Source organism: Podarcis gaigeae, assembly GCF_964106915.1.
Source record: "Podarcis gaigeae genome assembly, chromosome: 16".
Taxonomy (NCBI): Eukaryota; Metazoa; Chordata; class Lepidosauria; order Squamata; family Lacertidae; genus Podarcis; species Podarcis gaigeae.
Genome location: NC_139693.1, coordinates 33,044,208 through 33,332,565, shown reverse-complemented (window position 1 = coordinate 33,332,565; position 288,358 = coordinate 33,044,208). Strand labels below are relative to the sequence as shown.

Here is a 288,358-nt window from a genome sequence, read left to right as displayed (position 1 = left end):
AGATGAGGATCTCTAGGCGACACCTATTTATGCTCTAATTTGATCATTCATTGTTCTTGCAATAGTCTCAATAGGTCCACCATAATGTCTTCTTCTCAAGGAGAGCTGGGTTCCCACTCAAAGTGGAGGTAATGGATTGGCTTGCTTTGTTTGCAGCAGGTGGGTGATAGATCAGTGGTAGAGCATCTGCTTTGCATGTACAAGGTCCTAGGTTCAGTCCCTGTCATCTCTGGGTAGGGTTGGGAATGTTCCTTGCCTGAAACCCTGCTGCCAGTCAGTGTAGACAGTGTTGAACTGGATGGATCAATGGCCTGACTTGGTATAATGCAGTTGCCTTTGTTCTTCCTGATCATTGTGAGTGCTTTCTGCTTATAAGTCAGTAGACATACTCGGTAGGCTTCATCCAATGGGGAAGAGCCATAACTCAATGGTACAATGAATGACTTGTATGTAAAAAGTACCATCTTCAATGCTTGGTATCTCTTAGTAGGGCAGGGAAAGATGTCTGCCTGGAACCCCAGAGAGCTTCTCCTGGTCAGTGAAGACAGAGGTAACCTCAGGATGATGTTGAACTTCAGCTCCCATCATTCTTGAGCACTGGCCACAAGGTCCAGGGCTCCAACAACTCTGGAGAATACTGTGGGAATGTTCAGGGATGCAGGAGAGGATATATTGTTTGATTATATCCTTTTCCAACTTAACACACTTGTTAACACAAGTTCACAATTTAGCAGAGTAACATTCCCCCTTTTAAACTTGAAGCAGATGCATTTGCTCCGGCTCACTAAAGCCTCTTGTGCTGGTCCCGGGGGTAAGGTACCGGGGGCGTAAGCAGAGTCCACACGAAGAGGGGCGAGGTCCGAGGCGGAGAGCCGGGCGGGGAACAGGAACACTGGAACAGGAGACCGAGCAGGGAACAGGAACACCGGATGATCAGGAACAGGAGGCCGAGCAGGGAACAGGAGCACCGGATGGTCAGGAACAGGAGGCCGGGCAGGGATCAGGAACACAGGAAGGTCCGAAGCCAACAACAACGTTGCTCCCGCAACCTGGGACCGGGCTGACTAGGCTTTTATCCTCTTCTAAGGCCGGGGGCGGTCCCGGCCCCCAGGAGCCCCGCCTCCTCTGGCCTTAAGGCGAGCACTCCTCCTGGGAGCAACCAGTTCCCTTCGCCTCTCTGCCCTAAGCCTCTGCAGATCAGGAGAGGCCGAAGGGTTACTGGGCCCTGGAGGAGGCTCACCTGACGCCACTGAGTCCTCAAGCACCTCAACCGAGGGTCCGGACCCGGCTTGCCGGGGTACGTCGCATGGAACTCTCGGAGGCAGGCAGGTGCGTGGATGTTGGCCGCTGGTTCCCAGGAACGGTCCTCCGGTCCGTACCCCTTCCAGTCAATGAGATACTGCAGCTTTCCCCTGTGGTATTGGGAGTCCAGGATGCGTTCCACCTCGTACTCAGGCTCTCCCTGAACCAACACTGGCTGCGGTCGGGGACGGTTCGGGTGGAACTCGTCGGGTGGGGCCACCGGACTCAGAAGGGACCTGTGGAAGACCGGGTGAACCTTCAGGGTTGCGGGTAACTGGAGACGGAATGCCACAGGAGAGACTTGGTCCACGATAGGGAACGGGCCGGTGAAGCGGGCGTCCAACTTCCGCGAAGGTCGAGAGGGGTGGAGGTGGCGAGTGGAGAGCCAAACCAGGTCACCGACGCGAAGTTCCGGCCCCACCTGGCGGTGGCGGTCGGCCTGGGCTTTGTACGCTTCCTTGGCCTGGTGCAGTTGCTCCACCGAAAGCTGTTGCTGGGACTGGAGCTCTTGTAGCCACTCCGTCACCGCTGGGACCGCGGAAGCCGGCAGCACATCTGGAAACAGCCGTGGATGATAACCGTAACTGGCCTGGAACGGGGTCTGCTGGGTGGACGCATTCACCGCGTTGTTGTAGGCGAACTCCGCCAATGCCAGGTGGTCGACCCAGTCATCCTGCTGGTAGCTGCAGTAACACCGGAGGTACTGCTCCAGCACCGCGTTCGCCCGTTCCGTCTGGCCATCGGTCTGTGGGTGGTAGGCTGACGAGAGGCAGACCTCTGTCCCGAGAGTCTGGTGTAATGCTCGCCAGAACCGGGATGTGAACTGAACGCCCCGGTCGGACACCACACGCTCAGGTAGGCCATGCAGGCGGAAGACATGCTGAAGGTACAGCTGAGCGGTTTCCTTGGCTGTGGGTACAGATGGGCAGGGGGCGCAGTGCACCATCTTGGTGAAATGGTCGGAGAAAACTAGAAGGCAGGTACAGCCACGAGACGGGGGTAAGTCCACTACAAAGTCCAACGAAACCGTGTGCCAAGGGCGTGGTGGAACTGGCAATGGCTGAAGTAGGCCGGGGGGTCGCCCGGTAGGGCCCTTGGCGCGCCAGCAGACCTCACAACCAGCAACGTAGCGAGCCACGTCAGCCTTCAGGCGGGGCCACCAAAACTCACGACTTACCAGATGGGTGGTCCGATACCGTCCAAAATGCCCCACTGCTGGGGTATCATGAGTCATCCGGAGAACCTCCAGCCACAGTGGCCCTGGCGGGATATACAGACGACCGTGGTGCAGCAGAAGGCCCTGACGCAGGACCAGCCCCGGATACTGAGGGCTGGACGCCTCAGCCAGCTCCCGGAGTCGTTCCTGGGCCCAAGCGTCGACCCGCTGCTGTTCCCGCACCCGAGCCTGCAGTGGCTCCGCCTCCTGGGTGGCCAGGAATGCAGCTGGAGGTAGGATCGTGGTGGGTACTGCTTGCTGTACCGTGTCTGCATTGTCTTCAGGTTTCCGGGACAGGGCATCCGCTTTCTGGTTCTGAGAGCTAGGGATATAGCGGATCCAGAACTGGAACCGGGAAAAGAACAACGCCCACCGGATCTGTCTTTGGTTCAGCTTGCGGGTGGTCTGGAGGTACTCCAGGTTCCGGTGGTCGGTTCTCACCTCCACCGGATGTCGTGCCCCCTCAAGATGATGGCACCAGACCTCAAAGGCCACCTTGATGGCCAGTAGTTCCCGCTCCCACACAGTATAGTTACGCTCCGCTGGTAGGAGCTGGCGGGAATAGAAGGCACAGGGTAAGAGTGGCGCTTCAGGTCCATTCTGTTGAGACAGGACGGCACCGAGAGCCGTACTGGAGGCGTCGGTCTCCACCACAAAGGGTCGAGAGGGGTCAGGGTGTTGTAAGATTGGCGCCCTCTGGAAACAGGCCTTCAACCCCTGAAACGCCTCCTCTGCCTCCTTGTCCCAGGAAAACGGCGTCTTTGGGCACAGTAGCCGGGTCAACGGGGTGGTGCGATGAGCATAATCTGCAATGAAGGTCCGGTAGTAGTTGGCGAACCCCAGGAAACGCTGTAGGTCCTTGCGGTTCCGGGGTGCCGCCCATTCTCGAACCGCTGCCACCTTCCCAGGGTCCATCCGCACCCTATCTGGAGAGAGCGGGTGACCAAGGAAGTCCACAGTCCGCTGATGGAACTTGCACTTGCTGAGCTTTGCGTACAAACGGTGCTCAAGCAAGCACTGCAGCACGGTCCGGACATGTCCCTCATGGCGAGCCGGGTCACGGGAGTAAACCAGTATGTCATCCAAGTACACCACCACGTACTTGTCTAACAAGTCCTGGAACACGTGGTTGATGTAGCGTTGGAACACAGCAGGCGCGTTGCACAAACCGAAAGGCATAACCAAGTATTCGAACTGCCCGTACCGGGTCCCAAACGCTGTCTTCCACTCATCCCCGGCTCGGATCCGAATCAAGTTGTAGGCCCCCCGGAGGTCCAGCTTGGTGAACACCTGTGCCCCTTGCACCCGCTCCAGCAACTCCGAGATAAGGGGCAAGGGGTACCGGTCTGGGATGGTAATTTTGTTCAGGGCTCGGTAATCATGGCAAGGGCGGAGTTCCCCACATTTCTTCTTAACAAAGAGCACTGGTGCCGCGGTAGGCGAGGTGGAAGGCCTAATGAACCCACGCTCCAGGTTCTTGCGCAAGAAGTCCTGCAAAGCCTCACGCTCTGGCTCTGTTAGAGAATATAAGCGACTCACTGGTAAAGGCGCTCCGGGTTGGAGGTCTATGCCGCAGTCAAAAGGCCGATGCGGCGGCAGCTGGTCTGCCCCCCGTTCCTCGAACACGTCCTGGTAGTCCTGGTACACGGCTGGGAGCGTGGGTGCTGCCTCCTCCGTGGGCGCGGCCGCCAGCGTCTCGGATTGAGCATGGGAACATGGGTCTGGGAAGTGCACAGTCCGTTTGACCCAGTCAATCTGAACGTTGTGAGCTTCCAGCCAGTCCATCCCGAGCACTAGGGGGAACCGGGGCATAGAGGCAATGTCCAAAGTTCGCAACTGCTGGTGCTGCTGGAGACACAGGACCAGGGGCTGGGTCTCCTGAGTAACGGCACCCGAACGCAGGAGCCGTCCGTCAATTGCCTCCACCTGTACCGGTTCTGGCTTGTTCCGAAGTGCAACCTGATGATGAGCAGCAAAGGCAGCGTCCATATAGGAGCGGGTTGCCCCCGTATCTACCAGAGCGTGGGTAAGAATCCAGGGCCCACCTGGAGGGTAGAGACGCACTGGAACCATGAGATGTCGCAATTCCACTGGCGAGGGCCCCTCTTGCATGGTTTGGGACGCCAGGTTGCTAGGGCCTTCGGCTACCGAGGTTGGCGGTTTTCCTGCGACTGGCATCTTCTCGGGACAGGATCGGGCGTAATGTCCACTCCCACCGCAGTAAAGACACAGGTTCCCCTCCCGACGCCGCGTCTTCTCCGAGGGGGAGAGGCGAGGTCGCACAGCCCCGAGTTGGGTTGGCTCGTCCGGCAACTCAGCTGTGGGCGTGGACCTGCTGAGAAGGACTGGAGCCAGGAGCCGGGGGTGCTGGCGGTCCCGGGCCTGGCGACGGTCCTCCAACCGATCGTCTATCTGCAGGCTCCGCTGAATAAGGGCGTCCAGCGTGGTGGGACGATCCATCATGGCCAGCTGGTCCAGTATCTCATCCGAAAGCCCCTCAAGATACTGGTCCCGAAGTGCAGAGTCATTCCAAGACAAGTCTTGCGCCAACAACCGAAATTCCATGGTGTAGGCAGCCACAGTAGACTTGCCCTGTTTCAAACGCCTAATTGCCCGGTTGGCCTGACTCTCCTTCTGGGGGTTGCCGAACGCGGCCTCCAAATGGTTGCAAAACCCCATATAGTCTGCCAGCAAGGGGGAGTCTTGCCTGAGTAGCAGCAACGCCCACTTGGCCGCCTGGTCCTTTAACAAACTAATCAAAAAGTGCACCTTGGTGCGGTCGTCAGGAAAGTTCCGGGCTCGCCCCTGAATATACAGCTTGGCCTGGGCAAGGAACATGGGAAAGCTGGCCGGGGCCCCATCAAATTTCTCAGGCAAAGTCACTGGGGACTTGCCAGGAGCCGGGGCGTCGGCCCCAGAAGCCGGTAGGGCTTCCAAGCGCTGCTGAAGTGCCATAACCGCATCGCTGAGCTGCTGCACGGTGTGAGTCAAGGCCTGGTTCTCCTGGGCCAAAGCCACCAGCGCAGCAGCCTGGTCAGCCATGGCCTCTGGCTCTTCCCGAAAGCACCCCAACGAAGGGGGAGTGCGGGTGTGGCGGGAGCAAACTGTGCTGGTCCCGGGGGTAAGGTACCGTGGGCGTAAGCAGAGTCCACACGAAGAGGGGCGAGGTCCGAGGCGGAGAGCCGGGCGGGGAACAGGAACGCTGGAACAGGAGACCGAGCAGGGAACAGGAACACCGGATGATCAGGAACAGGAGGCCGAGCAGGGAACAGGAGCACCGGATGGTCAGGAACAGGAGGCCGGGCAGGGATCAGGAACACAGGAAGGTCTGAAGCCAACAACAACGTTGCTCCCGCAACCTGGGACCGGGCTGACTAGGCTTTTATCCTCTTCTAAGGCCGGGGGCGGTCCCGGCCCCCAGGAGCCCCGCCTCCTCTGGCCTTAAGGCGAGCACTCCTCCTGGGAGCAACCAGTTCCCTTCGCCTCTCTGCCCTAAGCCTCTGCAGATCAGGAGAGGCCGAAGGGTTACTGGGCCCTGGAGGAGGCTCACCTGACGCCACTGAGTCCTCAAGCACCTCTGGGGCCAGAAGGGTTTCACCTGGGGCCAGCTCCTGGTGCTCTGCCACAGGTGCAGGCTCTTCAGCATCTAGGCCTTGCCCCAGTTCAGCCGGCCCTGGAGGCGGGGACTCCTGTGCAGGCTAGGATTCCTCTGGTTCATCCTCTGAATCGGAATCCCAGGCCATCACACCTCTATAATAACTGTTCTGGTATTTCCCCCTTATTCTCTCATAAAACACTACACAGTCTTCTATGAAAGTATAAAAAGAGTTTACTCACATATCATTCTGTTCACAATCGGATCCCAGAAGGCAGACTTAGCTTAGAAAAGTAACATACACCTGGAAACTATCTCATAAGGAGACAGCCCCTCTGTCCTCCCTGGGCTGGAAGCCAAGAGAGCATCTTTGGCTAAGCAGATGTTGCTTCTTCGATGAAAGTAGCCACAGAGAGAGAGATGTTCTGCCCTGCCCTGTGCTTTTGTCGTTACCTGCACAGGTGAGGCCACGCCCACCTCTAGTCACATGCAGAGGAAGTCTGCCCCAGCCCAGAAGGAAACAGGAAGTTTACCTGCTGGCTGGACAAACATTCCTCCCCATGTGTAAACATGTTCACTCTAGGAATGTTGTACTTGACTGCTCTTGTGTTTCACATCCCACAGATACTACGTGGATTACTCCTAGTGTAAGCAATATAGAGCTAGATGGATCAGTGGTCTGTCTTGACGTTAAAAAAAATCTGATATCCCATAATTCAGTGACAGAGCATATACTTAGCATGGTGCTCATTCTCGGGTTCAATCCCTGGCACCTCTAGTTAGGGAAGTCAAAGACCTCTGCCTGGACTGATCAGGTATAAGGTCACTTCCTATTTTGTTATGGCTCAGTGCCGGTGGCTGTGTAATTGATCTGACTTTCAAGGTCCACTCTTGAAGGAATAGGTGGGTTGAGAAAAAAGTTATGTGCTCTATTGGAACTCCCCCCCCCCCCGACTGCTGAGAAAATAGAATTTCTTCAAGGATAAGCACTGGAGCAAGTGTCAAGGCCCCCATCTGGCTTGTCATCACCTTCAAGCAACTCGTCTCTTTGCAGATGGTCATCTCCCTCCTTAGAATGGTGAAAAGCAATTCACTCACTGGGGGATTTGGGGCAAAAGGTTTCCATCACTTCCTAATGAATGTTGATCTTGGGGGGAAACGCCAGCAGAAAGGATGCTCTCAGTCTTAACCTCATCAGTGGGAGCATGACAGCCCAAATGTTTCTCAGCCTGGCAAGGATAAGGTGTTCTGCATGGCCAGTGAAGGGAAAAACTGCAATTCTTGGTCTCTTTCTCAGCTTTTGCTGTCATCTGGATGTCAATTGTACTGGCACACCTTATCCGTTGTGTATGGTTGCATGGAAAATGGGGAAATTAAGTGAGGTCACTTGAGTGTCATATTAAATATAACTCTCGGGGACTGGCAGTGCTCACCTCAAATATGAGCTGAGCATAATGGTCCTAGAACAGGCATGGGAAAACCCGGCCCTCCAGAAGTTTTGGGACTACAATTCCTATCATCCCCGAGCACCTGTTAGCTAGGGGTGATGGGAGTTGTAGTCCCAAAACATCTGGAGGGCTGAGTTTGCCCATGCCTATCCTCGGCGGGGTGCGCTCCCGCTGCTCGGTCCCAGCGCCTGCCAACCTAGCAGTTCGAAAGCACCTCCGGGTGCAAGTAGATAAATAGGGACCGCTTTCTAGCGGGAAGGTAAACGGCGTTTCCGTGTGCGGCTCTGGCTCGCCAGAGCAGCGATGTCACGCTGGCCACGTGACCCGGAAGTGTCTCCGGACAGCGCTGGCCCCTGGCCTCTTAAGTGAGATGGGCGCACAACCCCAGAGTCTGTCAAGACTGGCCCGTACGGGCAGGGGTACCTTTACCTTTACCTTTTATCCTAGAATATCTTGGGTTTTAAGTCAAGTCCTCTTCCCCACCTTTGTCTTTCATTAGCACTGGGAGAACTACATTTCCCAGCAATCCTGAAACATGGCATCCTATGTGATGTCATGTGTGGGGAAGGTAAAGACAGGCACCATTGATCAGCTGATTGATAGTGCCTTCAGAATCCTGCACTTTGCAATATCAAGGATCAGTTGATTACTGGGGTTTGTATAGAGCTGTGTCCTGTTGCAAATACGCCTGAAATAATTCTAGGTGGAGTGACTACAGGTCTCCAATTTGATTCCTGACCTCTTCAGACAGTTTCCTTCTCCACTGCCTCCCAGGTGAATTCAACTATTGGTTCCCTGCCTCCTTCTAAAGAACTTGTACCCACAGATGAGCTTAAGAAGCCATGAAAACTTGCAAGTGTCCCAAGGCACTCAAATTTAATCTTAATTTTGAAAGTGTATCCTGGGCATAACGACTCCTGCCTTTAAACAAGGTGCTTTATACAAGGAATGTCAGCTCCCTGTCCCCTTCCCAGCTAAAGGTCAGACTGCATTAAATCAGAATATAGTGAAGTCATTCTGGGAGCAGGGATAAGGGATACCATTTCAGCTGTGGTGCTTACCATTTCATTTCCTCGGTATTTTGTGTTGCACACCAATGCAGGAAATGTGAGAAGCTGTATTGCAAGTGACTCTCTTCTTTTGGTTGTAGCCTTCCCCCAACCTGACTTCCCTGCAGACATTGGTGGACTACTATCCCCATCACCCCTGGGCATGGGCCACGAGAGCTGGGGCTGATGGGAGTTGTAGTCCAACAACATCCAGAGGGCACCAGCTAGCGGGAAGGACTGTAGCATACAATCTCAGTTCTCTGAATGCTGGTCCTCATGCAGCCAAATTGGCATCACCCAACCACAAGTTGCCCACTTGGTCCAGCAACTTCTGACCCACCTGGCCCTGTAGCTTTTGGCTTCAGACCTGAACTTGACTTCCTGTAGGTCCCACTTCTTACATAGGCCCTAGCCAGGGGTGTCCTGTTCCATTTTGCCTCAGTCCGCCCCATGGGATGGCCGGCCCTGGCCTTCAAATATCTAAAGCAGGGGTCAGCAAACTTTTTCAGCAGGGGGCAGGTCCACTGTCCCCCAGACCTTGTGGGGAGCCGGACTATATTTTGGAAAAAAATATGAATGAATTCCTATGCCCCACAAATAACCCAGAGATGCATTTTAAATAAAAGGGCATGCTGGTTCCCCGACTGTCCACAGGCCAGATTTGGAAGGCAATTGGGCCACACCTGTCCCCCAGCCTTAGTTTGCCTACCCCTGATCTAATGGGCTGTCACTCGGAAGATGGCGCAAGCTTGTTTTCTGCTGCTCCAGAGGGTAGGACCCTAATCAATGGATTCAAAGAGATTCCTGCTAAATGTTAGGAAGGACTATCTGACAGTAAGAACTGTTTGAGAGTAGAACTTGGAAGTGGAGCTTAGAAGGCATTAGACTCTTCTTCCTTGGAGGTATTTAAAGGGAGGTTACCTGGTCATACGTCAGGGATTCTTTAGGTGTGATTCCTGCATTGCCGGGTTCTTGGGACGAGGGAGATAGATACAATGCTGGGTGTTCTCACCCTGCCACTGCGCATAACTCCAGTGGTTTTTGCCCTTCCAGTTCTGGAGCCAGAAGCAGATCTAGGGCAGTGTGGTTGCATCAGGCACATAGTTGAGGAGTGTGCTTTCTCAAAGCCTGGTAAACACTTGCCTGAGAGGAAGAAGAAGAGTTTGGATTTGATATCCTGCCTTTCACTCCCTTTAAGGAGTCTCAAAGCAGCTAACATTCTCCTTTCCCTTCCTCCCCAACAACAAACACTCTGTGAGGTGAGTGGGGCTGAGAGACTTCAAAGAAGTGTGATGTGAGGTGAGAAGTGTGACTGGCCTAAGGTCACCCAGCAGCTGCATGTGGAAGAGCGGAGACGCGAACCCGGTTCCCCAGATTACGAGACTACCGCTCTTAACCACTACACCACACTGACCTGGCTTGGAGAATGAGGTGTGAGAGCTCTGACTGGGTCCTAGAGCCCTCTGTCCTCCTTCCAAAAGCCAAGCAAGTCTTTAGCAGGCTTTGGGAATATGGCAGGAGATCGGTAGGACTCTGCCAGAGCCTCATGCCACCTTCCCAAAGCCCAGCTTAAACCAGTGCTGTGAGGGCTGGGGGTGGGGTGGGGTGCCAAATGGCCTCCATAGCAAGGCATATTACCAAGGTCTGCCCCTGCCAGAACTCTTGCGTCAGTAAGACAGAAAATGGGGATGTCCTGGAAAGAATCATGGGCATGTTGGGGGAAGTAATGAGTCTGTTGGCTTCCCAATCTCATGGCATTTCCCAAAACCAGGATGAAAACTAAGCCAGTCCTGGAGCTGGTGAAGCTTATTCCCTTCTTCCATTGTTCCCACTGAGAGGTGGGTCATCAAGAAGAACGAAAGAACATATTCTCAGCTGAGTTGACTCCATAAGAACAGTGGCTGTTATCCTTATTTTAGCCTTTTATTTTTAAAAAATATAGGTCATTGTGTATTCATAAAACAGGATGGACCAAGAGGTCAGAAGTCCACACAAATATAATACATTCATCCATCTCACATATGGTTCAATAATTCATTTCTTTTCTCTTTTAGAATACCAAGATCTAACTTGCTAGCAAGCAGGCAGGCAAAGTGCTGAGTTTCAACTCCAAACAAAAAAGCATTTAATTTCGGAGTTATCGTCACCCTGCTTCTTCACATAGCTTTTCTTATCCGCAATTCTGGAGTGCTTGTTCCTTCAGGCCACAGTGGTGGAGAAGCAAGGCTCCAGCGTTATCACTGCAGCTTGCAAACCAAAACAGTGAGAAGGGTCTTTAGCCTGAGTCCCCTACACCTTGCAGGACCAATAAAGATGCATTTCTGCTTGCTTCAGTCTAGCTGGCTACAAGGTGGCCAGTCTCCTCTATAGTTTGTTGCAAACCCTTTGACCATCTTGGTTGCCCTTTCTGGCAGCTCCCAGGCTGTCAAGGGTGTTATGTGGTCCTTCAGTGCTATAGCTTCCTAAAGGTAGGGTTCTACCTGGAATGTCAGTCTGAGGCTGTTTCAGGTGAGCTTTTAATTCATCCCCATCCTGAGCTGAGGTCCATCACACGTTCTTGCTTCTCCTCATCCCAGAAGGTCTTACCAGACTTTGATGCCAGGCCCAGTGGATCTTGACTGGGGCTGAGCACACATTCCTAACACTTCTGGTTTGGGAAAGAGTGTACATTCATTAGCTACAACCCATAGCTATTCTGTATCTATCCTGTTGTTTCTCATGAAAATGCTGTGTTTTGATGCATTTCCCCCTAAACCAGCTTCAATCTGCATTGAGAAAAAGAACAACCTAGATGTGTTATGAGACAGTAGTGTGTACACAATCCCAGGAATATCTGAATATACATGTGTGTGCGTGTGTGTGTGTAACAGGTCTACTGAAGAAATGAGAACACTGATTCTCCTTTCAAAAAACAGGTTTTTTTAATTTAAAAAAGGTATTTGCTCACAGTAAGATTGTGGAGACCTATAATGTAGCACCATTTGTTCTGCCTTTAGCAAAATTTCATGCTAAATTTGTTCACCATTGCATTAGAAATTGTGCTGCAAGGACAGAAAATTTCCTGGCTTAAGCAATGGACGGCTGGTGTGTGTGTGTGTAGCCAACACTTTGCAAAGGGCTGCACATTGCTATGGCCAATAATATACTCCTAGTTCAGGGGCCTCATTCAAATGAAGACCCAGCAAATGGGAGCTTCATATAATCCTCCCCCAACTTTTGGCAGCAGTGGTAAAAATAAAAAAAATAGACACACTGTTACTTGACCCCAATGCCCTGATGGCAGTGCAAATTATTTTCTCCGTGTACGTCAAAGTGATCATGTGATGAGCCCTTAGACCACAACAACCCCCTTCTTTGCTGATCTACATGGATTAGCTCAGGGGTCAGCAAGCTTACTGGACGGTGGGCCAGTCCATGCTCCGTCTGTCGGAGGATGGGCTGGTGGCGTGTGCACATGCTATTTCTGGCTCTCCTCCGACCTGGATGTGCGCCAGAAATAGCATGTGTGCGTGCGCATGGGCACTTCTCCATCCCGCACGCATGTACACATTCTATTTCCAGCGCACATCCGGGTCAGAGGAGAGCCCATGCACATGCCATCAACCCAGACGCCATCAACCCAGAAGTCATTCCCTACACCGTGCCGTGCTGGTAAGAGCGGAGGCGGGGACGGGAGGGGTTGCCATGGGCCAGATAGATGAGCCCCGTGGGCTGCTACCGGCCCATGGGCCTTAGGTTGCCGACCCCTGGATTAGCTAAACAGGGGGGTATTTGTCTCTGTCTGTCTGTCTGTCTGTCTGTCTGTCTGTCTGTCTGTGTACATGTGAGTGTGTGGTGTAGCCAACTATTGCAGCCCATGAGTTGAGGAGGCGAAAAGGCAGGGGTGGAGCCACATCAGTTCAAAGCTTGGGAATTTGGGAGGGCTTGGAGAAGATTGTGCCAACACAGAATAGACCACAAATCAGTTTCAAAAGCTCACAATCAAAAATAGTGCATCATTAAGAGTAAAGCAAACAAGAAACAACAGCAAACTTGTTGTGAATTTATTAACCAAGAAACAAATTAAGCCTAAGGAAAAGTAGTAGCTGTCAAAGATACAGTTAATTCAGGATATATTTATCCTGGCCCTGAAAAGATAATGAATAAGTCCATGGGCAAATAGCTTCTGCCTGGAGACAGAAGTTGACAACTGGTAGATTGCTAGTGGCAGATGACATGTATTGGAGAATTTCATGTATGGAAACATACATTCCTGCAATTTGCATGTTCATCCAGGGTCAGGAACAGAAATCACACAAGTAAATATGAGCAGTATTGGCTGTTGTTTATTTTCAGTCCACAAATGTTATGTAAATAATTACGTTATTTTATTGCACTGAAATTAATTACCGTATTTTTTGCTCTATAAGACTCATTTTTTTAAATAAAATTTTTATTGGGTTTTTACATTTTATAAAGACACACACACACAAAAAGACAAAGACAACACATATACAATTTCATAACCTTACTTTCTTTACCCCTTTCCTTGGCTTCCCCCCACCCCCTCTTCATACATCCCAATTCCAATAATTATTTCAGCAAGTTCTTGTCTATCATCTTAAACATATTGTTATTATTTTTAAAACTTAACTCTTTTTACTTATAAACATTTAACTTTTCCATTTCCAATTCTCTTATAAACATTAAATCCTTTTTCTAAGGTCGACCTAACTTCCCTTCCACGAATTTCTCCCTTTATTATATTAATTATAGGTCACATTGGCCAAATACAAAAGTCAAAAAATTTTGAAATTCTATTCTCCCCTCCCTCCCTACCCCATTCCTTCCCAAGCAAATGTCCAAAAACAGTTCCTAGCCCGGATTCCTCACATCCGAGGCCTTCAATTCTCTGTCAGTCTCTCTCTGCCAATTTTGTTGGTAGTCCTTTTTGTTGGTCCTCAGGTCTCGAAGAAGTTCTGTCACAGTCACATCAAATTTTCTTCCATCCAAAATGTTTAAAAGCAATTGCTGCAAAAGATCAGCTGCTCTCCCATACTCAAAAAGGAAATCTCGATCATATTTCTTTATTCTTTTAAATTCCAGTGTTCCAAGTACTCCAGGGACTTCCTTCTTCATCTTTCTCATCTTTCGCAGATTTGTAATCCAAAGATCTTCTTCCTTATTTTCTAACGATATAGGCTTTTGGTTGGTATTTATTTGGTTGGTATTTTCCACCTGAACTATCTCCACTCCTTCTTTCCTCTCCATCTATTCCAAAAATATCTCTTCTGGTTCAGCTGCAGATTTTTGGCCAGTCGAATCCTTTGTGCACTCAGCAGAGTTGTTTGTTTTAGAGTTCAAGGTCATAAGTTCTTTGTTCATAGCCGTACTCTGCTCTTGCAGAATTCCCACGAGAAAGAACATTTTTTCTATTTCTGCCAGTAATTTTCCCTCTGCAGCCATTGTAATGTCTCTAGTTCCCCCTAGGGGGATTCCAATTGCTTAATAGTCCTTTTCCAATAATCCGTTACTTTATTATTTATTACTACTTTGTTTCCAACCACCTCAATTCAAATGTATCACCTTTAGTTCAGAGAGTTATTAAATAGCTAAATTCTTAACTTTAACCGCCCGTTTGACAGCTCCTTTGACAGCTGTCAAACTCCTTATTCTTTTTCCTCCGGCACCCACACAGGACGCTCCCGGGTTCGGGGGGGGGGGGGGTTTACACAAAAAGTTCCAAAATTCCTCCCTTTCTTTCCAGCACAAAGACTTCTCCTGTCAAATTCATGGAAAGATCTTTTATCTGACAAAACAACAATCTCTCCACCTTAGTTCTCCGATCCTTGCTTTAGATCGCTTGTAGATAGGGGGGGGTGCGGACTTCCCTTTAGCACATCCCCCGGTCGTACCGAATTCAAAGGTGAAATTTTTTCAGTCCAAATTCCATTCTACTCACGGGTTGTTTATTTTCCAGTCCAAATTTTGGGAAGAAAGTCAGCGCTCTCCGGCCATGGCTCGCGGCTTCACTCCACTGAAGTAGCGGTCTACTCACAGCACCACGCCACTCTCCGTACCCTCTCCGTAGCCTTTAAAAAGGCTCTTCGTGGGTCGGGGAGGGCGCTTAAGGTGCCCACCGAGTCACCAAGTCCGCAGGCTTCCGCGCCTGCGGTTTCTAAGGGTCCCCGCGTCGCCGGCGCGGCAGGACCCGTCCTCAGCAGAGCCGATTCCCTCCGGAGCTCGGGGGAATCCGCCATTCACCGATCGCGCTAACCCGGAAGTCTATAAGACTCATTTTTTCCCTCCTAAAAAGTAAGGGGAAATGTGTGTGCGTCTTATGGAGCGAATGCAGGCTGCGCAGCTATCCCAGAAGCCAGAACAGCAAGAGGGATTGCTGCTTTCACTGCGCAGCGATCCCTCTTGCTGTTCTGGCTTCTGAGATTCAGAATATTTTTTTTATTGTTTTCCTCCTCCTAAAACGAGGTGCGTCTTGTGGTCTGGTGCATCTTATAGAGCGAAAAATACAGTACATAACTAAATAATCACATAAGTGTTGGATGTAGTGGATAGCGAAATGAAAAACATAGGTTATAGCGCAAGGTGAACCGCAATGGAACAGAAACAGCGCTGATTGCTGTGAACCCAGGTTGGGCCAAATCACTGCCTCCTTCCTTTCCTGGACAGGTGTAACAATGTGAACGGAGTTCAGAAGCAAAACCAGCAATAGTGTGGGAGGAGTCTGAAGGAGGGACAGGAAGCAGGGACGAGGGGAGATGGATCCAAGGCAAGGAGAGAACAGTAAGCCCAGTAACTGCTTTGTCGGAAATGATCTTAATAGTGTATGGTGTTTACAATGCACATGACTAGCCTTGATGGCTATGATCTGCCTCCACAGCTGGATGCTGGATTTCTACTTCTGAATGCTAGTTGCTGGAAACCACAGGGAGAGGGCTCTTGTGCTTGAATCCTGCTTGACAGGCATCTGGCTGGCCACTGTGAGAATGGGATAATGGATTAGGTGGGCTGTTCATTTGGCCTGATCCTGCAGGGCTCTTCCTGTGTTCTTATATTTAGTTGTACAAACAGTGCCACATGAAACAGCGGGGAAGTACTGTCAGACAGGAGTGTTGCTAAGCCAACACAGTTGATGCAGAGAAGATGCAAACAAACGGATAATCTCCCAGCCTTTTATTTAGCAGCTATAACGCTCAAATTGCATGCCATGTTATACCCATAAATTGACAAAAACCTGCCGTTCATTTAAAAACAAAGGTACGCTCCTCTTGACGTGTGAGCAGAATCCGGTAAAATGTTATGTTTGTAGTCTAGGAATTTGTGCCTCTCTAATTGGTGGGGAAACAAGAGAGCCTTTTAATGCATTTTTAGTATATAAAGAGGAAGGCTATTTGAGTGTGACAAGGCCAGATTGCCCTTAATGATGTGCTTGGATACTTGGAAGCGACTCGTCATGTTGGAGAAATAGATAAAATAGCTGCCTTAATCTGGGAGAAACACAAAAGGCTTGAAAATGTACTGAACTAACCTACTGAGCTGGGGTGGGGGAAAAGAACACAGTGCATTGTGGGAGAGCCAGGCAGGAGCACAGCCCTTCCTGGACCTTGTCCTACAAAGCTGGGAAGCAGTGCATTGTGGGGTTAGTGCGCAGATGATGACAACCATGGTTGGAGTTCTGGAAACCACAGGAGGGGAGAGTGTTCATGTGCTCGAGTCCTGTTTGTGGGTATCTCACAGGTATCTGGGTGTCCACAGTAAGAACAGGATGCTGGGCCAGATGAGCCATTGTCCAGATTCAGCAGGCTCTTCTCATGATGTTCAGGGTCAATTGGCTAGTGCTGATGGCATCACTGATGAAGAGTGACAGAACTCTTAACTCTCTGGCCCCCCTCCTGCAGCCTATTGTCCATTATGACTTGGACAGCATCACTCAGCCTGCAACCAAGAATGGAAACTTATTAGTGTCGTGCTGCTGTGTAGGTATTGATCATTAATTACTTAAATTACAGACTTCACAAAATAAATGCTTTGGCACGATACAAAATCAATTAAAAACATAACATTAATGCAGCTTTAACAATCCACACTGAATCTTAAAAATCCAAGAGCTGCTGCCAGCCAGAGTAAATAAATAGTACAGGACTAGATGGACAGATCCTGCCAACCTAGCAGTTTGAAAGCACGTCAAAGTGCAAGTAGATAAATAGGTACCACTCTGGCGGTAAGGTAAACAGCGTTTCCATGCGCTGCTCTGGTTCGCCAGAGGCGGCTTGGTCATGCTGGCCACATGACCCGGAAGCGGTACGCCGGCTCCCTCGGCCAATAAAGTGAGATGAGCGCCACAACCCCAGAGTCGGTCATGACTGGACCTAATGGTCAGGGGTCCCTTTACCTTTATCTTACTAGATGGACAGATAGTCTGACCTGGTAGCTTCCTACATTCCATAAAGGTATCTAGCTCCTGAGCAGTGCCTCACAATTAACTACAGCACATTCCTCTGGTACTGCCGCTGAATGCATCACCACATATTCTGCAGCTAGTCTGTGCTGCAGCTTCCTAAAAACCTGTAGTCCAACTGCCATCAAGTCAGCTGTCTGAGGGAAGAACTGTGTGACAGGAGCTGCCCTATCCTCTTGGCCAGAGCATTATCACCTGCTCTGGTCCAGGATCTGATCTGGGAGAGGAGCAAGCTTCAAAGGGAGGAACTATTTTATTCTGGCAAGACAGCCAGAACTGCCACCAACATCAGCTGCAACTTTAAGAACTGTAATGTTAGGAGCTTGTGCTTGAGCTTGTTTTGCCCTCTTCCCTTCCCTTCTTTTTTCCTTGCGTGCCATGCCTTTTTTAAGATGGTGAGCTTGATTTTGGGTTAGCCTTTTTGGTCAAGGCATAGATGCTGAAAACAAACAAAGAACTAATACTTTTTGGACGTTTGGGACTACGAGTCCCATCAACATTGACAATTGGCTACATTCTCATGTTTCTCTGGGGATTAATAGAGGCAACTCAGTGTTTGTCCTTGGAGGACCTGCACTCCTTGTAAACTGACAGTACAAAACAAATCACTTCCTGGGGTGCAGGAGAAGATTTCCTCGATAAATATTCTGCTGTACTGCTGACATTCTGTTTGACAGGGAGATTATCTTTTTGTGATCGTCTGAGCTAATATTATAGCTCCAGCTTGTCTATCAAGCCCATGTCCCAAGGTGGCTCTGAGCTGTATATCAGTTCTCTCCCCCCCCACCCCCGCCTGCAATCTCTCTAGCATCATTGATTGATAATTTCAGAGGCTGCCCCCCCTACATTTAGCTGAAGGTGACCCTCACAAAAACAACGGGAGCAAATCTCAGAAAATTTCTCTGATTGCTTAGGAATTTCTTTTTTTAAAGGTCAGCACTCATCAGGACTAGACTTGAACTTTTATTACAATGGAAGCTGAACTATGGGATGCCTAGTTATAGCTCTGCAAATGTGGGGTGGATGCATTAAACCATGCTTAGAGGTCCTTTGGGTTTATGCACACTGCATGCATGATGGATTCTAGCTAATTTGAATGGCACACTTCTAGTCCTAGTGGGATAGTCAGAGCTAGCTGTGATCTTAAGCTTTTGGTCCCCAAATGTGCATCCCTTTACACTTGCTTGCACTGAAGCACATTTGCCATTGAACTACTGCTTGCCGGCTGCAAAATCTTGCCAGGGTAGCCTGTGTCTCAGCCCTTCTATGCCTCTCCCACCCAGTAAATTCCTGCCACACACAAACCCTCCCTTCTATATATGTACTTCCTACCCATCAGAACGATAGCTGTTTTTGCTAGCTCACAATATCAAGTTGTAAATCATACAACACTATTAATGCTCAAAGTGCTGTGAGGCTGTTAGCTTGCTGATGCAAACTGTGGGTTTAATTTTCTGCAACAGAGCATTTCTGTAAACTTTATCATAGCCCCCCCTCCCCATTTTAAAAAGCTTCTTCTTCTTCTTCTTCTTCTTTTTACTGCTACTGGATGGGCCATTAATTATCACCTGCTTTTATAGGAATAGTTAATTAGCCATGCATTTTATTTTATTTTTCACTTCAGGCACATTTATCGTAAGAGGGCCTTAAACTAAAAATAAAAATAAATTCCCCCAAAACAGCCCCAATCAATAAGTAAAATTATGAAGAGTGTAATCTATTTCCCTCTTCTAATGAGCTGATGACTAAATAACTGTGAACCCTATTGGATGGGGCTATTGATTGCGGCTTCCCACTGAGGTGCTGTGCATCTTTTAAGAAGGGGAGGTCAGCAGGTACTCTCCGTAGGAACTCTCAGTAGCAGAATAAAAACAGATTTCTCATCCTGTTTTGGTTCTCTTTGGGAAATTGAGCACCGGTGCCTGTCTTTATTTGTTATAAGGATGCAAGAAGAATCTTGAGGAAGTATGTAGTTCCATAGTCGGGCATCTATTTTGCATGCAGAAGATCCCAGGTTGCAAAGTGCCCCGGTCTGAGCCTCTGGATAGCCGCTGCCAATCAGTATAGAAAATACTTAGCCAGATAAATTTGTACATCACTTGCAAGTGCTCAAAATGTTTCACATGCATTATGTAGAAACCGTCCTGAAAACAACCTGGTAAGGTAAGTGAGGTTTTAATTAACTGCTTTGTTTTGTTTTTCCTTTTCTATTACATTTTATTGTAATTTATATTTGGTGTTAGCCACCCTGAACCTGGCCCTGGCTGGGGATGGTGGGGTATAAATTATTATTATTATTCCCCCATAAGGTAAAGGTAAATGGTAAAGGACCCCTGGACGGTTAAGTCTAGTCAAACACAACTGTGGGGTTGCAGCGCTCATCTCGCTTTCAGGCCGAGGGAGACGGCCTTTGTCCGTAGACAGCTTTCCTTATGACCAGCATGACTAAACCGCTTCTGGCACAACGGAACACTGTGACGGAAACCAGAGCACACGGAAACACTGTTTACCTTCCTGCTGTAGCACCCTGCTTGTGGTTAACGCTTAGCTGGAATGAAATATTCAACACAGCAATAGAGAAATTAAAATAATAATTTATTTGTCAGGCAAATAAATGAGAGACACAGTGGTATATGATTACCAAAGCTCTGCCCACTCCAGCCCTGATGGTCAGCACTTATATTTCCTCAGCTCAGCCCCCTTGCTCCTCCTTTGGCTGCCTCTGTCCAATCAGCCTGGTTGAAATTCCTATTGGCTGTTTGCTAGAACCAATCATAAAAGATACACCCATTTCCTATTACCTTTTATGGGAGACAAAGAGCTATATTTCCTTCTATCTATAAATGGCAAATAAGTAGTCATATATCTTACATTTGCCTCAACAAGGCATCTTAATTACCAGCTCACCTCTTGCCCTCCTTGCCCTCCAAAACAGATGGTTAATGGTTTTAAATTTTTATTTTAAACAGATGTCAGAGATCTTGGGTTTACATTCTCACACATCATCAATGAAAGATCTCCTTCTTTGGAGGTCTTTAAGCAGAGGCCTGACAACTATATGTCAGGAGTGCTCTGATGGTGTTTCCTGCTTGGCAGGGGGTTGGACTTGATGGCCCTTGTGGTCTCTTCCAACTATATGATTCTATGATTCTATGAAATAAGAATCTAACATAAGAATCTAACATTTCTTACTTTCTAAATCCTTTGCATAACTACATTTAAGCCAATATATTTCATACATTAACATATATAGATTTTTAGAAGCAACTTCTTCAGTTTACAACCCCTTTACTGGCCAGCTGCTTTTCCCATTAGCTCTTGCCCTTTAACCTGTGGCTCAAATTTCTAATGGAAGACACATGGTATTATATTTTGTTAAACAATGAGTGCTTTTGCAGCTTGATTGTATTCTGTAGGGTCAGTAACCTAGTAACCTTTGCTCTCAGCCTGTAATTCCCTTTTTACAACTTTGAGAATTTTGGCTCCTGCTATAAATCAAGGGGGCCCTTGTCCAGGAAGATAAACATATGCCAACCCAGCTGGTCTTCTGCCTGGCATAAAAACATCTTTAAGCTTATTTTTAAAATACAGGCCTTGATCAGATGCCTCACCGCCACAGCGGGATGTGCATGTTAAAGTGCTAGTAGATTAATAGGTACCGCTCTGGCAGGAAGGTAAACAGTGTTTCCGTGCACTGCTCTGGTTCACCAGAAGCGGCTTAGTCATGCTGGCCACATGACCCGGAAGCTGTACACCGGCTCCCTTGGCCAATAAAGCAACATGAGCGCCGCAACCCCAGAGGCAGTCACGACTGGACCTAATGGTCAGGGGTCCCTTTACCTTTACCTAGTTTCCCTTTATACAACAGTCTAGTTTCTTCACACTTACTCAGTCCTTTCTGTCCTCCATCTAGGCAGGCAAGAGGCACCAGCAGAGTTCAAGGACACAACTCAGCCGGGCAGAAACTCTCAAAATGGATGGGCAACAGGGCTGCTGAGGGGCTTGATTTGGAAGGAGACATGGCCTGGGAGAGTCCCGAGGGCCACATAACAATAACTGGGGGCCACATTTGGCCCACATACCTGAGGTTCCTGATCCCTGTCTCTTTCCCCTGCAATACCAAATACTTCAGAAGCAAAAGTGGAGCTGACAAACAGCTGTTATTAGAATACAGAACTTTTTTACTTTTTTAAAAAAATAAACGCTTCTTCTCTGTATCCTGTTTTTCTTTTACAACAATGTGCAGCAATTTTTCTAAAGATAGGGAGTTTATTATCATCGGGAGAATTACTAGAATCTTCTACAGAGAGAGACACTTGTCACTCCTTTGTGAAGCAAAGCCCTTTAAGCAGCTCAGAAGCAAATTCATAAGTGTCATTTTGAGCAGAGAGTGCCAAAAAGAGAGAAATAGTTCAGATTTCATCTTGGGTTTTGGCAGCTGATTAAATGTCTGAAATTGCAGTTGTATTCATTGCATAAGGAAGAAAGCACTGTCTCTCTATTCAAAGAACGATGCGTTTTTGTATTCTTGATTATAGGCTTGCACAATCTCTTCCCCCCCTGCTCATTTTCCCTCCCTCTGTGAGGAAATAACCAATTTCCTTTTTGTAAGAATTTTAGTGGCACGTTTAGAATACTTTCAAACAGTTACCCATTAGTTCTGTTCTATGGTGTTTTAGGAAGTATTCACGAGGGCTAGTGAGCCCCCCATTTAAAGGGACAATGCAGAAGATGATTTATTTGTTAGAAGGCTTGAAGCTCATACAAATACACCGGGAAACATCCATTTTACGCAGAATGTAAGAAGAGCCTTGTAGTTGGATTCGGCTAAAGACTCATTATAGTCCAGAATCTTTTTCTCACAGTGGCCAGCCATATGTCTAGGGCAGGGGTCAGCAAGGTTTATCTTGCCTGGGCTGGATCGGTCCCACGGAGATCCCCCCGTGGGCCAAAGCATGTGCACGTGTGATCGTGACCCCCAGGGTTTCCGGCATCTGCGCAGACACAATTTTTGGCACATGCGCAACACGATTTCCAGTGCCACAGAAGCGAGTCCCTGTGCCGCGCTGTGTCAGTTTAGCACAGTGCGCGAGCGGGCAACTTGGTTTGGGGGCAGCTCATGGGCTGGTCAAACAACCTGCGTGGGCCACTTCCGGCCCATGGGCCTTAGGTTGCTGACCCCTGGTCTAGGGGAAGCCTGAAAGCAGGACCCAAAAGCAGGACATGTTCTTCTTACATGTGATTTCTAGCTTTTACTCTCGCAAGATTGAATGTATTTCCTTCGGCTGTACTTGAGGGATGATTCCAACAGATTCCACATGAAAAACGCTTATGTCCCTGTGGAGATGGCAGTACCGAATTGGTGGTGCATGCCCTGCTGGCTTGCACTCTTTATAAGGAATGAGGTTATCACCCTTCTTTTTTTAAAAAAAAATTAAATAATTTTTATTGAGTACAAAATAGAAAAATATATATACAAATATCCAAATACAAAGAAATAAAGAAAAATACATGTAGGCAAAGGAAAATTAGGAAAAATAAAGAATACAAATATTTTACCTAGTCACATGCATATAATTATTTACACATCTGTAAAACAATATTCACAAAGAAGAAGAAGAAAAAGAAATATAAGAGAAAAAGAAAAGATGAAAAGTTCAAGAATGAAGATTTAAAAATAATAGGAAAAAATAGGAAAGAATTACAATAGACAACAATTTCGATGTCATTACCGAATCGGTGACACATGCCCGGCTGGCTTGCACTCTTTATAAAGACTTGAGGAATGAGGTTATCACCCTTCTTTTATTGTCCATTCCGGGTTGTCCAGCCACCTTCTCTTGGTGTTTCAAGATGAGCAGGTGACAGCAAAGGTTGCAAGGTTTTTAGCTGGGGCAATCAGAATAAGACCCACTATTTGACTATTGATTCAAAACCCTAAAATGAATTTTATATAATTGACTTTTCACTTCTAGTACTTGTATAACGTATTGTTGTTTTATTGCTATGGCCGATGGCTGACACAAAGATTCATTCATTGAACCAATCCTAGCAAACTGGTATTCAAAGGTAGAGCTGGTCCACCTAAGAGACAGACTGAGGCAGTCACCTCAGGTATGGAAACCCAAAAGGCGGCATCCTGATGGGCACCTCACCTGCTTTGCTCGCTTCACCACTGGTGGAGGAATGGCACTGGCAGCAGCGGCAATTTCTGGAAAGCTCTCACCTAAATCTTATGAGATCTCCTGAACTCTGTGGGACTTTGCCTATAGTTTACTAGGTAAAGGTAAAGGTAAAGTTAAAGAACCCCTGGACAGTTAAGTCCAGTCAAAGACGACTATGGGGTTGTGGCTCTCATCTTGTTTTCAGGCTGAGGGAGCCGGTGTTTGTCCACAGACAGATTTCCAGGTCATATGACCAGCAGGGCTAAACCGCTACTGGCGCACAAAGGACCGAGACGAGGGCCAGAGTGCATGGAAACACCGTTTACCCTCCCGCCGCAGGGGTACCTATTTATCTACTTGCACTGGAATGCTTTCGAACTGCTGGGTTGACAGGAGCTGGGGCAGAGCAACGGGAGCTCACCCCTATCGTCTGGATTTGAACCGCAAACCAGAGAGATCTTTGGGCTGACCTTTAAAGCCCTAAACGGCCTTGGTCCAGTATACCTGGAGGAGCGTCTCCACCTCCATCGTTTTGCTCGGACACTGAGGTCCAGAGCCGAGGGCCTTCTGGCGGTCCCTCGCTGTGAGAAGCCAAGTTACAGGGAACCAGGCAGAAGGCCTTCTTGGTGGTGGCACCCGCCCTGTGGAACGCCCTCCCACCACATGTCAAAGAGAAAAATAACTACCAAAATTTTGGAAGACATCTGAAGGCAGCCCTGTTTAGGGAAGCTTTTAACGTTTAATAGGTTATTGTATTTTAGTGTTTTGTTGGAAGCTGCCCAGAGTGGCTGGGGAAACCTGGCCAGATGGGCGGGGTATAAATAATATATTATTATTATTATTATTATTATTATTATTATTATTATTATTTGGTGGCATTCCAACAAGTCATTGTTTGGGGGTAAAATGTGGGCACTACTGCAAAGCAAACCAAAGCAAAATGGTAAAGAAGAGGGACGCCTCTGCTGCCACCACTCCCAGTGAGATCTTGCCCCTGAAAGTTACTGAGAATTTTCCTCATTCCAAAATTCACCACCAGAGATGAGTTGACAATGTGGAAGGCGCCCCAAAGGAGGGAGGCAAACCCCTCAAAGCCATAATCATTTCTCACTTTTGCAAAAAAAAAATATAAAAAAATGATAATAATAAAAATGGAGTGTTTTCTAAAAGTTAATTGCCAGCACATCTCAAAAATGAATTGTAATTGTTTTAGGAAATGTTTTGCTTAGTTACAGTAAGAGCATATTCCTAACGTGGCCACTGTTAGACAAAATTATGCCGTGCTATAAATATTCTTTATTAGAGAGTTATATTCCTCTTGGAAGGCAGAATTACTTTTTCCCAAAATAATTGACAGGCTTACCCCTAAAGCAACATTAGCGTGTCAATGCTTGGAGATGGATGCAGTCAAAATAATCACTTGCTATTTAAACATTCCATTCAGTTTAGAAAGTAAGATGTAATGCCTGTGCTTAATAGTCTTGAGTGCTCTTTTAAAGGGTAATTCTTTTAAAAAATATATGATTATTGGAGTGGAAGGCTTCTACTAACCTCTCTCTCTCTCTCCCTCCCTCCCTCCGCACTTCCGAAATGCACAAGAGAGACAGAGAGGCACAAGTTATCAGAAGAACACCCCTGATTCAAGATGAATTATAAATGGAGTACAGGATTTAGACTGTAAGGTTGGAAAGGACATCAAAGGACATCTAGTCTAACCCCACTGCAATGCAGGAATCAGAGCTAAAGAATCCCAGATGGCCATCCATCCTTTCTTTAAAAACTTCCTATGGAGGAGACCCCACAACCTTCTAAGGTAGTCTGTTCCACTGAATTAGCTCTTACCTAATTCAGACTTTCGGGGGTGCATGGGGGATATTTCAAATTGAAATACAGCTATCATGTAAAAATTGCACTTCTCTGAATTTTGTTTCAAAGCCTCTATGGAAGGAGAGCCCACCTCTCCTTGTGGAAGTCTCTTCCACTGTCAAACATCTCTTACAGTCAGAAACTTCTTCCTAATGTTTAGATGGAATCTCATTTCTTGTAATTTGAATCTCTTGGGTCAGGTCTTATCTTCTGGAGTGTCATCTTCCATGGGGCAGCCCTCCAGATCTTTGAAGATGGCTATTGTATCACACCTCAAACTTCTCCAGTCTGAACATACCTAGCTCCTTCAACCATTCCTCATGTTGCCCTTGTAGAACTTAGTAGGGAGGGGCTGAGGATAAATGAAGAATGAGTTGGTTGTGTGAATCAATGGCTCTGGCTTCCTGACTTCTTCACTACCAGATCTATTGGACACCAGCCACTCACTGAATTCAATGGGGCTTACTCCCAGGTAAGTGGAGTTAGGATTGCAAATTTACTTTCTTACACTTGTTACGTCAAATATCTCTGTTTTTACAGTTGGATAATAGGCCTTAATACTTTTTGTAGACTTCTTTCCCTTTCATGGTTAGATCACTAATTAAATTTTTATGAAGTCCTTCAATCTTTTTTGTCATTAATCAAGTCATTAATTAGTTAATTCCCCCCACGAGCGCTTATAATTTATGATGAACATTAATTCTTACTTCCATATAATCAATTTGTAAGAACCCCTGTGACTTAGAATATATATTTAAAAGTCTTGTTAATTCATATCTCATTTTCATCTGATCAATTCCAAAAACCTCTTTCATATCCAATACACATTTCATCCAACCTCTGAAAAGAATAATACTGAAAGCCCAGCAGCCATATCTCCCTTAATTCATTGCCATATTTCAACCCATTCATTAATGTGACGTTTTCAACACATTGCACTTTGTCCCCCGAATAGACCCCATGTTCCTTCACTCTTTTGCTTATCTTAAATGTCTTTCCCTTCCCATTGTTCAAACCTGTTCCAGTTCTGATAATTCACTTTTGATAATTAACATTGCTCCAGTCCCAAATACCCAAAGTCTTTAATGATAGCTTGTTATATATTCTTTCATGTATTGCCCTTTCTTTCCTCTCCAGTATCTGTCCTATTGTGCCTCAAACATACTTTTTAAATCATCTCTTTGCTACGTGCTCAGCAGTCAACCTTCTCCATGACCTCCATAATTCCAAGGCTTAAGAAGAAAGCAGAGCAAACGTTTGTAGCTTTGCTCTTGCCCCTATGTGCCTCACCCACAGGGTCTCCTCTAAGACCCTCCTCTTAAATGGGTCTCCTCTTAAATGCTCATCCTTCCTTTGTACTGTATCTCTTACTGTGAGTAGCCAGGGTAGGTAGGTTGAACCAGTGTTTGAATGTCTCATTCTTTCTGCCTTACGTTCTGGAGCAGAGTTGCTCTTAGCTGCAAGAGGATGGAAAATGGAGTTTGCTGGGCACACCTTTCAGAAGGAGATGAGCTGTGGCTTACCAGCTGACAGTTGTCTAGGACTCATCTCCAGACAGAAATCACGTAGTCAAAGCAAGGGGAACACATCTGTACCATCGATGCTAACCTTCATAGTGCTGGAGTGGCTAACTTGTGCCCATCCTCCAATGTTGTTGCACTACAAAGTCCATGAGCCCCAGCCAGCATGGAGTCAGCGATGATGGGAGTTGCTGTTCAGCAAAATCTGGAGGGGTGCAGTCCTTCCACTTCTTCTGTAGTGAGGGCCCATATGGCATGGCAAAGTGTGAGCTCCATGGGTCAAGTGTGTTCCTGCACAAAGCCAGCATGAAAGAACCATTTCAGACTTGCTCTCAAGACCTTGAAAGCGAGACCGATATTACACATCTCCCCCTTTCCTTTCCTTCTTCCATAATTAATCACCTCTCTACTTAAGACTAGATTATTAGCTTGATTTTGTTCCCAAGGTGTCCCACCTGTTTGATCTTAATTATAACCGGATCGAACACACTGCCTCCATTTAATTGCCATCATTTCTGTCAATACTTCAGGGTGCGTGATCAATAGACTTAACTTCTTAAAAGTGCTCTCACACTTGGTTGCGATACTTCAGACAATGTAATTAACTGGCCACTGGTCAATACAATGTAACCTCTAGCAAGCAGAGTTGTTCACTACTGCATTTCTGATTCCGCCCCCCAACTCCCAAATAGATGAAAGGTTGAGATCTTTATGTGGTGGAGTCTGCCCCATTGGGGCAAATGGGACCCTGACCCTCCAACTTCAGTGTCTGCCCCCACTTGCCTGCCTTCTTAATTATACAACCAGTCCACAGGTGTGGCCCTCGTTGGCATCTTCTTCCTCCGGAGTCTCAGGGTTGCCCCTTACAGAACTCAGCAAGGAGGAGGATGGGGACAAAGATAGAATTAATTGGCTCCTCTACCTCTCATTGGCTCTAGAGACACCTACTGTTTGGCTCCCTCCTTTTTGCCCTATCAGTCCCAATAGGCCCCAGCTACCACTGGCCATCAATTACCGTATTTTTCGTGCCATAAGGCGCACCAGACCATAGGGCGCACCTAGTTTTTAGAGGGGGAAATCAAGAAAAAAAATCTGCTGGGGCTGCCAGGGGAAGCTGGGTTTTCCCAACCCCAAAGAGCAAAGAAGCCTCGGCTTCCTCTTTAGCCGCGCGCAACCTCTCCAGCCAGGAGAGGCTGTGTGGGGCTAAAGAAGCCATAGCCACATGCAGCCTCTCCCTGCCAGAGGGGCTGTGCGTGGCTATCCCTGAGGCCTTTGGAGCGCAACGCGAGTTCCCGCTGCACTCCTCAGGCTTCGGGTTCCTTTTGCTGAAGCCGGGAGAGGAAGACTCTCCTGGCTTCAGCAAAAGGAACCTGAAGCCTCCAGAACACAGCGGGAACTTGCGCGGCGCTCCAAAGGCTTCAGGCAGCTATCCCTGAAGCCTGGAGAGCGAGAGGGGTCGGTGCGCACCGACGCCTCTCGCTCTCCAGGCTTCAGCGAAAGCAACGCAAAGCCTCCGGAGCGCGGAGGGAGTGCTCCCTCTGCGCTTCGGACGCTTCACGTGCTATCGCTGAAACTAAGGAGCCTGCATTCGCTCCATAGGACGCACACACATTTCCTCTTAATTTTTGGAGGGGGGAAAACGTGTCTTATAGAGTGAAAAATATGGTAATCTGGATGGCCCAGTAGGACCGAGTGTTGATAGTCACGAAGAGGCAGATACAGGATCGCTATCCAGTCAAGAAGGCTCAGAAAGAGCAGGGTTTCATGGTTCAACAGAACATTTTTATTTTATTTTTTAATTTTATTTATATCCCGCCGTCCCCAGCCAAGACGGGGTTCAGGGCGGCTAACACCAGGTATAAAAACAATTGATTAAAATACAACATTAAAATGCAGCCTCATTTCAGTAGAAACTCAAATCAAAAACTTTTTGCAGATGAAAACATCAAATCTTCACCAAGGCCAACTATCCAGACTGGTCCCATGTGGGCCAGAAAAAAGCCAGGGAAGTCCCCAAATAGGAGTTCCATCACAGAAGGAGAAAGGAAAAAGGAAAGAGGGGGAGGGGATCAAGTTGATTCCAAGCCGAAGGCCAGGCGGAACAACTTTGTCTTACAGGCCCTGCGGAAAGAAATCAGATCCTGCGGAAAGAAATCAGATCCGTATTACATGCGGTAGTGGCTTAGTGGTTGGAGAAGAACTGCTTTCTGGCATATGTTCACACCAGGGCTGCAGTGAGGTTTGCATCACAATGACATCGCTGCCATTTCACTCACTCCTTCCTCTCTCCGTCTTGGTAAGTAGCAGTGACCCATCTGCTAGGAAGCTGGCACTGCAGCTCTGCCTCACCCAGCAAGCCACTTCTGGTGATATCTGGTGTTGTTATGGATCTGTTGTGCTCTTCGAGAGAAGTCCTCTTCAGAGGAGGGCCTGGCATTGCCCAAATAGCAGCGCGTGGAGGAACAGGTGATGCGGGGGTCACTGAAGCAGAATCAGGCCCATCCCTCGACGTGCACCATCTCCTATGCCTGAACTTAGAAATGGAGATGAAGTCCAACCCACCTTCAATTCTAAGTGAAGGCTGGCTCCTAAAGGGTCAGGACCAGAGTATCCCCAGAAGGAACAAGCTCCTCCTGAGCAGAGGCAAAGCTGCATGGTCCAGCATCAGGGGCAGATAGCAGGCGTGGGCGTGGCTGGGGCACAGAGCCTAGGACTTGCCGATCAGAAATCAAAACTAGAAACTGAATTGCTAGAACCTAGTACTAAGAACTTGTCAAAAATGTATAACTTGTTGTTGAAATGGAATACACAAGATGAAATGGTTAAATCTGCAATGATTAAATGGGCGCAGGATATTGGTCATGACATAATGTTTGCTGACTGGGAAAAGTTATGGACCACCGGGATGAAATTTACGGCATGTAGTGCCTTGAGAGAAAATATTATGAAAATGATTTATAGGTGGTACATAACCCCAGTCAAGCTTGCAAAAATTTATCATTCGCCCGAGAACAAATGTTGGAAGTGTAAAGAAAGGGAGGGAACATTCTTCCACCTTTGGTGGACGTGCCCAAGGATTAAGGCTTTCTGGGAACTGATCTATAATGAACTGAAAAAAGTACTTAGGTACACTTTCCCTAAGAAACCAGAGGCCTTTCTCCTGGGCATAGTCGGCCAATTGGTTGTAAAGAAGGATAGAACCTTTTTTATGTATGCCACAACAGCAGCAAGAATTCTTATAGCAAAGTACTGGAAGACACCAGATTTACCCACCGTGGAAGAGTGGCAGATGAAAGTGATGGACTACATGGGCTTGGCAGAGATGACGAGCAGAATTCGAGACCAGGGAAGAGCAACGGCGGAAGAAGATTGGAAAAAATTTAAAGACTATTTAAAGAAATATTCTAAAATCAGTGAATGCTAGATTGATGTTGAATGAGAAAAATAGGGGTTAATAGCGATAATGGTTAAGTGGAAGAATCTGAACAATTTGTATAATCAATTTGAAAAAAAGGGAGGGATTTGCTAATTAACTATTTCGACATGAGAATGCAGAAAGGGGAGGTACGAGGAAGTCGGGAGAGTAAGGACCATGAAATTAAGAGCCTGAAACTATACGTGTTGTATGTTTTCTTTATTGTCTTGTCTTTTTTGTTATGGATGGAAAACTAAATAAAAATCATTTTGAAAAAAAAAAACAGAAGGTCGGCGGTTCAAATCCCCGCGACGCGGTGAACTCCCGTTGCTCAGTCCCTGCTTCTGCCAACCTAGCAGTTCGATAGCACATCAAAGTGCAAGTAGATAAATAGGTACTGCTCCAGCGGGAAGGTAAACGGCATTTCTGTGCGCTGCTCTGGTTCACCAGAAGCGGCTTAGTCATGCTGGCGACATGACCTGGAAGCTGTACGCCAGCTCCCTTGGCCAATAAAGCGAGATGAGCGCCACAACCCCAGAGTTGGCCACGACTGGACCTAATGGTCAGGGGTCCCTTTACCTTTACCTTACCTATTCATAAGTCTTTATAAACTGCTTAATATTTTGAAAACCTCTGTAAGCATGCACAATAAAAAAGCAAGCAATATTCTTACAACAAAAATTCCACATGAAACATGTGTAAAAGCATGTGTGTGCGCAGGGGGAAAGGACCCAAATTAAACAGGCATTCACAGTATTTCTTCTTCAGTGCAAACAAACAACCATTCCCTATTCAGGTGGAAAGATAACATTGTTCACTCTTAACATTTCCCCATTCTACTTGCCCTTTTCTTCAATATTTATAAAAGAATTGTGTGCACAGTGTTCTAGTCTTCTTTTAATTTCCTTCACTCTGGTTTTGAAAAAAATTCAGTTCATCGCATTCTGTGAAATATAATTTCTTCTTCTTTTAATTATCATTCTTTATTTTCCAGTTTCAAATAATCATTTTGAAGGGAGGGATGAAACACGACCCGGCAGAAAATGCATTAACTCCTGTTTTATAAATTCTCTTTCATAGCTCTGTGTGTTCAGCTATTCATCTCCTCACAGATAACTTCTGCCTCATAGGCTCAGTCCTTCTCCTGTATTAATGCTGGGTGCACATTCTTGATTTGTCATTAGCAAACTCTGGTGTCTTTATGTGCCAATATTCCTTTCCTTTTATTTCCTGATTAAATCCAGTTGCTGGAAAGAAGCTGGGGCATACTCGGAGGAAAGGTACCCACAGAATAAATGCCAAAAAGAAGGCGTCATATTTGTCTTCGGTGGCCTGTCAATTCACTGTTGAGCTCTCTTTTCAAGAACAATTGTGAAGACAAAGCGAAAGATATGTTTTGTCTGCTTTGGGATTGGCAAAATGCAGGGCCCAATCCATCATTACTCCAAGCAGGGCACTTAGGAATAGGCAATTTTTAAAGTTTCTCTTCCCTCCGCCTGCCCAGACTTCAGATTTTTTTTTTGTTTCTTTATTGCATTATATCCAGTAGCGTCGCAACAGGAGGGGGGGTGAGGACGGTTTGCCCCGGGTGCCATGTCTGGGGGCGTGACAAGAAGGCACCATGCGGGGGCTCACGGTGGCACGAGCAACCATCGCACCACCGCAGCCGCATGTGGAGGATCCTCTGTTCGCTGCTGCAGCCATGAGCAGAGGATTCCGGCGCTGGCGTCAAACCGCTATGTATAGTGCATGTGCGGCGGTGCACACATGTGCTGTACGTAACGATGCTGCACATACACTGTACATAGCGGTTTGCTGCCAGCACCGCTCGAGTGCCGTAAGGATGGCGGTGGGATCCCTCCGTTGCCGCTACAGCCTTGTGGTGTAGTGGTTTAGAGCAGTAGACTTGTAATCTAGTGAACTGGGTTCGCATCTCTGCTCCTCCACATGCAGCTGCTGGGTGACCTTGGGCCAGTCACACTTCTTTGAAGTCTCTCAGCCCCACTCACCTCACAGAGTGTTTATTGTGGGGGAGGAAGGGAAAGGAGAATGTTAGCTGCTTTGAAACTCCTTAGGGTAGTGATAAAGTGGGATATCAAATCCAAACTCTTCTTCTTCATGGCTGCAGCCGCAAGCAGAGGATCCCGGCACCATCTGTATGGCCCTGGAGTGGTGCCACTGGCAAACCGCTTTGTACAGCACACGTAGCAACACTGCACATGCGCCCTATGTAACGGCACCCCACTCTAGGTGTCATGACGCCTTCGTTCGCCCCTGATTATATCCCACCTTTTTCTCTAAGGAGCTCAAGGTGGCAGACATGACCCTCCCCCATTTAATCCCCACAAGAAAGCTGTGAGGCATGTTATGCTGAAAGGGAGTGACTGGTTCAAGGTCTCCCAGTGAACTTCATTGCTGAGCAGAGATTCAAACCCTGGTCTCCCAGGTTCTAGTCCAGCACTCTAACCACTATGCCATACTCCTTCTTGTTAGATTATTAAATTTACATTCTTTTTAAAAAAATAATATTTATTACTTTCCCAACAATTTAAACACTACATAAAAAAAAGTTAGACAATACAATACAGTACAAAAACAAGAACAACACTACATAACAAAACAAAACAAAGACAATTTAAAACACATCAAACAATTTCAATATCTTATCTTTCATTCACTTGTTTCAAGATTATTAAATTTACATCCTACCCTTCCCTCTGGAGTCCAGGTCAGCAAACACATCAATAACAAAAATACAAAAAACATTTAAAAACATTCTCTCTGCCACTGATCAGGGTTCCCAGAAACAGTACCTTTCAACTATTTAAAGCCTGGGTAAGCATTAATGCCTACAAATTCCTCCTGAAAGCTAATAATGAGGGAGGCAGGTGCACCTTGCCAGGGAGGGCATTCCACAAAAGGATAACCACCACTGAAAAGGCCCTGTCATAGGTCAATGCTAGCCAGGCAGAACCCAGTGCAGCAGCACCAACAAGGCCTCACCTGCCAATCATAGGTGTCTAAGACAGTTGGTATTGGAGAAAGGGATCTTTTTCATGCATGCATGCATACATAATGTTATGTGTACGCTCTCTTTCCACCATTCAAACCATGTGCAAGGCATTTTACAACACGGAAAGGCTACAGTTTGCTTTTGTTTTGAAAAAGCTACAAAAACATTTTCATGCATTTTTTCTCCCAGTGCATGCATTTTGATGTATTTATCTAATGCAATATTTTTTGAGGGAAGCATTTTCCAGTAACACATTTGTGTCTTTTTTTTTTTTACTAACGCACACTTTTTGTGTGTGAGCACCTTCCCCTAATATGGGGTTAAATAATAACAATAATAAATGGAGATCTGCCTTGCAACATTGGGAAGAATGTGATTTTTGGTTCGCATATCGCAGTGCTGGGGAACTTGTTCCAGCACTAGGGCTGCATAACCTTCTGAGGCCACATGCTGTCTGCTGAGTGGGACCAAATGGAAAGGTGGGCAGAGCAAAGAATGTACAGTAAGCTACTCACACCCCACTCTCTTTATAGGTCTGTAAAAAATCAGCACTTGGACTATAAACCATTTTCCATGCTTGCTTTAAATGCATGAGGTTCAAAGGTCAGTCCTAACACCCCTGAAACCCTGGAGATCCAGTCATTGTGGGCAGTTCGACGCTAGATGGATTGGTTGCCTGGCTTGGTAGGAAAAAAGCTTCCAATATTCCAATGACATTATTGATGGTGTTTCTGAATTCATCTCTGCAGAACCCTAAACTGGCTGCTGCTGCAGCGGTGATGTCAGTAGGGAGGTGAAGAGAGAGGGAAGGGATGCACCTACAGAGTCCATTTTTGAGTGCTATTGCAGCTAACAACTGACACCAACTTCCAAAGCATTGTCTCAAGCAAGACCTCCCCCCCTTTCCTAATCTAGACACAACTGGGAAATATTTAAATATTCAAATATTCACCAATGATTCCTGTTTGCTTCATTTGCATACCCGATCTTGGTTTTGCCTTGATTGCTCTCCCTCTCATTATTTATCTTAATTTCACACATTTGCACCTCTCCTAGTAGCATGTCATTTATGAGTCACTGGATAAGAGGTTTTGTGCCCCCTCTGCTTTTTGCCACCCCCCCAGCCCCAGCAATGAAGCCCAGAATATAAATTGACTTCACCCCACCCTAGTTAAAAATAACTCTTGCCTTGCTTTAATATTTTCCACAGGCAGTGACGTTGAATCACCTTGGCTGTATTATGTTAATGAAAATTATGGGTGCATTGGACTCCTGTTGTGCTGTGAGCAATGGCAACCCTTTGAAATCCGTGCTTCCCTGAATTTTGCGATGCAGTTCTTTGGCCAAGCATTGTGTACGAGATGCGTAGGCTGGGGTTAAAGAGTCCATCAAAATGCATTTACTGACATACAAAAAAAAAAAAAGGATTTTATATGGGAAAATGGCATTGTAACGATGTATGTATTAAGGAAAATCGCATAGAGTTTAGGAGAAGTAGGCACTAAAATGCTGGTAAAAGGAGGATTTTTTCTTTTAAAAAAATTATATGAACTGTTGTGAAGAACTGAACAAAAGACTGGAAAAATCATACCTGTGAGTCTTCCAGCTCTGGGGCCTTACTGTCAATGGACTTTGTTGAAGACCTAGAAGCAAGTAACTATGGACCAAGCAAAAGCAGATATGTGGGTTCTCTTAGATTTTACAGTAGCTCTGTCCAATCCAGAGGTTTCAGCAGCTCCTGAAGCCAAGCTGGTGTCAAACATATTGCTCTGCTTTCCTTTGGACTACATCAGGTGAGGACCTCCATACAGACTGCCCAGGCTTGCACCCCTAGGAGGTCACTGTGGTGCTGCTAGCACAGCGGTTTGACTTCACTCCTGGGAGGTGAAGTCTCTGTCTCTCGAGACCGATGGATGCCAACAGCAAATATCCAGTTGCACATCAAATGGTCCTATTCATGTTCAAAGTGCTCGGAGGTCTTTAGCATGCTGATGCAAATGCGAGATTTAATTTTCTGCAACAGAGCATTTCTGTAAACACGAACGGTTTACGTTCCTTAACTTCAGGCGCATTTATTGTAAGTCGTCTATCAAAATGCCAAACAACAACAACAACAACAAAACCACCAAGCCTGGGACTGATGACCCCATAACATCTCAAAAACGGTCCCTGTCAACATGTAAAATTATGAGGAGTGTATGTAATCTGTTCCTCTCCTCTAATGAGCTGATGAGTAAATAACTTGTCGGCCTTATTGGATGGAGCTATTGATTGCGGCTTCCCGCAGAGGTGCAGCACACTGTATAAGTATCTTCCTTTGAGAAGGGGAGGATCAGTAGAAAATCTCAGGAGGGACTCAAGCTAAGGGGTCTCTGTAATGGGAATTGGGGTTGCTTGTGTGTAAATTCCAAACTGCTCCGAGCTGGCTGTATAGCTGGACCTTTCCCCGGTTTGACAGCCCTAACAGCGCGACTGTCTCAGTCACTGGCAGAATCCGTCAGTGGGCGTTTCCTAAACTTCTTCCAACATAAGATTTCCTTAACAGCAAGTCTCCTCCTCGGTTCTCTGCGTGGAAGCCTTCTGCGCAGAGTGGGTGTGCCAAGTGGCGGTCCTGCACTCTCCTCACTGACCTCACTGGAAGAGTCTCGGAGCCTCCCCTCCGAAGTGCTCTCAGCCTCTCCTTTCTTCCTGGTGTCACCTTGGTTTCCTTCCCCAGTGGAAGCTCTCTCTCTCTCCTTGCTGGTTCCCTCTCCGGCATCATTAGGGAGCCTTACCTCTCCACTTCGCTCCGATGTCAGTTCCCTGACAGGTCTCATTCTATTTTAGCTCTTGCTCTGCAGTTGGGCACCCATGCCTTTTGCATCTAATAATGATAATACTTAAGAACATGCTGGATCAGACCAAAGGCCTGTCTAATCTAGCAGGTACTGGATTCAGGTCAGGGTTCAGATTCCTTCTGACAGTGTCAGGTAACTTTTGACTTACCTGCTAGGGTGGGACTAAAATTCTCATTCTCCCTAACTATTGACTATGACAGCTGGATTTAGGATTGCCCCCTTTGTTCTGGCAAAATGCAGGACAAGGTGGTGCAGTGTGGTTGGGGGGCAGTTATTTTTTTATCTGGTGACTTCAGAGAAATCCATTACAATCTATTGCAGCCTAACAGTATGGCCCATCTGGAATTGGACACACAAACACACACACCAGACCCTCCAAGTGTCCCTATTTTCCAAGGACAGTCCTGGATTTACAAAAGCCATCCCAGTTTCTGATTTCATCCTGGAATGTCCCGCTTTTCCTTAGGATGTCCCTACAGTGGTGCCCCGCAAGATGAATGCCTCGCAAGACAAAAAACTCGCTAGACGAAAGAGTTTTCCGTGTTTTGAGTCGTTCTGCAAGACGAATTTCCCTATGGGCTTGCTTCGCAAGACAAAATGTCTTGCGAGTTCTTGCGAGTTTTTTTCCTTTTTCTTAAAGCCGCTAAGCCGCTAATAGCCGCTAAGCCACTAATAGCCGAGCTTCGCAAGATGAAAAAAAACCGCAAGACGAAGAGACTCGCGGAACGGATTAATTTCGTCTTGCGAGGCACCACTGTATTTTCATTGGAGAAGTGTGGGAGGGGAGGGTATGGAGTTAAGAGAGCCAGTGTGGTGTAGTGATTAAGAGCGGTGGACTCATAATCTGGTGAACCGGGTTCGCATCCCTGCTCCTCCACATGCAGCTGCTGGGTGGCCTTGGGCTAGTCACACTTCTTTGAAGTCTCTCAGCCCCACTTACCTCACAGAGTGTTTGTTGTCGGGGAGGAAGGGAAAGGAGATTGTTAGCCGCTTTGAGACTCCTTCGGGTAGTGATAAAGCGGGATATCAAATCCAAACTCCTCCTCCTCCTCCTCTTCTCCTTCTCCTTCTTCTTCTTCTGTGACTCCTAAGCCAAGTAGATAAGTAACTATACAACCTTTAGAAGACATCTGACAGCAGTTCTGTATAGTTTTATCATGTTCTTATGTATGTTGGAAGCACCCCAGACAACGGCGGAGGAATCCTCTCAGGCACCTGGGGCGGAGCGCCCCGGGGGAGGGGGAGAACCCATAGGGAAGGATGGGGTGGGGTGCCTCCGTCCCATCCTCTCCCCTGCCTGCCTGCCTCCTCCAATCGGGAGCGCAGGGCAACAGCACACCACCCACCTGCGACTCTCCCCTGACCCTCGACTCGCAAATTGAGGGGGGAAGGCCGCTGGCAAAGTGGCGCAGCTCCTGCCTGCCTCCTCCAACTGGGAGTGCAGGGCAACGGTGCGCCGTCTGCCTGTGACTCTCCCCCAACTCCCGACTCTCAAAATGAAGGGGGAAAGCTGGCGGCAAAGTGGTACAGTTTCCCCCTTCCCCTGACGGCTCGGGACTCTACCCCGAGCCATCAGGGGAAAGGAGGAGCTGCGCCGCTTTGCCGCCAGCCTCCCCCCTTCGTTTTGTCAGGTGAGACGTGGGAGTCATGGGGGGGCCTGCTGAATGTCACCCTCCTCAGGATGACACCCAGGGCGGATTGCCCCCACCGCACCCCCCTTTCTCCGCTACTGCTCCCAGAGGGGCTGGAGCAACCCAGTCATTAGGGCAGAGATCCAGACCATGGGGAGCTCTGAAAAATTAATAATTATAATTTGGACTATGATTTGGTTTTTTTATTTTAGTTTTTTATTTTAATTGGAGTATTATGATTGGATATATTAATTGGATGTTTTTTATTGGAAAATCAATAAAAATGATTTTTAAAAAATATATATGTGATGTTGTTGTTGTTGTTGTTGAATAGGACATCCCTATTTTCATCGGTGAAATGTTGGAGGGTATGCATACACATGAATTGTAAATCTCTCTGTTTTTGGCTACCCAGAGCTTAAATCCATGACCCTTTCCATGACATACCCTTTCAAATTCATGCATTTGGAGAGAATCCTGGTGGCAACCCTAGCTGGGGTGGATAGGAGTTGGACTTGGACAAAAACATAAGATGAGTCCTGCAGGATTAGGCCATACTTTATCCAGAACTTTGTTTCCCATGATGGTCATCAAAGTGGGTGGCCATCACTCATTCTTTTCCATTTTCCTTCTTTTGTTATGCTTTAGTGCATTAGCCTGACATCCAGGCACAATCTCCTAAACTCCCCTCTGCATTCCTTTCTCTGTTGGTACTTTTAAAATGACAGCAGCTTTTGTTTTGTTAAGGCTCATGGTTTAGGATAATTTCTCTTCATGGCTGTGGGCAGACAGCATCCCCCTGCCCAAACCCTTTCTCCTGGCTAGGTTTAAAGTCTATGCCAATTAACATCTGTTCCCATATTTTGCAATAGGCATGCTAATTCCCTTTTGGTACAATACAATCTGACTCTGTATTTATCTTGTCCTTGTTAACCCTTGGGGTGCCAATTCCTGCAGTGCATTCAGTTCTCACTGTCAAAAGATCCCCAAAGAGAAAAAGAGGGGGAGGGGGAGGAGAGAGATAGTGTGAAATTTGCATGTGAGAACCACTGGCTAGCGTGCAAACAGCACACTTTGTAACAGAATTGCGGGATCCAATTTGGAACCGTAAATTCAAGGTGTTTTGCGGTGATGGCTCTCAGTCCCATTTGTTACACAAGTCACGATTCAGCCACCATTTGTTTCTCTCCAGGATCCTGCAAACCCCCCCCCCCAAAAAAAAAATCAAAAAAAAATAAATCTCTGCACTAGGCATAGAGTTGTTCAGCACTCTCAGGTAAAAGCTTTAATTGGATATACGTGGCAAGGGTAGCAATGTTCTGATTTGCACATCTGATGTTTCTTGAATAGGCGACGAGCTTCACAACCCAAATAGCTGTCCTTGGTGATCACCTTTAATGTGTAACCTTGACTAGAAAAAGCTGCTGCGGAAAGACCACTTCACACCCCAAAGCTCCACCAATGATCAGAATTTTATTTGCAGCTCTAAGAAATGCCAGAAACTGTGTCACGAAGCAGAGGGCAACCTTTCAAGCTTAGCATTCTTTGAAATCCTTGTAATTTTGCTCCGACTCTGGAGTGTTTTCCACCACCCCAAGTGGAGGCAGAGCTTTAATTAAAATCAGCACATGACTTTTTTTTGTTTTGCTTTTTATATGTGTGCCCAGTGGTTTGATGTTCTATTTTTAGTTTCCTTAAATAAACCTTTTCCTGTTGTTGCCTGCCATGCTCTGGTCTCAAACTGATCCATTCTGCATTAAGAATATCCGTTAGGAGAATGCTGCCTGAGAGACGGCAACCAGCGACACCTCTCTCTCTCTCTCTCTCTCTCTTTCTCTCTGTGTGTGTGAATCAGGACCAGATGGACGTATCTCACATCCCAGGGTAAGCATAAGATTGTCAGGGGTTGTTGTCTCTTTAATTTTGTATTTCGACCAGGGCTGGATTTAGATTTGATGAGGCCCTAGGCTACTGAAGGTAATGGGGCCCTTTATATGTCCATCTGTCCTTTGTCAACAACAAATTGTTGCAAAAAAATGCAATTTTTTGTGTTGAATATATGCTACAGTGGTACCTCGGGTTACATACGCTTCAGGTTACAGACGCTTAAGGTTACAGACTCCGCTATCCCAGAAATAGTACCTCAGGTTAAGAACTTTGCTTCAGGATGAGAACAGAAATTGTGCGGCGGCAGCGGGAGGCCCCATTAGCTAAAGTGGTACCTCAGGTTAAGAACAGTTTCAAGTTAAGAACACACCTCCAGAATGAATTAAGTTCTTAAGCTGAGGTACCACTGTATATGGTAATTTATGGACCTAATAGGTATCTAAAGCCATTTGCTACTGTTGCTATATGTAGGTTTTATTTTATTTGTTTTTATCTTATATTTTGGAAATGTACATCCAGGTTTTTTCCTTTACTTTTTTTGGGCAACAGTGTTTTGTTTTGTGTAGGCTCCTGTAATGTAAGTAATTGGCCCTGCCTGCTAGCCTGCTCCCTAGAATATCACTGGTTTGCTCATTTCTATATATAGGGTGCCTACATTCTGCATGGATTGGTTGCATGGAAACATGTGCAAATGACTTTAGATACCTATTAAGTCCATAAATTACCATACAGCATATATTCAAGACAAAAAACAGTGACAATTTGTTGTTGACAAAGGACAGCTGGACATATAAAGAGCTCTAATACCTTCAGTAGCTTAGGGCCTCATCAAACCTAAATCCGGCCCTAGCTGTAGGTCACATGTGGCCCACCGCTGACTTAGAAGAAGGGTGGGGTAAAAATGTAATAAAGAAGACCTCATAAATAAAAGCCTCGTTCTGTGCTATAGCACCATGGATAAAGTACGTTGCCATGGAAGTGACATTTATTGCATGCTTTCGTTACCCCACTCTATTTTCCAGGGAGCTCAGAGTGGCATTTGAGGTTCTCCCTGAGGTGGAGCACCAACAGGCAGTAATCCTTCCCAAATAAGCAAAATTCTCACTGAACTTAAATATGCAGTGGGTGAAAAACATTGAAGTCCAGAGTTTGCTTGCCAACATTTGGATCTGGGCGGATCCTGCTGGGCTCTTCTTATATAAAGGTCACGCTGTATACCAGGGGTGGGGGAACTCAAACCAGGGGTCAAATTTGGCCCTCTAGGCCTCCCAATCTGGGCCTTGAGACTCTCCACAGGCTGCTCCCCTTACCAGACTGATTTTGCACTTTCCTCAAGTATTTTAACCTGGCTTAAATGTGTCCCTGGAACTCTGATAATTCCACTTGCTTTCCTGGGTGGAAAATAGAGATGGGCAGTGCTTCTTTTCTGGGGGGATGCAGGGGTATGTATACCCCTAAACATTTTGTGAATCTAATGGGAGAATAAACTATTTTTTTATTTTTTAAAAAATATTTTCTTCTCTAGCATGGTGAATCGTCAGTTCCTTTGCTACCCCCGATGGCGGCCCTTCATTTCCTGTCATGGTGTTTCCTGAGTCTCAGACGGAAGCGAGTGTTTAACGCAGGGGTCAGCAACCTAAGGCCCATGGGCCACAAGCGACCCATGGAGGTTGTTTAACTGGCCCATGAGCTGCCCCCGAACCAAGCCGCCCAGTCCACAAGTTCCAACGCTAAACTGCGGAAATCGCATCTGTGCAGATGCAGAAGCCAGAAATCATGGGCGCGCATGCTCATGCATGCATTCGCAATACAGCCCACAGAGGGATCTCCGCTGGAGTGAACCAGCCCAGGCAAGGTAAACCTTGCCAACCCCTGGTTTAATGTTTGAAGCAGTGTGGAATGTGGATGTGTGGTGTTTTACTACTACTACTACTACTACTACTACTACTACTACTACTGGAGAGCCAGTGTGGGAGGGGAGGGTATGGAGTTAAGAGAGCCAGTGTGGTATAGTGGTTAAGAACAGTAGACTCATAATCTGGTGGACCGGATTCACTTCCATGCAACTCCACATGCAGCTGCTGGGTGACCTTGGGCCAGTCACACTTCTCTGAAGTCTCTCAGCCTCACTCACCTCACAGAGTGTTTGTTGTGGGGGAGGAAGGGAAAGGAGAATGTTAGCAGCTTTGAGACTCCTTCGGGTAGTGATAAAGCGGGATATCAAATCCAAACTCTTCTTTCTTCTGCTAATAAATTTTATTTATACCCCACCCTCCCCAGCCAAGACCGGGCTCAGGGCAGCTAACACCTGATATAAAAACAAATTGATGGAAATACAACTTAAAAACAAGATTAAAATACAACATTAAAACATTAAAATACAGCCTCATTTCAATGGAAACTCAATCAAATATTTTTTTGGGGGGATGAAAATGTCAAGTCTTCACCAAGGCTAACTTTCCAGACTGCTCCTACAGGGGCCAGAAAAAAGCCAGGGAAGTCCCCAAATAGGAGTTCCATCACAGAAGGAGAAAGGGGGAAAAAAAAGAAGAGGGAGAGGGAATCAAGTTGATTCCAAGCCGAAGGCCAGGTGGAACAACTCTGTCTTAGAGGCCCTGCAGAAAGAAGGTTTGGCCTCATTGAGGGGCAATGTTTTAATATGAGTAGGAAAATTACTATTTTTCATCATGATGAGGTAATGCATGTTCTTTGTACTTTTGTCCATTTACTGTATTTATTTTTTCTGATTTGAACTATAAAATGGTGATTTTTCTTGAGTCAAAATGAGAGTACCCCTAAACATTTTTTAAGGAAAAAAGCACTGGAGATGGGGGTTAGAGTTTATGTAGACACATTTGCTGTTTCACCCACTTCTGGCTCTAGCCGCACCTGCCACTGGCCTGTGACCCTCCGGATGTTGCCAGAAGGAAATGCGGCTCTGGGGCTGAAAGCTCCGCTTTCCCCGCATGCCATCTTAAAACAAAGACCTTATCCTGAGCGCACAGTAGTTTGCAAATATACTGCATGCTAAAACAAAGATTTATCTGCATGGTGCGCTGAATAGTTAACAGTTAATTATGTTCCTGATCAGAAACTCATTAGCCAAAATTTCCACCAGAAGACAGAAGGTGCAAGCTTGGAATGGAAATAATTCACAGTGAATAATTCTAGCATCTATTAAAAAAACTGAAGCAGAGCAATACTGTTAAGGGGAACGACATCTGGCAACTCTTAATCCAGAATATCACAATTTATAGAGCATGTGTCGGACCCTCTTAATTTCCACAGAATTGTATAAAGCAGCAGCATCCATATGGGTCAAAAAGGGGACTGAAATTAATTACCAGAAAATCCAAATCTTTCAGCTGTTACTTACTTGCATGCATAGAGGTGTATCTTTAGTGAGACAGTGTGGTGCTGTACAGTAACCATCAACCTTTTTAGATCCAGGAAGACCCAACATTTAACACCAGCCTGAAACATGGGACTTGGTTGGGATGCTTTATGTGAGGGGTAAGCAAACTTTTTCAGCAAGGGGCCGGTCCCACTGTCCCTCAGACCTTGTGGGGGGCCGGACTGTATTTTGGGGAAAAAATGAATGAATTCCTGTGCCCCACAAATAACCCAGAGATGCATTTTAAATAAAAGGACACATTCTACTCATGTAAAAACATGCTGATTCCTGGACCATCCGCAGTCCGGATTTAGAAGGCAATTGGGCCAGATCCAGCCTCCGGGCCTTAGTTTGCCTACCCATGCTTTATGCTGTCTGTCCATGGAGATGTTAAACAGCACTGGAGACAGACTGGACCCATGTGGGACCCTACAGCCACAAAGCCCAACAACGTAAGGAGGGACATTGCTTCCCTGTTGCTGCTCTACAGTGGATTGTCATAAATGGTCAGGCGGTCAGTGCCTTTAATAGGGCCAGAAGCCAGTCAAGTTAAAATACAAAGCGCAAATGTCAGTAGACAGAAGACACAGTCTCCGTTTCAACAAATATAGTCAGCATGACTATCTTAACTTGAACAGCTCAAGTGCTAAAAAGGGAAAATGGGAAATAGGAGATAAGAAGCCAGATACCAAAGAATCATAGAATCATGGAATCTTAGCACTGGAAGGGACCCCAAGGGTCATCTAGTCTAACTCCGTGCAATGCAGGAATCTGGGCTAAAGCATCCATGACAGATGGCCATCCAATATCTGCATAAAAACCTCCATTGAAGGAGAGTTCACCACCTCTTGTGGGAGACTGTTCCACTGCTGGTCAGCTCTTACTGTCAGAAAACATTTTTCCGAATGTTTAGTCGGAATCTCCTTTCTTGCAACTTGAAGCCATGCATTCGAGTCCTACCCTCCAGAGCAGGAGAAAACAAGCATGCTCCCACCTCTATGTGACAGCCTTTAAGATATTTGAAGATAGCTATCACATCTCCTCCCAGTCTCCTCTTTTCCAGGCTAAACATACCCAGCTCCTTCAAGCGCTCCTCATAAGGCTTGGTTTCCAGACCCTTGATCATCTTGGTTGCCCTCCTCTGCACATGTTCCAGTCTGTCAGCATCCTTCTTAAATTGTGGTGCTCAGAATTGGACACAGTATTCCTGACTAAGGCAGAATAAAGGTAAAGGGTAAAGGGACCCCTGACCATTAGGTCCAGTCGTGACCGACTCTGGGGTGGCGGTGCTCATCTCGCTCTATAGGCCGAGGGAGCCGGCGTTTGTCCACAGACAGCTTCCGGGTCATGTGGCCAGCATGACTAAGCCGCTTCTGGCAAACCAGCATGGAAACGCCGTTTACCTTCCCGCCAGAGTGGTACCTATTTATCTACTTGCACTTTGACGTGCTTTCGAACTGCTAGGTTGGCAGGAGCAGGGACCAAGCAATGGGAGCTCACCCCGTCGCGGGGATTCAAACCGCCGACCTTCTGATCAGCAAGTCCTAGGCTCTGTGGTTTAACCCACAGCGCCACCCGTGTCCCTAAGACAGACTAGAGTGCTACTATTACTTTCCTTGATCTGGGTGCTATGTGACTTGTTTTAGAAATTATGTTCCTTCCCCTGCTTACACACACACATGCTGAGTCTCCTGACAAGCAAAAGGCTCCCCAAAGATGAAAATGTATTTACAATGATGCTTGATAGAATATCATCTGACAATTTATTATCTTTATGGTGCTGCTGTATGTATATATTTTTCTTTTGATGGATAGATGCTTTGCAAAACTTAATGGCCTTTTCATGACTTCAGGCTGGAAGCTTATTCATTCATTAGTATCAGCTATTAATTCAAGTTTGATTTCCCCCCTTTTATTTATTGTTCCATTTGGATTACTGTGTTTTGTTTGATGTCGGTTCTCTTCCCGCCCTCAGATACAGTGGATATTATTCAATCATACGCTTGATATGCCAGACTTAAGAGGAATGTAGTGTGAAAAGTGGAAATCGGGTCCACATTAATCATCAGGCTAATAAAGATACAGCCTTAGTGATAGTTAGACCCTCAGTTCCCCAACTTAGACATCAAGCTCGCTGAGTGGCCTTGGGCCAGCTATTCTCACTTAGCCTTATCATTCCAGGGGGGTTGTTGTGGGCAGGAGTGCCACCTTGCCCCCGTGACAGTGGGTTCCCCGGGGCAGACCAACATCACCGTGGCATGTGTGCATCACGTTGGTACTCCCTGTGGCATTGTAATGGCTTGGTCTCTCCCACAGATGCGAGACAACTCCAGCAGTCAATTATTTCAGATTTATTGCTATACAAACAAATCATGATGGAGCTCAGCTACTCAGTGTCGTCCTTCAAGGCAGCAGTTGCCGGGACTGAGTTCCGCCCCTCCCCCCCCAACATGAAAACCCCCACCTCCATTTTATTTCCTTTCCTTTTTCCTTTCCTTTTTAGATTTTAAATTTTATTTTATTATTAATAATTTATTTACAACAGAGTCCACAACAACTCATACAAACAAACAAACAAACAAACAAACAAACAAACAAACAAACAAACAAACCCACCACCATTGAATGGCTTTGAAGTACTGAGAAAAATTGGGGTCAGATATTGACCAAGCATGGATTAAAGGTGTGAGTGGCTGTAGGAAGGACCTAACCAACATATACCGGATAATGCAAAAAAAAAAAAAAAAGGAGTTGTCCCATTTTGACAACTGAATTGTACTGTATGTGGAGCTGCTCTTGAAGATGGTCTGGAGGCTACAGCTAGCACAGATAAATAAATCCTCAAATTACCTAAAATGTGTTCAAATCTAGGAGAAAGTCTTCAAAAAATTTTTTAAAATAATTTTTATTAAGTTTTACATTTTTGTCATCATAACATCAAATAACAAAACATACAATTGCCAAACTAGTCTTCCCTAGTTTCTAAGTAGAAATCCAAGAGTGAGTTGGAGGCCTCTCCAGTGAAAGCATCCCAGTGCTGTGCAGACAGACACTTGAGACTGGGATATGACCTAGTTGCATGTTGCTGACCCACCAGTGCATTTGCTCCAATATTGCAGGAGGGAAAAGTGGGCTGCTCCCCCATTCTGTCTAATCCATATTGTGCGATGTGAAACACACAGCAGTCAAGTGCAACATCCCTAGAGTGGACATAAAAAGGGGATGTCTGGACCAGCCAGTTGGAACTTCCTGTTTCCTCCTAGACTGGGACAGACTTCCTCTACATGTGACCAGATGTGGGCATGGCCTCACCTGTGCAGGTAACAAAAGCATAGGACTGGCCGCCACCTCTCTCTGACTACATTCATCGAACAAGCAACATCTGCTTAGCCTTATGGGATAGTTTCCAGGTATATTACTTTTGTGACTTAAGTCTGCCTTCTAGGATCCATCTGTGAACAGAATGTGTGAGTAAACTCTTTTTATTCTTTTATAGAAGACTGTGTCGTGTCTACTTCTTTTATGAGGGACTAAAGGGGAAATTACCAGGTAACTTATTTTAGAGGCTTTAGCGAGCTTGAGCAAACGCATCTACTGTGCAAGTTTAAGAAGGGGAATGTTACTCTGCTAAATTGTAGAGCTTGTTAACACAAGTTGGAAAGGAGATAATCAAACAATATATCCTCTCCTGCATCCCTGAACATTTCCACACATCTCCACGCTCCTTTGTCCACCTTCCCACCCAATCTCAGCGCTCCCCACTCCTCCCACCTTTGGACTCCTTTGCTCATGTCGCTTGCCCTCCCTCCCCCTCCCAGCTTTGCCTGCCGGCAGCAGTGACACTACAAACGTATTTCCAGAAGCTGGCTTCTGGAAGTGCTGTGATGGAAAGAGGAAGAAGAGTTGTAACATTCAAGGACGAGATACATAGCTTTTGCTTGCATTCTGGGGTCCTGAGCTCTGGCGTGAGCCAACTGACTTCTGCCAAGGCACAGAACCAACAAACACCTGTTTTTTTGGTCCTGCACGGGAGCCAAAATGAGACACCCAGGATTGGGATCAATCTGAGATGCCCCTCTTAAAATGGGACAGTTCGGCAGCACGCCAATGGGAGAGCAATGGTCTAGACTGGGATTGTCAACATGGCAACCTTATGGTGAGTTGGTGATGAAAGGCTTGCAGCCATCAAACGATGGGTGCCAGACCTCAAGCCAGAGCTGTGTCACCCCTGTGAAATGATGAGGAGGAAGAAGAAGAGTTTGGATTTGATATCCCACTTTATCACTACCCTAAGGAGTCTCAAGTCCCCAAGGACGCGGGTGTCGCTGTGGGTTAAGTCACAGAGCCAAGGGCTTGCTGATCAGAAGGTCTGCGGTTTGAATCCCTGCGACGGGGTGAGCTCCCATTGCTCAGTCCCTGCTCCTGCCAACCTAGCAGTTCGAAAGCATGTCAAAGTGCATGTAGATAAATAGGTACTGTTCTGACAGGAAGGTAAACGGCGTTTCCGTGCGCTGCTCTGGTTCACCAGAAGTGGCTTAGTCTTGCTGGCCACATGACCCGGAAGCTGTATGCCGGCTCCCTCAGCCAATAAAGCGAGATGAGCACTGCAATGCCAGAGTCGGCCACAACTGGACCTAATGGTCAGGGGTCCCTTTACCTTTACCTTTAAGGAGTCTCAAAGCAGCTAACCATCTCCTTTCCCTTCCTCCCCCACAACAAACACTCTGTGAGGTTAGTGAGGCTGAGAGACTTCAGAGAAGTGTGACTAGCCCAAGGTCACCCAGCAGCTGCATGTGGAGGAGCGGAGACGTGAACCTGGTTCCCCAGATTACGAGTCCACCGCTCTTAACCACTACACCACACTGGCTCTTAGAGGAAGGGAGCTTGCTCCACATCTTACCTCAAATTAGATATGCCCACATGGTGCAGAGGCAGGTTACGGATGCAGTTGCTTGCAGATAGTTGGTGAGTTCCTTTAATAAAATTGTGACCATTTAACCACATTACCCATCTTGCGCTTTCATTCAGGTGTATGGAGACAACTCTATTATTTTCCTAAAAGCTGAACAGACTTAATGCTCCGTGAACTTCCATTCCCAACCACCCCAGAATCTAAACATCCCTCTGCTCCCATCCCTCATTTTATATGGCTCTGAACACCTGTTTACCAAATGTTAATTGCAGATAATGAATCATCAATTATCACTAGTTACATTTTCACCTGTTCCATTTGCAAATTCCCAGGATTCAGAGCTCCTTGGATGGGCCAGCCTCAGATCGCATTCCAGACCTGTTAAGGAATATAATATAATGGAGCCAGTCTAGTTAGCTGCTTAACCCTGAGTATACCATGCTCCTTAGAAAATCCAAATGCAGTGGTACCTCGGTTTACAAACTTAATCCGTCCCGGAGGTCCGTTCTTAAACCAAAACAGTTCTTATATCGAGGTGTGCTTTCCCTAACGAGGCCTCCCACCACCGGTGCCCTTCCACCATTTGGATTCCATTCTTACACCAAGGTAAAGTTTGCAAACCGGGACACTACTTCTGGTTTTGTGGAGTTCGTAAACCAAATCGTTCGTAAACAGGGCTGTTCTTAAACCAAGGTACCACAGTACAGTGGTGCCTCGGGTTACATATGCTTCAGGTTACATACGCTTCAGGTTACAGACTCCGCTAGCCCTTGGGGTACCTCGGGTTAAGAACTTTGCTTCAGGATGAGAACAGAAATTGTGCTCTGGCAGAGCGGCGGCAGCGGGAGGCCCCATTAGCTAAAGTGGTGCTTCAGGTTAAGAACAGTTTCAGGTTCAGAACGGACCTCTGGAACGAATTAAGTACTTAACCCGAGGTACCACTGTATTGATTCTCTAGGTCACCAAATATTGATACCTGCTCTTTAGCTGAGATGGCTGCATAATATATTTTTTTATTCCTATGCTTTCCTTATCTCCCCTCCCCTTCACTGAGTGAATGGGCAGTGTTCAGCTGAACAGGTCTGTTAGTGCAGGCACAGGCAAACTTGGCCCTCCAGATGTTTTGGGACTACAATTCCCATCATCCCTGACCACTGGTGCTGTTAGCTAGGGATGATGGGAGTTGTAGTCCCAAAACATCTGGAGGGCCGAGTTTGCCTATGCCTGTGTTAGTGCAATGACACTTAGCTGTGCAATGAAACTTCCTTGCCCTCTCCTCTCCTCACACACCCTCTGTGCAACTTCTGTTCTGGAGGTTCACCAACCCTCCTTCCCCTGGTGATTTACAATGATGTGCAGGAAGTGCCCTGGGAAAGGAGAAGGTGAGGAAGACCCATTGCACAGTGAAAAATCCTTGCACTAGTGAAACTGTTTAGCTGGATACTACCCAATAGATATTATGTGTCTCTTTACTATATTTTTCACTAGCTTGTTATCATGCTGCAATTTGCAAGGCTGTTAACAGATGGTTCTTTGGGGGGTATTTTTTTAAATTTTTTAAAAATAATTTTCAAGTTTATACATTTCACTAATTTTACAATCATTTTGACATTTCAAAACCTGACCTGCTCCCCTCTTTCTGCGGTTCCTTAAATTTATTTTTAATATCTTCTGCATATCCAAATTAACTTAATTTGCTCATTTATTCACCTTCTTTACATATGTACTCTTATGAAACTGCAGGTTATTACAATAATCCTGCCAATTTATCTGTAAATATTCAACAAGCCATTTGCATTCTTTTCTTTAAAAATTGTTATCTGGATTTCTTATCCTTCCGGTAAGTTTTGCCATTTCTGCATATTCCATAAGTTTTTGTATCCATTCTTCCTTTGCTGGGACTTGTAGTGCGCAAAAGAGATTAGTCATGGGGTGGTGAGAACCCACACAGTGGGTGAGGGAAAAACACTCTGCATATGTTCAGAGGAGCATCTTTTGTATACAGTGAGCCTTGTAAGGTTTCTTGGGTGAAGGAGAGAACAGGGGCTCTGCACCAGCACACACTAGGTTTCGACACCCAATAAGGAAAATGCAGTGTTTCTTTTGTGTACACTGCTCCATTCATTTTTTGCTTCTGGCCCTCCCCTCCGCTGGCATGTGCCCCCCCCCCCAGCAAATCCAAAGCAATTGTGGCCCTTTAGCTTAGAAACAAGGACACAGGTGGCGCTGTGGGTTAAAGCCTCAGCGCCTAGGACTTGCCGATCGAAAGGTCGGCGGTTCGAATCCCTGCGGCGGGGTGCGCTCCCGCTGCTCGGTCCCAGCGCCTGCCAACCTAGCAGTTCGAAAGCACCTCCGGGTGCAAGTAGATAAATAGGGACCGCTTACCAGCGGGAAGGTAAACGGCATTTCTGTGTGCGGCTCTGGCTCGCCAGAGCAGCGATGTCACGCTGGCCACGTGACCCGGACGTGTCTCCGGACAGCGCTGGCCCCTGGCCTCTTAAGTGAGATGGGCGCACAACCCCAAAGTCTGTCAAGACTGGCCCGTACGGGCAGGGGTACCTTTACCTTTACCTTTAGCTTAGAAACATTCCCCAACCCCTGGCTTAGAGGCTCCTTAAATGCTGCTGTTCTTAAAACCTAGCAAAAGGAAAGAGCAGCACTCAGCCATTGTCTTATTTCTGCGGCTGCAGTGGCCGGCAGTGTAATAATAAAATTTAAGGTCTTTTATATATATATATATATATATAATAAATGTTCATAAATGTATCAACCAAGCACGTACATAGATCAGCACAGGAAGACTGACCTGAAACAATTTTGACTCCCAAACTGACCAGATGTTTTGTCTGCAAGGAGGAAGGGGGGGGGTCAGGGAGCCTTCCCATTGTCTCAGGAATTGGGTAATCACCATCTCAAAGGAATGGGCAGGCTACCAGGAAAGGCAATCAGATAAGGCATTATTCAGATAACCTGGCAGACAGGAAAAACAACAACATTCAAATTTCTGCTGTAGACCACCTTTTCTGTGATGTAGGTATGATGTTTGTGGAGTGGTGGTCTTGGGTTACACCCCTTCTGTGATGGATGGATGATGTATGGAGGGGTGGTCTTGAGCTCCAGGGCAGGGAATTTAAAATGTCTATATAAGGGCCAGCACACCTTTGTTCTGGGTCCTCCTCTTTTCCTGCATGTGAGGGGAGCACCCTGTTGCAAACAGATCAATAAAGATCAGGCTTATGAGCTGCTTTGCTTCTCAGTATTCTCTGGTTGGCCTCTGTTATTTTCTCCTACCAATAGGGAACCCACGTAAGGACTCCATATAGGCTCTTGGGTACCCCATAAGGGGAAAGGGCAGATTTTGTTTACAACAGGCAGCATAGAGCTATCTCAGCCAACCTCAATGGGGGAGAGAGAAATAAAACACCTCTCTGGTCATTTTCTGTAGCTTGCCTGTTTTAATTTCCTACAAATTTTCCCGGAGAAGCAATGAACTATGGAGCACAGAGCTTCTGTCCAAGCGAACCCTCTCTCTGTGTGTGTGTGTTAAAAAATGATAGCACCGTCATGGGATCTAACAGCAATAAGGCTCTTATAAACGCTCCAAATTTAACAAGCTCCATTGTGCTTTTGCCAAGTGTGAGGCCTCATTCCGATGAAATGTTACAATGCCCTTTATCCCTTCCCTTTCATTCCCAGCAAAGCCCCCCCCCGCCCCCCCACCAGCTCTGAGGAGAATTGTGAGTTTTAAATCAGCAAAAAGCATGAAGGAATTGTGTCCCCCTTGAGTCTTTGTATTATGATAATGCTTAGATAAAGATGCCTTTTTATTAATTGGAGTTATATCCACAGGGACCGGTAACATGCGAGGGAGAAGGAGAGAGCAGAGACCAAATCGGAGCCTTATTTTGGGCAAGTCTCCTGACTGCGGAGGAGAAGGAGACTTCCAGCCAAGCAAAGCAGGCTGATGGAAGGCTGCTGTCAGAGCACCCAAGGTGTATGACAGGCGGAAATCCAGCTGGGGAAGACTTTCTGCCATGTGATGCAACAATGGGGACAGCTTCACCTGCTGGGATGGCTGGCAGGGCTACCGTACTGTTGTACCACTGGTGCAGCTAGGTAAATTTAGATCCTGGACTTAATAAAGATAATTAAAGCACCTCTCTAAAAATAATGAAAAGAAGGGTTCAAAGCAAGAGGAAGAACAAGGAGGTCGTAGGTCCTCTGCATGGAGAAGTTGGAGAAACGCTGTTAGGTGACAGAGATGGTGGAACTGCTTAGCATCTACTTTGACAGTCTTCTCCAAAAGGGACAACAGTGCTGGGGTTGCCATATCAAAATTGTTGGGCTTTTTTTAAGGAAACCACAAAAAATATTTTTTATTTTAGAAACCCACCGAAATTTTGGAGCTTTTGGGGGAAAATCTAACCCCAAAATAGTGATTTTAAGCTTTTTGGGTCATACATCCAGGTTTCCCCTGACATTTAGCCAATTTTCCCCGATGCCATTTTTATATCTGAAAACCAGGACATGTCAGGAATGTTTCTGGCGTATGGCAAGCCTAAACAGTGCCCAACCTTATTCACATTTTCTCCACAGTAAAAAGTCCCAAATGCTGCAACATTTCTTCATAAGGCAGTGGAGTGGGGGTGGGCTGTCACTCCATCTTCTTGAGCATTTTGGTTTCCCTATCTTCACAGCACACCTGTATGAAAGGTGGAAGTCTCCAACGGACCACATTTCCCATTTCTTCAAAATTACTAAACTATGGCTAATCATTTTGAAACAAGCCAGGATCTTAAACCACAGTTTGAACTTGTTTTACGATCCTGACTTTTTCAAAAGCTGGTAGCCTTCATTACCCAATTTGGACAAAATGAGAGACAGTGCTATCAGAAACTCTGTAAGAATTTGTGAACTGTTGTCCTAGTGGGGGGGGGAATGAAATTGCTTTTTTTGTTTATGAGCCTTCTCTGTAAACCTTGCAAAGGTGGCTACAGAAGATGAGATGTCACTATCTGAACAAGAACATAAGAAGTGCCTGCGCTCACAGTGGGCAAACTGATGCCTGTGGGAACTTAGGGAGCAGAACCTTAGCACAAGAGCACTCTCCCGACTTGTGGTTTCCAGCAACTAGAAATCAAAACAAAAAAATTCCTTCCAGTAGCACCTTAAAGACCAACTAAGTCAGTTCTTGGTATGAGCTTTCGTGTGCATGCACACTTATCTGAAGAAGTGTGCATGCACACGAAAGCTCATACCAAGAACTAACTTAGTTGGTCTTTAAGGTGCTACTGGAAGGAATTTTTTTGTTTTGACTATGGCAGACCAACACGGCTACCTATCTGTAACTAGAAATCAAAAGTGTTGCTGCCTCCAACATGCCAAAAGATCCTGGGTTGTTCAAAAGCTGGTAGGAGAAGAAGAAGAAGAGTTTGGACTTGATATCCCGCCTTTCACTCCCCTTAAGGAGTCTCAAAGCAGCTAACAATCTCCTTTCCCTTCCTCCCCCACAACAAACACTCTGTGAGGTGAGTGGGGCTGAGAGACTTCAGAGAAGTGTGACTAGCCCAAGGTCACCCAGCAGCTGCGTGTGGAGGAGCGGGGAAGCGAACCCAGTTCCCCAGATTACGAGACTACCGCTCTTAACCACTACACCACACTGGCTCTCACACTGGTAGCCATAATTTCCCAGTCCCACATGCGTCAGGTACCACCCAACTTGGGGTGGAGCCCACTGCACATGATATCACATGGTGGATGGAGATCTGACAGGGCTTGTCATGGCCATGGAAAGGCCTGACAGGGCCTATCAGCAGGGCCCACTGTAGCCACAGGAACTTCTGGTAGGGCCCACCATGGCTGCGGGTAGGCCCTGTTAGAATTCCTGCTCCATGATTGCAGTCATGGGATTTTTGTCTATCACATGTCGGTGTGTGTTTTGACTCCACAGAGAGGGAAGTGACGGAGACAGGATGTTTGTGTTACTGTGTTCCGTGAAGTGGGACTATTGCCCTTTGTTCTTTTTCTCTTTGCTGTCTGATGCTAAAGAGAGAGGCAGCCATGTTGCCGTGCTCTCTCTGTGTTAATATGTAAATAAAGTAGATTAGCCAAAATGCTGAGTTGCTGAGGTCTGCTACGCAAGCTGCAAAGACTCTGCCGATCCCTAAGTGTGCCGGTGTCGGTTGGCATCGGTTGCTCTGATGTTCGGGCTGAAGAAGGCTTTTGAAGCTCCTGAACGAATGACCAGGAGGGAGAGAACATGCCAGTCGGGCAGGTGTCTCTGCTAGGGTCCTACTTGAGTGTAGGACGAGCTCCTGACAGGCCCAACGGGGTCCGTCTAGCCCCCTCCTAGAATTTTTTTAGGAGGGGCTCAGCCCCCTGGCTCCCCCCTAGATGGCACCCCTGCCCAGTCCCAGTGAAGTAGGAAACTAAGCTTAACTGGAGACTTCAGGTGTGAGAGAAGGGAACGTGTTAAGTGGTGCAAAGCTCATTCATTTCTTGGCTTATTACACTGACAGATGATTATAAGGATCCGGCTGCTAAAGTCAAAACATTGGACCATTGAACTTTGTACTCTCTCCTTATTCCTTTTGTCAGACAGCCTCTATTGCTGAAGTGCTTAAATCTGTACATCACATGTGTGTGTGTGTGCGAGGGGGGGTCTTGCTCTTGAAAACTGCACACCGAAGCTATTTTCCTCACTGTCAATAAATGTGACAGCATTTAAACTCAGGTTTAAAATCATGTTGACACATTTTGTAACAAGCTGACATCTCAATCATCCTGCAATGTATTCTTTATGGCCCCGGATGGAAGAAACTGGTATAAGATCCATCTCTCCCCCTCCCCATCACTCCTCAAGGAAGATCTTAGGCTATAACCCACATCTCTTAATCCTAGCTTTAGGCACTTGAGATGTATATTTTAGGACCCTCTCTTTTTCTATAATTACAAGCTTTTCATAACTGTTTTTAACATTTGTTTTTTAATTAACGGCCTAGGACCCTCGTACCTACTGGTCCGCCTCTCCCAGTATGCCCCACGGAGGACCTTAAGGTCCATAAATAGACCCTAGAGGTCCCGGATCCTAAGGAAGTTAGATTAGCCTCAACCAGAGGCAGGGCCTTTTCATCTCTGGCTCCGGCCTGGTGGAACGCTCTGTCTCATGAGACCAGGGCCCTGCAGAATCTGATTTCTTTTCGCAGGGCCTGTAAGACAGAGTTGTTCCGCCTGGCCTTTGGCTTAGAATTAATTTGATTCCCTCCCCCTCTTTCTCTTTTCCTTTCTCCTCCTGTGAAGAGGCTGCATTTTAATGTTTTAATGTTGTATTTTAATCTTGTTTTTTAAGTTGTATTTTAATCAACTTGTTTTTATTATTGGTTGTTAGCCACCCTGAGCCCAGTCTTGGCTGGGGAGGGCGGGGTATAAATAAAATTTATTATTATTATTATTATTATTATTATTATTATTATTATTTGTAACCTGCCCTGGGACCATGGAGTGAAGAGAGGGTAATAAATTGTAATAATAATAATAATAATAATAATAATAATAATAATAATAATAATAATGCCACCAACTTATGTGGGGTATAGAATGCAATGGGACTTATTTGTGAGTAGACATGCATAGGACTGTACTATTAAGAGATAGCTCCAAATCTTTCCAGTGATCTTGAAGGGCTCTAGAGGTGAATAGCGTCACATTTTTGTCCACTCTCTGGATTATTCCAGAACCTTGAGATCGTGTGGGTGCCATTCAGTTGCGTACCAGCAACTTGAAGTTGAACAATTACAGTGGATCTGGGCTATTGCGCAAACAAACAAACAAACAAACAAACAAACAAATGCTCTCCCACCCTCCAAAAGCCCCCCAAACAGAAAGTGAAAGGAAATTGCACTGGAAAGTAGGAGCCCACAACTGCTTGATGTGGCATCATGTAAGCTCCCTGGATTCAAGTGCAGCTGAAGGTCTTCACACAGCAGCTGGACAGCTCCCTGCCCTACACTGAGTTATTGGGTAGAATTAGATCAGGGTGGAGAACTTTTTTTCAGCCTGAAGGCCACCTTCCACACAGCCACCTTCCAGTGGCATGTGTGGCCACAGGCAGAAGTGAGTGGAGCAATATATGTAAAGTTGACCTTTGCTCAGTAGGCTAGTTTCTACACACCCTTCTCTATCCTCCATCCAGGCAGCCAAGAGGAATGAACAGAGTTCAAGGGCATGTTCTAGCTAGGTGGGCATGTTCTAGCTAGGTGGTATCTGAAGAAGTGTGCATGCACACGAAAGCTCATGCCAAGAACTGACTTAGTTGGTCTTTAAGGTGCTACTGGAAGGAATTTTTTTGTTTTGACTATGGCAGACCAACACGGCTACCTATCTGTAACTAGCTAGGTGAAAACACTCACAGAGGGTATGAAGTGTGGATGTGGGGATGGGTGTGGCCTGGTGAGGGAGGCTGAGGAGCCTAGAACATGCTTAGCCTAGGACTATATAGAGAGACCTCAGGTTCCCAAAACCAGATGTCTCTCAAGGTCCCCTCTATGAGTCTAACTTATACTTTTAACCAGCCGTTTCAGAAAAGGTGCCAATTAGCACGTTTTTTTCACAGGGACATGGATCAGGAAACGGGCAGCATCCCTCTCAAATACTCCACATATTTGGAAAGCAGGTTAGATATTTTACGGACTTTTGTGGAAAGGAACTACAATATGTCTGTGAGTAGTGTAGCTTGAAACACAATCCATCAATGCTCTGTTTACTCTCTGCAGTGAAGAGTATTGAGGTGGTGGAACAAATTGGCAGAGTTTTATTGTATCATGTGAAGGCTCTCATAAAATCCAGATTGGCTTGTACAACCAGTGCGGAAAATAGCTAGATCCTAACAGCCAGGGGTTTTTTATTTAAGAATTAGGAGTAACTCTACATTCTGGTCCACTCCCGCTGCCCCAACAAAGAAATCTATAATGCTATTGATTTTGTTGGCAGGGATCATAAGGTTTCATCTTGCAGAGAAAATATAAAAGTTGGCTTGCTAGCAGGATTAGGGATTTGGATCCTGTCTTTGCTCTGTCAATATGCTCTCGGAAAGCTCTATAAGAAGCTTGTCTATAGGCGGGGATTTCTGAGTTTTGCTTGTAAATGAGTCGAACAGAAACATGTAAGTGCCTTGGAGCTGGGAGCCCTGGAGAGGCCAGCGCTGGGGCAGATTGCAAGGCATAATTCTCTCCGCTGGTGGGATATGGAAAACCCCCTGCCTGCGCAGCCAATATATCAAGTTGTCACAGCTATATAAACCATCCTGGAAAGATGATTTGCCGCTGGCATTTTGTTGGTCTTTTGTAATTGTGTTGGTATTTGATGCAGCTGCACATTTTGAAAGGATCTCACTGGGTTGACTATAAGGAGTGCCAGGAGAGATCTCAGGTTGCCATCAAATAGCACGAAAGTTGATGTGTGTGCAGGGCTAATGCCCCACCAACCTCAGGCAACCCAGTTAGATGGACCACATATATATTATTATTATTGTTGTTGTTGCCTTGAGCCAATCCCCACCTGTCTGCCTTTCAATATTCCACTCATTTAGAAAGTGGCACTGGGTGTTAGCTCCCAGAACTGGGGCTCAAGCCCGGGTAGTGTGTATGGAGGTATTGGGTTGCCCAGATGACAATACAGCATCTCTCTCACCCTCACTGATATGGTCCAGAGGAAAGCAGAGCAATACATCTGACCCCAGCTTGATTTCAGGAGTTGGTGGAAGGAGGTGTACAAGGCACCACCCAACCTTCTTAGGGACTCCACTCTGGATTTGTGTTGGGTTAACTCCTTGGCCCTTTCTTCTCCTGAAGATATCCCAAAAGGCAGTAGAGGTTTAGGATCAGAGCTTTCCTTGTCTTAGATGGGCTACCTTCCCAGGTTGATGAGTGCCATCTGACCCTCACTTCCCTCTACAGCATGCACAGGAATTGCCTTCTTGAATGTTGGGCACTATGGGTCTCTCGTTTGCTCAATCCACCAGAGCCTGTCATTGCATGCCGAGGAAACTCCTAACTCACTGAATGTTTGAGGCCCATTGGCTACCCTCACCTGGTTTAGCCACCCAATCAGATCTGTTTCCTGGTGTGTGGCTGCTGTCACATGCTGACAGCTTCTAGGAGCCACAGGTAAGGTAAAGGTAAAGGTACCCCTGCCCATACGGGCCAGTCTTGACAGACTCTGGGGTTGTGCGCCCATCTCACTCAAGAGGCCAGGGGCCAGCGCTGTCCGGAGACACTTCCGGGTCACGTGGCCAGCGTGACATCGCTGCTCTGGCGAGCCAGAGCCGCACACGGAAACGCCGTTTACCTTCCCGCTGGTAAGCGGTCCCTATTTATCTACTTGCACCCGGAGGTGCTTTCGAACTGCTAGGTTGGCAGGCGCTGGGACCGAGCAGCGGGAGCACACCCCGCCGCAGGGATTCGAACCGCCGACCTTTCGATCGGCAAGTCCTAGGCGCTGAGGCTTTAACCCACAGCGCCACCTGCGTCCCACAGGAGCCACAGGTAAGAACTAATAATAATAATAATAATAATAATAATAATAATAATAATAATTTATTTGTACCCCGCCCATCTGGCTGGGTTTCCCCAGCCACTCTGGGCGGCTTCCATAGAAACCAAAAATACACTAAAATATCACAGATTAAAAACTTCCCTGAACAGGGCTGCCTTAAGATGTCTTCTGAATGTCAGGTAGTTATTTATCACTTTGACATCTGGTGGGAGGGCGTTCCACAGGGCGGGCACCACTACCGAGAAGGCCCTCTGCCTGGTTCCCTGTAGCTTTGCTTCTCGCAATGAGGGAACCGCCAGAAGGCCCTCCGTGCTGGACCTCAGCGTCCGGGCAGAATGATGGGGGTGGAGACGCTCCTTCAGGTATACTGGGCTGAGGCCGTTTAGGGCTTTAAAGGTCAACACCAGCACTTTGAATTGTGCTGAGTGCTGGGTGGGGACCAAAGGTGGAAAAACTCCCCCAGAAGGAGCCTGATGTATCCCCCACCAGAGGTGCTACCCCTCCCCCAACACCCCATACACACAATACCCAGTCTACTACTACTACTACTACTACTACTACTCCATGTACAGCAGAGGTTAGCAGATCTTGGGTTTGTGGGATCTACTTTGCTTTGGATTCAAGCCAACCTAGTCCACCAACCAGTTCCAGGTGCAAAGTAGTGTCCCATTCAGTTAGCTGTACAGTAAGGAACAGTGTGCCTCTGAGCCAGGTGCACCAGGTATCTTCCGCCCTCTCAATATGTGTTGGAAAAGGGCTGTGCACCCTCAATGTTGAGTGGGCCCATCACGCATCATGCACACATGATGTCATGTGTGTTGCAGCTTCAACAGCTGGCTCCTTTAGAATGCTCTGCCTCCTCCAGACAATGTGATGTCGTGCATACATCATGCACATGTCCTCACGCACGAGTTATGTGTGCCAGGCCCACTCAGTCTTCAGGGCAACCTGGCACCTCTGCTCTGAGCACTTGTTCGGCTTGGGAATTTGTGATCAGCACCAGAACCAAGCCAATAAGTCCTTAAACACAAAAACCTGCTCCAGACTTTGCCCCCCCAAACATTCTTTTCCAGCAAACTTATCATTGTTGCTTATTGCTAGACAACAGAAGTCATTTGCTGATCTACTGCAAATTCCACACATTAAATTTCATTTTGTCCTTTGGATTTGGAACCTTGTCTTCAAGTTTCCAGATACTGTTTTATTGAGATTACACACACACAAAAAACATTGCAGAAAATATAAATCTAGTGTCAGCTGCTGGCGTTTTTGTAAGTTATCTCCTTTTGCTTTGGCTTCTGCAAGAATCTATGCAAAAGTGCTTCCAAAGATAAATTCATTGTCATGATGATGATAATTTTATTTTTCACTTTATTGCTTTTTAATTTTTTTGTTTTATTGCTTTTTATTGTGAATAACTTTATTCTGTGTTTTATTGCTTTTTTTTCAAAAAGACATCATTTCTTTTATTGCTCCTCCCCGCCAAAATCCCTCTTTCTGGTTTATAGCTATTGTGTTTTATAGACCTAGTATTTTTAGCAGTTGGGTTGCAAGTGTAATTTGTCATGTTACCTTTGAGCCTGTCTGAATTTTTACGAAGCCTTTGACCATAAGTGCTAAAAGTTTGACCTGACCTGAAGCAAATTGCCCAGAGATCTCTATTAGTAGATTGAGATTTATCTTCTGATAACCCGCCCCTCTTGTGAAGATAAGGCCTACCCTTCAAGGAATAACTTTTGGATTGGAGTTGCCCAGCTGTGATGTGTGTGTGTGTGTGTGTGTGTGTGTGTGAGAGAGAGAGAGAGAGAGAGAGAGAGAGAGAGAGAGAGAGAGGGATTGCTGTATGCTGACAGAGGCTTTGGAACGTGACCAGGAAGTGCATTGAAAAGTGTGGGAGGAACAAATGACTAACAGGAGGACTTGCAAACACAGCACAATCAAATCAGAATGCTCATTGTTGTAAAACCACCCTGTAAACAATTCAGAACAAATGCTCAATAATGACTGGATTTAATCTAACCCTCACATATGCTTGCTGCAAGCAACTCAGGATGAATGCTCAATAGATGGGTGATCTATTTATAAGCCCCTAACTGCACTGGGACGCGGGTGGCTCTGTGGGTTAAACCACAGAGCCTAGAACTTGCCGATCAGAAGGTTGGCAGTTCAAATCCCCGCGATGGAGTGAACTCCCGTTGCTTGGTCCCTGCTCCTGCCAATCTAGGAGTTCGAAAGCACGTCAAAGTGCAAGTAGATAAATAGGTACCGCTCTGGCAGGAAGATAAACGGCATTTCCGTGCACTGCACTGGTTTGTCAGAAGCAGCTTAGTCATGCTGTTCACATGACCTGGAAGCTATACGCCGGCTCCCTCAGCCAATAAAGCAAGATGAGCACCGCAACCCCAGAGTCAGTCACGACTGGACCTAATGGTCAGGGGTCCCTTTACCTTTAACTGCACCAGGAGGCAGTGGAAGACAGGAGTGCCTGGCGTGCTCTGGTCTATGGGGTCACGAAGAGTCGGACATGACTAAATGACAACAACAAAACTACACATCTTGTGGCTGCCTATTAACAACATATACTGTAAATGAGGCTCTTTCCCCAGCTAGCAGGGCCACTGTCCTTTTTCTTTCACAAGCTTGCCTGCCATTCAAAACTGTATTTTCCTCATAAGGTTTTCCGTTCAGACACTCTGGTCACCGGTGCTGAATGGATGCTGCTTTTAGGTGACCATGTGTGGGATCTGCAAAAAGAAAAAAATGGGGGAGGGAGGGTTGGGGGCATGGGGGAAGCAGAGTGTTCAAAGAATGACACATGAAACAAGGTCCATGCTGTTGCTGTGAAGCTTCTGAAACACACCATTGTTAACTTCTTACATTCTCAGGCTCCAATCTCCCTTTGATTTGACTGCAGTGAAGAAGAGTGACGATGTCTCTTTTATTCAGAAAGGAGACCTGAGATTGTACTTTGGCTTCTGAGCGAAGGAAGATTGTCAGCTCCTTCTTCAGGGTGGTAATCAGAAGAAAGTGCCATCATGGAATCATAAAGCCATTGTGTTTTGCATAGCCAAGTATGAGAAGCTACTCTAGCATTAAAAATAAAATATGGAGATGGGAAAGAATAGACGTTTCAGCTTTATAATTCTTCCCAAGGGTGGGGGAAGAGAATATATATGATCAGAAGATTTCTTCAACCCAGTTTTGCTATTGTTATGAATGAGGGACTGAAGCAAAGGAACTCCTAAATCTCAAAATGAAATTATTCCATTTCCCTTCCACTCCACAATGAATGTCTGCCTCTCCTTCTCTCTCTGTTGTTCATTAAGTGCTGTTTGGTTTCGCTGTTAAAAAGTGTGCTCTACCAGCAAACATCTGCCACAGTGTTTTTTGAATTGCTGATCCCTCAGGCAGCGGTGGATCTTGGCTTCTCAAATTTCAGTGGCCCCGTGTGCAACATCAAAATCTGACACACACACACCCTGCCTTTCGCCTTCTGTTGGACATTCTTGTTGCAGCACCTGCTGTGGTGCCCAGAAGCTCCGCACCCAGTGCGACCAAACTGGTTGCGCTCCCCTAGATCTGCCTTTGCTTCAGGCACATTTTCTCTTCTGAATTAAAAATGGAGGCAAACTTCAAACTCACGTACAGTGGTACCTCGGGGTTACATACACTTCAGGTTACAGACTCCACTAACACAGAAATAGTGCTTCAGGTTAAGAACTTTGCTTCAGGATAAGAACAGAAATTGTGCTCCGGCAGCGCGGTGGCAGCAGGAGGCCCCATTAGCTAAAGTGGTGCTTCAGGTTAAGAACGGACCTCCGGAACGAATGAAGTACTTAACCCGAGGTACCACTGTATATGCCAACTAGGAATGGAGGGGGGGGATCTGTGTTTTTGTTACGGAAATTACGGGGGGGAGGGCACATCTTTAAAGTTTAATGTTACAAATATTATGCCTGAATGTATCCTTTCAACTTGACAGCTCAGGGAAGTTACCTAGCTTTAAAAATAATATAAAATCAACTCCTTTGCCAGTTTCCTCCATTCCAAAGCTATTTTCCCCTTGAAAGGGACTCCAGGAAGTTCCCAGAGGTGACAATTGCTGAGCTGATTGTTGGCCAAGGAAAGCCTAATCCCATCACCAAACTTGCCAAGGGGCCAGACATGCAAAGGAAGTTCTATTGTACTTTGGTGATTTTCTGTAACAGTTTTAGAGCAAACGACTTAATTTGCAATTCCAGAAGTTGTAGAGGGTTGTACCCAAGCTACGTCCTGCTTGGAGCAGATCCATTGGAATTAATGGACCTAAGTTTGTCAGGTTCATTAATTTCAGTGGGTCTACTCTTAAAAGAGGAGCAACGTTGGATACTGTCAGGGAACTGCCATCGGAGTTAGAGGTGCTGGACAGGCTCCAGCAGAGTAGGAGAGACTCTGCAGCAGAAGCAGGAACCAGCAGGGGGAGTGCAGGAGTTACAGCGGAGGGGAGGCTCTCAGACGCTTCTAGTGAGAATAGTGAAGAGGTAACTAGACCCCCTTTAGGAATTCCCTCCCTTCGCCGGAAACTGTCACGCAGAGAGTCACGAAAGCGCATGTCCGTCAAACAGCTTTTATGTTGGCGTAAGTTCCGTAGACGCCCACTGTCAGATTCTACCAGCGACTGACGGAGTCATGCTTTTGGGGGCTCCGTTAGTGCCTGGGTTTGGATGACCGGCCAAACCCCAGCGGGATCAAGCTTTTACGCACAAGCAGCTCATTATCCCATCACAGCAATCTGACAGTCTCCGAAAGCTGTTTGTGCAAGCAGAGGGCATCATGAGTGAACCAGCAGGAACCGGGGCAGCTGGAGCTGGAGCAGATCCAAGCCTGGAAGAAAGGTACAGGGCGTTGGAGGTCCAGCTCGCACTGCAAACGGCGAGGCTGGAGGAGAGGAGGGCTCAAGATGCAGATAAGGGGAAAACCACCCCACTTGCCAGAAGGGTGCCTGGATTGGTGCAGAAATTTGGGGGGAATCCCAGGAACTATCAAGCCTTTAGAACAGAGATGCAATATGCTCTCAATCTACTGTTTGATGACTTCCCCGATGAGAACTCTAGAGTGGCGTACGTGATTGGCCATCTAGAGGGAGGGGCGAGGGACTGGGTTCGCCCCCTGATGGCAGCCAATAATGAAATCTTAAAGGACACAATGAAGTTTTTTCGCGCCATGGACTTGATGTTTTCCAGCGAGATTGAGCAGGGGATGGTGCGCAGGGAGTTGATGGCTTGTAAACAGGGGAGCCGATCTGTACGTGAGTACTGGACTGAGTTCACCATGCTGATTCATAGACTGGGGTGGAACCTTGCTAGTGAACCTATTCAAATGCTATTTGAAGAAGGTCTCTCTCCGGCAGTGAAAGATGAACTTTCCCGGGCGCCTAGGGCGGAGTCTATGGACCAGCTGACTAAATCAGCGCTGTCCATAGGAGCACGCCAGGAGGCTAGAGCTTTGGAAAAGCGGGAAGGAAAGGGGGAACGTTGGAAGGACTTCCGCATTCCAGAGATTCCGGAGCAGCCTTTCCCGCCAGCAGAGCCGATGGAACTTGGAGCAGCGCGCGCGCGCACAGTTTCAAACACCAGTGAAGGGCGGAAGAAGGAGGGAAAGAGCGGCAAGAGATGCTATCTCTGCCAACAGCCAGGTCACTTTGCCAGAGTCTGTCCGCAAAGGAAGGAATGGCAAGGGATGGCAGGAACTGTTGGGGGGAAGGAGGAGGATGAAATGAAGGAGCAAGTAAAAGCCAACGCCTGGTTGCCAACATCGGGGCACAGCAGCCAGGCCAGGGAGTAGTGAACGTGCCCACGCCGGAACCCCCAAGACCAGCACTTGTGATAGAGGTGTTGCTGGAACTGGCAAACGGACACCCACTAAAGATAAGAGCGCTATTGGACTCAGGTAGCTCATGTAATTTCATGAGTAAGGAGTTTGCAGCTGAGCACCAGATACAGACTATCCCATTAAGTAAGCCTTTGCAGGTTACCACGATTGATGGGAGGGAGCTGTTGGGAGGAGAAGTGAGCCAACAGACTGTACCAATGATAATGAGGGTGGCACGGCACACAGAACTGATAGCGTTTAACGTAGCCACCCTGGGAGGAGCCCCTATTATCTTGGGAATGAGCTGGCTGGCACTACATGATCCGCTAGTAGGCTGGCATCAGCGCGTGGTTTCCTTTGGATCAGCACATTGCCTAGAACACTGCAAGGAGGGAGAGGCCCAGGCAGGCAGCAGGGCCACTCTAGCAGGGGTGGAAGTGATGGACAAGGGGAAGGTGCCACCACAATACGCTGACTTGATTGACGTATTCAGCGAAAAGGAAGCGGATAAATTGCCCCCGCACAGACCCTTTGACTGTCAAATTACCTTACTCCCAGGAGCACAATTGCCAGTGGGGAAGCTGTATGCAATGTCAGACAGTGAGATGCAGGAGTTAAGGGAGTTCATTGACAAGAATCTCAAGAGAGGTTTCATCAGAGAGTCACGAGCGGTGGGGGGCAGTCCAGTGTTCTTTGTGGACAAAAAACACACGGGCAAGCCCAGACTTGTGTGTGATTTCAGGTCCCTGAATGCAGTGTCAGAACCAGTGACTTTCCCTATGCCTAGAATTGATGACATTCTGACACAGGTGAGAAAAGGGAAGATTTTTACCAAGCTGGACCTTAGGGGGGCATATAACTTGATACGTGTGAGGAAGGGGGATGAGTGGAAGACCACTATGTTCACCCCCTTGGGGGCGTTTGAGTACCTCGTTATGCCTTTCGGATTACAAGGAGGCTCCGCCTGTTTTCAATCATTCATGAATCACGTCCTGGGGCCATTGCTCTACAAGAACTGCGTAGCGTTCTTAGATGACGTCCTGGTGTACTCAGAGAATGAGGAGCAGCATGTGCGAGATGTAAGAGAGGTACTGAGCAAACTGCGAGAAAACCGGCTGTGGGTGAAACTGGAGAAGTGTCAGTTTCATACTAGGGAGGTGGAATTCCTGGGGTACCGGTTGTCTGACAAGGGATTGGCCATGGATCCCAGCAAGGTTCAAGCGGTACTGGAATGGAAAACACCAAAGACCAAGAAGGACGTGCAAAGGTTCCTGGGGTTCGGAAACTTCTATAGGAAGTTCATCAAAAACTTTGCCCATTTGACCGCGCCCATCACAGATTGTCTTAGTAGCAAAAAGAAATTTGTTTGGACGGAAGAAGCGCAGCGGGCGTTCGAACGCCTAAAGCAGGCGTTTGCGTCGGAAGAACAGCTTCTGCACGTGGATCTACAACAACCAATGAGAGTGGAGACTGACGCGTCAGACCGAGCAGTGGGGGCCGTGCTTCTCCAGCCGGGAAAGGATACGTCGGAATGGAGACCGTGTGCATTCTTTTCGCGGAAATTGAACAAATCCGAGAGGAACTACACAGTGTACGACAGAGAACTGCTCGCCATTCATGAAGCATTTCGGAAATGGCGGCACTTGCTGATTGGGGCGCAACACAAGGTTCAAGTCCGAACTGACCACAAAAATCTGGAATATTGGAGAACAGCCCGTGTCCTGAACCAGAGACAAGTGCGATGGGCCCAGGAGTTCTCCAAATTCCACTTTGAGATTCGTTACGTGCCAGGTTCAGAGAACGTGAGAGCGGATGCCCTTTCCAGGAAACCTGAGTACTTAGAGGGGGAGGGAGCGCCTGAGGCAAGGCATGTAATCTCCGAAGACCGCTGGGTGTGTGGGGCGGCATTGGTGGGGCAAAGGGAACTGATGGAAGGTACGGAGAACGATGAATACGCCCAAGAGAAACTCAGAGAACTCAGGAGGACAGAAGAGAACACAGGGGGATTTGAAGAAAAGAACGGGGCGTTGTATTACAAAGGGGCACTGTACATACCAGATGGGGAACTGAGGGGCAGAGTACTCAAGCAGTTGCATGACAGCCCCACAGCGGGACATTTTGGACAGCACAAAACCATGTGGTTGGTTACCAGGGAGTTTTGGTGGCCCAAGGTGAGGGAGGACGTGCGGGAATATGTTAGGGGTTGCGACAGGTGTCAGCGAGCAAAAGGAGAGAGGGTGGCGCCAGCGGGGCTATTACAACCCTTACCCACGCCAGAAAGGCCTTGGGAGGCAGTATCCATAGATTTTATGACGGACCTGCCAAAATCCAAAGGCAAAACAGCTGTTATGGTGGTGGTAGATCTATTAACCAAAATGTGTCATTTTATAGCCTGTTCACATGCGGTTACAGCGGAGGAGACCGCCAAGTTGTTTGTAGAGCATATTTTCAGGTTGCATGGCGCCCCCTTGAGGGTGGTCAGTGACAGAGGCAAACAATTTACTTCCAGGTTCTGGAGGAAACTTATGAGCTTACTGCAAGTAGAACTCAATTTCTCCACTGCCCGACACCCAGAAACTAATGGGCAAGCGGAAAGGGCAAACGGCATTTTGCAACAATACCTGAGGTGTTATGTAAAGGACAGAGAAAATGATTGGGTAGATAAGCTACCGCTGGCCGAATTTGCCTACAACAACGCGGAGAATGTGTCCACAGGGATGAGTCCTTTCCTGGCAAACTATGGGTGCCATCCCCGGGCATTCCCAGGAGAGGGGGGGGAGAGATGGAGCGTGCCGGCAGCGGAACATTTTTTTGAAGAGATGGAAGCGATCCACCGTCAGCTTCAACTTAACTTAGAGAGAGCCAAGGAAGAATATAAGAAGCAAGCAGACAGAAATAGGAGGGAAGGTGAAATCATAAGGGTGGGAGACCGAGTGTGGTTGTCCACCCAAGGACTACCGTTCAAGGGTGGGAGTAAGAAATTGAGACCCAAGAAATTGGGACCCTTTGAGGTCATACAGCAGGTCAACCCAGTAGCATTCAAACTCAGACTGCCCAGTCACATGAAATTACACCCAGTATTTCACAGGTCATTACTGTCGCCGTACCGAGAGGGACGTGAGTGGGGGGAGCGTGAGAGAGAGGCCACCCAAACGCTCGTGATAGAAGAGAGAGAGCGCGACATGAACGTGGCAGGAATCATTGATTCCAGGTGGAAGGGGAATCAGGTGGAATATCTGGTAGAATGGGAGGGGGAAGTAGAGTCGGAAAACACTTGGGTGCCAGCAGAGGTAGTGAATGACGAGATCTTAATAGAAACATTTCATCAGCGTTTCCCAAGAAAACCGCAACCCGTGGCACGATTTAGAAGGGAACACTTTGGGACCACCGATGAGGAGGGAGAGTTTGAAGGGTTCCCAGAGTCAGGGGTGGGTGAGGAAGCTGCCTCCGACGAAGAAGAAGAAGACGGGGAGAGAGATGGGACGCCGTGGCTAGAAGTGTTTGAATCCTCTGATGACGAGGATTGCTCTTTCAGGGGCTTTCCGCCCTCACCGCCAGTGGGAGAGGAGGCGGGAGGGGGTGAAGGGGGGCCTGGGGGGGAGGTGGATGTCAGGGAACTGCCATCGGAGTTAGAGGTGCTGGACAGGCTCCAGCAGAGTAGGAGAGACTCTGCAGCAGAAGCAGGAACCAGCAGGGGGAGTGCAGGAGTTACAGCGGAGGGGAGGCTCTCAGACGCTTCTAGTGAGAATAGTGAAGAGGTAACTAGACCCCCTTTAGGAATTCCCTCCCTTCGCCGGAAACTGTCACGCAGAGAGTCACGAAAGCGCATGTCCGTCAAACAGCTTTTATGTTGGCGTAAGTTCCGTAGACGCCCACTGTCAGATTCTACCAGCGACTGACGGAGTCATGCTTTTGGGGGCTCCGTTAGTGCCTGGGTTTGGATGACCGGCCAAACCCCAGCGGGATCAAGCTTTTACGCACAAGCAGCTCATTATCCCATCACAGATACAATGCAGAGATAATGGAATACAGCGAACCATTGGAAGGTACACTTCTCCCAAATTTTGCAATGCAGCTCCAGGGTTTAAAGAAAGGTGTACAAAAAGGCACATTTTTCAAGAAAATTGATACAAAATGCCTATTTCAGAAGACTGCTGAACCGTATGTATTTGGAGTTCAGTCAAACCTTGGTTCTCGAACAGAATGCGTTCTGGGATTCCCAGAACTGATTCCCAGAACCGTTCGAAAACCAAGGCGCAGCTTCCAATTGGCTGCAGGAGCATCCTGCAGCCAATCAGAAGCCACGTAAGCCACGTTGGACATTCAGCTTCAGAAAATCGTTCGAAAACTGGAACACTAACCTCCGGGTTTCAATTGTTCAGGAGCCAAGGCGTTTGAGATCCAAGGTAGGATTGTATTGTCTTAGCTTGATCACACTCTGGACAGAAGAATGCTTCTGCTCTCAAGACAGACATTCAAGAGCCAGTGTGGTGTAGTGGTTAAGAGCGGTAGTGTCGTAATGTGGTGAGCCAGATTCGTTTCCCTGCTCCTCCATATGCAGCTGCTGGGTGACCTTGGGCTAGTCACACTTCTCTGAAGTCTCTCAGCCCCACTCACCTCACAGAGTGTTTGTTGTGGGGGAGGAAGGGAAAGGAGAATGTTAGCTGCTTTGAGACTCCTTAGGGTGGTGATAAAGCAGGATATCAAATCCAAACTCTTCTTCTCTTCTTCTACTTTAGTCATGAGACAGACCACAGTTTCTTGACTAAAGTCCCCCCATTCCACTCCACAGATTCTGAGGTGAACACCTTTACCATGCACACGGATTTGCTCTCAAAATTGAGCTTGGTATTAAGCTTCAGTAACATGGTGGCAGTGTCCTCATGTGCCTTAAGACCATAATCCGGGGTCTTTAGTCCTGGCCACCTTTCCTGCAGTGACTTGAACATGATATGGACCACCTGCAGCTCACCACGGGCTCTTGCCCTGTTTTGATAGCATCCTCCTGTGGCTTTTCTCCTGGAGCAGGTGAAGTTTAACTCAAAGATGCCCTTCCTTCCATCCTCAGTTGCATGGTGAGATGGTGAATGGTACATTTTTGCTGCGCTTTTATTGGGTTTCAGAGGTTATTGCATTGTTATTTTTTGTATCACATTGTACTTTTTCTTCTGATTTTATGTCATGCTTCATATTTTTAAATTTTTTGTAAGTGATGCGTCCAACAACTAATAAATTGAATAAGTGATGGTGATGATTTCACAGGGAGTTATTTACCGCAAAGGGAAAGCCAGAGCCAAAATAGTTTGAAGCATGATAGAAAGAGGAGAAGAGAAGCCTCTTACATTGTTTGTCGCTGGTATTAAATACCAGTAAATAAAAAAAGTTAGGTCCGTCACCCTGGAAGTACCACCCAATGTCAGGTCTTCCTTGCCATTTTTCTTTCCTGCCACTCCTAAAAATGTGGTCAAAATGTTTATCTGAGAAGGTTTGAATCAGGCCAATTAAGAGCCCTACTAACCATGGGCTATATTTCAGGCCTCATAACTCCCTGTGGAGGAAGCAAGTTTCCCTGAAAAAGTAAATTCTAACACAGGGAAAAAGAATTAATTTAGCATCAGTTAATTTAATCAGAATCTGTCTTTGGCCATTCCAGTCATGGCTGAGTCTTTCTAACAATGTTCTCCAAGGAGGAGGAAAGCAATTTCTAAAGCAAACAAATCAATATTCAGAAGCTACATGGCATTTAGAATGTTATCTACAACAGGAAGGCATTATTAAAACATAAGCAGCATCCCAGCTCAGAGGTTGGATATGCATGTTGAGATTATATTATTCTGTTCAGTGAACTTCTTCCTCAGTCACTCACCTTTCTGGACTCAAAATTAACATTATAAAGACCAAAGAGGTGATCTTTGATGCTTCTGCTCACAAAACAACCCCCTCCCCCAAAAAAACCACTGACTTCCTGAAGGGCCAGAGACAAGCAGAGCTGGAATAAATTTTAACTGAATGCACACATATGTATGTCCAGTCGAATGCCAGCCTCTTGACATCCATAGACAGAAAGCATCTCTTAATGAGTTCCAGGCACAGTTGCTGAGGCAAAAAGGAGTATCTTGCTAATGCAGTGGAAATGAACAGAAACAAGGACCAGAAGGGAAGAACTTTTAGTTAGAGGGCCACATTCCCTTTTGGTTGGGGCCAGAGGCAAAAGTTGGAAGTGCAGTAAGCTAGTTTTTACACCCCACCCACCCCTCTCTGTCCTCCATGAGAGCCAATGTGGTGTAGTGGTTAAGAGCGGTAGACTCGTAATCTGGTGAACCGGGTTCGTGTCTCTGCTCCTCCATATGCAGCTGCTGAGTGACCTTGGGCCAGTCACATTTCTCTGAAGTCTCTCAGCCACAATCACCTCAGAGTGTTTATTGTAGGGGAGGAAGGGAAAGGCCTGGAAACGATGCCTTATGAGGAACGGCTGAGGGAGCTGGGCATGTTTAGCCTGGAGAAGAGGAGGTTAAGGGGTGATATGATAGCCATGTTCAAATATATAAAAGGATGTCACATAGAGGAGGGAGAAAGGTTGTTTTCTGCTGCTCCAGAGAAGTGGACATGGAGCAATGGTTCCAAACTACAAGAAAAAAGATTCCACCTAAACATTAGGAAGAACTTCCTGACAGTAAGAGCTGTTCGACAGTGGAATTTGCTGCCAAGGAGTGTGGTGGAGTCTCCTTCTTTGGAGGTCTTTAAGCAGAGGCTTGACAACCATATGTCAGGAGTGCTCTGATGGTGTTTCCTGCTTGGCAGGGGGTTGGACTCGATGGCCCTTGTGGTCTCTTCCAACTCTATGATTCTATGATTCTATGATTCTATGAAAGGAAGTTAGCCGCTTTGAGATTCCTTAGGGTAGTGATAAAGCAGGGCATCAAATCCAAACTCTTCTTCTTCTTCTTCTTCTTCTTCTTCTTCTTCTTCTTCTTCTTCCTCTTCCTCTTCCTCTTCCTCTTCCTCTTCCTCTTCCTCTTCTTCTTTCATCCAGGCAAGCAAGCAAGAGGAATGATAAGAGTTCAAGGACACATTCTACCTGGTCCAAAACAATCAAGGAAGGTGTAAAGCAGAACTGTTGAGAGGCATGGATTGGAAACTCTATGGAGAGTCGTGAGGACCAGGTATACATACATACATACATACATACATACATACATACATACATACACACATCAGATCTTCCAAGTCTCTCAGTGAAAAGAAAGAACATGGGCAACAGATAGGGAGCTGTTAACAGAGGTGGAAGGAGAAGTTAAAATAGAGATTTGAATCTCATCAATGAGATTGCAAAAGTATTCTGGGAAATGATTTACAGTGGTACCTCGGGTTACAGACGGTGCGGGTTACAGACACTTCAGTTTACAGACGCTTCAGGTTACAGACTCCGCTAACCCAGAAATAGTACCTTGGGTTAAGAACTTTGCTTCAGGATGAGAACAGAACTTGCGTGGTGGCGGCAGGAGGCCCCATTAGCTAAAGTGGTACCTCAGGTTAAGAACAGTTGCAAGTGCGTCTTATGGAGCGAAAAATACACTATTCCCCTCTTCTTTGTACTCATTTCCCATGCCAGACTGACACTTTTTTTTTTGGAGGGGGGTAAATTTGCAAACCAGTTCACTGTCTTCCAATCTACTTATAAATTGGGGAACTGCAAATTAGGTTGGTTTGCTTTGAAATGCAGCGCAAGCAAACTTGTTCTTTGTCTACTATACAAAAAAGCCTTCCACATGTTAAGGGAATTATGGAACTGAGGTACACATTCTTGAGTCTGTGCCCTTAGAGAAGGTCAAACCAATCCTCATCTCTGTGGGTTATTATTATTATTATTCTACTATCCCCAAATAGTCTAAAAAATGGATGCCTCAGATCTCTACTCTCAGCTGGAAATCTAATTTGAAACTATTTTGCCATCAACATTAGATGGAACTTTAATAAGGTGGAGTGAAACTGCTGGAGTTTTTCATCCCCAGAGGAAGAGCCCATGCTTCTCTTTAAAATCCACCATATGCAGAATAAGCGTGTGTGCTCAGGTAATTAAATCCTCACGACACTTTTGCTCGGCACCAGACTGAATATTGGCTCCAGTGCGTCTGATTGCTGAGCCTCAGCAAAATGAGTTCTCAGAAAAATCAGATGGTTTGGCAAGTGCAGCAGAAAGGGGGGAGGAGGCGGAATAGTTTGCTGGCTCACTGCAAAAATTGTTCAAGTGTTAGCAAATGAAGCTGTTCTCTGCGAACAAATGTTTGAAGCTCAGCAAGAGATCAACCCCGTTGGGTGGACATGGAATATGCATTTTGAGATAAATGGGAATATCCTTACTTGGGTTGCCATGGAGGTCAAGGAAAAGGTTTTCCACTCATTAGCAGAAACTGGGGAGAGTGCTGTTGCGTCAGGTTCTGCTTGTGAGCTTCTCACAGGTTGGCCACTATGATCCAGAAGGGTTTTCCTTACACTCTTAAGAAGCAGGTGCTGCTCAAGATTGCCACTTGGGAACCTGAGAAATCAAATTTCCTGAGGCTCCTGCCTCAATGAACTGCCTTGAGAGGCCTTGGAAGCGCCATTTACCAGGATGCTCAGCAGCAATACATTCTGGGTCCATCATCCTTTTCCACATTGTTTTTTGCCCTCGGCTATACTTGAGGGACGATTCCAATAGATTCCACACGAACTACGCTTATATTCCTGTGGCGATGGCAGTACCGAATCGGTGGCACATGCCCTGCTGGCTTGCACTCTTTATAAAAACTTGAGGGATGACGCTATCACCCCTCTTTTACAGTGGTACGTCTGGATGTGAATGGGATCCATTCTGGAGCCCCCTTCGCATCCTGAGTAGAAGATAACATGCGTCTGCGCGTCTGCTCGTGCCACGTTTCGCTGCTTCCGCACATGCGTGTGACGTCATTTTGAGTGTCTGCGCATGTGCGAGCGGAGAAACCCAGAAGTAACGCACTCTGCTACTTCCAGGTTGCCGTGGAGCGCAACCCGGAAATGCTTAACCTGAAGCTACTTCAACCCAAGGTATGACTGTATTGTCCATTCCGGGTCGCCCAGCCACTGCCACAGTGTCCTTTCTCTTGGCAGATCAAGATGAGCAGATGGCAGCAAAGGTTGCAAGGTTTTTAGCTGGGGCAATCAGAATAAGATCCACTATTTGACTATTGATTCAAAACCCTAAAATGTATTTTATATAATTGACTTTTTATTTCTAGTCTTTGTATAATGTACAGTATTGTTGTTTTATAGCTAAGGCCGATGGCTGACGCAAATAAAGATTCAGTCATTCATTCCACATTGTCTGTGTTGCCAACTCAGTTAACAATTGACAATGCAGATATGAGATTTGCCACCAAAATCTAGAAAATAACAGCAACTGCTATCTCTTTTGACTTTTTGTTCATACTGAAAAAGCCATTGCTAATCTCCCATTTCCCTCCCATGGTAGGTTTGCAAAAAAGCAAAAACAAAAACACCATGTATAATTTGGATTGGACAAATGAATATAAAGAGAGTGAGATGAATTATAGTAAGAGAGAGCAAATGAAATCTAAGAGCTGTGACAGGCAGCTGGAAAGCAGGACTGATTTGGAGACATGATGCCAGAAAGGGAATCATAAAACCCACCCAACCTTTGTTTTAGCATCAAGAAACATCTGCTGGCTTCTCACTCATTTCTCAAGAGAATCTACTCCTGGGGTGGGGATGAAACAGTTCTCCCTTGATGTCTTGCAGAGATCGGATCAGATAAGGGGAGGGGGAGAGGAAAGACTAGCCTCAGACTCAGTTTTGTTGAAGGGCAGTTTATGCAACTTCTGTTCGATACATAGGGTTGCCTCCAGTGCTCAGAGTCATCAAAATTAATGAGCATGACTAACTGGGGCTCAATCATTCCAGCAGGTGGGCTCAGAGTAAAATCTAGCTGGCTACAATCCATTTATGTAAGGATTGCTGGAGTTAACCACTTTGCCAAAATTGAGGGAGGTGATGGTATTTAGAGCAGCTGGGTGTTTCTGATGAAAGAAAACTGTGCCGAATCCCAAAAATAAAAGTTGCCAATTTATTTCTTATAAATTGGGCTGCCATTTTGCAAAGAAAGGTCACCGATTTTCTTTGTTTACAATCTGTCAAACCTATCAACACTTTTGCATATCAGATTTTATAGTCACCATCACAAGGATTTCTGTGAACTTACATTTTTGAAAATTGGTTCCCAAAGAGAATAAAGCCATGACATTCCCTCCGCCCAATGACACCTTTTTACATATTCTTACAAAGTCTCCGATGGCATAGTCTTTCATTTCATCCAGACAGAGAAGCTATGGCTACCACTTTAGGAACAAGTTCAAGATCCTGGTTTGTTCCAAACTTGTTAGCCACAATTCCTCACTTTGCAAGAAATTGGGAACACAAACTGCTTCTTGACTTGCTATTTTTAAGTGGAATTCAGTCGCATTATGGCAAGCTCGGTTGTGCAATTAAAGTTGACTTGGAGTCCTTGAACAACAAAGCTGCCCTCCTGCCCAAATCAGACATTTTGTGATAAGGAAAGTGATGGGTGTCAGTGGCTCCTGGCTGGTTGCCCAGGAAAGTATAAAGACAAAGAAAATTTTCTCACAGTCCTTTTTTATTTCAGTCTATACCGGCTATAGAGGCTATAGAACCCAGCCTCTTGGATAATGGCGTTGTCCTGAGTGAATCTCCACCCCCCATCTCTCCCACTCCCTCATTCGTCATTCTCATCCTCTCCTCTAGGGATGCTGCTACATGCCCTCTGTCTTCAAGCTATTTGGTCTCCTACTTTTAAGGCTCACCGGGTTCTGGGAGATGGAGGGTCTGGGATGCTTTCTAATGACAACACGTCAACCAGGTGTTGCTCTGGCTCTCCCATGACTTCCCAACTTTCCCCCTCATCTGCCTCTCAGCTGCAACCTTCCTCAAACCCCTGTTGTAAATCTATTCTGTCTTCCTCTTCCTCGTCCCTGGAAGGGTCAGGATGGGCACTGGCGTCGCAAGGGGGGGCAGGGGGCGGTGCGTCCTGGGTGTCATGTCTAGGGGGGAGTGACAAGAAGGCATCCTTTGGGGTGCTCGCCCCCCCCGGACGTGGCAGCGCAAGCAGCCATCGCACTGCCACAGCATGTGGTATGTCCTCCGTTCGCGGCTGCAGCCATGAGCAGAGGATCTTGCCACCGTCCGTACGGTGTTCGAGGGGTGCCGGCGGCAAACCACTATGTACAACTCATGTGCAGCGTCGCACACATGTATTGTACATAGTGACGCTGCACATGCGCTCTATGTAGCGACGCTACGCATGCATCATACGTAGCCTCACAGCATGTTTGCAGCCGGCAGTTTGCCCCATCCTGGATGTTGGTTAGCCGTTGTTCACCCCTGAGGATGGGGAGGCGGTCTCCACCATTCCTCCATAAACAGATTGTCTGAAAGCAATTGTCGACTAATGAGCTTGACCACATTGATTATGAATCTGCCACTGCTCTGACCATTCCAGCCCCTTCCTGGTTCTGGAAGATGGGGTTGTGGAGGAGATTTTGTTGCAGCAGGAGGGGGAAACACCCATGACTCTTCACCAACCTGACTCATCTCTGCCTCTTGGCCTCCTGCTCACCAGCTTCATCTTCTGCCTCTGATTCCGGACTTCTTTCTGCCAGATCTCACTAAGCTTTTGACACCTCCTCTTTCCGTTTTTCTTCTTCTGACCCACTACCACTCCCCAGGCTCTGAGCCTTCTTACCTTGAGGGTTCCTCCAACCATTTCTCTTCATCCAACCCAGGGCCGGATTTAGGTTTGATGAGGCCCTAAACTACTGAAGGTAATGGGACCCTTTATATGTCCAGCTGTCCTTTGTCAACAACAATTTGTCGCTGTTTTGTGTGTTGAATATATGCTATATGGTTATTTATGGACCTAATAGGTATCTAAAGCCATTTGCACATAACAAAATATGTATTTTATCAAAGTAATTTTGAACTGAAATACAATTAAGAAGTATATTAATAGTGAAATACAATTAAAAAGAAGTATATTAATATTGAAATAATTATTAAGCTCTAACTATATGTATATTTTATTTTATTTGTTTTTTATCTTATATTTTGGAAATGTACATCCAGTTTTTTTCCTCCTTTATTTTTTTGGGGGGTCCCCAAGAAATTGGGGCCCTAAGCTATAGCTTGTTTAGCTTATATGTAAATCCGGCACTGGTCCAACCAGTCCCTGACATTGAATGACTTGGAATGGTTCCCTTTATATGACGAAATCTCTCCTCAGCATTTGGAAAGAGTGGGAAAGGGAGAGCATAAGTTCTGAGGAAGTTTGAATTTGGATAGCATCTGATGGAGACATAAGAACAGGAGACTGAAGTGCGAAAGCATCCTAGAGAGTTGTGATGTTCCTACCCTGCTACTTTGGGGAAATAGGAGCCTGGGTGTTGATGTTGGATGGGGTGTGAAAAGAGGGCTTTGTTGGCAAAGCTCACTTGATGAGCCCCTATCTCTCAGTCTAGCCAATCTCACATGCAGATAACATTGAAGTGAGTGGAAAAACTCTGCATGCTGTCAAGTGGAATAAAGGTTGGCTATGCGCTCAATAAATAGACCTTTGCTTCTACTGTGCTCTGCTCTCACATTAAGAAATAAAAGAATATTATGCAGATAACTTAACTCTCCTGTGCCTGGAACCTCCCATCTCTTGTCAGGGGGGAAAGGACTGGTGCAAAGCACTATCAAATCAGTATCGAATTTAAAATCAGAAGCCCCACAGCAGGGGTGTGATTGTGTCATTATCCTGTCCCATCCCATGCTGTTTCAATCTGCAGCTGTCTTAAAGTACGTTACGCCCCATTCATAGAATTGTGGAATTGGAAGGGACTTCTAGGGTCATCTAATCCAACCCCCTGAAATGGAGGAATCACAGCTAAAGAACCCCCTACAGATGGCCATCCAAGTTCTGTCTAAAAAGCTCTGATGATGAAGAGTTCACCACCTTCTGAGGCTATCTTGTCAAACAGCTCTGGCCACCAGAAAGCTTTTCCTGAAGTTTAATCGGAACCTCTGTTATTGTCATGTGACTCCACTGGTTCATTTCCTACCCTGCGGAGCAGTAGGAAAGATGCTTCAGATCTTTGAAGATGGCTATCACATCACCTCTTCTCCAGGCTAAGCATAGCCGACTCCCTCAACCATGCCTCATAAGGCCGGGGTCGGTTTGTGTATGTGCCCACCTGCCCCTGGGGTGGGGTGAGGGTGAAGGACAAATGGAGCCCACCGTGCCCAATCACTGCTTACCCCCACCCCCCCAAAAATGCGCTCAGGGCAATGTGCCCATCAGCCGACTCCCACTATGCTATGCACCTGCAGGAAGGTCTCAGTTTTAGTCCCCAGCATCTTCAGGTAGGATGGTAAATATATCCAGTGTAAAACCCTGGGGTGCTACTGCCAGTCACTGTAGACAATATTGAGCTGTGTGGACCAATTTGGAGAACCTTGGTAGAAGGAAATATCTCAAGTTCCTTAATTTTTGCATGTTACTGATGCACTCCAACATTACCTTGGGGGACAGGGGCAGAATGGGCTTCTATGAACAACTACTAAATCATACAAAGGTGTGTATCTGGAAAGGAATCGATCAACAATCACTAAACCATGAATGCAGAGCTCATGGTCCTCCAGACCTCATTGGACACCAGCTCCAGTCATCTATGACCACTGGACAGGCTGGCTGGGGATTATGGGAACTGGAGTCCAACAACATTTGAAAAGGGTCACAGTCTCTCCATCCCTGGTTTAGATATTGGATTGTTAAGACAATAAGTGTGTGTGCTAAGTGTGGTGTTGTGGCTAGAGTTGGACTTGGGAGACTTGAGGTCAAATAACTCAGCTGTAAAGCTCATCGCATGGCTTGGGGCTCACTGCCCTTTTTCAGCCTGAATTACCTTATGGTGTAGTTGTGACGATAAAACAGAGTCTGTTGACTAACAGGTCACCTTTCTTTTCTCTGCTGCCCTGTTGGCACTACATAAAGACAAAGACATTCTATTTTTAAAAATGAAGGGGGGGGGGGGAGGAAAGATTCAGAGTAGGTTCCCCACCTGTGATGTGAACCTAAATTGCTTTCAGAGCTGTGGTTTGAACAAGAACAGTCTTTGTCTGCAAACTGAATGCTGGCTCAGCTATCAGCCTCACCTTCCCAACATGGTAAGATTGTCCCTTTTAAGCTTATTTTGATAAGGCTACACATCAGGGGTCAGCAAACTTTTTCAGCAGGGGGCCGGTCCACTGTCCCTCAGACCTTGTGGGGGGCCAGACTATATTTTGAAAAATAATAATGAATGAATTCCTATGTCCCACAAATAACCCAGAGATGCATTTTAAATAAAAGCACACATTCTACTCATGTAAAAACACGTTGATTCTCGGACCATCCGTAGGGTGGATTTAGAAGGCGACTGGGCCAGATCTCACCCCGGGGCCTTAGTTTGCCTACCCATGCTGCACATAGCCTTATAAAGTTTCCCACTTTGAACACCCATCTTTTCCTGGCTTTGGGGATAAGAGGACCTGTGGCAAAAATGATACCTATTGGTGGGTCCTCTCCCACTTCTGATGCCTGCCCTGCCCTTTGTTTTAAAGTGTCTTCTAACACCTCACAATACCTTTTTGGATCTCCACCCCGAAGCCCTGGAAGTAGACTTATTCTGAAGCATTGTGAGAGGAGGAAACGGAAAGATGATTTCTACTACCAAACATGGCACCAGTCTCTTGTACCATACTCTACAATGACTTAGGTTGCATCCACACTATAAATGCCATTTTAACTGTTACGGAGGATCCTGGTAGCTGTAGTTTGTTAAGAGCGCTGTTCTCACAGAGCTACAGTTCCCAGCACCCTTAAGAATCCGAGGATTGTCTGTGAGTGTTGTTTGTTCCTTATATAATATCAGTGTGGTTTCCAGAAATTATATATAAAAACCATACAGTTAAAAATATAAAGGAGTTTAAAATAGAAATCAGCCAACTATTTTGGAAAAAGGCATTCTTAATTATTAAACAAAGTGGTGTAATAGTGTTTTAAATATATGGTGTGCATGTGACCTTCATATTCAGGACTGTGGGAACGAAAGAGAAGCTGCTCACTGGGTGGGGTGGTGGTGGTGGCAGTAAATTAAAAATGGCGCCCAGGGCAGACATTTTGGGTGTGGCCTCACAGAGCACTGGCAGCTATTGCAGTATGTCTTGTGAAAGCATTGGGCCTGCCCTTTGTGCTATTCAATACAAAAAATGCAGGTGTTTAAGAAGCACAAATCTGAGACTAGTGGATTCCCCCCCCCCCAAGAATTTGCTTCCAGATGAATGTACCAGCCCCACTGTTCTAAAAATGCCCCATCTGTTCCCACTCTCTCCCCCCCCCCCAGAATAATTAAGAAGAATTAAACTTAGACTCCAAGGCAAACACTCTGGAAACATTAGATTTTCTTTTCTTTTCTTTCTTTTGCAGTGTAATTTATTTACAGAGTATTTTGCCGTCGTCGTCGATGTTATTGTTCAGAATAGTTACTCAGACATGCTGAAGAGGTGGGATTTCCCCAGTCCGCTTGGATAGGAAGTACAGTAGAAAAGGCACACGGTTCTGTTCACCATAAGAGTTGTGCATCAGTCAGCAACTTAAAGCTAACAGATCCTTCTGCCCCAGGGACCTTCTTCAGTGAGGCATGAGACTGATCTGTCCTGCAAACCTGACCCAAATATGGCTGCCCTCCTGTTTCCTCCCAGAAAGTGGACGCAAAGTCTGGCTTCTGTGGTTGCTCTCCGACTGAGTTCCAAAAAAGCAGAAAGCTTGCACAAGTCTTTCTGGGGCATCCATTGTTATGAGGATAGGCTCAGCTCCCACCAAGGTGGTAAACCTTTTCTCGGACTATGAAACTTCAGACTCACGTGATTGAAAGTTCCTCCTTAGGAACTTAGAAAAGAGCATATCAAAGAGACGAGTTTTCCCTCTGACATGCCAGTCTTCTATATGCAGGGATTTCTTTTCCTTAATGGAGAGGTGATTGTATCATGTGCGCCTATAAGCCCTAGTCTGAAATGATACGGTCTAGGTACAGGTGTATCACTTCTGTGGCCTTAGGCGGAATGCCAGTCTCCATCTTTCCTTTCTTTAAAAAAATAAAAGAACATGTGCCCAGCAGTAAACCTTCTCCTTCAATGAGCTGTCTTCTTCTCATCACAATAGTCCTCTTTAACCTGACTCTCTTGGAGGGGCGCCCACGTACTGGTCAAAGGACTCCAGAAGAGTAAGCATCTTCCCAGCTCTGAATCAATGCCGGCCATGCTTGATCCAGTTTCTGATCATCCATTTCTGCCCCGAGCATCTTTGTACGACTAATCGGAGCCCAAAGTTGGCATCCTTGGACATCTCTACTTCTAGACACCGACCAGTGTCTCGGCTGATGATTGGGCCGTTCTGTAGGGGTGAAAGAAACGAATACACAATAAGACATAAACCAGAAAATATAATCAAGAAGGAATGGGACTCTCTGAATGAATATATTGAAAGACAAGGTTCAAGGGTAAAAATCTGGCTGTGTTTAGAATGATCTCATGAACGGAAAGGAAAATGTAAATACATATATATACATATTAAGATAAGAATAATAATGAAATACAGATAGGCATATTAAGAACAAAAGGAAGTGCTGTGAGATTGGTGGAAGTCAATTATTTATCACCTATTATTTATGTAAAAAAGGTGTTAATGGTTTTTCTAAAGTATTTTTTCTTTAACCATTCTTCTATTTTCTATTTCTTTTCTACTTTCTCTCTTCACTTTCATTATTTTTCTTCTCCTTCCTTCCTTTGTTTACATGTTTACACAGTATGCAACTCAGATGCCAGAAGAGCGGGGTATAAATATATTATTATTATTATTATTATTATTATTATTATTATTATTATTATTATTAGATGCCTGTAAACAAGACCTGAGTGCAACAGCAATGCTCCCAGTTTGTAATTCCCAGCAGTTGTGCAACCATGAAAGCCTGAAGTCTTCACTCACAAGTGAATTTTTTTGACTTTGAATTCAAAAGAAAGGCTGCTTTTGGCAACAAAACAAAACAAAAACGTTTTCAGAACATGGGTGCAGTGCCGGATTTAGGGAGGTACGGGCAGTTCTGCTGCACAGGCCACTGAGCTGAGGAGGCGCAAAATTGAGAAGATCCATAACTGAGAAGGTCCATTTGGCAGCGCCAACTCTTGGCCTCATACAGGATGCCATATTACAAAAGATTGCTGAAGTCTGTCCCTGATGAGGGCAAGTCACAAACCTGGGGAAAGGGAGATGGAACAGACAACTGAGAATCCTGAACACAAACACAAAACACTAATATTTTGTGACAGGTCCTGCTTGCATGCACAGCTGGCTCCAATACCTGTGTAAAATCCCACAGCCTCTGTGCCGGCCTCAAGGTGTCTTCACATTTCTTCAGAGTGGGGGTCCTCCCTTTCCCATCGTCAATGAGACATTTGGAGTCAGGCAGAAATGCGGTAGATCCCAGAGGGCCCAGCTGCAGAAGTCCTTCAGAGCTGTAACGAACAAGCTGGAACCAAATTAAAACAGAGAAGGCTGCAGTCAAGTAAGCCATGAGGCATTTCTGAAAAAGCAAGACGTGCTAAAGGTCAAGCTTGCCTTGCAATTGAGACTCTTTGCATTAGTAGAAAGCTTTCCCTTAACCCCCAGACGTGTGAGTAGAGTTGTTTTTCTCCCTCCCTCTTAATGCTAGCTGTCTAGGGCATCCTACAAAACTGACAGTTGGAAGAGTCAGGAAAGGGAAAAGAAAGGACTTCTTCATAAAGCATGTGGCTAAACTATGGAATTGGTCCCCACAAAAGGTTTAGGTAAATTCATAGATGATAAGACTCTCGATGGCTAGGTACAAGCCGTGTTGGCTATGCTCTCCCTCTACTTTTGGAGGCAGGGAATGCACTGGGGAAACAGGATTTAACCTGCCACTCAATAGGAGCTAACCGCAAGGGGCCTTGGGTGCCTGGGCACCCACAATAATAGAATTGTGGGGGCTGGGACCCACAAAGTCCATGAAAAAAGCTGGCAGGTATCAGTGGCGCTGCCTGCGAGAGAGAAGCAGTTCAGCTCTGCCCTCTGCAGACAGCCAGCAAGGCACCCCTTTTCCAGGGTGGGTGGGTGGGTGGGTGTGCCTCAGATGCAGAGGCAGGTACCCACAATCCTGAAGGCGAGATAGCACCCCTGTCCCACTCACCGACTGGATAGCAGAGAGTTGAATCCTGTTGACTGCAGGATTTTCTTTTGTATCCACCAGCAGGTGATGGTCGGATCCAAGGTGGGTCACAACAGGAGCACCACCACCTTGCACATATATGGTAAAAGATTAAAAATTGGGTCCCCCAATCTTGTTACCGTTATTGTTATGGTTCAACTACGAAATTGACTGTGTGAAATTTGCACTATGATTCTGGCAAAGACCTTTAATGGGATGATAAAAAGAATTTACGATGGGAGCTATGGTGTTTTTTACGGAGACATCAGCTTGCTAGCAGCTGGAATAAGATTACAGGAGGGAACTTTGGTTATCTGCCCCGTGTTAATGGTGAAAGGCGACATCCCCCTCGATCTTGGCTGTGACGCACTAAGAGATGTCTTTGTGCAGAAAGTGAAAGTGGATGAGAACGTTGGATTACAACAAGACAATATTTCACACAGAACTACAAAGGATTAACCCGCTTGTTAAATGAACTCAGAGGCTGTTAAAAATAAATGAAGGATCAACACTGGAAATGTTTATTGGGACTACCTGAATTAATTAAGGAATGCAGTAACAATATTAGATCATCACTCCCTGAACTTCAGAGCATGGGAAGTCACCCAAAGATATATAATTTGGCATGATTATTCGGCTGTTTTGTTGCATTATAATTGTTGTTGTTGTTTATTAGTTTAGTTATGTCCAACTCTTCGTGACCCCATGGACCAGAGCACGCCAGGCACTCCTGTCTTCCACTGCCTCCTGCAGTTTGGTCAAACTCATGCTGGTAGCTTCGAGAACACTGTCCAACCATCTCGCCCTCTGCCGTCCCCTTCTCCTTGTGCCCTCCATCTTTCCCAACATCAGGGTCTTTTCCAGGGAGTCTTCTCTTCTCATGAGGTGGCCAAAGTATTGGAGCCTCAGCTTCAGGATCTGTCCTTCCAGTGAGCACTCAGGGCTGATTTCCTTAAGAATGGATAGGTTTGATCTTCTTGCAGTCCATGGGACTTTCAAGAAGAAGAAGAAGAAGAAGAAGAAGAAGAAGAAGAAGAAGAAGAAGAAGAAGAAGAAGAAGAGTTTGGATTTGATATCCCGCCTTTCACTCCCCTTCAGGAGTCTCAAAGCGGCTAACATTCTCCTTTCCCTTCCTCCCCCACAACAAACACTCTGTGAGGTGAGTGGGGCTGAGAGACTTCAAAGAAGTGTGACTGGCCCAAGGTCACCCAGCAGCTGCATGTAGAGGAGCGGAGACGCGAACCCGGTTCCTCAGATTACGAGACTACCGCTCTTAACCACTACACCACACTGGCTCCACAAGAGTCTCCTCCAGCACCATAATTCAAAATATATTATAATTAGGAATGATTAAATGTGGTTTTTATTGGATCGATAAAGTGGAAAATTTAATAAATATACTGAAAAGAAAAGAAAAGTAAAGTAAAGTAAAGAAAAGAGATGGGTCCCCTAAATACATGTTTGGGTTAAAAGTGAATCCTGGGTCTGAAAAGGTTGAAGGCTACCCTGACTGGTGGTGACTCTCATGTTTCAGACCTTTCTGACCCTTCTGCATGCAGAGCAGATGCTCGACTGCTTCCCCGCCCAGGGGTGTCTTACCCATAGAGGCTAGTGGTGCGGGGCACCAGGGCACCAAGTTCTGGAGGGCGCAAGGGAAGAGGCAGAGGCTGGACGCAACACCTAAGCCATGAGCTCACCACCCTCACCCACCTCTGCCATGCCGCGCTGAAGTAGCACCGCGCCTGGAGCCTCCATCTGCTGTGGCCACCACGGCATGAAGCGGCCAGCTGAGCCGGGAGGCGCTGCGTTCAGCCTCCGCCTCTTCCCCGCCGGAGGAGCCACCGTCCAGCCGCTGCCCATCTCCTCCAGCCCCGCCGTCAGCGCTGTCCTCCCTAAAATACTCTGGGAAATGGGGGGGGGGCACCGGAGGGAGCTTTGCACCACGGCACCGGATATGCTTAAGACGACCCTGTCCTCCCCATCTTTCCGCGATGGCTTTCTGAAATGCTACAGTGGGGGATTCTGCATTCATTTTAACATGGAGCGAAAACAGCCCTGCCTATAAATATGCAGAGGTCCCATAAATGGTATCTGTTACTTTAGGGCTCCTTGAAAAGAAAAGAACGGATGAAAAGAGAGGGGGAGGGGAGGGAAAGAAAGTTCATGCGTACCGCTGCTTGCAAGCAGTAATGGCTTAACACAACCAGCACATAATATGCTAATCTTTCCTGTAGGAGTAGAATGCCCTTTGGAATTCCTCTTTGTTCTCCTTTTTTAAATGACTAGATTGCATGTCGGAAGCTGTTCTTAATAAAGAAGCCATCTGCGGAGCAAATGCAAGGCACCAGGAGGGAAGGAAATTGAATGTGCTGGGGGGATGCAAGGATTTTTTCCCTTAATGTACTGATTGTAGTGGGGTCTTACTGGGGGGTGGGCAGGGTTGTGAAAGCAAGTCAGAGGGCAGCTGGTGGTATATCATGAAGGCAGCATTTCTCAAAACCACTGGAACTTACCCTAAGAGTGTTTATAAACCCCACCAAGCCTGGAGCTCTGGGTTTTCTAGTTCTGTTTCCAAAGGGGAACTTATGCAATACGCTACCCATGATATTCTTTCTTATTATTTTTAGGAAGATAGGTAGCTGCCTTCTACAGAGTCAAACCAGGGGTCCATTCCGCCAAGTATTGTTTACATGCCACCCCAACCTCTGGGCAGTGAAAGACTCCAGGGGTTCCAGGAACTTACTCAGGGCTTGGTTTCCTTGGAAACGGAGGTCAGCAGAGACTGTAGTGTCTTTAGCATATGTGGCTTTATTTACACATGTACAGGTGAAACTCGAAAAATTAGAATATCGTGGAAAAGTTCATTTATTTCAGTAATTCAACTTAAAAGGTGAAACTAATATATGAGATGGACTTATGACATGCAAAGCGAGATACATCAAGCCTTTATTTGTTATAATTGTGATGATCAATTACACAATCTGAGCATGGGATGGAGGAGCTCACAGCATTAGCATGCCTGCATAGCTGGATTCTCTGTTAGGTTAGCAGAGGAGCCCCAAAGTCCAGTGCCGTACAGTGAAACCTTGGATCTCGAACTTAATCCGTTCCAGGAGTCAGTTTGACTCCTGAAACTGTTCGAAAACCAAGGCACAGCTTCTGATTGGCTGCAGGAGCTTCCTGAACTCAAACGAAAGCCACATTGGGCATTCGGGTTCCAAAAAACTTTCACAAACTGGAACACTTACTTCTGGGTTTGCCGATTTGTTCGACAACTAAGCCATTCAAGAACCAAGGTACCACTGTACAAGCAACTCTCTGCATCTCCAGCTTCCAGCCTTCTTCCATCTCTCTCTCTCTCTCTCTCTCTCTCTCTCTCTCTCTCACACACACACACACACACACACGCAACTTTTCAGTCCAGCCACTATTTGGCCTATTGTTCTCCATCACTTAGCTGCAGCTATTGCAACCTAGCGCATTCTTTGAGATGAGGATGAGAGCACTTCAGTGGCCAGCTAAGCTCATTGTCTTAGAAAGAAACTTGTCTGACCAGTTCAGCAACCTCCTCTACTGGATTCTAACCCTCACTGGATACAGAATCACAGGCCTGGAATGGATCCAAGGACACCATCCAGACTGACTCCCCCTGCCTCCCCAAACCCTTCTTAACACTATTATCTACACAGGCTGACAACAGTTCTCCAGGTTTTGAGGACAGGATTATTTTCCAGCTCTTTTTGGAGATTCCAGTGATTGAGCCCGAGACCTGGTGCATACTCTATCACTGAGCTGTACCCTCCTCTGTTGTACAGAGCATTCACACTTGCCGCTAGTGCTGTGCTGAAAATTTATTTTGGTCCCCCCCTCTCTTCTAGTCATGAGAAAAGAAATTGGATTTGAAAATTACTGAAAGGGTAGAAAGTTCAGTGAAATCCTTGTGTCTGGGATGCAGGACTTTATGCTTTTGTTTTTCATTTAACATGAAAAACCCATTATTATTATTATATCCCTGGCTGGGCTGTCCTATAAGTATGAGAAGTCAGGAAGGCTGTCCAATGTGCTCCTAAGAACTGGTCATTATTATTGTTGTTGTTGTTATTTAGAGCAAAGACTTAATTTTCACAAAATCAGTGCAGAAAGGGTTTTTGTTTTTTATTTTTTTAAGGAAGGACTTCCCTTAAAAACAAAATTAGTCAGCCTGATCCTACCAATCTCAGGCACTTGGAAGCCCACCACCCCATTTTCTCACACTTCAGGTAAATCAAAGGGAAAGATATCTTGAGGTTAATAATGGAATTGGGCTTTTTCAAATCAGGAAACATGGCTGGCTGGGGATCTGCTGGCCCTCCAGATGATGAAGGGCTCTAACTCCCATCAGCCCCAACCAACACTGTGAATGGTCAGAGATGATGGGATCTGTAGCCCCACAGAACCTGTAGGGCCACAGGTCCCCCATCCTAGCAGACAAAGGTTTTCCCTCTGAGAACTATCTTGACCACGCAGCAGGGGTGTTCTTCACCATTAGGGTTTAATAATAATAATAATTTGCAAATCATATTTAGCAAAAAATGGTGAACCCCCACCATGAAGATGTGGTGCTTTTTATTATTATTTTATCTCGGCGGAACATTTTGCAGATAGCAAAGGGCTGGGATCATTCTTATGTAGCCGAGTTAATTAACGTTCACAAAGCCGAAAAAGCTTCTCTCATTTCACCACAATTTGCAAAATTAATTTGGTGTGAGGGCTGCAGCTGCACCAGCCTCTCTCAAGGATGCTCAGGCAGAGAGTGTGAAGAGGTCTGACAGCTAGCAGCCGACGATGTTAAGCAGACACGCAAATAATCATCACCGTCGTAATAATAATTTTATTATTTATACCCCGCCCATCTGGCTGGGTTTCCCCAGCCACTTACAGGATATATCAAACGTAATAAAGCATTGAACATTAAAAACCCATCCCTCATCCTTCAAGCACAGACGCGGTCCCACCTGGCACTGAAACATTTCTCACGCCAACCTGAAGCTGCTTTGAAAGCGCTAAGCAAACTTCTGCCTGCCTGCATTCAATCAATAAGTAGTTTGCCATGCTCTGTACATGTGCAGCAGCCTCATGAGCTCCAGGAGCTGGAAACCAGCAGCCAGGGGACAAAACCAAGAGCCAGGACCAGGATGACCCAGAAGCCAACCTGGGTGGGTGGAGGCAGTCCAAGGCCGGAAGGTACTTCACTGAGAAGCTGCCATGTGCAATTCAGTGGCTCACCAGAGGGGACAGTGCCTACAGATCTCAGCACCTCCTGAAGGCGTCGGCTGCTATCATGAAGCAAATTTAGAACCCTTGGATTCAGCTGACAATCCCATTTCCAGCCTATCCTAATTAACCAGGTGTGTCAGGAGTGCGTGCAGGAGCCAGGCCTTGTGACCATCAGGGTTTTGCAGGATTGGGGCCTTCCTAAGTTTGTTCTGAAGAGGCAAGGCGTGGCCACACAGGTGAGGCCAATTGGTAACCCACAGCACCTGGTGGCAAGAGCCGGGAAGGGATATAAGGTCCGCATTTCGCTTTGGCTCGTTGCCACAGCAACACACTTCCTGCCTTTCCTGATCCTTGGACCCTTGACTTCATGACTCCTTGCTTCATGATCCTTGGACCCTTGTTTTCGTGACTCCCTGCTTCCTGACCCTTGGACCCTTGGCTTCTTGACTCCCAGCTCTCTGACCCTCAGACTCTTGGCTTCTGGACTCTCATTCCTGCTCCCACCCAGCCATCTTGCCCCCGGTCCCAACATCCTCAGCCGGGACTTTGATTGCCCATGGACCGGACCATGACAATGTGTCTTGGCTCACATGCGTATGATATTTCATCCAGCTTTTCTGGTATGGAGGGCGGGGGGGGGGAGAGAGAGAAAATCAAAGCCCAGAGGGACATTCTCTGGAAGATAAAGTGCAAGGAAGAGTGTTGGACTAAGATAATCCTTGGAGTTTCCTTCCAATTCTATGATTCTAAGACAAGACGCTTTGAGGGTGACTGTTGCTGTTATAGTTATCGCCAATTTGCCTCCAGGCCAGGTTCAATGTCATTTTGTTAATTCACAAAGGGTTGTGGTTAACTAAGATGTGCTTGGAGTAGATCCATTACAACAAATAGACCTAAGTTTATCATGCCCACTAATTTAAAGGGTCTACTCTGAGCAGGGCTAATATTGGATGTGGCCCAAAGTACCACCTGATTCCTTATGCTCCACCTCAGTTGCTGAAAACTTCCAATGGGAAACTTGGTGGTTGCCCACATCCTTGGGGTTCAATCATCCTTTACCATGGACTGAGTTTTAAATGAGGAACTCTCTGCCCTGTGGAACTCCCTGCCAATAGAACTTGATACCCCCTTTTTTAAAAAAAACCCTGAACAGTTCAGACAGGACCTTGGAATGTGACACTCCCCCCTTTTAACCAACCTGACTTTATTGATGTTGCTATTGTGGTTGGATGATTCTGTGTGTGTGTGTGTGTGTGCATTGCAGATTATACCTAATTCAATAAAACTAACACATCAATAAATAGTGTTATGACTTGGTGGGTGCCAGAATTCTAATCCCTATAATCCTAACAAGTGTTAAAATATAAGACAGGCTAGTTTCCTCCTGAAGTGATCTTAGGGCAGAGCTGTGTGTGATGGGAGAGAAAGGGGGAGAAAGCAGGTTGGAAAGGCAAAGGAAAAAAAAGATGGCTGATTTCAGCTTGAATCCAAGGCTGTGGCTAAGGGAGAAGACCTTATTGGAGTGTTAATGCTGTGAACTCTTCCATCATAGACTCAGGCTGTACAGTGGTACCTCGGGTTACGAACTTAATTCGTTCTGGAGGTCCGTTCTTAACCTGAAACTGTTCTTAACCTGAGGTACCACTTTAGCTAATGGGGCCTCCAGCTGCTGCCGCACTACCATCATGCGATTTTTGTTCTCATCCTGAAGCAAAGTTCTTAACCCGAGGTACTATTTCTAGGTTAGCAGAGTCTGTAACCTGAAGGTACCACTGTATATATGTGTGAATAAACCACACATCACAAAGACACCACAGTCTCCTCTGCGCCTCATTCTCCAAAGGAAACACGAACCCTGGGTAAGTGCCTAGAACTCTAGGAATTCCACTTGGAGATTGGGGTGGCACACAACAATAGCATTAGGCCAAGAGATTGTCAGAAAAATATAGGGCAGCAGAACCATTTCCCCTCATCGTGTTCCTTTTGTACAAGGCAGGTTCTTGGAGGATGTGGACGGCCCCCTTTGTTTGGCCAACAGGAAAATGGGCAACATAATTAAAAGCCAGGTGAACTTGTGTCAGCATCTTGCTAAATAGGGCTCTGTACGAAAACCTTACTTGAATCTAATTAAGTGGCTCTTTTCTGTTTCTCTCCCCCCCTCCCCACCCCTTATTTACCAAAGGCCAAACTTGCTGCGGAAAGTGCCACAAGCCCATCCAAGATGGATGTTGTGACAGTGACAACAGAGCACCCAGTTGGTTCAGCTGCAACAATTAAAAAGGGAACACACAGACATAATTTTGCCTGTAATATTAATGTTCAAGCTGACATCCGCAGTCCAAACCAATAACATGTACGGCTAAACTTCAGGTAATTGTTTGGTGGGTGATAAGGTCAGAATTATTTATGCATGAATGCATGAGTGACAATTCATTAATGCCGTTCCAATTTGGAAGACACATCAGAAAGGGCTAAAATGGCATTGTAGGAGGAGGGTTATGTGAGGAGGGGGACCATCTGGGATTTAAATGATATCTGATTTTCATTAAAAAGTAAGGAATAGCAATAGAAGCATGATCAGAAGAGATTTTCTTTTAAAACCTCAAGGCGCACGGAATAAAATAATCATCATCGTCTTTGAATGGTTAGGGCAAAATGCAGAGGAATGGTTTAGAATGAAAAAATAATAATAATTAAAGAAATGATTCAAAATTCAAGCCTAGAAATATGAATATATGGGCTGAAATCCCTATGGGTCCTGAGAAGATTAAAACTGTGTATTTAATACTGAGTCAAAGTTTAAAGGATTGGATGTGGCCATGACTAAAGACCTGAATTGCACAGGGTGCAGAAGAGCAGTGGCGGTGTGTGTGTGTGTGTGTGTGTGTGTGTGCAGAAGAACCCCCCGGGCACCATGTCTGGGGAAGGGGTGACAAGAAGGCACCCCCTGGGGGCTCGTGGTTGCGCAAGCAGCCATTGCACAGCCGCAGCAGCATGTGGGGGATCCTCCATTTGCGGCTGTAGCCGCGAGCAGAGGATCCCAGCGCCATGTGCATGTGCGGCGTCGCATGCATGAGCTGTACATAATGATGCCGCACATGCGCTGTACATAGCAGTTTGTCGCCGGCGCCACTTGAGCGCCATACAGACGGCGGTGGGATCCCTCTGTCGCCACTACAGCAGCGAACGGAGGATCCTCTCTTTGCGGCTGCAGCAGCAAGCAGAGGATCCCAGCACTGTCCGTACGGTGCTGGAGCAGCGCCGCCAGCAAACCGCTATGTACAGCGCATGTGCGGCATCGCTACGTAGGGTGCATGCGTCATACGTAGCGATGCCACACATGCACCCTACGTAGGAACGCCCTGCCCCGGGTGTCACAACGCCTTTGAGATGGATTGACAGCCTTGCAGTGGCGTAGCGTGGAGGAGCAGGGGGGCCCGGCTGCACCGGGCGCAACATCTGGGGGTTAGGGTTAGGGTGCGCAAATACACGGGTTAGGGGGTCAAATTACTTGCCTTGCCCCGGGTGCTGACAACCCACGCTACGCCACTGCAGCCTTGGGGTTGGTGGGATATGGGAGGAGGTGAATATATAGTACCATAGAGTTGGGAAGGTCCTGGTAGGCCACCCAGTGCAACTTCCTGCTCAATGCAGGAAAACCAGAGTTAGCACCCCCAAGAGGTGGCTGTCCAACCTCTGCTATAAGACATAGATTCCACTACCCCTTTAGGCAGTGGAGGCTGGTCCATTCAGAGAGATGGAGTACTGCAACACCAAACTCAGTCTACCCCTCAGCCAGAGCCCCACATGCCTTAAAAAGAAAATGTGTATAAAATCCACGAAGGCATGTTAATTGTGAGCTGGAAGTACAAAGTGTATGTGTGTAAGTTGTTGGCAGAGGAATAGCTGAAATGTTTTGACTGCACATGGAAACAGCACAACTATGCATCCCATTAGCATTTTCTTTGCACAGAAAATGTGTCATACAGTTCCTGTAACATAAAAATCCATTTAAAATATCAAATGGTTGTTGCGGGTTTTTTTTGCTTGCTTTTTTTTTTTTTTTTTGCAAGAAACGAACTGAAAGCCAGTGTGGTGGAATTAATAACACAGGCACACACACAATTTTATTGCGGTCCATCGACCCAAAATACACAGTACAACAATAGTATATGGGATTATACCGTATTTTTCGCCCTATAAGAATCACTTTTCCCACTCCAAAAATGAAGGGGAAATCTGGGTGCGTCCTATGGGGTGAATGCAGGCTTTCGCTGAAGCGTGGAGAGCGAGAGGGGTCGGTGCGCACCGACCCCTCTCGCTCTCCAGGCTTCAGGAAGACATCTGCAGCCTAGGCAGCCCTGCGGGAGATCCCGCAGGGATGTCTAGGCTGTGGATAGCAGCCTGCTTCCTGAAGCGTCGAGCGCCCTGAAAGCAGAGCACTCGGCTTTCGCTGAAGCGTGGAGAGCGAGAGGGGTCGGTACGCACCGACCCCTCTCGCTCTCCAGGCTTCAGGAAGACATCCGCAGCCTAAGCAGGGCTCCCCACACTGCTCCCGCAGGGCTCCCCACACTGCGGATAGCAGCCTGCCGCCCGGCAGGCAGGGCACCCTGAAGCAGAGCACCCTGCGCGCCGGACAGACATCCGCAGCATGGGGAGCCCTGCAGGAGCTCCCCGCAGGGCTCCCCACGCTGCGGATAGCAGCCGGCCGCCCGGTGGGTGGGGCGCCCTGAAGCAGAGCACCCCGCGCGCCGGACAGACATCCGCAGCATGGGGAGCCCTGCAGGAGCTCCCCGCAGGGCTCCCCACGCTGCGGATAGCAGCCGCCCGCCCGGTGGGTGGGGCGCCCTGAAGCAGAGCACCCCGCGCGCCGGACAGACATCCGTAGCATGGGGAGCCCTGCAGGAGCTCCCCGCAGGGCTCCCCACTCTGCGGATAGCAGCCGCCCGCCCGATGGGCGGGGCTCTCTGAAGCAAAGCGCCCGTGTGCCGGACAGACATCCGCAGTGTGGGGAGCCCTGCAGGAGTTCCCTGCAGGGCTCCCCACGCTGCGGATAGCAGCCTGCTGCCCGGCGCATGGGGCACCCTGAAGCAGAGCGCCCCTTCCGCCGGGCAGACATCGGCCAGCCCCACAAGCTCGGGGGACAGCAGGGAGGCGCAGCGCTGCCATCTCGCTGTTCCTTGACCTGGTTCGGTTTCCCCGACCTGCTTTTGGGGGGGAAATAAAGGGAAAATTATTTATTTATTCCCCCCCCAAAAAAAACCTAGGTGCGTCCTATGGGACAGAACGTCCTATGGGACGAAAAATACGGTATACCCCAGACACCTGGGTTCAAATCTCTGCAGAAGTATGAGGCTCAAGCTCATACATAGCATCTCAATAGGCTTGAAGAATGTCCAATGCCCAGGGCTGGCATCAAAGGTTGGCATGCCTGTGTATCTGCTGAGGACCCGCTCCTCAATGTGGGGTCCACTGACAAGAGCTCTTTAGATCTGCTGCAATGAGGGGGAAGATTCAGGGGGTGGGCGTCACAGAGGTTCTCTTGTCAAAGGGCCCTCCAAAACTTGGAAGCAATACTGACCACAGCTCTCCATCCTGCCCCCGAACCCCTGGTGCCTAGAAAAACAGGAAGGGATGTAGGAAGTGGCCTCATACTGAATCAGAACAGTGGGTCCGTCTAGCTCAATACAGTGGTACCTCGGGTTAAGTAATTACTGGTAATTCATTCTAGAGGTCCGTTCTTAACCTGAAATCATTCTTAACCTGAAGCACCACTTTAGCTAATGGGACCTCCTGCTGCTGCCACACCACCGGAGCATGATTTCTGTTCTCATCCTGAAGCAAAGTTCTTAACCCAAGGTACTATTTATGGGTTAGCGGTGTCTGTAACTGAAGCGTATGTAACCCGAGGTACCACTGTATTGCCTACTCCGACTGGCATTGATTCTCCATCTGTGCAACTTGTGCAAAGGAGGGCAACCAAGATGATCAAGGATCTGGAAACTAAGCCTTATGAGGAATGCTTGAAGGAGCTGGGTAAGTTTAGCCTGGCAAAGAGGAGGCTGAGAGGAGACATGAAGGCCATCTTCAAATATCTTAAAGGTTGTCACATAGAAGAGGGAACAAGTTTGTTTTCTCCTGCTCTGGAGGGTAGGACTCGAACCAATGGCTTCAAGTTGCAAGAAAGGAAATTCAGACTAAACATACAAAAAAACTTTCTGACAGTAAGAGTTGTTTGACAGTGGAACGGTTTCCCTTGGGAGGTTGTGGACTCTCCTTCCTCGGAGGTTTTTAAGCAGAGATTGGATGGTCATCTGCCAGAAGTGTTTTAGCTGAGATTCCTGCATTGCATGGGTTTGGACTAGACAAGCCTTGGGGTCCCTTCTAACTATAATTCCATGATTCTAGAGCTTCAGACAACGAGTCTTTCTCAGCCCTACCTGGAGACACCAGGGAATGAATCTGGGATTTTCTGCATGCAAAACAGATGTTCTTCCACCGCCTCACCCCTTCCCTGAAATGTATCTCATCGTTTGTAATCTAGTTGTACTTACGGATGGGCAAATATGTCAGTTATGTTCACTCTCAGTTTAATGTTTTTCAAGTCTTCCATTCACTTCTCCACATTTCCACACAAGTTTGTAATGTCTTTTTAAAAAGCCCTCATCAAAACTCACCAGCGTTTTAGTGAGAACTTATCCTAGTATACTGTCAGGCTTTGGGGAATCAGCTCCCTCCCACGGGGCAGCCCAGAATCAGAGAAACGATAAGAGTTCTTACCAAGCAATTTATTCAATAATTCACAGAGGGGCTAATAGTCTCTGAGTTCTTTGCTCTTCCACTTTCAATGCATGTCGGGTTCTGGGAGATGGAGGGTCAGAAATGCTCTCCGGTGATAATGTGTCAGCTGGCTGCTCTGTCTCTGTCTCCCCCTTCTCTTCTCCCAACACCTCCCAGCTCTTCTGTTCACCCGTCTCTGAGCTGTGATCTTCCTCAAACCACTGCTGTAATTCAATACTGCCTTCCTCTTCTCTGGGAAGCTCAGGAGGAGGTTCCTCCTCAGTTTCATCCTCCTCAGTTCAGTCCCTGACATATACACATGTTCCCCTCTTTATTTTCAACTTTCTTGGGCACATGAAAAAAACACACAATTACCTTGAATTTCTGCTTAACCCTCAAGAAAGAAGGGCATTTTCGCTGGCCAAGTTTAATTGAAATCCATCCAACCACCTTTGGGGAAGGTTCTCAGCAGGGTGGAAGGAGAAAGAACTTGCCTGTGTGAAGACCACCTGATGGAAACCCTTACGCATATGCAGTGGCGTAGCGTGGGTTGTCAGCACCCGGGGCAAGGCAAATAATTTGCGCCCCCTAACCCGTGGATTTGCGCCCCCTAACCCTAACCCCCAGATGTTGCGCCCGCTCGCCACGTTTCTGGCACGGCCAAAGAGTAGACGGCAATCCACCTGTCTGCCTCTCGCCGCCTACCACTTCAGGAGGGCGTCAGGATGCGAAGCCATCGGAGGCGCCTCTGGTCACTCCCCCTGCAGGGAGAGTCAAGCAGGACCCCACGCCCCCCACCCCCTAAAGCCTTTCCACGCTCGGTAAGGTTGGCCAGAGCAGCACCCCCCCTCCACCCCCCCTCCCCAACGCCGGACACGTTTCCCTTCTCCAAAGAGGCAGCTCCCTGCCACCTTCTTGATCACACGTCTCTCCACCCCCGCCGCAGGCACGCAGAGTGCGTCGCCCCTGATCCCCAATTTTGGCCTAAGCTGAAAAGGGCACATTGGATCACCCCTCGTCCTGGGGCCCAGCTGAGCCCCTGGGTGCCCCCACTGCCGTCGGCGGGATGAAGCCTTTGCAGAAATTTCTGAAGAAGCAGGGGTCTCACTTGGCTGCCCGGGCTGGCCCCGGGAGTGGTGGGCAGCTGCCTCGCAGGCAAAGCGTCTCCAAGATCCTGCTGCCCGGATTCCTCAAGGAGCCCCCCGAGGAGCCCCTCGAAGGAGGCACGGACACTGCTGGCAATGGGCGATGGCTGGAGCTGTGCCCCCCCCCGATTCCTCTCTGCGCTCCCCAACGTCCTTCTCCTCTGAGGAGCTGTCCCCAGGCGGTGGCGGAGGAGGCGAAACCCAGCTCAGCTGGCGTAAATCCCCTTTGGAGAGAGAGAGGGGTGGAGATTCTTCCCTCCCCACCTCTGCGCCCAGCAAAGCGAGGCGCGTGCCCTTGGCCCCCGCAGGGCTTTCCCCAAGCCGACGAAGTGTCCCGGCTTGCTTGCAATCTGAATCTCTCCTGTTTCCTCCACCAGCCCGCAGCCTCTGCCTCGTCTCCTTCGCCTTTGCCACTCCGTGCGCCCTGCGCGCGCGCGTCCTATTCGCCAGGCTGCTGCTGCTGCTGCTGCTGCAAGCGGGAGTGAGCCAGGTAGGGGCAGAGAGCTGCGAGTGCGCCCCCCAAAATGTTGCGCCCAGTGCGGCTGGCACCCCCTGCACCCCCCACGCTACGCCACTGCGCATATGGTTCTTAATTGTAAACTATATGCTGATCTCCGTCAGCAATTTCTAGATCAACTCTGCATCCCCAAATGGAAACCAGAGTCGGAGGTCATACATTTTCTATTACTGGGGAATGATCAGGAGCTCACCAGGTTAGTGGCTAAATATCTCTATTTGGTTTTTTGTCATTGAAATACCTTGCAGACGTCTGATCTTCCTGGAGACCTAGAGATGTGACGATAGACTGTTCTGCCTCCTTTCTTTTAGCAAATGTTTTGGGCCACTGGGGAAGTAGTAATTTTGCCTTGATTTATTTTGGATGTTTGTATGTGATGCCAATAAAAGGTTTGATGATGATGATATAAACATATCCCCCTAATCACCCCTAATAACTTGCATTTTTATGTCTTGCTACCACTCAGCAGAGATTGGGGTTTGGCGGGCCACTTCTTTAACATAACAGTAAGGGTGTTCCCCCCTCATAACATGAGAACTCGTGGGCATTCAATGAAGCTGAATGTTGGAGGATTCAGGGCAGAGAAAAGAAAAATAATTAAACTGTAGAAAGAGGATTGGACAAACTCATGGAGGATAAAGCTATCAACAGCTACTAGCCACAATAGCTGAGCTCTGCCTCCATGCAAAGTTTGGAGGCATGCAAATTGCAAAGGACAGCTGTTCACGTATCAGTTCAAGAAGTATGAATCGGGCAGTTTCTCCTTAAAATGCAAACAAAATCAAATTTGCCACGGAAGAAATGTAATAACATATGATCTCATCTACCTGGGAGGACATGCCGTGACACGGGTAGAGAATGGCTTTGTCATCGTCTTCTGCACCCTGGTCCAAACAGAAGCCACTGGCTTTGCTGTTGCGAACCTGAAATCAACATCAGGGTAGGAGGGAGGGGAAAAGAGAAATTTAACCAATATTGTGATGTTCTGATGGATGTCTTATATGATCCTAGCTCTGGGATGGGGAACTTCCAGGTGATGATGGATTCCAACACTCACCAACCCTGGCCAGAATAGGGTGATGGGAGTTGAAGTGCAACAAAATCTGGAACAGTGAATGCTGCTTTGTTTGAGCAAATGGGGTACTGGTCCACCAACCAATGTGTGCCTTCAGCCAGCTCTCCCACCTGCCTTCTCACTTAAAACCAATCCAGGGGTGGGAATGCCTGTTAGCTGCTTCTTCTTTGGTCTCAACACTGTCCTTCTATTCTAGAACAGAACAAGGAGGAGCATGGGGCTAGAACTACCATTAGTTGGCTCCACATCTCATGGATTCTGGCTCCACCTACTGTTGAGCTCCCAGCCTTCTACCTTACCAGTCTCAGTGGTTACCAACCAACACGTATCTGGAGGGTACCATGTAGGCTGGCCTTGGTGTAGGGGAATTCTCTAACCTTAGTGGAGGGCAGGGGACAGGTCCTGGTTCGAGCACCTACATCTCCCAGCTGTCTTATATATTCTCACAAATCTCCACAAAAAGCTTGCAATACATTGAGAAGCAGAGTTTCAGGCAAGGGACATTCCTATCCCTGGCTGGGGATGTCAGGGGTTGAACCTAGAACCTTCTGAGGGCAAGACAGATGTTCTACCACTGAGCCACAGCCCTTCCCTGTTCTGGAGCAGCTTAAACTTGTTTTTAAGCAAAGTAAATAGGATGCTAACCACCAGGGAGTCTCTCTGAAGTAAGAAAAACACACTCATTCACTTATCTTGACACCCCATTAATCCTTCTTTTGCGTATCAGTTAGGGGCTGCATAGCCAACTTGTTCTTCTGCGAAAGCAGACATGAATCGTCCTTACAGGCAAACACACACATTCTGATGACTTGGACTAGACATTTATTTGTGGAGTACGACATGAAAGATGATGAATTAGGAATACTCATCGTAAACAGCCCAGTCCCAATCCCGCTCTGAATAACCCTGATGAGAAATCTGGATCCCATCTATTGGATGAAATCCATCACACTCCCTGATTGCCATCTAAAGATAAGCACACAGATCCTGCTACAGAGGAATGTCAGAAGAGACTTGTTGGGTCAGACCAATGATTCATCTGGTCCAGCATCTTGCTTGCCATCATGGACAACCACATGATTCTTGGAAGCCCACAAGCAGAGCTTAAAGGACACTTGCCTTCGATGTAGCGATGGGCACAAACTTGGAACTTGCTCCCACAAAGGGCAGGGGTGGCCACCAACTTGGATGGCTTTAAAAGAGAACTAGACACATTCATATTTAACTGTCTACTTATCACCATAACGCTGAGAGACCCCTGTTCCCCCTCACAGGGCTACAATTCCCAGAGTGGCTTTACAGTCAATCCCTCTTCTCAGGGAACTTTGAGAATTGTTGCTCTGGGAGTTGGCTAGAGGTTCTCTCAACAACCTTAATAAACTACGTTTCCCAGAAGGCTTTGTGAAGAAGCCACGGCTATTTAAAGTGGTACAATACTTCTTCAAATGTACAGTGCAGATGGGGTCTATGGAGAGGTACCCTGGCATCAAGCAATAAGTGGCACCCGCCCCGTGGAACGCCATCCCACCAGATGTCAAAGAGAAGAACAACTACCAGACTTATAGAAGACATCTGAAGGCAGCCCTGTTTAGGGAAGCTTTTAATGTTTAACAGACCACTGTATTTTAACACTTTGTTGGAAGCCTCCCAGAGTGGCTGGGGAGATAAATAAATAAATAAATACATAATAATTAATGCCTCTTCCAGGAAACTGTGGAAATCGGAGCTCTGGGGGGGGGGGACGGGGGGACGGACCAGGGTCTCCTAACCAGTTTCCTCACCTTTAAAAAACTTTTTCTGGGGAAAGTCATGGCTGTGAGCATCTTTGAAGCTTTCTATCCCCTTCTGCTCTGAGCCACAATATAAATATTGTCTGACAGCACAGCATGCCACAAGGCCACCCAACCTGCCTTCCCAAGCTGCTGCCAATTAAAGAATGCCAACTGTTAAGCGGTAGCAGAGTCAGTTTACGACAAGCGTGCTACCCAGGTATAAGGCGACGACAGGCATTTTACAACTCATCCTTAAAAAAAAAGTGACTTCAGTTGGGAGGAAATATATTTTTACAACCCTTTCAATATGTTTTATGTCCACCTCAACATATTTAGTTCCTTCAGCCTCTGGAGTCTCAGTCTGGAGACTGGAGGTTGTCAAATAAGCCACAAAGCTGTGGGCCAGCAATGAGAAATTCATTCGTAATTTATTCTGAAATCTTACTGCTTGTGATATAGTCCAAACCAGTACATAGATTACATAGAATTTCATAGAGTTGGAAGGGGGCCACAAGGGTCATCTAATCTAACCCCCTGTGATGCAGAAATCTTTTACCCAACATGGCACTTGAACCCACAATCCTGAGATGAAGAGTCTCATGCTCTACTGACTGAACATCTCTGATCCAAATCTGACACAAGCTCATGAGCCTGCCTTAAGGAAACAATTTCAATCTCTGCCTTGCCACCCTGTTCCACCTGCAATATGGGATTTGAAATATTGTCCTACTTGCATCCCTGCTCAGCTTTTTAAACACTCTTTCCTCCCCTCCTGGGAGAGATGATCCCTGGTTCTTTCTTATCAGATACTTCAAGGTTCTCAGGTAGGCCCCTTCGGGGGCGGAGGAAGGGGGGACGGTGGGGGCAGGCCGCTCTGGGTGTCACCACTGAGGAGGGTGACAAAATAGTGGGTGGCGCTCACCGCGGCAGCATGCCCGAGCAACACATCTCTCCTGGGAGTGACGTGGTAGCTTGGGTGCCCACAGCATAGCTGTCAACCGTCCCTTATTTGGCGGGAAAGTCCCTTATCCCAGCGCCATGTCCCACTGCTGTCCCTTATTGATGATGTCCCTTAAATTTCCCGGGTCTCAAAAGAAGCAGCTCCTCTCCCTCCCTCCCTGCCGGCCAGGGAGGAGGGAGGCTCCAACTGTGTTGCTTGGCTCTGTTGCTCACCCAATAAGGAGTCTAAGAACGACTGGAGGGGTGGAGCCTGCATGCCTTGTGCCGATCAAATCGGCTGCGTTGCCTGGGGACTCACCTTTGCTCAGCGCTTCCCAGCGGAGAGGTGACGGTGGTTTCCCTTGCTACATCCCCTTTGCCGGGTTGCTGTGCTGTGGGAACCACCACTTGAGGCTTCGTTTGGTTGCTGGCTGGGCTTTCTCCCTTCGGCTCGGAGGGGCTCAGAAGCTGAACATACCTGTGCTCTGAAAATCCCTTATTTTGGCTGCTGATCCCTTATTTTCGAGGCTGCTGGCCCCTTATTTTCAGATCTGTAAGTTGACAGCTATGGCCCACAGGCTCCACGCTGCCCCAAAAGGTCTGCCCTCCACTTCCCCCTCAGCTGTAGGGCAGCTGTGTGGGGAGAGGCAGGCAGGCTCTTCGAAGGCCCTGCAGAACGTCCTGCCCTGGCTTGCCCTGCCCTGTGGGTGGCTGGCCCCGCCCCTGGGCACAGGGCATGAACACCACCACAGGCGCCCGATCAGGTTGCTCCACCACTGGGCCCCTTAAGGACCTCTTTTGCCTATGAAGAGGGTTGGAGGAAGATACCTGAGAGCCTCACTCAGAGAAAGAGCGGGCAGCATTTTTCATACTCCGAAAAGAAGGATTGATTGCTAAACCACTCTGAAAATTATGAGAGGGACAGGATTCTTACGGGGAAACCCATGGCTATTTAAAGTGAGACAATGCAGATTTAAATGTTTAGTGCAGATGGGGGCTAACTTAGCAAACCATGTTATGCAACCCATTAACTTTAGTTGGCGACTTGGTGTAACACTCTGTCACAAGAGACCAGGGCCCTGCGGGACTTGACATCTTTCTGCAGGGCCTGCAAGACAGAGCTATTCCACCTGGCCTTTGGTTTGGACTCAGTCTGACCCTTATGTTTTCCTCCCCTTATGGTTTAGATCTATGGGCTGCATTTTAAATTATATTTTAACCTGTATTTTAAATTGGTTTTTTATTTATTTTATTTTTATTGTAATTTTTCTGGTGTTAGTCACCCTGAGCCTGGCTCTGGCCAGGGAGGGCGGGGTATAAATAAAAAATATGATGATGATGATGATGATGATGATGATGATGATGATGCATGGGACTAGTCAGGAGGACGGGGACACACATACAGGCACCTGCCCAAATCAAGGCCTGGCTGAGAGCCCTGAAAGGGTGAAACCTCCAGAACTTAGATGAGCTTCACTGCTGAAACAACATCTGTCTTTGGTCCACATTCCAGTACAAAAGCCCTCCGGAAATGGGGAAATGGAACAGTAATGCAGAGGTGTGACAGACATTTAGCACCATACATTACCTCCCCATAAGTGATAGTATTGTTGTAAATTCTCATCTCAGGGTAGACATTCTCCAAGTACCACTTAAAACTTCGGCACTGAAGACGTTGCCGCAGCGCAATCCTTTCGGAAACATCCCCGAAGTCAACTCCGGGGTTCTGCAAAACAAAAAAACCCACAGGCCAACAGGAGCGTATAAACACAGAAATCCTATTAGGCCATTTTCCAGTCAATTTCATTATTTGAAAAATGCTCATTGTTCATTTTGTTTACAAGCGGATTTCTCCCTCCTCTCTCTCTCTCTCTCTCTCTCTCTCTCTCTCTCTCTCCCCCCTCCCAACCCTCTCTTGCCGTGTAAGTAGCTACTCAGTCTACAACTGTCCTTGAGAACAGGGAATACATATTAATGAACCTTTGGTAACAGAAAAGAAGATGATCTGAAGTGGGAGTGGAGAAGGAGAATGTCAAAGTTTGGCTACCACAGCATTCAATTTACTGTCTGCAGTCAAGAAACAAGCAGGCAAAGCTGTACAGAATTAAGTGAAGGAAAGATGCCAGCTTGTTAAAAGAATGCCTTGTAAACAGATTTGTACTGAGTTCAAAATACGCATGCACCGTATATACCTGCATATGTATGCTCCAGTGAGCATATGATGTTCCCATCTGAGATCATGCTCCCTTGATTCATTTCAGGGGAGAGAGCCACTCTTTTTGACCTGTATGCATCATGATAACCCCTCCATTGCAATGAATGGGAAAAATCCTGGATGAGCGGCTCCAGGGCTGGATCTACATTGCTTTGTAAAAACGCTATTAAAGGCTATTTAAAAAGTTATACTGTATAGCTCTCAATGCAATTTCCCATTGTCGACGGGTTGCTCTGCAGCGCCCTCTGGTGTCACGTTTTTGTAATGCATTTTTAACTTCATAACCGACCAGTGTAGATTCGCCCCAGATGTGTCTTGGAGGTTCTGCACATTGAAAGAATCATGAAGCATCACAAAGGGGAAAGGAGATACTTGGGAGGGAGGGTTTCAGCCCTTCCTAGTCCAATATCTCCATTTGCCCCATTATTTATTTGTTGTTGTTGTTGTTGTTGTTGTTGTTGTTGTTGTTGTTCCAGCAATAATTAATTAATTAAATTTGTATACTGCCCTATACCGTATACCTGTAGATCTCAGGTTGCTTCACAACATAAAATCACAATATAAAAAACAGAAAATACATAATATTATGTCCTCTGTCCTAAGGTCTTTGGGCAGGTTACAGCAATTTAAAAAGTTCAATATTAAAAACAGCATAAAACAAATTACAGTCAAAGAAATAGAGTGGAGCCTGAATATATATATATATATATCTCAGGTGTGACATGCAGGGGAGTCCCACAACCTAGGAGCTGCCACAGAGAATGTCCTTTTCACAAACTTCTGAGGGAGGTGAAACTACCAAGAGGTAGTGTGGAAGGAAAGATCACCCTCTGATCTTTCACATATCTGAGGCCAAAGTATTGCTCACTCTTTTTCCATATCACTCATAACCTCCATGCCTCAATTCACCCCCTGCTTGAGGACCAATGGATAGTTGAACAATTTTAAAGTATTTGAGACTTGTTTTTCACTTGTGTAGGGGTTTCTTTAGGTTGTTATTGATGGTGTTTGTCATAATTTGTTTCAGTATCTCTATTGTGCCTTATGTCACTTTGAATAATTTCCACTAATAATAATGTGCTTTACTTTTGTAGTTTTATGCTGTGAACTGCCCTTCGGATGAAGGACTACTCAATCAATCAATCAATCAATCAATCAATCTGTCTCCCATTCCCTCATATTTTTCACTTTTCTTTCCCAGCTGATCCTCAACACATTTGGCTACTGAACATAGTAATAAAGTAACTATGCTAGTAGGACTACAAGAAGTTCTGTAAGAAGGACTTTGTGAAATATTGCAAGAAAGACTTTGGAAAGAATTATTAGTTAAGGACAATTAAAAGTAATAGAGAAATTAAGAAATGCAGAACAAGTGATAAAGAACAGGAAATCTTCAGAGGTTGTTGACAGAAGTCTAAAAATATTGTATAAGATAAGAAGTTATGTTAAATGATTGTTGGAATTTATATGCTAAAAAGTTAATATTTGTCTGTGTGTGTGTGTGTGAACATAGTATTAAAGACTTGGGGTATTTTTTTTGTACTTTAGGGTCCCCCAACTACGCTGATACAGAACCTGCCTCTTGTTTTTCACTGCCCCCATTTTGGCTATTTTTTGTCAGCACTCAGCACCTGAATTCAATATTAGAGGGAGTGATAGACGGATCAATAGACAATTTAAAAGCCACTGTGAATCCACCGTTGCAAAGCAGTTGTGTTCCAAAGGAAAGGAAATGGTGGTTATTTTTGTGATGTTTAAAAACCATTTTCTTTTCTGGAAGGCTGGTTTATGTCTGATAAAGCAATGTGCCTTTATTTTTCTTTCCCTAAAGGCCTGCTTTATAGCTCATTGGAGAAAATGATCATATGAAAGTAATGGAAGAGAAGCAAAGACCGAAGGTTTTCATCACACTTAAGTGCTTGCCGCAAGGGCCATTTGTAAACATCTCAAGCCTCGTTTTGGTGCAAACCTTGCCTTGGCCCCTGTATCCTGAATCAGGCAGGACAACGGAGGGAAAATGATTTTGCCTTCACAAGAGAAAGAAGACTCACGATAAAAAAAATGTTATGGGTAAACAGATTATATTTATTAAAAGATAACAGACTAGGGGATTGGCAAATTAACCAAGTAATACACACCTGGGCAGGTGAATAGCAATAAAGGGAATGGGGATTCAATCTGTCCCATCTACTGGGCATGTTTACAGACACACACTGTAAATAGCAAGATCTGTTTAGATTCCTGCCATTGGTATGACTCAGACATGCACAGCGTGGCTCCATTGGCCAACCTTCACCCCAATGTGCATGACCAACCCAACCCAAATTGCCTCATATATTAACACAGGCCTTACTTAAACCTGTTCACCTGCCCGGACAAAATGTCAATAGAGCCAGATTAAGGAAAGCCACTTCCGCCCTTTGGAGGAGGTGGAGTTGGGGGCTTCACGGCCCCACCATGTGCACGGCGGCTGGAGGCCAGCCTTACGCGATTGGGGGGATTCCCGGCCGTGCCGTCCCCTGGACAGCCAATTGGCTGGGTCTGGGGGCATGGCTTGCCCTATTTAAGGCAGGACGCAGCCTGGGATCTCCCTCTTTCCCCCCCTGCCAGCTGTTCCTACTTTTCCCACCTCCCGCCCTATAAGGTTTTTGTTTCCTTGACCTTGCTATGGACCTTGGTTGGTCGCTTTTGAGGGGCCTGGTAGGAATTTTTCCACTTGACAAATTGGCACCAGCCACTTGGTTTTTGCCTACCTCATAGCAAATCATCACAACTTTCTTGGTATTGGGGGTTAAAGGTAAAGGTAAAGGGACCCCTGACCATTAGGTCCAGTTGTTGCCGTCTCTGGGGTTGCGGCCCTCATCTCGCTTTACTGGCCAAGGGAGCCGGCGTACAGTTTCCGGGTCATGTGGCCAGCATGACTAAGCCACTTCTGGCAAACCAGAGCAGCGCACGGAAACGCCGTTTACCCTCCCGCCAGAGCGGTACCTATTTATCTACTTGCACTTTGATGTGCTTTCGAACTGCTAGGTCGGCAGGAACAGGGACCGACCAACAGGAGCTCACCCCGTTGTGGGGATTCGAACTGCCGACCTTCTGATCGGCAAGTCCTAGACTCTGTGGTTTAACCCACAGTACCACCCGTGTCCTTGGGGGTTAGGCATTGGTATTGTTCTGTAGATGGAAGAGGGGAGGTAGCGCCATCACCTGCCCTGCATATTAAAGGGTAGTCTGATAAAGGATTCCAGGGACACGTGGCCCTGTCTGAAGCCTAGGGAGGTGAGGGCCTAAGGCACGCCCCCTATCGGTGACCCCGGGGGAGTTCCTAGTTGTTGTGCATCAGCAGGACTCCCCCTACTGGTGGTTAACCCTTCCTGGACTTCAAGCAGATGGGCTGAAGTTGGATATAGTCTGTTAGAACCAATGCCTAAGCCAATACTGCTCATCATCTGTAACCAATAAAGTCGTGGCCTTATTTAGCCCATTAACCTGCATTGTGTCGTTTTTCATTATTTCCACTGGGGGGGGGGGGACTTGCCATGCAATGGCCCTCCGGTCACACAGGTGACGCCCAACAGTGTGGAGAAGACAAAAAAGAGGAGACCCAGAGCCAACCAATGACTCCCTCAAAGACTCCTACTCAGTCCCCAAAGAAAGGGCCACTAGCAATGCCCACACTGCAAAGAGAAGGGTGGTGGGTGCCAACAGAAGAAGAGGGAAGAGTGTGGGGCAGAGGTAGCTTCAGTCTCTGCCTATTGGGCAAAACTGCCCACATGCTCAACCACATTCTGGCTAAACCATCTCTCCTCTTCTCCCGGGGAAGGAGGGTATGGTAAATCATCACACCCTATATGGGGGGATGGCATTCTGAGCATGTGCAGAGTTCCTTTTCTTCACCACTGCATAAGAGCAGCTTCACATTTTACCTGACATGCCAGATACACCAAATGTTCCACACTGCTGCAGGTTTCCTTGGATTGTACACCAATCAGCCCCAGCCAGCAAGGCCAATGATCAGGGAGGCTGCAGTCCAGCAACATGGGAACCAGAGCTTGGAAAGTTCATGTTTAAAAGGACCTAGTTCTAGTTCAACATGGCCCAAGTGATCCTCAACAAGGGGGCAGCGGCTATGGCAATTAAAGGGCAACAGATGCAAGGATGTTGTGCAGAGAAGACTGAATATTCTCAGGTCCCTCATCAAACTGCAACTTCCAGGATATGTGTGTGTGTGTGTGTGTGTGTGTGTGTGTGTGTGTATACCAGCAACCGTCAACAACTCTGCAATGTCTCTCTGAGAGCCTTCTCAGCCTGCCCTTACCGTCATTGGTATGTTCCACGCCATGTAAACATGCGACTTGAAGTCGTCCATCCAGACTTCAGCAGCACGCAGTGCGTTGCGCTTTGCATAGTAGTCAATGTCGTTGTTGTAAGGTTTCTTGGTGCGCTCGATGTGGGCGACTCTGGAGCAAGGCAGCACCTCCATGCTTCCGCCACACTGCCAGACCTGTGACGATGCAAAGAACAAAGGGAGGGAGGAATGAACTAAGGCAGCAAGACGGGAGCTGGCAAAGCGGCATTGTGAAGGCAATGGAAGGCAATGGAATCTCAGCCAGGGTTTCAAATGTGGGGCTCCAGGCCCTTGGCAACCACCCCAGTTCATATCTGATTCCCAGCAATATCCCTTCTCACCAGAATACATGCCTTATTGGTTCTCCTTTGCACCTCGAGTGATTTTGCCTGGCTGGATTGTGCCCTTGAACTCTGATTCTACAGGCAAGCCTGATGATGATGATGATGATAGCAATAATAATAATAATAATAATAATAATAATAATAAATTTATACCCTGCCTATCTGGGGCTGAGTTTCCCCAGCCACTCTGGGCGGTTCCCAACAGAATATTAAAAACATAATAAAACATCAGACATTAAAAACTTCCCTAAACAGCACTGCCTTCAGGTGTCTTCTAAGAGTCAGATAGTTGTTTATTTCCTTGACATCTGGTGGGAGGGCAGTCCACTTGGTGGGTGCCACCACCGAGAAGCCCCTGCGTGGGGGAGGGTTTGTGTTCTGGGTCATAGTGCGCTTGCGTGAAATCGCATGCAATTGAAAGCTCTGTCCCCACCCCTTTGAGTGATGTCTTTTATGACATTTCCGGGTTACTTCCAGGTTCGGTCCTGTGTGCGCGATTGTACACATATCAGTTGTGCCTAAAACGGAGATTGCCTGTAAATCTTGCTTGTCTGGATGGAGGATAGAGAGGGGTTTCTGAATGTGTGTAGGAACTAACCTGGTCTACAAAGGAAAAACTCATTGCTTTGCCTATTTTCACCCTTGGCTAGTGGTGGCGAGTGGCTCCCAGGAGCTGAAAAGTGTTCCCTAGCCCTGTCTCACAGTATATGAAATGAGAGCCAGTGTGACGATAGTAGTTAAGAAGGATAGTCTTTTGCAAGCTGGGTTCCAATCCACACTCCACACAATGTTTCCTGGTTGTGTTCTGCGGAACAGGTTGTGGGCACATAACTGCAGCATCCTCGGGATGCATCCTTTCATGCTCTTGCCAACTGTGGGAAACCAAGTCAGGAGGACCAAATGCAGCCCCACAGACCTTTCAAACTGGCACTCAGAACAGCGGCAGAGTGTATGCTGAAATTGTATCCTTAAAATGTCTGCTCTAAAGGCAAAACAGGTCACCATTTCAGAAATGTAAATGTCTCCTAATAAGAAGTTAATCAAGTGTTCAATCGATCCGTCAGCTGAGTGATTTAAATCTTTGAACAAGACTGCTCTTAAGTCCTCATAAATTGGGCAAACAAGTTATTAGTGGAGTAAATCCTCTGGCACATTTCCCCCTTCATGGGCAGACTTGCTCTTCATACAGAACATGGACTGTCATACAGACAGGGCTGTCTTAAGCATATGTGGTGCCTGGGTGCAAAGATCCACCTGCCCCCCCCCCCAGGTTGCCCAGTCCTAGGCGCACAGGAGAGTGGAGCCGGCCGCCTGCCTCAGCGTCTCGCTGGCTTGGTTGCCCCTGAACTCACGACAGAGCTGCCCGCAGCAGAAGAGCCTGCTGCGGCTCTCTGACCGATGGACGGGCTTTTCCCCAGACTCAACTCTTGGGCTCCAGACTCTTGGCCTGGCACCCTTGAGAGCCTGACGCCTGGGTGCCCCACACTCCTACCACCTATGGATAAGACGGCTCTGAACCTGGCAATAGCATCCTTCAGCTACAGCAGAGCACAATGTGGAATCGCAGAGCTGCAAAAGCTTTCTTTTTCTGTTTAACTTTTTTTTAATTTAACATTTGTAATGCTGGTTACATAGTAAGGGTGAGGTGTCTGAATGGGTAATTTGGCGCATCAATGGGCACATTTTGACAGGCAAGCAGAAGTATGATCAGCAGAAAAAAAATCATTTAAAAAAATAATTTCATACAGAAAGATGACATTTCAAAGCGTCCAAAGAGAGTCTGTGCATAATAATAACTTGTAGTATTTCCTGACTAACTGTGGATACAACCCATTTCTGATCCACCAGGATCTGTCAGGCCCACCCGAGTTAGAAATAACAACAACAAGTTGTTTAATTTTTATACCTCTTAATATCTTTAAAATGTCCTTAAGCAGTGTACAAAAAACTGAAGCCGCAGCAGGCAACTTAAACAAAATATTATAATGACACACAGTTACATATAAACATGTTACACTAATACAAAGGTATTACTATTTATAAATCAATGTCAATTCATTTTCCTTCTGACACACACTCCCTCTCAGCCTCTGGTTTCTTACTCGGGGTCCATACAAACTCTTAGTTCACCTACCAAATCTCACAACAGTAATGAGTTCATGGAAGCAGCAGACATCAGCCTTAACCCACAGCTTTCCAAACTTTTCATGTTGGTGACACACTTTTTTGACATGCATCATTCAGTTTTAGCAGCAAACAAGAGGTTAAACTAGCCCTCTTCCAGCCTAGGAGTGCAGGGAGTGTTTGCACAACACACCTACACACTGCAGCCAACACAGCATTTCACCAGGTCCCAAACTCTCCCCCTGCCAGAAACACACATCTCATTTACCAGCAAGTTCTGCACTGTGACCAGCCACCCCCATCTCCCCCTGCATCCTTCACATCTTTGGTGACAAAGAAAAACTATTTCACAAATGGCCGAACAAAATGCTACACTGCTTTTTCAAATTTATTTTGCTAAACGATATTTATTTCCCCATTGCCATCCCCTAGCAGTTGCATGCTAAATCACCAGCTCCGCAAATTTGCATTTGATTAACGAAAGACATATTGGAGGTGGTGGTGGTGGTGGGGACATAAATCTGGACAGACGTACGTCCAGAATTTCTGCAACAAAAGGAATGAGCATCGGGGTGCAGAAAGAAATGGATTCATTTTAATAAGCTGAATAAAAAATGTAAAAAAACAAATAAATGTCAGTGCATTGGCCATGCTCCGGGTTCCATTGCAAACTTCAGAGAAGCTGAACCAAGTTTAAATGGAGAGCTTGCTAGTGTCAGGGACCAGGAGTCAGATTCCTGCCTGATGGGGGTGAGAATTTGGAATGTGAAGGGGCAGGGAACATAGGAACAGCCCCAGAAGCACTCTTATCAGATTCGCCTCCAGGACCAGTGCCCTACCCCATGGGTGTAGCAGGATTTGTGTTGTGGGGGGGGGGGGTGTCAGGACACCCAACTGTCACCACCCTCTGTTTGGCTCTGTCTAGCAGACTTGGAACAAAATGTCTCAACAACAGTTGTTTAAAATTACTTTCTTTTGACTCCAAGAGCTCAGAAAAATCTGTCAAAATCTTCCCACAATTTCTACTTTCAGTTAAGTAGTTTTATTTATGGGGGGGGGAGGGCAGCTGCCACCCAGCCCATGGCCCTACCCACTGTTGCAGAAGCAGATTACTGGAGAAGGCTGCCCCCCCTTTAAGTCATCTTGCAGCATAGGTGATGTTAATAATCAGGCTGTACCCGGTGCTGCTGCTAGAAAAGGGCTCAGCCATCTTATTATTTATTATTTCATAAAATTTATATACTGCCTGATTGTAAACAAAACAAAACAAAAAACAACAACAACTCCACATGGCTTACAAAAAGATAAAACAATCAAATCAAGAAAACACACACATATATACCTGAGCCTATGATGGAGGGGTTCACAGCATTAACACCACAAAAGGGCTTTGCTTTCCCCCATAGCTACAGCTTTGGATTCAAACAGAAATCAAACATTGCTCTGTCTCTCTCAGTTCCCAGCTTCCTGCTCTGTTTCTAGCTCACATCACTCCAACTCTCTGCTTTCAACTCTGGCTTTGTCTTTCCAACTACCTGTGAGTTGGGGGAGGTGGCTGTACCCATTTGTCATCTTGCACAGAGTCCATTCATTTGTTCCCTTAATGACCGATTACCTCACCAGGAAGCTGTCCTGGCTGTTCCAATACTGAGAAAGGAGCCAAGGTGTTAGGAGGGTCTTGGCCATACCTCCTACCCCACAACTCATAACAATACATAGCTAGGTGCAGTAATGTCTTTCTTTATTGTAGCAAGGAAAAGCTAGGAACTGCTACAAGGGGGGAGGTTTTTTCCTTTTTTTAAATGTGTGTGCATATATGCGTTCTTACTAGAAGCAGAAAGTGAGGTACTAACTACAAGGAGCCTCTTCAAGCACCGCTGCCTGTAGCAGCTGTTGAAATGGAGAAGTCAGTACAGGCACATTGAGCCTTCATTACTCTTTCTTTATTAAGACAATAGCATGTGGATTATTTCTTATTTACAAATTAAGGACCATAGCTGATCTTATAAATATCCTGCCTATTTTAATTCTGTTTGCTGCAGTTCATGTCCACGTACTTCTTCAAATGTTATATAAGGCAGATTTATTTCCCTCCCAAGATGGATGGTTATGCAATATGTTGAAACTAAAAAAGCACTAAAGCACTGTGTAAAAGGAAATGGTCCGACTCGTCTATAAATGCAAGAGACAAAATTGTTGTTTACTGAAGATAAATTCTCAGCAGACACCTGGCTTTGGTGGAGAGAGAAAGAAAATATGACTGCCATAGGGTGGAGAATGCTTTTCTTGTCGGACAAAGTAAGTGTTGCTTAGCAGTGGGCACAGATGTGCTCAATGATGCGATGTCTGTAGCCATTGATGTTTCTCCCCTGCTTTGCCCCATCTGCTGTCCTCCATTCAGGGCAAATATATAGATTGGTTGATGATGGGTTACAAGAATCCACCATGAGTTATGATCAATAAGGCCTGGAGAGGAACCTTTTACTATATAAAAAAGTGGGCAGAGAGATCTGAACCATTGATCTGGTCCCCAGTTGGTTTTTCTTTCCTGGGGCAAAATGTCTTCTGTCATGCAGGGTATTTGATTTGTTTTAAATATGGACAGTGCACTCCCCAGTTTAGAAGTCTCAGAGCAGAGAACAATAAAGGCCATGAAACAGTGACAGTACAGTATTTTTGCATTTTTAAAGCTAAGAAAAAAAATAAAATCAGCAGGAGAGATTCAAAGAAAATACTACAGCAGACATCCTGGAATATTCAAAAATTAAGAGCCTTTGTTTCTGCTTTTTGTTTGGGATCATAGGAAACTGCTTATACCTTATACTGAATTCAGACAATTGGTCCACCTAGTTCAGTATTGTGAATTCTGTCAAAATGTCTGAAAAAAGATGCCTATGCATGTACAGCTGTTCATTCACTGGCTTTCAACCAGATCATGTGGAGTTCAATAGCGTCCTGGAAGCCTTTATGCATACAGATGAACATTGCGGGTGGAGCTGATTCTTGTCTGAATAGACAAACATTCCTCTGAACTTTCTGATCTAATTGTTTCAGTTGCTCTTTTAATTGTTTTAATAGTCATACCTTGAATGGACCTGTTTTACTGCATATTTTCATTAAGGATGTTTTTGTTGTATTGTGCATTTTAATTATATGTGGATACCTTATAATCGATTTTATACTTGCAAATGGTTTAGAAGCCATTTTGCAATGCAAGTGGTATAGAAATGAAATAATAATAATAATAATAATAATAATAATAATAATAATAATAATAATAATGATGATGATGATGATGTCTGGTTGCTGTAATTGAAAACCGATATTTCTCTGCCTTGTCTTTACAGATCTGTTTTCTAGATCTGTGATGTATTGTTTTGCTTTAAATCACTCTGGTCCTCTCCGGAGTGAAAGGCAGTATAGAAACTGCATAATAAAACAAATAATAAATAAAACAAGTGCAGTTGCCTTAATGTTGTTCTTCACTCAGAAGAGGAGGAAGCTACACGTGGAGCAGCCATTGGGTGATGAGTGCCACCATTAACTTCCCGGAAAATATTGCATTTTGCCTTGGAAAGGGGTCTGAAAATTCACTCCAGATTCCGCTGAATCAATTGGCTGGCAACTCTGGGCACTGATTTATCAGGACTATTTGATAATGTATCAGATGTTGGGCTAGCTGAGGACCAAACACTGTGCCAGTGGGGAGAGCAATTTCTGCTGTTAACTCCCAATATAAATATTATCCTTTTGATGTCAATAAACAAACCTGATGATGGTGGTGGTAGAAACATGAGTGTTGTTGCATTACCTGAACTGTGCAGCTGCTAATTAGCCCAATCAACTTGGCAAAGCTTGACTCTTAACAGAGTTGCAGGCAGATCAAGCAACCCCCTGCTGCACACAGTCACCCCAGTGCAGGATTATAGCTTTGAGCAATACTGTTTGCAATTCATAGCATTGTGGCTCTGAAAGGTTAGCTTTGGACCATACCTGCGAGCTTGAGATAGGATGTCTTATATTTCCACTATATTTATATTTTCCCTGCTCTGGGTTTTCTTCAAACCAAATATGCAAATTGTAGACACAGAGCAAGAAGTGTATTGCATTCAGAAGGGATGGATAATTCCTCTTCAGGGTTTCAGTCCACTATTTATTGGCCCCTGAAACAGAACATCCCACTCTTCTTCCTTCCCTTTCCCCATTTATCTCCTTCAGGTGTCGCTCAACTGTTTGTCAAAACTAAGCATCCTATTTCTGGTTTGGCAGAAACCTACTTATTTGTTTTTGGAGAGCTGCTGGTGGTGAGGACTTCTTTTCCCCTGGTGTCTCAAGGTAGGGCTGGGAAAATGTACAGAACCACATGCCGTCAGAATCTACAGTCAGTCAGTGTCAACAATACTGAGCTAGATGAACCAATAGCCTAAATCAGCCTTTCTCAACCTTGGGTTCCCACATGTTGCTGGACTACAACTCCCATCATCCATAGTCAGCAGGGGCAGCAGTCAAGGATGTTGGGAGTGGTAGTCCAACAACACATGGGAATTCAATATCAATATCAATGCAAATCCTGAAATCAGTTAACAATGCCAATGCTTTATGTAAAACTCTGTCTGAAACTATGTAAATTCTCTAATACTCATGGAATGTGACATACCTTGACCTGTCTGACCCATTGTATCCCCACTTGGAATCTGATGTATTTCTGACATTTCTCCATCATGACACTGATGTTTGCAAAGTAGGGGATGTTCCACTTCTGCACACATAAATACACATCTTTAAAAGACTATGCATACCTTTTCCCAGCATTCCTTTTTCTTCAGTTGCAGGGAGACTGAACCTTAAAGGTAAAGGTAAAGGTACCCCTGCCTGTATGGGCCAGTCTTGACAGACTCTGGGGTTGTGCGCCCATCTCACTCAAGAGGCCAGGGGCCAGCGCTGTCCGGAGACACTTCCGGGTCACGTGGCCAGCGTGACATCGCTGCTCTGGCGAGCCAGAGCCGCACATGGAAACACCGTTTACCTTCCCGCTGGTAAGCGGTCCCTATTTATCTACTTGCACCCGGAGGTGCTTTCGAACTGCTAGGTTGGCAGGCGCTGGGACCGAGCAGTGGGAGCGCACCCCGCCGCAGGGATTCGAACCGCCGACCTTTCGATCGGCAAGTCCTAGGCGCTGAGGCTTTAACCCACAGCGCCGCCAATAAAGAGACAATCAAAGGCTTAACAACTCGCTTTGCTTTTTCTTTGCCTGTCTGCCTTATCCTTTTTTCCTTTGCTCTGACAGAGGAACCTAGTAACCATTTAGCTGGGTACCTCGGAGGGGGCATAGACTTAAGCTAGGCCTCCCTTGTTCTGGTAACATTGTCCAACAACATCTGGAAACCCAAGTTTGAGAAAGGCTGGTCTTGATGGACCAAGGCAGTTAGGGGGAGGGCCATCGTTCCATTGTAGATCACATGCCTTGCATATGGAAGGTCCCAGGTTTGATTTCTGGCATCTCCATGTAGGACTACGAGACACCCTAGTCTGAAATCCTGGAGAACTGCTGACAGTCAGGGTAGACAATATTGAGTGAGATGGGCCCAATGGTTTGACTTGGCATGTGGGTTGTTCTTATGAATGGGCAGAGTTCTTATGAATATATTTTCTTATGAATGGGCAGAGTTCAAAAGACCTTCATCCCAACCCCCATGTTCATGTTTAAATCTACCTGATTAGGGATCTCACGTCTTTCATCCACTCACAAATGGAACTCTCTGCACCCAAGAGGCTTTGATAATAAAATAGGTTGTGTGGATGGATATGCAAAATCATTTAGATTTATGCTGCTTACACAACTTATCTCTTACACCATCCTTCATGGAGGCTCCTCCTTCCCTTTTATTCTATTCTTGTTTGAAACAAAAGAACCCACCAAGCAATTATAATTGCTTCTTGTGAATTCCTGGAATATCCTCTGTTGAGAGAGGGCATCAAACAGGCTGGGTTGCAAAGCTGAATATAGCTCGCATGAATCAAAACGAGAAATGGAAGGAGGAAATAACCATTTTTTAAAAAACTCTCCAGGCTCCAGAAGTGCCTCCGTATGTTTGCTTTCGAGATAATGGGAAATGGTCCTGGCTGGTGTCTGACGAGATGCGATACTGACCCAAAGAATTGCATGCATTTAAGCTGGAATGGGGAAGCAGCCTGCAAAAAGCATTCGTACTCTTGTGAATTTTGTTCATCTTGGAAGGAGCAAAAGTGTGAACATTCAGCACACAGACATTTGCCATGTTTCCACAATTTCTTTTTTATATATAATGTTCTCATGAAAATTGTTCAAGCATCTTTCAGTTTATGTTCATAAAGATGTGACATTGGAGAAATTGCATAAAATTAAATGCAAACTTAGAAGCAAAGGGTCAACTAGTCCAGCACCCTGCGATGTAGGAATCTCAGCAAAAACATCCCTGACAGATGGCCATGCAACCTCTGCTTAAATGCCTCATGTCCAGCACCTTCTGAGGGAGTCCATTCCACTGCTGAACAGCTGCCACCTAATTCAGACTTCCTGAAAGAATACCCAAATTGAAATGCAGCTATATTTGGAAAATTGCGCTACTCTGAATTTTGTGGTGACAGGTCTACAACCCCAAAATGCAGAAAAGCAGACATTGGGGAAAAGCAATGTCCAAACCACAAAAAGCTGAAATCTCACGTCTGCAGTCTGTGGTCCTTATGATACCTGCATTTTTTAAGATGGATTTTGGAGGTGAAGAGACCTGATTCGTGCTGCCGTCATTAGCAACTCCTGTTTAGTGATTGCCAACGCTTTTTTCCAGCAGGAGCTCACTGGAACCCAGTTCTGGCACCTCTCAGGTGGGCACCCTTGGCATTATAAGAGAACAAGGGTGAGGTCTGGCACCTCTTTTTTCTAGAAAAATAGCACTCGTGATTGCTGCTTTGTGTCTTTAAAGGGTTGTGGTTTTATTGCATTTTTTGGTATTCTTCTCTGTTTGCTTTGGTGTGGTATATAAATCATCTAAAATAAATAAATATGACAATGTTGCTGCTCCAAACTTGCCATATTCATGTAATATTTTAACACATATGTCAGACCATCTGCAGTAGTTCCACTAATATTTGATAAATCTGCAGGCAGGGATGGAGGAGAAATTTGATGCCGCAAGCATATAAAGCTGAATCTATCACTTGCGTACATACAATTGAAGATGGTGGGGAAAATAATATACAAAGATGCATTGTAAAAGGTAAAATCCCTTGCAAAAATGTGTACATTGGGACTTCCGGGTTGGCGCCATCGCCAAATGGTGGACTCCCTCCGAGCTCCGGAGGGATCCTGCTCGGCAGGGGCTGGGTTCTACCGCGTCGGCGTCGCGGGGACCCTCAAAAACCATGGGCGCTGAAACCCATGGGCATGGTGACTCGGCGGGCACCGTTTGCGCCCCCCTGACCCGCGAAGGAGCCTTCTTAAAGGCTACGGAGCGGGTGCCGGGGGGGGTGTGGTGCTATGAGTCATCCGCTTCCTCTACCGAGCGAAGCCGCATGCCATTTGGCGGAGAGCGCTGACTTCTTCCATTGAAAATTCGGATTAAAAGAACAACCCGTGAGTAATTGGAAACTGGACTTAAAAAGGGAAAAAAAATTAAATTTTAAATTCGGAGCGAGCGGGGGAGGTGCAAAAAGGAAGTCAGCCTCCCCCCTGTCGTAGAGGATTTAAAGCAAAGGATTTAACAACTAAGATCGAGTGCTACCTAAGTTTGATAAAGTTACTAATTTCACGATGGAAAATTATAAGACTGGGCTGGAGGAGAAAAGTAGAACGTGAGCTAAAATGCAACCCCCCCCCCCGGGAACCGGGAGTGATCCGCGAGAGTGCCGGGAGAGGAGAAACAGAGGCTTTGACAGCTGTCAAAGGAGCTGTCAAAGCTGAAGAATAAAAAGAGAACTTTGTTATGAGGACTTTGCCGGTTACATTTGTTACAAATTAGATATAAATTGTTTAAAACAAGGAATAACAAGTTATTTTGACTGTTGGGTGCGATCTGGAAGGAAACTGAGTTACTATAATCCCTCTAGAGGGGCTGTGGGACACTACAAGTATTGCTGGCATGGAATTTGAATTGGACTTTTTATCTCCTGGGAAACTGCAGAAATGGAACACTATTTTGTCTACAGAGGTCTCTACACTAAAGGAGACAATAGACTTATCTATTGAAGAATGGAAGGGACTTGACGTAAAGTTTTGTTCCTGAATAACAAAGCCTCTGTAGGGGATTTAGAAGCTTTTGGAATTGGAACATTTTTGCAGGAGAGCAGGAAAAGAAACTAGAGGAAAGTGAGGAGAGAGAATAATAAGAACAACATGAACAACAAGAATTGGACAAAGTTGGAAGTGGGAACATTTGGGACATCCAGATTTGAAAGGTCTAAAGAAACAAAATTTGAGTTTTTACTCTTAAATACAGAGATCTGGATGGAAAAAATGGACCTTTTTGAGATAGAGTTTTTCTAAGATTGGACGCTCGAAACTAAAGATGATCAAAAAGACGGCAAAGACTTTTAAAAAGACGGCAAAGTGGACTTGTGAAGGATTTCGGCCTAGATGTGGGATCTCCAGGATGACAACAGGCATTGATGGACCTTGGGGAACGCAACCGGGAAAGGGGGGAGGGAAATTTGGAATCCAAAGGGTGTTAAATTATACTTTATTCATTTTTCTATTTTCTTTTATTTTAATCTGTTCTGCATATTAAAGAGGGGAACTCGTGGAAGGGAGCGGGGTCGATTTTAGGGGATGGAAAAACATTTTTAACATTGGGTTAATTATAATAAGTTTAAAATTTGGGGTAAGAACTTGCTGAATCTATTTGAAGAAATTGGAATACAAGAGGGGGTGGGGCAGGGAAGTCCTGGAAAGATGCTAATGAAAATAAGGTTATAAAATGGATGTTTTATTTCTTTTCTTTTTTCTGTTATATTTGAAAATGTTCAATAAATATTATTAAAAAACAAAACAAAAATGTGTACATTGGTCAAAACAGCATATAAAAATTCTATTCTGCATTTGTAAAGGATTTGATCGTTTGGAACTTTGTGTTTATTGATATCAGGCAAGCGCCATTACTGAACTCTTTTCAGCACCTCCCAAAAACATTCTTGTTAAGACCAGCCTACCTAGATGTTTGGAAAGTTGAGGTAATTTAAACCTGTTTTAGTGTTTTAGCTTTTGTTTGCTTTAAAGCATTGTTGTGATTTTTCTTGATTTTCTTGTTTTATCTTTCATAAACTGCTTTGAGGTTTTACAATCAAGCGGTGTGTGTGTGTGTGTGTGTGTAAAACAAAATCATGTTTGTTTAGGAGAAATTCACACTTAAGAGTTAAGAGTGCTGGTGAATTTTCACGAGGATTCTTGCCCCCAACATAGGTATAGGTTCAGGTATAGGTATATCTGCAAATGTGGAGGACAAAAGATTGGGAAAATGAGAAAGTGAGGGAACTGAAAAGACAGATCCTTCCATCCTTATCTGCAGGTGACTAAGAGACTGCTACAGAAGAACAACAAACAATAGCTCTAGAACTGCTGTAGATGCTGCTTAGAGAAGTGGTCTTCAGTTCCCAGACTCTATCATGGCACCCATTTTCACATATTCAATTCTGATTTATACTTAGGTAAAGGTAAAGGGACCCCTGACCATTAGGTCCAGTCGCAGATGACTCTGGGGTTGTGGCGCTCATCTCGCTTTATTGGCCGAGGGAGTCGGCGTACAGCTTCCGGGTCATGTGGCCAGCATGACTAAGCCACTTCTAGCGAACCAGAGCAGTGCACGGAAACGCCGTTTACCTTCCCGCCGGAGCGGTACCTATTTATCTACTTGTACTTTTGATGTACTTTCGAACTGCTATACTTAGTAGCACTAATAAAGCACATTATTAATCCCATAATAGCAATTCGCAGAGCAACAGACATTTAGCGTAAGTTTACCAGATTTTTTCCAATGAATCCAGGGACACTTTTCAACTTCAGTAGGCATTATAGGATTTTGTCAGGGGACTGATGTGTAAATCCGGGGACTGTCCCTGGGAAACAGGGACGTCTGGTAACTTTAATTTAGCATGACTACTGAAGGAAAAACCAATGGTATTTTATTTTAGGACTCAAGATGCAAAACCAAGCTACTCACTGCAGAAGCCACTTCCATCCTTGAAGGCAAATTCATGCATGTGACTAACAACACAATCCCAAACATGTCTACTCAGAAGTAAGCCCCAATGGATTCAATGGCACTTACTCCCAGGTAAATGGATGTAGGGGGAAACTAGGAATTGTTGGGACTGGCATAAATCAGGAGTTCCCAACGCTCATGGTATGGTGAACCACAAGCGCAAATTTACTCGGTGGGCAAATTTACCCATCAATTCATTGCCACGGGAGTTTTGGGCCTTGGGCCTTTGTCAGCAAGGCAAGGTGAGTAAACTGCTTTGGGCAGCTGGATCCACAGGGGTGGCAGATCTGGCCTCCAAGGAATGTGTCACCTTCTGCTGCTGCCACTGTGGCAGCGATGGCTGTGACACACTCCTTGAAGCCTGGCTCTGCCACTGCAGAAACAGCCACATCTACAGCGTGATTCAGAGCAAGCCCAGTTCCCTTCCACAATGGCCTATGACTCTCACTTCAGCTGTGGGGTAAGGCTGATTTGATTCATCTCCTTGTTGCCCATGTAGATTGTCACTCACCCCTTGCTCCTTGGTGGGCAGAGGGGTGCCATTTTGTGGTTTACTTCAGGTGCTAAAACACCTTGGGCCAGCCCTGTTTGGCAGTCATCTCTTTCATGCTTTTTAAATAGCCACTTCTTGAGATATCCAAGCAAAAATTTACTTAACGCCCAAACTAATGTGGAGTTTGTTGAATTATTTATAGTTCTTACAGAGTTACTCACAGTTTTGTTTATGGGAACCATCTGATTGCACAATATTGTTTCATGAGCTATAAAAATTATTCTAAAAACAGACGGCTACTGAAGCAATGCTCGATAGAACAAACTCCACATCCCTTTGGACTAAACTATTACCTAACTGCGGCAGCAGATCCAGAGATGGTTCACCATAGGGCACTCACACAGGGAATTGTTCTGAATGACTGCTGCAGGTGGCCTCTGATGGGCTGGTGCTGATAATGTGCCAATAAAACGAAGCAGTATTCATCACACCAGTTAAGTATAACAAGCAATAATTATTTGGGCTTCCTTATGGCGCTGTGGGTTAAATCACAGAACCTAGGACTTGCCGATCAGAAGGTCAGCAGTTCGAATCCCCGCGACAGGGTGAGCTCCCGTTGCTCGGTCCCTGCTCCTGCCAACCTAGCAATTTGAAAGCACGTCAAGGTACAAATAGATAAATAGGAACCGCTCCGGCGGGAAGGTAAACGGTGTTTCCGTGCAATGCTCTGGTTCACCAGAAGCAGCTTAGTCATGTTGGCCACATGACCCGGAAGCTGTACGCTGGCTCCCTCGGCCAATAAAGCGAGATGAGCGCCACAACCCCAGAGTCGGCCACGACTGGACCTAATGGTCTGGGGTCCCTTTACCTTTACCTTTATGTCAAGTCCTTATACTGGCAGTGGGGGTAGAAGATAGGCATTGTGGCTAGTCACCGTTGATGGCCTTTCTTTCATGAATCTGCCTAACCTTTTCTTAAGATAAAAGGTAAAGGTAAAGGACCCCTGGACAGTTACGTCTAGTCAAAGACTACTATGGGGTTGCAGCGCTCATCTCGCTTTCAGGCCGAGGGAGCTGGCGTTTGCCCACAGACAGCTTTCTGGGTCGTGTGGCCAGCATGACTAAACGCTTCTGGCACAATTGAACAACATTATGGAAACCAGGGTGCACGGAAACACCATTTACCTTTCCGCCACAGCGGTACCTATTTATCTACTCACACAGGTAGCTTTTGAACTGCTAGGTTGGCAGGAGCTGGGACAGAGCAATGGGAACTCACCGTGTTGTGGGAATTCAAACCACTGACCTTCTGATCAGCAAGCCCAAGAGGCTCAGTGGTTTAGACCACAGTGCCACCCACATCCCTAATCCTTTCTTAAGGACATCCAAAAGAGGATTAGAGAGATTCATTGAGGTTAAGGCTATGTTCCACCTCAACTTTCCAGAGACGGGCAGCAGCATGGAAGGAATCGTGGAATCCTAATTGTAGAGTTAGAAGCAACTCAGGGGTCATCCAGTCCAATCACAGCTAAAGACTCTCTGACAGATGGCCATCCAACCTCTCTTTAAAAACCACCAATGAAGGAGAGTTCCCAACCTACTGAGTTAGTCTGTTTGACCCATTAGACAGCTCTTACCACCAAAAAGTACATCCTAAAGTTAGGGATGTGGGTGGTGCTGTGGTCTAAACCACTGAGCCTCTTGGGCTTGCTGATCAGAAGTTCAGAGGTTTGAATCCCCACAACGGGGTGAGTTCCTGTTGTTCTGTCCCAGCTCCTGCCAACCTAGCAGTTCGAAAGCACACTAGTGCAAGTAGATAAATAGGTACCGCTCTGACGGGAAGGCATTTCTGTGCGCTGATTTGGTTTTGCAAGAAGTGGCTTAGTCATGCTGGCCACATGACCTGGAAAAACTGTCTGCCGACAAACACCAGCTCCCTCAGCCTGTAAAGCGAGATGAGCACTGCAACCCCAGAGTTGTCTGCGACTGTCCTTTATCTTTATCTTTTAATGTTAAGTTGGAATATCCTTTCTAATTGATCCTTTGAATCAATTAGTTTGACTCCTCCCCTCTGGAGCAGGAGAAGACAAGCTTGCTCCATCTTCCATGTGAGAGCCCTTCAGATATTTGAAGATGGTTATCATTTCACCTCTCAGCCTTATGTTCTCCAGGCTAGACATACTCAACTCATCTTGGTCACTTCTTCTGCACACGTTCCAGCTTGTCAATATCCTTCTTGTGCTCTGAATTGAACACAGCACTCCAGGTGGGGTCTGATCAAGGCAGAATAGAGAGGGGTACTATTATTTCCCTTAATCTGGACACTATTTCTCTGTTGCTGCAGTCTAGAATTGCATTAGCCTTTTTTGCTGCTGTATCAAATTATTGACTCATGTTAAGCTACTAAGACCCTAAGGATGCATAGGACAAGAGCTTAAACTGAGTGGTATAGTCACTTGGCAGAAGTTCCTGGTTCCTGCTTGGATCTTCATTATTATTCTTATTTACAGGGATTCTTTTGAAACTGGGAGGATTTTTTAAAGAAAAAAATCTGCCATGGGGAAAAAAAATTAGAAGTCATGTCATTGAGAAAGGGCAAGGACTTTTGTTAACCTTCTTACAAAAGAAGAACACTTAATCATGCCAAAATTGAAATATTTCCCGGAGAAACCTGTGCTCAGCAATCTTCATCTCTCTGCAGAACGAGGTTTTATGAGCGGAGAGATAAATCAGGTAAATTAATAGTCTGGCACAATGGGAGGGAGAAGGAGATAAGGTTTAAAGTGATATTAAAAAAAATGACCCATATACCTTAACTGTTAATCCGATCCCCATAAACTCCCATTTTGTAGAATTTTTACTAAGAACATGGCCTCTCTGACCAGAGGATGTCCAGAGATGAAATTAATGTGCTTTTTTATGAGCAGGATGAGATCCTCTTCTGAGAAGACAACTGAGGCCGCAGTTCTCTACAGCAGTGTTAAGTGAAGCTACCTCCTGCAGCCTGTGGATGGGATATGCTGCACAGGTGGGCTTCATCCTGCCCTCTAGATCCCTTCCTACCCATCAGCTGTTGCAGGGAGCAACTGGGAGGAGAAGGGGCTTTAATGTTGTGCAAAATGTAGCTTCTTTGTCAGCAAAGAGAACGGCTGCCAGCAGATTAAATCAGGGTGGAAATTTCTGAGCAGAGCAGAGCAGAGCCCCCACTCAATCTGCCCCATGACCCTGATCTGTGGCCCCCAGATTGGGCTGATGTGCCCTGTGTCTCACTTGTTGGAGCAAGGGCTGGAACTCAATGGAAGAGCAGATGATCTGCATGCAGATCCCTCTTTGTTTGTTTACCTGTTTATTTATTACATTTATATCCCACTTTTCACTCATGGACCTCAAGGTGACATACCGGTACATTGTTCTCCCGCTCCATTTTATCCTCACAATAACCATGTGAGGTAGGTTGGGATGAGAGTCCAAGGGCACTTGGTGAGCTTCATGGATGAATGGGGAATTGAACCCTGGTCTACTTGGTCCTAGTCCAGCACGCTAACCACTACACCACACTGGTGCTCATCCTCTCCTATATTTCTAATCCCCAGCATCTCCAGGGGAAACCCTGAGGAGCTGCTACCAGCCAGTTTAGACCAGGAGTGAGGAACCCTTTTTGGACAGAGGGCTGCACTCCAATCTGAGCAACATTCTGGGGGAAGAAGTGGGCAGGGCCAGAGGCCAGAAGTGGGCAGAGGAACAAATACCAAGTTGTTTCTGCAACCCCGTCTCTCTCTTCCAGCCACCCAAGCAAGGGGCATCACATCTAGTTCCACCCTAAGGTCCTGACAGCACTGTGATGGTCGAAAGTCAACAGCTGCCATAGAAAAGTCTCAAAGGCTTTGTGCATTAGATAAATGTCCAGCAGCTCCAGGGTTACAGCTTCCTGATGTGATGGTTTCTGTAGCTTCTTTTATTTTCTTGCCCACCTGCCGCCCCAACCAAAGGACAAGAACGAGGAAAAATAAATTCTGCCTGCCAGTTACATCTAGCCATCTCAGTAAGGGATAAAGAAACACGCATCTCACTTAAACCAGAAAATCTACTTCTGTACTGCTGGCGGATATAAAGGCTGCTTTTCCACTGCTTCATGTTGCTGCAATTCTGGCCAGCCATTCTGCAAGCTATAGATTTGATCCTAAAAAAAGCCAAAAGGGGGAGGGGAGAGCCCCAAACAAATAAAAAACAAACAAACCAAAGCAAGCTTTCAAGTGGCAATAGGGAACAACAGCCAAGTGAAATTCAGTGCTAGAGTTTATTTCTAAGTTTAAAGGGAGAGTATCTATAGAGTGGCTTAAAAAGAAAAAAAGTCTGTATTTCTCCTTCAGGACTAAGGCTGGAGTGGGGAACATTTTTTCAGGCCATGTTCCCTGCTGGGAATGCTTTGAGAACCACAGGCGCAGATTGCAGCTATAACAAAGGCGGCATTTTTTCATCTCTGCCAAGCTAAGCAGTTGGCTCCTTACCTCCCTCGCCCTGACCTAGCCACTGTGATCCACATGACGGTCACCTCCAGGCTTGATTATTGTAACTCATTCTACATGGGGCTGCCCTTGAGACTGATCCAGAAACTCCAGCGGGTGCAGAATGCCGCAGTGAGACTCCTTACGGGGTCTTCGCTGCGAGATCACATTCATCCGGTGCTATACCAGCTGCACTGGCTCCTGGTGGAGTACAGGATCAGGTTTAAGGTGCTGGTTTTAACCTTCAAAGCCCTATACAGCCTAGGGCCCTCGTACCTACGGGACCACCTCTCCTGGTATGCCCCACAGAGGAACTTACGGTCTTCAAATAAAAACATCTTGAAGGTCCCAGGCCACAGAGAGGTTAGGCTGGCCTCAACTAGAGCCAGGGCTTTTTCAGCTGCGGCTCCAACCTGGTGGAACGCTCTGTCACAAGAGACAAGGGCCCTGCAGGACTTGACATCTTTCCGTGTCAGTGTTTGTAAAAAGCAAAAAAAAAAAAAAAAAAAAGAAGAAGAAGAAGAAGAAGAAGAAGAAGAAGAAGAAGGAAAGGGTTCTGACCTCCCTTTGTCTCTTCAGCCTGGTCCTCGGACCCTTGTCGGCACAAAAGAGTCGACGAAAATATACCTGCAGAGTTTTATTCTCAAAAGTCTTTGTGCAAAACACGACTGAACAACTATACACACCAGCACTAACCAACCAACCCAACCTCAACCTCCAGCCTCAGCACAAACTAACATTTCTCACTTATATATACAACTTGGTGCAGACAGCTGAGTCATGCTGACCCAGCTTTATTCGCATTAAAGAAACAGCGGCCATTTTAGCCGTGACATGCAAGACAGAGCTGTTCCACCAGGCCTTTGGTCAGGGCGCAGCCTGACTCCCTCCTTTGGCAATATTTACAAAACTTTAGTTTATGGTTGCCATCAATTTTGATTTTAATGAATTTTTATAATGTTTTTATAATGTTGCACTGTTTTAGTGTTGTTAGCCGCCCTGAGCCCAGCTTCGGCTGGGGAGGGCGGGATATAAATAAAATTATTATTATTATTATTATTATTATTATTATTATTATTATTATTATTATTATGCCAGTTGCCCTCAGTTCCTTGAAGGCCAACATCTGGCAACCTTTAAAAGGTCACACAACTGGGTGGTGCCAGAGGCAAAAGTGGGAGGATCAATGAATGTATATTTGACCTTTGCACAGAAGACTAGTTTCTACACACATTCTCACCCACCCCTCTCTATCCTCCACCCAGGCAAGCAGAAAGTTCGAGGACACATTGAGGACTCTGGCCTGGAGAGATGGGGTGTCGCTAGGGAGAGTCTCATGGGCTAGATAAAAAAAGCCTGAAGAGTCACTACAGGCTGAAGATCTGAAGTTCTTCACTACTGCCATAGAGAATAGCAATCTAGATGGGGTGAGTAATGGTGTGACCCAATGCACAGCAACTTTTGTATGTTTACAGAGATTCCACTTGAAAGAAGATTAGCTTCCAGGATGGAAAAAGAAAGCTTAAGACTATGCAGAATTGCATAAGATGACAGGAAGGATTCGAAACCTGCGGGACCAGAGATTCACAGAAGATTGGAAGAAATATACAAACTATTTGAAGAGCAACTGAAATCAACAAATTACGCTAGTAGGACTACAAGAAGTTTTGTAAGGAGGACTATATGAAATATTGCAAAGAAGATAAAGAAGAGAGACATTAGTTATGATACTTAAATGTAATAGTGAAACTAAGAAATGTAAATTAAGTGGAAAAGATTGGAAAATTTTCAGATGTGATTGATGGAAGTCAAAAAAAATTTGTATAAGATATGAAAGTATGTTTTATAATTGTTGAAAATGATATGTTAAAACTAATAAAAATATATATATAAAGAAAAAGAAAGCTTAAAGTGTGTGTCAGAGAGAGAGAGAGGTATGGGGGCTAAATGAGGGGTCCTTAGGGCATGACAGGAGTTCAGTGGCAGAGCATCTGCATCGCATGCATAATGTACCAAGTTCAATCCCTGGCATTTCCTGGTAGGGTTTGGACTCCATGTCTGAAACCGTGGAGAACTTCTGCTGGTCAGCGTAGACAATACTGAGGCAGATGGACAGATGGGAAAGAAGGAATTGGCAACAGCAACCAGAACAGAACCTTACTTTTGACTATATGTGCAGCTCACAACCTTGTCATTGCCAACACGCTCTTTCGACAAAAAAATAAATTTAAAACATCATGGAGGCACCCTTGGTCGAACCACTGTCACCTCTTCGACTATGTAATTTTCTGAGCTCAAGATCGCCATGATATGCTCCTTACCAGAACTATGATGAGTGCCAACGACTGCTGGACAGATCACCGATTAATACACTCCATGATGGCTATCAAGATTATACCTCAACACAGGCTTCAAGGAAGGAAACCAAGGTGCAAAATGAACACTCAAGCCCTTGAAGATCCTATTAAATGGGATTGTTTCCAAACAACTCTTAAGGACCATCTGCTTTTGGGGAGCCCTGATAACATCAAGGAACACTGGACCAAACCAAAAACATTCATTTTTGCAGTTTGTGAACAAACTATTGGATACCAAACCAAGAAACACCAGGAGTGGTTTGATGAGACTGGTATAAACACCAACGACTGGGAAACACTGCCCTGCGAGTGCTCCAATCGGAGAACAGCCTTTACCAAAGGTGTCATGGGCTTTGAAGATGCTTGAACACAGGATGAAAGGGAGAAACATGCTAAGAGGAAGGCACGCTTGGCAAACCCTCACCATGATCAACTTCCACCCGGAAACTTATGTCCCCATTGTGGAAGGACGTGTGGATCCGGAATTGACCTCCATAGTCATTTACGGACTCACTGTTAAGACCATGTTCATGGAAGACAATCTTACTCGGCCACGAGTGATTGCCACCAGGGAACCATAGCTATAAAAAACTGGGTGGTATTCAACTAAGGTTTACTTAATGGACTTAACTTAGTCACCTTTGTTAATTTCACTCTGAGTAAAAGTGACTTAAATTCCCCCCTCAAGTGAAACATTGGTTAATAAGATGATCATGTGGGGTCCTTCTCAAATGACTGCAATGCCTCCATTATTCTTTCCATCCACCTTCTCTGGGCATCATGTACACAAATTCCTGGGTCGCTTTAAAAAAATTTGATCTTTAAGAGGGAGAGTCAGAAAAGCCTTTGTGCAGTAAGGGATTCGTTCAGAAGAAACAATGGTCTGTCTGTTTAACCAACCATCCATCTCTAGCTAGATACAGATATAGACATTTGGGGCTGAGGGATTTGCATGAGGTGTATGAGATCCTGCTTTGTTCCATGATGGCCTTTTGAAATGCAAATTCTACCATGCTGATCTACTTATGCTAATACCTCCTAAACAAAGGGCATTAAAGTAATAGCTTCCTATTAGCAAAGAAATGCTACACAACTGGCATTAATTGCTAATATTTGAGACTGCTGGGGATATCTAAGGTCCCAGCCTGAATTTGTTTCTAGCCCAAATATCGTATTAATGAAAGTATTTTTCAATTTAGCTGCTCCTAAATGTGTTAAAAAGGATAGAAGCTCAGTTCTAGCCTGGTTCACAAGTGCCCATATTTTTACAGCTTGATACATTGTCACCTCACAGCTGAATGAGTGAATGGAAGACCCTGAAAATCATGGACTACATTTTTAAATTCATGAAATGCCCAGGGCAGAGCATTCTCTGTGGTAGCCCCTAAGCTGTAGAATTCTCTCCACAAAGAGGAGCCTCTGGATTGTTCATTGCACAGCTGTGTGTGCACCCTATTCTTCTGATTATAAATTGTTTCTAAACCCTGGGGACTGTCAGGAGCTCAGCCTACACTCGAGTAGGACCCTGGTAGAGACACATGCCCATCTGGCATGTTCTCTCCCTCCTGGTCAATCGTTCGGGAGCTTCAAAAGCTTTCTTCAGCCCGAACATCACAGCGACCGATGCCAACCGACACCGGCACACTTAGGGATCCGCAGAGTTTGTGCATCATGCGTAACAGACCTCAGCAACTCAGCATTTTGGCTAATCTAAACACAGAGAGAGCACTGCAACATGGCTGCCTCTCTCTTTAGCATCAGACAGCAAAGAGAAAGAGAACAAAGGACAATATAGTCCCACTTCACGGAACACAGTAACACAAACATCCTGTCTTCGTCACTACCCACTCTGTGGAGTCAAAACATATACCGTCATGTGAAAGACAACAATCCCATGACTGCAATCACGGAGCAGGAATTCTAACAGGGACTAATGTTATCTATCTATCATATTTAGAGTATATCTCACCTTTTCCTCACAGAGCTTAAAACGGAGTGCATGGTTCTCCCCCTCTCCATATTATTCTCATAATGACTCTCAAGGTAGGCCAGGCTGAAAGACTGCAACTGGCCCATGATTACCCAGGCAAACTTCATGACTATGTGGGGATTTGAGCTCTGGCCTGGCCTAGATGCAGACTTCAGAATTAAACCCTGGGTTAATCTGAGGCATGAGAGCTAAACGGAGCCTCCGTGGGCAGCATCAGTGTATCTCTGTGTACAAGAATGGTAGTGATTCACAAGAAGGGATTACCTTTCACCTTCATTTCCATGGAAATGGATTGCGCTTTTGATCTGCAAAGGCAGTACTTTATTTTCTTATGTTCTTAAGCCTTCTGTGGCTCCCATTCCAGCTGGGTTTAGAAGCTTCCGTTGCTAACTCTGAAGTGGCTCAGCTATGACTAGCTTGGATAAACTGGAGAGAGTGTTCACTTAAGGCATGGTGGCATTGCATGTCCCTGGACTGCTGCTCTCATTTTAGTTCCACCAATACAGCTCAACCATAGCCCAATAGAAGGCTAGAAAAGAAGTTGGGAGGGAGAGAACAGAGTAGTATTATCTGTTTTATTTGTCAAAGAGTAACGGTTGCCATTAAATACTTCCTTCCCCTCTCCCAGTCTCAGTTTCCAGGGTCCTAAGACAGAGATGCGCTGAAGGGGATGAAGTTATGGCGTCTGTTGACAATTTTACTCCCTATGGACCTAAAACAATACAACCCTTTCCCCCCAACTCTTCACTTTTTAAAGTTTATGCCTGCTTTTTGCACCCTATTTCTCCCATCACAACAGGCCTCCAGGGTGAATTGGCCAATTAAAGGGAAGGCATCCCACGAAATGGTATGTGTGCGTCGTAAAATGCAGTTCGCAGCACCCTCATTGCCCATCGTTTCTCGTGGAGGAGAAATATAGCTTACTGCTATCTACACAAGCGTGTTTTTGTGAGGCTCTCCATTTCATATGTTGCCTCTCCAAGCCCTCCCGGCTGTAAAGAATGGGGAGGTCAACACTCTTGAAGCAAACCACGGGTTTCTAAGTGATTTCTTTTCCAGCACAGCTTGCTTGTCACAGGAAAGGCCATATCCTTCTGGTATGGGGGTAGACAATATTCCCAGCTGGATAAATTCATCTTTACCACAAGTATATGTTGTGTATGTTTCCAGTTTTGTTTAAAATGTATTTGCTGGTTTTTGTTTCTAACTGTTTTTGCTTTTTTTTTAATGTGCATCACCTTGATAGTAGTCTGTTGAATCTTGTTCATCTGTTGAGGACCATATTTCCTTAGGAGTGTCAGGGACCGTGTTGAGGAGGGCTGCACTGATGAAAAATGGTGGGAGCCGCCCCCTCCCCCTGGCCCTGAATCTTCCCGGGAGCAGGAGGACAGTATAGATTTGGAACAGTGGTTTGTAGAGGGGCCTAGTTCAGAAGGCAGAAGCTGGGAAATACTGGATGGGGAACAGCAAGCAGAAGAAACACTAGAGGAGAAAGAGTTAACAGACTCACAGTCTCTGGCTAGTATCCACCCACCTTCCCCAAAGTCCCGGAGAGCTCAGAAAGGGGCAGAACAGAAAACACAGCTGCTCCAAACTCATATTACAAGACGTAGAAGTGATGTAGATTAATAGGGTCGGGAGGGGGGGTTGAACTTAATTGGGAGCACCGCCATTCCTAGGTGATGTGTTCTTTGTTCTCTTGCTGTGATTATTAATGTTTCTAAGTGGTAAGAAGACTACTTTTCCTTTGCTCAGCTTATTTACTGCCATGGGGGCGGGGGGGGGGGAGCCAATTCCCTGAAGCCTGACAAGGAGTGATCTGTCATGGGCCACATAACAGTGGTGGTTGGAGCTACTCCTTTCCCCTTCCTCTTTCTGCCACCCCCTTCTCTCTCCCTTTTGCTGCACCCCCTTTCTCCCACCTGCCCCCTTTCTCACTGGCGAATGAAGTCATTGTTCTAGCTACTTTTGCCTCTGGCCCCACACATCCCTAGTGTGTGACCCCTGGGAGCTGCCCAGAAGGGAATACACCTCTGGTGATGAAAGTATTCCCTCTTCCCTGGTCCAGGAAAACCTCCTTTACATAGGAAAGGCAGAGAATTTAATGTCTCTAGACAATACGACTATATAAAGAACCCTGTTGGGTCAGGCCAAAGATCCATCTGGTCCAGCCCTTGATTTTCCACGGTGACCAATCATGTGCCACTGGGAATCCCACAAATGAGAAATGTGCACCACAGTCCTCTCCTGCTCATGATCTTCATCTCAACTGGTATTCAGAGGTGCACCACTTCTGATCCTGGAGGCAATAATAGCCATCATAACTGGTAACCAGTAAGACACTTAATAGTGTGTCTGTGTTAGAGATAGGCAACTCTGTCAGTTTGGGGGCTCTCAATTTCTTTCTCATATTTTAAATTTAATTCTCCACATTTCTTCAGCAAGCCTTTTTTTTAAAAAAAACAATTTTTATGACAGTTCATCAACATTTACTGCAAATTTCCCTCAACATACACGATTTCTTATGCAGTTCTGACTAATATACACATTTTTGCAAGTAAGTGTCCCCAATATTATCATTTTTGTATGTAATTCTCTCTCTCTCTCTCTCTCTCTCTCTCTCTCTCACACACACACACTTCCTCCAAGAGATGCATTTCTGAATGTATAGTTTCATTGGAGATCTGCATTGCAAAATTCAGAGAAGTACAGATTTCAAAGGATAGTTCTGTTTCAGTTTGTGTACTGTTTCACATAGTTTGAATTCAGTCATTTCTCAAATCAAATTCCTCTTCCATTCCCCATCTGTATGCACACTATAGTCATCCAGCGCACCCCCTGTTTTCCATTTACCTTAACTCTTCTTAACCCTAAAACCCAATTAGCTCAAATCAAGAAAAATTACTAGATAGGAAAGGAAGAATCTATTTCATGGCAGATGGCAGGTGAGCCACTATGATTCATAGAAAGGGAAGATTTCCACCACTGCAAGCTGCATCTATCTTCCCTTGGAGACTGATGGAGCCAGTCTCTATTCTTAGTCTTCAATTTATCTGCGTATACACACTGTAAAAAGAGAGCTGTTCCCAAAGGAAGTCTGAACTGTTCCATCATAACTTAGCTGCTCCAAGTTTGAGTTGTTGGTGCTTAAAGGAACAACAGAATTTAAGCAAGCATATTTACCCACAGCCTTTTCTTGCTGATGAAGCTTCTGAAGGATGTGGGAAGGAAATGAGAGCTTCATTCCCCTTCACTGTTACAGCCAATATGCTTCTGACTACCAGGTTGGTACTCATCTGTCTTAGGAGACATTGGAGGAGTGTGACATTGAGGGTGAAGTCAATCTGCTAGAAGGTTACAGTGCCTGCTGTGGCTGGAGAGACCAATGTGGGAGAGACATGTTTTGTTGCAGCTGGGGCAGAGGAAGGCGTCCAGTTCGATTGCTGCAGATGTACCATGGCGTTTCTTCTCTCTGCATCCCTCCCAGTGGCCATTCCTCCTTTGGTCACTGCTATGGATGCATGGCCAGACTGCCTGTCTCCAGGCACTGTGGTCATCTGCAGGGAATTCCCACATGGTGATGTTGGTGTTGCCAACCTTCATGTCACATGTCCAGAAACCTTTTAATGCAGAGTTGGTCTGCCAATCGGAGTGGTGCCTGAAGCCAGCTGCCTGTAGAGCATGTCCTTGGGGGTCATGCTTCTATTCTGTGGACCTAACCATGCCAGCTGCTGAAGCAGTTGTTGCTGAAACAGGAATGTGAACTTGTTGGGAATGTGGCTTGGGAGAGCACATCTTTGTTTGAGACTCTGTCCTGCTTCGTGATGCCCACGAAGGTGTTGAGGCACCACTCCAGGCTGTTGTAAATTGCCAGTGACTTACTTCCATAAAGCACACAAGCCTGGTAGACCTTCATCTTGTCATTGGATGTCAACATCACATTCTCCCATACCTTTTTGGAGAGGTGAACCATTGCTGTAGGCTACCTTGCCAATATGCTTGTTCAGCTCAGCATCTATGGAGAGGCTGCAGATTATGGTGGAACCCAGATAGACAACATTGTCTACTTCACTTCAAGCATGTGGAAATCACTAGTGAGATGGGTGCTTGTGGTCTTTTCATGGGTATCTGACTGGCCACTATGAGAACAGAAGGGACTTTGGCCTGATCCAGAAGAGTTCTTCTTATGTGCTTATGCATTGATGGTGACCTACAACCTTCTGAAGGTCAGCAGACTCTTCCACTCCCACACCTGAGATTTCAGTTCTAGGAACTTTCCTCTGGCAGATACAGGCATGTTCCATTATCTGTGTTGCTTGCCTTATCTCAGGACCAACAACATGGTGTGCTTCAGATGTGGCTGGACTACAACTTTCATCACCCCTGGCTGGGGCTAATGAGAATTAGAAGCCAGAAACATCTGCATCTCACTTTTGTGGGGTGGGAGCCCACAATAATGTTGGGTATAAGTTCCCTCTGAGTGAAAGCCAGGGTGGGAGTGTGTGCACTACTCCAAGTGAGAGATGGGGTTGGGTGCTTGTGGATGTTTGAAGATCAAGTCTCAGATCCACACTTTTGGAGACAAGAGCATCATCTGAAACATGGCAATGTTCTGCATACTATCGTTCTATTTTTGTAGTGGTATTGTTCTGTCTTCTGTCTCATTTAAAGTTATTGAATTAGGTTAGCTTACTTGTATTGTTATATACAGTGGTACCTCTGGTTGCGAACGGGATCCGTTCCGGAGGCCTGTTTGCAACCTGAACAGAACACAACCCGCATCTGTGTGTGCCACAATTCAACACTTCTGCACATGCGTGTGACGTCATTTTGCACATCTGCGCATGCGTGAGTGGTGAAACCTGGAAGTAACCCGTTCTGTTACTTCTGGGTCGCCACGGGATGCAACCTGAAAATGCACATCCTGAAGCAAACGTAACATGAGGTATGACTGTACAGTGCTGATTAGTTTAAGCTAAACCAGGATCTGCAAGTTTCTGCCCCTTATGGTAGAATGCAGGTGCACCTTTTGTTTGGGGCTACATTGAAAATCTGCCTTCTTACCTTGTGTCCAGTCCTAGTTTTGATCTAGCACAGAGGCAACTGGAATCCTGCTCTGGGATTGGATTGGATTGATCTTTATTACGGCCATTGGCCCGTTACACGACAGTTTCCCATACCAACATATTATACCTGCTCTGGGAGAAATGTTAGAGATAGTAGGCCTCTGAATGTCAGTTGCTGGGATGCACAAGTCAGGAGAGTGCTGTGGGGAGTGTGGCCTTGCTTTTGTTGACAGCATGCAAGCCATCTTTTGTGCTCTATCTGGAACTTTGGAGAGGGGCTCAAAGAGGACAGAGTACTTGTATTGTATTCGACGAGCATCTTTTTGAAACTGGGCTCATGGAAGGAGCTAAACCTCACTGTGAGGATTGCATGTCTCCTACCCACCCCAAATCACACCATGTTCAGCACTGACAGGTGGGTGTTCTGGAAACCTGGCAAGTAGAAGTGACAGCTTTGAGGTGGGCTGCACTGGCCAATGCATTGCATGTTTGTGATGGCCTGGGAATCTGATTCAGAGGCTGAACCGGAAAAATCCCAGCCTGCACAGGAGTCCCCGCCTCCAGGGCCGGCTGAGCTGGGGCAGGGCCTTGATCCTGAAGCGCCTGCACCTGTGCCGGATCCTCAGGAGCAGGCACCAGGTGAATCAACTCTAGCTCCAGAGGAGATTGAGGACGCATGCCTACAGGTGCGCCTCTCCCAGCCCTGTCAGGGGAAGGCGAGTCTCCCCCTGGGTCCAGTAACCCACCAGCCTCTCCTGAGCTGCAGAGGCTCAGGGCAGAGAGGCGGAGGGAACTGGTTTCTCCCAGTAGGAGTGCTTGCCTTAAGGCCAGGAGAGGCGGGTCTCCTGGGGGCCGGGACCGCCCCCGGCCTCAGAGATGATAAAGGCCAGTCAGCCCGGTCCCAGATTGTGGGAGCAATGTCGTTGAAGAGCTGTTTCGGCCAGCACCCAGTCCTGTTCCCCCAGAGTTCCTGTCCTTGCCTGGCTCCTTGCTGTGGACCCCGCTTCGCCCATGGAGGACTGTCTGCTGACCCTCGACTCAGGTCCTGGACCTCGCCCCACAGTAACCTCCCCCCTGGACCAGCACAATGTTCCTGTGCCAAACGCAACAAAACCTAAGGACAGGAAGAGAAGCCATCCCACCCACCACCCACCTTTGCCAAGATGACACACTCCCCTCCTTTCTCCCCCTTTGTTATAGCCAAGGCCAGCATGAAGATTCAGCATCCTTGGATAGCTGGAGAGACTCCAGAACTCAGGAAGGCCCACAACTGTCCTCCTTACAAAGAAGAGATTAACCCCTCCTTTCTCCATTATCATAGGGGTAGGAGAACCTTCTTAGCTCCAGCATTTGACTGTTTATACCACATACACTGAGGGCTCATCCACAGTTCTGCCTGTCTCGCGCCTAGAAAGCATGGGTCCAAGTAGTTTTCTGTTTGACTCCCGCTTTCCAGGCATGGGTCTATGCGGTTTCCCCTGGCCCTGTTCCTTTCCCAGGGAAAACACATACTTTCATGCTAAATCTGGACAAATGTCAATTCAGAGGAAACCCAAATTGCTATTTGTTTCAAATCAGCACTAAAGAGCGGGTTTTCCCCTGACAGTCATGGACTGCTCTGGGCCATCCAGTCTGAACCATAGTGATCCTAGGTTGTTTGTACCTACCTGATCTGATGCTGAAGTCCCTTTGAATATGCCCAATTTGGCTCAGGCTAAGTCCAGTGCACAGCCCTAACATATAGAATCTAAGAATATAGAGTTGGAAGGGACCATAAGGGTCATCTGATTTAACCCCCTGCAATACAGGGATCGGGACACGGATGGCACTGTGGGTTAAACCACAGAGCCTAGGGCTTGCCAATCAGAAGGTTGGCGGTTTGAATCCCCGCGACGGGGTGAGCTCCCGTTGCTTGGTCCCTGCTCCTGCCAACCTAGCAGTTCGAAAGCACATCAAAGTGCAAGTAGATAAATAGGTACCGCTCCGGCGGGAAGGTAAACAGTGTTTCTGTGCGCTGCTCTGGTTCACCAGAAGCGGCTTAGTCATGCTAGCCACATGACCTGGAAGCTGTACGCCGGCTCCCTCAGCCTATAGAGCGAGATGAGCACCGCAACCCCAGAGTCGGTCACGACTGGACCTAATGGTCAGGGGTCCCTTTACCTTTAATACAGGGATCACAGCTAAAGAACCCCTTGACAGATGTCCACCCAACCTTTCTTAAAAAAATATCCAATAGAGAGTCCACCACTGAGGTAGTCCATTCTACTGTTGAACAGCTCTCGTCACCCAAATGTTCTTCTAATGCTTAGCCAGAATCTCATTTCTTGTAATTTGAAACTGTAGGTTTGGGGCCTGCCCTCTGGAGCAGCAGAAAACAAGCTTGCTCCATCTTCCATGAGACAGCCCTTCAAATATTTGAATACGGCTAGCATATTACCTGTCAGTCTTCCCTATATGTATGTTTGTGTGTGCGCGCAAATCTAGCGACTGCTGCTCAGAAAGACAAAGCCAGAGAAATGACAGGGCTGATAGAAGAAGACGAAATGAAATGCAGCCCTTGTGGCCTGCCTTTTGTAAAAAGGCAATGCTGTGAGAGATGTCCAGCTGCTGCACAGGGAAATTCTTCAGAGAACGATTCCCATTAGGACTAATTGGTTTGTCAGTGTCCTCCTCATTACCATTCCCCCCTCCCTCTGCAGTTTCGATTTCCTAAGGTATGAGAACAAAAAGCTCTTGTTCTTGAAGCACATTTGTGGAAGCAAAGGGGGGGGGAGCCAGAAATCTGTAGGCCCCTGAGGAGAAGTCCCATCGACTCAGTGGAAGTTCCTTTGTAAGTTACACATAGGAACTGTCAACGTATATCTGAATCTATTTGTTTCTGTTTTCCCCTCAGAAGTGGCATAGCACCATTTACACATTGGCGGCGAGGAACTGTGTTTTCTTTGAAACACAGTTGAGCTGCTGCCAGCCTGTGTTGACAATGCTGAACTAGCTGGACCAAAGGCCTGACTCAGTACGAGGCAGGTTCTTACCAGAGGAAGCACTGTGGGCCAGTGGTACAGCATTTGTTCAGCATGCAGAAGGTCCAAGGTTCAACCCCCAGCATCTCCAGGTAGGACTCGGAGAGAACCCTCCCTAAAACCCTGGAGATGTGCTGCCTGTCAGTGTAGACACTACTAAGCTAGCTGGACCAAAGGTCTGACTTAACATGAGGCAGCTTCCCATGAAGGGCCAAAATTTAGCCACCCACAATGGGTACAGCTCCAAGTACTCCCATTTGGTTTTCAGGCAAATGGCAAGGGAGCCACCTTGAGGTCCCAGTCCTGGGTCCTTTGGATGGCATACCAAGGTTTCTTCCTGTCTTTGGATCATGAGCATCTTTCCCCCCTTCCCTGAACCCTCAATTTAGACCCTGAAAAAGAAGGGCAGGTGAGTCAGGAGAAGGAGTTAGTAGCACAGGTCAGAGAACATACCCTCCAACAATTTATCCGATGAAAATAGGAACATCCTATTCAATAATAATAATAATAATAATAATAATAATAATAATAATACCCCACCCATCTGACTGTGTTGCCCCAGCCACACTGGATGGCTTCCAACATCTATAAAAACATAATAAAGCATTGATCTTCCTCATACAGGGCTGCCTTCAGATGTCTTCTAAAGGTTGAATCATTGCTTATCTCCTTGGCTTGTGGGTCGCATAACTCCCTGCTCTCCAACATTTCTCCGGTGAAAATACAGACGTCCTAAGGAAAAGCGGGACATTCCAGGATCAAATGAGATACAGGGATGGCTTCTCTAAATCTGGGACTGTCCCAGGAAAGTAGAGACACTTGGAGGGTCTGAAAGCAGGGACAGAGCAAGGGGGTGCGGTGGGGTCGGACCACCCCGGGTGCCCTCATTGAGGGGGGTGACATTTGGCGTGCTGCCCACCTGCCCGCCTGCGACTCCCTAGCCTACCCCAAGCCATTGGGGAAAGGGGGGAGCTGCGCCGCTTTGCTGGCAGCATTCCCCCTTCCTCCATCGTTTTGACAGCTGGGGGAGACTTGGGAGTTGCGGGCAGGAGGCGCGTCGAATATCCGCCATTGGTGCCATGCTGCAGGGTGCCATGCCGCTCCATACACCCAGGGGGCTATCCCGTGCCTGGGAGGTCACCCTCTGCGCCCCACCCCCCTCAGGAGCATGCCCACCCTGGGCCGTGCGGGCATATGCTCCACCGCTGTCTGAGAGAAGTCCTAAAACTCATCCTGCATCCAGCAACCAGGGACCTCCACTGAGTCAAAGCCTTTCCATTCCTGAGTAAGGAATTGCAGGCTGCAGGAAAACCTCTCTCTCTCTCTCTCTCTCTCTCTCTCTCTCTCTCTCTCAGCTTCCTTCATATGAAAGGCAGTTTCAATGAGATGTTCTTTTTCCTTTTTTTAAACATTTGGAAAGCCAGCACTCCACTGATAATGGAGATCCTAAAATTACGTTTTAATGGTAATGTGAGAAAATCATTGCTTTTAACGATTCCAAACCCTTCCACTATTTTTACTTATTCAAGGCAGTACAGGGATTTTATAAAGAGTAATGTATAATTTAAGCTGGAGGTGAAGGGAAAAAAAAATAGAAGTGGAGCCAGAATTTGTACGATGGTAAAACAGGGAAAGTGGGGAGTGGAGGGGGAAGCCCTGAAGACTTAGTATAGAATTAGAATTTTACAGCATCATGTGGCTGCCAGGATTCACCTCGTCGGAGGCATATTAGCCGGAATTCAAAGGGATTCAAAGCATTCCAGTGGATCAAAGAGGTTCTGAGAATCCCATGGCTATATTTTTTAGTGCTTCCATTCAGCTAACAGCTGCTCTAGCCCTGTGATTATACCGCAGCCCTGGCCATGTAGCTGTCCAACAGAATCCACCTGCACATATTCATCACAGAATGGCTGCAGTATCAAGTATGCATATCTGAATGAGTCACCATCACAAATCAAAACCAGAGAATCTCTAGGCCTGGGAAATCTGTGGACTCTGGATCCAGGCGCACAACACAGCCAGCACTAAACGAAGAAAGTGATGTCTGTTTACTTCCCTGGTTCCAGAAGCCCTGAAGCTCCCAATGTGTTGTTGCTTCAGCAGCAAAAACATTCAGACTGAGAGCATCCTCTGGAGTTAAGAATGCAAGAAGAGCCAATGGCACATCTAGTCTAACCTGTCCCCACAGTGGCCAACCAGGTGCCTGCAGAAAACATGCAAACAGGATTCATGCACAAGAGCCCTCTCTCCCCCTGCAGTTTCCAGCAACTGGTAACAGAGCATAGTCATCATGGCCAATAGACACCAGCAACCCTCTCCTTCATTTATCTGTCTAACCCCCTTTTAAAGCCATCCAAGGTGGTGCCTGTTGTCTTTGTCCATGGAGTTTTCTTGGCAGGGATACTGGAGTGGCTTTCTGGTTCCTGCTCCAAGTGGATCACGTTTGGTCAAAACTCTCCACCATGACCTGTCCATCTTGGGTGCCCTGCTTGGCATAGTTCATAGCTTCTCTGAGTTATTCAAGCCCCTTCACCATGGCAAGGCAGTGCTCCATGAAGGGGTAGTGATGGTTTTCCCAGTAGTGATGTATGGAAGTGAGAGCTGGACCATAAAGAAGGCTGATCGTCGAAGAATTGATGCTTTTGAATTATGGTGCTGGAGGAGACTCTTGAGAGTCCCATAGACTGCAAGAAGATCAAATCTATCCATTCTGAAGGAAATCAGCCCTGAGTGCTCACTGGAAGGACAGATCCTGAAGCTGAGACTCCAATACTTTGGCCACCTCATGAAAAGAGAAGACTCCCTGGAAAAGACCCTGATGTTGGGAAAGATGGAGGGCACAAGGAGAAGGGGACGACAGAGGACGAGATGGTTGGATAGTGTTCTCGAAGCTACCAGCATGAGTTTGACCAAACTGTGGGAGGCAATGGAAGACAGGAGTGCCTGGCGTGCTCTGGTCCATGGGGTCACGAAGAGTCGGACACGACTAAACGACTAAACAACAACAACAAAGGTGGTGCCTATTACTGCCTGCTGGGGAGCCTGAGTTCCATTGTTTAATTATGTGGCAAATTCCTTTATTTTACCTGTCCTGAATCTTCCAACATCCCAACGTTTTGGCTGCCCGCAAATTCTAGTTTTAGGAGAGAGGGAGAAAAACTGATTCTCTATCCACTTTTATAAACTTATCTGTCCAATTATATAAACTTCCATCCTGTCACCTCTGACTCACCTTTCCCCTGAACTATAAGGCCCTAAGCGCTGCCATCTTTCATCCATAGGAGAGCTGTGACATCCCCTTGATGATTTTGGCTGCCCTTGCCTGAACCCTTGCCATCTCCACAATATACTTTTTGTGGTGAGGTGGCCAGAAAGCTGGGCTCTGATATGGGCAGGAGCTTACATGTGCTTCCTCCAGAAGCAGCTCACCTTGTGGGGCCAAGATGCAACGTCGCCTTTCCAGGAGTAGTGTTGCTACTGCCTACCAGAAGGTGGCATGGAGGTCAGTGAAGTGCAGGTGTGCTGCTGGGAACAATAGATAAGCTCCACTGGTATGTCTGCCCTAAGCTGACACCCCCAAAACCTTGCCCCTTCCTCACTCCCTCCTGGTAAGTGGCAGTGATGTCACTGCTGGGAAGCTTGAATTCCAGCTTTGCCTCATTTGGCAAAGTGCTTCTTCTTTCCCAGTCCAGCTGAGTTGTCTCATGTGTGGCTAGCTAAGTACTTTGCTGGAAGCCCTGAAGCTCCTCCCAGGTTGTCCATCTCATTTGCTCCTGGGTATGAGGTGACAATATCCAGATCTGAGAGCTTTTCAGCAGCAGTGCAAGGTTTTGTGGGGGTGTTTTACTCCCTGTGCTCCACCTCAGAGGGGACCCTATGTCCCAGGTCTCGGTAGGGTTGAATAGGGCCAGCCCAGGCTGCCTCTGCCTTCTCCTCCTCTGCGCCCAGCCCTGCCACTGATTGCTACCTCCTCCTTGCCTGCTGCTCCTGCGATGACTGGAGGTGGCCTGGAAAGCCCTGGTGTGCTGGAGGTGGAAAATAAGAGGAGGTGGAGAGGAGCAGGCAGCAGGGGTTATGCTGTGTTGGAGAAGGTGATGGAGACAGTGTGTGACAAGTGCAAGTGGTGACAGGCTATGTGCTGCTTGGGGGGTGGGCAGATCTGCTGCCTCTCCCAGGTGTCCCCAGCCTGCCTGAGGCAGCTGTCTCACCCAGCCTCATAGGTGGGTCCGGCCCTGATACCTTCAAGAGAGGTACATGGATGCATGACCTATCCTAGGAAAAGGTAAATGGACCCCTGACCATTAGGTCCAGTCGTGGCTGACTTTGGGGTTGCCGTGCTCATCTCGCTTTATTGGCCGAGGGAACCGGCGTACATCTTCCAGGTCATGTGGCCAGCATGACTAAGCCGCTTCTGGCGAACCAGAGCACTGCATGGAAACGCCGTTTACCTTCCTGCTGGAGTGGTACCTATTTATCTACTTGCACTTTGCCGTGCTTTCGAACTGCTAGGTTGGCAGGAGCAGGGCCCAAACAATGGGAGGTCACCCTGTCATGGGGATTCGAACCGCAACCTTCTGATCAACAAGTCCTAGGCTCTGTGGTTTAACCCACAGTGCCACCCACATCCCTCTCATGACCTATCCTATTGGTAAGTTAATAAGGACAAGTTTAAATGCTTTTAAGAAGAGGATGGGGGTATCGCTGCCCACTGAACATGCCAATACATTAACATTACAAACAAAATCTGGTTGCTAAAAATCAATGCCTGCAGATGAACAAGGAAGCCACCTGCGCAAGTGTCTCATTCTATTTATATATGCCAAAGCAGCACATGCTAATTGGGGAAGAGAAAGTCTGTTCATCTCAATATAGATAGTTATAAAAGCATCAAATGGCACTTCATGCAAGTTCGTGTTCTGGATCCGTTTTGGGATCAGGTTAATCACCAAAATAATATATATGCCACTGTGAATAACAAAGCAAGAATATTTTTAATGTATGCAGCCAGACGTTTTGTCTTTTGTCTTCATCAGCTGTTCTGATAAACACACTTGATGGAATGGGTGCTGGTAGAGGACAGTTGATGTTTCCTCTTGCATATGGGAGAAGAATGAGAGGACAAGCACGGGCTCTTACCACTTCATCACACTCCCATCAGCTAGCCTTGCTAAACTTATTCATTTTAAGAAGAGTCTCCTGAGGACCAGCCCATTTGGACCAGCATCCTGTTCTTCCAGTGGCCACTAGATGCCTGTGGGAAACCTGCAAGCAGGACCAGAACACAAAAGCACTCTCCACTCCCCCAGTTTCCAGCAACTGGTATTCAGAAGAACCATGAAGGAAAATGCCCGTCTGGAAGACCCATTGACTGGTCCATGGTTATCCAGTGATGTTCATGGCAGTCATAATTTGAACTCTGGTCTCCTGGTTCCTAGTCTGACATGTTTATCCTTACACCACACTGACTTTCTTACTTCATGCCTTGGAGAGTAACAGGGGCCAGGCTGGGACATTTCACTGCTTGAGGCAAAACGAAGAATGCAACCCACCTGTTGACCCCTTCTCTTCTGCAGGAAATGCCTTCTCCTCCTTCTCTTCTGCAGCCCTCACCCATGTTGAAGGCAGCAGGGGAGTAAAAGGAGATTAGAGAGGAATGGGCAGCAGTGGGCACTGGTGCTCCTTGGAGGCCACATCAGCTGCCTGAAGCAACCACCTCACCTTGCCTCATGGGTGGGCCGGCCCTGGAAGGTAACTATCTGCCACGGCGAACCTGATCCACCATATAATTTGGGTCCCTGGTCATTCAGGCTTCTGAATTGTTTGGGGAACCTCTGTGAGGAGACATGACTCCTCGGTGCAAATGCCCAGCCTCAACTCAGGGTGGGCAGCAGGACTTGGTGATTGGGAGCACAATGGCCATATGAGAAAAGCATAGCTGTGATGTCTAGTAGCTGCTGATTGCCTTATCAGAGATGCAGCGATCCTCGAACCCCTTCCAATCTACGCCCCATCCCAAGGGATGAGGGTAGGGAGAGCGAGGATTACACACCTCCGTCATTGGTGCTGTGCAATGCCAGGTCCATAGGCAACAAAACCGCCACCATGCGTGACTTTTTTGTCTCGCAGGGGATTGACCTGGCTTGCGTGCCGGAGACCTGGGTACGGGAAGGCGAAGTAGTCTCCCTACATGAGATAACACCCCCAGGTTTCTCTGTCCTCCATCAATCGCGGACTGTGGGTCGGGGGGGAGGAGTAGCGTTGTTATTCCGGGAGGATTGCTCTTTCAGAGCTCTGCCATCACCGGCGATCTCCGGCATTGAATGTGTTGGTCTCGTGTGGGGCACCAAGGAGAGCTTGGCTGTCTGGCTGGTGTACCGACCACCCAGCACACCTGCAGCCACCCTGTCAGACCTGCTGGAGGTGGTGGCGGGCTGGGCCTTGGAGTTCCCAAACCTACTGGTTTTGGGAGACTTCAACATCCATGCCGATGCCGCTCCCTCCTCACAGGCTTTGGACCTAGTGACTTCCATGGCAACACTAGGGCTCTCCCAGGTTGTTTTGGGCCCCACTCATCAAGCAGGCCACACGTTGGATCTGATCTTTGGGGCTGGCATAGATGTGATCATGCTCCCTGCTGTGGAAGTGCCATGGTCTGATCACTATGCTCTGAAAGCCAAGATAGACTTCCCGCTCCTCCCCAGCTCGGGTGGCGAACCTATTTGGGCTCGTCCGCGAAAACTGAAGGATCCTGATAGATTCCGACAAGCCTTGCGGAACCCTGCTCCTCCTGGCGACTCATTAGATGACCTTGTTGAGGACTGGAATAACCGGCTCTTGGCAGCCATTGATGAGATCGTGCCTAAGCGCCCTCTGCAACCCCGTCGAAACCGGGCCCCTTGGTTTACTGAGGAGCTCCGGAAAATGAAGCGGGATCTCAGACGGCTAGAGCGAGTATGGCGACGGACTCGTGACGGAGCCTCAAGAACATCTTATAGGATGCTTATGAAAGCCTATGAGATGGCTATGAAAGCTGCTAAGAAATCTTACTTTGCAGCTTCCATTGCAGCCGCTAGCTCTCACCCGGCACAACTTTTTAAAATAATTAGGTCAATAACGTCCTTAGGAGGACAACCAAATTTAAGCACAAATTCGACCCACAGCTGTGAGGCATTCGCGAGTGTTTTTGCGAAGAAAGTCCTCTTGCTCCGCCGTGACCTCCCTGCCAATTCAGATACAGTGACTGAACTGGAGGCCCCTCGACTGACTTCAGGTCCAGTGTTGGACCATTTCGATCGGATACTCCCTACTGATGTGGATAGATTCCTCCAAGTTGGTAGGCCCACCACCTGCCTCCTTGATCCATGCCCGTCTTGGCTGATTAGGGAGTGTCCAGATGTTGTGCGGACCCCCCTGGTTGAAATTATGAATTTGTCCCTTGACACGGGGACATTCCCAGGGGAATTGAAGGAAGCAGTGGTGTGTCCACTCTTAAAAAAACTTCATTAGATCCCTTAGACCTATCCAATTACCGCCCAGTTTCAAATCTTCCATACCTGGGTAAGGTAATTGAGAGAGCGGTTGCTGAACAGCTTGGTAGGTTTCTGGAGGAAACATCGGCATTAGATCCATTTCAGTCCGGTTTCCGTCCTGGTTTTGGGACGGAGACGGCTCTGGCTGCCCTAACAGATGATCTCCGTAGACAACTGGATCGAGGCGGGTCAGGACTGCTGATCCTTTTAGATTTGTCAGCAGCCTTTGACATGGTCGATCATGATCTTCTGGACCATCGCCTTGCTGACGTAGGGATACAGGGCATGGCCCGTAACTGGTTGTGCTCTTTTATCTCTGGTCGGGGACAGAGGGTGGCATTAGGGAGGGAAATGTCGTTGCGCCACTCCTTGGTGTGTGGAGTGCCGCAGGGCACAATTCTCTCCCCGATGCTTTTTAACATCTTTATGCGCCCCCTTGCCCAGATTATCCGGAGCTATGGGCTGGGCTGTCACCAATATGCTGATGACACTCAGCTCTATCTGCTGATGGATGGCCACACTGACTCGGCCCCGAACACACTGACCAGATGCTTGGAAGCTGTGGCTGGATGGTTTCGCGGGAGCCAATTGAAACTAAATCCTTCGAAGACAGAGGTCCTATGGCTAGGTCGGGATGGCATGGGGATGAGGGACCAACTCCCTTCTCTTGCGGGGGCCCAATTAGTGCCATTGCCTTTCGTTAAGAGTTTGGGTGTAATCCTTGATGCCTCCCTTTCCATGGAGGCACAAGTTACACCAACAGCCAAGGCGACATTTTTCCACCTTCGCCGCATCAAGCAGTTGGTCCCTTACCTTTCCCGCCCTGACCTGGCCACAGTGATCCATGCGGCGGTCATTTCCAGGCTTGACTACTGTAATTCGCTCTATGCGGGGCTGCCCTTGAAGCTGTCCCAGAAACTCCAGCGGGTACAGAATGCTGCAGCGAGGCTCCTCACGGGGTCTCTGCCATGGGAGCATATTCACCCAGTGCTTTTCAAGCTGCACTGGCTCCCGGTGGAGTACAGGGACAGATTTAAGGTGCTGCTTTTGACCTTTAAAGCCCTTCACGGCCTAGGACCCTCGTACCTACGGGACCGCCTCTCCTGGTATGCCCCATGGAGAGCCTCAAGGTCCATAAATAACAACACCCTAGTGGTCCCAGGCCCTAAAGAAGTTAGATTGGCTTCAACCAGAGCCAGGGCCCTTTCAACTCTGGCTCCGGCCTGGTGGAACGCTCTGCCTCATGAGACCAGGGCCCTGCAGGATCTGATTTCTTTCCGCAGGGCCTGTAAGACAGAGTTGTTCCGCCTGGCCTTTGGCTTGGAACCAATTTGATTCCCTCCCTCTCTCTCTCTCTTTTTTCTTCTTCTCCTCTTTCTTTCTTTTCCTTCTCCTGCGATGAGGCTACATTTTAATATTTTAATGTTCCATTATTTTAATGTTGTATTTTATTTTTGTTTTTAAGTTGTAATCATTCATCTTGTTTTTATTATTGCTTGTAAGCCGCTCTGAGCCCGGCCTTGGCTGGGGAGGGCGGGGTATAAATAAAAAATTATTATTATTATTATTATTATTATCCTCCATGAATTTATCTATCCTCTTGTAAAGCCATCCAAATTGGAAGCCATCATGTTCCATAGTTTAACTAGGTTCTGTATGAATAAATATTTTCCTAAATCTTTAAATATGTAGCTTCATTGGATGCCCACAAGCAGTGGATGCCCACAAGTATTATTACTTATAATAACAAATGATATGATATCATGTTGCCTTTTATGTGTGCTTCCCATGTCTGTCTCATTGGCCACTGTGATAATAGGATGCTAGACTAGATGGATTTTTGGCCTTGATCTAGTAGGGATATTATTCTGTTCTTAGGAGGGGGAGGGGAGTGGTTTCTGTGGGATCTAGAATGTCATCCCAAATAGATCTAGACCAGCACTTTTGGATCCCAAACCTCATAATCCCTGATCTTCAGCTATGCTAGCTGGGGCTGATGGGAACTGGAACCTATCAAACCTGTGTGGGGGGGGGGGGTCATGTTCCCCATCTCTGCCCTAGACTATAAATCTGCCACCAAATTGCAGTTGATTCCCAGGTGAGGAAAGTTATATTTCTTCACACACACATACACACACACGCGCACACAAATTGATGTTTGGAATTCTCATGCAAGTGCTGTTGTTCCAAATTTATGTCATTCCTAAACACATGTAAATATATTAAATTAGAGTGTAAATATACTTTCTCCTGAATTAAAACTTGCCAAATAGAAAGGCCTAATTAAAATATGCTAATCTAATCATTTCTGGCTGGAAACCAGCATGTTTTTTTTTTTTTTAAGTTAGTGGCTATTTATCGATGTTCAGCACACATTCTTTCCTAACAACACAATAAATGGAGAGGTAACTCAGTCTGCTGGGATCAACCACTAGTAGAGTAGTTCTAATTGTTTGGATTGTAAAAAGGTGAGTGCACATTGGCAGGAGTGAACAAAGCCCTTTCATCTCTGGCATCTTCACTGCCACCAATGAAAGCCCTCCAGACACTGCTTGTGAGAAGAAGGCTGGTAGCTGGGGGCTGGTTGATGTTGGCAGGGCAGTTGACCCCACTAGCCAATGGGCAGGGATGGTGGGAGTTGTAGTCTAACAACATCCACGGACATCACCTTGCCAACAAAGGTCCGTATAGTTAAAGCTATGGCTTTCCCAGTAGTGATGTACAGAAGTGAGAGCTGGACCATCAAGAAGGCTGATCACCGAAGAATTGATGCTTTTGAATTATGGTGCTGGAGGAGACTCTTGAGAGTCCCATGGACTACAAGAAGATCAAACCTATCCATTCTGAAGGAAATCAGCCCTGAGTGCTCACTGGAAGGACAGATCCTGAAGCTGAGGCTCCAATACTTTGGCCACCTCATGAGAAGAGAAGACTCCCTGGAAACGACCCTGATGTTGGGAAAGATGGAGGGCACAAGGAGAAGGGGATGACAGAGGACAAGATGGTTGGATCGTGTTCTCGAAACTACCAAAATGAGTTTGACTAAACTGCAGGAGGCATTGGAATACAGAAGTGCCTGGTGTGCTCTGGTCCATGGGGTCACGAAGAGTTGGACACGACTAAACGACTAAACAACAACAACAATGTCCACGGACCAGATTCCCAATTTAGGTCTGCATTATTTGTTTAAAATGTTGCCCGTCACAGTTTTACAACTATGTAAGGCTAGCTATTCTCATTTATCTTGACCCACCCCTGACCTAAAGTCACTGAGTGTTGTTGTTGTTGTTGTTTGTCTCAAGACAGACTATTTCTCCACCCAGGAGTGTCTGCTCTGACACTGGCCGTGTTTCAGTTTATATATTATGCTGGAAACTGTGGATCTGGCAAGTTTGTCTTTAAAGTTTAGCCAAGTTGAATATCTGCCCCATCTCTACTCTCCAAGGCTTGTGCTGATCTCTGAATGAGAGAGGGGTCTGGCATCTGATTAGGCTATCCCCACCCATCCTGTGGTTTTGTGATAGTACAGGCAGACAAAGGAAGGTTGGGGCTACATCAACCTCTAAAAAGAGCTGCTTGTGTGCTTTCACAAGGTTTAGAGCAGGGGTCAGCAAACATTTTCAGCAGGGGGCCGGTCCACTGTCCCTCAGACCTTGTGGGGCGCTGGACTATATTTCTGGGAAAAAAATAATGAATGAATTCCTATGCCCCACAAATAACCCAGAGATGCATTTTAAATAAAAGCACACATTCTACTCATGTAAAAACACCAGGCAGGCCCCACAAATTACCCAGAGATGCACAAATGACCCAGAGAGCCAGTGTGGTATATTGGTTAAGAGCGGTAGACATGTAATCTGGTGAACCGCGTTCGCATCCCCACTCCTCCACATGCAGCTGCTGGGTGACCTTGGGCTAGTCACACTTCTTTGAAGTCTCTCAGCCTCACTCACCTCACAGAGTGTTTGTTGTAGGAGAGGAAGGGAAAGGAGAATGTTAGCCACTTTGAGACTCCTTAGAGTAGTTATAAAGTGGGATATTAAATCCAAACTCTTCTTCTCTTCTTTTAAATAAAAGGGCACATTCTACTCATGTAAAAACATGCTGATTCCTGGACCATCCACAGGCCGGATTGAGAAGGTGAATGGGCCCGATCCGGCCCCTGGGCTTTAGTTTGCCTACCCATGGTTTAGACTATGTTGTGGTCATAATGAGCTTGCTGAGGATAAGAGGCCACAAATTCTGCCCCTACCTTCACTGTATCCCCGGAGCTCCCTCTCTCATCCTCTTCCCTTTCAACATGTGGGTTTCCTACACATCTGATAAGACCGCCCAAGGGCTGCAAACTCAGAATTGGTTTTGAGCTGCTCTTTGATGCAGGCTGTAGCATGGCAGCTGAAGCCAGTGGCAAGTATGAGTATCCCAGAGCACTGCCCGGAATCAATGGTATCCCTTCAGGCAAAACACTAATTCATAAATCCTGCTGCATGACTGTGTCATTCCGCTAATGAATTCTCCAGCTAATGTAGGTGCGCTGAACAACAAAGATAAATACCGGTGTGTGAGCAGGCATAATATAGATTTATCGCCTCTGTGCTATACAAGGGCACACATGGCTTTGCACAGACGCAAGACGGCTTGATGAAATTTCGCAGGCACGTCTCTTTTCATTCTGACTGAGGGCTGCTTTTCAGTGTGGCTTGAAAGCGACAACGGAGCACAAGCAAAACGTATTTTGACAACTACCTCTCATCTGGAGTTGCCTCCAGCCTGTATTTTGCAGAAGTGATTCAAACACAGAAATTTAGGTTCATATGGTTAAAGTGGATTAAAGCCCTCTGTCCCCCTACTGCACTTAAGTTTTTGTTTTTTTAAAAAAATGATCAGACTTTTTGCGGTCAAGAAAGTGACGGGGAAATGCACTGGAAAATGTGAGATGAAAGTATCGGCAGCGCAATGGAGGGGAGAGCTGGTGTGGCCACATTTGAGTGGCTATACCACTCCCCTGAGCTGCTATCCGATTGGGTGCCCATCTGGGAGGCGTGGTGAGCCAGCAACAAGGGCAGGGCAGGGGCCGGAATGCCCCCTGCGTAGCTCGGGAATCAGTTCCCGCTCACAATCGCTCCCCTCTGGAAGAAGGAGAGGCTTTGCTGGATTAGGTCGGTGGCCCACTTAATCCACCATCCTGTCCTCACAGTGACTACCCAGAACCCTGTGGGAATCTTGCAAGCAGGATCCAAGCACAATAGTGACCCACCTCTTCCAGTTTCCTGTAACTGGTATACAGAAGCATTATGGCCTCTGATTGTGCAGGCAGAACATAGTCATTGTGGTTAGTAGTTATTGAAAGCCTTCTCCACAATAGATCTGATTGTATTGTAATGGTGTATGTCAATTTGAACTTTTTCCATGGCTTATTTCTGTAGATAATGGCATTAGTGAAGTTGGCACAGCTTGGTATAAAACCACCCCCCATTATGACCTATTTTATCCCTGGCACTTGCCCTTATCTTAAATGTGTCCTGGGAGGCATGAATAAATGCCCTGACCTCTTAGTACCTAATGTAATGATCAGCACACTAATTCAGCAAAGCTTAATTACCATCTCCGGTAGGAAAGAACGGCATTTTCTACAGTAGAATCTTCCTCCAAAAGGAAAGTCATGATTCAGGAAACTAGTTAGTCATTTGTCACTAGAGCCATGCCCTTTCAACTACAAACTGGGCAAAGTGAACAAAATAGCAAACAGACAGGAACTTGTAGAAAATAGGCAATGATACGAAGGGATAAAAAGACCCCCTTCCTTCTTCCTTAGTATACAGTTTTTCAATAGTTGAGTAGCACAAAGCTTGACAGATCATAAACCTCTTGGGAGTGTGCATAGGAATGAGTACTGAACATGCATATAGGTTGAGATGCATACCTTGTGCCAGCACAACAGTGACAACGAATGCTCAGTAAAGGCTGGACACAATCTAACCTCTATGTGAGCATTGTGTGAGAAAAGAAGGCTAAATGCTCAATGGGTGTGTCAGCTGAAGGACCCCTGAGTTTCTTCTTGTATTATTGAATTCTAAATTATATGGAACCCATGCATTAAGAAATCATTCAGTTTGTTCTGTCATTATTTGAATTTTTGCTTTCCCCATTCGCTGTTCTGCAAGTTTACAGTTTGGCAGTCTCCACTGAAGAGAAGTTAGCACCCCAGAGTGGAGGATGCTGGGATGACTAGGTCTTCCTATACTTGCATAGCTTCATCCACTGATGTGAATTTGAAAAAAATCCGCCTGAAAATCCCACCAACATTTTAGCACAAATTTCTCCAAATTTCTCCAAATTGCATACATTGTTGTATGCAATTTTGGCTAATATACACATTTTTGCAAAGCAATTTACCCTAATGTAATGCATTTCTATGTACACTAATTCATGCATTTTGTGCACACTTTTCCTGAGCGATATGCAATTCTGTAGACATTATACCTGGTTGCAGAATTGCATTGCAAAATTTAGACAAAGGGTAAATTTCAAAGGGTGGTCATGTATTGGTTCTGGTGTTGTTCCATAAATTACGAATCTGGCAGGTTCACCTTTATATGCGAATTGAACCCTATTGGCAATTTCTTTGCTTTACCTGGATCTATTTCCCCTCCTTTCCCTGGCGCTCTTACTCCAGACAAGTTCCAAAAGAGTGGATTGTATGTGATTTGTACTTAAATGTGAGCCTCTGGTGTAACCTTTCTGATCAATTCACGCTAATTAAAAGAGTAATTCGCTGGCTCCCCCCCCCCTTCCTTTTGAGCCAATTTACCTTTCCAGGATTGCATGAATGCCAGCAGCACTAGTAATAATGAGGTAACGTCTTAGAGCCAATTAAGTGAAAATGAATCAGGAGAGCCTATTAGGCTTGATAAAGGCCAGAAAGAAATAAAGCAGGTGACTTAAAAAAAAAAACTCTTCAGAGCCAAGCACAGAAAAGACAAACCATGTGACTTTGTGCTAAAGAATATGCAGCTTGCTGTTGTTTTTGACATGTTATACGTTTCTCCCTCATTAGGGATGGGGGAGAGTTTTGATTCAGTTTGTATTTAAAAGTGACCCTATCAAAGATGCACTTTCTGAAACAGTGCAAGAACTGAAATAATCAACAGCTGTATAGTGTCCGGATCAAGGGAAGTAACAATACTGCTCCATTCTGCCTCAGATCACACCTGGAATACTATGTCCAGTTCTGGACACCAAAATTTAAGAAGGATATCGACAAGCTGAAATGTGGGTGGCCAAGACGATCACTGGTCTGGAAACCAAGCTTTATGAGTGTGCTGGGCCGGGGGTAACCCGAAAAGCACGGTCCAGGTCCGGTCCAGAATCTGTAGGTTCTGCTAAGAGTTAGTCTGATAGGGTCAAGGCAGGACACAAGGCAGGAAACCAGGCAAGGACAGATGCGGGGTCTGGCATACAGCAATGTTGCTCCTGCAACCTGGGGTGGGGTCTGACAGCCTTTTATCTTTGTTGGGGTAACGGCCGGTCCTGATCCCCCAGTGACTCACCACCCTGTTTCTCCCTAAGGCAAGCACTCCTCCTGTGAGTACTCAGCTCTCTCCTTCCCTCTGACCTTAGTCTCTGCAGCTTGGGAGATGTCGGTGGGTTACTAGACCCAGGGGGCGCCTCAGTCTCCCCTGACCAAACCAGTAATGGAGCAGCTGTAAGTGATTGCCCAACTGAAGGCAACGAGGTAATCCCCGCATCTGGAGCCAGGGCAGGCTCAGGCCCCTGACTCGGGCCAGCTGGTGTTTGTTACAGGGGAACCTGTGCAGACTGGGACTCTTCAGGATGAAACCCCAGACTTGGTTCAGATGATGCCTGAGGCAAAGGATCTGGTGCAGACTGAGACTCCTCTGGTTCCAAGTCTGAGCCCAAGTCCCAGGCCATCACAATGAGGAACAGTTGAGGGAGTTGGTTGTGTTTAGCCTGGAGAAGAGGCGACTGAGAGGAAATAGGATAGCCATCTTCAAATATCTAAAGGGCTCTCACATGGAGGATGTAGCAAGCTTGCTTCTCATGCTCTGGAGACCAAGACCCAAACAATGGATTCAAGTTATAAGAAAAGAGATCCCGACTAAACATTAGGAAGGACTTTCTCACAGTAAGAGCTGTTCAACAGTAGAATGGTCTCCCTCAGGAAGTGGTGGACTCTCATTCCATGGATGTTTTTTAGCAGAGGTTGGATGGCCACCAGCCTTGAATGCTTTAGTTGGGATTCCTGCAATGTAGGGGGTTGGACTAGATCAGGCATAGGCAAACTTTGCCCTCCAGATCTTTTGGGACTACAACTCCCATCATCCCTAGCTAACAGGACCAGTGGTCAGGGATGATGGGAATTGTAGTCTCAAAACATCTGGAGTGCCGAGTTTGCCTATGACTGGACTCGATGAATCTCAGGGTCCCTACATTTCTATGAATCTATAAAACTATGATTTTATACCAGTGTTTCACTTGTAGGAAGTGGCAAAACTAGAATTAGTTGGCTCCACCTGTCATTTCCTCTGGCACCACCTACTGCTGGCCTCCCTGCCTTCCACCCTACCAGTCCTAATGGGCACTAGCCACTATTGGCACCCAGTCGGAATCATGAGATTCAGAGTTTGGTAACATTTGGAGGGCCACAGATTCTCCCCTCTTGCTTCAGCTGCCTTTTTACAAGGGACCACCCCAATTTCCTGGATTCCGTTTGGTAATTCAAAAATTAACAACTCAATAATAGTAATAATAGCAGCAATTGTTTGCAGTGTTTTATGCATGTTCTCTGGTTAATGGAGGAAGGAGGGGAAATACAAAAGAAAGAAAGAACTGAACTCTCTGGCAAGTGCGCTCCAAGGCTCTAATCAGAGTGAGCCAACATTTCTCAGAGAAAGATTCTGAAGAGCTGTTGCTACTCAGCAACCATATCCACACCTGATCCTGTTTGCCCTCCTCCCCTCTCCACAAAGTAGCTCTAAAAACTTTTTAAAAACACCTAGTTGGCAGATTCTAAACCTGCAGCATGAAGGACACTGCGTAAATCCTTATTGGGAAAGAACACAACACACCACCTTTTTGACCTTATATGCTTCTGCCCAATTACCCTTCTTTGCCCCAAGCCATCAATTACCATCACAATCTGCAGGTACAAGGCAGAAGGTGAAGAAGAGAGATGAGACCGGCGGAAGCCACAACCAAATAATTTGTTTACCAGCTGGGTCCTGTGAGTTAGCACAGACAGAAATCATTTTCTGCTGCACTTGCTTATCTTGATTCCCTTTGGAGAGTTGGCTCAGCACTCCAAGGTTGGAGGCAAGAAAAGGGCAGAAGCAGCAAAATACAGATGAGCACTCGCTGCCCCTCCTGATCCTGGTCCAAGTTGAGGGGCTCATCTTCTTCCCAGTTTTCAAATTAACACCAACAAATTCTCAATCAGCAGGTTTGTTTGCTTTTAATAAATGTGTGTGTGGTGGGGGTTATTGTTTTTGCTTTTTATCATGGTATGTATTTTTGTGTTTCTATATTGTAAACATACAGTGGTACCTTGGGTTACAGACGCTTCAGGTTACAGATGCTTCAGGTTACAGACTCCAGTAACCCAGAAATAGTGTTTCAGGTTAAGAACTTTGCTTCAGGATGAGAACAGAAATCGTGCTCTGGCGGTGGGGCGGCAGCAGAAGGCCCCATTAGCTAAAGTGGTGCTTCAGGTTAAGAACAGTTTCAGGTTAAGAACGGACCTCCAGAACGAATTAAGTTCTTAACCAGAGGTACCCCTGTCCTGTGATATTTAGATAAAGGGCAGTATAGGAATCATTATTATTATTGTTGTTGTTGTTGTTGTTTCTGCAGAACATTAAGATTATGGGATGTAGTCAGATAAGTTCTACTCAGAGTAGACCTGCTGAAATGAATGGGCCTAAGTTAAATTATTTCAACAGGTCTAATCTGAGTATGACTAAGATTTAATACAATCCTATATTCTGAATGAACCTTCCGTGTTTTCTCTCTCTGTTTTATAGTGGGTTGAGGCTTTGGTAAATGTGTCAAAGTTGGCCAACTCTTGCTTCAGCCCCTTGAAGATATAGCTCCACACACCACTGAACTTAAACTGAGTTAAGAAAATGTTGCTATTACTACTACTACCACTATTAATATTATTAGCAATAGCATTTTAGAAAAGCAATGTTACAAGGGCAAAACCACAGCGCGTAACACAGCCCTTGCACCCAGTTTGGCCCATAGCTGTCAATTTACAGATTTGAAAATAAAGGACCAGTAGCCTCAAAAATAAGGGATCAGCAGCCAAAATAAGGGATTTTCAGAGCACAGGTATGTTCAGCTTCTGAGCCCCTCCGAGCCAAAGGCAGAAAGCCTAGCCAGCAACCAAACGAAGCCTCAAGCGGTGGTTCCCACAGCACAGCAACCTGGCAAAGGGGATGCAGCAAGGGAAACCACCAGCACCTCTCCGCTGAGAAGCGCTGAGCAAAGGCGAGTCCCCAGGCAACGCAGCTGATTTGATCGGCACAAGGCATGCAAGCTCCACCCCCCAGTCGTTCTTAGACTCCTTATTGGGTGAGCAACGCAGCCAAGCAACACAGTTGGAGCCTCCCTCCTCCCTGGCCGGCAGGCAGGGAGGGAGAGGAGCTGCTTCCTTTGAAACCCAGGAAATTTAAGGGACATCATCAATAAGGGACAGCAGCAGGACACGGTGCTGGGATAAGGGACTTTCCCACCAAATAAGGGATGGTTGACAGCTATGGTTTGGCCTTAAAGTTAGGTCACAGCAGTATACTTGTTGCACTGGCGAAATATTGTGCACTTGAAAACACAAGTACATTACTGAATAGTGTTGTGCTACGGATTGCACAAGAATTAGCTGTTGTGCAACAAGCTTCCACCACTGCAACAGTTTCACCTAACTCCTTTGATCTGCAACCTGCCAAGCACCGGAGCCAGGACTCTAGTGGACAGAGTATATTGGATATGGCCCAGTGGGATTCAGTCAGAATCTTTCTGATTTGCATCAGTTTTGCATACAATTCACTCATGCCTCTTCTCTCCTGATCCTACATTGATCTGCAGGCTTTTCGTTTTATCTGTATGGAAATTCACATGTATAAACTATTTAAATGCACATATTAAACACATTTTCATACATAAATGTATGCTATTTAAATGTATGCATTGTGATTATAGTAATCTGAAAAAGCATTTGGACCAATTTCAACAGTTAGCAAAAAGTAGATTCTAGGGACCAAGCAACTAAACTGGGCTTCTTGGTTCCTTGGTGTCAAGTAGAGATGTAAGAAGGGATTGTTTTCTATTCCACCCTGTTCTCATCACACGCACCACTGTTTCCGTTCTTCTGCTCTTTGTCTTCTGACAAAAAAGATGTTATTTGTCTCACTGTCTCTCACGGCGAAATTATTAAGTTGTTGTTATTGTTGTTTAGTCGTTCAGTCGTGTCCGACTCTTCATGACCCCATGGACCAGAGCACGCTAGGCACTTCTGTCTTCCACTGCCTCCTGCAGTTTAGTCGAACTCATGTTCTCATGCTTCGAGAACACTGTCCAACCATCTCATCCTCTGTCGTCCCCTTCTCCTTGTGCCCTCCATCTTTCTCAACATTAGGGTCATTTCCAGGGAGTCTTCTCTTCTCATGAGGTGGCCAAAGTATTGGAGCCTCAGCTTCAGGATCTGTCCTTCCAGTGAGCACTCAGAGCTGATTTCCTTAAGAATGGATAGGTTTGATCTTCTTGCAGTCCATGGGACTCTCAAGAGTCTCCTCCAGCACCATAATTCAAAAGTTATTCTGCCATTATTAAGTTATTCCACACCAATCATTTCAATGCAAAGGAAACACAGTGCAAATGAGTGGAAGAAACTTAATCAATTACATATCAGTTGCAGACTGAAGGCAACAGCAATAATGAATACAGATCATATGTGATGGATTCCTGTCTGTTTGGGATATGGGACAAATAAGAACGCCGGCAATTTCCACCTTCCTTCTCTCAGTTTCCATTGGACTTCTCTGACATCCCTAGCACCAAGAGCCACTTTAAAATAAAGTTATCTGACTTACAATATTTCTTGGTAAGTAACAGGTATGGAATTGCCCCCGAAAGATGTTAAATTATTTTTGTATGCCACAACTGCTGCTCGAATTTTACTAGCTAAGAATTGGAAAACCCAGGAAGTACCAACAGTGGAAGAATGGCAGATGAAGATGATGGATTTTTCGGAGCTAGCCGACCTGACAGGAAGAGTCCGTGACCAGAAGAAGGAGGAGTATCAGGAAGAATGGATGAAATTCAACGATTATTTAGTTAAATATGTTAAGTTAAATTAATTGGAAAAAACTTGCAAATACCGGATAGGCTTAGGATTTAAATATGTAATAAGTGATGAATCAATATGTTTAACACTGAATTGGTTAGAAAGAAAGATGTTAAGTGATTAAGTAAATTTTTTAAGGATACTGAATTGGAAAACCGTTATAATGATATCCATTGAAATCCAACCAGGGGGATACGAGGAAGTCACTTAACAATGTTAATTAGATTAAGGCTTAAAAAGGCTATGATTTATGTTTGTTTAGTTGTTTATGTGTTTGTTTATCTGTTTGTGTGTTTAAATGTTTGTGAAAAAAACCAATAATACCCCCCCAAAAAATAAATAAATACAATATTTCTTGGTAAGAATTGTTTAGAGGTGGTTGCTGAGGGCAGTTGTATTCATTTGATCTTGTTGATCACACCTGGATTAATATTTCTTTTGGGCGGAAGTGATAGCCTTGGTGATACACAAATGCCGAATGAGGCTTAGAGCAATCCCCTTGGGGCATTTTAATTATATGTAGCAGGCTGCCTACATTTCCTCTTAAAAGTCTGGCTTTCATTTATGTTGCTCCCTGGAGTCGCTTTTGCAGAACTGGCACGTAGCCTTATTGCCATGGCCTAAAGAAGCAGGGACTCTTGCAAGGAGCTTGTTAAGGCCTTGCACAGCACAGCTTTCAGAAGAAAGATTAATTTGCAGGATATTAATTTTGAATTCAAGGATAGAGAACCTGTGGCCCTCAGCGTGTTGTTGGACTCAAACTCTCATCAGCCCCAGCCAGCTGATGGTTAAGGGTAAAGTAAAGTTAAAGGTAAACGGACCCCTGACCATTAGGTCCAGTCGTGACCGACACTGGGGTGGCGGCGCTCATCTCACTTTATTGGCCGAGGGAGCCGGCGTACAGCTTCCGGGTCATGTGGCCAACATGACTAAGTCACTTCTGGTGAACCAGAGCAGCGCACGGAAACACTGTTTACCTTCCCGCCGGAGCAGTACCTATTTATCTACTTGCACTTTGACGTGCTTTCATACTGCTAGGTTGGCAGGAGCAGGGACCGAACAACGGGAGCTCACCCCGTCGCGGGGATTCGAACTGCCAACCTTTTGATCGGCAAGCCCTAGGCTCTGTGGTTTAACTCACAGTGCCACCCACATCCCTATGGTTAAGGGTAGGGATGTACAAATCTATCGATTTTGGGGTCAATCTCAGTTTGTCATTTTTCACTTTTTTGAATTTCCAGATCACTTTGTGGTTATCGTTTTGTTTTGTGTTAAAAAAAACTACTCATGAAAATTCCCCAGCATTTTAGTGTGAATTTTGACTAAAATATAGAAATGTGCACTTTTTCTTCTCAATTTTTCAGTTACCTTTAATATAATGCATTTTTGTTATTTTCTGCAAGATACAAATTTATATGCACATGGTCCTACTCTATCTTTTTTATGGGCATGTTATTTGGCTGGAGAACTGCGCTACAAAATTCAGAGAAGTGTGAATTTCAGAGAAGGCTGCATTTCAGATCACATTGCATTTTGGGGAGTGCAGACTGGATAAGTCTACCTTTAAATTTGAACTGAAGCAAATCTGCCCCCCTCATCCCTGTTCGAAGGTGATGGGAATTGTAGTCAGACAACATTTAGAAGCTGCTCCCCCCCTTTAGAACTTGAATATTTGCTAAAGAGGTTGCCTGCTTCCATGTGGATGACGCCTCTTAAGATGGGCTGACCTTGCAACATTGCACAATCTTCTTCTTCTTTATGTTAAGCATCAGCAAAGCTCCTTAGAGTGCAGCCTCCATTTTGCTTTCCAGTGTGTGGGGTAAGGGGGCTGTTGGCTGAATTGCATTGGGGTAGGTCCTGCTATACTTTGGGGGCCCCAGCAGCTGCCTGATGATGCCACACACGGGTGCCAAGCAAGCCTGGATAACAATTTAAGGCTGCATAGGCACCACACATTTAAAGCACATTTATAGCATCTTTCACAGTAGTATATCCTTCACAGAGCTGAAATCCCCAGCATCCTTAAACTACAGTTCCTAGGATTCTTTGGGAAAACTTATGTGCTTTAAATGCATGGTATGAACACAGCCTAAGTCCCTTGTCAGAGGCCACCCAGGAACCTCATAGGTGAGCTACAATTTGAACAGGGGACATCAAGGTGGAATCTACACACATATAAAAAAATGCTGTGAAAATGCTTTTTTAAAAAAAAGTTTTGAAAAATACATTGAATTTGGCGTAGCTCACTCTCGCCATCTAGTGTCACATTTGTATATTGCACTTTACAACACATTTAAACATTTTATTTGCAGCTGTATATTTGAGTCAGACTCATAGCTCCTTCCTTTAACCACTGCACTGCACCACACCAGTCTTTGGGAACATGTTCTGGAATGTATTGCTTTTCAGTCTCTGAGACCAAGAGCGGAGCTGTGCATAAAAGAAATGAGGAACACTTTCCCTAAGTATGCTGTGCGCAGAAAAATCCCTCAGTAATCTTTGCTGCCACTTTGGCTGAAGTCTGTGTAGGCTCTCTGACCCGTAGGCGTAAATCCCCCAAGATCCCATTTGGCTGGCAGGTAAAAAGCTTGCTGTTCTCGAGAAGCCTAATTCCTTGCTCTTATCTGGTTACTTTAACAACTTTAGCAAGCTTAGCAGCGCGGTTTCTCGAGGCTCTCACAAACATCAGCTCTGAAATAGTCTCCAATTGCCCTGTAAACATCTTATTGCAATGTGTCTGTGCCTGGGGAACCAACTCCTTCTCTGGTTTGACACAGAAAATACGTCTGTGTTTGCCCTGATACAGAGTCTTGTATCAATTAATTACTGAATGTTAGAACCTAAACGACCCCTGCTGGATCAGGCCAAAGGCCCATCTTGCTCACATGTAGCCTAGCCAGGAATCAGTCTGGATGAGCCGCTAATGGGTAACAACAACAACAACAACAACAACAACAATTTATTATTTATACCTGGCCCATCTGGCTGGGTTTCCCCAGCTACTGTGGGCGACTCCCAACAGAATATTAAAAACACGATAAAATATCAAACATTAAAAACTTCCCTAAACAGGGCTGCCTTCAGGTGTCTTCTAAAAGTCAGATAATTGCTTCTTTCCTTGACATCTGATGGGAGGGCATTCCACAGGGTGGGAGCCACTACCGAAAAGGCCCTTTGCCTGGTTTCCTGTAACCTCACTTCTTGCAGTGAGGGAACCGCCAGGAAGTCCTCGGAGCTGGACTTCAGTGTCTGGGCTGAACTATGGGGGTGGAGACACTCCTTCAGGTATACTGGGCCAAGGCTGTTTAGGGCTTTAAAGGTCCGCACCAACACTTTGAATTGTACTTGGAAACATACTGGGAGCCAATGTAGTCAGTGTTTTCACAGTGCCAAAACAGATGCCTGTGGGAATTCGCAAGCAGGACTGGCACACAAGAACACTCCCTCCATTTGTGATTCCCAGCAACTCGCATTCAAAGGCACACTGTCCCCCAAAATGAAGACCTGGTGGTATTGGCCATTTAAATCTTTATACTCCATGAATTTTTCTAACCCCCTTAAGAAAACGGGAAGAGCCTGGTTGATCAAGCCAAAGGCCCATCAGCATCCTCATCTCACAAAGGGCAGCCGGATGCCCCCAGGAAGCCCGCAAACAGGACCAGAGTGCAATAGCACCCACCTGCCTTGGTCAGCGGTTCAAATCCCCACAACGGGGTGAGCTCCCATTGCTCGGTCCCTGCTTCTGCCAACCTAGCAGTTCGGAAGCACGTCAAAGTGCAAGGAGATAGACAGATCTGGCGGGAAAGTAAACGGCGTTTCTGTGCACTGCTCTGATTCGCCAGAAGTGGCTTAGTCATGCTGGCCACATGACCCAGAAGCTGTATGCCAGCTCCCTTGGCCAATAAAGCGAGATGAGCACCACAACCCCAGAGTCAGCCACGACTGGACCTAATGGTCAGGGGTCCCTTTACCTTTACCTTGGATTTCCCGGAAACTTACTGCCTCTGACAGTGGAGGCAGAACATAGCCACTGTGGATATCCTTTATTATTATTATTCATTCTTTTATTTAGATTTTATACATTTATTTGGATTTTATAATTTTTTTAAAAAAATGTTTTTTATAAAGTAATAATCATAAATAAATAAGAATAAAAATGTGCACCTCACCCCCTAGACCATTCCGTTATAACCATCCAACCTCCCAAAATTTCAACATCTTTTGTGATGGTTTGACCCCCTTCCCGTTTTAACAGTACAAATTCTACAAACACCCTCCATATCTCCTCAAAATAATTTATCCTGCATATTCACTGTCTTTCCTCAATGGCACATGTAAATTTATCGTTAATACTGTAGCTATATCCCACACCTCTTTATACCATTCTTCCATTTTATATTCTGTTTGCCCCTTCCACTTCCTAGCTATAACAATTTGTGCAACAATAGGGATGTGCTGTTGTTGTTGTTGTTGTTGTTGTTACCCCACCCATCTGACTGAGTGGACCAGCCACTCTGGGCAGCTTCCAACATATACTAAAACATAATAAAACATTAAATATGTTTAAAAAAAAATCCCCATACAAAGCTGCCTTCACATGTCTTCTAAAGGTTGTATAGTCACTTATCTCCTTGGCTTGAGGGTCGCATAACTCCATACCTTCCAACATTTCTTCCATGAAAATAGGGACATCCTAAGGGAAAGTGGGACATTCTGGGATCAAATCAGAAACTGGGATGGCTTCTGTAAATCTGAGACTGTCCTTGGAAAACAGGGACACTTAGAGGGTCAGTATGTTGTTAGCCATGCTCCCTGGGCCCTCTCAGAGCGTGTTCACTCCACTTAGCAGCTGTTCAAGGTCAAATGGGACTTTAAAAATATGAACAAATGTCAGCCTTTGCCACACCACAAGCTTTCTGATTACTGATAGGTCCTGTTAATAAATTAGCCCTGACAGGTGCAGTAAATTGTTAAGAGGGAGCTGGATTTGGAAGTCACATTTAAAAAAGCAGGCAAGTCCATTGGGGGGACGGGAGGAAGTCTCGGGCAAGGAGGACCATACTGAACAGCCATCTGTGCATCATACACGATCTCTCTTTTATCTATCATGGGTCATTCTAGCTTAGAGTTACTGTAGTAAAGTAGGAATATTTAGAAAATTATTCTTTGGCCAAGCAAAAGAGAGTGAGGCCTTGTGGGAGTTTCATCAGCCACAAGGACCCTGGGAAAGGAATTGTGTATCTTTAAAATTCTAGACAACTGACTCCTCAGCTGAAAGGTTTATTAGAACCCAGGATGTCTTGATTAATGAAGGATCTAACACCTGAGTTCAATGATGTAAACATCCCCCCTCCCAGTGTTGTTATCTGCCCTTGAATTGCCTGGGAATGTGTCTCTGGCGGAAGGGAGGAAACCCTTTGATTTAAAAGTTTGAATTCCAAATTGGCCCAGCTGTCAAGAGGTAAATTGATAGACTAGCAAGCCGATCATTGGTGCATTCAAAAAATAATTTGAGTTTATGATTGGCTTGAAAGTTACGACGCAGGTTGCGAATTGGAAATAAAAGATCAGAGAATCCTCTGCTCTTGGCCTCTCTGCCTTTGCCCTGCAAATCGCAAAGATGCCCGGCTCTATGGTTCCAGCTTAATAGGCCGCTATTCATCTTTTGAAATGGAGATCTTCGATCGTCTTCTACTTGCAGAGGCTTAAAGAACATCAACTATCCTATCTTTGTGTTAGAGTTGTAAGTATGTAATCTTAGTTAGTCTATGTAGCTTTGTTGTTTTCTTACCTGTAACGTTCTAAAAGATGTGCCTGCTATTTTAGCATGTTTCTTATGTTATTTTAAAATAAACATTTTAAAGATGAAACTGTTTTAGTTGTGTGCCTTTCCAAAAGGGAATAGCTAAGTCCTAGCCTTACGCTTGGTTACGCTATACCGTAGAATTTCTGCCTGCAAGTCTGTGGATACAGCTTGTAGAGAAGGGGACAGCCAGGCTAACGGGTCACGACCTTCTCCCTGGGTTGTGATTCTGGATCCCCTGGATCAGAGGGAGTGGTGGCAGCCCTACCGGGTTTTGTTTGTTCTGTTTTGCAAAAACGTATGTTCGTCCGCCAACCCTGTCCTGGGCGTCCTGGTCTGGCCGGAGAGCAGAGACAGGAGAAGGGAGGGGCAAGAGGTTGGGGACGAGCATTACTACATGTTGGCAGCGTGGTGGGATTGGACTTCCCGTGGAAAGGCACTTTGATTTTTTAAACTTGGCACGAATCTTTTGTGGGTTACAGGTGGTTTGTTTTTTTTTTTGGATAGTGATAGTTAGGAGCATGGAGGACAGTTCCGCAACTTCGCAGCAGCAATCGTTGCAAACTTTAGATCAATGGGGAGGAGAGGGAGAAGACAGCTCTCTCCCGGTGGAAACCGAACCCCCTAAAGCTGTGAGTCCTGGAGTGAAATCCGCTTCCTGGTTTTCAAATGACTCGGAAACAGGGTCAGAGGAAGAACTGGTGGATGCCAGCGTGATCCGGAAGGGTCAGAGAGAGTCCTGCATTGTGGACGGAGGGAGGGGCACTCCCGGTAAACAAAAGTTATCTCCTCGTGAGGAGGTGGAGGCGGTGAGGGCCTCCACCCGTCCTAGGAAGAACTATTCTGTTTATGCAGAACCCAGAGAGATGGATGTCTCGGAGAGTTATGATGTTGAGTGGGTTCGTGATCCGGTGAACGGTGAATTCCGCTGCCGGGAGAAGTTTCCCCAGATGGGCTACTTCATGAGACCAAGAGTTAGCCGGATGGCACCTGACTATCAAGAATTGCCACAGCAGTTCCAGGATGTGACTGTGGGAGACTGCCGTCGGGAACAGCTTGCGCCTGACGCCCGTCGGAAGGTGAGACAGCGCTCATTCAGCCCAGGCAGAGTCTACTCGCCGGTTGCGGCTCGAGAGGTGCGCGTGCCGGCGCGAAGGTACGTGGCAGAGGAGGAGGAGGAAGAGTACTTCCAGAGACCCCTGCGTGGATACGCAACAACGGCAGCGGAGCAGCTACGTGCCGAGGGGCAACCGCCTCCTGTGCCTGCGCCGAGGTATGGACTGGTCCCGAGGAGGGGGGGAGATCAAAACCAACGGTCCCCTCCAGGACTGACTTTAAGTAATCTCAACTGGAAGGTGTTCCAGAAATACCACCCCCCCACTGATGTCCTTAGTTACCTAAATTTGTTTGAGGTGACGTGCCGGGACATGGGTGTAGCCCCAGAACTTTACATGGCTGTGCTTCGGCCCCTAGTTTGTGGTGATTTGTCAGAACTTATGGGACATCTCCCTTTGGAAGAAATAAATGACTATGAAAGCTTCAAGAGGCTAGTCATGCAGCGGCATGGCTTGCACCCTGAACATTATCGTAAAGCTTTCAGGAAAGTGGAAAAGGGGGGGCTTACTGACAACATTGCGGTTTTTTCTGCAAAAATGGCCCAAAATTTCGAACTGTGGCTGGCGGCTGAAGGGGTGGAGGATGTGAAAGAAATCAAACAGCTGATGCTGATTGAACAACTAATGCGCTCCCTGCCCCCTGAAATTGTTAGCCTGGTGGCTGATAAAAAACCAAAGACACTAGCAGAAGCTACTGCTCTTGCCGAATCTTTTTGGCTGAACCGCACCCATCTTGTTAATAAAGGACAGAGTAATATGTATAAAGCTACAGCGTCATCGGGAAGGACCGCCCCCCCCCATTAAAGAATCCAGCAAGGGATTGTCTACACCTGCTAAAGACTCTGTTGCAGCTGGGGGAGAGCGTGCTAAAGTGCCCCCGAGTTCTGGACTGTGTTTCTTTTGCAAAAAACCGGGGCACATGAAAGCAGCATGTCCCCAGTTGCCTGGGAAAAAGTCCACCGTCCTTACCTCCACACCTGCTGTTCGCATGATACAGCAGCAGGAAGAAGATTGGGAGGAGGGGCCGGCCAAATCTGGAGCGGTGGAGAGCTTGGCTCCGGAGGAGGAGGGTGAGGTGACCCCTGTTGGGAACAAACCTGAAAAAACTAGTATCACCGTGGGTCCTGTCTGCACCCGGGGAACTCGAAAATCACCCCATGTGAATTGGGCGAACTTGGAGTTTTCCGCTCCTATTGAAATCAATAAAACTGTTGTGAACTCGTACCGGGACACTGGGTCTGACATCACTAGCGTCTCAAAAGATTTGGTTTTGCCTAGTCAGATGCAGGAAAGACCCTTAAAAATCAGTCCTTATGGGGTAGAAGAAATTTTGCAGCCCACAGCAATAGTCCCCCTTAAATACAAAGGTTACAGTGGGGACCATCTGGTAATTGTTCATGATCCAGAAGTTTGCAAAAGCCCAGTTTTGGTTGGGAATGATCTTGGGTTTCAAGTTTACTTGCAACAACAGCTAAATGGGGAATCGGTAACTGTAGCAACCTCCCCCACCCCCTCCCCGGCAGGGAAGGATGTGGTGGAGTCTGAGACTGGGTTGAATGAAAAACCCGGAGGGGAGGGAGAGTTACCTGCCTTGGATGAGGATGCCAAGAAGGACCTTGGTGGTTCTATTGAACTGGGAGATCTGGGAGAGTTTGCTGCTGAACAAAGGGCTGACCCCTCCTTGCAGGGATGTCGGGAGGCGGTTGGAGCCCCTCTTCGAGGATCAAAGAAGGCCCAATTTGTGTATAAAAAGGGACTTTTGTATCGGCAATTTGTACCAAAAAAGGTGAAAGACAAGGATTTTGTTTTGCAGCTAGTGGTTCCAGAGAAGAAGCGATCTACTGTTCTTAGCTTAGCCCATGAAGACGGCTTAGCAGGTCATATGGGACTGCAAAAGACTTTAGAAAGACTTACTCGTTATTTTTACTGGCCTGAGGTGTATCAAACAACTAAAGCATTTGTACGTTCTTGTGTGATTTGCCAGAAGGTGGGGAATGACCGTGATAACTTGCCCAATGAGTTACAGAGTGTCCCCTTAGAAGCAAATGTTTTGGAAAAATGGGGAATTGATCTAGTGGGCCCCTTACCAAAAACCCGCTCAGGAAAGCAGTATCTATGTGTGATCATTGATTATGCCTCTCGTTATGTGTATGCCACAAGTTTGACCAATACCTCTGCTAATAGTCTGGTTAAGGCTTTAATTTCTGCCTTTTGTTCCCTAGGAATTCCTAAGGTTTTGGTGAGCGATTTGGGAACTAATTTTATGGCTAAGGTCACCCAAGAGGTTTTGCGTTTGTCTGAGGTGCGCCATCATACCTCTATTGCTTATCAACATCAAGGAAATGGGTTGGTGGAAAGAGTGCAAAAGACCTTGGTTCAAATGCTGCGCAAGTATGCCCTGGCCCATGGTTCCAGTTGGGACCAAGATTTGCCTTTGGTGGTGGCTGCTTACAATGATGCCCATCAAAGAAGCCTTGGGTTTGCACCTAACCAGCTAATTTTTGGAAGGCTTCTGAATACCCCCCTCTCAATGCTTCGAAAAGAGTGGGAAGGTTCAGAGGAAGAGATAAAACTGCCTTCTGTCAGTGAGTACTTTGCTCAACTAAAAGGAACTCTAGCCGACGTTTGGCAATTGGCCAAAGAGAATTTAGAGAATGCCCGATTAGAACAAAAAAGAGTACATGATGCCAGAGCGGTGTGCAAACAGTTTGAGGTGGGAGATCAAGTATGGATTTTAAGACCGTCTCGCCCCCACAAGTTAGATGTGAAATGGCAAGGTCCTGGTGTTGTGGAAGCAAGGCTGAGTCCTGTGCGTTACCTTGTAAGTTGCAAGGAATTGCACCCTACTGCTCGCGAGTATCATGTTAATTCCTTGAAAGAATGTGTTGAACAAAAGATCTCTGTACTGGCCATTACGCGTAGTCAGGAAGAGGTGCCTGCTTCGCCTGTGGATCTTTTAACTGAGTACAAACAGGCTGGAAGCATTTCTGATGTATTGCAGTTGCCGAGTTTAAGTGAGACTCAGGCTAAAGAGCTTTATGAGGCACTGCAACCCTATAGCAACACTTTCAGCACCAAACCTGGTAAGACTCATCTGGCTCAGCATCATTTTGTCACGGGGGACGCCCCCCCTATTTCCTCATGTCCTTATCGGGTCGGTGAGGCACATGCGCAGAATATTGAAACTGAGCTGAAAGAAATGCTGGAGTTGGGAGTTATAGAACCTAGTAAAAGTGCTTGGGCTTCGCCCATAGTGCTGGTTCCAAAACCCGACGGATCCATTCGTTTTTGCGTGGACTATCGGAAAATTAATTTAGTCACTGTTCCTGATGTGTTTCCTTTGCCTAGAATTGACACATTGATTGAGAAGCTGGGACGGGCGAAATTCATCACAGTCATGGATTTGACGAAAGGTTATTGGCAAATCCCGCTGTCCCCAGAAGCTTCTGAGAAGTCTGCCTTTGTCACTCATGTAGGCTTGTACCAGTTCAAAGTGTTGCCGTTTGGATTGCGAAATGCTCCCGCAGCCTTCCAACGGCTAATTAATTCCTTGATTCATGACCTAAATGAGTTTTGCTGTGCTTATTTGGATGACCTGGCAATATTTTCTGAGACATGGCCAGAACATCTTAAACATGTGCAGAGAGTTTTGGCCCGGTTGCAGGAGGCAAACCTGACTGTTAAAATATCTAAATGTCAGTTTGCCCAAGGAGAAGTGGTGTATTTGGGATTTAGAGTGGGGTCGGGAAACATCAAGACCTTAGAGGCCAAGGTGCAGTGTATTCAAGATTGGCCTCGCCCCATCGTGAAAAAGGATGTACAGTCTTTTATAGGGTTGGTTAATTACTACCGACGCTTCGTTAATCACTTCTCAACTCTAGCTGCACCTCTTACTAACCTTTGTAAGAAATCCCTGCCAGTCAAAGTAAATTGGACTGAGGAGTGTCAGAGGGCTTTTGATTTGTTAAAGCACGCCCTTATGAGCTCCCAAGTCATGCTGGCTCCTGATCAGAGACGTCCGTTTGTAGTGCAAACTGATGCCAGTCAAACAGGGCTAGGAGCAGTTTTGCTTCAAGAAGATGAAGAAGGGAATTGGCGTCCTGTGGTTTACTTAAGTAAAAAGTTGTCCACTGCTGAACAAAATTATTCAACCATAGAGAAAGAGTGTTTTGCTTTGGTCTGGGCCCTAACCAAACTGCGGCCTTATCTGTGGGGTAACACCTTTGAGGTTCAAACGGACCATTCTCCCCTGTGTTGGTTGGAAAGGGTAAAATCATCCAATCAGAAACTGCTTAGGTGGAGTATGGCCCTTCAAGATTTTCAGTTTAATGTCACTCACATTGCAGGAAAAAACAACGTTGTTGCTGATACTTTGTCTAGAATGTACCAATCTGTGCCATGAAACTGTGTAAATATCGGATTAAGGGGGTGCTGCTAGTGATGTATGGTTTTAAAAGCTGCTAAAGCCCCCTGGACCGGATGATCTACCTCAGTGTGTAAATAATTTTCTTTGATGAAATTAGGGGACTTTACCCTTAATTTCATTCTAGAGGGGAGGGTGTAGTAAAGTAGGAATATTTAGAAAATTATTCTTTGGCCAAGCAAAAGAGAGTGAGGCCTTGTGGGAGTTTCATCAGCCACAAGGACCCTGGGAAAGGAATTGTGTATCTTTAAAATTCTAGACAACTGACTCCTCAGCTGAAAGGTTTATTAGAACCCAGGATGTCTTGATTAATGAAGGATCTAACACCTGAGTTCAATGATGTAAACATCCCCCCTCCCAGTGTTGTTATCTGCCCTTGAATTGCCTGGGAATGTGTCTCTGGCGGAAGGGAGGAAACCCTTTGATTTAAAAGTTTGAATTCCAAATTGGCCCAGCTGTCAAGAGGTAAATTGATAGACTAGCAAGCCGATCATTGGTGCATTCAAAAAATAATTTGAGTTTATGATTGGCTTGAAAGTTACGACGCAGGTTGCGAATTGGAAATAAAAGATCAGAGAATCCTCTGCTCTTGGCCTCTCTGCCTTTGCCCTGCAAATCGCAAAGATGCCCGGCTCTATGGTTCCAGCTTAATAGGCCGCTATTCATCTTTTGAAATGGAGATCTTCGATCGTCTTCTACTTGCAGAGGCTTAAAGAACATCAACTATCCTATCTTTGTGTTAGAGTTGTAAGTATGTAATCTTAGTTAGTCTATGTAGCTTTGTTGTTTTCTTACCTGTAACGTTCTAAAAGATGTGCCTGCTATTTTAGCATGTTTCTTATGTTATTTTAAAATAAACATTTTAAAGATGAAACTGTTTTAGTTGTGTGCCTTTCCAAAAGGGAATAGCTAAGTCCTAGCCTTACGCTTGGTTACGCTATACCGTAGAATTTCTGCCTGCAAGTCTGTGGATACAGCTTGTAGAGAAGGGGACAGCCAGGCTAACGGGTCACGACCTTCTCCCTGGGTTGTGATTCTGGATCCCCTGGATCAGAGGGAGTGGTGGCAGCCCTACCGGGTTTTGTTTGTTCTGTTTTGCAAAAACGTATGTTCGTCCGCCAACCCTGTCCTGGGCGTCCTGGTCTGGCCGGAGAGCAGAGACAGGAGAAGGGAGGGGCAAGAGGTTGGGGACGAGCATTACTACAGTTACCCTGGGTCAAAGTGGCTCACCAAGTCTACGGAGTGAAGTCCTCCAAGCTGTGCTACCCAATATCATTTGTGGGTAAAGATCTGGAGATTGAACCTTTGCAATCAGGCTTTGGGAACCACATGCCCAGGCCAAATGCATCCCTTCAGGGCTTTCCCTCTGGCCCTCAGGCCTCTCCATAGACCATGTCCCTCACCAGAGTACATTCCTCACCAGTTGAGTGCTTTTGCTTGGCTGGAATGTGTCCTTGAACTGTGATATTACCTCTTGCTTGCCTGAACAAGGAATGGCTGGTGCAAAATAAAATAATAATAATAAAAGGATCTTTCCAGTAGCATCTTAGAGACCAACTAAGATTGTTGTTGGTATGCACACTTCTTCAGATACACGTAATCTCTGCCATCTACTAGTGCAAGGGCTCTTGTACTGTGAAACAGCAAACATTAGATATAGCCCATTATACTTCAACTCTGTGCATGTCAGAAATTGTTCTGCTTTCACCGGGGTTTGTGACCATATAATAAAATTTGCATTATATTAAAATTTAAGGGAAATCCACCTTAAGCTGCCTTTGCCTGCGATGTTCACTCTGCTTAGAACTCGGCACACATCATCCGCCTCCGTGGCTTCTCCATTCATCCTCCTTTCATTAATCTCTTTCACATATCAAAACATGACACTCTAGGGAAACTTTAAATAGACCTGTCCCTCTAAATGAAGCTGAGGCCAGGCAAATGGGACCCCCTCAGATATTTTCTCTCCCTGCTTTTAACACTTTCCCAGACGTGTTGGCAAATACACAAAACTGCTTTTGATGGTGAGGAAGTGCGAAAGCGATTCTGTGAAATGGGGACAGGATTGAACCGAGAAAAGAGGAGAGGAGATGGGAGATTGACAGTCAGTGCCATCCCTGACCTAGTTGTAAGCAAGAAGGCAGCCAGGCGGAGGCAGGCGGAGGTTGGTAGGGCAGTGCCCTCTTTACACTAATGGACTAGTGTGATGGCCTGGGAATCGGATTCAGAGGCTGAACCTGAGGAATCCCAGCCTGCACAGCAGACACCAGCTGAATCCGCTCTGGCTCCGGAGGTGATCAAGGACCCATTGCCTGCAGGTGCTCCTCTCCCAGCCCTGTCAGGGGAAGGTGAGGTTGCCTCTGGGTCCAGTAACCCTCCAGTCTCTCCGGAGCTGCAGAGGCTCAGGGCAGAGAGGCGGAGGGAGCTAAGTTCTCGCAGGAGGAGTGCTCGCCTTAAGGCCAGGAGAGGCGAGTCACCTGTGGACTGGAGCCGCCCTATGCCTCTGAGGAGATAAAGGCCAGCCAGCCCTGTCCCAGGTTGTGGGAGCAACATCGTTGGTAACCTGTTCCTGCCGGCACCCTGACCTGCTCTCCTGCCAGAGTTCCTGACCACGCCCGACTCCTCATTTTGGACCTCACTTTGCCCCTGAAGGACAGCCTCCATACCCTCGACCTAGGGCCGGACTCAGACCACGCCGCACAGTAACCCCCCTCCACGGACCAGCACAACTAGCCTCTTCTGCCTTTACGTACAAACACAGTGTCTGCTTCCAGCAAGGCAAAGGTCTCTACATGCCAGCTTCTTTCCCAGCCACACTTCTTGGGAGGTCAGATAACTATTTGACATCCCGTGTTCCCATAGACAACCCAGAAAGTTCTGTGGGCCTAGCATTTGTGCTTAAACAACAAAGACTCCGTACTTTGGAGCCACACCGTACTTTGAAAAAAAATATAAGAAGCTGCAAATTAGGCAGGGTCAAATTAAAGACAAATTTGTCCCCCATCCTTAGGCTCACAAGTGTAATTAGCTGCCAGAGCATGTCTGGTCCTTATTAGGCAACTGTCAGAGGGAGACAAGAATGTTTGGAAAAATGGGTTTGTGGTGGCCTGTCCGCCCCTAAAATAGGGTTAGCCAAAGTGGTGCTCTCCAGATGTTTCTGAACCTCAGTTCCCATCATCCCTCACCATTGGTCACGCTGCCTGGGATTCCAACAACGTCTGGAGGCCACACAAGGCTTACAATTTACCCCACAGGCTGCACTACCTTATGAAATTGTATTTTGAAATGTCATGCATGGCTCTCCAGAAATTTCAGGGCACCCATCAGCTGGGACTGATGGGAGGTGGAATTCAACAATGTCTGGAGGGCCACAGCTTCAACAACAACTTTAAAGGAGAACAAAGGACATTGTCGGATGGAGCCAAGAACGTACAGGGTGAGGCTGCAAGAGGTTCCTAATGGTTTAGGCCAGTCTTTCCCAGGCATGGGTCACCAGATGTTGTTGAACTACAACTCCCATGAGCACCATCCAGTATGAGCAATGGTCAGAGATGATGGGAATTGTAATCTAACAATGTAGGAAAATAGGAAACTGACTTATACTGAGTTAGGTCATTGGTCCATGGAACTCAGTATTGTCTGCACTGCCAGACAGGAACTGTCCAGGGTCTTGAGACAGCCCTACCAGCGGATGCCTGAAGTTGATTCTGGGACCTTTGGTGTGCAGAGCAGAAGCTCCATCACTGAGCTACAGCCCTTCCTAATCTGGGTCCCATGGTTGGGAAGACTATATTGGGCTTGGATACAGATTTGTGACATTCAGAGATGCTTGCTGTCCAGCATTGCAGTTCACCAGCCTGTGGAAGAGCCAGATGGGTGCATTAGTCATGCGGGCCAAGTGTCTGCACATTTTTACAAACACAGAAGTGACTTGTATGCCTTTAAAACATAATAGGAGACAGTGACCTTTCTTTTAAATAGATGGGATTGATCTGAGTGCACGCTGAGGCTTTCAGAAACTACTACGTTATCAGCTAATACAACAAAAGGGAGAGTTCAGAGTTTAAATTCAGCATAGGTAAACCGTGAGACTATTATAAAAGACGGTGGCAGAAAGGGGGACTAATGATAATAATAATAGAGCAACGACTGTTCAAAGGAGCATGAAATCTCTTTATTCTAAAGCAGGAAAACCAAACCAAGAACAAAGCCAAGCCAGTCTACACAAACACACAAATACACACACAAGGGGCTGTGCCCCTGCTCACTCTGCTTGCCACTCCCCTCACATTCACCCCACAGATGTTCCCCTTCCCACCTCATGCAACAACCACACTCACTTTCCACCTTCCTAACCCCATTTCTGAAGCCACTTCTCTCTTCTCTTTGTCAGCCCTGAATTGCACCCGCGTTTTCACCTTCACCCTCATGTCCAGGCTGCCTCCTCCTCCTGCTCTCTCCTATTCTGCAGCCCCCTTTGCACATGCACCTCATGCAGACATACGTATAAGTATATTTCAGATGAATAGAATCAAGCCTGGCTCCTTGTGCTTGCTTTACTACAAAAATGGGGGAACCTGCGTCTCTCCAGATATTGTGGCATCCCTGGGGAGTTGGCATTCAATGAGATCTGGAGGGCCACAGGTCCCCCACCTTTAATTAGAGACATGGCTGGTGCAGAAAAGAGACAGCGTCTTCCTTTTGGAGGATCACAGCTTCCCCACCATGTCCTCAAGCACCCCCATCATTTCACTGGAACTCTACTTTTGTCTCTGGGCCCTTGATCCCTGGTCTTCCAGGTGTGCAGCCAGTTCCACTGTTTATTGACCCTCATGGGCTGGTCTTCTCCTTCCTCCTTGGAGAGGAGCCAAAGATCAGGAGGAGTAAAGGGGGGGGGAGTGCAGCTCATTGCTCCTGATGGCTGGCACACTCCAGCTGATGGAAAGAGCACTTTACTAGGATGATTAACAGCCACACCGTAAAAAGATGGCTCATAAACTCTTTCTATTAGGTCAAATCATAAAGTATGCTTTTAATGTTTATACGCTCCCTTTTCTAAACAATCAAGGGCATCTGTAGCTTCCGCTAATAAGGGGACTTATATAAGGCTTGTCAGGCACTCTGGTTATTTTTAATGAGTCAGGGGAGTAAATAACCCACAGTTTGTTAGAGCTATTGATTTCTGTCTCTTTAACCCTCTCCAGTTCTGCTTGCCTTTGGATAAGCTCAGGCACGAAAGACTGAAGGGCCATGGTGCAGTCACAGAGCACATGTTTCGCATGTAGAGTGTCCCAGGTCCAAATCTCGGCAACTGTTCGAAGCCGATCCATTAGAGTGAATGGGACACTGCCTTCTTACTATAACCAGTCCAGGAGACGGCCCTGGCTGTCACCTCCTTCATCTCCGTTTTGTATAACTCAGCAGGGAGGATTAGAATGCCTGCCATTGGCTCTGATTCTGTCTACTGTGGGCCTCCCTGTGTCCGGCCCTACCAGTCCAAAAGTGCACCAGCCACCATTGCTGGCAACTCTGGTGAAGGCTGGGAACATTCCCTGTCTTAAATCCTGGATATCTATTTCCAAGCAGTGCAGACAGTGCAATAGTGTGGCTCAGTAGAAGGCAGCTTCTGATCTTGCCAAGTCCCCAAAAGCAACTTTCAGATCCCTTGGGTGGTATTTAGCGAACGTTTACTCACGACAGGCCCACCAAAATCAATGGTCCCTAATGGAGTAATGTTCATTCACTTCCATGGCTCTGAGTAAAGCCTGAATACCACCCTGTGTGGGCAAATCCTGTAGCAATCATGCAAATGGTAGCGAAATGTGCAAATTTATTTGTAGAATGTATCCAGCTTGCGATGGAGAGGGGCAAGGAGTTGGGAGCACACAGATGTTTTGCCCCCTTGGAACTTCTTAGGGCCATGGTTCCCAACATGGGGCACATGCCCCACAAGGGGGCAATTTGATTTTTAAGGGGGGCAATTCAAGAATGAGTTATTAACAGTTAATGGCCTTTTAGGCTTCCTCCATGTGAATAGGAATTCACTTTTTGAATAATAAGAATTATATGTCACAGGGGTGGGCATCAGGATTTTAGAGGTGCTTAGGTGGGGCATAAAGGGACGTGGGTGGCGCTGTGGGTAAAACCTCAGCGCCTAGGACTTGCCGATCGTCAGGTCGGCGGTTCGAATCCCCGCGGTGGGCTGTGCTCCCGTCTTACGGTCCCAGCGCCTGCCAACCTAGCAGTTCGAAAGCACCCCCGGGTGCAAGTAGGTAAATAGGGACCTCTTACTAGCGGGAAGGTAAACAGCGTTTCTGTGAGCTGCGCTGGCTCGCCAGATACAGCTTGTCATGCTGGCCACGTGACCTGGAAGTGTCTTTGGACAGCGCTGGCCCCTGGCCTCTTAAGTGAGAAGGGTGCACAACCCCAGAGTCGGACACGACTGGCCCGTACGGGCAGGGGTACCTTTACCTTTACCTTTTAGGTGGGGCATGACTAAAAAAGCTTGGGAACCACTGTCTTAGGGGGATTGGAACAGAACAGGTACATGCGACAGTGTTCTCCCCACTTGAGTATGTCCAGCAATAGGTATTCAGAGATGTTCAGTGGGGTTTCTTGTCCCCACTCCCGGCCTTCACTCAACAATCAGTGATGGCAGCTTTTGGCACTGAGTGGCACAAGAACATAAGAAGAATCCTGCTGGATCAGACTAGTGGCCCATCTAGTCTAGCTTGCAGTTCTCATGGTAGCCAACCAGATGCCTGTGGGAAGCCTGCAAGCTGGACGTGAGAACAACAACATGCTCCCATGATGAATAGCCGGTAACTGGCATTCAGAGGCATACTGTCTCCAACACATCAGTTTGCATTTCTCTGTGCAACTGGATTTCTTATGGACAGTGCCAATCCTGAATGTATTGGATTTGTGACCATTATGCTCAACTTCCTTCAGTAGCAGTAAAGCTCTGCCGGATGAAATGCAATTGCCTCTGGTCTATTTTGTGGGGAATCCTGCAACATGTTTATGGTTTTACTCTGCTAACTATACGTTGGAGTTTTGCTCTGGGTCGATATTGAGTAGAATATATGACACAACATAGCCTTCATGTGGTCACTGATAGCCTCAGCCTCCATGCATTGGTCAAATTGGTTGGTTCTTCTTCCTCAGTTTAATTTCAGCTGGAAATGCAGGTTTTGCGATGTAGGTGGTATTCAGAAAGGTTAGAAATGTTCTTCTAATTAATGAGACTAAATGTACAAAGGGCTAGCAACTTAAAACTGGCTCTTTATCAGGGAATGAATTTGGGATCTTTGCCATGTGCTCTGCTACTGAGCATGGTTCCTTATGCACCTGCAGACACAGACTGTCCTGACAGCTGGAAAACAACAAAAAAAGCTTATCTGAAATAAATGTTACTGTTTAAAAAGGATTTGGAGGGTCACCAGGCAATATTCTAATCAAATCAGTCTCATTAATTAGACAGGATTCTCTGATTCCAGTTGATTAAAATTATTTCAACAAAGGTTTATCAGACCTAACAAAACCAAGCAGAAGCCTTCTGTTTTCTCTTCAGCAGAAAAATAATGTTAATTAGTAAAGGCATTTTCAAGCATTATTAAGCATTTGCTAATAATTTTTAGCTCCTATCAGCCTTTGCTTTCTCTTCCCCACTCCCCGTGATATTGTAGCTCTGAACTATTCTTGCATGAGAACCTGAGAAATGCAGCCTTCAGTTTAAGGGAAGGAATAAGTTGCAGTCCCAACCCACACACGCCTGTAGGGCTCTTCAGGGTGGCAGAGCAACTGCACATCCTCACAGTGGCTGAAACAGAAGCTGGGGAAGCAGGATAACTGGGTCCTCTCTCTGAACCAGCACCCAGGTGGCAGAGCAGTTGAATACAAGTCATGCCCAAAGTTGCCAAGCTACACCAGTGAGTCTGGCTCAGAATCCAATGGATCCCAGACCAGATTCACCTCACAAGACTGGGAATGGATTCACCCATGTTCAGGACTGAAACCATCCTAGTCTTTAATACTAGCATTGCAGTTTGCAGCCACAATGGGACTAAGGAAATTGGGGATGCTTCTGACATTTTCCGCATCAGATTTTTGGAGTGTCTGCCCTTGTGACAGGATCTGCTGGGTAGGTGTACAGCTCACCCAGTGGCAAACCTTTGAGGTTCAGGCGGCATCCTGGACAAAGACCTGAGGGCCACATGGAGAAGCTTGGTGGGCTGCATTTGACCCTCAGGGGACTGAGGTTCCCTACTATTGGTATACAGCACAATCCTCTTAATCTCAAGGTCACGGGTTCAAGCCCCACATTGGGCAAAAAGTTTCCTGCATTACAGGGGGTTGGACTAGATGGCCCTTGTGGTCCCTTCCAACTCTATGTTTCTATGAAAACTGTGGGATTTGAAACACAAGAGCAGTCAAGTACAACATCTCTAGAGTGGACATAAAAGGGGGTGTCTGGACCAGCCAGTCAGAACTTCCTGTTTCTCCTAAGATGGGACAGACTTCCTCTGCATGTGGCTAGAGGTGGGCGTGGCCTCACCTGTGCAGGTAACAAAAGCATAGGTCTGGCCACCATCTCTTTCTCTCTGACTACATTCATCAAAGAAGCAACATCTGCTTAGCCTAAGATGCTCTCTTGGCTTCCAGTCAAGAGAGGACAAAGGAGCTGTCTCCTTATGGGATAGTTTCCAGGTACAGTATATTACTTTTCTAAGCTAAGTCTGCCTTCTGGGATTCAATTGTGAACAGAATGTGTGAGTAAACTCTTTTTAAACTTTTATAGAAGACTGTGTCATGTCTTATCTTTTTATGAGGGACTGAATGGGAATTACCGAAAGGAAGCTTATTATAGAGGCTTTAACGAGCCTGAGCAAATGCATCCGCTGTACAAGTTTTAAAAGGGGAATGTTACTCTGCTAAATTGTGGAACTTGTTAACACAAGTTGGAAAGGATATAATCAAACAATATATCTTCTCCTGCATCTCTGAACATTCCCACAAAAACTACATCTATGAAGCTCCCTCATCCAATCCACCATTGTGGGCCAACTTAAATTAGGCTGAATGCTATAGGTCCTCCTCCCTAGCTATAGTCAACCAATACCTAACTTAGGGCTCCTGATTCCAGATTGCTGTTAGGGGTCATCAGTATCAGGCATCTGCCAAAGTCCATACCACATTGGTGATAATCTCAAAAGCCCTTTAGTCCCTTCTCTCTCTCTTATCTTGGAAGACCTAGGAGAACCAGCACTCTGGAAAGTAGAACTGATTGGGCTAAGAAAGACTATCAAGCTGATGAGCAGCACCAACAGTGGCAAAGGGGAGTAGAACCCCATCATAGCATGCATCCTGCCCATGTCCCTCCCAAAAAAACCTGGGGGATTCATACCCACCTGCTGCCCAACCCTAAGGACCAAAACATAACCTATCCTTTAATGCAGGCATAGGCAAACTCCGGCCCTCCAGATGTTTGGGACTACAATTCCAATCATCCCTGACCACTGGTCCTGTTAGCTAGGGAAGATGGGAATTGTCCCAAACATCTGGAGGGCTGGAATTTGCCTATGCCTGGTTTAATGTGTCGCAGCCTACTTCTTTAAAAGTGCTGACCACTGATACATCATCCTGCTACCTTCAAGGAGACATTTAGCAGCAGCTCTGAGAAAAAAAGTCACAGCAAGCAATCTTGAATATGCTAAGCCCGGTCTACGCCAGGGAGTTGGATGAAAGCTGACAGGCGCCAAATTTAGCTGCTCCGACTCTCTGGCAGCAATTTGAGAGTCAGATGCATCCAGCCACATTCTCCAGAGGCATTTGCCCCAACTGTTTCTATGATGCTGCTAGACCCCAGAACCAGTCCCTCTGGAACAGCCCTCTGCTCAACATCTACGTTTCAGCACAATTGCATCTTCCAGGGCTCCAGGGCTTGGCTTTTGCTCACTAATTATGTATCAGCCTTTGGCTGCTGTGCCAGGCATCTACAGTCATGCACACCTCAAGGTAGCTGCCCAACTGGAAGTAATTCTCTGGGTGCAAGTAGGACCGGGGGGAGAACTGCAGAGTTGCACACACATCTGCACGCAAAGCATCCCGTTCATTTCAGCTGGAGGAAATGCAGCCCCCCCACCTCCACATTAAGAAAGGAGCTGTCAGAAAAGTGCTACGTGAGGTTCTTAAGAGCCCCAGGTTGTCTCTTCCTGTCAGAGACCGCTGGTGGGAAATTTGCCACTTGAGTTTAGATACCCTTCTTTTTCATAGTGGCCTGCCAACAGACCACACAGTTTTCTGTAGTATATTGGTTCCTTCCCTATAACTTTGCACTTCTTTCTCCGTCTCGGTCTCTCCCTTTCCTGGCTCACCACTGTGCTTACCAACCCAGACATGGTTCCATATCCTTCCCTGCAACTTCCTCCTTCATTGGAATCCTTCTGTTCTATGACGTATTTTTTCCGTTTTCCTTTCCTTTCTTCTCATTCTGTCTTCATACTGCAAAGCCTCGACCGACTCATTCCCAGTCTCTGTTCCTAGAGCCTAGGGACCCTTCCTCACTGCTGCTGCTGCATCCTGATGTTTATGCAGATGCTGGGAGCATCTGGGGAATCCTCTCGCTTCACTGTCATCACATCACTTCCAGCCAGCCTGCTTCTTCATTGAGTTGGGCCAGAGGAGAAGCAATGTGGATGGCAGCGGTAGCCTCTTCATTTTCCCATCAGCTGCTACCAGGAGGTTCCTTGGGTAGTAACTGGAGTGGCTTTTTTAGAAAGGTTAACCCAAAGATTTTTTTCAGCTCATCAAAAACAAGGCACCAAAATTCTCTAATCTTTCCACCACATGTCCACCACATATGATAGATGTCTCCTTTACTTTCCCCACACTTCCAACAGTTGTTTGCTATGTTTTTGTACATCTTTGAGAGCTTTGATGGGGTTAGATACCACCTATATTGCATCTTTAACATGTTTTCTTTAATGTTATAACATGCCGTAAACTTCATAGTTGTTTTCCAGAGGTTTTCCCACTCATTCAGCATTTTAGGGTGTCCAATATCTTGAGCCCATCTAATTATAACTGCCTTAACCTCCTCCTCCTCGACTTCCTAGTCAAGGAAGAGTTGGTACATCTTTGATATTATCTTTGTATTATTATTCACTATTTCCTTCTTAAATTTAGAGGGTTCGATAGCAAATCCATTCTTCTTATCCTGTTAAAATGTCTCATAGAGTTGATGACATTCCAGCCAGCTGTTGTGCGGCTGCCATCATATGAAAAGCTAAAGGTAAAGGTAAAGGTACCCCTGCCCGTATGGGCCAGTCATGTCCAACTCTAGGGTTGTGCGCCCATCTCACTTGGCCCGGGGGCCAGCGCTGTCCGGAGACACTTCCGGGTCACGTGGCCAGCGTGACGAAGCTGCTGTGGCGAGCCAGCACCAGCGCAGCACACGGAAACTCCGTTTACCTTCCTGCTATAAAGCGGTACCTATTTATCTACTTGCACTTAGGGGTGCTTTCGACCTTCCAGGTGGGCAGGAGCTGGGACCAAAAGACGGGAGCTCACCCCGCCGCGGGGATTCAAACCACCCACCATGCAAGTGGCAAGCCCTAGGCACTGAGGTTTTACCCACAGCGCCACCCACGTCCCTTATGGAAAGCTAGGAGTGAACATATCTTGGGCAACAGTTCTTGAGATCCCGAAAGACTCTGCTGACACAGACTAGTCACTGAACTCCTCTTGACCCCAAATAACTATAATAGTTCTTTGCTAATAGCTGAGACATTACCTGGACAGCAACAGGATTTACTGACTTTTGACTTCTGGGTTGTAAGGTCAGCTGATGATTCCTGCTCTCGCCTCTTGTTCAGTGACTGCCCCCTGACCCATTTCTGGCAGTATCATGTGAACCAATCTATATTTCCCATTTTAGGTGCATGGAGCCTCTGTCTGGCACCTCCTTGTTATGTTTGGTCCCTAATTATCATTCCAAGGAGCTCAGGGAAGCACACAGAGCTGTTCTGCTCTAACCTTACAACATTCATTGCAAGGTAGAGATAGTGACTTGCCCAAGTGAGTTTTATAGGTGATCAGGAAATGGGATCTTGGCTTTCTCAGTTGAAACCCATGACTACTCTGATGTCTCACAGTCTGTTTCTAGACAGATTTATTTGGAACTGATCCCCCCTGACTCCAGTCCCATTTACTCCCTAGCTGCATGTTGTGCTTGTGATCACCACCATAAAGCAATTGAAACAGTCAATGGTCAAGCAGGCTCAAATAATGAGTTAACACCGAAAGGCCTAGTCCGAGCAAGGCTAAATCATTAAGCTGAGAGCTCTTATCTCTTCAAGCCCTACTTGATATACAGTCCGCAAAGCCAATAATGTGTCACTCACCCTCATACCAAGTTCAATGTTTTCTCCCCCATAAACTTCCATTCCAGGGTCAAGAAGGCCGATCTCACCAAAGTACTCTCTGTCCACCACAAACGAACAACCAATCATGGCTGGTGTCCTGTTGATGAGGGGAAACAAGGACAAACGAAGGACAAAGGGTTCAAACAATGCACCTCTGGAATAGCAGCAACAATTTATGCAATTTGTATACAGCCCTTTATCAAAAGATCCCAGAGTGATGTACAAGATTAAAAACACATTACAGAACATCAATGATAAAACCATATACTTCTTACCATGTTTTTACCTCCCCCCGACACTTTCACAGGCTATTGATTAATAGCCATGGGGCCTGGGTAAAGAGGAAAGTTTTTGCCTGGCTTCTAAAGACATGTAATGATGGTGCCTTTGACTGTGTCGACCACAGCAAACTATGGCAAGCTCTTAAAGAAATGGGAGTGCCTGATCACCTCATCTGTCTCCTGAGAAATCTCTATGTGGGACAAGAAGCTACAGTTAGAACTGGATATGGAACAACTGATTGGTTCCAAATTGGGAAAGGAGTACGACAAGGCTGTATATTGTCTCCCTGCTTATTTAACTTATATGCAGAATTCATCATGCGAAAGGCTGGGCTGGATGAATCCCAAGCCGGAATTAAGATCACCGGAAGAAATATCAACAACCTCAGATATGCAGATGACACAACATTGATGGCAGAAAGTGAGGAGGAATTAAAGAACCTTTTGTTGAGGGTGAAAGAGGAGAGCGCAAAATATGGTCTGAAGCTCAACATCAAAAAACGAAGATCATGGCCACTGGTCCCATCACCTCCTGGCAAATAGAAGGAGAAGAAATGGAGGCAGTGAGAGATTTTATTTTCTTGGGCTCCATGATCACCACAGATGGCGACAGCAGCCACGAAATTAAGAGACGCCTGCTTCTTGGGAGGAAAGCAATGACAAACCTAGATAGCATCTTAAAAAGTAGAGACATCACCTTGCCAACAAAGGTCTGTATAGTAAAAGCTATGGTTTTCCCAGTAGTGATGTATGGAAGGGAGAGCTGGACCATAAAGAAGGCAGATCGCCGAAGAATTGATTCTTTTGAATTATGGTGCTGGAGGAGACTCTTGAGAGTCCCATGGACTGCAAGAAGAACAAACCGATCCATTCTTAAGGAAATCAGCCCTGAGTGCTCACTGGAAGGACAGATTGTGAAGCTGAGGCTCCAATACTTTGGCCACCTCATGAGAAGAGAAGACTCCCTGGAAAAGACCCTGATGTTGAGAAAGATGGAGGGCACAAGGAGAAGGGGATGTCAGAGGACGAGATGGTTGGACAGTGTCTTCGAAGCTACAAACATGAGTCTGACCAAACTGCGGGAGGCAGTGGAAGACAGAAGTGCCTGGCGTGCTCTGGTCCATGGGGTCACGAAGAGTCGGACACGACTAAACGACTAAACAACAACAACAACAATGATGGTGCCAAACAAGCCTCTCTGGGGAGAGCATTCCACAATCGGGGAGCCACCACAGAAAAGGCCCTCTCTAAGAAAGGAGGGGCATATTCAAACAAACCCACGTCACACCATGTGATGTCAAAATGAACTTCATATCCATGCATCATATAATTTACATAATTTACATATAAACACACACGGAGCACTGCAACATGACTTCCCCTCTCTCTCTAGCATCAGACAGCAAAGAGAAAGAACAAAGGACAATAGTCCCACTTCACGGAACACAGTAACACAAACATCCTGTCTCCGTCACTTCCCACTTTGTGGGGTCAAAACATACACCGTCATGTGAAAGACAACAATCCCATGACTGCAATCATGGAGCAGGAATTCTAACAACACCCACCCACCCACCCAGTCAATGTGAGTCAGCAAAAACCTAACTCTAGATTTGAAAGGGCTCAGGAGTAGATAATCTGCTTTGTAAGCAGAAGGTCTCAAGTTCAATCCAGGGCTGGGAAAGGCAACCTGCATAGAGAGCTGCTGCCAGCCAGTTTAGACAATGGCACTGAGCTAGATGGCAGCTTCCTATATTCCACTGCAATGTGAAAACAGTGCAGTCCTTCCCATGTCTATTCAGAAGGAAGTTAAATTGACTTGCTACAATGTAAGTGAGTTTAGGACAGGGGACAGCAAACTTTTTCAGCAGGGGGCTTGTCCACTGTTCCTCAGACCTTGTGGGGGGCTGGACTATATTTTGAAGGGGGGGGAAATGTACAAATTCCTATGCCCCACAAATAACCCAGAGATGCATTTTAAATAAAAGGACACATTCTATTCATGTAAAAACATGCTGATTCCCAGACCACCGATGGACCATATTTAGAAGGCGATTGGGCCAGATCCGGCCCCTGGGCCTTGGTTTGCCTACCCATGGTTTAGATTAGAAGGTCCTGGCAGCTCCTTCTATCCAAATACAAGCCACTCTGATACATTTGTGAGCCAGTGTGGTGTAGTGGTTAGGAGTGGTGGACTCATAATCTGGTGAACCGAGTTCGATTCCCCGCTCCTCCACATGCAGCTGCTGGGTGACCTTGGGCCAGTCACACTTCTCTGAAGTCTCTCAGCCCCACTCACCTCACAGAATGTTTGTTGTGGGGGAGGAAGGGAAAGGAGAATGTTAGCCACTTTGAGACTCCTTTGGATAGTGATAAAGCGGGATATCAAATCCAAACTACATTTGGGGAGAGAGCATTGCTGAGAAGAAGACGACATGTTTTGCATATAGAAGGTCCTGGGTGCAATCTTTAGCATCCTTAGCTTTTTTGAAAAAGAACAGACAGATAGCAGGTGACAGGAGAGGATAGCTACCTGAGACCCTGACTGTGATTTGGTTTGTGTATTGTTTTGGAAAGCTCAAGTTACATAGGTACATCAGCCCTTGAACTCAAACGGAATTTAATTTCTTCTCTATCCCTACTCTGAAGAGAGAGGCTCCAAAAGAGAACTACGAAAATGCCAACACAGCCCTTGTAAACAGCCAGCCTTGGTCCAAAAACAATGAGAGCATTAGAGCTCCATTACCCCTTTATTCAAGCAATGATTCAATTCATTCCTTTATTAGATGTCGGTTGTAAAACTTCCCTTAATGGAACTTTATTACCGCCTTAAAAAATAAAAAGAAGGAAAGAGAGAAAGAAAAGAACAGCAGCTTTCTTACCAGGGAAGTAATATTTTACCAACATGCAGCAAACATTCTAATCAATTTGCCTTGTGTTTAATAATAATAAAAAAATGCACGGAGGACTGATAAATTGAATCAGAGATCCTCCTGCCAAGTCTATTGTGGCTTCTAATGACAATAAAAATAATAACGATCAAGCAAAGTTCTGAAATAAACTTCAATGCATACAAAAGGAAGCTGCAATCTGGCTCATCTTGCGTGTTTATATCTGATGCCTGGTGTTGCTCCTGCTTGAAAATGGAGCACGAAAGAAAACCAGCAATACTCAGAGGAATTCAATGGGACTTACTCACAGCTAAGTATTTACAGAATTGCTGCCCAAGGCTGGAAGGCAGGGATAGAAACCTGTGGCCTCCAGATGTGGTAGAGTACCCCTCTTTTCACCCCTTCATGGATCACTGCCTTGCCATGACGAAGGGACTTGAATAACTCAAGAAGCTATGAACTATGCCGTGCAGGGCACCCAAGATGGACAGGTCATAGTGGAGAGTTTTGACCAAACGTGATCCACCTGGAGGAGGAACCAGCAAGCCACTCCAGTATCCCTGCCAAGAAAACTCCATGGCCGGAGGAGACTCTTGAGAGTCCCATGGATTGCAAGAAGATCAAACCTAATCCATTCTGAAGGAAATAAGCCCTGAGTGCTCACTGGAAGGACAGATTGTGAAGCTGAGGCTCCAATACTTTGGCCACCTCAGGAGAAGAGAAGACTCCCTGGAAAAAACCCTGATGTTGGGAAAGATGGAGGGCACAAGGTGAAGGGGACAACAGAGGATGAGATGGTTGGACAGTGTTCTCGAAGCTACTAAAATGAGTTTGACCAACGGCAGGAGGCAGTGGAAGACAGGCATGCCTGGCGTGCTCTGGTCCATGGGGTCACGAAGAGTCGGACACGACTAAACGACTAAACAACAACAACATTCCTCTTTTCAACCCTGACAACTGGCCATGCTGGCAAGGATTTTCCCTCTCATCATTACCCCTGCTCCAAGCCAAGCCTAAATCATTTTTGCTAAATCATTTTGGGAGTCATGGTTATCCTGTTCATCTGATTTCAGTGGGACTTAAACACAGCATTCACTGGGCTGAGGCCTGTCATTCTGCAAGCTGGGGTTCTTGTTGCTGCTGCAGCAGTTGTGGATGATAATCCCCATTTGCAAAATGCCTTTCCTGGCAAGGTGTGTCTGCCTGCCTGCCTCATTATTGACTATTGACCATTATTGACATAATGACATAAAGAAGAAGAAGCTGTTGTTGTTCCTAGTCTTTGGCCAAGCAGGAATTGTGAGCTTCTGCTTTCCCCTCCTTGGTGGTGGGGTATCCCATGAAAGGAATCCACAGGGAAGTGTTTCTCTCCATAGATCCACACGGGGGCTGGGGGCCAGTGGCAGAGCTTCAAGCTCTGGCTTGGGGGCGGAGAGCAGGGGAGGGCATGGCTGGCTTGCATCCTGGGGGGGGTGGCATGTGTCCTGGGGGTGTGGCATGTGTCCTGGGGGCGTGGTGGCCTGTGGGGGTGTGGCACCCAGTATGGGGGGGAGCTGCAATGGCACCCCACCAAGATCGTGCCACCGGGGGCGGTGCGCTCCCCCCACTCCACCAGTGCTGAGGGCCATAGCACTCCCTAATTTGGCTACCCAATGCCAAGTCAAACTCACCTTGGCATTGTTGTTGTGGCCTATTTTTAACCCCCCAAAACACTGGATTTACCAATATGTCCTGATGGAGGTGGATTTGTGGTGCCCGGGCATACAAGGAAGGGCCGCAGCTCAGTGGTGCAGCACCCGCTTTGCATTCACAAGGTCCCATGTTCAATCTGGATCAAATTGCTCCCCCATCCCAAGAGGTGAAGGAAAACATGTCTGAGTCGGCATTGTCAAGGGTGAGGGGGAAGTCTGAAGTGTCTACCAGCCAAGCCATAATCAATCAAACATAATCTATTTTGTTTATAATCACTCTTTCTCATCCAGCTAGTAGTGAGAGGAAGACAGATACAGGGAGCGAGAGAATGAAAGAGAAAGGGGAAAAGGTGATTAATGGTGGCCAAACTGCTTTTGGATAATCTGATGGGCTGGCCTATGGGTGTAGAGCATTATCAAGAAGAGTATCAGCAAGGGGACATCTAACGCTGGAACAATGAAATGGCTTTTGGTTTTGGCAGGGCTGGAGCTTTCCAAGTGCTACACTGCAAATGAATATTGTTGTACTGGGGCAGGGGAGAGATTGTGAAGTCAATCTGTGTAAATTACTTTAAGATGTTCTTCTGTGAGCACAGCTTGAGATCCTCTGGAGAAGTGAGAATGCTTCTGTCCAAGGTGGCAAAGACAAAAGTGGTGAGCTAGGGTTGCCCTTGTGCTATTGGTGACTTTGCATCTTCCCACAGTGGCAGGATAACCTCCAATATTTCTCCAATGAAAATATGAACACCCTAAGGAAAAGTGGGACATTCTGGCAACAAATCAGAAACCAAGACAGTTTCTATAAATCCAGGACTGTCCCTGGGAAATAGGGGCACTTGGAGGGTCTGATAATGTGGATAATATACTTGGTCTTTATTAGTTCTTGAGTGTGAAGAAACCAGCACACCTTGCTCTTGACAGACAGGGCGTGGGAATAGATGGATCATAGGTGTGATCTATTCTGACAGATCTTGTCTCCCTTAATGCCTTAATCTAATCTGACAATCCGGGAGGAGGGGGAAAATTGGCCTGCCATCTGTCTCTTTTGCTGCTCAAACACCGGTATGATTTTATTTCCCAGATGTCTTTACAGAGGAGGAGGGGAGAGAAGTAACTTCTGATTAGAATCAAAGTGACACAAATCCACACTCGCACCACTGAAGTCAAAAGGATGTCAAGAGAGTCGGCGAGATGTCAACAAAGACTTAATATGCACCAAAAAACAACAACAACTGAGTTTTCTCAGGCCATTGAAGCAGGGAGAGCTTGCGAGAGGCTGGGCAGAAAGACGGCGTGTTTCACTGCAAACTCATTTCGATAAATTAGAGAATGTCAAAACACACTTTGCGGAGATGGCGGAATACTTGCGTGTGGCACCTTGATGGAGCATCACCTGCCTCGTTCTATGGTACATTAAGCAATCGGCGAGAAACGTATGGGTTGTTTTAACAGGCCACTACTGCTGGGATAAGGAGATAAAAATTCAAGGCAGAGGCGAGCCTGACTGGAGACAGGTGACTAATGGCTCCAGGAGGTGTTGATAATGGAATGCAACAGAGCAGTCCATCAATAGGCAGAGCAGGTGAGTGGGGAGGGAAGCAGCCCAATGGACAATTAGGCCTCCCCATCTAGCCTCTGAGGCTGCTTTGGGTAAACCATTTATGGTGTATGATATCAGGTGTAGTGCAGCTAAGAATGCAGCCAGAGTGAAAGGTGGACTGTGGAGCCGGCAAAGTCCCAGCACTTGAGAACTGCCGACTAGCAGCTGATTGTTGAGCCTTGCAGGTGCATGGCCTTGAATCAACCGATCATCAGGGTTTGCAAAACATGGTGCAGGCTATCAATGACTACTAGCTATGGTAGACATGTTCTATCTTTCCTATCGAAGGCAGTATGCCCCTGAATGCCTGTTGCTAGGAATCACAGGTGGGGAGAGTTGCTGTTGCAGTCAGGTTGGCCACAGGCATTCAGTTGGCCACTATGAGAACAGGCCTAGATGGGCTGTTGGCTTGATTCAGCAGGCTTCTTTTGTGTTCTTCAAGTCTTATGCCTCTGAGTGCCAAAGTCTGCCATCTCTGCGTGGCAGGGAGTATGAACAAGGAACCCAGCACATCACGAGGCTCTGCCTGCTTAGCTTCACTCCCAGATCCTATGGCTTTGTGAACTTCTGGCTTGACGTTTTGCAGTGAGGAATGAAAAGGGGATGGGTTTTTTTGTGGGGGGAGTTACTACTTGGAGGCAAAAGCAGTGACAGCGCCTTCTCGGCAGTGGCACCCTCCCATCAGATATCAAGGAGATAAAGAACTACACAACTTTTAGAAGACATCTGAAGGCAGCCCTGTATCAGGAAGTTTTTAATGTTTGGTGGTTTATTATGTTTTTATATTTTGCTGGAAGCAGCCCTGAGTGGCTGGGAGAACGCAGTCAGATGGGTGGGGTATAAATAATAAAATGATTGTTTTTATTACCTCATTTGACTTCTTTTTTTTTTTTTTTAAAAATTGCTGTTCCACAAGTGGCACAGTGGAGTCACTGCTCCCTGCCCCTGCCCACCCTGTGCTTTTCAGCATGTTGCTACCGCATGATGTAACCATGTTCCAAGGGCCATGCAATCACAGAATGGGAAGGTCTTAATGCTGGTGGTGGCCCAACCAAAAGAGGTGGTAGGGGAAAAACACCACTAAATGGCATATATCCCTTGAAAATGTTGCTGACTTTCACCATCCACACACACACAAAAATCACTGAAATGCCTCCCTGTCGCTACTTTAATTCACAGTTTGTGAATATGGGGATTTCATCTCAGCCCAGCTTCACAAACTTTCATCAGCACCATCTGCCAATGTGATGTACAGAACAAATGCAACCCTCCGTCCCAAGAAGCCTGCAATGTAAAAGAGAAGGCAATGAAAGGAGGAGTGTGGATAATGGAGGTACAGGTAAAATGGAAAATAATATGTGGTCTATGGCAACACAGAATCCCAACAGTAAAGAGGGGCCATTCAGAAGAGAAGAGGTGTGTGTGTGTGTGTGTGAGAGAGAGAGAGAGAGAGAGAGAGAGAGAAAGAGAGAGAGAGAGAGAGAGAGAGAGAGAGAGAGAGAGAGAGAGAGAAACCAAAGATTAAGTTGGTGTAGTCTCTGCTTCCCTGGCCACTGGAATCAATAGCAAAACATTCCCAGTGCATAGATGTATCTCCACAGTGACAATGAAATAGTGGCTGCTCTTTGAAAGGGGAAGGAGAAAAGCTGGCCAGGTTTATCAAGGGACATTCAGATTTCCTGAGCAATTACCTGCCTGCATATTGAGGCTTCACAAAGAGCAGGAGGTCCCCGATAACAGACGTGCACTGCTTGAAGATAAATAAAATGAATGCTGTCGCGTCCCTCTGTTTCGCAGCGATAAGAGGAAAAGTAAGGCTAAAGCCCAATTTGCATCATTTATGAACCTTTGCTCAGGCGTGGGGTTGCCTCTAATGGGGAAAGGAGGAGGGAACCATGCGCGTGAGAACACACACACACACACACACACACAAGGAGGGAGGGATGGAGGGAGGGTAGTATGAAATATCTGCAGCTCCTGAATTTGCAAACTATGAGTGGGTGGAGGGCCTTTGGAAGAGAAAAACAGCTGTCAGGAGGGGAGGAGCTTCACCCATTTCCACAGCCACTGCTTTCCTTCTGGATCTCCTCCCCCGGGCTGCTTTACCCCTTGAGATGAACATATATACGTGCATAGCTGCACTTTGGTCCACATATTGCTTCAGGGAGTACAAATTAGGTAGATGCACACTAAAAAGCAAAAAACTGTATGGATTTTGTCTCCAGTCCTATTGACTTCCCAACCAAGATGTTAGCAGAAAGGTCACGGAAGAAAGGTTGCTTTTTGTGGGGTACGTGAGGAAGATGCCATCTGTGGGGCTCCCTTTTGTGTGAGCCCACATACTCATCATTGGTGCTTATTTCCTGCCTTCCTTCCTCTGTCCCTAAGCCACACAGCTGCTCAAAAGAAGGCATGACAGGTGGAGGAAGCAGCTCCAGTTCCTGAGTCTTCCTGAGCACGGAGAGGGCAAGTGATCAGGTGGTAGGAGTAGCAAATATGAGGGGGAAGGGCCATAGCTCAGTGGTAGATCATCTGTCTTCCATGCAGAAGGTCCCAGGTTCAATCCTTGGTACCTCCAGGTGGGATTGTGAATGTCCATGATCTGATACCCTGGAGAGCCACTGCCAGTCAGTGTAGACAACACTGAGCTAGCTGGACCACTGGCCTGACTCAGTATGAGGCAGTTTCTTAACATCAGTGTGGGTGATATTGAACTATATGAACCACTGGTCAGGCTTAGTCTAAGGCAGCTTTCTAGGTTCCTATGAGGATCACAACCAAGGTCCCTTAGTGATGGGCCTTCTGAAGGAGTGCATACCTCAATAGGAACCCAGTAATGCCTGCTGGACGCTTGGGTGCAAGTCAGCTTGGACAAGAGGGATTTTGCATGGGTTAAGGCAGATAGAATTAGGGGCATCCAGATTCCTAGACTATCCTTGTACCTGTACTTTTAACCTCTTGAGCTGACCTCTGTACAGTGGTACCTTGGGTTACATACACTTCAGGTTACATACACTTCAGGTTACAGACTCTGCTAACCCAGAAATAGTGCTTCAGGTTAAGAACTTTGCTTCAGGATAAGAACAGAAATCGTGCTCCGGCGGTGCGGCAGCAGCAGCAGGCCCCATTAGCTAAAGTAGTGCTTCAGGTTAAAAACAGTTTCAGGTTAAGAACGGATCTCCGGAACGAATTAAGTACTTAACCCGAGGTACCACTGTATCTGATATTAGACTGATATGGTTGCATTCTTTTACAGCTTCCTGCCCCTCTCACACTTTTCTCTTGGACCTTAATATGAGAGGTCAACTTGGAGCTAGTATGGCTGCCTTTGGTCTTCTCCAGATTGGCTAGTTAGGTTAGAAACTTTTCTATCCAACGTATGTATTTCCTACTATAAACTACTTCATTGTTTTCTTGCTCTGCAAGCATATATCTGTGTGGGATTGCAACAAGTCTACTGTTTTGCTCAGTTGGTTAGAGTGTAGTGCTGATAACGCCAAGATTGCAGGTTCGATCCCTTTAGGGATTGGATTAGATGATCCTCAGTGTCCCTTCTAACTCTACAATTCTATGATTCTATGATTCTTTAACCAAGATTCACTAGCAAAAATGCCTCGCACTCTGCATACGAAAGGGTTCCAACAAGTAACTGGACCCAACTATCCCAATAATGCCTAGACAGAATGCTGTGCTGACACCAGTTCTGAAAGTTGCACAAGGACTTGGCCAACTCAGAACAGTGGTGTGTGGTTGATGCATCTGATGGGGTGGCTTAAATTCCTCAAGGCACACAACACCCCCTCTCATGGCATGCAGTGTTGTTTTTGTGGGAAGTGGTCACCAAGATCAGCCCTTGGGATTCAGGAACTTTCAGCAGTAAAGTAGCAATGGTAGGAAATTGCAGAAAGTCACCTGATGGGTGCAGACTCGTCCCCCTTGTCCAGCCAGTCTTGCGGTGGGATTATGTACATACACCAGAGTCCCCAGTTGTAGCCATGAGCTGCATTGGCGTATTGCTGCACTTCAAACGTGTTGTACTTTATGTTGTCGATAGCTGGAAGGATGATCCGTTTCCTGTCTTCTTTGATGCGGGTAAGTGCTGGCTCCACCCTGTAAACAAACAATATTTGTTCCTCTTTTTCTTTTTCTTTTTAAGAAGAGTATTTTGTTGAGAATAAATGGAACTGAAATTAATGCTCCCAATTCACCCCCATATGGAATATTGATGGCCACCAACTTGGAAGGCTTTACAAGAGGATTAGACAAATTCATGGAGCAAAAAGGATAACAGCGGCTTTGTTCTTCCACTACTTTTGAAGACACTATGCCTCAAAACACCTATTGCTGGGAATCACAAATCAGAGCCTACTAGCTGGCGTCCCCTGGGCATCTGGCTGGCTGCTGTGGAACAAGACGCTGGACTAGATTATCCTTACCTTATCCAGCAGCCTCTTGTTATGTTCTCTTGAAGTCAACTATTATTTCTTTAAAAAATAAATGAACAAATCAATCTTGAATATATCCATGAGCAGGGCTGTTGGACATGAGCAGGGAACCTGTAGATATTCAGATGTTCATAGAATCAATTGTAGAATTGGAAGGGACCTTGAGATCATGTTGGACAGCAACTCATAAGAACATAGGAAGAACCTTCTATGATCAGGCCAATGACCCATTTAGTCCAGCATCCTGTTCTCACAGTGGCCAACCCGATGACTGTGGGAAATTCACAAGCAGAATACAAGTGCAAGAGCAGGCTCACTTCCTGTGGTTTCCAGCAACTGGGATTCAGAAGCACTACTGCCACCAACTCCCATCAGTCCCAAGCCTCATGGCCAGTGGCCATGCTGGAAGGACTACAGGTCCACCACCCCTGCTTTAGGACTTTGTAAGAATCTCAACCCATTCCACCACTGAGATTTGAAACAGCACCCCTGAACCCTTTCATTCATTTGCAGCGAGGTGCTGCATGGCCAACAAACACCTATAGGGTGCATGGGGAGGGGACGTAGGCTATGCATCCCATCATATCAAGAGCCAGTAGCCATCTAGATGTAGCTGGACTACAACTTCCAGCATTCCTGACCATCACGCTGGCTGGGGCCAACATCATCTGGAGGACCACAGGTTTCCCTTTCGTGCTCCAAGCCATGCTTGGATTGGGTAGATCAGACAAGTGGGCAAGGCAGCTTCCTATATGATATGTAGAAGAGTCTCTGGTTCCTGGTGTATCAAGTCATTAGCTTAAGGAATGCACCTGTACTTATCCTCCAGCATTTCACAGAAGAAAACAGGATACATTCACCTTGCACCACTTCTGCCCTTGTAGGGAAGATCACTATCTGAACCTTCAGAACATAATGCATTGCTGAAGGCTCTGCTCTTGCCTGTCACTTGCTATCTTCACATACTCTGCAAAGGCCTGCCCTCCCCTGGTCTGGAAAGCCAACATGGTGTTTATTCTTTTGGTTAAAGAATTCAGCAGGGAAAACTGCTACAACAAATTGTCTAAGAAGACATAACCAACAACAGTAAATATATGAATATGTCCGATGAGTGAAATGGCAAGTGGTGCACTGCATACTAATTTAATCAAGGATGGGGCAGGTCTAGCCTATGGGTCAAACATGGCCTCCCATGCCTCCCCATTTTGCCTGCAAGAACAAAACCATGCTCACCTGTCCCACACCTGATGTAATATGTGGTGTTAGGTGTGGGACACATATATTCATGGTTGCAGAAAGCAGGGTTGACCTCCCTGTGCATCAGTTAACGCATGGTGGTGGGGATGGGCTGGTACACTCAAACTCTGCAGGAAGTAGGGCTGAACCCCCATTCATGAGCTAATATGCAGAAAGTTCAGTCCTACTTGGTTCAGGCATGCAAACCAGTCCCCATTCTTGAGCCTTGCAGGAAGCAAGATTGAACGTCAGTTCCTCAGCAGATGAGCAGGGAATTCAATCCTTCTTGATTTGGGCACATCAGCCAGCTCCTGCTCCCGCACCCTGAAAAAGCAGGATTGAACCCTTGTGTATCACCCTATATGCAGTTTGTTGAATATTGATCAGGTAATGTCTCTCCTCACCACCACCAAGGGTCAACTTCATCGGGTGTTATAAAGGCAAGATGAACCCACCCAACCACCACTCAGAGATGTAACTTCCAGAGGACTGGGGATGCAGTTAAATGTTGCTGGATGGCAACTCTTAAAGAGAGGCAGTGTGGAATAATGGTTAGAGTGTTGGGCTAGGACCAAGCAGACCAAATGTATCTCTGAATGTCAGTAGCTGGGATTGTTGTCCCTCTATCCTTCTTGTGGGCTTCCCAGAGGCCACTGAGGGAAACATGATGGTGGACTAGATAGGTTTTTGGTGTGAACCAGCAGGGTCCTTCTTACATTCTTATCCAGGTTCAAATCCCCATTCATCCATGAAACTCACTGGACAATCTGAGGCTGGTCACAATTGCTTAGCCTAACTTACTTTACAAGGATGTGGGGGGAGGAACATGTATGAACATCTTGGAGGAAATGTGGAAGATAATGGATGACAATTCTAACAGCTTGTACTAACCATGTTTGAACAAGGCATGCCCAAAAGGCAAAAGCAAAAACATAGGAAAGCAATTTACCAGAGTCCAGTAATAGCAAAGAGGAATTGTCCCTAACAAATAGGAGCAGCCAGAGCACAAACATCTGCAGGAGCACATGCAACATATTGTTCAAATCAAAACACTCAAGGGCCAAACTGCTCCACCCCCACCATGGTATAGATAAGAGACATCTGTTCAATGCTCTCTCTTCTCTCTTCTCTTCTCTCTCCATAGTGCATTAGTCAAAAGGTCCCAGTTTGTGGAATCTTAATCTTACCCACATGGCCTAGAGAAGGAGACCTTCTTTTTAAACAACAACAACAACAACCAGCTTGTGCTATTTAGACAAGATTAAATTTATGAGAAAGCTGGCTGTTGGAGGATGACAGGGGATTCCAGGGAGAAGAGCTGGATATTCTCCACACAAACACACTTACATGGCAATGCCACAACTGTCATTTCTCCTGGTTCCATCAGCAGGTTTTTGTGTCTCCATTAGTCAAGTAAGTGGGAATAATCCATGCAGACCTAAATAACAACTGCTGTCTGCAACAGACACACACAAACACACACACACACACACACACACACACACGTTGCTTTGTTTTGGCCTGCTATGTCAAGCATCTGAATACCAAGCAACAGATGTAGGCGTCATTAGTGACACACTGTTAATTTGTTTACCTGGCAGAGAAGGACCTGGCTGCTGTGATTCACTTGTTATTGAAGGGTGAAGTGGGGAGTCACCTTTGGGGTATTTCATTGCCAAGTGACAACTACCTCAGGGAACAGCCCTCAGGGGGCTGTCACTGAAAGAAGAGGGGGTCTTTGTATTGTCATTGTAGCAATACAGATCAGAGAGTCTTGAAGGTAAATAGCATCGCATGCAATAAGTCACTGTGACAAGTGTCTTCTCTAGTGCGGATAACCCATTTAGGAGGGATGGCTACATCACAGATCGTAATACTGTGGGATAGAAGATAAATTGGTTCAGTTCACATTTTAAATCCAACTGATCTACTTAGACGGTCCTGAACTCATATGTAGACCAGAATGCAGCTACCAGCTGGCTGATGTGCTTCTCTCTGAGTTTTGTGATGCAGTCTTGGTTTTGGAAAGCACACCCAAAAATTCATATTTAACAAGAAAAATGCATATTTTATGGGGAAATGCATTTGAAAAGGACACAGAATGCATATTTTAGGGAGAGAATATGTACATAACGTGTGGGTTTTTTCAGTTAGCAAAAAATAATGATGGAATGGACCTACAATTAACCGTATGTGAAACTGATATGGAATGGAAATGGGTTCATCAGTCCATCTCAATAACACTTTGTGTTGTTTTTTCAAAAAAATCCCTGCTAGATATGAATACCCATGGATGGTCAATATCACAGGAACATAGGAAGCTTCCATATATCAAACCAGATCATTAGTTCATTGAGCTCAGTGTTGCTTACACTGGCTGGCAGTGACTACCCAGGTTTTCAGACAAAGGACATTTCAAGAGCTACCTGGAGATGCCAGGATTTGAACCTGGGACCTCCTGCATGAGCTGCTGCTCTACAGCTCAGACAAAGGCAGCCAGAACATCTCCCTTTGGCCTGTCCCTCACCTCTGTGATAGGAGGGCAGTCTAGACAATCATGGCAGAGACCTCTTGTGACAGTGGACACAGTCCAATGCCACTCATAGTAACTTCCTCCTGCCTATTTCTTCTGTTGTAAACTGCCCTGTGATCTTTGGGCAAAGGCTGTTTTATCAATTTAATAAACAACAACAATAGTATCTGGGGGAGAGCTCCCGATATATGAACAGACTGTAAAATTATGAATGGCTGGAAAGCCTAGCTTACTCTCACAGTGTTGGGGATTCTTTGCTTGTCGGGCATTTGTGTCCTCTTTTGTAAAAATGTGATTAACATAAAGGAATAACCAGCGTGGAGCTCACTTGGGTACCATGAGAAATTAATGCAACACCCTTTCCTCAAAAGCAGTTGTGCCATGATGCCTGTTTCAAAAAGGAGATGCCTAAAATCTTTTATCAAAGGATCCCTTGCAGAGGCCTGGTGGAGCTGTCATGTTGGGTACTGCCAAACCACCCCCATTTCCTTATTACAGCTGACTACGGATCTCTAAGGCCGCTAGTTTGTCCTCCTCCTGCACTTACTTTCCATAGCTCCATAGCAACTCCATAAATCATCTTGCTTGAGATATGCAGCTTCCTGTACAAGAGAGATCAGATTTCCTTATGGGAGAACAATGACGATATCAGTAGGGCTGTTTGTGCTTTAGTAGTCCTTCTGAAGCGGGGAGTGGGGGCGGCTGGTGACGATCAGGGAATCGTGCCCACTTCCAAATAAAGTCTTAACAATGTGGTGTGAGTGTCCTCCCAGCACTGTCCCCAGATAGCTAGGGAATTCAGCAATGAGAGGATGACATAAGGGTTAGGGTGCTGGACTAGGACCTGGGAGATCAGTGTTTACGTCCCCACTCAGCCATGGAGCTTGATGGGTGAACTTGGGCCAGTCTCCAAGTCCCACTTTGACTAGGTGCATTGCAAGCAATAGCACCAAACTAGCTGTGATTATTAATGTCAGTTGGACTAACAATAGATGCAATCGACTGTCCCTCAGTTTAACCTACCTCTCAGGATAAGGAAGGGAGAACTATGAACCACGCCTTGAGCTGCATAGAGGAGCAGTGGGATATAAGGCAATTCTTACATTTATATACTCCACCAAGGAGCTGAAGGTGGTGTATCCCCATTTTATCTTCACAACAACCCTGTGAGGTAAGTTAGGCTGAGAAGCAGTGACTGGTCAAAGGTCACCCATTAAGCTTCATGGCTTAGTGGGTATTCAAACCCTGGTCTCCTAGGTCCTACTCTGACACTCTAACCATTACACCACACTGGTTCTAAGTAGTAATGTAATAATAAATATGTAAACTACAACAACGAAGGAGGTTGTCAAGCAAGGTAATGAAGGCAGATGTGAGGGAGTTCTGAGGACCAGACAGGCTTGGAAGACACCATTCAGTCTCCAGGTCTGAGGTTCCCCACTCCTCCATTACAACATCAATTATCGCACTGGACACCAAGTACTTCTGGTTTCAAACTAAAGAACTAAACTGTTCCCAATGATGAGCTATGTTTGAAAACTTCCATTCCCACTTTCTCGGAAGCCTGAACTGTGAAATTTCACAGATACAGAAATGGCAAGCGAAGATTCCCCCGGGTTTGTGAAAGAATGAGATCATGTCACCACTTTTATTTTCCATCTGGAAAGAATACTAAAATGGAAACACACGGGAAACGATGACACAATCAAAGCCTTTGAGGAGAGGAGCAGCACCTGTGCCATGCCAAAGTCAGCTGTTCTGCCATGACCCCACAGCGTACAAATATACATGGAAGATACTTTTATAAGAAAGAAATATCAGAGGTCTTCCAGAGAATTCCAGAGAAACCACTGGAGAATTTATCCCAACTCCGTGGGAAATTTGGTTTCCCTGCCTGCAAATAAAGTGGAGAATTTAAAGAGGCCACATGTAACGTGATCTCCAGCTGATGCTCAAAGCACTAGAAATCTCTGACTTGAGGCCAATTCCAATGTTCTCTCCATGTGGAGAAGAAGTAAGGAGGGGTCTCCAGCAGCAATTTACCCTGAAGCTAAGTTCCTTGACAGCATAGGAAGCAGAATTCCCTATCCTTATCCTGCTGGGTGAAGCAGGGGAGTGGTCCAATCAAGCCCAGAAAGCCCTATGAAGAACTATTACATAAAACATTGGACCAGTAGAGGAGCTGTCCAACAGCTTCAGCAACATGAAGTCCATGCTCCAAGTGCTGAAGCAGTCAAGGGGGAAGGTAGACCTAGGAGCTGGTCAATGGAGCTGATCCATCAGCAGCTTCCAGGAAACAAAGAAAGGTTTATGTCATTAATGGAGAACCTTTTACCTGTTTAACTCCAACTCCCATCAGTCCCAGCCAGCATGGCCAGTCCTTAGGGTTGACAGGAATTATAGTCCAATGACATCCGTAGGCAAAAAGTTAATGTAATTAGCTGGGTTCTCTCATTCTTCCTGGCACATTAGTGGGAACCAAATCTCATGGTGATTGGTAGGGGTCCAGAATTCGGTTGGGGCACATTATTGTTAGAAAACGCCCTGGGGTGCCCCTGAAACTCCAAATGTCTTCTGATGAGCATAACTCCAGAGAGGCATTCCCCTTGTCTCCAGGTTGCTCCAGTTCCAAGCTTCCTTGGAAAATGCAACTATTTTGCAGGCTATCTGACCTCTCAGGGTGATTGTGAGAATGAAATAGGAGAGAATCATATATTCCACATTGAGCTACATAGAAAAGTTGGATATAAATGCAGGTAATAATCAGTGATATCATGGTCTCAGGGTTCCTGTCAAAGTGTCCTGTCTCCTCATCCTGGTCCATGCTCAGACTCACAGCAGAATCACATCTAATTCTTTATTACATCAGGACCAAAGAGCAAGCTAGACCTTGGGACAAAACCATTACTGAGAGTGCAGGAACACAACAGAGCCTGAGAAGTCCTTTTGCAAGGATCAATCTGACCAGGAAGCATTATGATACTCCTTTCTGTGCCGAAGGATCCAATGGCCAGCCTGTGTGGGTGGAGACAATCAGTCCAGGCCCTGAAGGCAGTCAACTAGGGAAGCTGCCCCCTGCAATTCAGAGCTTCACCACATGGAGCACCCACACAAAGGCTGAGCTGTTCTTGAAATCAGAGGGCCATGCAGAGGTAGTGAGGACTGGCTGATCACAAGAAAACTTGTGGCAGGTAGCATTTAATTAAACAATAGAAACAAAACTTTGGGCCCAAAGCCAGCATTTCCTTGACAATTATAGATTTGTGACAAATCCCAGGTATCTCTGGACTGTTGGGACATATGTCTTTGGTCTGACCCAGAACAACATCTCTTATGCTCTGAATATTTTCAATCTCATTTCCCTCATTGAGTAACTTAAGTAGGGGAATTGCTCATGCTAAGAGAGACACCATTAAGCCTCATTCTCCTACATTCCATTATTAGCCTAATGGCCCAAAATCTTTTGATTGAAAATTAATTCTCTGGAGGAATCTGGACAACAGTGTTTGAAATGGCAGCATTATTTTTTTTGGCGGGTGAATGGGGTAAGGGCCTCCCCGGCCTCATAATGACTATTTCTGGGTATTCAACCAGTTAGATTCTTTTCAACTTCATTGGCGCTCCCTGCAGGGACATTAATGTGACTTGAAGTAAATGGCTGGTTGGAGACACACTGAAGCTTACCTCCTTCAGATTCCAAAGCTAAATTCTCTTGTCTACTCAATTTGTCTTATATATCTGTCTTTTAAGGATGAGTGGGCTTCCCCCTGCTCCCTGTCACCATTCCAGTGCCATTCCCAGGTTTGCTCTCCCATCTCTCCCAGTTTAACTTTGCGAATGTCTCAATTTGATTCCAGACTTCCTCAATTCAGGATTAGAACTCCCATCATCCTTGACCATTGGCCATGCTGGCTGGGGCTGATGGGGAGGAGTAGCCAAAACATCTGGAGGGCACTAGGTAGCCCCTTTCATGCATTCCTCTATGCACAGGTTTAATACCAGGGAGAAGCATTCATAGAATCCAGAGCTGGAAGGGACCCTAAGGATCATCTAGTCCCCAACAATGCAGGAAGATGCACATACGGTGGAACCTTGGTACTCGAACAGCTTGGCTTCTGAACAAATCGGCTCCTGAACGCTGCAAACCCAGAAGTATGTGTTCCAGTTTGCGAGCATTTTTCAGAAGCCGAACGTCCCACACAGCTTCCGCTTGAGTGCAGGAAGCTCCTGCAGCCAATCAGAAGCCACGCCTTAGTTTTTGAATGGTTTCGGGAGTTGAATGGACTCCCAGAATGGAATAAGTTTGAGAACCAAGGTACCACTGTATGGGGATCGAACCTGCAATCTTGACATTGTTAGCACCACATCTAACCAATTGAGCTATCAGAAGCAGGACTATGTCAACTGGCCGCACCTCCTGATGTGCACAAGAGCCCTCTCTCCTCCTGTTATTTCTTGCTACTGGTGTTTAGAAGCATTGTGGCTAGTTGCAGAGTGACCCAGGCTGTGTTGGGTTAAACCAACAGGAAGGAAGGAAGGAAGGAAGGAAGGAAGGAAGGAAGGAAGGAAGGAAGGAAGGAAGGAAGGAAACTTGGGACTCTGCAGAATGAGCAGTTCAAGCCTAAGTTTCAGTAATTGGAATGAAGTTGTCATGAGACAGAGTTTTAGCAGTCTGCAGACAGCATTTCAAACTCCACCACCATCACAGGCATGGTAATAAAAGTGTCTCAGCAACTTCTCAAGGTCTTTTATCGATTGCCAGTTAAAGCAGCCGTCCTTTTAGCTTTTTACCAATTGCCCTATTCAAGCATCCATTCTATCACAAAGCACAACCTTGAAGCTTACACCTGAGATACATTAACTGTTAATATTTAATACTTAAATTAGCTAGCCTACAATCCTTGTCCTAGATGAGTGAAGGACGAATGCGTTGCCACTGGTGGGTTAAGAGAGAATTCTCTTTCTCTGATAACCTTTCCTATGACTCAGCTACATTAGTAAAAAAAAACACAGCACTTCGAATACAGAATACAGGCTTCAGATTTTTCTCAGTTTCCATGGCTTAGCATGCCCGCTCCAACTTGTCCATTATGCCATCTCCCCTGCCCATGTCCTACCTATCATAGACCTTACCAGCCGGTGTTGAACTCGACGTGAGCATCAAAAAACCCAACCACTGGTGATGTTGCTGCCTTCCAACCTTGGATTCTGGCTCGGATCAGCCCTTCTCGTTTGTTATTACGAACTATTTTCACCAGCCCTGGGTATCTCTTGTGGACATACTGGTCCAAATTAAACTTCAGCTCAACTGTAAAAACAAAGAGAGAAGGAGATTTGGGAGTTGAGAAGCACATTCTGTTTCATTTCAACAGAATCTCATTTAACTCAAGTAAACAATTCTGAAGCTGAAGGCTCCGATACTTTGGCCACCTCATGAGAAGAGAAGACTCCCTGGAAAAGACCCTGATGTTGGGTAAGATTGAGGGCACAAGGAGAAGGGGATGACAGAGGACGAGATGGTTGGACAGTGTTCTCGACCAACATGAGTCTGACCAAACTGTGGGAGGCAGTGGAGGACAGGAATGCCTGGCGTGCTCTGGTCCATGGGGTCACGAAGATTCGGACACGACTAAATGACTAAACAACAACAACAACAACAACAACAACAGCAACAAACATTTCTGAAGACCTGAATAAGGACAATTCAATCATGCCAAATTACTCAGTACTTAGCACCTTCTGTCTGCCCCACCATTTAAAAATTACTTCAGAAACAGAGGGTAGTATTCAATGATTGTGCTACCTGGAGTACACACATTGAAATTAATGGACTTGATTCACTTAAGTTCATTAATTTCAGTGGGTCTATTCTGAATAGGATTTAGTTGGATAGTGTATTGGGGTTACTCTATTTTATTGTGCATTTGCTATGTTAGGTAGCCGAAAATGAGATGGATTGGGCCATTTGAATATTATTATTACTTATTATTGGTATTAGTATTCCAGATCATGAGAAATAATGAGTTTCTGCGCATTAAATTATAATAAGTTGGTCCCACTGACCAAAGCTTAAGATTCACTTGGGAAGAGCCATAACTCAGTGGTAGGACATCTGACTTCGAATACAGAAGGTCGTGTGTTCAATTCCCAGCATTTCCATGTAGGGCTGGAAAAGATCCCTGCTGGAAACTGGTCAGTATAGTTGTTACTGAGCTACATAGACCAGTGGTCTGACTCAGTGCAAGACCATTTCCTATGTTTCTAAGCTTAAAGTGCACCCCACAGTAAATATACATATTGCACCCCAAGATTGGATCACAAGTTCTCCTTCAACGGAAACAATACCTCTATATCTTCATTCTTTTTGGTGTCCATACCTGCCGCCTCCATTGAAGCAGAATAAGCACAAGTTTAGCACTAATTTTCGTGTTATTTGCAATTGGATACTCCCCCCCCCCCCCCGGAAGCAAATGACACAGAAATCAGCACTAAACTTCTGCTACATTTCTCTTTTATGTCATGTGAAAGCACAAATATAATTAGGAACTTGACAGTTAGGGCAACGTTGGGGAGAACAGGATCAGTTGTGGTGCGAATGCCGTGCAGAACCCATATGTTTGCAGGCAAAGGGCCACAGCTCTGTGGTACATGGGAAGCTGTCATTGGTTCATCTAGTCCAGTGTTGTTTACACGGTCTGGCAGCAGTTCTCAAGAGTTTCAGACAAGAGTTTTAGTCTTGCCTGAAGATACCAGAATTTGAATCCGGGACCTTTTGTATACACTCTGCAACTAAGCTGTGGCATTGCACAGCACACAATTAGCACATAATTATTTCCCCATAGTGGGAAAACAAGCTGCTCATAAGTATATATGAATCATTTTTCCTCAACAGCTTTTCCCCCATTATGGACAATCCAAACATGCATTACATTAGTAAGAAACAGAAAACAAACACAAACAAACAAACAAACAAACAAACAAACAAACAAACAGGTGTTTTGAATATTCACCATTGTCACTGTTGTCATCCACCAAGATAATCTCCTTGAGCAAGTGGGATGGGGTGTGATTCACAACACTGTGTACTGAGCGCAAGATGACAGATAGAGCCTCATTTACAAAAATAAAGACCACCGAGATCTGGGGCAGGTCATCGGGATAGGACATCTGTTTGCACCTGGGGAGAATAAAAACAAAGACTAAGATATACCGAGCATTTAAAAAACAACAACAAAAACCACACCTTAGCTTTCATTAAGCTTTTCTCCATTTAAATGCAGGGACCCAATTTTATGTATTTATAAAAACATTTGCATACCGTTATGTCATAAAAACAGTATCAAAGTGGTTTACACCATGGGTTGGCAAACTAAGGCCCGCAGGCCAGATCAGGCCCCATTGCCTTCTGGATCCGGCCCGTGGACGGTCCGGGAATCGCTGTGTGGATCACCCATGTGCATGTTCTTCCCCTCTCCGTCCCTCTCCCTCACATGGCGGTGGTGGCGCCTCCTCCCTCCCTCCTCCTGTTTTCTCCCCACCCCGCCTAGAGAAGGAAGGGGGCTGGACTTTGTTGGTGCCAGCAGCAGCAGCGCTCGAGTGGCCACCATTTTAAGCAGCCCCTCTCTAGAGCCCTTTCAGACGCCACTCATCATCACTCCGCCGCTGCCGCCAGCCCCTCCTGCTCGCAAGACACAGGTAAGCAGCCACAGGGGCTCGAGGTGCTTTTGTATCATTTTTTCTTCTTCTTCAAAATATAGTCCAGCCCCCCACAAGGTCTGAGGGACAGTGGACTGGCCCCCTGCTGAAAAGGTTTGCTGACCCCTGGTTTACACCAACGGAATATAAAAATCTACAATAAAAACAATTACAGAAAGTTAAGAGCAGACATCTATTAACCACTGTGGAAGGGTGCATTCTTAATTGTCTGCATGGCCCTGGCAGAATAGAGAAGTATTCAGCAGGCATTTAAACTGTATGGGGAGCAACCCTACTAGGAAAGCTAAGCAGCAAACTGAAATTAGCACAGAGACAAACGGAAGAGGATGTCTTCACCCTTGTGTGGCTCCCCTTTATTCCATATGCATTCCAACAAGACAATGACCTAAACCCACAACATATATACAAATTGACCCAACAGCCACCCCCAAGCAAAACTCACTGCAATCAACTGAACGCAGCCAACCATGCTCTGGGCTCTCCATCCTCTTGCACCACCAATATTAATGAATAAATTAATAAAGGAAGGAAGAATCTGTCCATTTGATGCTGACACTGAAACTCTGCACATACACTATGCCAAATAATAAAAGATCATTGCGTGGACAGGCGGAGTCCCCAGATCCCGAGTGGTCCCCCCCCCCCCGTCATGTGGAATAACGACTCTAGACAACGTGCTATGGGATTAAATTGGCCACAACTTTATTAAATTTCAAATGTGGGTAGACCTTGGCTCAGGCATTGGGCGTTCTCCCTCCCTAGTCCCCAGCCGGGGACCTAGGGAGCATCAGGGTTATCCAGTGTGTGTGTGGGGGGGGATGGGCCGGCTCTGGAGAACATATGTTCAAGCAGAGATAGCCGCCCCCGTTACGCCGCCGCCGCAGGGGAGAGCAATGACGACCTTTCGGCGTACGGCCAAAGCCTCCCTTCAAAAACCCCTTTAACGGGGAACCCTGGTATCGCCGCCGCAAAGAGGAAGATGGACTAAAGGATTCCGCCCAAGGCCTGATACTGCCAAAGTTGTGACGTTTTGCTACGGGAAAGGCGAAACCTGCCAATGCAGGGAAATTCCTTTCGGGCCCTTTAACAGCGACCTTAACGTAGCAGCGCCCGCATACCTGTGGAGACAGGTTAACCTGCAAAACCTATGAAGAAAAGTTAACCTGCAAAAGGAGACATTAGCTGAGGGTGGGTAGGGTGGGAGAAGCTCTGGAGCCAAGTGAGGATTACCAATTAAGATCCACCCTCTATTGTGTGGGCAGGTAATCCATCCCCCTACCTGGCCTGGTTTCCCTGGCAACGCTTCCCCCAGGTGGGATTGGACAACTCACTGGGGTAGGCCTGAGGGAAGGCAAAGCCTATGCTTATGGGGCCACTCCAGATCCAGGGCTGCACGCGTCCCCGCAAAGGGCGCCCCCCGTTTTAAGTGGGGAGTGGTCATTATCTCCCCCTTCTCTCTCCCTACAGTGTCTCACACTGAATGTAACTGACCTATAGAAAGGACTCTGAATTGAAAACAGAGACGTTATATGTACCTTTGTTACGCATGAAAATATTTCAACAAAAACATTTTTTAAAAAAAGTTGGCAAAGAAGGCACCCGCTGAATGTCTATTGACAGAGTGTTGCATAGGACTGAGGTGATGATACTATAGACACAGTTTCTTCTTGTCATTAAAAGCCTCACCAAGTTGGAGAACAACTAGCAATGCTTCTGCAGATTATCTTAGTGATCAATCTGAGATTTAAGTGTTTAAGGAGCCCCTGAGGGACCCTGGACATAAGTCGTTCAGGGCTTTGTAATTTTTTGGAAATGGTTCACCCATATGCACTGGTCACTTATCTCCGCTCCATCTTGTGTGTATAGCATCACCAGGGATGCTTCTTTTTCTGGGTGATGGGAGGCTAGTCTGTGGCCTCCTAGGTATTAGGGACATGGGTGGCACTGTGGTCTAAACCACTGAGCCTCTTGGGCTTGCCGATCAGAAGGTCAGCAGTTCAAATCCCCGCGATGGGGTGAGGTCCCATTGCTCTGTCCCAGCTCCTGCCAACCTAGCAGTGCACACCAGTGAAAGTAGATAAATAGGTACCACTGTGGCAGGAACGTAAATGGCATTTCCGTGTGCTCTGGTTTCCGTCACAGTGTTCCATTGTGCCAGAAGTGGTTTAGTCATGCTGGTCACATGACCAGGAAAGCTGACTGTGGACAAACACCAGAACAATGAACAACTGAAATATCATCTCACTCCTTATGCACCCAATTGACCACTGCGCTCTGCAGGCAAGGACCTCCTACATCTTATCAGGAAGTCAGTTCCTCACAATACAGAAATCGGGTCATTACTGTGGTGGAATTCCCTCCCATTAAATATTAGGCAGGTGCCATCTCACTTGTCTTTCGGGTGCCTAATTTAGAGACGTTTCCCATTCAACAAGTGGAGTTCTCTCTCAGTTTGCATCTGTATTTGAATTGTTTAAAATATTTTTTAATAGTTTTAATTTAAATTAATTGGTTGTCTCCTTTGAGAGGTAGAGTGGGATATAGATTTAATTATTTGATTAATTAATAAGTACCATAAGCTCCAGCCAATATGGGCAATAGCCAGGGATGATGGGAGCTATAGTATGAAACTACCTGGAGAGCAACAGGTTAGGCCCCCAATCCTATTTGAACCAGGATATACATTTTCCCCCAGCCACTACAATTGTGATAATGGCTGAGTATTACTCTGGGCACTGTCTAAACATTTTTGGATATTCAAACCATGCAGGAACCTGAGAATTAACCCCAGCAGCCACAGGTATCAACCCACAGTTCAGTCTTCTGCAGAGCACCTTGCAATGAAAGTGAAATGCCAACTCTCTCCTTTGCATAGAAATTAATGTTAAAAATAACCAACATGCTCTCACAGGCAGATCCAGGGTCCAATTACCATAGCAATTACGAGGCCTGTTCTCTAAAATACAGCTAATGATACCACAGGAAATGACTTTCCTTGCTCTTGTCAAACTCGATGACCTCCTGGCTCATCACTTCAACGTAATGATCATACTTTTTTTTAACCATTAGCCATTTATCTCTGGGCGTGGGGGTCACAAGACGTGCCTGGCTACCAGATAACCCCTGGTGATACGTGATGGAGAAGGTGAAAGTGCTGGAGCAATCCATTTTCTGGCTCAGTCCGAGCTGTACTGTATCAAAAGGTTGGTGGAACCTATTACCCATCCCAATGTCCTTGTGACAATTTAAAGTCCTGTGGGCAACCTACCTCTCAGTGGCGCAGCACATTAGGGCAAATGGGGCAGTACCCCATCACCCTCAGTCTGCCCTCAGCCAGCCCCCACTTGCCTGTCTTCTTACTTACAACTTGACCGGGGAGTGTGCATATGTCAGCTTCCTCCTCTGTAGAACTCAGCAGGGTGAAGGATGGGTAGAAGAAGAAGAGTTTGGATTTGATATCCCACTTTATCACTACCCTAAGGAGTCTCAAAGCGGCTAACATTCTCCTTTCCCTTCCTCCCCCACAACAAACACTCTGTGAGGTGAGTGGGGCTGAGACAGTGGCGTAGCATGGGTTGTCAGCACCCGGGGCAAGGCAAGTAATTTGCACCCCCTAACCCATGGATTTGCGCCCCCTAACCCGTGCATTTGTGCCCCCTAAACCTACCCCCCAGATGTTGCGCCCGGTGTGGCCGCCCCCCCCTGCACCCTCCACACTACGCCACTGGGCTGAGAGACTTCAGAGAAGTGTGACTAGCCCAAGGTCACTCAGCAGCTGCATGAGGAGGAGCGGGGAAGTGAACCCAGTTCACCAGATTATGAGACTACCGCTCTTAACCACTACACCACACTGGCTCTCTAGAAGTTGTTGGCTCCACCTATCATTGACTCTGGAGCCACCTACTGTTGGCGTCCCCACCTTCCACCCTACCAGTCCCAATGGGCTACTGCTGGCTATGTACTAAAAAGGTCCACTGCGCATTATTAGCCTGCTAAAACATATTCCAGTGGTTTATAAAAAATAAACCTTGATGAGAGTGGGAGTGAGGGCAGAATTAGGAATGGTTCCTAAACACTATTCACTGTGTGTTTGATTTGATTTGTGAGTCACCTACTGCAATCATACCTCTCAGCAACTTACAGTTTAAAATAATGAGCAACACACACACATGCACACACACACCGTAGCCCAAAAGTAGGTGTGCTGCTTTAGAATCCATTTTGTTTGTTCTTGACTCAAATTCTGATCATTCAAATTATCAGAAACGAAAAACAATCATGTATGTATCTATGTACAGTGGTACCTCCGGTTAAGAACTTAATTCGTTCTGGAGGTCCGTTCTTAACCTGAAACTGTTCTTAACCTGAGGTACCACTTTAGCTAATGGGGCCTCCCACTGCCACCGTGTGATTTCTGTTCTCATCCTGAAGCAAAGTTCTTAACTTGAGGTACCACTGTATGTATGTATGGAAAGTATATCAACTTTTGGGCCACCCTGTATAAGAGCTGCTTTCAAGCAAGGTTTATTCAGAGTAAAGACACTAAAATTAATGGGCCTAAGTTAGTTCCCTGTCAATTTCAACGATTATACTCCGAGTACAACGAAGGTTGAATGTAATCCATTATATAATAAAAAATACATAATATCAACAGAGAAGAAGAGAAGGAGCAGGAGGAGATGCCATCTGGATCAGGCCAATGGCCCATATAGTTAGCATCCTGTTCTCACAGTGACCAACAAGATGCGTTTGGGAAGCCTACAGGCAGGATTCGAGCACAAGAGCACTCTCCCCTCTCATTGGATTCCAGCAGTTGATACCCAGCAACTGATATTCAGTATTGCCTAAGATCCAGGACAAAAGCGCCGCCCTCTGGAAATTTCCCCCGAACGTCAATTCTGCCTTTGAAATCCTAAACATATGGCAGCTGTAGAGTAAACATGCCCAGGATTGCACTGTTTAACTTTAGCACTGTTCAGATACTGAAATGTTCAACCTGTTGAAGGGTCATGTGTACTAACCTCACCCCAATATATTCTTGCAACCATCTTTGGCCTTCCCGCATTCAGCAGAAAGGTTGGGTCAGGGGATTCTATTGGAGAAGGGCCATGGCTCAGTGGTAGAGCATCTTGCTTTATGTGCAGAAGGTCCCAGGTTCGCTCCCTGGGATCTCCAGGTAGGATGGGGAGAGAACTCTGTCTGAAATTCTGGAGAGCTGCTGTCAGTCAGTGTGGACAATGCTGAGCTAAGTGGAACAACAGTCTGATTCTATATAAGGCAGTATCCTCTGCATATTTAGCTGAAGCTTCCTGAGTCTTGGGAACCCTGAATGATCAGGATTTTGCTGCATAGTTTTCAAGGGACCTGTCAGGAGTAAGCATGGACCAATGGTACCAAATAGTATGGGAAACAGCCCTACTAGAAAAATTAACCAATAAAATGAAACTGACACGGGGACAAACAGAAGAAGACGCCTTCACCCCGGTATGGCTCCCCTTTATCACATACACAGCCCAACAGGACAATGACAATAATCCGCCAACAGCATACAAATCATTATGGCTAACCTGATCCAAAACACCCACCCACCCCACTCACACACAAAAACAAAGATCACCACAGCCAACCACAAATGAACAACCACACCCTAGGCCAACCCCAACCTCTCTCACCACCAAAGGAACACAAGTGAACAGCACAAGCGACGCTGACACCAAACCCTACATACATTAAGCATACCAGAAACATCACCACCCAACCCCAACCCCACTCATCTTCCCCCCTCCACCCCTCCTTTTTCCCCCTCCCCCTAATGTCTCAACAAATGAAAAGGATTTGTAAAAATGTTACATGGAAAAAATATGAGAGACATTACACTTACTTCTGTAAAACAAGAAAATCTTTAATAAATTATTTTTTTAAAAAACAACAACTCCGCTGCCTTTCCACTCACTCCCCCATACTTATTGCACCACCTGTATCTGTGATCCTGGCTACTACAGGGGGTGATGTTTCAGAACAGGGATAAGGAATGTCTGGTCCAGGGAGCAAATTTAGCCTTTAAGTGCCTGCTATTTTCACTAATATATGCATTTTTGTGCATATTTTAGCCTACCATAATGTATTTTTGTACACATTACTTTGCTGGAGAGCTGCACTGCAGAATTCAGAAACGTTTGAATTTTGAAGGCAGACTGTGTTTTGGTTTTTGTACAGTTTGCGGAAGTGCACATTAGGGCAGTTCTCATTGAAATGCAAAGTGAATCAAATTTGTCCTCCATCTCTGGTGAGGGCACGATTGAAATCCTTGGTCTCTGATCCTACCCCCTACCCGCCACCCAGACAAAAAGGCACTTGCTGACTGCAGAATCGCTAAGTTCTTTGGCTGCTGGATCTTGCAGGCAACCCTTCTGTTCTCCATTTGTTTCCTAATAAACCTAATTAGAATTAGGTTCTTGCTTCTGGGGAAAATGCTAATGACTATATTATGTGGCCTTTTCCCCTACCAAGTAATGAACCCTTTTCCTCCCCGATCCTACTGGGGGGGGGCGCACACTAAAGAAGCAAAATAACAAACTGGCATGATGAAGCACTAATGAGGCAAGAGAAGTGCACTGGGTTGATGTGAAGAGGAAGGAAGGGAACATATCTCCTTGGAAGCGAGCAATGGTTAAGGAAAAGTAAGGACACAAAGGCTGCCTACAAGCTCCTGGATGAACTTTCAGTGTACCTGCTGTGCTAGAGCAAGAAGGATTTTGGGGAAAAATGTTCCACCCATGCAGTAAGTTGAGAGAGAGAGAGAGAGAGAGAGGGAGGGAGGGAGGGAGGGAGGGAGGGAGAGAGAAGAAACAAGTTTTCATGGGAAATGGACCCAGCATCTGGTAAAATGGACAAGATGGGCCATTGGCCTGTTTCAGCAGGCTCTCCTCATGTTCTTTTGTTCTAAGTAGGGAGAACTACTAGCCAGGATGGGTCTCTTCTGTTGGAGGCAGTATGACCCTGATACCGGTTGCTGGGAATCGACTCCCATCAGCCCCAGCCAACATGGCCAATGGTCAGGAATGATGGGAGCTGTAGCCCAGCAACATCTAGAGGACCACAGGTCCCCCATCCCTGCCCTACAACTGTGTTGGTGCAGGAGCCTCAGAATTCAGCCCCATTTTGAAATGTGTAGTAGACACACACACACCAAACTCAGCTTAAAAATGGGACGGGGCAGAAGAAAACCCAACACTAGGCCCAAGGCAATTCTCTTACCAACCCACATATCAAATAGAACAAATTTCAGCAGCTGCTCCAATCAGAATTAGGGATGTGGGGTTCGGTCACTTTTGGTTTTATTCCAGTCTTAAATCAACTTCACATTTTCACATCAGTTTGTGATTTTTTTAAAAAAAGCCCTCATGAAATTTCAACATTTTAGTGTGAATTTCTCTTAATATATATATCTGTTTGCATGTGATTTGTAAGTCTTAACATTTGTATACTTTGTTCCTATGAATACATACATAGTTCTGCACTTTATCCCAGAATGTATACTTCTGTACACATTCCTTGGCTGAAGAATTTCCTTTCAAAATACAGAGAAGTGCATGTTTTAAGGGGTGGGTGTATTTCAGTTTCTCAATGTGACAGAATGTGTGAATTAGGTAGGTTCACCTTTAAATGCAAACTAAATTTATTCTCCATATCCTCAGTCAGACTATGAACTGAGAACTTCTGGAAGATGCAATTTAATAAATTTTAAAATAAAATAAAAATGAGCCTTTGGCTCAGAATAGACCTGTTGCTGCCCCAGTTCACCAATGAGGGAAATGAAAGCCTTCTCAAGGCTCTACAGTGGCTGATGGTGAATTGCCAGAGAACACACAATTCAGACATATATTTATTATTCCCATATGGTCTTCAGAGTTTCTACTACAGTGGTGCCTCGCTAGACGAAAAGAATTCGTTCCGCGATTCTCTCCGTCTAGCGGTTTTTTCGTCTTGCGAAGCAAGCCCATTGGCAGCTTAGCGGATTAGCGCTACAGCTGTCAAGCGGCTTCCAGCGATCAGCTGTTAAGCGGCTTATCAGCGGAACAGCTGATAAGCGGCTTAGCAGCTTAAGAAAAGGGCGAAAAAAGCGAAAAAAACACGCGGGGGGGATGCAAGATTTTTTTTTCGTCTTGCGAAGCAACGCATAGGGAAATTCGTTTTGCGAAGCGCCTCCAAAATGGAAAACCCTTTCGTCTAGCGGGTTTTTCATCTTGCGAGGCGTTCGTCTTGCGGGGCACCACTGTATGAGGAGAGCCAAGAACACTGGTGCTCTCGTCTGTGTGTAGCAAACATCCTGCTGCATTTCCTATAAGGAGATGTATCTGGTGATGAGGTGCCAACATTTGTTCCTTTAGTGTTTGGATCCCTGCACTGACAATACACTCAAGCCAATACACTCAAGTGTTGCTGCAGGAGTCTTCCGTAAATGGAAGCTCAGCTTCTTTTTTCACGGAAAGACTGCGTGTCTGACCAGAAAACACAAGCAACTTCCCTCCTTGCTTTATCACGACACCCTTGCAAAGATCTCCATTGAGTACACTAATAATCCACTGTATGGCTACATTCACACCCAGTCTTTAAAGCACTATGATACCACTTTAAACATGGCTTCCCTCAAAGAATTATGGGAGCTGTAGTTTGTTAAGAGTGTTGAGAGTCCTCAGGAGACTCCTATTCAACTCCTGGAGCTACAATTCTCACAGTTTCCTTTGAAGAGGGATTGATTGTTAAACCATTCTGAGAATTGTAGCTCCATGAGGGGAATGAGAGTTTTCTAGTGACTCTCAGCACCCTTAACCAAATTGCAATTCCCAGGATTCTTTGGGGGAAGTCATGATTGTATAAAGTGGAATCATAGCACTTTAAATGCATGCTATGAATATGTCTCTTGTCTCCTTTGACTCAATTGCCTCCTGTTTCCTATATGACACTCCTGTGAGGATCATATCATGTTGTTGCAATGGAGGCAGTTGTAGGAAGGGGGGAAGCCAATGGAATGGACTAACTTAGCTCTACCTCTGATGCAGAGCCAATACAGTGGGCCTCGCTATCTCCCCTCTCCTTCTGCCGCATCAACTACTACATTACAGTATAATTGGTCTTTGTTTATTGGCTTTGTGATCTGCTCTAATACCTTAGGGTTGGTCTGGTAAGCAATATTATAAGGAACATGCATTCTGCCATATAGAATGGTGATGTTCTTAAACAAGGAATCTCTCCTCACTTTGGGTGATTTGAGTGCTGGAAAAAAATTCCATTAGGGATTTCATTAAGGCTCTCTTGTCAGGAGCTCATGCAGCAATGTGTTAGGGAGAGCAGGAGCCGGGGAGAGAATTCAATTATTTGCCACTCTTGACTTCCCCTAACTGGCTTCTACTCTGTAAAAGTAGCTTAAGAGCCCTTGACAAGCAGTTTCCTTTTTAATGGTCTCTTGCATATTTCACAGGGGACTATCTTCAATCTGTGATCAAATCTAGCGCTGCAGAATTGGGGCATCTGCCTAGCCCAGCCTTTCCCACACTGGTGCTCTCCAGACATTTTGAACCCACTTAGTCAGCGCCAGCTAGTTCCAGTCACTGGGTGCTCATTTGGAAATGCAGGAGGACCAACAGTAGGTGGAGCCAGATTCAGTAACAGGCAGTCACCCCCTGACTAGTTGTAAGTAACAAGGCAGGCAGTTGGGGACTAGCTGGGGGCAGACTGTGTGTGTGTGTACACACACATACACACTGCTTTTTTTCTAAAAAAATGTTTAGGGGTACTCTCATTTTCCTACTCATATTGAAATACTGCCCCTCAATGAGGCCAAACTTAGATTCACAAAATTCTTAGGGGTATGTGTACCCCTGCATCCCCCAGAAAAAGCTCTATATCATCTATCATCTATCTATCTATCATCTATCTATCTATCTATCTATCTATCTATCTATCTATCATCTATCTATCTCTATCTATCTATCATCTATCTATCTATATCTATCTATCTATCATCTATCTCTATCTATCTATCATCTATCTATCTATATCTATCTATCTATCTATCTATCTATCTATCTATCTATCTATCTATCTATCTATCATCTATCTATCTATCTATCTATATCTATCTATCTATCTATCTATCTATCTATCTATCTATCTCTCTCTCTCTCTCTCTCTCTATCTATCTATCTATCTATCTATCTATCTATCTATCTATCATCTATCTATCTATCTATCTATCTATCTATCTATCTATCATCTATCTATCATCTATCTATCTATCTATCTATCTATCTATCTATCTATCTATCTATCATCTATCTACACACACACACACACACACACAGACACACACATATTTCAAAATACAATTGGAGAAAAAAAGGAAAAAGACAGAAAAACAACAAACAATAATACAGTACATTTCAATCATTTCATCAAATAATTTCTTTTGCTCAACTTCCCTTCCAACCTTCCATAGTTTCCTCAAATTGCATATTCTGCTCTTCCTAATCAGTCTTACCTTCCAATTTTAAACTACTTAGCGTACTCCAAACCAGGTAGTGTTTTAACATTCTTACAATTGGTGTGTTTTTTTTTAATAATCTACAAATAATTTCCAATCCTCTTTAAATGTTGTCACTTCTTGTTCTCTCATTTTACTCATCAAACTTGCTAATTCTACATACTCCATCAGTTTCATCTGCCACTCCTCCTTTGCAGGCACTGCATCCTCTCGCCATTTCTCGCAGACTGAGGTTTGCGGGGCAGTGCCCCATTGGGTCTGATTGACCAGCCTCCACTAGCTCCAGATAAATTTCCAGCTTTTGCAAGTGAGTTACTGGAGCTTTCAGGGGAGAACAAAAGCCTTACCTGTCGTTGATAGAACTAAACAAACAAGAATGCGGACGGAACAAAATTACCCCCTAGTCTTTGCTTGTTCAGCTGATGCTGTTACAGTGTGAAGAAATTAATATTTTAGGTGCCTTGATGTTCAGGAGTTATGTATAATTTACTCCTCAGGTTGCTCCCTCTTGCTAAGCTGAATAGTTCAAGGAAAGCTGAGGCCAAGTCTTATAGGAAAGGAATCCAATGCATAGCAAACCACCTAGTTGTGCTGTAGATGTGCTTTTCAGAAGTTGTTGGTGTAGAATTTGTATCAGCATGGCCAACAGTAGTCCAAAACATATGTAGGGTAAAAGGTTAGGAAAAGCTGGACTCATTTAGAAATCTTAGAACCCCTTTAAGCTGTGATTCCTGCATTGCTTGACCTAGATGTCTCTTTTGTTCCCTTCCAACTCTACAGTTCTATGAACACCTGTTTTGAAACAGCTTCATTGGCTTCCAGTTGGCTTCCAGGACCAACTTAAGGGATTCACTGTAGTGTTTGCTGAAACAACTGGTGCTGATGTGTGCTTCTCCATATTCCAGTAGCTCTGACCTCTAGCTCTTAGTGGACTGCAGAAAAGAATAATTGTGTGTCACCCTCCAGACCTATCTTGGAGGAGACACATGGATGATGATTTCAGGGTCTGGGTCAGTTCATATGGCGAGAGGTGGTCCTTGAGGTATTGTGGTCCTGAGTTGTTTAGGGCTTTACAGGTCAAAACCAGCACTTTGAATTGGGCCCAGAAATTAATTGGTAGCCAGTGCAGTCAGACCAGAATCAGTGTAATATGCTCAAACAGTCTAACCCTGTGAGCAACCTGGCTGCCAAATTCTACAGCAGCTGAAGTTTCTGAACTGTTTTCACTACATCAATTAAATTTACACTTTTTTAAAGACAACGTGCTGCTGCCTGCCTGCTCCCACATTATGATTCCCAAATGGAAATTCAAAACAACGTGTGAACCAACAGAGAACTTTTGAAAGAAGCATTTCTTTTTTCTTTTCCTAATGCATAGAAGAAGCTTCAAATCAGTGACCCGGGTAGGATCTGAGTGGCAAATCACAACTGGAAGGTATTTCTTAAAACTGTGAGTTAGGGCTGCTATCTTTGAAGTAAAGCTAAGATTCAAAAAAGAGCACCTTCAAACCAGTTGTAGTAGTTAAAATTGCAGCATATTGGCGTTGTCTTAAGCTGGCCAGCAGAGAGATGCCTTGCTGAATGTAAACACGCCACAGTCTGCTTTTAAATTTGGTATCAGCAATTGCTGGTTTCAAGTACCGCAGTGCTGAAACCTATCTTACAATTTCTCAAAAAATGTGTATTCCTTGCTGAAATGGCTTCGATTCTTCTTCACACTCTCATGGACTTTTAGAACGTATTCAGAATTTTAGTGGGTGAAGCAAATCTTGCTTTCTGGTTGTGAGGTGGTTTTGGGTGTTGTGTGTACGTTTCCATTTCTATTCAGCCAGGGTGTCTAATCTGTGGCATACCCTCCAACATTTATCTGATGAAAATAGGGACGTCTTAAGGAAAAGCAGGACATTCCAGGATCAAATCAGAAACCAGGACAGCTTCTGTAAATCCAGGACTGTCCCTGGAAAAAGGGACACTTGGAGGGTCTGACTGTAGCCTTCCAGATGTTGTTGAGAATCCAACTTCCCGCAGCCTCAACCAATGCTCAGAGATGGTGGGAGTTGTACTTCAACTGCATATGGAGGTCCAAGGGCTAGCCACCCCTGCATTCATCATTTCAACACCACTCTGACACCTCCCTGGCTATTTGCACTTCCTGATCTGGCAGCCCCATGGCTTAAGCTATCTACCGATGACTTCCCCTGAGCTCTATCCAAAGCCTGGGAAACAAGGGAGTCTGGCTTCCCAGTGCATGAGATCAGTGTGCTCACTCATCTTGTTTTTAAGGGACGTTCTTCCTCCTAGCTTTATTGATTTGTTAAAAAGTAAAAATATTTTACATGCGAAGGCAGCAATGTACAGATTTCCACCATCCTGTACTTAAAGGAATACCCAGCTGAGGATATGGTGAGGTTTCATGGAAGGGCAAGAACCTATAAAGTCTGCCGAACACAGACCACCAGAGAGATGTTTTGTAGTATGAAATAAAGGTGACTGAAAAACACCTCTTAGCTACCCTGAAAGTAAGGCACAACCAGTGCTCTTGTGTGTGTGGTGGTGGTGGTGGTATATTTCTGCTTCCCAGGGCAGTCATTTTGTGCTGGCGCCCACAACACTTTTATCAAGACATGAGTACTGGCACCTCATTTCTTTTGTTTACCAAAAAGAGCTGGGAACAGCATGAGCCTTCACACCACTCATGAGAATGTCACCAAAATTTTGTCCGACTATCTTCTCATGGAAGTTCTTTTCTCACTAAGCAATGGGAAATGTAGGAAAATGTAGGAGACAATTTGGATACAGTGCTGCTTTCAAGATGGAAAACCAAACCCATAACCTCTAGCAGTGTATCAAATGGGTCATCCTTACTTCTCCATCATGGCCTGACTGTTGCCATCTAAACTATGTATATGGGTGTGTGGTACTATGCTAGATTCACAGGGACATTGTGTTATGTCTGTTCTTGATGCCATACCTGATTGTAGTCTTTTTAATGAGAATCTTCAGCAAGCAATCTTGCTGCAAGCCTCTAATGCCTATAAAGTGGGGTGCAAACCATCCTGTGATCATCAGGAGAAAGGCAGTACACTGGTACCTCGGGTTACAGATGCTTCAGGTTACAGACTCCGCTAACCCAGAAATAGTACCTCGGGTTAAGAACTTTGCTTCAGGATGAGAATAGAAATCGTGTGGCAACAGTGGGAGGCCCCATTAGCTAAAGTGGTACTTCAGGTTAAGAACAGTTTCAGGTTAAGAACGGACCTCCAGAACGAATTAAGTTCATAACCCGAGGTACCACTGTATAGAAATTTAATAAATAAGAAGACATAAATAAATATTAAGAGCCATTCCTCTAGACATGGTCACAGTATACATAGATGAGTGCCGCAACCCCATAGTCGCCTTTGACTGTACTTAGCCGTCTTTCTACACCCCCACACAGCCCAAGAGCTGAGATAAAGCCAGATAGACTCTGACAGCTCCTGATTATTTCACAAATGCATTGACTACTACAGAGTCCATTTGGTTGTTAACAATCTCCTCTGAACACTTATCTCTAGCGACAATGCCTAGGTTTGCAATTATCTGGTTCAGTCTACAAATTTGTCCAACTCATAATGCTTCTCTGCATTGCAGACTGCGAAGGGATGGGTGGCTCAGTCTATTTCCAGTCAGTGTCAATTTCACATGTGATCAGTCTTAAGTCGACTGCATCTTGGGTTTTCCCCTCCTCCACCACCTCCTTTTAAAAAGAGATCACATTCAAAATTGCATTTAAATTATACATGTTTTATATGCATTTTGCATGCATTGCACATGTATCACCCCCCCAAAAAAAACATACATTTTTGTAGGCTTTCCAATGCATTTATCGGGCCAGATGGCCCAAACCAGATGCTTTATCAGGGTATGGAAGCATTTTATTGTCTGAGCCTCCTTCTCAATCAGTCTCCTCGATGGTTGTGAACCTTCTGAGAAGAGCCATTGCCCAGTGCTACAGCATCCAATTTGTATGCAGAAGGTCCCAGGTCCATCCACAGCTGCTGCATTCTGGATTAGTTGCAGTTTCCAAGTCACCTTCAAAGGTAGCCCCATGCAGAGTGCATTGCAGTAGTCCAAGTGGGAGATAACCAGAGCATGTACCACTCTGGCAAGATGGTGTGCAGGCAGGTAGGGTCTCAGCTGGTGTACCAGACGGTGCTGGTAGACAGTTGCCCTGGACACATACCAGCACTCCCTGAATTCAGGCAAGCACTCCCTGAATTTCCTCCTTTAATTGTTCCTTGTTTTAATTGGTATACTTGTTGCATTGCGTATTTTAATTATGTATGGTTTTTCAGTGCTTGGATAGGATCGTTTTGTTATCTGTTTTAAACATGGATGGATTTTATAATTTTATAATTCAGCAGTTGAGGGAGTTGGATATGTTTAGCCTGGAAAATAGGAGACTGGGAGGAGATATCATAGCCATCTTCAAACATCAAACAAATGGATTCAAATTACAAGAAAGGAGATTCTGGCTGAACATCAGGAAGAACTTTCTGACAGTAAAAGCTGTTCAACCATGGAATGGTCTCTCTCAGAAGGTTGTGGACTCTCCTTCCTTGGAGGTTTTTAAGCAGAGGCTGGAGGGTCATCTGCCCTGGATGATTTAGCTAAGATTCCTGCATTGCTGGAAGTTGGACTAGATCAGTGTTTCCCAACCTTGGGCCTCCAGCCCAATTGGACTACAATTCCCATCATCCTTTGCCACTGGTCTTGCTAGTCAGGGATGATGGGAGTTGTAGTTCAAAAACAGCTGGAGGCCCAAGGTTGGGAAACACTGGACTAGATGATTCCCAGGTTTCCTTCCAACTCTACGATTCTATGATTTCATATCTGTAAGCCATTTAGAAGACATTTTGGCATGTAAGCTATATATAAACTAATAAATGATGGATGATATATATGCTGATCCATCCCTAATTGTAAATATACCCATCTTACTCTGAATCAAGCTGATAGAATTTCACCCACTGCATGCAAAACAATTGACCAGTTAGGAGAGGGAGTCTTACATATCCCCAATGGCAACAAAGAGTCCTACTTGATCTCAAGTAGCTCCTTCATTGTTATTTTTTTATATAGCCAAGGACTCTTTTCAGTAGTTTGTGGGACAGGATCTCTAAGGGCACGCTTGCTTGCTACCTTGGCATAAATTAAAGCTAATTGAAGCTGCAGGGTACAATAGCAAACGCCTTCATGCATGCAGGCATTTTTAAGACTAATATAAAGAGCCATTTCCCAGCTGATAATTATAGCAGGCACTTAAAATAACATTTGCATTTTAAATTTCATCTCTGTTACCTGAGAAAATTAAAAAGCCATTCTCTGGCCATTAGTGTTGTCCAGTAATGCCCTTCATAACAAGGCAGACCAAGAATAGATTATGATGATGTATGAACTTCATCCAGCTTTCCCGAAAACTAGAAGATGTTCTGAAATACAGTCTCCCTTCAGTCAATTACAGCAAGGCCTGAGGTGAATTCTGATGACAGGGAGCTATGTGGTAGTCAGAAGTTTGCAGCACACTGACTGTAGCATCTGGAGGGAGTCAGCTATCTGTAGACTCCAATTAGGTGGTTAAACGTGATGGCTACCTATGCCTCTGCAGGAGGAGCCAAAGTATGAATGGTTCAAAAGCTTATTGTGAATGTTTCATTTGTAAGTTAAATATAACTCCCCTGACTAAGGGTTAAATATGACAAATATTTCATACCCATCTTTATTCGCTACTCTTTTAATAACTGCATCTCCCTCCCTCCCTTGACGAGCTGAAGAATGCCATCAACTCAAGACAGGATGGAATCCCAACAGAAGTGCTGAAAGCTGGATTCAATTCCTCCCTCATGTCACACCTCCATAGCCTCCTCTTGCAGTGTTGGCAACAAGGATTCATGCCACAAGACATGTGTAACACCAGCATTGTGATTGTCTACAAGAACAAAGGTGACAGTCATGACCAAGGGTAGACAACCTAAGGCCCAGGGGCTGGATGCGGCCCAATCACCTTTTCAGTCCGGCCTGTGGATGGTCCAGGAATCAGTGTGTTTTTACATGAGTAGAATGTGTCCTTTTATTTAAAATGCATCTCTGGGTTATTTGTGGGGCATAGGAATTTGTTCATTCTCCCCCCCCCCAAAAAAATAGTCCAGCCCACCACATGGTCTGAGGGATGGTGGACCGGCCCATGGCTGAAAAGGGTTGCTGTCCACTGGTCATGACTGGGACAACTACCATGGAATCTCCCTGCTGAGTATGTGGGGAATGCCTTTGCCTATGTAGTTCTCACAGATTACAGTCACTCCCTGACAGGGTCTATCTCAACTCACAATGTGGCTTTAGAGCTCAGCCAACATGTTCTTCTCACTGTGTCAGCTGCAGGAGAAATGCCAAGAGCAGAGGTGCCCCTTGTACGCTGACCTGACAAAGGCCTTTGACCTCATCAGTCAAAACGGACTCTTCACTCTGCTCAATATGATAGGATGCCCTCCTAAGCTCCACAAAATGATCACGTCCTTCCATGAAAACATGTATGGCACCATCAAGTGTGCCCATCCTTGTACACCTTCCTTACAAAGAGCAGCATGAAGCAGGGCTATGTTCTTATCCCTACTCTCTTTGGTATATGTTTTGCTCTTGTGCTCTCATATGCCTTCAGCTCAACTGAAGATGGTGTGTACACCCATTCAAGGAGTGACAGAGGTCTGTTCAACCTGGCATGTCTCCACACCAAGACCAAAGTTTGGTTGGAGATGTTGCTTGCAGATGACACAGCCTTGACAGCACACACCTACAGAGTCTAATAAACCATTTTACTCAAGCCTACATGGAGTTTGGCCTGATGAAGAACAACATCCTGGGTCAGGACATTGTCAGCATTCTACACATCTTCTCTTCTCCAGGCTAAACATACCCATGTCCCTCAACAGGCCTCATAAAAGTTGGTTCCCAGACCCTTTATCTTATTGGTTGCCCTCCTCTGCACACATTCCAGTTTGTCTATATTGACAGTGTATCTCTGGGATTGAACACAGATCTCCTAACCCTACCTAGAGATGCCAGAGAGTGAATCTAGGGCCTTCTCCATGCAAAGCAGATGCTCTACCAGTGAATTCTGTCCCCTCCCCTCCTACATGCAGGGTCCTTAACAGATAGCGGTACTAGTTGTACAGTCATACCTTATGTTACGTTTGCTTCATGTTACATTTTTTCAGGTTGCGTCCCGTGGTGACCCGGAAGTACTGGAAAGGGTTACTTCCGGGTTTCGCTGCTCACACATGGGCAGTAGTGCTAAATCCTGCTTCGCGCATGCGCACAAGCACCAAATCGTGCCACACACCTGCTCAGTTATGGCGCTTCAAGTTGTGGGCTTTTCATGTTGCGAATGGGCCTCCGGAACGGATCCCGTTTGCAACCAGAGGTACCACTGTACTGCTGCTTAGTCCTATTGCTTTAAGCTATAGGTCCCGACAAAGGTCCATTCTATCATCTATGCTATTCAACACAGCATAGGTTCTCTACTCGTTACCTGCACAATTAATGTTTGGTAATCACAAATTCACAGAAAAAATAGGTCTTTTTATTGCTATTAACAATAATTTCTAAATGGAGCCTTCAATTCAGTGGTGGCTGCAAGAGAGGCCTGTTGTCTTCTGCCCTGCTTGTGAGCTTCCTGGAGGCGTCCGACTGGTCACACTGGAAAGCAGGGTACTGGGCTACATAGCTAGATTGATCTGATCCAGCAAGGCATTTCTTATGTTACCCATGAAACCCCTTTGTAGTAATAGCACTAGCAGCAGTAAAAGCAGCAGCAACAACTTATATCAAAACTGAAGGTGACATAAAATAACAACCAAAGAGAGAAAGGCAGCTAGCTGACTTGTGGCAGGTGGAACCAAATCCTGTGACGATTAAAGGAAACATTTGAAGGTGAGGATGGGCTAAGGAATTTAGCCTAATAGGGATGTACTTATCAAAAAATTACAGAGGGGATGGAAATGGAATTCATAGCCAGCCACATCCTATTACCTCGATCATCCTTTGATGTGGCACAGTGGAGCATAACAATAACATGACAGTTTCAAAATTTACAGGAGAGCCTTTTCTCTTTCTGGAACTGATAGGGGACAACAGTCAGAAATGTTCACGAAAGAACCACAATAAGCTGAGCTATAAAATACTACCATTTTTGCGGTACCCAGGAAGTGGTCAATGGCTCAGAATCAAGATTGTATCTTCCATTTTTACTCCATCCTTCCTCCAGGGAGCTCAGGAGGACACCATACCCATTTCTATCCTCATAACACTTCTGTGAGTTTAGCTTAGCTAGGCTAAGAGAATATGACTCGTGCAAACTTCATAGCTGGTTTGGCCCTTAAAATGGGTCTTGTTAGTCCCTAGCCCAACACTCCCAGCCAAGCTTCCTCAACCTGATGCTCTCCAGATGATTTGGGCTTCATGTCCCATCATCCCTAATCGGCATGGCCAAAAATCACATGTGATGGTTGCTCTACTCCAAAACATCCGGAGGACATCCAGTTGGGGAAAGAGGCCCTAAACCATGGGTTGCCACCCTGGCATCCTCCATGAAATGGTTTAGTCCCAGGAAGTCTTATCACCTGATTACTCCATGAGAAGAGAATGACTCTTTCGTCTCTTCTCATTGCTACCCTGCTACATTCCCAAGGAATTTATCATTGTTTAGCCAAGATTTCATAGCCAATCATTCAAATCATTATGGGATTGCACCCTTCTGTCATTTCCTACCCCCTGGTCTTTCACTTAGTTTTTTTTCTTTTTAAATTTGCGCTTTCATATACAATTAACATCATCAACTTAACACTGATGAAGCAGTGGACTCTCAAAGAATTTGCACACTAGAATTTGCAAGCTAACTCTTGGCTGTGCAAATTTCCTGGGACAGCTGTCAGTTTAATATGGCCTTATACATTTGTTGATTTGGCTTTCCTTTTTAAAATAACATTTTATTGGCTGAAATGCTTCTGCAGCATGAAAATCGACCACAGGTAGCCTCTTGCTTTCTGTTATCAAATGCATGTGATGCAACAGCTTCATCTCAAGTTGGAATGAATGCTTATGGCTCACAAGTCCTCTCCATACATTTCTGCACTATGGCACTTGCAAGTTAAGTAAAACAAAACTAGTAGCCTGCTAAGGCTATGGTGTGTTGTGTGTTGTGTGTGTGTGTGTGGAAAATTTTGTGCCTGTTACTAATCAAAGCTTGTTTTGAAAGAAAAACTGAAATAAATGCACCTTCTATTTCACTTGTTTTATTTCACTTATTTTTTAAAAGCACCTATATACGGCTTAATATTTCAAAAATCTCTAAGCTGTGCAACCAGTGCTTTTGTTTTTCTAAAAAAATGTTTTGGGGTACTCTCATTTTCCTACTCATATTGAAATACTGCCCCTAAATGAGGCCAAACTTAGATTGACAAAATGTTTAGAGGCATGTGTACCGCTGCGCCCCCCAGAACAAAAGCACTGGGTGCAACTGTCTAAAAATAAGCAATATGCCATAAAACAAAAAACCTAGAAATCTAGAAACCACTAACATGGCAATATAAAAATGACACAAAAGCGTATAAGAACGAACGAAACAGAAATTCAAACATGTAAAACAGGGTGCAGTTTTATGGGTCAAGGAAAGCCTGGACAGAAAGGAAAGTATTCACGAGATGTCTGAAGCTGCTGATGGTTGCTCCTTCATCTACAGCAGAGGGCAAAGCATCTCACAGTACAGACATCAGCAGAAAATGCCTTTATCTGAGCCGCTGCCCTATGATACTCTGCAGGGCGCAGTGCCACAAGTAGAATTTCCCCAGATGATGCAAGTCTTGTTCCAATCACTCGCTGCGTGCAGAGCAACTTTGCCAGGAGGTATAGAGGCTCGGAGGGTGGGAGAGAGGAGGAGTTATCTTTCCCCACCATCTTTTTGTGAGATACCATCTCCTGAAATATCAAGAGAGGGAAGGAGGGGCTAAGGCCTTTAAAGGTCTCATCTGTTAAGGTTGCTGCTTCCAGCCTCAGCGTCTCCTTATAGGGCTTAAAAAAATTATTATTAACTACATTTCTGAGTGACTATCCACCATCCTGGCTGTGCTTCAACATGGGGACAGGGCAGGTGAAACATATTGATAATTTCCATGTGAAAATGCAACAATGGACATATATCCAGACCGTTCAGTGGAAAAGCATCTGCTTTGCATGCAGAAGTTCCTAGGTTCAACCCATGACATCTCCAGGGAGGACCAGGAGAGACCTTTGTCTGAAATCCTGGAGAGCTGCTTCCAGTCGACATGGACAGTGCTAAGCTAGCTGGAACAACAATCTTACTCAATATGAGGCAACTTCCTATATTCTTTATTTTATATGTCTCTCTCTGTGTGTGTCTCTGAGTGTATTAGTATATGCAAGTTCTATCCACATTTGTTGTCTTCTCCTTTTTGGCACGCGGGTGGTGCTGTGGGTTAAACCACAGAGCCTAGGACTTGCCATCAGAAGGTTGGCGGTTCGAATCCCTGCAACAGGGTGAGCTCCCGTTGCTCGGTCCCTGCTCCTGCCAACCTAGCAGCTCGAAAGCACGTAAAAGTGCAAGTAGGTAAATAGGTACCGCTCTGGCGGGAAGGTAAATGGTGTTTCCATGCACTGCTCTGGTTCTCCAGAAGCGGCTTAGTTATGCTGGCCACATGACCCGGAAGCTGTACACTGGCTCCCTCGGCCAGTAAAACGAGATGAGCACCGCAACCCCAGAGTCGGCCATGACTGGACCTAACGGTCAGGGGTCCCTTTACCTTTACCTTTTTGGCAATGAGGAAGTGGGTCACCCTATTTTTTTTGGGGGGGGGAGCCCTGGTATTTGGTCACCTGGGGCTATTGCTCAGCCCAAGACATTTTGCAGCTTGAGGCAAAGGACAAAATCTCACCCATTCCACATAGACTGGACTGGCTGCTGAATACTACTTCAGTACTAGCGCTGGGGCACTGTACTGCCCCTGAGGGAGACCAGCAGACTAGTTATAAAGGTGGAATAGGTGGTGCACGAGACACAGCTCTCTTCTCCAACAGAAGGGTATGGTCAAGGAGTTAAAACCTGAGGCAGTCGCCTCACTCTACCTGATGGTAGGGCTGCCCCTGCCTGGGTTTACACTGGGAGTCCAAGCAAGCAAGTCCAGACACCCCCATTTCAGCTGCCGTGCTTTCTTGAGCAGGGGCAGGAGAAATGATAGCATATTTTTAGAGAGAACGGTATGATGAACTATTTCAGTGCTCCTTGGCTTTCCCCGGCAGCTTGAACCTGACATATCCTTAAACCTTAAGCCGACAGCAACGAGCATTTGCTCAAACAATTCATAGATGTGACGGCAGTGTTTCAACGAGGCAGCAAGGTGCAGGGCTCTGGAGCATTTGAATGTAGCAGAGGCTTACAGATATAGAGATAAGGTCACTAATTTTTACAGTTCTATTTAATTTCAGTTTGCTCATTGTGTTATCCCAAGGGCTGCGGTTAATAATCAGGATCTACGCCACATACGTTTGTGGTATAATTAAACTTGCTGCTTAATTAGAAAACTAGGCTAGGGCTAAACAAAGGGGAATCAATAATGTATCTAATGGGGAAAGTGAGCAAGAGAGAGAGAAACTGTTGGGGTGGCATCAAAATTAGCTCAGAGCTAATGGTACATATCTAGCAGGTCTTCTGAATTAATCATGGGACATTGAGAAGCAAAGCTCCACCTGTGTCAAGGCCAGCTTTTGCATCTTGTAAGCTAACTACTGGGTTACAGTGACCCACCTCTGATGGATGCAGCTGCTGAGGAAACTGGTTAGAACCAGTTAGAAGGGAAGGACTCCTCAAGAATTAGGCAGGTGTCATTGTGTTGCCTCCTCACAACCTCATTAGGACTGGTAGGGCAGAAAGCAGGGAAGCCACGGAAAGGTGGAGCTGGAACCAATGACAGGAAGAGCCAGCTAATTCCAGATTTCCCCACTCCACCCTATTTCCTGATGGATTAGACGAGGACAACACTTCAGTGCCATCTGCGCTATACATTTAAAGCAGTGTCCTAACATTTGAAACAGTCATGGCTTCCCCACAAGAATCCTGGGAGCTATGGTTTATTAAGGGTGCTGAGCGTTTGTTAGGAGACACACACACACACGCCATTCCCCTCACAGAACCATAGTTCCCAACCTCTAGGAACCCTAGGAAATGTAGCTCTATGAAGGGAATAGGGATTTCCTAAGCACTCTCAGCAACCTTAGCCAACTACAATCCCCAAGGTTCTTTGGGGAAAGCCATGGCTGTTCAAAGTGTTAAGGCTTTCTGGGAAATGATATATAATGAGTTGAAAAAGGTATTTAAGTATACCTTCCCTAAGAAACCAGAGGCCTTTCTTTTGGGCATCGTCGGCCAGAGGGTGTTAAAGAAGGACCGAACATTTTTTATGTATGCAACAACAGCAGCAAGGATAGGTAAAGGTAAAGGTAAAGGTATCCCTGCCCGTACGGGCCAGTCTTGACAGACTCTGGGGTTGTGCGCCCATCTCACTCAAGAGGCCAGGGGCCAGCGCTGTCCAGAGACACTTCCGGGTCACGTGGCCAGCGTGACATCGCTGCTCTGGCGAGCCAGAGCCGCACACGGAAATGCCATTTACCTTCCCGCTGGTAAGCGGTCCCTATTTATCTACTTGCACCCGGAGGTGCTTTCGAACTGCTAGGTTGGCAGGCGCTGGGACCGAGCAGTGGGAGCGCACCCCGCCGCAGGGATTCGAACCGCCGACCTTTCGATCGGCAAGTCCTAGGTGCTGAGGCTTTAACCCACAGCGCCACCTGCGTCCCTAGCAGCAAGGATACTTGTCGCTAAATACTGGAAAACCCAAGGTTTGCCCACACTGGAAGAATGGCAGATGCAACTGATAGACTATATGGAGCTTGCAGAAATGACTGGCAGAATCCGAGACCTGGGAGAAGAAGTTGTGGAGGAGGACTGGAAGAAATTTAAGGACTATCTACAAAAATATTGTAAATTGTATGAATGTTAAGAAAGATGTAAGATTATCAACAATATGGCACCAATAAGTTAGTTAAAAGGAATATGAAGATAAATGAAAATATAAGAAAAGATAAATTTTGGATAAATATTATGTTAAAATTAAGCTTTTAAGGTCTGGGTTAAATTATCTAAAATTAGGGATACAATATCAGAAAATTTTAATATAAGAATTGAAACAAGGTGATAAATTGCTGGGTGAAGTTCGAAAATTTGGAATGCAGGAACGAGAGATGCGAGGAAGTCCAAAGAAGTGAAGAAAATGTGGATATTGGAAAAATTATATGTTATTTTGTGTTTTTTTTCTATTGTACTAAGAAAATTTTTAATAAATATTTATTAAAAAAAACTGCTAAAATTGCTCAGGCTGCCAATGCCATAAATTCTGCTTCAAATCTCTTAGGCAGGCTGGTATCCTCTACAGACCAAATTACAACAACAAAAAACCAACAAAAAAAAGAATCCTGGGAGCTATGGTTTATTAAGGGTGCTGAGCGTTTGTTAGGAGACACACACACACACACCATTCCCCTCACAGAACCACAGTTCCCAACCTCTAGGAACCCTAGGAAATGTAGCTCTATGAAGGGAATAGGGATTTCCTAAGCACTCTCAGCAACCTTAGCCAACTACAATCCCCAAGGTTCTTTGGGGAAAGCCATGGCTGTTCAAAGTGTTATGACCCTGCTTTAAATGTATAAAGGTAAAGGAACCCCTGACCATTCTCCTGCCAACCTAGCAGTTCGAAAGCAGGTCAAAGTGCAAGTAGATAAATAGGTACCTACACAAGATGAAACGGTTAAATCGGCTATGATAAAATGGGCACAGGATATTGGGTACAATATCACGTTTGCTGACTGGGAAAAGTTATGGACCACCGGTTTGAAATTTACGGCATGTAATGCCTTGAAAGAAAATATTATGAAAATGATATATAGGTGGTACATGACCCCAGTCAAGCTTGCAAAAATATACCATTTGTCTGATAATAAATGTTGGAAATGTAAAGAAACCGAAGGAACGTTCTTTCACCTCTGGTGGACCTGCCCTAGAGTTAAGGCTTTCTGGGAAATGATATATAATGAGTTGAAAAAGGTATTTAAGTATACCTTTCCTAAGAAACCAGAGGCCTTTCTTTTGGGCATTGCCGGCCAGAGGGTGTTAAAGAAGGACCGAACATTTTTTATGTATGCAACAACAGCAGCAAGGATACTTGTCGCCAAGCACTGGAAAACCCAAGATTTGCCCACACTGGAAGAATGGCAGATGCAACTGATAGACTATATGGAGCTAGCAGAAATGACTGGCAGAATCCGAGACCTGGGAGAAGAGGCTGTGGAGGAGGACTGGAAGAAATTCAAAGATTACTTACAAAAATATTGTAATTTGTATGAATGTTAAGAAAGATGTAAGATTATTAACAATATGGCACCAAAAAGCTAGTTAAAAGGAGTATGAAGATAAATCAAATTATAAGAAAGGATAAATTTTGGATAAATATTATGTTAAAATTAAGCTTCTAAGCTGGGGGTTATACTATCTAAAATTAGGGATAATATTGGAAAATTATAATACAAGAATTGAATCAAGGTGATAAATTGCTGGGTAAAGATCGAAAATTTGGAACGCAGGAACGAGAGATGTGAGGAAGTCCAAAGAAGTGAAGAAAGTATGGTGATTGTAAAACTATATGTTATGTTCTTTATTTCTCTTTTTTATTGTATTAAGAAAATCTTTAATAAATATTTATTTTTTAAAAAAAGATAAATAGGTACCACTCTGGTGGGAAGGTAAACGGCATTTCCGTGCGCTGCTCTGGTTTGCCAGAAGCTGCATAGTCATGCTGGCCACATGACCCGGAAGCTGTAGGCTGGCTTCCTTCTGCCAATAAAGCGAGATGAGCCCCGCAACCCCAGAGTCAGTCACAACTGGACCTAATGGTCAGGGGTCCCTTTGCCTTTACCTTACCCCAGTGGCGTAGCGTGGGTTGTCAGCACCCAGGGCAAGGCAAGTAATTATGCACCCCCTAACCCATGGATTTTAGCACTCGAGGTAGGGGCAGAGAGCTGCGAGTGCGAGCGTGCCCCCCCAGATGTTGCGCCCTGTGCGGCCGGCCCCCCTACACCCCCACGCTACGCCACTGCCTTACCCCTGACCATTAGGTCCAGTCATGAACGACTCTGGGGTTGTGGCGCTCATCTCACTCTATAGGCCAAGGGAGCCGGCGTTTGTCCACAGACAGTTTTTGGTTCATGTGGCTAGCATGACTAAGCCGCTTCTGGCAAACCAGAGCAGTGTACAGAAACTCTGTTTACCTTCCCGCTGGAGCAGTTTACCTATTTATCTACTTGCACTTTGATGTGCTTTCGAACTGCTAGGTTGGCAGGAGCAGGGAGCAACGGGAGCTTACCCTGTTGCGGGGATTCGAACCGCCGACCTTCTGATCGGCAAGCCCTAGGCTCTGTGGTTTAGACCACAGCACCACCCACTTCCCTTTTGCTTTAAATGTATAGTGCAGATGAAAGCTGACAGCCAGTGCCTGGGGTGGCTGCAAGTAAGCCCTGTGCCAGCTTCAGTTTTCTGTGGATTCCTAGGTAACGTGGGCCTCCTTTGTAAACAGGCTGCATTTGAAGAAGAGCCGTAGCTCAGTGGTACAGCATTTGCCCTGCATGCAGGAGGTCCCAGGTTCAAATCCCCGGCATCTCCAGGTACGTCTGGGAATACCCCCTGCCCAGGACCTTGGAGAACTGATGCCTGCTAGTGTGGACAGTACTGACCTAGACATGCCAATGGCCACACTCAGAATAAGGCAGTTTCCTTTCTTCCTAAGGCACATATCCTTGCCACGCTCACCATTGCCCATTATGTGCTCTCTGGACTGGATCAGCCCAGGCAAATAGAAGCTGCTTCCTCGTCTCATTGCTGCTTGTCACTGCTTGCAAACTTGGAGTAGGCAGGGGAAGAAGGAGCTAAAGCAGGGTATTCTTTAGTGCAGTGGTGTCCAAACTTTTTTCAAAGAGGGCCAGATTTGATGAAGTGAAGAGCCATGGGGGCCGACCAAAGGGAATACCAAAGTTATTGACCTTTCTTTAGGATTGAGGTTGTTCAGCTTTTTTTAGGGTTGGAGTTGCTGAGCTTCTTTTGGGATTGAGGTTGTTAAGATGTTTTTTTTTTAAAGGATTTTACCCAAGGGAATAAACTGCCACAGGGGCCAGATTAAACTGACCAGCAGGCTGGATTAGGCCCCTGAAACGGACTTTGGACATGCCTGCTTTAGTGCAAGGGCTACATTCCTTTCCAGATAGGGCCACATGCCAGTGGTGGGTGGAGCTAGAGACAAAAATGTGCAGGGCAACAAAGGCACTCTGCAGCAGGGTAATTTCTAAACCAACCACTCCTCTTTATCCTCAGTCCAGACAAGTAAGAGGAGTTATTGGAGCTCAATGGCACCTTCTAGCCAGACAAAAACACTATGGGGAGCAGGACTGCTGAGGGCTGTGGCCTGTGGGGGGTGAAATATTCTTTTGCTAGAGTTCCAACAGGCAGACTTAGAGGCCCATTGGGCTGTATTCTGCCCCAGGGTCTCTGGTTAACAATAATAAGAATACAGTGGTACCTCAGGTTACATATGCTTCAGGTTACAGACGCTTCAGGTTACAGACTCCGCTAACCCAGAAATAGTACCTCGGGTTAAGAACTTTGCTTCAGGATGAGAACAGAAATTGTGCTCTGGCGGCGCAGCAGCAGCAGGAGGCCCCATTAGCTAAATGTTTAGGTTAAGAACAGTTTCAGGTTAAGAACAGACCTCCGGAATGAATTAAGTACTTAACCCGAGGTACCACTGAAATAATAATAATCCAAAATTGATGGGGATTGTAATTCAAATGGTGTGCATGTGTGCTGTGTCTTGTGATTATGTGGGGCAGGGCTTACCCCCCCCTCCATATTTTATTCAATTTGGCACTCTTGTGCTGAAGCATGGGCCTTGGCAAATGCACAGCAATGTCAGCCCCTGAATTTAATCCTCCACTAGCCTTGACAGCAATGTTCACTAACCTGGAGTCCTCCAAATATTGTGGGCTACAACTAGGGCTGCCATATTTCAAAAAGTGAAAATTCAGACGCATGGCAACCCAACAAAAACTCCAATCAGCCCCAGCCAGCATCATGGTGTGATGCTAAGGCTGATGGAAGTTGTAGCCTGCAACAGCCATGCTAGCTGGGCTGCCTTGCAATTTAAGCATGCTATCTGCTCAGGCAGCATCTTAAAAAGTAGAGACACCACCTTGCCAACAAAGGTCCCTATAGTTAAAGCTATGGTTTTCCCAGTAGTGATGTATGGAAGTGAGAGCTGGTCCATAAAGAAGGCTGATCGCCGAAGAATTGATGCTTTTGAATTATGGTGCTGGAGGAGACTCTTGAGAGTCCCATGGACTGCAAGAAGATCAAGGAGCATTCTGAAGGAGCCCTGAGTACTCACTGGAAGGACAGATCTTGAAGCTGAGGCTCCAATACTTTGGCCACCTCATTAGAAGAGAAGACTCCCTGGAAAAGACCCTGTTGTTGGAAAAGATGGAGGGCACAAGGAGAAGGGGACAACAGAGGATGAGATGGTTGGATGGTGTTCTCGAAGCTACCAGCATGAGTTTGACCAAACTGCGGGAGGCAGTGGAAGACAGAAGTGCCTGGCGTGCTCTGGTCCATGGGGTCACGAAGGGTCGGACACGACTAAACGACTAAACAACAACAACCTACTCAGATTTTGACATGGTTACCTGCAGCTGGAGTGATCTCTCCAGAAAGACTTGTCAAGCATGCTTTATTTAAACTTTTTCTCTCCCCACTTAATAAGGCTCTTTATTTAAACTTTCAGCTGTGCTTCCAGCTCCCCAAAGGTTTTTTTTGGGGGAGGAATTATTATTAGAAATTAATTAAGTATTCTTTTCAGTCCTGCCTATGGAGAGCAGTTTAGCAGTGTCGCGTTCCTTGGGCTGCATTAAGACGTTTACCGATTGTTATTATGATGATAGGGGAGGAAGGACATCTCCTCTGGAGGATATTGGAAGGATCTCCTTCAGATGTCAAGGAGATAAAGAACTACACAACTTTTAGAAGACATATGAAGGCAGCCCTGTATCTGGAAGTTTTTAATGTACAGTGGTACCTTGGGTTAAGAACTTAATTCATTCTGGAGGTCCGTTCTTAACCTGAAACTGTTCTTAACCTGAATACCACTTTAGCTAATGGGGCCTCCTGCTGCCGCATGATTTCTGTTCTCATCCTGAAGCAAAGTTCTTAACCCAAGGTACGAGTCTGTAACCTGAAGTCTGTAACCTGTTGTACAGGTACCCCTGTACAACATTTTACTAGGGTTTTATATGTGCTGTAAGCTCCCAGAGTGGCTGGGGAAACCTAGTCAGATGTGTGGGGGTATATTATTATTGTTGTTGTTGTTGTTGTTGAATAGGACGTCCCTATATTCATCAGATAAACGTTCTGTATGCTGTTTTAACATCAGGCAGCAACTGCTAGAATTTTTTCTTTGTTTAGACCAGTGGTTCCCAATTAGCTAAGTACTGCAGAACCCCTGCTTTTCAAAAGCCAAGCTGTGGACCCCCTACTTTTGAAAAATATATATGATATGTCTATGGTGATTTTTGTTATGTGAATAGTGCCGTGGACTCCCTGGGTGTGTTATGTGGACCCCCTGGGGTCCTTGGATCACCAATTGGGAACCATCGGTTTAGACAATTCTACCCAAACATGTAGACTGTTGAAGTATGTTCTAATTTGCTGGTTTTATTTTTTATGTTTTAAATAGTTGTTTTTGACTGTTTCTGCTGATAATATTAAGGGACGCGGGTGGCACTGTGGGTTAAACACAGAGCCTAGGACTTGCCAATCAGAAGGTTGGTGGTTCGAATCACCGCAACAGGGTGAGCTCCCGTTGCTCGGTCCCTGCTCCTGCCAACCTAGCAGTTTGAAAGCACGTCAAAGTGCAAGTAGATAAATAGGAACCGCTCTGGCGGGAAGGTAAACAGTGTTTCTGTGCACTGCTCTGGTTCGCCAGAAGTGGCTTAGTCATGCTGGCCATATGACCCGGAAGCTGTATGCTGGCTCCCTCGGCCAATAAAGCGAGATGAGTACCGCAATCCCAGAGTCGGTCATGACTGGACCTAATGGTCTCATTACCTTTACCTTTACTGATAATATTATTGTTTTATTCTCTTGGGGGTGTTTTTTTAAACAATCAAGCAGAATATATATTTTTTGAAATAAATCATTAAGATAAAAGTCACTTTAACAGTTATGGCTTACCCCCAAAGAATTCTGGGAAATATAGCTGATTGAGGATGCTGAGCTTTGTTAGGAGACCCTATTCCCTCGAGAGAGCTACAATTCCCAGAGCAGATTAATGACCAATCCCTCTTCCCAGGGAACTTTAGGAATTGTAGCTCTCGGAGAATGAATAAGGATCTCTTAACAATGCTCAGCATTCTTACCAAAATACAGCTCCCAGGATTTCTTTTGTGGGAAGCCATGATTCCGAAAATAGTATTGGAGTGCTTTCAATGCATAATGTGGATGTAGCCTTACTTTAAAGCAAAAAGCCAAAGTTGGCTTGAATAAAGATCCTGGCTATATAGTTCTTTCATTATATTTCTTTTCTCAGAAGTACAATTAAAGATGAGTCATTTGATCCTCCCAACCTCCAGCCCACATATGTCTCAGGGTTAGATACAAATGTTTTTTAAAAGGAATCTGTACAAATTGAAACTGACAAGGCTCTCCTGCTACCTTGTCAGTTTCAGTGGAGAAGCAGACCATCATCCCAAGCCAGCCAGCTGCCCAGCATCACCCTTCCCTCAGCCAATCAGACGAGATAAAAGAGCTTCTCATTTCCAAAAGGCCATGTGTGCATATATGCCACCAATGTGTACAGCAGAACTGAGAGATTCTCATTCCTTCATTTCCTTCTGTTCCAGCAGTTTTTCAGAAGTTAAAAAAAAAAATCAACATTTTTGATAAAGGCTGCTATTCAGCCAGGTTTTCCTGGACACCATTTTCTATGGACGAATCCTGGATATGTCCAGGAAATTCTGGATGTATGGCAGCCCTAACTGAGGGGACAGGAGAATTACACTCTCCAGGCCTACATTCAGGTTAGCTTCCCACAACCCTCACCTGGTCTTGGCAGACAGGAGAGAAGAGCAAAAGAACAAAAGAAGAGCCCTACTGTATCAGAGCTAATGCCTATCTAGTTCAGCATTCTGTTTCCCACTGCAGCCAACCAGATCCTTTGAGGAACCCTATAGGCAGGACATGGGTGCAATAGCCCCTTCCTGCTGTTATTTCCTAGCATCCGGTAGTAGGAGACATGCTGCCTTTCATATTAGTTATCATTTGAGAAGACTGAATTTCCAAATGGTGACACACACAGGTAAGCTACCAGTAGACATACACACACAGGTAAGCTACCAGTAGACATCTGGTTCAGGTTTCCATTGTCCTATAACCTGACCTTTCTAGTTGCTAGTTGGACATCATCTGCTAGTTTCAAGGATGGCCAAATTAGAGCCACCCAGATATTGTTGGACTACAACTCCCATCATCTCTGATCATTGGCCATGCTGGTTGGGGCTGATGGGAGCTGGAGTCTAATAATATGAGGAGGGCATCATCTAGACCAGTGTTTCCCAACCTTTGGTCTACAGCTCTTTTTGGACTACAACTCCCATCATCCCTAGCGATCCAGATCAGTGGTCAGGGGTGATGGGAATTGTAGTCTGAAAACAGCTAGAGACTAAAGGTTGGGAAACGTTGATCTAGGCTACCTTTACACTAACACTTAGACAAACCTTTAGGAGCTTTCCAATGTGAGTAAAGAAAACAGAATCATGTCCACTAATAAAAGTGTACTTACTTTTTTGGTCTGTAGTCAGGAATAGACCTGTCCAGTGAAATCCGATCACTTAGCTGGGCATTATAACCATATTCTTCATACTTTGTTTCAGATTCATGACTATCGTCTCTCAGGGTAGCAGCCATCCCCCCTTGGCCCAAGCCTCCAGGGCCTTCAACTAATCCCATTGGCTTTGCTAGACCTGCAGAGAAGATATAGGCAATCATTAGATGCATCTTAGTTAACACGGATCCCAGTAGTTCCTAAACATTTTGGCAGATTTTTCATTTTAATCTTCTGAATGAAGATTTAACTCTTTCCTCACTTTTATACTTGGGGGAAAGGGTTATTCCCCACCCCTCTTTGAACATCTTTTCAGTCAGCCTATGCCATAAAACACTCAAAATTTACAGGATAAAGATGTGCTAAGAAAATAAATATTATATTAGTAATTCACAGATCTGGGTAAAGTTTCTGAAAACCCCGTAAAAGTACTTCAGGGTTGGATTCTGTGTAGTGTTTTACTGACATGAGTGAGTGACCCTGCACTTGGGTGGAACCACAGTACATCAATATTTCTTCTCACCCCCTTTCAGAAGATACATATGAAGTGAAATATGTGGCAAAATGTTAGAATGATGTTGGATAGAAATTAAGTGGTTTCCAGCTGTAATGTTTAAAAGATATGAAAATAAGGTATAGAAATAAGTAATAATTAATGGTGAGGATCTGCTGAACTAACATTTTGAATTGGAATACAAGAAAGGAAGGTATGAGGAGGTCTGGAAAATAGCTTAAAAGAAAATAAGTGATGAAAATGTTATTTGGTTTTTAACTATTTTTGTATTTTTGTTGTTGTTTTTTATTCCTTTTTTCTGTTTTGTCTTGCATTGTGCTGTTTCTTTTTTAGAAAACTTTAATAAATATTCTTTTTTAAAAAAAACAAAATGTGCATGCACAGTGCTTTATGCATTGCGGTTTTTAAAACGAAGATAACCCAAAAGGATGTGGCTGCAGTGAACATGATCCAATGAAATCTAATGGCATGCTTTCTTTAAGATAGGCCCAAAAGGATTCATGAAATGACTTATTGTTCTATAACAGGGAAGGGGGAAACTTTGGGTCTCACAGACCAGATCCTTATCTCTCCCTAGCCCCCATGGGTCTATCTGGACAGGTAGGTGGATGAAATAAACTCAGTGGAGAGGTTATCTTGTGTTTATTTCAACTCATAGTATAAACAGTCAATCATCCTGTAGGAGTGAGTCAGTGATGTCCCGCCCAGATCCCAGGCTATATATACTTTATTGACACCGTCAGTCACACCTGAGAGGCTAATTCAAACTCCCCTCTTGGAACCGGATTGGACAGCTCCTACGGGCCAATCAAATTACTATATTCTAAAATCCTACCTGCCTATTGTTCTGTGATCCACGCTCAAGACATAACAGTGGGACAACCTATCTCTCAATATTATGCGAGATGATTGACAGTTGTCCCATCCACCCATCTGGGTCTCTTGTGCAGTGCTTCCCAAGTGCCCAGCAGCCAGCTGCTCAGAATCTGCAGCACAGGACTCTGCCAGCTCTGTGCTAGACAGTGCCAAGCACAGGACTGGCAAAACTACTGTCTGCAGGGATCGGCTGCATGATTTAGTTCCCCACATGGAACTTAGCTTTGCTGCCAAAGCAGCTCTGCTTAATGTCACATATGGTGGTTTGTGGTTTGGTGGTGGAAATGGCCACACAGACCATATTGGGATCTATACTGGTCCAAAGTTGACCCTCAGGCTGGATGCCCCCCCTCCATATAATAATCATTTCCTGTGTACGTTTAATGATTCCACCTACCCTAGAAACCTCAGGTTTTTTTATACGTCCACCATACATGCGTACAATCTGCTCTGTTTTCCTCACATTTCTAGCATGCATCACAACTACTTAGCAAACATCTGTCAGGTTTTCTATAATAATGTTTTAGGGATTTGTTGTGATTCTGTCCCCTTCATTTGAAGATCAATTTTTCATGATTTTGATTGTTACTGCTGTTCTTTTGTCATTTTTATCATAGGCTTCTAGTAAACTTTTTGATGATGCTTTGAGTACCTTTGATGGAAAAGTGACTCATAAATTGTAACATTAAATAGGAGGGAAACGAGACTGTCATATTTCTGCTTTGATTTACATTTGGAGCTATTGGCATGTGCCATTACGCAAAACAGAGAAATCCATTTTTATTTTATTTTTTGCATGTGAACAAATGGGATTTTAAAAGGTTTTGTAGGCAGATGATTTGCTATTGTTTACTATTAGGCCCACATCTTCTAGATCAGATCCAATAAAATTGAACGATAGTGTTGGTGCATTTTCTAGCAATTTCCGACTCATTCGGAGGTGAGGAACCTCTGGCTTGGAAGCCATATTAGTTCCACTAGGCCTTCCCATTTGGCCTGTGAGACCATTTCAGTCAAGCTAGGACTGCCTGCTCTACCGCTGACATTGTATGTCCTGGTTCCCATTTGTTCAAGAACAATAACTCAGATGAGGATGTTTCCAAAGGCATTAACACTTACATCAGTGAAATACCTATGTGAATAGCTGGCTGGAGGGACAGCAGGTAACAGAGTTGATCCAAGGCACAGAAACACAAAGGCATGGCACAGTGATCTAGCTTAGATGTTCATCCAACATGGGCGCACCCCTTGGTATCCTATTTAAATGAATAGGTTCAAGGATGGGCTCAACTTAGTGCAGCAAGTGGTTCTGCTCCTTAGCCAAGCAATCTAATTCTCCCCATAGAAGGTGAATTCTGCTCCACCTTTTCACACCTCTTTTGGCATGTCTGGGGCTTAGGTGACAGAGGAGGTGTCTTTGCTCTCTGCAAAGCAGGCACGGCAGGTAGAACACCTACATTTGGAGAAGCAGGGGTGGGCAGTGCAATAGGCACCATGAAAATATCCGATATAGGTTCCAGTGGCTGTGGGGAGGGAGGAGGAGCTCGTGGCTCTCAAAACAGGGATAGCTGAGGCAAGAAAGCAGATTGAAGGAAGCTCCACATGCTTGGATCCTCCTCAAGATCTACACCCAACTGGAGTCCTCCCCCAGGTCTCTAGAAAACAACCCATCTATATCATCCTTCCTCTGCCAGCCCATCACAGTGGGGAAGATAAAAATTAAATCTGGTTCAGTGCCAAAAGGGTGTTTGTATGCGCTGCTGACCAGCTGTTTGCCCATGACTGCAAAGCTCTTTTCAAAGTAGTGTTTTCAAAAACAGCATTTTGAGTCAGGCTCTTAAAGATGTCTTCAGAAACCCCTTCCAAAACTGGGTCTGGAGGCTGCTGTGGGAAATAAAAGGGTCACCTGGTATGATTGTGACCTCAGGTGATTGCCAGGAGGGTGGTTCCACTCATCTGTCAAACTTGGCTTGGGAGTGAAGGGAGGAGGTGTCAATCTGGCTTGCTGGTTCCCCTGACCTTGGATTAATTGATTAAACACCAAATGTTCTTTCTGAGCCAGGACAAGCCTGATAAGCTGGACAGGAGGATGGTGGAAAGAGAACATCTCCTGAAACTTTAGACCTCCTATGTGTTCTTGTTCAAGATTTCCTTGCCTTCCTCTGCAGTGCAATCCACATGAAGAGCTCCCCCCCCCCTTGATATCCTGAGCTTAATACTATCATTTCTATTTTCTTCCCCTGGCTGGAAAAAAATAGGCATTCTCTCTCTCTCTCTCTCTCTCTCTCTCTCTCTCTCTCGCTCTCTCTCTCTCTCATTTTAAAAAAATGCAGCCATACTCATGACGCACATTCTGGTTTCCTTGCATTACTTTCCTCATTTCTAGGAAATTGCCACTAGCCAGCCCTAATCCACTTGAACTGCACTGAAATGGCCTCTTTCCCTATGAAACATTGGAGCTTGCTTACAGCATCCATAATCAACTAGCCGGGGTTGTCGAGCGGGCACAAGCACCAGCCAGGCGCTTCTGTATTCTGTAACCAACACCAAAAGTGAGTATTGCTGATGGGTGAAGAACAATTAAAAAGAGATTTGATGCCTTCTCTTTCTCTTGCCCGCCGCCGCCGCCATGACACAATTCAGAAAAGCCGCTAAACGTGAAGCTGTTGCCAGCAGTGATTCTGCATCACAGTGCTTTCAATTCAGCACACATTGCGAGGCAGTGCACAATAGTGCTTAGAAGAAAGGGGAACCTTGAAGGGACCAAACCTTGAAGTGGATGCACTGGAGCACAGAATGCTTTCTGAAATGCACTCCAACATTTTTCCCACGAGAATAGGGACACCCCATTCCATAATGATAATTTTACTATTTATACCCAATACATCTTACTGGGTTGCCCCAGGCACTACGGGTAGCTTCCAACATATATAAAAACATAATAAAACATTGAACATTAAAAAAACCTTCCATATACAGGATTGCCTTCATACAGCTTGGGAGTTGAATAACTCCATACCGTCCAACATTTCTCCAATGAAAATAGGGACGTCCTCAGGAAAAGCAGGACATTCTGGGATCAAATCAGAAACTGGGACGGCTTCTCTAAATCAGGGACATCCCTGGAAAACAGGGACATTTGGAGGGTGTGTTCTTATGCCATGTGTCATACCATTGGTCCATCCAGCTTAGAACTGGAGGTGCTACAACAGCGGCAAAAGTTTTGATAGCACAAGGATGGAAGAATGAAGAAATCCTGACAAAAGAACAGTGGCAAGAGAAATTGATGAACTACGCAGAACTGGTCAAACTGACGTACAAATTGTGAGACAAGGACAACTGTCACTTCAAGGAGGAATGGGAACTTTATACAAATTATTTAAAAATACAACAAAATGAACTGGACTCCTTGGCAGGTTTTGAATAAACATACATGCATTTATTGTTGATAACATGAAGGACATATATGTAAAGATATATATAATTTTATAATATGCAGAGAAAATATGCGCAGCGAAATCAGGGAGTGGAGATGAGGGAAGTCCGGGGGGGGGGGGGAATTATGTAGGCAACTGTATGGTTTGATAATTTGTTATGTGGAAATTGAGCAATAAAAATATTTTTTTAAAAAGAACTGGAGGTGGGGATTCTTCAGGCTGCAGGCCAGATTTGGCACAGCACAGGTCTCAATCTGGCCCGCAAGGCTGTTTTTCCCCAAACCATACCCACCTGCCTGACCTCTGGATGTCCTATGTGTGGCATAGTATGAGAAGTGGCTGGAACACACAAGCACAGCCAGTTTCTGCAGGAACCACTTATTCCCCAGTGTTTGGGAAGCTTTCTGCAGTGCTTCCTGAATGCTTGATAGACGGGCTGTTGTCACTTAAAAACAATTTTAGTGCTGTAGTATGTGTCTCCTCCCCAGGCGAAATGCTGGATGCATTTTGAGATCAAAGAGAAGAAATGAAAAGCAGTATTAATAATAGCAGCAAAAGTTCTTGGGGTGGGGGTGTCGCACACTTTGCAGGTACACTGCTTCACTGATCAAGACTTGCATGTTCAGTTAGATTCACAGAATCATAGAGTCCTCCAGTGTTTCAGAGAAGGGGGTCATAGAATCCTAGAATTACAGAATTGTAGAGTCAGAAGGTACTATAAGGGTAATCTAGCACAGAATCACAGCTTGTGCTGGGCCCGGGGGTAACCCGTGAAACGCAGTCCAGGACCGGTCCAGAATCCAAAGGTTCCACTAGGAGTCAGTTCAACAGGGCCAAGGAAAGACACGAGGCAGGATACCAGGCAAGGACAGGTACAGGATCTCAGGCAGGATCTGGCATACAGCAATGTTGCTCCCGCAACATTTTATCTTTGTCAGTGTAGCGGTCGGTCCTGATCCCCCGGCGACTCACCTCCCTGTTTCACCCAAAGGCGAGCACTCCTCCTGCGAGTACTCAGGTCTCTCCTTCTCTCAGACTTTAGTCTCTGCAGCTCAGGAGTCGTTGGTGGGTTACTAGAACCAGGGGCCGCTTCAGCCTCCCCTGACCAAACCAGTAGTGGAGCAGCTGTAAGTGATGGCCCAGCTGAAGGCAATGAGGCAATCCCCCCATCTGGAGCCAGGGCAGGCTCAGGCCCCTGACTCAGCCCAGCTGGTGTTTGTTGCAGGGGAACCTGTGCAGACTGGGACTCTTCAGGATCAGGCCCCAGACTTGGTTCAGATGATGCCTGAGGCAAAGGATCCAGTGCAGACTGAGACTCCTCTGGTTCCGAGTCCGAGCCCAAGTCCCAGGCCATCACACAGCTAAAGAATCCCTGATGGGTGGCCATCCAACCTCTCTTTAGAAACCTCCAGTGAAAGAGATTCCACCTTCTTTTGTAATCTACTGCCAAACTGCTCTTACCACCAGAAATGTCTTCCTAATGTTTAACTAGAATCCCCTTTCTTGTAATTTGTATTCATTGGTTCACATCCTACCCTGTGGAGCTGAAGGTGTCTATCATATTACCTCTCAGTCTTCTCTTCTCCAGGCTGAACATACCCAACTCCCTGAACTGTTCCTTATAAGGCTTAACTTCCATACCCTTGATCATCTTGGTCTCCATCCTCTATACCTCTCAAACATGAGAGAGGACAAAATGTGCAGAATGTTCTGTTGTCTACAAAACAGTCACCCATAAATCAATTTATTGAATCTGAACCACAGACAGAACAGGAATTGTTCCCCCTTTTGTAACAAAGCAGGAGCAAAAGTGTATATTTAACTGCAAAGAACTACAGTGGTACCTCAGGTTAAGAACTTAATTCATTTCTTAACCTGAAATTGTTCTTAACCTGAGGTACCACTTTAGCTAATGGGGCCTCCGGCTGCCACCACGCCACCGCCACACGATTTCTGTTCTCATCCTGAAGCAAAGTTCTTAACCCGAGGTACTATTTCTGGGTTAGCGGAGTCTGTAACCTGAAGCGTCTGTAACCTGAAGTGTCTGTAACCCGAGGTCCCACTGTATTCACAGAACAACAGTAGCTCTGCCAAGAAGAGAACAAAGCTGAAGCACAATGAACACGGAGACTACAGAGGGTGAAAAGCAGCTTATCATTTTTCCTAGGAGAGAGGAAACTAAGTGGCCCACCTTAGCCGTACATAATTATAAGGATTGCATTCGGTTTTCTGCAAAATCTGGTGTTTTAGCTGCTCACTACTAATCTGATCTTTCTTAAGGAAAATAACACCCACCAATCCAATCTGAACTCAAAACTGTTTTCATTGTTCATAGGCAAACTGGAAGCTGCCTTATTACTGAGTCAGACCACAGCTTCATGAGCTCAGTATAATCTACTCTGACTGGCAGCAACTCTACAGGGTTTCCAAGCCATATCTGGATTCACCAGGGATTGAACCTGGGACCTGCTGCATGCAAGGCAGATATCCTACCACAGAACTATGGTCCTTTCCCTATGATTCATCAGGCTGACACTGTGCTGCTGGATGTTTGAAGTTGTCAGGAAGAAGCATGGAAGCACTCATCAATAGCTAGCAAAAGCAAACCAACAAACATTGCAATATTAAATCCTGCCAGTACAAAATCAAATGGACTTGCATATCTTTCAGTAGAGTTCGACTGGGTGTCCGGTCAAGAGAACTGGAGATGCTTAGAGTGTGTTCCTTTGCTAGCTGTGGCACTGGCCTGATCCACCAGGTTCTTAAATATGTTGTGAGTCGCTTGGAGACCTTCTGGAGCAATAAGCAATTTAACAAGCTCTATTCTTCTTCTTCTTGTTGTTCTTAGTTGCTGTTGTTGCCAATATTAATAAATAGTTAATAGTATTATGCTCCATATTTGCTGTCCTAATCATTTTGATGAAGGGCATATTTGAAAGTAAATTTCCAAGTATAGATTTTTCTTTCCTGTTAAAAAACGTACTTACTTGTCTGCTCTCCATGCATTTCCTGGATCACCAAACCTATTCACAGGGTCGTACAGTTCTTGTGTGTAGAGGGGATTTGGGCTCACTGCTAGTTCCAAACGGAACAAATGTACAATTCCAAATCTCACATGCACGTCTTTGCTTAATATTTAGACTGAGTCATAAGCCCGAAGCATTTCCATCTTCATTTGTACGTTCAATATGACCTCCTCTTGTAAAATAGGTAGCAATCTCGAAGTTGAAATAACGTCATTTTGCCTGGATGCTGTTGAGTACAGTATATGTGCTTGCCAAAGGTTTTCATTTTGCATACTCTCAGTATTGGCATGCTGAGCCAGTAATGCATTCTGTGACCTTTTTTTTCTCTTTCTCCTGACTGAGGGTCAAGAGAATTTTTTGGATGGCCTCCAAAGCAATAATTTTATGGAGCATCTCTGTAGTTCTGGACCTCTTTTTTTTTCTTCATTAAGCAGAGAGTTTGTGCAGGATTTATGAGCCTTGATGGTAGAAGTATATTACAGAGTCTTATAAAATGAACAAAGTTCTACACTTGCCCTGCGACTGCAAAGAGCGTAGAACACTGGCCAGGGAATGGGGTGTTGCTAGGAGGCTGCACATCTCCCTGGAAGAAAGCAGCATGGCAATGGGGAGAGACCAACCTGGCTGCATCCAATAGGCAGAGGTGGAAACAGAGTTGGAAACTGATGCTCAATATGCCAGTTGTGGTGGGGTTGCAAAGGTGAAAGAAATAAGACTCTGGCCTCTCTTCTCTTCTTTCTTTGGTGATCAGTCGTAGCCGAGTAAGATTGTCTTCCATAAACACGGTTTTAACAATGAGTCCGTAAGTGACTGTGGAGGCCAATTCTGGATCCACACCTCCTTCCACAGTGGGGACATTGGTTCCCGGGTGGGAGTTGATCACAGTGTGGATTTGCCAAGCATGCCTTCCTCTTAGCATGTTTCTCCCTTGTGTCCTGAGTTCAAGTGTCTTCAAAGCCCATGACACCTTTGGTAAAGGCTGTTCTCCAACTCGAGCGCTCGCAGGCCAGTGTTTCCCAGTTGTCGGTGTTTATACTACATTTTTTAAAATTTGTCTTGAGACAGTCTTTAAACCTCTTTTGTTAACCACCAACATTACACTTTCCATTTTTAAGTTTGGAATAGAGTAGTTGCTTTGGAAGACGATCATCAGGCATCTGCACAATACGACCAGTCCAATGAAGTTGATGTTGAAGAATCATTGCTTCAACACTGGTGATCTTTGCTTCACCCAGTACACTGATATTAGTTCGCCTGTCTTCCCAAGTGATGTGTAAGATTTTTCGGAGACACCGTTGATGGGATCTTTCAAGAAGCTGGAGATGGCGTTTGTAAGTGGTCCATGTTTCACAAGCATAGAGTAAGGTTGGTAGAACAATAGCTTTGTAAACAAACATTTGGGTTTCCCTGCAAATGTCTCGGTCCTCAAACACTCTGCACTTCAATTGGGAGAAAGCCACACTTGCAGAGCTCAGGTGATGCTAAATTTCAGCATCATTGTTGACCCTTGTGGAAAGATAACTGCCTAGGTAGGAGAAATGATCAACATTTTCCAACTTTACACCATTGAGTTGGATTTGTGGCACTGCAGAGGGGTTATTTCGTACTTGTTGGTGCAGCACTTTGGTTTTTTGGCTGTTGAGCGACAGGCCAAGCTTTTCATAAGCTTCTGTGAAGATACTTAGGATGGTTTGGAGGTCATCCTCTGAGCGTGCACACACTACGTTGTCATCAGCATACTGAAGCTCTATGATAAAAGTTATGGTAACCTTACTCTTTGCTTTCAGCCTGCTCAGATTGAAGAACTTTCCATCTGTTCGATATATGATTTCTGCCCCAGTGGGGAGTTTCCCTTTGACAAAGTGTAGGATCATGGCAATGAAAATACTGAATAGAGTTGGGGCAATAACACAACCCTGTTTAACACCTGATCCCACTGTGAATGGTTCACTGAGAGCCATTGTTATCTGTGATTGTTGCTGTCATATTATCGTGGAGGAGCCGAATGATGGAGGAGCCTCTCAACCCCCAGCCAGAGGACCAAGACAGAGGCCCATGACTAGCAAAGCAAGGCCATCAGAAAGAGGAAGTTTGCCTGGGCTAAAACAACAGCAAACAGAAATGAAGAACCTAGGAGAAAATGAGTAAAATTTAAATCTATTTTGGGGGTGCTTTTTTAAAAAATTGCATAAAACAGGATGGAGTGGGCACATTGTTGAATGCATGAGAAACTGAAACAGATTGGAAATTGACTAATCCACCATCCCTGGAACCGTACACATTTCTGGATTTCATCCCCCACTTTCGTTCCTGATCTTTCCAGTCTGAAGTTCAGCTCCTGACATTTCCACATCAGCTTGCACTCCCCCCCCCCCATTTTACTGCACATTTCTCCAAATACATACATGCTTATATGCCATTTTGCTGAATATACATATTTTTGCATAAAACTTTACTATTATAAGAATTTTTTGTATATTATTTTCACTAATGTATGCATTGTATGCTCACTTTCCACCAACGTTAAGTATTTTTACACACCTTTTGGGGTTGGAGAACTTCATTGGAAAATTTGTAGCAGTGCAAATTTTGAAGGAAAGCTGTGCTTTGGTTCACATGTTGTTTGAGGCAGTGCAATTTAGTTAGCATTGGCATTAAAAGGTGAACCAAAGTGAATGTCTCCCTCATCCTTACCCATCCCTATTTTGCACATGCTCAGAGACCTTTCCTATGACTCAGCTCAAAGGCAGTTTCTAGTTTGGAACTCTGACTCAAACTGTGTCCAAAGGTGAAACAGCACCTACACACAATGGCGTGTGTGTGTGTGTGTGTGTGCGAGCGTGCATGCATGCACGCACGCACGCAACACAGATGTTTGTGCACACATTCTTGTTATATCCCGGTGGAACCAACAGAAACAATAGCTCCGCTCAGTCCGCTGTCTCTGTGGACAAAATTCATTACTATTTTTAATTGGAAATGATACAACATTTATGTGTACAGATCTCCAATATCAAAATGTAATTGCTTTTAAGCAATCCTCATTTGAAGCCTGCGGCCCCTAGAGATGAGGAGAAGGATTCTAATTACAAGAGATAATTTGGAAGAAGATAAACAAATATCAGAAGATCATGAAGGTCAACAAAAGATAGACACAAAGGTAGGGGAGGTAGGATGAAAGTCTCCATTTGCAAAGGAGCTGGCAACTCCTTATAGGTCATACTACCTTCATATCAAGGCTGGCACCAGAAACCAACTAAGGATTTTTGAGACCTCGGCATCGGGGGGCCAATTACACATCATTAAAAAGGAGGAAACACATCACAGTTGCTTAGGTTAATATTTATATAGACAGTGGTACCTTGAGTTACAAACACCTCAGGTTACAAACGCTTCAGGTTACAAACTCTGCTAACCTGGAAAAGTTACCTCGAGTTGAGAACTTTGCCCCAGGATGAGAACAGAAATCGCGTGCCGGTGGTGCAGCGGCAACAAGAGGCCTCATTAGAGAAAGCACGCCTCTAGTTAAGAACAGTTTCAGGTTAGGAATGGACCTCCAGAACAAATTAAGTTCATAACTAGAGGTACCACTGTACTGTAGATCATTATGGGGGACCTGTGGTCCTCTAGATCCCATTAGGCTATAACTTCTATCGTCCCTGACTATTGGACATGGTGGGTGGAGCTAATGAGAATGATAGTCCAACAGCATCTAGAGAGCCACAGGCTCCCCATCTCTTGTAGAGATGCAATTTTAAAAGCACCCAGTCTAAATTTTAACAGGAATTCAATGCAGATCTCACTATAGTAGAGTAGGCTGTGATCCAGTGACCTGTGTGCCTGCTTAGTCTGCTGTGCAGTCACTCACTCTTGGTGGGCAACTCCCAGGTCTCAAATCTCTCTTCTTAGAATCATAGAATCATAGAGTTGGAAGAGACCACAAGGGCCATCGAGTCCAACCCCCTGCCAAGCAGGAAACACCATCAGAGCACTCCTGACATATGGTTGTCAAGCCTCTGCTTAAAGACCTTTAAAGAAGGAGACTCCACCACACTCCTTGGCAGCAAATTCCACTGTTGAACAGCTCTTACTGTCAGGAAGTTCTTCCTAATGTTTAGGTGGAATCTTCTTTCTTGTAGTTTGGATCATTGCTCCGTGTCCGCTTCTCTGGAGCAGCAGTGACATCCTTTTATATATTTGAACATGGCTATCATATCACCCCTTAACCTCCTCTTCTCCAGGCTAAACATGCCCAGCTCCCTTAGCCGTTCCTCATAAGGCATTGTTTCCAGGCCTTAGACCATTTTGGTTGCCCTCCTCTGGGCACGTTCCAGTTTGTCAGTGTCCTTCTTGAAGTGTGGTGCCCAGAACTGGACACAGTTCTTAATGTTCTCTAAACTGGATGTGGGCTGGATAGCCCTTCTAATATACGACTGCCTTCTGTGAAAGGCAGGTGTATTGTATCCTGTTCTGGTCACATCTAGAGGGTATCAGTTATCATGAGAAGGCTAGGCTATCGGCTCTTTTCCCCATCTGTGCCTTATTTCTATGGGGTAGATTAGTGCATACCAGCTCAACCCCAGATTCCAAACTGAATTTGGCCAATTTGGGTCAACCTGGGATTTGGCTGGAATGGGTTGAGGCCTGGATCAAATTGGGTCCGCTTGAATTGATCTGGGGTTGTCAAAGGGGGTGGCCTTGCACTGAGGAGGAGGAGAGGACATTTTAAACTCTAATTAAATGCAATACAAGACTCCTGAATAAGATTGGGGCACAGATTCAGGTAGGGCTGGCGCTGGATAATTCTGGATCAGATCAGGGCCATTCCAAAGCATTGGAATGGGCTCTGAATTGGATTGTGGGTGCATGCACATCCCTAGTAGATAATACTGCATTTGTTAAAGGTTTTTTTATTGCATTTCTCTTTTATTGTCATCAGTCTGTCATAAGCTCCCATTTTTTTCTTTAAAAAAACCCTATAGAAAATTCTATATCTGTTTTAAACAAAATTGAATAATTCATGCCACTACTTCCCTTTCTTCATTTTGATACACCCACCTCTCATATGAATCAGGAGAGTGTTTATAATTCATAGTTTTCTGCAGATCAGGAAGGGGGCAAGGAAACAGCCAGAAGATTCTGGATTTGGTGATGGCCTCAACATTGAGAGGAGACAAGTGATGCTGTGGTACTCATCTGTGCTGCTAGGCAACCAGGTTCCCTCCCCTCCCCACAAGGAAACGAAGATTCAGAATGCCATCAGTCTCCTATTTGACCTCTGGCAGTGGCTGATACCCGAGGCCTCCAGTGCCAAGCAAAAGCAGTATGAAGAGCCTGGGCCAATTAAACAGAGAGGCTTGTGGTGGATGGAAAGAACATATCTCTTTGAACCCTACAGGTAAACAGCTTGCACCCCGAAGCAAAATATTTCATTGCCCCTCATTATTAGATGAAGCCAGGCAGCTAGGCATTCTGACAGCAGCCTCCAAACTTGTAAAGAAACTAAAATAAGAAGGAAACAACCAAATACACTGTGATTTGAGCTTGCAGATCTTCCACAGTAGTAGGTTGGCTTTAATCGGTGCTATTTTTCTAGGGAAAAAAAGGTGCTGCAACTCATAATGAACACCTCCCTCATTCTCTTAAAATGGCAATGGTGCCTACCCAAGAGGTGCTGGAACTGAGTTCCAGCAAATTCCAGCTGAAAAAAAGCCCTGGCTTTAACTAGGCTAAGTGACCTCAGTGCCCAGGGCCAAAGGCAGCCCTCTGACCTCTCCATCAAGCCATAAAGACTTGTCCCAGGCCACAGCCTTCCCTAGCCCTGCTTCTCACACTCCTTGAGGGTCCCCTGCCCTGGACTGGGATCGTCTTGATTTCTGATCATGTCTCTTGCTTGCACAGATGAAGGATGGTGTGTGTATGTTGGTACATTTTCATGAGGACTTTTTTTAAAAAGTAAACTGATGTGGAAATGTGGAGAACTGAGCTTAAGGCTAGAAGAATGAGAAACTGAGAGAAACCAAAATTGACAGCTCCATCCATCCCTATCAACCATGAATAAACCTCTCCTTCATGTATTTGTCCCCTCCCCCTTTTAAAGCTACCCAAAACTGTTGCCCTCACTACATCTGTGGCAGCACATTATATGAATCTGGAATGTGCTGTGTGAAGATGTATGTGTAGAAAACACTTAGGGATATGTGAAAGTCTCCTAGGGAAAATTTGCCAGCATCCTTCAACTTTTTGCTGGCTTCCTTTGAACTTCAGGAACTTCACCATTATATATATTTTGATTTTGACTCTAGCGAAGGGAGGGGGGAATATCCTGTGACAGCATAATTGCATATAAAAGCTCCAAGAGATGTCACTCTTTTGACCCAAACTCTCCCCACTTCTTCTGAAATCCCTCAAAACGTTTAGGCTAACAAGGAACTTCCAAATTCAGTTTGAACTTGGTGTGAAGGTTCAGTCTCAGTGGCAACTTTAAACACACCTCACAGTGAAGCCAGCTTACAGACTTGATGAAGTGACTATTGTAATGGGCTTACTTGCTGTGTATGCATGCTAAATCACCATTTCGATCGGATACTCCCTACTGATGTGGATAGATTCCTCCAAGTTAGTAGGCCCACCACCTGCCTCCTTGATCCGTGCCAGTCTTGGCTGATTAGGGAGTGTCCAGATGTTGCGCGGACCCCTCTGGTTGAAATTATCAATTTGTCCCTTGACACGGGGACATTCCCAGGGGAACTGAAGGAGGCAGTGGTGTGTCCACTCTTAAAAAAAAAACTTCATTAGATCCCTTAGACCTATCCAATTACCGCCCAGTTTCAAATCTTCCATACCTGGGTAAGGTAATTGAGAGAGCGGTTGCTGAGCAGCTTGGTAGGTTTCTGGAGGAAACATCGGCATTAGATCCATTTCAGTCCGGTTTCCGTCCTGGTTTTGGGACGGAGACGGCTCTGGTTGCCTTAACAGACGATCTCCGTAGACAACTGGATCGAGGCGGGTCAGGACTGCTGATCCTTTTAGATTTGTCAGCAGCCTTTGACATGGTCGATCATGATCTTCTGGACCACCGCCTCGCAGACGTGGGGATACAGGGCATAGCCCGTAACTGGTTGTGCTCTTTTATCTCTGGTCGGGGACAGAGGGTGGCACTAGGGAGGGAAATGTCGTCGCGCCACTCCTTGGTGTGTGGAGTGCCGCAGGGCGCAATTCTCTCCCCGATGCTTTTTAACATCTTTATGCGCCCCCTTGCCCAGATTATCCGGAGCTTTGGGCTGGGCTGTCACCAATATGCTGATGACACTCAGCTCTATCTGCTGATGGATGGCCACACCGACTCGGCCCCAAACACATTGACCAGATGCTTGGAAGCTGTGGCTGGATGGTTTCGTGGGAGCCGATTGAAACTAAATCCTTCGAAGACAGAGGTCCTATGGCTAGGTCGGGATGGCATGGGGATGAGGGACCAACTCCCTTCTCTTGCGGGGGCCCAATTAGTGCCATTGCCTTTCGTTAAGAGTTTGGGTGTAATCCTTGATGCCTCCCTTTCCATGGAGGCGCAGGTTACAGCAACAGCCAAGGCGACATTTTTCCACCTTCGCCGCATCAAGCAGTTGGTCCCTTACCTTTCCCGCCCTGACTTGGCCACAGTGATCCATGCGACGGTCATCTCCAGGCTTGACTACTGTAATTCGCTCTACGCGGGGCTGCCCTTGAAGCTGTCCCAGAAACTCCAGCGGGTACAGAATGCTGCAGCGAGGCTCCTCACGGGGTCTCTGCCATGGGAGCATATTCACCCAGTGCTTTTCAAGCTGCACTGGCTCCCGGTGGAGTACAGGGTCAGATTTAAGGTGCTGCTTTTGACCTTTAAAGCCCTTCACGGCCTAGGACCCTCGTACCTCCGGGACCGCCTCTCCTGGTATGCCCCACGGAGAGCCTCAAGGTCCATAAATAACAACACCCTAGTGGTCCCGGGCCCTAAGGAAGTTAGATTGGCTTCGACCAGAGCCAGGGCCTTTTCAACTCTGGCTCCGGCCTGGTGGAACGCTCTGCCTCATGAGACCAGGGCCCTGCAGGATCTGATTTCTTTCCGCAGGGCCTGTAAGACAGAGTTGTTCCGCCTGGCCTTTGGCTTGGAGCCAGTTTGATTCCCTCCCTCCCCCCCCCCCTCTCTCTCTCTCTTTCCCCCCCTTCTTTTCCTTCTCCTCCTGCGATGAGGCTACATTTTAATATTTTAATGTTCCATTATTTTAATTGTTGTGTTTTATTTTTGTTTTTAAGTTTGTAATCATTCATCTTGTTTTTATTATTGCTTGTAAGCCGCTCTGAGCCCGGCCTTGGCTGGGGAGGGCGGGGTATAAATAAAAAAATATTATTATTATTATTATTATAAATCCACAAATCAGCCCATAGCTAGTGTGACAGACACTGTCATGTAGTGGTTAGCGTGTCAGACTAGGGACCTGGGAAACCATGGTTCAAATCCTCACTTGGCCATGAAGCTCACTGGGTGACCTTGGGCCAGTCACTGCCTCTCAGCTTATCCTACCTCACAGGTTTGTGGTGGGGATTAAATGATGAGGGGGAGAGCCATATACAACACCTTGAGCTCCTTGGAGGAAAAGGTGGGATGTAAATGCAATAAAATAAATTAATAGGCACGAGGGATGCTACAACCTATATATGGAGGAGCAGCAACACACTACATCCACACCATACATTCAAAGCACATTTAAAGCACATGGCTTCCCCCAAAGAATTATCAGAATTGTAACTTAAGGGTGCTGGGAACTGTAGTTCTGTGAGGTGCAAACTATAGTTCCCAGGACTCCTTGGGGGAGCCCCATGCATTAAATGCAAGCTGCTGATGTGACCACAGGATCTGCTACTATGTTCCTCCTGATGGTGCATACAACATGTCAATCAACCTTGAGTTTGCCACCATAGTTCTTTCACCTGTGTATTCCCCCGGCTCAGAAAGGTTGGCACTTGGATGAGAACTATGGTTTCATCCAGTGGTAACTGATGCTCGTTGTGGCATTTGCCTCCTAGGATGGGTCATAAGGAAAGGGTTAAAATGGGTGTGATGTGATTGGCCAGTGAGAATGCAAGGGTGGAGTAAAGTTAGAGTGGGAGCTGTTTGAGAGTCAGTTGAGGTTTGGGAGTTGGGAGTTGAGGTTTGGGAGTTGGAGAAGTAAGAGGGAGGAATAGGCAGTGGGTTGGTCGAGTTGTATTGTGAGAGAGTGAGAGGAATTGTTAGGTTGAGTCAGATACAGTAGATAGTTGGAATAATCAGTTTAGAGTTGTTAGGAACTAAGATTAAGAAACTGACAAGAGAAAAATAAACTGAAACCATACGCTTGTTCCTGCATTTAAAAATAAACTTGATTGTTTGTTAATGTTAACAACTGTCTGGACTCCGTGTGTCCCTGTGAGAAGCGGGGTGGTGGCAGTGAAGAAAGCAATCACAGTGGTGGCACAGGGTCAATAGACCGTCAAACATCTGGGGGCCCTGTGTGTGATCGCCACACTCGTTGAGACTGGTAGAGCAGAAGGCAGGGAGCCCAATGGTAGATGGAATAAGAGCCAAAGACAGAACCAGCTAGGGACACATCCATACATTTGAAGAACATCCAGAACACAATTAAATCACATGACTCCCCCTAAAGAGTCCAAGTAGCTGTAGCTACTATTCACACAGCTATGATTCCCAAGCATTTGTCACATTTCCAGAGTGTGGCCCTCAGCAGATGCTCAACAATCCTGATCCTTGGCACCTGGAGTGTAACATCCCCTAAATATGACACAAGCCTTTTCTACTGCTTTCCTAAAACTGGAGCATCTCTCTATGCCAGGATTTGTTTTCAGCCCAATCGCACCTGTACTCTGTCTCCCTCTCCAATCATTCGAAGTCATGCCCACACCCTCATTTCCCTGACAGTCTCTATACTTTACACTTGTAGGTTTGTGCAGATCAAGGAAAATACATTTGTGCACTCTGTCTCCTTGCAGAGTTTTGCTGTTTTGAAGCCGGGGATCTTCAGACAGAACTTTCATCTTTCCGTTCCTACTTCTTGCTCCCTCCCCATGCTCCCCATCCCTTATTCCCTCACCTTTATTCCGCTATCTCACTCCTGCACACATTCACTGGGCCTTATCTGTTCCTGTGCAGGCTGGGCTGACATCCCTTTCTCTACTATTCATCCTCTCTCTCTCTCTTTTAAATCGGAATATGATTTAATTTACTGCAAGGAGAGACGATGCGATAGCAGGCAAGGCACTGGAGCAGGATGGAGAGAAATGTCCATTGAGTGCTTTCTTGCTGAGGTTAAATCCATATCCCACCTTCAAAGGAAGGCAGAGATGGGGGACCTTTGTCAGTCCAGAGGCTACATTCCCTAGAAGGCAGCCTTCCAAGGGCCACATGCCATCGATGGAGGAAAAAAGTTGGGAAAAAAGTTGGTGGAGAAAGGGGCATCACTCTTACGTTTGCACAGGAGGCTATGCTCCAGTCATGGAAAGGTCACTTGTTTCTACCTACATACAGATACCACTCCAGGTTTCATCCAGGCAAAAGACAGGCATCGTTGCAGTTCAAGGACACTTTCCAAACATTCAAATTCAGCCGAGGAGGGGATGGACCAGGTTCAGTAACTGGTGTGGCTTGAGAAGGAGGCATGGCTTGAGAAGAGTCTGGTGAGTCAGATTTAGCCCTGAGCTAGAATTTCTCCACTCCCATTATAAGGCCACAATGGCACCCCACCGGGATTGCGCTGCTGGGGGTGGTGTGCTCCCCCCACACTCCTCTTCTTCCACCAGTGATCCTGCCTCTTCCCCCCATGCAGCCCCTAAACCTGTTCCAGGAGCTCTCTCAACTCTCTGGGGCAGAATCAGAGCATGGAGGAAGTCCCATTGCAGAAGTAGAAATCCTTTTTCTGGTAGAATGCATCAGTTGGGTCTAATACTAATAAACAACAATAATTGAGAGTAATATGAGTAATAAAGAGAAAATTGAGCATGATCACATTTTGGAGTCACAATAAAACTGGAGAACTAAAGAAGATAGTTTGGTCTTGCAACAGCACAGAAGGAGAATAAGCAGGAAAGGAAAGTGTCAGCAAGAAAGTGGCATAGTGTTTTATTTAAAAGGAGCAATAAAGCCTGGAACATTTTCATTTCTCCTTTCTTGCTTATCGTTTGTATAAAGATTAATTGGCTTTGACATTTAGGGGAGGGAATGCAATGGCCGTCACTTTATACAGAAACATTAGCCCACTTCAGGCACTGCAATAAGAATTAAGTGAAAAATGTGAGGGGCAACTACCCTAACTCTACTCCACCCACCCCCCTTTTGGTGTTCTTGTTACACACCCCTAAGCATGGGGGGCAGCCAAGAAGAAGAGGAGGAGGAGGAGTTGGAGTTTGGATTTGATATCCCACTTTATCACTACCCTAAGGAGTCTCAAAGTGGCTAACATTCTCCTTTCCCTTCCTCCCCCACAACAAACACTCTGTGAGGTGAGTGGGGCTGAGAGACTTCAAAGAAGTGTGACTAGCCCAAGGTCACCCAGCAGCTGCATATGGAGGAGCAGGGATGCGAACCCCATTCACCAGATTACGAGTCCACTGCTCTTAACCACTACACCACACTGGCTGTCTAACAAAGCCAGGCTTCTAACAAAGGAACAGAGGAAACTGCCTGATACTGAGTCAGACCAGTGGTCCAATGTGCTCAGTATTGTCCGCATGGAGAAGTGGCGGGGGTTAAAGGTGGGGCTTTCTGTGTGCAAATGACCCAGGGTTGCCATATGTCTGGCAAAACCTGGACATATCCTCTTTTTGAGGGTCAACATGCCCATCCAGGTGGATTTTTACATTTTAAAGGAAATGTATGGGGCTTGGGCTTGGGCTTCACTGCATGCTGCAGCTATTGCCAGCCTGAGCTGGGTAAGAGGTATGTGGGCGCAGCAGTGGCAGCCCTGTGCGCCCATGCCCTTACGCCTCTTTCCCCAGTTCGAGCTGGCAGTGGCTCAAGCTGTCCTCTTTTTTTGCTCTTCAAGATATGGCAACCCTAGCTCTGCCACTGAGCTGTAAAGGGACCCCTGACCATTAGGTCCAGTCGTGACCGACTCTGGGGTTGCAGCGCTCATCTCGCTTTATTGGCCAAAGGAGCCGGCGTACAGCTTCTGGGTCATGTGGCCAGCATGACTAAGCCGCTTCTGGTGAACCAGAGCAGTGCACAGAAATGCTGTTTACCTTCCCGCCAGAGCGGTACCTATTCATCTACTTGCACTGTGACGTGCTTTCGAACTGCTAGGTTTGCAGGAGCAGGGACCTAGCAATGGCAGCTCAGCCCGTTGCGGGGATTTGAACTGCCAACCTTCTGATCGGCAAGTCCTAGACTCTGTGGTTTAACCCACAGCGCCACCTGTGTCGCCCACTGAGCTGTAGCCCTTCCCCAAATATGTATCCATGTTAGCACTTGATTAAGGAACATAGGAAACTGCCTTAATAGAATATAGAGCTAGATAGGCCAATAGTCTTGAATAAGTATTGTCCACACTGTCTGGCAGCAGCTCACCAGGGTTTTGGAATGGGGATGTACTGGAGATGCCAGGGATTGCAACTGGAACCTTCTGCATACAATGCAGATGCTCTGCCACTGAGCTATGAGCCTTTCTTCTCAACCAATCTATGATTTGAACACCAGCCAACCTGCAATGGGCTGGAATCAGTGGATCAGCCCATCCCCAAAGCTCCATATCTGTCATGAGGAAAGTGGTCTGCTGTTGGCTTACTTACTCTTACAGATAATATTTGGACGCTGATATTTTCTGCAAAGCCCTGCAAGGGATTTAAGCTATAAAAATGAATCAAAGAAGTGATAGTTACGACCCCCGTGAGCTCGCTCTGTTGCCTTGTGATAGGAAGACAGAAGGAACATACCACCCACAAGGAAAGGATCACAAAAACAGTGAAATGGGCCTCTCTGGGATAATTAGCAGTAGCTGCTGCACACGAATTGCCTACTTAATTATTTTCAGATCAATTAATTTGGGAGCTAGGTACGCAGTCAGTGTGCTTTGAATGCTCCTTACTGCAAAAGGGTTTATGGTGGAGACTGCAATGCTGTGTAAGCATTTGGACATAAAAATGGATGTGAAAGGTGGGATGAGAAGATTGTATGAGACAATGGTAGCCAGTCTGATTCCCTCTATCATCTTCCCTGCTGTTAATACAAGGTGTGTGTGGGGGGGGGGGGGAGACACAAATTCATGGAGCAGGATGAAGCCTATTCTCCTCTGCTGACAAGTGACAAGTTGGACCTTGGTTGTTTATTGTCAGGGATTCTAGGACTTGTACATACCAGCCATTTTATGGTTTTGAAAATGAGAGCTATCCATATTGAGTTATTGCTGCACCTATGTTCTAATATCTCAGAGCCCTGTTCAAGTGGAGAAGTGGTTTCCAACATTAGCTCTTGTGACTAGTAGTCCCCAGATCAGGGGTAAGAGTCACAGAATAATAGAATTGTAGAGTTTGAAGGGACCCAAATACTCATCTAGTCCAACCCTCTGCAATGCAGGAATCACACCTAAAGACTCATTGACAGATGACCATCCAACCTCTTCTGAAAAGCATCAAATGAAGGAGAGTCTACCGCCATCCAAGATCTCAGATTTGTTTGTTTGTTTAGTAGAACCCCAAGATTCACCAACTGGAGGGCATGTGCAAAAGACTAACAACCACTTAGGTGTCATTGATCAGCTGGGCAAATGTTTACAGCTAACTACCAGCCAGCTTAAAAAAGGAACATGGTAGATGTAAGATAGCACCTATACATAATAAGAAAGCAAATTCAATGCATTCAGCTGAGAAGAGACCTCCAATCATCCCTGACCATGGGCCACACTGACTGACGATAATGGGGTGTTGGATTCCAACAAGATCTGGGGGGCGCCATGCTGGCTACCATTGGCATATGGCATTTTATCTGTCATGGATTGGCTGGATGCAGAGGAGTGGCGGGAGGCACCAGCTAGGGAAGAAGGCTCAGAGCCAGGGGATTGATGGTGGGACGACAGTGAGTGCTCAGAAGGAGAAGAGAGAGCAGATGGGGAAGAGGAGGTGTCAAAAGCTGAAGAGGCAACAGGGTTCAGTGAGCAGGAAGAAGCTATGGTAGAGAGCAGTCCAGAGTCAGAGGCAGAGGTGGAGGCTGGAGAGGAGGGTGGCCAAGAGGCTGAATGTGCTGGTCCCGTGGATTACCCAAGAGGCGAGGTCCAAGTCCAGTCCGTGGTCAAAGGTACAATGTGGAGGCAGTCCATAGTAGCTGAAGCTGGGTGCAGGGCAGGGTGTCAGGTGAAGTCAGGAACAGGCATGCAAGCAGGGAGCCAGGGTGGGTCAGGAGCTCTGGCAGAAAAGCAGGACAGGGTTCCGGCAGGAACAGGTTACCAACGATGTTGCTCCCACAACTTGGGACTGGGGCTGGCCGGCTTTTATCTGCCCTGAGGCATAGGGCGGCCCCAATCCTCTGGTGACTCGCCTCTCCTGGCCTGAAGTCGAGCACTCCTCCTGTGGGAACTTAGTTCCCTCCGCCTCTCTGCCCTGAGCCTCTGTAGCTCAGGAGAGGCTGGAGGGTTACTGGACCCAGAGGCAACCTCAGCTTCCTCTGACGGGGCTGAGAGTGGAGCACTGCAGGCAATGGGTCCTCCTCACCTCAGGGGCCAGAGAAGACTCAGCTGATGCCTGCACCTGAGGATCCAGCACAGGTGAGGACCCTTCAGGCTCATGCCCCAGCCCTGGCTCAGCTAGTTCTGGAGGCGGGGAATCCTGTGCAGGCTGGGATCCCTCAGGTTCAGCATCCGAGTCTGAATCCCAGGCCATCACACTGAAGAAGCCAGGGAGTCCCCCCTCCTGCTGTGACCAGCTCCCCTACCATGTCTCCCAGAACCTGCAGAGGTATGAAGAGGGCAGAGTAAAGACAGACCAGGCAGAGAAGTCTCAGGCTGCTTGGCAAGGACCCAGGAGAGGAGACTTAGAGAGTTGTGGGAAAGTGGGGACCTTCAGTCCTTCTTGCAACTGCTTCATTGGGGGGTAAGACTTACTGAGAAGAGTTGATGTGCTCACTAGATCTGAGCGGTTTAGTTTCTTTGAATAAAATTGTTAACTTCATGGACGTCTTGTGAGTTATTGCTGACTGGCTCCTGGCTCCCACCTTGACACCATTCAACTTTTTGACAGAGGAATGAAATCCAGCTGCTTTCTTGATATTTTGGATTACACCTCCTATCAATCCCACTCAGCATGGCTAATGAACAAAGATGCGGTGGCTTGCAGTCGAAAACATCTGGAGGACACGGCATTTTGAAAGCATCTGCTAGTCAGTGTAGACAATATTGAGCTAGATGGACCACTGGTCTGATTCAGTATAAGAAAGTTTCCTATGTAATGATGATGTGGCTCACTCCATGTGTGAAGTCTAGGGCAATTGCCCCCATTGTTCAACTTTCACTCATATTAAAATGAGATGGGGACCTGTAAGTTCTATGCAGGTTATACATCTTGTCCCAATATGCTGTTAGCTAAAGAGAGGCTGGTCTGTGTGCCAGGAATTTGAAGGTTATTGAGGATTGGGTGTAATTCATTCAGCATGAGCCTCTGGAACTTGATTATGTCCTTGTGTAACCCACACCTCCAGTCTCTTTTACCAGATAAAATAGGGCAACCCATCACCCCAGCCAGGGTTGTGGGTGCAAAAGCCATTATCCCCTCTACTTAAACATGGCAAGGGGGCAAATTGAAACATCAACCACCACACCTGCAAGTGGCTGTGGTCCTTGAGCAGCTGAGCATTCGTTATGGATGGGAGAATCTGTCCACCACAGTTTATTTTCCCAGTTTTAAGTCAGTTCATCACATCTGAGATTTCTTAAAAAAAAAAAAAAAGCCCTTATGAATATTAAACACAATTTTGCAATATTGTGCACCTTTGTATACTGTTTTCAGCAATATATGCATTTTTGTGCACACTTTACCTTATTATATGCATTTTTTTATGTGGTACCTCGCTGGAGAACTGCATGGGAAAAATCAGAGACGTGAGAATTTCAAAGAGTGGCTCTGTTTCAATTTGTGTTTTATTTCAGAAAGTGCAAAGCAGATTACCATATTTTTCGCTCTATAAGACGCGCCAGACCACAAGACGCACCTAATTTTTGGAGGAGGAAAACAAGAAAAAAATATTCTGAATGTCAGAAGCCAGAACAGCAAGAGGGATCGCTGTGCAGTGAAAGCAGCAATCCCTCTTGTTGTTCTGGCTTCTGGGATAGCTGCACAGCCTGCATTCGCTCCATAAGACGCACACACATTTCCTCTTACTTTTTAGGAGGGAAAAAGTGAGTCTTATAGAGCAAAAAATACGGTATTTGCTTTTAAATGGAAATTGAATTTCTTCTCCATCCCCAGCTTTGGTGTATGATGAAGGAATTCCCATCCTAATTTCACCAGTCATATGAATGAGCCCAGCTTGCATATCAGCTCAGAGGATGCTTAAGATTGGGAGGACCCATTCAATGCACAGGAGCGATGGACCCTGCAGAATTCCTTCCTAAGTGCAAGACTGTGTTGTTATCACTTGATTTGCTGAACACTTGGCTGATTAGGCAGGAATCGCCGCCTGGGTTTCAAGAAGTGACAGCAACATTTCCATGATCTCAAGGTACACTAAATCTCTGGGTTGCACAATTCCATCTCAGCTGGGCTTATTTTCAACCTTATCACTGTAGTTGCTCCAGCAGACTCTCAGAAAGGGACACATCACTCCATTCGCAACACAAAGCTGACTGGAAAAATGAGTTAATACAATAATAATAAAAATGCATCTTTATTTATCAAAGCCGTATACCCCACGGGCATATTGGAGTGGCGGAAGAAAATAAACTCAATTTCGAAAAGGGCAGCGAAGCCTTTTTGCCAAATAAAATACACAAAACAGCGGAAGGAAGCCAAATGAAAACAACCAATTAACCCCAGCACCTTGCAGAAAGAAACCACCCAGTCTAAGCAAGAAGACAACATATTTGGCCTAGTTTGAGGGAAGAAGAGAACCATCCACATTTGGGGATGGCTGGAGTAAGAATAATGTGATATGGATGAGATCATTTCTTTGGCTTAGGCGTGCAACTAATGTTTGAGATTTTTGATTCCCAAGCTACACACACACACACACACAGAGAGAGAGAGAGAGAGAGAGAGAGAGAGAGAGAGAGAGAGAGAGACCCATGGAGAAGCAATAAGCAATGAGTTTCTGAACATTTAGAGGAAGAACAGAGAGGGAAAGAGGCAAAGTCATGCAGACTGTGGTGCCTAGGCTGTTAATTAGAACAAGATGCTTCTAGCCCAACTGCATTAGCTGCCAGTTTGTATCAAAAAGTTAGTTTTTCACCTTTAAAGCCTTACATGGTTCCTGGCCCCAATACCTCCATGGCCAGACCCTGAAATTGTCACCTGAAGCTTTTCTCTGCATGTCACCCCCCTCCCTATATACTTGCTGAGGGTGATGAGAGTTGAAATCAACAACATCTGGACAGCACCAGGGCTAGGAAAGCTCGCAAAACCATGGGAGGGGAACTGGTGGTCTTCCAAATGTTGGACTTCAGTTGCATTCATCCTTAACCATTGGCTATGCTGGCTGGGGCTGATGGGAGTTGGAGTTCAACAACATCTGGAAGGTCACAGACTCCTCCCTGTTGATATAAACCAGCAGTTCCCAAAGTGAGTTGTCCCATCTCCTGGATGGTGGCTGGATTACCTGGGGGGCACTAAGAGGCAAGCATACAGGGGCAGGGGGCACTGGAGGTGTAAATAACTATCTGGCTTTGGATCACTGAATCAAGTTCATCTTTTTTATCAATTAAACTAAATAATTTTAACTGGATGTTGAGTAAAGGTGCAATTAATTGTCACTGTTTTGAATTTTATTGTGCTATTTTACCATCCTTAGTATGTTGTGCAAAAAGCTATTCTGAATGATGCTTTTTACAGGGTAGGGTAGGTGGCACTGGGATGCATTTATGGAGTCCATAGGGAGATGGCCTAAAATGGTTTTGGAACCACTGTTCTAAATCATCCTGTGGTATCCTAAGAAGGGACTAGGATACCTCTTACTCTAGGCATATCTCACCTCTGCTTTCATTAGGATTTTCTGATGTAGATTATAATGCAGCATAACTCAGAAAAGGTCTGCTTTGATTTTTCAGGTTGCTCTTTAGTGGCTCCTTATCCTTAATTTCTTTCTTTTTCCCTTCAAATGGCTATTATGGAGAAACATTCCAGGATGCCTACAGAAACAAGAGACAATTCTGGGTTTGGAATTTTTCCATTTATTCAATCCTTTCTTAACAGTGCAGAGCCGCCTACTGAGGTCATGGAAGGCTCTGAAATAAACCTGCATGTAAGCATATTAATAGGAAGAAACTTTTTCCCCAAAAGAAAAGAAAAATCAGGATTGCTCTTTGCTATAAATACACTTCAGTTCAGAACAAAATGTTAGCAAGTATTCCTTGATAAGGCCAAGGACTGCCAAGTGGCTTTCTGAGAGAGGCAGAAAGCAACAGAATTGCCTCTTCCTTCAGACAACTGATGGCACAATGCTCTACAAGTGTACTCAGTAGTAAGACCTATTGCTGTCAATTGGCCTTTCTCTGAGGATCATGCCAGAAGGCCCAGCCCAATCTGGGGCAAATCTGAGGCTGTCTCCACCCAACACAGGCAAAGACTGGTTCTGCACAAAGTGATTATTCTCACACAGAACAATCCTGTGCATGTTTGCATGAAAGTAAGCCACATTGCACTCAGTGAAGCTCATTCCAAAATGCAGGTGCCTAGGTAAAGAACCCCTGGACAGTTATGTCCAGTCAAAGATGACTATGGGGTTGTGGTGCTCATCTCGCTTTCATTAAAAACACAAAATCAAATGATTAGTTTAAAATACAATTTGAATCACATTTAAAATCAAAATAAAATAAAATATTAAACTTTTTTTTAAAAAAAAACTTCTCTATACAATTCTACCTTGGAAGATGAACGGAATCTGCTCTGGAAGTCCATTTGACTTCCCAAAGTGCAGTTTCCCAAAGTGCAGCTTCTGATTGGCTGCAGGAAGCTCCTGCAGCCAATCGGAAGCCGCGGAAGCATCACCAGACATTCGGCTTCCGAAATTTATTTGAAAACTAGAACACTCACTTCCAGGTTTCCATCGTTCAGGAGCCAATTTGTACAGGAGCCAAGGCATTTGAGATCTAAGGTACAACTGTACAGGATTGCCTTCAAATGGCTCAGGAGTTGGATAACTCCATACCCTCCAACGTTTTTCTAATGAAAATAAGGACATCCTCAGGAAAATCAGGACATTTGGTTATCAAATCAGAAACTGGGATGGCTTTCCTAAATCAGGGATGTCCCTGGAAAATAGGGACACTTGGAGGGTCAGCAGCTAGCAACTCTCTGAACCATTGAAAATACAGCAAAACAACAGCCACCTTTTAAAACTCCTCCATCAAACCAGAAAAGGCAGAATGTTATTATATTTAAGGCCAAAGCCATTCTTAATAGCAGCTGCATCAGTTTGATTCATTTGCCTCATCTTTCAGGAGATGATAGCTATTTCCACACGACCTCCATAAGCAAATGGCTACAAACTATTGCCATCAATCTCAATGCTTCCTTTCCAATAGCAAACAGAGGCGACTCACGCTCTGTTTGGAACTCAAGCGCTCCAGGCAGGAAGCCTTACCCATAATCCCGGATAAATGGAGCCTGGTTGGGTGATTTCTAAATTGAGGTGGGTGCAAATCCCAGTTTGGACAGGGTGCAGCGGCATCTTGACTGCTCAGTGGTAAAGGGAACAACACAATCATCCCCAAAGATGTGCTCGTATTGGTATGTCATAGTTTCAGGCGTCATAACTGGACTATACAAGGAACTAGACACAGACAAGGCTTTCCCTTCAATCATGAGAATGTAAGACTAGCTCTGCTGGATCCAGCCATAAAGGTAAAGGTAAAGGGACCCCTGACCATTAAGTCCAGTCGCAGATGACTCTGGGGTTGTGGCGCTCATCTCGCTTTACTGGCCGAGGGAGCTGGCGTACAGCTTCCGGATCATGTGGTCAGCATGACTAAGCTGCTTCTGGCAAACCAGAGCAGGGCACAGAAACACCGTTTACCTTCCCGCTGGAGCGGTACCTATTTATCTACTTGCACTTTGATGTGCTTTCGAACTGCTAGGTTGGCAGGAGCAGGGACCGAGCAACGGGGGCTCACCCTGTCACGGGGATTCAAACCACCGACCTTCTGATCTGCAGGCCCTAGGCTCTGTGGTTTAAGCCACAGCGCCACCCGCGTCTATTTCAGCATCCTTTCATCATAGTGGCCAACTAGATGCCTCTGGGAAGCAGAACCTGAGTGCAATAGCATTTTACCCACTTGTGATTCCCAGCAACTGATACCCAAAGGCAAAGTGTCTCCAACAGTAGAGGCAGAACATAACCATCATGTTGAGTCATCCCTTAGAAACAGAACACTCACCACACAGTGCCTCAGTCTCCTAATTCACAGAACCAGTCCAGAACGACATTAAAAGTTGCTGAGAGAATAAGGGGAATCAACAAGGCCACACTCCATCTGTCTTTCTCCCAATGAAGGTCATCAGTCAGAGTGACCAGGGCAATTTTGGTCCCAATGTCAGTCCTGAAAACAGACTGAAATGCGTTTGATAATTGGCTTTCTCCAGACACACTTGAAACTGACTAGTCACAGCCCCCTAGATAAGCTTGCCAGAAATGGGGCATTTGCAACCAGGTAGAAGTTGCATAATGCAGGGCTGGGAACCCTTTTCATCTCAAGGGATGCACTCCCTTTGGGGCCCACAATCTGTTCCATTCAACATACATGGAATCACAATTTAATTGCAATGTGTTGTGGTATTGTGGCTATGTATTGCCTTGTTTATTCTTGTGATTTTGTGGTTTTATGGCTGTTGACGTTTTAATTTGTATTTCACTGTCCTTAGAAATTTTGTGGAAAGGGAAGTCTAATAAACATGACCGATACCAGTAAATAAAGAAATAAATAACCAGTTCTCATGAATGTTTGTTTCTGGTCAAGCCTAGGCAAGGTCCAGTTTTGGATGGAACCATTGATGCCTGGTGTAGTGCTTAGCGTGCTGGACTAGGACTTGGGAGATCAGGGTTCAAATCCCCACTTGGCCATGAAGCTCACTGGGTGACCTTGGGCTAGTCACTACCTCTCAGCCTAACATACTTCACAGAGTTGCTGCGGGAATTAAATGAGGAGGTGGAGAACCTTGCACACCAGCTTGAGTTCCTTGGAGAAAAGGGTGGGGTATAAATGCAATTAAATAAGCAAGTAGTAGTAGCAATTTAAAAAAAGAGGAAGGAGCAGATTGTGCTGTATGTACAGAGAAACTGCCTTGAGGTCCTTGGAAGAAAGACCAGATATAAATACAATGAAAAATAATTGGGAATCCAAACTGCACAACTCAGTGCTAGCGGGAATAGGATGCCAGTTCTGACCTCTGCAACTAAAAACAGATTTCAGGTCTAAGCCTGGCAGAAATTAAAAGCCAGGGCATTCTGTCTCCTGAACAAACTAAGGGATCCACTGTCTAGAGTGAAAGTGCAAGACCAGTGTTGCCCCTAACAACACGTCTTCACTTCCCTAGGGTGGCTCACTTTCCCATGTGCAAAGCCCTGATTCCACAAGTGTACTTACACAACACTTTTGTAAGACTGAGTAAAGACTCCCAGTGGGGTTTCAGGAACCTTCCTTCAAATTATCTGCAAAGCTCCTCAAAGCTTCAAGCTTGCCTCAGTTCAGTAGTAAAGCTAAAGGGACCCCTGACTGTTAGGTCCAGTTGCAGATGACTCTGGAGTTGCGGCGCTCATCTCACTTTATTGGCCGAGGGAGCTGGCGTACAGCTTCCAGGTCATGTGGCCAGCATAACTAAGTTGCTTCTGGCGAACCAGAGCAGCGCACGGAAACGCCATTTACCTTCCCGCAGTACCTATTTATCTACTTGCACTGCGTGCTTTCAAACTGCTAGGTTGGCAGGAGCAGGGACCGAGCAACGGGAGCTCACCCCATTGCAGGGATTCGAACCGCCGACCTTCGGATTGGCAAGCCCTAGGCTCTGTGCTTTAACCCACAGCACCACCCACATCCCATCAATTCAGTAGTAGGTCCCAGCAAACAAATGAAGTGTTACTTCTGAGTCGTCTCCCTTTGCTACAGGGATGCTATTGCATATTGAGGCAAAATACATAGCAGTGACAGGTTCCTCCTTAATGCAAAGCCAGCAGTCAGGATGGAACCGTCTCTTCTGTGCATATGGTTTAGCTCTCCTGCATTTCAAAGGAATGCCTATCAAGGAACACGTCTCTCCTGCTTTTAATGCCGCTCTTCTCTGTCTCGTTTTTCAAAAAACGAATCTGATGCACATGACATTAATATTGGGGGTGCCTGTTTCCCTCTTTGTGTCTCTGATATAGAATATTATGGCAATTTCAGATTTCAGTTCCTATCTTAGGAAAGGGTGCACCTTAAAGATGCAGCATGCCTCGGAATACCAGCTGCTGAGAAATGCAAGTGAAGAGATTGTTGCTGACCTTGGGTTCTGCTTGCAGGCTTCCCATAGGCATCTGGTTGGCTACTGTGGAAAAAATGGGCTAGTGGCTTGAGGCATTAGAGTGGCTTCTATGCTCCAGCCCAATCGCCTACTAAATCGGGCCCACAGATGGTTTGGGAATCAGCTTGTTTTTACATGAGTAGAATGTGTCCTTTTATTTAAAATGCATTTCTGGGTTATTTGTGGGGCCTGCCTGGTGTTTTTACATGAGTAGAATGTGTGCTTTTATTTAAAATGCATCTCTGGGTTATTTGTGGGGCATAGGAATTTGTTCACCCCCCCAAAAAAAAATATAGTCCAGCCCCCCCCCCCAAGGTCTGAGGGACAGTGGACCGGCCCCCTGCTGAAAAAGTTTGCTGACCCCTATCTTAAGCCGTTCTGGCCGGAAGAAAGACATTGCCTGTCTGAATCCTAAAATTGCTAGTGATGGGTAATGTCCAATTTGCAATATGTTTTTTTTCCTTCTTTTTTTTGCAAAGGGTTGAAGAGGACATCTGAAAGACATTCGTTGTGTTAGCAGGATATAGGGCAGACCAGATTATTTGTGATGGCCATGGTACTTTCCATTGAGTGCCATCTTTATACTCATAAAATGCCAGACAGTGAGGAGGAAGCGTTGCCCTCACTCTGACGTAGCTTGATACTCTGTAGCTAATGAGATGCTCTGATGTACATATTTTTATGTGATAATGATTAAAGCCAAGTTACAGAGAAGTCAACGAACTGCATACAGTGCTAGTCTTGCTTACAGCAAAGCCTTCAAAGTTTTTGCCAAACTGATAGTTCATCTAGCTCAGTACAGTTTACTCCAATTGTCATCTGAAAGGAGCTTTGGAGGTCCATGAGTCCCAGCCCCATAGTTCACCTAGTCCAGAGTTTGGGGACCTTTTTCTGATTCCCTCCTGGGGGGGGCAGTCTTTTGGGGTTCATGTACCAGTGGCGGCAATTGTGAGCAGAGCAATTAATTTTTACCATTGTACAGTAGGCTTGTTTACACACACACACACACATACACACACACACACCCTTCATCTAGGCAAGCAAAAGTCTTTATCAGTGTTCCAGGACACATTCCAAACAAGCAAAAAGACTCAAGGAGGGTGCAGAGCAGACTGTGAGGGTTGTGGCCTGGAGAAACGGGGTGTGGCCTGGGGAGAATTCCAAGGGCCAGGCAGAGAGGCCTCAAGGGCCACATTTGTCCCCTGAGCCTAATCCACTACATTCTGCACTGAGCACCACACTGGGTTGTTCACAGGGTCCTAGCCCTGCTAGCTGAACTCATTTTATTAAGAGATGCCAGGAATTTAACCCAGAACCTTCTGCTCTTCTTATTAAAGTTCCTCTCTTTTTTTTCTTACAGCTAAATGAGGCCTGTGAAGGACGCCCCCAGTGGCCTTGTTTGGAATGCAGCATCTTCTTCCTTCCCTCTATGCAGCACACCGGTCACTTAAGATTCATCCATCAAGCCCCCAAAAATGCCTCTGTATTTAATCCTCCCAAAGAGAGCACAATCAAATTATTGTGATGTGCAAGAGCGATAATCTGCCGGATTTTTTCCCCCCAAAAAAGTTAGTCTTTTCCTCCTGCTGCCCCTAATAGGCCAAAAAGGTCTAATAAGAAAGCCATTGGCAGGAAGGCGTGAGGAGTGGGTGCATAACAAGAATATGAAAACTCTCTTCATCTTTTCCAGATTGAATGAAATCTAATTACATGGCATATTGATTGTTGTGTATTACTGGAAGAGGTGAAAAGGGGGGAGTGGGGGAGAAGCAATTACAGTAAAATTGCTGGCTGACCCTTTCAATTGCTTTTGGCATAAAAGGATTATGCATGAGTTGGAGATATTCAACCTCCCCACCCCCACTGCTGCCGCCACCACCAAAAAACCCCACCCTCTGTTGAATTATTATCAATGCAGTTATAAAGGCAAAACCCTGGTGAGGAAAATCTAGTAAATTAAGCCAACAAATCTAAAGGTCCTCATTACAGATGAACTCTCTAGGATTTACTTCTGAGTAAACATCCTTTAGGTTTCCACTGTGTGTGGGGAGCCTTTCTGAAATATCCTCGTCAGCTCAGTACATAATACTTTCTTTTTAAACATCCTTCCTAATCTCTTTCTGGGGAGGCCATAGGACATTGCATCAAGAGTCATCTTGTTGGGTGTATGTTTGTCACTCAAGATGGTTATGGGGGAGAAGTTTGATTCACTCCAAAGGCTAATTCACTTTCCACCTTGTCAGCGGCAGGTTATAAGGCCCTTGACCACTTTTGTGGTTAATCCCACCCACCCCACTTTAGGATTGCAGTCTTATTTCCAAGGAATGCAAATCACACCTTGATTAAATGACACGGGGTCCTTGCTGGTCAAAAGCAAACCTTTGTTCTTGGCAGGGATAAGTAATAATGGAATAGAGGTGAATGCTTCCATCAGCAGTGAGACAAATTTCACAGGTGCATAATTAGGCATTATCATAATCCAAAATCTGTCTGCTTAATCCCATATGTACAGTGTTAGGGAGGACAGGAATGTTTGCTTACTTTGGCCATAATTTCGCACTCATTGCACACAGAGCAAAGCGAAAGGAGTGGAATACTTTGGGCACCAAGTCTAGAGTGTGGGCTGCCCAGGAATGAGACCTTGGGGTCATAGTAGATAGCATGATGAATATGTCAACCAATTGTGAGGCAGCAGTTGAAAAGACAAATTCTATGCTAGGGAGCATATGGAAGAACTTAAAATAAAACTGCCAGTATCAAAATGCCATTATACAAAACTAGGGTATGGCCGCATTTGGAATACTGTGTACAGTTTTGGTTGCCTCAGCTCGAAAAAGATATTTTGTTGAGTTCAGAAAAGATTCAGAAAAGGGCAACTAAAATGATCAAGGGATGGAAACATTCTCCTATGAGGAAAGGTTCCAGCATTTGGGGCTTTTCAGTTTATAGAAAAAGAGAGTTAAGAGGGACATGATAGAAATGCATGATAGGCAAGGCATGGTGAAAAGCTTTTCTTTTTCTCTCAATGCTAAAAGTCATGGATGCCCAATGAAGCTGAGTGTTGGAAAAACCAGGGACATATAAAAGGAAGTACTTCTCCTCACAACTACAAAACTCTCCTGCAGGAGGCAGTGAGGGCAACCAACCTAGATGGCTTTAAAAGAAGATTTGACAAATTTATGGGGAAGGTAATTGATGGCAACTAGCCACAATGGTTATTGCTTTGCCTCCACAGTCCGTGTGTGTGTGTACACACACAGAGAAAATATTGTTATAAATATCACTCAGCATTTGGGTGCAAATTTCTCCCAGTATACTTACGTTGGTATGCAATTTTGCCTAATCTATGCATTTTTTTGGCCAAGCACTTTCCCTAAATATAAATAAGTTAGTTTCACCAATATATGCATTTTCACAAATACTTGACCTTAGTATGTACACATTACTAAGCAGGGGAACTGCACTGCAAAATTCACAGAAGTGCACACTGTGAGGGATAGGTGAGTTTTGATTTGTATGTTGTTTCAGAAAGTGCAGATTGGGGAAATTCATATTTAAATGTGGATTTAACTCAGTTGCATGCTGTCATGGACTGGCTAGATGCAGCAGAGGAGTGGTCAGAGAGAGAAGAGGGAGCAGACTGGCAGGAAAAGGTGTCTGAAGCTGAAGAGATAACAAGGTCTACTGAGCAGGAAGAGGCTGTGACAGACAGCAGTGCTGAGGCAGAAGCAGAGGCTGGAGAGAAGGGAAGCCATGAGGCAGAGATGAGGCAGGTTGCTGAAGAAGCCAGGGAGTTTCCTCCTCCTGATGTGACCAGTTCCTCTCCCCACTATCTCTCAGAACTTGCATAGGTATGAAGAGGGTGGGGTAGAGCAAAGACAGATAAGGCAAAGAAGTCTCAGGTTACTTGGGAATAGGGTTGCCATATTCCAAGAGGTAAAAATCTGGACACAAAAAGTTTATGAGGGGTTTTTTAGGACAATCGCCCGATAGCCCCTCTGCCGCCACCAAGCCTGAGCCCCATGCCAGAGCCCAGGTTGCCAGAGCCAGAGCAGACCCTCCAAATGCCCATTTTCTAGGGACATCCCTGAATTAGAGAAGCCATCCCAGTTTCTGATTTGATCCCAGAATGTCCCGCTTTTCCTAAGACGTCCCTAATTTTATTGGAGAAATGTTGGAAGGTATGGTGTTATCTGACCCCCAAGCTGTCTGAAGGCAATCCTGTATAGGGAGGTTTTTTTAAATGTTTAATGATTTATTATGTTTTTATATATGTTGGAAGCTGTCCAGAGTGGCTGGGACAACCCAGTAAGATGTGTGGGGTGTAAATAGTAAAAATATCATTATGGAATGGGCTGTCCCTTTTTTAATCAGAGAAATGTTGGAGGGTATGCCAGAGCCTGAACCACAGCCAGCCACCCACACTACACCCACCCACCCACACCATCTTTTTCCGTCTATAAGACGCCCCCATGTATAAGACGCCCACTATTTGGGGGGACTCAGATTTAAGAAAATGGGGAGAGATGTATCCGTGTATAAGATGCCCCCCAAATTTTTGACATTTTTTAAAGGAAAAAAACTTAGTATTGTACTCAGAAAAATACGGTATTTGTCTGTCTGTCTGTCTGTCTGTCTGTCTGTCTGTCTGTCTGTCTAGCTAGCTAATCATCTCCCTGAAAAGGACATGTCTGGGAATTCCTGGACATATGGCAACCCTACTTGGGAAAGACCCTAGGGAGGAGGAAACTTTGAAAGTGGGAGCCTTCAGTCCTCACAATTGCCTCATGGGGGTGGGGCAGGAGCTACTGGGAAGAGTTGCTGTGCTCACTAGGCCTGAGGTCTTCTGTTCTTTTCATTGACACCTTGTGAGTTACTTCTGACCTGCACCCAACTTCTGCCTTGACACACCCCTATCCATGCTCCCTACTGCAGTGGGTCTGGCTTCACTTCTCTATAATTCTAGACAGCTGGTTGAGACACATTTTAGGGAGACAGGTGTCTGGAAGGAGTGTCCTGAGTGCTGGCAGAGATGACCGGCAGAATCCGAGACCTGGGAGAAGAAAGGATGGAAGAAGATTGGAAGAAATTTAAAACTTATTTACAAAAATATTGTAATTTGATTGAATGTTAAGAAGGATGCTTGATCATAAATAATTGGCCACCATTAAACTAGATTGAAATTAGATGATAAGTGAGATTAAGGAAAAGACAAATCCTTTGGGAGAACTATCAGATTATATTTAAACGAGTGGATATAAGATTGTAAACAAGATGATAATTTGCTTGGAAAAACTTTTTAACAATGTAAGTGGGAGCGGGAGACGTGAGGAAGTCCAAACGAGTTATGAAATTTTGTGTATGACATAAGCAATGTTGTTTGTTATTTATGCTTTTTTCTTATAAAAATTCTTAATAAATATTTATTTTAAAAAAATGGAAGGAGTGTCCTGAGTGATTTTGCTATTGGCAATTGTTGTTTTGTTTTTTATTCTATTCAGTCTTTGTATTTCTGTCAAGCAGTGCCCAACCTGGTAATAACAGAATAAATGATGCAAGGAGGGAGCTGAAGCCCAAGATACAAAAAGATAGGAACAGCTAGCTACTTTAAATGAATCCAAATCTCCAGGGCCTGAAGAGCAGCTGCACTCAAAGGTACTAAAGGAGCTTGGAGGTGTAATCTCAGAGCCTCTGTCTCTAATCTTTGAGAACAACTGGAGATCATGTGAGGTCCCTATGGACTGGAGGCAGACAAATGTTGTTCCCACCTTCAAAAAGAAGGAAAAGAAGTCACAGGTAACTACTGACACCAAAGCTTGATGTTGATACCAGAAAAGGTCCTAGAACAGATAATTCAACGGTCTGTGATGACTTAGAAAAGGATGTTTACTAAGACCCAGCACTAGTATCTCAAAAACAAGTCATGCCAGAAAAATCTCATTTCTTCATTTGATAGAGGTTACAAGTTTGGTGGATCGGAGGAATGCTGTGGATATACTGTATCTTGATTTCAGTAAAGTGGTAAGCTGAGATTCTTGCATTGCAGGGGGTTGGACTAGATGACCCTCAGGGTCCCTTTCAACTCTACCATTCTATGATTCTATTATTCCATGCTTTGTTTTAAACCACCCTGTCACTTGTACAAAGGGCATTTATGAATCAAATAAACAAAAGGACAGCATCTGTTGGGATTTTTATATCTCACCAGCTGCGAAGAGCAGCTACATTGTTGACATCATGTGATGTCTCTGAGCGTGAGACAGGAAGTCTCTGCTAGTTCTCATGTAGCCGGAGAGTTACTTTCGCTTCTGAGTTGAAGTGTGAGCCGAGTCATAGACTTCTGTGTTTGCTGCTCAGTAGAGCAGACATGCCTGTAAGTGCTGCGTGTACAGTCTGTAAATAAAGTAGTGAGTAGATTACTGTCTCTTTCTTCTGTGATGGGATACCAGAAGATGAGTGTGCTCCTCTCAGGATGGAGGGGTCGCTTATTACCGGTCTCTCTAGACTGTGGGCAGATTCCAGCCAGTGAGTGACCACCGGAGAGAAGCCTCGGTGTCTTGGGAAGTTGGCACCGTTCCTGGGGATGTTTTTCCAACAGCACCAACTTTTTACTAAAGCAGGGATGGGGAAATCTGTGGCCCTACAAATATTTCATGGACCCTGACCTCCATCAGCCCCAACTGGAGTTCAGCAACATCTGGAGGGCCACAACTTCCCCACTGCTTAACAAATCCAAGGAAATGCCAAGTTGATGAACTAGAGCAAGAAAATGTTTCTGCTTTTGACAAAGGCTGGATTTCCCAAACTTAAAGAATAGCGGATTTATATGAACCCACTTATACAAGACAAAGCCACATTCATGTGACTCCTCCCACCTCCCCCTCCAGCAGCTGATAGAAACACAAATGCTCTGTGAGCATAGGAAATGAAGGAATCAACCAATGGAAACTATTGTTTAGGCATTATAACAGCTCAGACAGAGGGAGCTAAGAATTCTCTTCTGCTCTTTTTTATCCATGAGCTACAGACCTGAGGACACAACACTCTGAGAGACTGCTCTCCCTGCCTTCCAGAAAGAACATCCTGGCCAGGAGGAGACCCACCAGAACCAATTCATGTGCCAAAGAAGCAGCAGATGAATGGAATTCGGCTTTCATACCTGAACGAACAATGAGCTCCACCTACCAGTAGCCCTTCAGCTAAAGAAGCAAGTCGGGGAGGCACACACTCTGACCCTATTCCTTGGCCAACAGAACAAGAGTCGCCAACTGCTTTTCAAGCAAGAATGCCACCAAGGGAAGATGACCCTGGACTGAACTGGATATAAATTGTAGTTCACCACTTGGTTCTGGCCTTGAATAACTGATCTCCCTCCTCCACAGTCTCCCTCCACCACACCACCTCTTTTCTTGTGTGTTGTATGAGGTTGGTGGCCTGATTAATTGACAGGTCCAGATGGCAATTTGTTATTGTGCTTTTTAGTGCATTTGTGATTATTTGTGCTCATGAGAGTAATTGGGATGGTTGTACACAGTCCCACTTTGACTACGCTTTGCACCTTTGCAGGAAGTAGAGCCTACTAATGTATGGAAGATTGCTTTAGCTGAATGTTTGCTTAGATATAGTCATGTAGTCTGGGGTGAAGTCAAATCACACAGTTTTGATGCAGGCTAGTTCCTATTATATTATTGCATAAATAGGGAGAGTCATATAAGCACTTCATCTATGACTCACTCCTCATTGTGGCTGGGCTATATAGACACCTTTGAAACTTTGTTAGATGTAACTGCATTTCTTTAACTTGTGCTTTATACTATGCTCCATGCATGGTTCCATTGTTGTTTGCATTGTTATGTGTTAGCTTGTACACATCTCTATGACAAATCAATAAAAAATATTATAAAAATACTGATTGCACGTGTAAAAGGATAAGGATGGGCATATTGCTTTGTTTCCAATTGATGCATAGCCCATGGCCTCCATCTGAGATCTTGTAACTTTCATGCTAAAAATAATCTAGGGGTCTTGATGCTGGCCCCAGTTTTGCTGCACTGTTGCACAATACTGCCCCCTTCCAGATGGCCATAATGCACCCAGATCCTGGTGCAAGATGAAAGTGTTGTTCAGCTGATTGGAATCAGTAACTTTAGAGCTATCAAATTCAACATATACGTATGCAAATGGACAGTTGCTCAGAAAATCCAGCACAGGCACGTTTTACTTCAAAAGCAGAAACTCACCAAAATGAGGAGTTTGGCAAAAAGGAAATGGAAAGGCAAAGTGAAAATGGTCAAGTCTATCCGATATGCCTGGTAGTTAAAAAAGAAGAAGTTCAGCTAGAATGTACTCCTAAAATCAGGAAAGGTACTACCAGGGTGAAAAGGATGCCTGCATGGCTAACATGCAGAGTCACGGAAGCTATTTTAGGCAATAAAGCTTCTTCTTTGTCTAAATGAGAATAAAAAGGAATACTAACTTTGGCAAACGAAATCCAAGCATACAATAATGCTTGGAAAATAAAACAGTGGTTTTTTTGCTAAAAACAAAAAGGCCAACAACAAAACAAAACTTTTAAATGCATTAGTAGCAGGAGACCAGCTAGGAATGAAGTTGGATTTTTGAATGACAAGTCAAAATATGTGCTAATGGAGGAAAAGAAGATAGCACAGAAGCTAGATTCATTTCCCAGTGCAATGCAAAGGGCAGATTCCTGTGCCTGAACTAACATTATGGGAAGGGAGTCTAAGAACGGGCCTTTTTGGTGCTGGCCCCCTTCTTGTGAAATGACCTCCCGTCTCCAACCATGCAGCATGCCTATCACCATCTTTGTTTTTGGAACTGGACAGAGACTTCCCCCTTAACTTAGACATTTGGCCCTTGATTTGCAGTGTTTCAGCAACAAACAAAGATCTAGGTCCTTTTGAATAAATTAAAAACTGATAAGCCATTTGATCTGAAAACACTTGACGTGTTTTAAAGAACTCCTCAGCATTATCTGCCAGGCTACGTAGATGACATTTGATGTTCACAACTTTTATATCAGGCAAACAAATCACCATGTGGTCTGCCTGCCCATCACACACCCAGCTATCTAAGTCCCTAATGCTTCCATCATCCACATGCTAAGATCTTTCCACTCACCAGAGGAGCACCCTCAGGAAAGGATAGCTCTTCATCCTGAAAGAGGCAATGAATGCCTTCTAAGAGATCATTTCCCTCTTCCTCAGATTGATGCTTTCCTTCCATGAGGCATCCATGGTAGCTAGGGAACTCTCATCCTGGGAATGAGAGGCAGCTATCACATCTCTGAGGTCCTTGTCAAATAACGTTTCTGACTCTCTGTGCTTCTCCAGGTCAGCTACCTTGGCCTCAAGGGAATGAACTTGCTCCCTGCAGATCGGACATTTATTGATTACACACTCATATCCTTTGTCCAGCAAGCAGATAGTTATACATGTGACGTTCTGTAAAATATATTGAACAGTCCTCACAACCCTGATGGCTTTCTACCTGCATATTTGTTTTTATGGTGGTGAGTTAGTTTACCTGGAAAAGTGAGATGTGTTAGGTTACTAAGGAGAAGAGCAGAGTTGCCCATCTCGACCTTCTTGTCTTGCAGCTGGTCTCAGTTGCCTGCTTAACTTGCTTGTTATTTTGATGCTCTATCACAGGCTGAGACACTACATCATCTGGGACTCCCCTCTTGCTCATGGCGTAGAATCCCTAGGTTGTTCCAAAATTATAGTCCTGGCTACATCCCAGTGAGCAGGAACTTGAAAGGAAGAAGAAGAAGAAGAAGAGTTTGGATTTGATATCCTGCCTTTCACTCCCCTTCAGGAGTCTCAAAGCGGCTAACATTCTCCTTTCCCTTCCTCCCCCACAACAAGCACTCTGTGAGGTGAGTGGGGCTGAGAGACTTCAAGGAAGTGTGACTGGCCCAAGGTCACCCAGCAGCTGCATGTGGAGGAGCGGAGACGCGAACCCGGTTCCCCAGATTACAAGACTACCGCTCTTAACCACTACACCACATTGGCTCTCAAGGCGGAAGGCGGGTTTAGGTCAATTTACCTTCCTGGGAATAGGAATTGTTTTTCACAGGAGTAGACAATGGGTAGAGATTAACCCTCTGGCTTTAAAAACAAAAAACCCTGAAGCTAGGTTTTATACTAAACTGAAAGCTGAAACTGAAGGCTATACTGAGCTTCGCACAAAAGCTTAAGTCTACCTTTTTAATTCTAATCTGAATCTCCCATTAGCCGCGTCTGCACTGCATGACAGTGGGTTTCTTTTTCTTTTCTTTTTTTACCCTTTCTATAAAAATTGGGATTTTATTTAGGTTTATTGTAGCTCATCAAGATTCCCTGCTGGAAACGAAGTTTCTACAGGCTTAATACCTCTAGGATTAATCTCTGAGTTTTTACAGGATTTAGCTTCCAAAATACAATGCCCTTAATTATGGTCTCCTCACAGTTTAAATTGATGCTTTAATTAATTAATTAATTAGGTGGTACTTTCCCTCTTATCACTTGTTCCCTTGACTCTTTGTCACTTGAGCTGGGATGCTTCATCTTGAGCTCCCATCTTACTCAGGGGTGTGTATGTGTATGTGTGTGTTTCTGTACAGATGGAGAATGGTCTCTGTGTGTAGTTATTATCCTGCATCATCATTACAATCTCTCTCTCTCTCTCTCTCTCATGGAACCAGCTGTGAACATTTTAATTGGGATGCTACAGCCATGGATTTCCTGTATTGGCATGGTGTTGGATTAGATTAAAAGGTAGCTTTTAAGGCCATTATTCCATGAAAGGCATGGTATAGATAAGTTAAGTGTGTGAGTAGGTGCACAGAGATCCTTGCATACATCTGAATATTTTCCTCCAGCTGCTGCAAATTAGGGTATGCAGAGCTAGATAAGGTGCTATGGTCAACGGTTCTTCTTAAAGGGGTTTTCCACATTTGCCCTCTCATTACAACTGGTTCTCGTTCAGTGGGAAGCAAGCAAAGGAAAGCAAAGATTACTCATGGGCAGCAAGAGCCAAGTATCCTTATTAGCAATACTAACCCAATGATGGGCTTAAGTACCACCTGACCTACTCTGGTTGCTTCATGTAAGCAGTCTGGTGAAATAGCCTGTCTTTTACCAAAGCAATGTGTTGGCGTGCACACAACCTGAATCCCCAGTTAGCATCCCATAGGTTGCCTATCTAATACCTGATAGGAGTCTTTCCATCTTCATCCACACATTTATAGCTACAGATATTGAAATCCATGTGCCTTAGTGCTCTGAGCACATAAGCATGGACAAATATTTCACTTAGATGTTCTACATCAGGGCTGGGGGACCTGTGGCCCTTCAGACATTCAACACTGATCATTGACCAAGCAGGCTGGGACAAATTGGTCCAGCAATTCACATACATATTCTACGTCTTGACCTAGAGAGTGGACACCTTCCTCCTCCAAATATTATTTGCAAAGTTCTCATTTTTGGGTCTTAGAAAAAGAGAAACCACCAGCAGTAATGGATCATTCCATGAGTACCCTCTTCACGCACTGGAGGGCCTGATCCATGTCTTTAAAAAATCCCTGAAGTTTCAACAAACTTTGTTGCACAGCCTCCTCATGCAAATGTTACTATAAAGAAGCAATGCGGCAGCAAGAAGCAGCTAAGTCAGCTGCTGCTGGCTGGAAAGCTAGACAGGATGTGTGTGACTGTTGCCATGTAAACAAAGGGGCAGTCCATTCTCCTTATTGAGCACTGGATGTGAGCTCAGTGTGAGTCATATGACCTGTACAGGAAGTACATGGGTGGAGTGAGATTCTCTCTGTTGTTCAAAGAGTGCAGACATCTTTATCTGTATGGCTGCGAAAGACAGAAATAAAGAAATGTAAATACGTTTCTGTCTGAGTCTGATTCCCGTCCCTGGGAAGCAGGCAGGAGGAGAAGCAGTGGTGTGTTTTTCTCACAGCCTGGGAAAAATCGCCGAAACGGACCTCGTCTGTTTTCCTGCCGGGAGTCGCAGGAGGGAGGTCAGAAAGGAATTCAGCCGGTGCCTGTAAGACTGGCACATCCCTCTGACCGAGGCAGAATTTCAACAATTGGTAGCAGAGGATGGTTTCTTCAATCCATGGGAGTCTGCATCAAAAGAGTAGCAGAGCTACTGTATTCATCGCTCCATGGAAGCCTGAAGTGAGAGGCTAATCCCTCTGCAGCCAGAAGCTGACCAGACGAAGCTGACAGCCAAGCTACGGAGCCCAAAGGTATGAGATTTTCGGGCTTAAAAGTGTGAATGCAGATTGATTCATTCTCTGCTTCACAGGGAGCAGCGTTTGGGAAAACAGCTCCAGTGAGAAGAGGCCTGCATTCCAGACATTCTTGTGGTTTCCTGTCCAAGGAAAGGAATGCACTGTTGCTAAGCAACGCCGGCCGGTTACTTAGGCTCTTGGAAGAAACATTCCAACGCAGCCAGTGTCAGAGCTGCCAGGTGCACAAGAGTGTAAACAAACCAGCTTTTGGATTTTAGAGGCTTGTGTTTGAGAGTTAATGCAAGGACTCAAAATGGATGCAAAGAAGGGAGGTTTACCTTCTCCATCCCTCCTGACCAATGACAATTATGCATCTTGGTCTATTAAGATGAAGGCCCTGCTGCAGAATCAGAGATTGTTTGGGGGTGATTGAGAACCCCATCCCTGCTGCACCAATGAGTGCTTGGGAGTCACAGGATGTGAAGGCCAGAACGGCTATAATTCTGTGTGTGTCAGACTCGCAGCTTATCCATATACAGGGTTTAGAGCACGCGAAAGAAGTTTGGGACACGCTGAGAAGGACACATCAGAGAGATGCAGGTTCTTCAGCGTTGCTGTATTTTGAGAAGCTGACCAACCTGAGGCTTGCGCCTGACGGAGATGAAATATCTGCGTCAACAGATGGTGGAACATAATTTCCGTCTGCAGGAGGAAGTGTTTTGCTTCATGGTGATAAACAGCCTGAATCAGACTTACAAAACCGTTGCCAGTCAGCTGGGGTCCCTCCCAGCGAATGAATTGACTTCGGAGAGGGTCTTTGCCGTGGTTCTGAATGAACAGGATAGACTTGCTGCCCTGGAGGTCAAGGACAGGGGGAGACAAGAACGGAGTTCTGACACCCCCACTGCTGTTGCTACTGAAGAAAATGCTGTAGCGTTAAACGTTGTCCAATGTTACAATTGTGGACAAACTGGGCATCTTCAGCGGAACTGCAAGAAGCCACGTCAGAACAAAGGAGCCAAGGGAAGCTCCACAAAGTCTGAGGCATCAGGCAGAAGTCAAACCAAGTCACAGGCGAAGCCTGCAAAGGCCTTGATGTCGAAAGGAACCAAGCCAGAAGTGGAGAACGCTTTTGTCATAGACACGGGAGTGACAGTTCATATATCCCCAAACAGACAGCTATTTTCGTCGTTTAAGAAGCAAAGCTTCGCTGTACAACAGGCCAACAAGTCAAGAGCTGGAAGCCACCGGAATTGGGACTGTGTATCTTAAAAGTCTGAACTTGACTATAAACAATGTTTATTTGGTTCCAGAGTTGAAGTACAATCTGCTCAGCGTTTCGCAGATTGCCAAGAAGGGACTAAAACTGTCCTATGATGATGAGAACTGCGAGATCTACAAAGATGGAGAGCTGTATCTTTTTGCCGAAGAGAAAGATGGACTGTATTTGTTGACTTTTGATCAAAGTGATTACATGAAATGTAATTCTAACATGATCTCTTTTGCAGGTGTAGCTGAGAAGAACACCAATCAGGTCACCTCGAGGGTCAACAGGGCATTTCAGCGGGTGTATGCTGATGTGATTGGTCCTCTAGCACCTTCTAGAGGCAATGCAAAATATTACCTAATATGTGTTGATTCTTTCACAGGTTTTGTCTGGATTTATCTTTTGGAGAGACCAAAAGACGCCTTAGAAAGGTTTAAAGAGTTTTGTGACAAAGTTAAAAATATGCATGATGCTGACATAGATTGTCTTTGCACAGATGAGAAGCCAATTTTTCTCTTACAGGATTTCCAGAGGTTCCTGAAGAAGAAAGGGATAAGACACAAAATTGCTAGTTCCGAAGAAGCTTGGAAGAGATGTGTCTGTGTTAGGGTGAACAAAGAATTGCAAAAGGGAATGCATGCGCAATTGCTAAGTTCACATCTGCCACATCAGTACTGGGCTGAGTCGCTAATGTCATTTACTTATACGTGGTTGAGAAAGTTTTCAAAAGAGTTGGGACGTTCTCCTTTTGAGAAACTGTTCCACAGAAAACCTTCTGTTGCCCATTTCAAGGTTTTTGGGTCTCATGTGAGAACAGAAGCTCCAGGTGGGGTAAAGAATGCCAGAGGCATTTTTGTGGGTTATGAAAAGGGTCTCTACAGAGTAATTTTGTCTGAATCTGGTCAGGTGATTCTCACAAAATTTCTAGAGAGTGCTCCTGAACAGGAGAGAGTGATTGTTCACACATTTCCCACTGGAGATGATTCAGATGATTCAGATGATGATGAGTTTGATCTTATTGAGTTCAGTAGTACTGATGATGACAGCAATAGCTCAGACAGCTCAGTTGTCACACTCATTGAGAGGAAATCTCACATAATGACTAGACCCTCAGAAGAGGAGGATGAACCACTGATTAAGCTTAGTACTGGTTCTCCAGAGAGTTCAGAGGCTGAACCAGAAAGCAAGGGAGAGCAGCACCTCTTACGTAGGTCTGAGAGAGCAACGAAGGGTGTACCACCCAAGAGGTATTCAAAGGAGTTTGCTAACCTAGCTATTGCATGTGTTGCTGTTGTAAACGACCAAGGTCAAATTGAAGCTGTGTCTGAGTCAGAGACAAAGGCACAACAGAGAGTTGCTAACCAAGGTAATGCAGATGCACTCATTCCTTGGAAGTCACACAACCAGAGAGGTACATTGGTGAAACCAATAGCAGGTAGTTCCAAGGGTGGAACTGAAACAACAGGGGAGTGTTATACATATAACAACTGTTTGTTTTCTTCTCTGGATGACGCTTTGCTCGCTGCACGCATTGATTCTTTAGGGGGAGTATGTTACTATAAAGAAGCAATGCGGCAGCAAGAAGCAGCTAAGTCAGCTGCTGCTGGCTGGAAAGCTAGACAGGATGTGTGTGACTGTTGCCATGTAAACAAAGGGGCAGTCCATTCTCCTTATTGAGCACTGGATGTGAGCTCAGTGTGAGTCATATGACCTGTACAGGAAGTACATGGGTGGAGTGAGATTCTCTCTGTTGTTCAAAGAGTGCAGACATCTTTATCTGTATGGCTGCGAAAGACAGAAATAAAGAAATGTAAATACATTTCTGTCTGAGTCTGATTCCCCTCCCTGGGGAGCAGGGAGGAGGAGAAGCAGTGGTGTGTTTTTCTCACAGCCTGGGAAAAATCGCCGAAACGGACCTCGTCTGTTTTCCTGCTGGGAGTCGCAGGAGGGAGGTCAGAAAGGAATTCAGCCGGTGCCTGTAAGACTGGCACATCCCTCTGACCGAGGCAGAATTCCAACAGCAAAGGCATCACAGGGCAACTTCACTGTGAAATATACCAGCAAGCAAAGCACTGCGTTACGCAAAAGCATCAGAAATATAACCACTGATTTTAACCATTTCACTTTCACTGCTTTTGAAAGTTGAAATGACACCTGTTGGCCAGAGAAATCCTATCCCACAGATCCACCGGCTGGAGGGATTTAGGTCTGAGCAGAGGTGCATCTCTTCCAGTGAAGAAGAGCTTCACTGTTATTAGTTCCACAGGCATAGTGCTACCACTGGTAGTTGTTTCACTAGTGGTAGCTGGTATTAGGCCCACAGAAGAATGAAAGACGCACTTTCATTCATTGAGGAGTCTCTGGATCAGGCTTCCCCTCTATGCCATCCTGCATCTGCTGCAACTCAGTTTCTCCCCACTGAAACCAAGGGTGGGGGAAGAGTACCCCCATGGGGAAATGTGGTAAATCTGCTACCCACCATAAGCCTACAGGACTCTAGAAGAGATGGGTGATCTTTGAAAACACATACCCTGCCCAACTCCATTTAGTATTGCACTGGGAATCAACTTTCTGCATATGACAAGTGTGCCCTTAATCTTATCTATGTAGCTTTATTGGTTGCTAAACATGAGTTGAGGCACAACATTACATCTAACACATTCCTTCCTCCCAAATTGTTGCAAAATTTCATTACTGTATGCTGTAACTCCCTTAAGGGTTCATATTTAGCTGCTTATGAATATCTGTAAAATCAGAATGCGCTTGTGAGGCATCAGGCACAGGGAAGACGGGGAGTAACATAAACATGTTTTATTAGTCATCTTGTTTCAAACCCACAAATAAACATGTTCTCATCTGTACATCTAATGAGATCTTTTTTTTAAAAAAACAACCCAAACTTGGGGGGACAGCAAGTAGGATTAATAAAAAGCTGTTGTATGCTTTCATGAAATAAAATTGGTCTCTGCCCTTCATGAGGACTAGGAACAATGGTAGCAGAAGTGATACAGAAATGGCACTCAAAAAAGAGTACAAAGGATGTTAAACATCCACCTTCAACATAACAATGCAACCTTTTACTGCTACTATATTTTCTATCACATTTTTAATCTTGCAAAGTGCTTTACAATGTGTACTGTTTGCAGTGCCAATAGAGAGGTCAGTATGGCTGGCTCATGCCTGCTGATGTTCATCAAAATAAGTGACTCCAATATCAAGAGGTGACTTCTATCAAGAGGTGAGCCATCACTGGACATCAGAGATCAAACAGCATAGCCAGAACTTTTATGTTGGCTTTGATTACAAGAGAGATGGTTTACACCATCATCTGTGAGCCTTTCATGACTGGTATTTCTTCACATCTTGTGGAACCAATACATAATTTGATTATGTGAATGAGTCAGCACAGGTCAATAGCCACAGATAGAACATTTGTATCACACTGCCCAGTGAAGTCAGTATGCAGTTAGGATAGCAACCACCAAGCACTACAAAGTGTGCCTTGGACTGAGGAAAGTGGCTTGAACCAGACTAGGATCCTCCTCTGCCTCCCTCTTGGGTCTGCTTCTGTACCCCAAACAGAGCCCCCTAAGATTTCTCCTTAATCAACCACATCCCTACTCTTACATGCACCCTTAGAGTCAACCAACCATATGGGGCCTCTTAGCTCTCTGGTGATGTGAGGCCACCCACATGTTATGGCAACAACTAGACTACAACTCTTTGTGATACTGCACCTTCCAGTTCCATGGGAGCACATCCCCATAACTGGGAGAGTGAAGCCTCTCTTTCCCAATGGGCTGTGGGCTGGGTCCATGGCATCATTCCTTGCATTAGGGTTGGAGAACAAGTGACCTTCCAGATGTTGCAGAACTCCAACTGCCATCAGCCCCCATTAGCATATTCAATGGTCAGGGATTATGGAAGTTGCAGCCTACCAACATCTGGAGGTTCTCTATGTTCCCCATTAAGCCTTAAACTGCCCACCATAATTTTTGGTACTACCATGGCTGTCACTCCCACAGTCAGTTTATAATTCACTGCCTGAGCATAGTGAGATGAAGTGATGCATGTCTGAACCAGTCCTAAGTGTTGCATAAACATGTGATGAGAATTCAAGTGATATTCATGAAGGTGGGAGCACACAATCCCATTTTTACAGATGGGGAATAGAAGTTCATATACTGCAGTAGCAAACTATGATTATGTGGCACAAGTGAGTCTTGAACACAGAGTTTTTGCAAACCACATTGATTTGAACTGCTTTGAAATTACGAGAAAGGAGATTCCAACTAAACATTAAAAATAACTTTCTGAAAGCAAGAGCTGTTCCACAGTGAAACAGGCTACTTCAGCAAGTTAAAAATCTCCAATGAAGGAGAGTCCATAAACAGAGGTTGGATGGCCAGCATCTGGGATGTCCATCACCTGGGATTCTTTAGCTGTGATTCCTGCATTGCAGGAGGTTGGACTAGATGACCATTGGGGTCCCTTCCAACTCCACAATTCTATGATTCTCTGAGGTTTGTTTGAAGTGGTTAAAAAAAACAAACAAGCAAACAAGCAGTTTTTATGAAAATAAAGAAATCCACTTGTCTCATCATTGGCCTACATGAAGTGCAGACCCGCTTGAAACTTACAGAGACTGTAAAATTATTGGCCATTATCTATCTACATTGTTAGACCTTTCAATAAGTGCAGCCTGGCTGCTGTTAGGTATAAAGAAGAACAAAGGACCCTAAACTATGAGTATGTGATATATGCCCCCTTTGTGCTCAAGTTCTATAGCCCCAGAGTTACCCTAGCTTTATATTCAAGAGGCAGTACTCAGAAGATGCTTCAATCAAAATATCCTGTATTATCCCCTTTTCCAGCAACTCCTCTATCTTAAACACACTGCCTGTACCTGCGAGGCTTGTGGGTATCCCACTGACCTGTTCAACAGGGGCATCATGTGATTTGCCCGAGCCTTAGAAAACTCCACGTGGTCTAACCATTGCATGGTAAAAACACACACAAACACACAGAGAGAGCTAGCTGAGTATCAGGCTGTACTTTTAAACCCACCCCCAAAGCCCTGTATGAACCCTCCCACCACCCCCAGACACTTGTGCTCATCCTCCTGCCGGCTTACCATTGAGCTGGTTGTACACAACTTCCTCCAGGTGGTCCAGCCGCTGCAGGATGGACTCCCTGTCCAGGAGGGCTCCCACCTTGGTATTCCGGCTCCTCATCCGCCGGTCGGCGCTCCTGACGATCTGCACCAACTCCTGGGAACGATCCTGGATCCTGCAGTAGACCGAGAAGAGGATGATCCCCACAAAGACCAAAATATTCACAGTCAACAAAGTTTTTATTTTCCTTGCCACCGCCATGGACACCGCTGGGGAGGGTGGCGGGCATCAAGGCATGGTCGCCGGTGCCCTCGGAGCTGCAGCAGCATCTAAGGCAGAAGTACCTGCCTGAAGAAGGTGGGGGGGAGCTGAGGGAGGGAGCGAGGTCTGGGCAAGTCCCCCGCCCTACCCTCTTCCTCCTCTATCCTTGATTATAAAGAGGCAGAGAGGAGAGAGACCGGCGGATGTCTAGAGCCAAGGCTATGCTGAAGAAGGAGCTGTCCTTTCAGCACCACGGCGCTCTCCGCTTCCTCCTCTTGCAAGCAGCAGCTGGTAGGACTCAAGTCACCTTCCTATCTACTCTCTGGCGGCGGTTTTGCGGGCAAAGAGAGGACCCTTCTTCGCGGCTCTGGAAGGGAGGTTGCAGGGAGGCTCTCGCGATGGGGGCAGGGGATAGGGATGGAGATGGGGGGGGGGTCGCACAGACGGTAAAGGACACGACCAAGCGGGCGGGCGCGCGCGCGATCCAGGCTTTCCAAGCAGCCCTCCTCACAAGGCCAGCCCGGCTCGTGCAGCAAGAAAGAAGCGAGACATACATCCAGAGAGAATAAGGACGTTAGGAGGGAACGATGGAGCGAGAGAAAAGGCGTCGCACTTGATCGCAGCCTCCTTCCTTGTGTGTGTGTGCGTTTCGCAATTGCATCGTTTCTCCCTCTCGCAGAGCGCCGGTGCGAAGTCACGTGCTTTGTTGGTGGGGGGGGGGGGAGAGAGAGAGAGAGAGAAAGGGAGGGCGAGGACCGAGGAGATGAAAAACTCATCTACATTCACATAGTCGAGCTGCCTGTTCGCTTCACTCGCTCGTCTTCCACCAGCCGAGGAAGCCCGTCTGGGACACCTATACCAGCGCAGGAGGGGAGGCTGAGCTGAGCAGGCTCACTGTTCGCTTCAGCTAGAGCGTCTTGCTTGAAAATGCCTTTCTCGGGGAGGTGGTTGGTTGGGAAGTTTCTTCCAAAGCGCTGGGTTTGGAAGGGAGCAAAGCCATTGAGGGAAGAGGGTGAAGCGAGGCCAGCTCTTCGATTCACTGATGAGGAGGCCCCCTTTTAAAAATCACTACTTCAAAAGTTGTGAAGTCGGAACACAGTGCCTCTGAACATGCATAAGGTCTCCGCAGCTGGGGTTAGGGAGGGAGAAGTCTCTGCCAGTGAGTAACACAGCTCTGCGGTGTTAGCCTTCCTCCTGCTAAATAGCAAGAATGTGCATTTGTTAGGTTTGACCACTATCATGGGCATAGCCAGGATTTTTGTGGGGGGGGGGGAGGGCTTTTTTGTGGGGCAGAACTGACATGATTGGTCAGTTAGTTAAGTATTTCTATTGTTTTACTTGATCTGGGGTTGGGGCAGATTTGTCCTTGCTATATAATCACATTAATATTATTATTAGCATTAGCATTTATACCCCACATTTCTACCAAGAGCTCAGTGTGGCACACATGGCTCTTTTCCTCTCCATTTTATCCTCGCAACAACCCTGTGAACTAGGTTAGGCTGAGAGGTATTGATTGAGTCAAGGTCACCCAGTGAGCTTTGCGGGCCAAGAGGGGATTCGAACCCTGATCTTCCAGGTCCTGGTCTGACACTCTAACCACTACAGCACACATTCCTACTTACAGTTTTAGTATTCTTAAGCAAAGTGCTTCATGAGGTTCACCCGAAAAAAAATGGTATACAAATATTTTAAATAGGCAATGAATACATCCCGTGCATTTTTATTGACACAGAACTAGAATAAAAGCAATGCTTACAATATAAGAAAAAGAGTTACTTGAAGCGAGTTGGGAGGGGGGAGTATGCACTGCCTGGCTCAGCGATAGGCAACATGGTGCCCTCGAGGTGTCATCCATGACTGTTCTCTATGCCGATGGAGTTGGCTACTTCTGGCAAGCTGCTAAGGTAATGATTGGGTACTTTGGGGGAGGGGGGCTGCAGTTATGACACAAATGCCAACTTGTGAAATTCTTGTTTGACATGAGAGTAAACAACTGCATCTATTCAAGATTTCTCACTGCTTCCCTGAGCAGTGAGAAATCTTGGAGCAGTGCCAGTGGAATTTGGATGAGAGAGCACACTGGAGACTTATGCTATTTTAGCTTTTGTTTGTTTACAATTGTGCAGTTAGTATGTATTAGAATCAAGCAGACTTCTAAAGCAGGCAGCACAGCTACTAATGCTGCTCCATATTACCCCCCAAAAGCAGCTGCTTGCCAAGTATGCTTTGTGAAGAGCTACAATGCCCTGATCTAGCACCAGTCCATCAACAACTGGCCCATCCCACTTCTCTCTTCTTGCCACAGGAGTCAGCAAACGTTTTCAGCAGGGGGCCGATCCACTGTCCCTCAGACCTTGTGGGGGGCCAGACTATATTTTCTTTGGGGGGGGGGGGATGAACGAATGCCTATGCCCCACAAATAACCCAGAGATGCATTTTAAATAAAAGGACACATTCTACTCATGTAAAAACATGCTGATTTCTGGACAGTCCATGGGCCAGATTTATAAGGCAATTGGGCCGGATCCGGCCCCCGGGCCTTAGTTTATCTATCCATGCACTATATGCTTATTGGTCACCTGGGACAAGGAGTGCAGGATTTCCATTGCCTTATGGTGGTCTACTATGGTGGTTGTAAGTCGCTTTGGGCTCCTTTGGGGAAGATAAAGCAACAAGCAAAATATAAATAAATAAATAAATAAATAAATAAATAATAGCTGAAGCCATTCTATATAGGCTTTCATGATGATAATAGAATATTAAATTTGATAGGACATGCCTGAATTCAAAGCACTAGGTGGCATCTGGCATCTTGCCAGATGAACCGAATGGTACAATATATATTAATTAGTTGCGAATTCCTGGTGACACTGGACTTTGTGATATTTTATTTGAAAACGAATGTAAAAATACATAATCGCTTTGGGGTGAATTGCAATGGTCATACCACTGGTCATCTTTTGCCTTCTTTCACAATCCTCTTTTCTCCGTATCTTATTTCAGGTTGTTTTAAGAGGGCGGTAAGAACTATAGCAGTCCAAGCTAGAAGCTTTAGAACCCTAAGTCTCAGAGCTAATTGACTCAGCTAGACATGAAGGATTATGAGAAGGTGTCTTCTAACAGTTAAGCACTGCTTGAATGACAAGAATGCCAGTATCCTTTGAGCCTAGTGTCTGGCTTGCTCCGTTACCTTTCTTGTCCGTTGATTCTTTCAAAGGCTGCAATCCTAACCATATCTACTCAAAAACAAGTCTCATTGAAATCAGTGGGGCTTTCTCCCATGTAATTGGGGTTAGGATTGCTGTCTTATTATTCAGCCCTGATTGCTGGCTCCTAGCTAACAGCCATTGATAGCGTTATCCACCATGATTTTGTCTAACGCTCTTTTAAAGTCATCCAAGTTGGTGGCAATCAATACCTCTTGGGAGAGCGATTTCCGTAGTTTAACTAAGCTCAGTGTAGAGAAGTAGTCCTATTTTTGGTCTTTCTTGAGTCTCCCATCATTTAACTTCATTGGATGTTCCTGAGTTGAAGTGTTATAAGAGAGGGAGAAAAACTTTTCTCTGTCCTCTTTCTCCATACCATGCACAATTTTTAATACATTTATCTGGCCCCTCTTACTTGCCTTTTCTCGAAACGGTAAAGTCTCAAACACTGTCATCGTTCCTCCAACAGGATTCATTCCATCACCTTAATCATTTTTGTCACCCTTTTCTGAACCTTTTCCAATTCTACAATATCCTTTTTGATGTGCGCTGACCAAAACTGTTGTTACACAGTCCTCCAAGCATGTGACACCATCAGTTTGTATAACAGCATTAAGATACTGGCAGTTTCATTTTGGATTTCTTTCCTAATGATCCCTTGCCCTAAAAGCCCTAAATGGCCTCAGCCCAGTATACCTGAAGGAGTGTCTCCACCTTCATCATTCAGCCCGGACACTGAGGTCCAACTCCGAGAGCCTTCTGGTGGTTGCCTCACTGTGAGAAGTGAGGTTACAGGGAACCAGGCAGAGGGCCTTCTCGGTAGTGACGCCCGACCTATGAAACGCCCTCCCACCAGATGTCAAAGAGATAAACAACTATCTGATGTTCAGAAGACATCTGAAGGCAGCCCTGTTAAGGGAAGTTTTTTAATGACTGATGTTTTGATGTATTTTTAATCTCCTGGTGGAAGCCGCCCAGATGTTGGAAACCCAGCCAGATGGGTGGGGTATAAGTAATAAATTATTATTATTAATTATTATTATTAGCATGGGATTCACTTTTTCAGCATTGCTGTTGGGTCTGTACCTTTCTGCAACTTTTGGTACCCTGGGCTTGCTGATCCTTACCTCCTGTATGTGTGGTGCCATTTTGTTTGTATAAGGACTCATATTCTGAAAATGAGTTTATTAGTATATAATGAGGGTGGACAACTTGCAGCCCTCCAGATATTGTGGGACTCAAACTCCCTTCAACCGCAGCCAGCATGGCCCGTAGTCATGGATGATGAGCTTTGTCCTCAAGCAACATCTGCAGGGCCACAGGTTGCCCATTCCTGATATATAGGATGGATATCTTTCTAGTATGCATAAACATCTGTGGGCATTTCCCCACC

General features: G+C 45.8%; 1 protein-coding gene across 2 annotated transcripts; it reads right to left on the bottom strand.

Annotated features, from left to right (window-relative positions):
- Window positions 1-79,965: 79,965 nt before the first annotated feature.
- GALNT9 (polypeptide N-acetylgalactosaminyltransferase 9) lies at window positions 79,966-284,460 on the bottom strand. Of its 2 annotated transcripts, XM_083717305.1 has the most exons (11): window positions 283,516-284,460; window positions 234,260-234,440; window positions 201,976-202,142; window positions 200,099-200,273; window positions 190,664-190,861; window positions 180,268-180,385; window positions 106,473-106,658; window positions 101,528-101,665; window positions 96,981-97,076; window positions 81,592-81,759; window positions 79,966-80,624 (listed from the first exon to the last, which is right to left on the bottom strand). In XM_083717305.1, exons 1-11 carry the CDS (start codon window positions 283,754-283,756, stop codon window positions 80,478-80,480), a joined length of 1,815 nt encoding a protein of 604 aa, XP_083573431.1. In that variant the 5' UTR covers window positions 283,757-284,460; the 3' UTR covers window positions 79,966-80,477. The 2 variants fall into 2 exon arrangements, with proteins under 2 accessions (XP_083573431.1, XP_083573432.1); XM_083717306.1 differs by lacking the exons at window positions 201,976-202,142; window positions 234,260-234,440; window positions 283,516-284,460 and having other exon boundaries at window positions 200,083-200,246.
- Between the last annotated feature and the right edge of the window lie 3,898 nt (window positions 284,461-288,358).

Bases quoted from the DNA above. Each gene is read 5' to 3' on its own strand.
- GALNT9 (XM_083717305.1), bottom strand. From the start codon at position 283,756: ATGGCGGTGGCAAGGAAAATAAAAACTTTGTTGACTGTGAATATTTTG. The intron at 190,862-200,098 runs GTAAGGTCTATG...GTTTGTTTACAG, and splicing joins GTCGAGTTCAACACCGGCTG to GGTGGAGCCAGCACTTACCC. The intron at 80,625-81,591 runs GTATTGGAGCCA...TCACCCCTACAG, and splicing joins GGCTGTGGGATTTTACACAG to AACGGCCCAATCATCAGCCG.